The sequence below is a fragment of the Clarias gariepinus genome, chromosome 22 (genome assembly GCF_024256425.1).
Source record: "Clarias gariepinus isolate MV-2021 ecotype Netherlands chromosome 22, CGAR_prim_01v2, whole genome shotgun sequence".
Taxonomy (NCBI): domain Eukaryota; kingdom Metazoa; phylum Chordata; class Actinopteri; order Siluriformes; family Clariidae; genus Clarias; species Clarias gariepinus.
The window spans coordinates 11477009-11747474 of NC_071121.1; the positions used below are offsets into that span (position 1 = coordinate 11477009).

Genomic DNA, 270466 nt, shown 5'->3' on the forward strand with positions numbered 1-270466 from the left:
ATGACCTGACTTCCTTCTTTTTCAGTTATGTAACAACACATTACAGCATTTATTTTGTTCAAAATGTAACATTGGAACACAGGAACTTTACAGCAGCCTATAATCCAAATATTTGGCGATCACTGCTTCCTGAACCGTTGTTTGTGACAATTTATAGCGTCCGCAGAGAGACATGTTGTGCTTTCGACCTCTCGTGCTAAGTACATGGAAGAGTTCTCACAATACCTTATCAGTTTATAGGATGTATTTTAGAGGTCATATCCGCTGGTACCAGTGCTGTGTTGCGTTATCTCTCGGTTGTTTGCTCTGAGCAGTCATAATGAAAAGATTGTTAAAATCCTGGCTCTTGACTGACTCACTTCCTCTGACTTCCAGCACACCAACGTGACAAATGTCACAAAGATGTGGTGTCTTTCACACATGCTGGACTCATTTCAGTCCCACCAATTCAATCCATATGTTAATCCATTGGTCGGTTTGGGTGGCCAGTTCTAAGCAAAATCATATGACCATGATCCTGCTAAAAACCAAAACCAAAAAAGGGGTACTACAGATATCTCCTCTTTTTAGAAATATTAGTTTCTGGTTAAACTATTAAAAAGTATTACACTTCCTGGATGAAAGCATGATTTTTTTACTGGTCAGGTATAGTATTATACCTGCTTCCAGTGCTAATATTTTAAAGAGGACAAGATTATACTGTGTATTACATAAAACATGGTATTAGATACACTGCTCTAAAATAAAATAAAAAAAGCTGGTGTTAGGCTGGTCAGATATAATCACTTTGAAAAACTGGGTTGATCCTCTTCAGCAGTAAGAGCAAGTCGGAACAGCTAGAACCAGTTTGACAAACCAGATTGATCCAGCTTACCAGCTAGAACCAAGCAGACCAACCAGGTTAGCCAGCGACAACCAACAACCATGCTGCTTAACCTGACTGGCTAGAACTACACCAAAAACCTTTCTTTACCAGCTCAAACTCGTTTACTACCCCATGCCATTTTACCTCAGCAGGGTGTTTACTGTAGCTTGGAATATGAATTGCAATTTGTGCTTTGTATGTTTTTTTTTTTTTTTTTAACTATTATTTTACGTGTAAGAGGAAGTTATATGAAATCATGAGGCCATAATATGATGTTATCTTTTCCAGTAGGGCCTGACGTTATTAGAAAATGTTCACGTTTCCTTATCATGGTACAACGTGATGCTAGTATGTCGAAACACATTATGTCTATGTGTTACTACACGCTTAAGACTTTAAGCTGTTTGAAACTTTAAGTGGTGTTGAGATACTAAAGGAAATTTGATTCAGTTCATTCACATTCCTTTAGACGGTGTTTAAATGACAAACAAATAAATATATTCACGTTTGTTTGAAATTCTGTTTTAATTTGGTGCTCGACGCTTCCACTACTGTCCACCAGGTGGCACTAATGGATAAAAATACTATGGTATGCTTTTCAGGCTAGGACAACTGAATGGCCAGATTTTCTTTCACTGTTCAACCTGTTCAAAGTGTAATTTTAGTGGCTTTATAAGATGAACTTTTTATTTTATCATGTATAAGGTGAGATTTTTCATAGTTCGTTCTTTACACAGCTTTCAAATTGTTCAGTAGGCAGTACTTTGACTGTAATTCAGTCGGAATGAAATGTTTTTCTTTATATTTATTACACTTTTGTACAAGTCATGTAAGGATCTGTTCGGAATTTTGCTGTCAAAAACTCTATACCGCTTGTCCTGTACAGGGATAAGGAGCCTGGGGCCTATCCTGCAATGTCCACTCTGGCCGGGGTGCCATCCATCGCAGGGCGCAAATACACACTTTTGAAAACACCAATTAGCCTAGAAATGCCACTACCCATCTTTTTTATAAGAATATTTCAACTAAATAGACTGCTTGTTTATATTTCAATTCAGTACTCAATTGTACATCATTTACAAAACATTCTTACGCAGTTTGTAGTCATGGAAGCCTTTAACTGTAAAATTAATTGCAAATTTTTTATTTTTTTTTTACTTTGTCTCTTTGTCTCTGCACAGCCATAGAGTGTTTTTATTCCTGAAATTTCTACTAAAAGAACACATTAGATCCTAGGTTACATTATTTATAGCCTGCTTGCTTATTAAGCAACAGTGGCCTAAAATAATTTAATCAAGAAAATCAAGCCTATTAGAATTCAATAACAATATAATTTTTTTGAGAACAGACAAATTTTTCTGGGGGTGCCAACCTGTTGTTGGGCACAAGCACAAACCAAAGCACCCAGAGCAAATCCATCAAGCATGGAAAAACAAAAATGCAACATTGTTCACACAGACAGGGGGCAAATTTTAAAACCCCAGCCCTGGAGGTTGAGGACAGCTTTAACCAATAAGCCACCATATCACCTAAATCAAAAAAATATTTGGCAAATTACCTACATCTAGCATCCTGTAGCACAGTCAAAGGGCCCCACAGTAAAGGCACCATGTTTTACAATAACCAGTTTTACCACCATAGTGTTTTTTGGTTGAGATTACTAAATTACAACCTCTTTACATAACACAAAATGTGGGACTCTTGTTACCTTGGAAATTACCAAATGAATGAATGAATGAATGAATAAAATAAAATGATTAGTCTGCAAACAGTTTGCTCTATGAAAAATTTTATTATGTTTATTTCAAATGTGATTGTACTGTAGCAGAATTACAGTCACAAAATCATGTGACAAAACCCAACCAATATACTGTGGGACCAAAATAATCTGGCATGCATTCAAACCTTACTACTACAGTGTAGGAAATATTATTATCATGTAAGGAAAGTTTATTTTTACATGCTCAACTTGTAAAACCTTACACATTGTATGTGGCCTTAAAACATTTACATTTACAGTTTGTTACAGTTTTTCCCTTATAAATTAATATAAGATGATCTTTAGATGTTTTGCAATTTAAGCAAATGTTTATGCCTCAGCATTTTTTCTAGGGCACAGATGGCAACTGTATGGTAAGTAAATTGATTTGACTCATGATTTGTAGATATTCATTGTAAGGATTGATGGCCTAGAAATCCCAAGGATTAAACTGATATTTAAGCTATTTACTGCAGATGGCCTGCAGTGTGTTAGTTTTGATATTCTAACATTTTTTGATTGTCCAGAGGGACTAGTAGGGATTTAAGAAAATATATATGTTGTTAACTTATCATTCAATCGTATATATATATACACATATATCCTGTAACATGTATCCTACATTTTGGTTGTCTAAGAACAAAGGATCAGATGTCACAGTTAGGGAGAGCTTCAAGTCCTCCTCATGTGCTACTTTTTCAGATTGATTCAGTGAAACCAATTGGGGCAGCATGTAAAATTGACTCCGCTACTTTCATCTACATTAAACAGGCCTCTTTCTTTTCTGACATTTTAAAGGAAAGCTGCACTGACTGATTAAAGCAAAACAGTCAATCACATGCTGATAAAGGCTAAAGGATGTCTGTAAAACAGCATTCACCCGCCAACATCAAAAATGGCAATCGAGTTACCATCTAGGAAACAAATAACATGTGGCCAAATACACTTTATTTAAACTTGCAGATTTTCATATTTTAATGAGATCCATAACATCACAAAATGGTCTTATTGATCCAACAAAATAAGGTTAAACAAATAAATTGCTGGTCTTTGGGTAATGTGATACATGCTGTGCTCATCTTCAAGCATATTTCTGTTGGTAAACTTTACTCCAAATTCACTACATCTGATTTAGAAACAGGCTCTGCAATGCCCTTGCTTGAATAAAGGGGTTAACAGGGTCAGCATGTTCTTGGGTAAGAGATGAGAGCTGCAATACTCCAAACAGCATGATTTCCCATCAGGTCCTGACCTCCCTCATGCTTTTACACACATACCAGCTCTGAACTCACACATGGACACATGAAAGAGCTTGACAAAAGCCCCTCATGGTGTGAAAGAACGAGTTGCATGTAGGATGGTAGTCCGTGTTCTAATCCACCTGGCATTAGCAGTGTGATCACACACTCCACACGCAGTGCTGTTCATTCTGCTTTTATGGCAGATTCTTTTTTTTTTCATAAAACATATAATGCGTCTTTATTTATTCTGAATTGCAATTTAAGCATTTATTTATATTTGAAGTTACTATAAAACAGTAAGTAACACCACCATTAAAATGCATGCAAATTCAGTAATTCAGTCATCTCATTAACAGTCTTCAGTTATTCAGGTAATATTAAATATTACGTTCAAACATGAGAAAGCTATACTGTTCTATAAATCTTCTATTTATTAACATTTAAAATTGTTAAATATACTGCACATGGTTAAGCCTGTATGTTTGGAACATATATTATATATGAAACATCTATTATTGTAATATATATTGTAACATACATATAATATTTTTAAGAAAATTAACTTGTGTATATTAATTTACTATTCAACTAATTTAAAATTATTTGTATTATTTTAATGTTTAAAAAATTAGACCTTCCTGTCTTCTAATGAGGACATCTCATTTTCCCCATAACTACATTGTAAATATATACATACACACACACGCTGGGTATTGCTCTTTTGCTGAAGTAGTTATCAGGTGCTAATAAATAAAAACAGTGAGGAGAAATTACACAACTAAATAAGGAACATTACACACAAAGTACACAACATTATAGTCTCGGTCAAACCAAAATGTGCATGCATGACAGATGGATCTAAGCTTTGCTTGACCACATTTTATCCTAGATGGTTAATTTGTTGGTGACGGTCCTTTTTTAAATATACAATGCAATATATATGCACTCGGGAATCCAAATTTCTGACAAATTGTCTTAAATCACATTTCCTGTTTTGTGAAGATTTAACTTTTGTAGATTGCAAAGATTTCAACATCTATTGTAAATCATGTAAAACATACTAAATAAGAGCTAGAACAATAAATTGCCATTCAAGCTTCCATAACAAGTGTATGAGTAGAAAAATCTACAAACTGTTTTCTTATTTCCTCTGTTAGAATAATTTCTCCAATATTTCTTGAGGTTTATTAGTGATATTATATATCATATATAATATAATATATATATATTATGATTCTAACTGTACTTATATTAATCTGAATCTTAATTCAAATCAGACAGGTTATTAAATGTTCCCAGTAGGATAGAGATATCTCTCAGTTTAAGTGTAGGTGTTAAGACTTAACATTAATAGCTGCATTATTCATTATGTTAACCAGATTTCCTTAGAAAGATGGTAAGGTTGTTAATGTGTGTGCCTGTGTTTGTGTACTGTATGTGTGTGAGAATCAAAGAGTGAGACTGATGTGCTGTATCTACAGACATTCTTTCCTCTGCTTGCAGTGATATATAGTGACAAGATGCCATTACCCAACCCATGATTTAACCCCCATAACCACTTCCAGATGTACTACAGTGCTAAATGTGTCAAGAGGAAGTTGACATCAGGATGACAGGCTTTGTATGATCAGATGCACCTGCTTTATCTATCTCTGTCTCTGTTTGTGGACATGCATTGTATTTGTGCACTATGAACTGAGAAATATTCCTCCGTTTCTATATGTAAGCAAAGGAATATAGAAAAATCTGTTTCAGCCATTTTTTATATTTTAATGATATTTTGGGTAATTAGTCAGCCTGGGAAACACTGGTCAATGCTGAGGATTTGAATGCTAGCAAAAATCAATCGTTTGCATGTATAACGGCCAATTTACATCACATGGCAGCAACTCAATGCATTTATGATCTGGTAAAGTTTAAACCGAGCATCAGAATAGGAAATAAAGGTGGTTTACGTGACTTTGATGTGGCATGGTTGTTGATCCCAGATGGCCTGGTGTGAGTAATTCCAAACTGCTGATCTACTGGGATTTTCATGCACAACCTTCTTTAGACTGAATCTCTGTGTAATGCCTTGTTGGCATTGGCCACTGGCATAGTGGTCAGATAAGTATGGGCAGACTCTTTTGAGCTGATAGAAAGGCAACAGTACCTCAAATAACTTCTCATTACAACTGAGGTATGCTGAAGAGCATCTCTGTATGCATTACACATCGAATCTCGAACTAGATGGGCTATAGTAGCAGAAGACCACACCAGGTGCCACTCTTATCAGCTATGAACAAGAAACTGAGTCTACAAATAGGGCCAGGGGTAGCTCAGTGGTTAAGGCATTGGACTATGGTTCGGAAGATCCCGGGTTCAAACCCCACAACCACCAAGTTGCCACTGTTGGGCCCTTGAGCAAGGTCCTTAACCCTCAACTGCTCAGATGTGTAATGAGATAAAAATGTAAGTCGCTCTGGATAAGAGCGTCTGTCAAATGCCCAAATGTAAATAAAATGGGCGGACCAAAATTAAATTGCACAATGGTAGATTGGAATACGTTGTCCACTCAGATGGGTCTTGATTACTTCTGCAACATTTAGATGGTAGGATCAGAATTGTTCCTTGTATCAATGGTTCAGGCGGGTGGTGGTGTTATTATGGTGCGAGGGATATTTTCTTGGGGCTAAGGACTGCTTAGTGCTTAAAGATTGTTGCTAAATATGTCCATACTTTATGAGCACAGTGTGCCCATCTTCTGATCCAGCAGGGTAACATGGTTGATTTTCTTGTCATGGTTGATTTTCTTGTCAAAATGCTAAAATCATCTCAAACCAGTCTTTTAAACAGGACAAAATGTTCAAATGGCCTCCACTGTCACAAGATCTTAATCCAATAGAATGCATTTGTAAAGATATTAGTAGTAAAAATATGTTATCGTAAATTTACTCCTTGGATCAATTTTTTATATATATATATATATATATATATATATATATATATATATATATATATATATATATATATTATATATATATATATATAATTACATATTATATATATAATATTACATTTATATATCTATACTTGTAGTATGCTTTATGATATAGATTCAGTATTATAGGTTTTTGCTCTGTTACAATCACTACTTGTCATGAAAGAAATATATTAAAGTGTAAAGCACTTTATGCAATTATACAGCCAGCAAACTAATTAAGCATTTTATTTTATGGCTTTATTGCCATCTAGTGGAAGATTATCTTTTTTTTTTTTTTTTTTTACCATGCAATATTTTCTAAACGTTTAGGCAAGTAGTATATTCCCATGCTCTGTACATTTTCAGTGCTTACCACACCTGAATCGACTTTTTGATAGTTACAAGAACAGGGTAAATTACACAACGTGCAATGCTATGATTGGTATTTTGGTGGTGCTGAATTCTGAGTGGCTGGGACAGACAAGAGGGGAAATGAGGTCGGTGCTGAGGTTGTTACACAAAAAAGTGAATTTCATTTTTAGACACTTTGAAGGGTGTCATAGAAAAAAAAATGTTCATTGAATCTACACAATACTGTATCTACATAATACAAAATTGTAGTTATTTTATTAGGAAGAAATAAGGCTTATACATTTCACTTGCTTTGATTAAATGATTGGATTGCTTACAAAAAATATATACCTTTATTAAGGTTTAATATAATGTTCTCTACATTTGTTAAAGAATAGAGATCGTGTATTGGTATTGTTTATGTGATCTAAATCGTGTTTAATATTAAAGGATATTGGCTTTTAAGTTACAGATTAGGCTAAGGAATCTCAGATTCAGTTTGGCAAAAGCTGGTCTCGTTATTCGATATTTTTGCATATCGAATTATTAAACTGCAAAACTTTTCCCATTTTCGTCCTTAGGTTGGTCTCACATTGGTATTAGTTCTTTCAGTTTTTGGGGGGACTATGTGAGCTTTGTAGAAGCAATAAGATCTCACATTACATCAATTACTGATGCTCTGTAGTTAATTGAAAGTTTACCGCTTGTAATTATGATCCGTTTACGCATGCGCACACAGCCATTGACACTGTTTATAACGTTCTTTTGCTATCCATTTTTTGTCACCTGCCAAAAGTGAGGGGAAAAAGTGATCCGATCTGGTCTTCTGTCAAGTAATTTCTGTCCAGCTTACTATTATTTACTGAGAAAATGTGTAGAGAAAAACAAATTTTACGTCAAAGACGTTCAAAATAATAGAAATCGTTGCTAGTAATAATAAACTTCACGTTTGGTTTGGACGCCCGGAGAAATTGCGGATTATTTAATATCATATAACAGCATTTAAAGATAAATCATGAACAGCCAATATGTAGAATGTGAAAACCTTATTGTGAAATTATCATAAACATAAATTGTTTAACTATTTTATTAAGCGTTTTTATCCATTTAAAAGAATTTGTGATTTAGAGTTAACCAGTATTTTAAAGGTCTTGCACACTTTACCTGGATGTCAGCAACGTTCTAGTGGCGATATTAATTCATTAACTGTCAGTCCGTTTAACGGAACAGATTATCTGTCTAGTATGAATATTTTAAAACGCCAAGAGAAATAGAAATAAGATTGTTTTAGCGTACAGAACTGTTTATGTTTATTTTACAACATGGTTTGTTTCAGATGCAAGGCATAACGTGACCTAAAACCTGTGAACAAAGGTTAAAGGACAACTAAGAAGCATGGCAACACTGCACCACTGCACACCTGTTACCGTGTAGTTATATGTTATATTTCTAAAAAAATAATCAAAGTTTTCATGCCATTACAGATTACTCAATTACACCTATACGCCACACACGTCTGTATTCAGGAGTTTACCTACAAAGAAGTTACCGTCTGGAGAATGGTATCTCCATGGATCTTGCGCAATTAGTCCAACTTAAAAAAAACAGAAAACATTGTCTAAAAAAACTTGCTTAAAAATCCCAAAAGCATTATATATGTATGTATGTATGTATGTATGTAAGCAAAATAAAGGCTTTGTGGGATTTTGCTTATAAATATATTGAATTATTGTTTTGTTTCTGTACATTTATTCTGTATAAGTGATCCACATCTGCCTATAAGCACTGGGCTGAAAATGAAATCTGCGCAGAGATCAGGCGTATTTGCAGTGTTGACTAAAACATTTTGTTTGCCTTGTCCCGCTGGTGCTGTTATGAAAAGGAAGCTGAGCGGTGTGGTGTTTTGTTTGTTTTCTATTCAAGAGCGGTGGTGTGGAGTGAATGAAAAGTGTGTGTGCATGAGCGGGTGTTTCGACCCGCTCCGATTGGTCCATTAAAGCTCGGCTGCGCCCCTAAAATAAAAGAAAGCTGAGAAAGCCTATTGGCGCAAGCGACCCTCCCTCCTGCACCGTGCGCCAAAAAGTTGTCCACTTAAACTACTACTCGAGCTCTGCACACACTTTGTCATCCAAACCTTGTCGGACCTTTGCAGAAAATACTGCGAAGAAATTAAGAAACATTTGTCTACTTAAAGAGAGTTAAGGAGTTGGTTCCCCTCCTTCCTCACCCGCGCACTCGACATTTCGTTGGCAGTTGTGGTTTTTGCTCATGTCCATCTCCAAAAAACCAGGAGAAGTGTTAATGCATAGAAATCAGTTTAAGAGTTTTTAAAATCCATTCAGCGTTTTGGTTGGATAACAGTTTTTGTTTATTTGGACCTCCAGGCTGCAAAACAGCATTGATCATCGAGTGTGGACACTACGTTTTAAGTATCGGCCTCCTAAAATATAACCAGAATGTCGGCTTTACCGGGATCAGTACCTCGGATGATGAGGCCAGCACCAGGACAGAACTATCCTCGCACCGGCTTTCCCTTAGAAGGTGGGTTGGCTTTAAACATGGTTTAAAATTTCAAACTTGTTATTTTGACAATAATAATTTTCAAAGCACATTTTCAACTCAGCGATTTTTTAAACTATCCTTTTATTGTATAAACTATTTTTAATTATTATTTTTTAACATTACTTTGATGGGATGTACAAACTTTGTATTTATTTATTGATCGCCATGTGCCCAGCAAATGGTACGTGACCAAGTGTTTTAAGCAAAACTTAGCAGCGATCCGGCATGTCAGACAGAATTTGCAAAGCAAGACTGTAAATAAAGCAAATATTTACAGCTTATTCTAAAACACATAGGGCACATCATGGCTTGGATAATTAGGCATTATTACATTGTTGACAACATACTGATAAATGTAACTGAGTAAAAAATGGCAATAAGAAAGAAAATTAGATTTGTTTTGTGAAGACTTTTGGATAATTCAGGTGGAACATTTTCATTATTATTTAAAAAACATTTAGATAGTTAGCCTGCTCCCAGGCTTTTCTGTCAACATCATTATTTGTTGTAAAAATATAATAAACAATAATAAATATTTTTGGTTTTGGTAAATTTGTTACAATGAGTTTTTTCCTTGAAATTACAACAACATGAATTACACTCTAATGTGTTTAATTTAATGAAATGTACGGGGAAAGTGTCCGTAATGAAACATAATATTTGCGGCTTATAAAATTCACAAAGGTATGTTATTGCTATAACATGAACCAGCGGTTTATTGTTCAATTTTAATATGTATATGGGATTTCCTAAAAAAAGAATTTTAGTAGGGCAAAATAATGAACATTATTTCCGGTCCAAATTAAGCCTCTCTTTTAAAACTTTTTTTTCATCCTAGTTTCCACACCCTTGGGTCAAGGGCGTGTGAATCAGCTTGGCGGGGTTTTTATTAACGGCAGGCCTTTGCCTAACCATATTCGACATAAGATCGTGGAAATGGCGCATCACGGAATTCGGCCGTGCGTGATATCGCGCCAGCTACGGGTCTCCCACGGCTGCGTGTCCAAAATCTTGTGCAGGTATCAGGAGACTGGATCCATCCGCCCTGGAGCTATAGGGGGAAGTAAACCCAGGGTAAGTAGGTTTCTTAAACTTCAGTTATTATTATTATTATTATTATTATTATTATTATTATTATAACTATACCAATAAAAGCTTCCTATTAAATATATATTATAAATTCTAATTAATCATATATACAACAACAATTATTATTATTATTATTATTATTATTATTATCCACTAATAATAGAAAATAAGGCTATTTTTTTCGTACAATAGGTTTTTACATGTTGCTTCACCCCAAACTGGGAACAACCAATATTAATTGTTCTCATTTTTGTTGTCTCCTATGTTCCCATTATTTTCACTTCTTTTTTCCCCCTTGATCGTGGCCATTACTATTTAATCCTAAAAGCAGGTGGCAACGCCGGACGTAGAGAAAAGGATAGAGGAGTACAAACGCGAAAATCCCGGCATGTTCAGTTGGGAAATACGCGACAAACTGCTGAAGGACGGGGTGTGTGACAGAAGCACAGTTCCTTCAGGTGAGGCATCACCTGGTAAGCGACCCTTTTTATCCCATGACCATTCATGACCTCTACAGCGAAAAACATATTGCTGTTTATAAGGATAATAATAATAATAATAATAATAATAATAATAATAATAAATATTTTTATTATTTTTATTCCTCTCGTTCTTCTTCTTATTGATAGTAATACATAAACGTACATATTTTTCTTTTAAAAGTGAGCTCGATAAGCCGAGTGCTGCGCGCCCGATTTGGCAGAAAAGAAGACGAAGAGGATTGTGATAAAAAAGATGAAAGTGGAGAGAAGAAAACTAAACACAGCATTGATGGCATACTGGGTGATAAAGGTAAAACACACGGATTATTTTCTTCTTCTGAGTGCAGCATTCGAGACACGTAGGCCATATATTAACTGCGAGAAATTTGTGGGATTTTATTTTAGTTTTAATCGCTGGGTTTTTAACTGACTCGCATTCTCCAGTAGGTTAATGCATGCTCACTGGCGTTAATGCGCGGTGTCTGACCGACGCCGCAGATTTGTCCTGCTGTTGAGCTGTCATTGCGCCATTTGATCTGGCCTACTTAATTATTTATATTGGCCCTGACGGGAGGTATTTAGAGCTTGCCGCGTTTGTACAACAGACTCCTCCGGCGCTGCGTAAACGCTCTCTAGAAAACTGGTGCTTGACAGATGACCGATGTGGCAATCAAATTCAATTACCCTCAGTAGATTCGCCACTTTGCGCGCTGGAGCACGCCATCATGTGTCACTCTCATTCTCACCTTAACGCGTTTATAGGCCACGACCTATGCGTGCATAAGTTGTATTAATGTGATCTTGTGTGTTTAGCTATTTCCCATGATTTTTTTGTCATCACTCTTACCGGTTTCTATAGTAGGTCTATATGCTTGTTTTGCCACATGATTGTAAGGACACTGTAAATAACACGTTCGCGCGCTTTGCAGTGTTTTTTTGCACCTTACTCAAACGATGATAGAAAATGGTTTTTTTCACGGTGACAAACTTGAAGATGAACTTCACTCCAGAATTTAAAAAAAACCTTCATTCTATTGAATGCTTGAAAGTAAAGAATCTGCGTTACAAAGGGGAGATCCAAAAGCGAGGCGTGGAAAAGAGGACTAGATCCGTGCATTCACATTCAAAACGCTGTAAAGGAGGAGAGAAAACTTTTAAACAAAGGACTAAGAAAGGAACTAAAAGCAAGATGAATTATTCAATACACCCCACTGATAGATAGTTTTGTAATTTTATGGAATCTGCTGTTTGAAAAGAATAAGATTTGAAGAGTGCAAAAATATTAATTCTAGCACGATTCATTCGGAAGATGCTATTGTTTGTGTGTGTGTTTGTGTGTGTGTGTGTGTGTGTTTAGTTTCTGCATTCCGTTTATTGAATCTTGTTTATTTTTGTGATATTTTGGGTGTTTTAAACAAACCCTCTATGTATGTATAGACGATTGACGCATCGTTCCAAACCTGCCGCCGGAGTTTCAGATTTTTTTGGTTGTTGCATTTTTATGGCTGCATCCTAAACTCCATTCCTCCATCATAAACAGTAAGCTGGGTAAATATAGAATGCCACCCTCTGTAACTATGGTAACATACGGCGGTCTTTAAATCATGCTAGAACTTTGATATGCGCTTTGGTACCCCTAAAATCGAATTAACCCATGAACTCATTCTCAAGCAGTAAGATACAGGCACTGACGACAAAGAATACTAAAAAATAAATTATGGTCTTTATTTATGTTAAGCAAAAAAATAAAAAATAAATAAATACGCAATAGAAATATAATATATGTAGCGTTCTCATCTGTCATATTGTTAAGTAAGTTATATATTGAATTTATATATTTATTTATACTCATTTTAATTATGCACAAATAAATTGGTGGATTAAAGTCCATATTCACATATTAATTTAGGACATATTTAACACCACCTCCAGTTTATTTGATGGAGTTTATTTCTTCCAATGCGTGCCTGTCACAGTGGCACATGAACGAACAGCCTCATTGCTTTATTCCAAACCAAAAAAAAATATTCATCTTCGGTCTTGTTTCACTCTATCATCCTGCTGGCATTTAATAACGTCAAGACTTATTAGAGCTGGTAATGGAAAGTGTGTTGTGAATGTGCAGATACTGGGCAGGGGTGTAATAGCTCTCAGGCACAGTGCGCAGTGTATTTAGCTCCTTCACTCCCCAGCACTCAGCAGCAACGTTACGATGAAGGGGTTTAAAGCAGCTTAAATTGAGCCTTTTATTTCTCTCCACTTTCATCTCTAAACGCTTCTCGTCGGCTAGCCTTGGGCACAAATTCATGAGATTTTAGCTTCTCGCGCAGTTGTTAGGGTTTCATATAGATATTTGATTTATTTTGTTTTATTGTACTTTCCAATTGCTTTAGCGGGTGCTGGAAGGAATGGTAAGTGATAGACGCACCAAACGAATCCTTACAACATATGGACAAACAACTGTAAGCCTGCACTGGTATTCAGTACTACCGCTTGTACGTTTAATCGAAGCACGTTAGAGCTACTGCTCGTTTTAACCTAATTACACTGCATTTACATGAGCTATAATTTTCTACGTTTACCATTAATTACTGGTAAAATGCATGAGATTGTTTTAAATAAGTAAACATTATGCTGATTATCCTATATTTTGGCAAGAAATCATAATGGCTGGATTTTTTTTATTAGTTTAAATGTTTTGCCAAGTTTTACGCAGTGAAGCATTAATTTGAATGTGGGTATGACATCCTTATCAGAGAGCTATAAGTCTGCAACGCCAAGTGATGAATTTTTGGCGATAGTAAGGAGTAAAAATCTCGTTTTTTTGCACAAACAAACCAGAAAAATCAAAGTTTCCTGACCTAGAACTTGTTTCTCTATTCAGTGCACATAGCGGATATGTGAGCGGTGGAGTAAGAACTATTGAAGGGGGAAAATTACATTTACAATTACAAGATCAGAAATTACAGGAGTAACTGTTTTAATTAATATCGTAAGTGCGAATTTAAATTTGTGTTGTCATTAATAAGAATCCTGTTAAAAAAACTGTTACTAGCAGGAGGCTTTCAAAATAAATTTTGATGAAATAATATAAATAAGGAAAAACAGAACACTTCAAACAATTCCATCCCGAATTGTGACAGACGTTTAGTGAAAGTATATGGGGAGTATATTTTGCTATCAAAAACATTGTTTCCTCAGGCAGACAGAGCCACTCCACCTGCACTTTCTTGCAGCTACTGGGCTGTGTTCAGATTGAGGGAGACCCAAATGTTGAGCAGAGATAACGCAATCATCAGAGCCGCGCTCCTGTGCTGAGCATCAGTGTATTAAACTCGGATTAACCTCACCTCGCTGCCTCCCATCACATTTCACCGGAATTCTGTTTTTGGGAAATATATAGTCCAGTCTATAATGGATTTATAGACAAGATAATTAGCCGCAGGAATAATAATAATAATAATAATAATAATTGTTCTCCTTCTTATTATTGTTATTATCATCAGTAAATATCCCATCATAATCAGTGTTAAGGTGAATAATAATAATAATAATAATAATAATAATAATAATAATAATAGGTAAGAGATCATTGTTTAAAAGGACACACTTTAGAATTGATTGACCTCAACCAGAACCGTGCGCAGAATAAATGAATTACATGCGGTTTAATTTTAGTCGTGCTCTTTGCAGAGAAATAGGGCTCAGCCAGAATAAAACCGACTCTTCCTAAATCCAGAGAACCCAACTGACGTAATTCCTGGAACGAATCAGATTAGTCAAACCAGCAAAAGTGACCATCATTGTGAACTGGAACATCTTCGCAGTTTAGGCTGCAGCATTGTGTAACTGTGTTCTCCTGGAGAACAGCACATACGCATTTTCTCTTACTGTTTTTCTAAAGATGGAATAAAAAAAACAGTGGCTTTTGCAACATATGTGAAAAGGTTACAAGCTTTCTAGAGGCTTTCTTATTAAATAAATATGTAGCAAATAAAAACAAAAAACAAAAAACAAACAAAAAAGTTGTTGCTCAGTAGAACTATTTGGTAAGCTTATATAGCCTAAATGACCTAAAAATCGATGTAGCTTAGTAGTTTGATTAAATGAATAAAATAGCATAGACAACACAATAAAGATCATTTTCATTGCTTTACCATTTTAACAGAATTTTTTTAAGGAATTCCACTCGCTCAAGTTTTTTTTTTGCACAAGTTGCATCACCTGTTTTAACCAGGTCTGCTGGTTCTTTCACATGGGCCAGATCCTGTAGCCTATTTACCGCCAAAACTCTTTATGCGTTTATATTCAAGGACTCGAGAGAGGGAAGGAAATAAACGCTAGGTTGTGGAGAAGGTTGAAGGTGGCTTGGGGGAAATCGAGAGGCTTAAATTCTTTTGATCCCTGGGCGCTTTTGCTTATCAGAAACACTTGTGGTGACACCAGGACAATGAGAGTTCATCATATTACTGTGTGCCAGGGCTAGCTTTAAACCTGTGTCTATATCCATTAACATATTTCTTCGTGCTACCTCAACGAATCTTTTATCAAAAAATGTTTTATATAGAGTTTCATTTTATTAATAGGGCTAGGGTTGGTATAAAATGAATATGGTCTTCTGGTATGGGTTTAAAGTCTATAATGTGATTTTGGGTCACAGATTAAGGTACACACAAAAATACGTAACCGATTATTAACCTCATGTCACATGTTATCATAATTTAACTAAATGTTTAAGCTCGAATGTGTAGAGTAACTGATCTGACTGTATTCTGAAAGTTGATGGTTCAGTAGGACCGGGTCGGAAACACTTTACGCAGACTGGCACCGCGCTGTGCATCACGTCTTGCTAAGATCAGAAGCCCCAAAAATGAACAAACGACAAGGGAAACTCCTGCTGACAGCAATAAAAGTGTTGGCCCTCGGGCTTCCTATGTAGTGGCACAAAAGTGGTTTTGATCGCACAGCCACCTTCAGTGCTGGATGCGGAACCATAAAACTGGCATCCCAGAGAACTTTTGCTGACCCGAGACAAATAAAAGCTTAAATAGTCGATCTGTTTCATGTTCCTCTGTTAAGAACAAACGAGCACCGTTACAAACCGAGAAGTTTCGACAGCCTGTTGTAAATAAGGTGCAAAACGGCTATTACAATAATCGATAATAAACTAGATTAAACAGACTTATTGACCTGTATTACTGTCAGCTAATTATTCGGTCATCACGGAGACATTTTGGGGTCCCCCTGTTAAAAAAAACAAGTATGTGGTAATTTGTTAATTTGCCAGTAGCTAATACCAAGAGACAGGAGACAGGATGGAAGCCAGCTTTTGCAGTAAAGCGCTTGGAAAACTTGTTGATTTTTTTTTTTTTTTTTGCATTAGCTTATTGTTTTGCTTTCTAACGGCATTAATGGTCTCTTTGGGAATACAAATATACTAAAAAGAGGAGTTACCAAAGTGGAAAGGTTTTTTTTTTTTTTATAAAGGGATGAGGGTGAGGGACGGGGGGTGGGTCGAGGCCCGCTCCTTTGCCATGGAGTGTTCAGTAGCCAGTCGTTAATCCCGCTTTCATTTCTGCCGACAAAATGCCGAGAGTCTTGTGTGGAGAGCCGATGGGACGCTGATCAGCTAACAAAAGGCAGTTCTTCCACAAGACTGACCAGGCGAAGCGCTGCTTTAGGGCAGCTATAAAACCCAAGCGTGCCTCTAAGTGAAAAAGTTGCATTTAATTTGTACATTTAGAACTGATCATCTTTGTTTCCAAACACTTCCCTAACACTATTGCACACAGCTCGAGGTGTAAGCTTATTTTTTAAAATTTTAATGTGTAAATAATGTGCCTGAATGTCGTTGTCCTTTTAAAACACTTCAACGTTTTAAAACAAACCCATTACTTTCACTGCTTCATGTGACAGTCATACACATTTTAAAATAAAACGCTATTTTTGTTCTGTAAAATGTCAGTCCTTGTAGAAACGTGTTACTTAGCTGAACAATTATTATTATTTACATAACATTAACATATAAAACATTAATAGCCATACACACTGGTTTAGTTCAAAAGGAAAATAATAGTAGAGGTTGTGTATGGGTATTATTTTTCAGCTTAAATAAATTATAAAGTCAATATGCATCTATTCTTTTATTGTTCTTTTAATGTTCCAGCCATTAGTCTGAACAAAGATCATTCTCTGGTCTCACAGCCTCCACAGCCAACTTAAATACAGTCACTCTAAATGAGTCAGAGAGAGTGAGAGAGAGAGAGAGAGAGAGAGAGAGAGAGAAAAGAGGAAACTCTCTTGTTTGCTGTCGTTTGGCTTTTCCACATTGACCATTCAGGCAGGTTGATGAACTCCTCCAAAAGTTTATTAAGAGAAGCGAAACAAAAGGCCCTAAAGCCTTTAGGCAAGCAGGGAGACAGTTTATAAACTGGCTGCCATTGTTCCTCAAAGGCGGGTGCATGAATAACTTTGAATGGGCCCTATCAAACTGACATGATCAAGTCAGACAACAGCATGTTAAAAGGAGAGCCTTTTCTTTCGGCTGCAGGGATCAGTATATTTCCTGCATTAATGTACATCTGCGGTAGGAGGGCTCCAAGCTGGGCACTCTTGCCCTTGGTCAATACGCCGAGCCTCATGCTTTAGACTGCTTGAAGTAAAAGTCTGTGTTCTGCACGCCCACAGTGGGCAGCAGGTGTCACAGGCCTGGGAGAAGTATGGTAATCTCAAGTGCAAAAAGAAAAGGGTCAACCCTTTTTTTTACGACTCCAAAACAGACTGTTTTCCAAGTGAGTGACTTGGAATTGGCTTTTTTTAGCATTGGATGTTGTCTTAATGCAAGTTATAGGATTTGCATTTCTATGACTTCTGCAGAAAGGTTTAAAGGTTTCAAAATGTTTGCATTCTGCTTGTCAAATCTGTTTCTCTGGTGAAACGATTAGATGTTATAATTTAAGATGAAGAGATCTTTACTAACTCTAAAAAGTATTAATGTCCAAAAATAAATTTTAATTTTACATTTGTACATGTGTATATTATTGCAGATACTTAGCCTTCAGATTATATTCAAGCAAAATGTTTTTTAATAAACAAAAATAAAGTTATTTAAATGTTAGTGGTGGGAATATGTATAATATTTTACATATAAACTTTTCACATTTTTACACAATAAAAAAACAATAAAAAAGTTTTGATTAATAAAAAATTATCAAAGATTATTTTTGTTCTTCTTTAGTGAAAAAAGGAATATCCATTTATGTGTTTGTATTTATAAGCATCTGTATACAGTTATTAATTTTCTTAAATCTGTTGGTTATTAATTAGGCAAAAAGTAATGTTTGTTTAAATAGAACAAAGCCAAATTAATCTATCTAAAAAATTGTTTCATCATTTTAGAAAAGATGACCTATGACAGAAGATTATCAGACCTGCTCTCTAAAAAAGGGTCTCCAATTTTCTCCAACTATGTGTATGCTTCCAAGTTTACAATGGCAAAAATTTCAGCCAACTTGAGATGACAGTGGAAGCATGGCCCATGTAATGTCTTGCTCTAATTAAGTGGAGAGGCATTTGTCCTGCATCAGTTCTATGATTAGCGGCTAACAACATAGCCCAATAGCTTAAAATTCAGCATCAGTCCACGCTACTTAAAGCCATAAAATTTCCCATTTTATGCTCTTTAGCGGCTTCACCCCAAGATTCTTCATTAGCCTTATTTATAAGTTGTGCACTCACACAAAGACAATAAACATGTTCCTAGAGTGTTACAAATCAGAAATGTGCTCAGATTTTTTCCACCATCTTAAAATGTGAAAGCATTGGGCAGTGTGTGTTATAAAGGCTTGCTCCCATCTCCCCATGCAGCCTCAAAATGGGCTCAGGCTATTTTTACACTGATTTTCTCCCTCATTTGTATTACCCTTTTAAAATAACTGCTCTGATATACCCTTACTATTAAAGCAGTCAGGGTTGTATTTTATTTTGTTGTTCATTGTTTGATTAAGAAAGACTAAATTTGATTTCACAGATGATTTGTACTGTATAAAGCAGCTCTTAGATAATAGTTTTGTTAATAAAACTGAATAAAAATATTATTGACTTCATATTTAAATGCTGATATCTAGATTTCTGAGAGGCTGTTAACAGAAACCTTTATTCATTTGTATCAGGCCATATTATAAAGCTCTTTAAAGCAGAGTATAATCTCTAAAGAGGTTCATTTGGGCCCTTAGACTCAATGGTATTATTTAAAAAAGGGAAATATGATCATGTTTTTCAATCTGCTTTAGAAAAAACATATTTAATTTCAAAAAGTTTTTGATTTAAGGTTTAGACTGTCCACTTGGTGCCTGCATATATTAAGATTTCTTTTAAATCTCAAAGCTAAATCACTGGTAGAGCTGACAGTCAGCACTTTTGTTTATCTCTAGGAGAGACTTACAAATGCCAGGGTTATAGAAATATGCAGAAAAAGACTTTCTAAGACATAATGCTTTCACAACAAATGTTTTTTAATAGTTATTATCAGTTTAAAATTTTAGTGATTTGCCAAAAAGCTTCAGGTTAAGAAAGCTTTCTGGAAATTTCCATTATTATAGCGTAAAATGCTTTGGTTTTTTTTTTTTTTTTTTTTTTTAAATGTAGCAGCACTGAAAAATGATTTTCTTATCTAATGTGGGACAGTTTTTAACTTATATAATAATATCTTTATAATATCTATACACAGAAGGGCTTTTTTTGTGGTACTGTTCTGAAATTTTGAAAACATTTTACAAGTACCTTTGCAAGTAAGCTCTTTTCTTAGGAATGTATTAAAGTGGAATTCAATTAAGGCGTGCAAGTTTAAAGGTCTGATTACCTTCTGAATCTCTTCTTCCTTTTAAAAATTTGATTAAGCTGCACCATTTTGATTGCTTTTGACCTCAATTACCAAGATCCATATCCCAGGAAATGAATTCTGTATTAAAAAAGAGCGAATGAGGCTGGTGTAAATGGACACCTGCTTTTCACCTGCAGTCTGAACAATGCTGGCAGGTAGAAACCGAATTACAACTTCCCCTCTGTTTTCTATCGACTGCCTCAGCATTTCCCAGCAAATGGAGTCCACTTTTCATGTAGCAAGCAAAAGGAAATTCTACCATCACCTCATAAGGCCTGAAGCAATATTAAGAAATTAGATTCTTAGCATAAAGATTTAAATTTCAGAGCAGGGACTGGACAAGTCGCTCAGACATTTTTATGTTCACTTAAAATGTGGTGATGAAATGTCAAGAGGCTATGCAACCAAAGCAAAAATCCATCTCATGTGCCACTACAACTCAAGCCAGACACAGATGACTTTTCTCAAAGTTTTCTAGATTACGACTAATTTCCTAACCTTTCTGTAGACCAAACATGCAGCTACCACATTCCAGGACATTCAAAACCTAAGAGACACAAGCCATCCTTGGCCACCCCCCTCCCCATGGTGCCGGCCCTCTCCCCAACCCCTTAATGGATTAATATGCAGGCAGCACTTTCCAGTGGCGCTTGGGCACAGAAAGTCAATATGTCAGCATTTATTGATGCCCCACAGAGCTGTGCAGGGTTTTCAGCCCTCTTTTCAGACTTAAATGGTCCCCTAAGGTGCTGCCTCTATTGGGCCTGAAAGGCCAGGGAGGCCCCCGAGGCTCTCTGTTGTTTAAGGTGAGCACGCTCACACACACAGGCAATGGACAAAAGACCACTGAGCCTTCAAGCACATGACAAGACCTATAAAAGAGCATCACCCATCACCTCTCCTTCACATTTTCCCTTTTTACCTCCAAACTTTTTTGTGCCCAGCTCCAGAAAGAAAAGAGAGCTAATTGTTTGTTGTGGGAGCTGGAGATTATAGAGCCTTCCCACCTTTTATTCCCTTTTTTTTTTATTTTTCTTATGCATCTACTTCTTCTTTTATTTTATTTTTTTGAAGATGTGCTTTTATCCCATTGAATGAAAGGAATGGACATTGGGTAGAAGGAGTGTCACCTCGAAAAACACTGGTATCGCATTTTAACAGCTTGTCTTAAAAGGTTTGCTATACTGTGGAAGTTTTAAAACGAAGCAAAAAACATTAGTTTGGGCATTTAGGGAAATCAAAAGAAATATTAAATGAAACACACTCTGTTTCCAAACAATAACTCACTGTATACTGTATGCCCTTTTCCAGTATGCATCACCATTTACATAAATTGATTTGCATTTATAATGTACAGCAAACCTCATTTTTGCATAACTTACCAAATTGGTTTCAGACAGACTCTAATATCTTATTTTGTGTTTTTCTGTTGTGTGTGTATTTTTTAATACCCCAGTCAGTCTGTACGTCTATCTCCTTGTGCTGCTGCATTTCAGTTTGAAATCGACAGGTCGGCTTAAATCCAGCCCTCAAGCCACATGGACTGTTCTGTAGCAGATGCACATCAGAGATAGGAGATTATAATAGTCTGTTTGTACAGTATTTCTTCCCTCTTCTTGGCTCTCTGACTGACCTATAAAGAGGACACTGGAACAACTGTGAAAACAAGAGAGAAACTGGAGAGAGGTTGGAGTTGGATTACAGTGGTTGATGAGAACATGTTTTTTGGCAGTTTTGGTGTAGTTCTTTATAAAAAAAGTGTTTCGTGCTGGTCTACATTTATTGTGAGACAGGGCAGAGGCTTATTTGAATGGATTCTCCTCTGCTGTGAATTTGCAAATAATGGAAAAAACTTGTGTACAAATTGTTCCACTAGAGTTAGCACTTTTCAAACAAGGGTGGTCTTCTGAAGAAACACTTTGGATTATATATGTTTTTTCAGAAGTGCATAGAGTGCATAGAGTATATTAAAAAAGGCTCCATGCCATGGCTCATTACTTTCCATGCCTAACAGAGCCCGAATGTATTGCCCTAATTTGCTAATCGTCGCTTGTTGGAAATGAGGAGAGCAATAATGTGCCCTGGCTAATGTGTGACACAAGCTATAATGTTGTTTAGACTGCCAGACCTGATGAAGACAAATGTGTAAATGTTTGCCACCGTACGAAGTGCAGTGCCCTTTCAAGAATGTGCAGCTGTGGAGTGCCACATTTCCTCAGGCCCTTTTAGTTGCCGGCAGGAGTGGCTGAGGGAGATCGAGAATGAAAAGAGGGCTGAGAAGAGGGAAGTGTGGCTGTGATGATGAATATCCCATCTGCTGCTTCACTGGTGCTGGAGGTTGATGGGAAAGATAGAAGAGAGGAGCTTGTGTTGGGTGGTCATGACTCTTTTTTGGCCTCAGTCACACTTCACCCATAGCAGTTAATCACCTTCCTGCACTCGGGCATTTCTAAAAGGCTCTACAGCCTAGGGTCTATGATGCTCAATAACACATTATGTAGCGAAAAGTATTTGGAAGGATTGCTGTACTTTTAATTTTTTGTTTTTTTATAAATCAATATTTAAAGTTTTTACTGGTTATGTGATTAATAGAACCGTAAAAATATACAAGCTGTGTCAGTCCAATAGTGAGCCATTAACCTGAACGATTCAGTAGTCAATTGATTTCAATGCAACAAGATGTTTTGTGCTTTGGGAGTTTAATTTGAAGGTTTTTTTTTTTGTTCCAATTGATAAGAAAGTAAAAATAACATTTTTAATTATTTTCTTAATCACTTGTTATACTTCCAACCAGGTTCACACCAACATTAAGCATCTGACAAAATAATAAACCCTGGAGGATCTTTAAGAATTCGTGCCTTCTCAATAATTCTCAATTAAGCTTTCATTTCATGATAAACAAGAACATTTTATCAGCATCCCTTGAACTTTCAAATAGAATTACATGTCAATTTATTATAACCAAGACCGTCTTTATTATCAAAGAGACAGATGAATAGCTTGAGAAGTACTCCAGATGGAATTTTAAAACAGATATATCTTGTCCAATCTACCATATAGCAAAGCCGAGCTTCTATGGAAGCATGTGTTTTAGTCTATTGCATTTATGCTGTAGCACATTCTTCATATATGCGAACTTGCCATGGGCCCATTTGTGTGAAGAGACCTAGCATGCCAATTGCGGGATCTCTTTTCTGAGACAAAGATGAGGTTCAGGTTCGGGCTTTGTATCTGCGCCAGCATCTGTTTCATTACCATAATCCTGTCTCCCTTATAGTAAGGGAAGGAAAAAGAGAGAGAAGTGAGAGAGATAGACGCTGACCTTCTCCAGGCGCACGCTGTCAAACTTATTCTCTTTCTACCATGTGGTGCAGACCCAGTTGCTTATTGCTGTGATGTGGCAGCTAAATGACGTTGTAATTGTTGTGACCAGGGCAGAATGAGATGTGGCAGGATGCATACTCATCAGTCATGCATACACCTCTCCCTCTAGCTTCTGGCCTCTTGAAAATCATTGCTTAGATTTATTTCTTCTGATTTTATTTATTCAGCAGCTGGCGGAGAGAAAAAAAACTGAATGATATTTGAATAGGTGGGCAATTTTTTGAGAATACCAATCTAAAGCATTAAAAGGAGTGTTCACTGACTCGAGCTGAAACTTCTCATTAACTATGTGAGTTGGTGATGCAAAGTCTGAATGTTAGTGGATTTTTTTCCCTTCCTATTTGAAAACCACCAGCATGTAGGAAAACATAAATAAATTCCATGCTGTCTCTAAAATGAAAGCTCCAGCCACCTCAAGATTTTGAAAGGTTCCTTTGGAAGGTGCTCTATGGATCTTTGCACTGGTTTGCACTGTTTTGCACTGTAAACTGCTTTGTCACAATCTTGCTGAAATCAACAATGTGATATTACAGTAGGTACATGTATAGCGCTGTTTTTATATGAGTATATTTTTACCCCAGCTTTTTAGAGAAGGTGGCACTCGGGGGGAAAAGGGATCGTTGTAAAGAGAAAAGGCAGAGGAATTGATTTAATTAATGCGGCCTCATGTCCTACGGCCACATGTAATCCGTTGAGAACTGTGCAGCGTGAGCTCTTGGAGACAAAAAGACAGCCACCAGAAGACTCCTCAAGTGGCCTGTAACGAGAGTCTCTATGTAATCCTGTAATTCCATGTTTAATTAAACTGTAGTGCTGGCCTGAAGTTGAAGTCACTTTGAAGGGATTGCTTCCATTTAGTCTTTTTTTTTAATGCACTTTTATTTAGACTTAGTTTTTTCCCCCATTCATTTTTTAAAATAAAAAACAAACACAGCACCTATGCATTCCATAATCTAATCTATGAAAAAATTAGGTATTTGGACTGCATCAGTATGATTACCATTAGCTGTGGATATAAAACTAAATTAAAAGTCTAAGATTATAAGTGAACATTTTCCACTTTGCATTCTTTTTTAATTGAGAATCACATTTTTTCCATTACAAATTATACATATAAGCAGCAGCTATTTGATTAAACGATAGAATCTTGGACATAGTTACATGAATAAATATGTAAATAAACTCTTTGCATAAATTTAATATCTGTGTGCATTTGAGTGGGCAGAGAAGGTGCATGTTTGTGTAAAACCTGACGATCCGTGTTGGATCTATTCATCGGCACATCTTCTAAACACACTTCAATGGATGGGATCATTCTAATCTTTGGCATCTTTTGTTACAGGAGATAACACACATCTGTACACACATCTGTACACACATCTGTCTAAATTCAAAAAGTTAAATACCATTTGTTCGGGATGTTGAACATTTTATTTCAGGTAAAAAAAATCCCAGATTTTCAGAGTGGATTCAAAAGTTTGAACTCCACTGTACATATTTATATATTAATTTTTTTAAATAGAGCGATAGGAATCCCTTGACTTTTGTCGAACACATTCTCTGGTAGTAGCAATTGTAAAAGTCATGCATTTATACACTTTTAACTTAAAATAGAAGAAGTTGGCCATATCAAACAGGGATACTGAAAGGTCATAGCACATTATTTAAGGGATATATTTGGCCTACTGTGTCAGACTCCTTGATAACTAGTAGTTATAACATGCTTATCCTTCAAAAGATATGTATGTGTTTTTTTACTGTGATATTTGTATTTACCTTCACTGCTCCTTGCTGTCCCCTCTGGCAGCACATGTGCATGAGTGAACATGAGCTGCTGTCATCATTAGTGCTGACAGACCTCATGAATTCCTATATAGCATGTTCATCTAGAACAGCCAGGCCATTTCATACTGACAGGCTACATGGGCTGGATATAGTATACATTTCAAAAAGCTTGCTATAAACAGCCTTAGCCGGTTATCGCTGTTCTCATTTGAATTTTTATCGTGCCGCTTTAGAATTATATGTCATTCCATCCAGGACACAAACACTGACTAGTAGAGGTCAGATGAGGGTCAGGGCTATCAGTTCATGTCCCGGATTAATTAAACTCCATCATTCTCCCAATTATATTGCCTGAAGCTCCGATAAACCCTAATCTAGCTCTCTGCCCGAACCTTCCTCCTGCAGGGCATTCCCATACCAAATACCACCACAAAGAGTGATACAAGTAATAACTGTCATTAAAATGGAGGTGTCAATCAGGAAAATGTAAGAGTGTGAGTGATGAGATCTAGGCTTAGGGCTGAGTATTGAAGACCAGAGGAGTAGCAGGTTCACTTGCTATAAAGCTGTTATATCTCCTCCATATCAACCCCCTTCTTAGAGGAAGCTGGCTGGGAAGCCCCTGGCAGCACTGGCCAATGAGGAGCCAGGGTTCAGCCGTTCCTAATGTGGAATGGCTTAAATTTGTGGGGAAGTCATGGCCTGGATTAAGGCCTACATCTGCAGCACTGGGCCCCTGATGCTGCCAGGGGGATTTTTTAGAGGATCAGCCCATTGCTGCCCAAACTGGAAATAAATAAGGAAAAAAACTCACGGCAGAAAAGCTTTTAGAGCCTATCTTTATCATTCCATTAATGTGGAATGGTGAAGCTCTTGATGTGACTTGAAGAATAAAGCAAAAGTAGGTTTATCTTTTATCTGCATTTGGGGGGACTATTGGTGGAGCTGATGAGAATTTCTAAAAGATAAAACACCAGCATCGCCAGCAAAAAACGATGTTGATATGGTTTTATTTAATTTTAGACAAATAATTGACATGTACATACATTACATTAATAAAGCGAAACATACGGTGCAATTCACAATGATTAAACACACATGCTCATTGTTTTATCTACCTAGTATGATAAAGTCATTCAGTCTAATGCGTGCCCTACATTATTTATTACCTACACATATTTTTTCCTGCAATATTTTGAATCACATTCTCTCACAATTTTGAAAACATTCCCCGACTGAGGCAGTAAGCAGCAACACTGTCGTTATCTGGGATTGACATAGTGGATAAGTGTAGTGTCTACGGTAATCAGACGGCTGCGGTTTAAAAGCAGTGAGGATATACTCTACATCTGCTTTAAAGACACACCATAATAAAATATTATGGTGCTTTGTTTTTAGTATAAAGTAATGAATTACTATTTTATTATGAAAATATTATGAAGTATTTCACTGCATATTGTACTGTGTATAACTGTGTACAGTATGTGACAAAATTTGAATTTAAAAATTTGAATTTAGGGCAGCACAAAAGTGGCTCGCTAAGGTGGTCTGCTAAGATTAACTCCCTCAGCACTCTATCATGGCCGCAGGGCCAGCTAAGATTTGTCCTCCTACACAATTGCCTTTGCTTTTTTCCTATACATAAGCAAACATTGACATCATCTTTGCTTGAAACTCATGTTATAATTTAATTTTTTCCTGGACACTCATTCTCTGCCTTTCCTATGAAATAAAGTCTAACCTAAAGTTATTTATGAGTAAATGACTTGTGAGTATTTATCATTTAAATTTTGTGTCTGTCTCAGTTTCTCTTCTTTTTTATGGCATCAACAGGGAGTCGTGTAGATGATGGCTCAGATGTGGACTCAGAGCCAGACCTGCCGCTGAAAAGAAAGCAGCGACGCAGTAGAACCACGTTCACTGCTGAACAGCTGGAGGAGCTGGAGAAGGCCTTCGAAAGGACGCACTACCCCGACATATACACCCGAGAGGAACTGGCTCAAAGGACTAAACTCACAGAAGCTCGAGTACAGGTATAATACTTCTTTTTCCACCACTGGTTTCTAATTCTTGCAGTGGGAATCTCACATTGTAAGAGCATTGTGTAATGACATGCCACTGACATTAACTCACAAGCAATACTGAGGAAAGTAAGCAGGACCGGATTATCAGATAATTATTAAAATTTATATTATTAACAGTCTGTGGGGAACATAGTGTAGATGGCTTTCACAATGAGAGCATAGTGTGATTCTGTACAGATGTGATATTGGTACAATACTTACTATAGTGAAATAGAAATTTGTCTTAGGTAATACAAATAGTAGGAGTAAATTCGATGACTTTTAGTCTTGTCTCATACAGAAAATCGTCTAGGTATTTTATCCGTTACTACACTCATTTATGAATGGTAGTAAAACAGCAGTTACCTTGAAACTAAAGAGAAGAAAAGTCATTTTTTAGTAGAACGAAACTCCAAATACAGCATTTCACTGTTTGATGAAAGAGCTTTGTGTGGCTACCACAAAACATTAATGATGCAAGTGAACCATTTACAGTCACTAAACAGATCTCTCTTAAATCTCATCTGTGCTGAAACCCCTCCTCACATAAATAACTGAAACAGTGAAGAGGGAAACTACAGTAGAGTTATAGCAACAGCTGTGGTGGATGATGGGAGGGGGATGAAACAAGAAGGAGTGCATTCCTGATGGATTTCTCACTCCAGCTCTTGGCTGAGATTGTTTCTTCCCACCACTTTCAAGCCCACCGCTGCTCCTTATAAAATTTGCTGCATATCAGAATGGATCCCTCTTGCTCTCTTGGGAAGTCCTTCTACACCAGTAACATTTATCAATCAAGAGATTGTAAAGAAAAAAAAGGAAAATTATAGCAACTTACACTGTAAAAAAAAAAAAAACTTGTAAAAAAAACGCAGCAGGTGAGCCAGAAAATGTCTGTTAAAAATAGAAAAAAAACTGTCAGGAAAAAAAAAGCAAAAAAAAAACGGTTAAAATACAGTAATTTCTTATTTCACAATTATGAATAATTACTGTAATTCTACATTGAATCTCATATAATTTTATGAAATGTTTTACTTTTAACATATAATACCTGTCAGAAAACAATAAAAATATTATAATAATAATACTGTTAAAATAGAATAATTATCTTTAAAGAATGATTTAAAAACGCTTAAGAACAGTTAATTACTGTTGTTTTATAAGAAAATAACTGCAAAACTAAGTGCAAAAATTTTTATATATAGATTATATATTTTATTATTCTTATTATTGGCATATGTAGGTTAAACTGCAAAAAGATTTAGGATAATAAAAATACGAAACCTTAATTTTTGTTTGGGTTTTATTGTTTATTATTTGCAAATAACATGACACAATTAACATCTTAGCATCAGTGTTAAACAACAACTAATTTGTAACCATTAGTTTTTACTGTATTAATTACGGCTTTTTAAATCTTTTTTTATTCCTGCATCACAAACCCTACATTACCAACTAAACTAAACTAAACAAAACATTATTTACCTGAAAAATGTAAATAATATTCAGGATCCACTGCTCAATAATTGTATGGACACTAATTAGTTATGATTTGATACTATACCCATTAATAACTACTTTATACAACTCCAATATAAAATTGTTCAGAAGCCCTGAATAAATGAATAACACGAATTACACTGGTTATAGAGAATCAACTTATTGGTTACCATTCAGCTACAGTAAAAGTATCAACATAAAAAATTTGTCATCTTTAAACAAATTTGTGCTGTAAAAATGAACAAAAGTCATACATGTTTGGATTGACATAACTGCTTGACCACCCTCTAATTTAACTTTTCTAAAATGTAGAGTAGAACTAAATTACTAGTACTACCATCAGGGTCTAATAAAAATAAAAATAAAGAATAAACTCTTTAGCTTAGTATATCTAAGGGTTTACTAGAATCCCCAGCAAGCCCCAGAAGTGATATATTTGATAAATTAAAATGCCTTGTGGTTAAATGAGAGAAAATAAAAATTATACCACAGACAACAATGCAAGGTGTGCTGGGTAGATGATCAACTTCACATGGAAGACTTCTCTCATCAACCAACAGGATCATCTTGGCCTGTACTTTATTGAAGCATTTCGGAAGTAGCAACACATCCAGGAAGATCAGCATCTAGATCCTTTGCTTTAGCAATTTCCATGCCTGATAAAATGCCCTCAATTTGGCTTTTCTTTTCATGTTAGATTAGATATGAAATGACTCTTTTACATTTACTTGAAATGGCTTTTCTGTCAACATCCATACCCGTTAACTCTTTGAAATGAACCATTATCCCACTCATCTCGAACAGATATTGTTCACTTTTTTCACCATTTTTTTAATACCTTTAGTGTTCTTGCTTTTGTGCATGTTCTTACATTCCTCTTGTGTACATTTTTGAGTCTCTTACGTTTCATTAAGTGGCAAGCGCTTTGGTTGGCAGTTTATACAGCCATACGTATCCACTCTTATCTTAGAAGGTGGGTCTTCTCCCTCACTTGTGCTGGATGTCTGTCTTTTTAGTAAAAGAAAAAGAGTTTTTCCCCCCATAACCACTACCTACAACTTAATCTTCAATGACATCTCGGAATGACTAAGGATATGTTAAAACAATCTTCTTGGCAATTTCACTAAGATGTTTCTTCCCTGGTGAAGGGCAGATGGTCAGGACCTCACCTACCATCAGCCGAATCAGTTCAGGTCTTTCACGTCCTGTTGATCGCTCCTTGTTTTTTTTAAGCTTTCTGGTCATTTCTGAAGGCATTTTACTCCAGGGTATTATAAAATTGAAGTGCCAGTTGTTGTCCACTGGAGAGGGTCTATGAGGGTTTGAGATTTCACTCGAACTTGTGGTAGATGCGGAGTTGGAATTATCTGCACTCTATTTACCTAGAGAGAGAAAATATGTATTTAAAAAAAGTTTATAAATTAAAGCAATAACTACAAGACCTGAAACATTATCAAGATCACATAATACTTTATGTAGGCTTTAGATATACTTGATGTACCTATGTTTAAATAATCATTAGAAGATAAAATTTTTTTTAATCAGCCAAAAGTTTAAAATCAAACACACTTGTAGATAAAGGCTCTCTAAATAGTGTTAGATTCGACTGAGCTCTGGAAAGTCAATCAGGAATCTCATCTGCATCCTTCTCACCTGGAGAGACAAAATAGGAATTAGCCTTGCTATCAATATCTTGCAAAGCTAGAATAATAGAATTAATCTCTTATCTTGTGAGGATATAATATACTTAAAATTAAATATACTTACATAAAGCATTAATACGTCCAATAAATTTTCTAGCTTCAAATGGCCTCTGGACGTCAACAAGCTGTCTCCTGAACATCTGTCTTCTGGACATATTTTAGATCTTTCAGGGTTTCCACGCCTACGAACTAAAGAGTCTCCAACATCGGGTCTTTTGAACTCGAATTTGGCAGCACAGATCCAATGAAGTCAGCAAGCTCACTGTCTACATCACCCATTACTAAGAAAAAATGTGTAAGACATAATTTAGTCTTAGGCTAAGCATTCTCAAATTGACAAATAAATCTTTAAACCTTTAGCCTAAATTATATTTTAGTAGACGTGTCTGCATCCTTGTTAGTGGATGAGGGTTTATGTTTTGAACTCTCAAAACCAGAAAAATATTTAGGGCACAATGTCATACAGTTAACCAATTGCAAAGTAGGAGCAAAAACAGAACTACAACCAGACAATATCTACAGAAGTAAGCAAAAGTAATAAAATTCTCAATATTGTGGGATCCCAAATTACCACCAGCAATGCAAAAAATTGTTGCCTTAACAACATGCCCAGAGATGACAAGTCCATTTGTCTCTAGTTCCTTTATATCCGACAGCATTGTGGAGAATACTTTGTCATGTCCAAAATATTTAAAGTGTTCCTCTCTACACAAGAGCACAAGCTGTAGGTTTTCAATGCTGGATCGATAAAATGGGTCGAGGGTGGCCAGTGTAAAGTAAATCCCAAGTATCTTTATTTTTTACTCACCCAAGTGGGTTAACAATCTCGAAAGCATCTTGATACAGTATGAGCTTTATATTTACACCTGACTCCGCAAACAGTGCATTACTTTTGTACACTGAACCATCATTCACATCATTAAATACATGTGAAGTGTCATCTATAGGCTTTGTACATTCTTGCCACAAAATTGGGTCTTTTAGCAAAGCCTGCAAAGTCTCTCTTATTGGGATATACTGAACACACTGGTTCTTTCGATTTTCATCAGTGCCTAATTGTTTAGGGATGCACATAAGAGAAGTTTTCTGAAAATAATGCTTTCTCAAATAGTCTGTAGAGAGTGCACGGCTACATGATGCATGCAAGCTATTGTCATGTAAACTTGTCAGAACCTCATTGATTTTCGACTCACTCAATTGGGTATTTGCTTGCAGGACACCTTTAAGTACATTTACTGTGTACTGGTGACACACATCAGTAAGACGGTCTACTTGTTCCACAATCATTTGAATGGTTGAGGAAGGTACAAGGTATTTGGCCTGTAACTTTATATAAAACATTGCTAAATTCTTTATATAAAGTCCTTTCATATCAGATGGGCCCAGGATATTCTCATGCTCATCAGTGCTTACAGGACATCTGATGGACTATTAGCAACAACAAGTGACTGACTGGGCACAGAATTAACCAAATGCACAGATGAGACCTGCACAGATGTAGCATTTCAATGAAAAAACCTTTAAATGGGCACTTAAGCTCTTCTTTCTTTGATACATGCAATTTCAAGTAATCTAAACGTTCTTTCAAATCATTGCACTCTTTGTGGCAATGTGGATTTTGACATTTTAGTGGACCCTGTACTGCTTCACACTGCAACACAGTTGACCGTCTATGGTGGCGAAAAATTTTACTTTTAAAGGAATTGTATTCTGTGAATCTTGATTTGCATACAAGTAAACAGCATGCATATTCACTGTGTACTTCATTTTTGTGTAATTGTTGGTGATTTTACATACCATTTAACTGTTTTAAAAGCAATGGCACATAAAGGACATGTAAAAGTTTTTAGAACACTCGCTATATTGCAGACTCACTTCAATATATTGTATTGTCACCTTGCTCCAGGTAGGAAATCTTCCAATGCTCGCAAACAAGTAAGGGAGAGAAAGTGACAGAAGTTTGCAAATGCTTGGGTAAAAATTAAGTAACATTGTATACACCAATTATTTGCCACCAAATTATAACAAGAAAGTCACTAACTCCTGATTAATCAGGAAAAATTAAATCCCTGTAATCTTGGAAAAAATTCAATGGTTATATGCTATCTTATGAAATGAAATTGTGTTATTTTATTTAAACTGTACAATGTGACTATTAAGTAGTACAATACTGCACGAATTTATTTTTTTGTTATAACAGCTTTGTAAATTATTAACACTTAATTTACTGACTTACTTTTTGACAACAAAAAATGTTTCCCTTTTCAAACTCGAGAGTGCTTTATTTATTTATTTTTTTTTTTTACCGCAAAAACCAGTGTCAATGTTGATTTTAAACGAAACAATTATTTTTCACTAACACTTGTGACACTATGTATTGGCATTGGTAATGTATTTAATAAAAGATTGCAAGGTATATTTTGTTGGTGCTGCTAGCAAGTGGTCATTAGTTAGTCAGCGTCAAACAAATACAGCCGCGAAATACAACACAATGCTAACGTTGTTAGCAACTCCAAAAAAAAAAAAAAAGGTAAAACTCTGCTGCAACCTAGCCGATTTAACGCCTCACCCGCATTAGCTACCTTGTCTTCGGTAGTTTATCAAATATAGACTTAGTGAGTTCTATTTTAGAATGTGTCGATAAACAAGTAAAATAATTTGAGTCACAACTTTTGAAATTACCTCGCAAACGTGTTTCTTGGAACTCTCGTTTCTTGAACCCAGCTAGAGCATCCTCACAGCGCCTTGCCGCCTTCTCCATATATGGCGCGCTTCCTCCTGCGTGCAACTTGCGCTGGTGTCCTGATGCCTGAAAAATGATTGCTCTGCAAATCGTTTTCTTAACACAGAATAGTATGTTTTTTTTTTTTTGCATAAGTGTTGTAGTTTTACTTTCATGTTATTTTCTTTTTCCAAATCTAATATCGCTATATATAAAATCATTCGTTGTTAAGAAGTTCACATCATAGACAATTCTTTGTGAATTCATGTCTCACATCTCAGTTAACAGTTTATTGTTGTTGTTTTAATCATAATTTCTGTTGTTTAAAAACAGAGAAAACACTGTTAAATTTATTGGCAAATAAATATATATATATATATATATATTTTTTTTTACACTGATTGGTGTTATTTCTTTGACACCGCTACAGTCGTACATTGTACCTGAACAGCTCCTTTTAGTTCTACCACAGTTTATTAGAATAAGAGATGACACATTTATCTGACTGTACACTGTTTTTTATAATCTACGAGACTACGATGTGACAGGGATTTTATTTCATGCTATGTGATGTTGAGCATGAAGGAAACACTGCAGACTCTCGTGATTATCACATACCGCAAGTAAATTGCAGCTGTCCCTTTCGATCATTTGCCTGTTTTTATTTCTCAAGCAAAATTACATTCCAGCCCAGTTTCTTTCTTTTTATATTCTGGAATGTTCCATCTGTTTACCTCTCTCACATATAGTAAAATATAATGAAATATTCCCTATATAATATTAGTTCGATTTTTTGGGTATAAGTAAACTTTCATTTAAAGTGCATTTTAGAAAATTGAATATTTCATTCATTCATTCATTCATTCATTTTAGTTAATCAGTGTATCACACTAAAAGAGGAAAATATTCCTTTCTAGCATTTCTAGTGTTTAGAAAGAAATACTTCTTTCTTTTGTTAAAGGATTCCCATTAAAAATAATAATAAACAAAAGAACCAGAGACCAGACATTGGTATTGCATTATAACTCTATAATGTACACTATATGCCTCATATTTGCATCAAAGGATTGAACAATACCAGTTAAAAGTTGATTTGTTTACCAGACAAAGATCGAGTTGGCATCACTGCAGACCCTGCTGATCTCCCAGCCAAATTTGGCTCAAATTTCCTGTCATTGAAAAGCTCTCCATGAAGCATGTGGCCCTTTTGTGTTGTATGGTAACTGATGCAAATTAGACAAGTGGGCAGACATTAATGCTAACAACTTGCCTTTAGTTCTTCTGTCTAAATAATATCATATGCTAACTGATAATTTAATCATAGTATAAAATTTGCTTAATAGTTAATCCATAATGTTTGGTTATTAACAAAACTAACTAATGAATAAAAAAAAAATGCAGTGGTAAAGCAGTGATTCTCTGAGCCTGCATGTGTATAAGTTGGGTTGTTGGCTGGAACAAACTCAGATGGAGATGCCAGGCTTCCTTTTGTAGTAGGGAAGGTGTCTGACCCTCTTAGCTTTTGGCAGACCCCGTGGCCTGAATGTCAACCCACTTGAACACAGCTGCGCTGACACAGTATCCAGATGTCAGAGGGAGCGAGACAGCAGGAGAAGCCTGAAAGGGAGGGGGTGTAGCCTACAAAAAAAGACAGACAGACATGGTGTAGTGATAGAGTGAGGGGGTAGTGGTTTGGCAGTGTTTTGACCTCTAGCTCAAGTTTTCTTCTCTTATCTTGTGTTCGTCACTAGCCACTGTCACTGAGTCATTTTCCTTTCTCATGATGCAAATGATTTACAGCCCCAAAGGACAAATAACAGGAAGTGATCCATATTTGACTAACCACAAGGTTTCGGGTCTTACTGCATGGCTACCTGTCTTCCTCCTCACTTCTCTAAAAACATGACTGCCCCAGTGCTGCCAGATGGAGATTTAAGCTTATATCCATCTGTAGTGCCTGAAATGGTAGTAGTAGAGTTCCATTCTCATTCATAATAATGATATATAAAATAGTCATACTTGAATAAAATACGTGCGATGTTGGAGATTATATAAGAGTAAAGTTTCATATAAAAACTCATTGGGTAGAAGTTTTAAATTATTTAATATTCTGATATTCTACATACTGAGTATAATAAAAACCTAAAGGAATTAAAATGTGGCGGGATCCATATGTGTGTGTGTGTGTGTGTGTGTGTATATACCCCATTCTCATCTACAGTAAATATAAATATTTTAATGAATATTAGAGGGATTGCCAGACTAAAATAAGAAAAATCAATTTTAAGAACTTTCTTTACCCTGAAAAAGAAAAAAAGGTCTAATGTGTACATAACTAGTAAAAATGTAGGGAATATCATAACATTTATATTTAGTATTTGCTTTTGTTGTATTTGAAATCTAGCTTTTATCTTATGACATTCTGGCAAAGCATTCTTTAATATATGGCAGCTTAAGTTTCTTGGATCTCATACCTCTATTTCAAGAAGCATGCATACGTTTTCTTTTATTGCATTGGCAGAATAAAAGTTTTATATAGAAAAATGCCATAAGTTGTGGTTAGTTGTTCCATATGCTCTACAGAGACAGGCACAGGGCTGTTTTCACTTCTCCTGTCTCCTCTGACACTCTTTGATCCACTCCGGATACAAGACATCCAGGTCATGAGTGTAAGCTCCTGTGTTGGGGAATTATATCACACAAGCCACAATTGGTCCCAGGAAAATCTGGAGCCAATAGACAAGCCTAACAAGTCATGGCGAATGGGAACATCCTACAAAGCAAAGATTTAAATAAATGGCAGAGTTGGACACTGTATGCATGTTTGTACACTAAAGCATTATTCGATCTGTCTGTAAAATGGCAGTGAAGTATGATTGGAATTGTAGAAGAAATTTCTCGGAAGGTTTTTGTTTTATTTTAATATCAGACTTTATCACAGTGTGAGGTCAGGGCTTTGTATGTCCATATTTGCAGTTTTTTTACCGTCCATTCAGCACTGACCAGGTCAGCAGCACTCCAGTCCACTACATCCAGCCGCAGAAAGCTTGATGTGGGCCTTTTCTACACCTCTCACCCACCGCTATGTTCTTTTTGCTGTGAAATTCAATCACATTAGCTAGGTTTTACCCCTCACTACCCACGTCCTACTTTCCCCCCACCCATGATGCAGTGCCATAGCAATTCTAAAAAGACATGTAGACCCCTAGCCACTGGCTTGTGAGTGAGACAGAGAAAAGAATTGGTAGGAAGCCCTGGCTGATTGATACAGGATGAGAGTGGAGGGTGCTATCCTGGGGCCAGAGTACCTCAGCTGGCTCCAGCTTCCATTTCTGATGTAGAAATACACAGAACAATCAGATTTGTCTTCTATTTACCTTCCTTCTTTTTGTCTTTCCACTCGCTCAGCTGTGCTCGGGCCAAGGTATATTGAATGGAGGTATATTGAATTTTTCCACTTATACTCTCTAAACAGACAGCAGGTCCTTCAGCTCCAATCAGAGCTGTATCCCTTCATAAGTAGTGTGCTTCACACCTCCCTTTCGCTCTTAGGGAAATTCTGAGAAATATGAAATTACTCTCGAGCTTGGGCCTCATTCTTAGCCATGCCGAGCATGATGTGCTCCGTCTCAGTGGAGAGGGGGAATTAGAGCCTGAAAATCCCTGCTCAAGGTGCCTTTGTCACTTTGGTCCAGAATTGAGCATTCATTCAAAGCTTCTTTTGAGGTGGTGGGGCAGTTATTCTACCTCCTTATACAGAGATATGTACATCCTAATGCCCTGGGCCCTCTCCTCAGTATCACAAAGATCCCTCCTTACCAGGGCATGTATACTAAATGAAACCTGAGTAAGTGGGAGTGGTAGCTCTGCGTAAAAAGGGTTTAGTGTTGTAATGGCTAACACCTGTGAAGGACTAGCACATTTGTAGGGAAAGCTTTATAAGGAGATACTGGATGATCACTAAATATTTTCTCTATGGTTTTCTTTGATTGAATTAAATTTAACAGAACAAATACTAGTTTTTAATGAGGTTTGCACAGAACAACAGTTACTCACTCTTCATTTAGTAAAATATTTCATTTAGTGAAATGCATATGTTGTACAGTAGTGCTTTTCCATAATATATACCATGTTTACATTATGATAAAGCACTAAGTATATAGCTATACATAGAGCTGTCATTGGTTTTTGAACATTTACTCATATATTCAGGGCAATGTTGATTATATATTGATCCTTACAACCCCTGATGAATATTTGTTACCTGTTCTGATCTTTGTTACCTGTTCATTCAGATATACAGTATGAATGTTTAGGAATGCATTTTGTTTGTGCCTGGCATGATTATGTTAACATTTACTACAGCATTGTTCCTGTTTACTATTTACTCATATTATCAACTTTCAGAGTAATAAACTTGAAGTTTAAAAAATAAATAAAATCAAATATGAATGGTGCGTATCAGATACTATTCATAATCACAATACTTGACATTTCATTGTAGACACACATTATTGTGAAAACCTGTGAAAGGTTAGAAATTCCTTTGATGTCCAGACATGGTGGTGTGGTCAAGGTATTTGGGTTGGTAATACCTAAGCACACATAATAACGGTTGATTAGTTCCCTGGTGGGTTAATAACACTAATTTATGCCTCTGGAGTTGGGTGTTTCTAGGATTTAGCCTCATGCTTATTACAGGTCAATCATCTTGCATGTCCACCCAGTGGTTTAGCTTAAACCCAGAACAGGAAAGAATCAGAAAGAATCCCATTGCAAGGTAAATTTTAATATAGGTTAAAGATTTGTAGTTTATTTTGAGCATAGTAAAGATTGGTAGTTTATTTTGTGCATAGTGTATGTATCATCATTGCATCATTTTTCATCATTGCATTCATATTCCATCCTGTTTGGTTTTCCACTTTTCCTTTCTCCTTAAAGCACAGTATATTGCTACTAAGATTGCACCCACATAAATATACACTTGAATAAAATGCATTTATTTTTGCATACAAAGCCTCAAGAGGAGCCAAACAGGCTGCCAGGAACAGATAAAGAGTGTGTGCACATACAGTATGTCTGCTCAAGCTTCTTGATCAATGCCCTGGCTGAAAGCATCACTCTGAAGAAGCTGTTTAAAAGGGACACCCACTCTTTGTGTCCGATTCATTGGGAGGCTATTGTCCCACTTTCAACGCCATTCACAATGGCTGAGCACATTTGAAAAACAACAGTAGATTAACTGCGCTGCCAGTGTATTAAAGTCTGAAGAATAGCCCCTCAAAGGCAATGTCATTTACTCTTTTGCATACACAGGGGCCGGGTCTTGTCCTCCTAGCCACAGACAGATTATTAGAAGTACTCTATTTTTAAAATTCCCAATATGACCTACTGAAATTTGTAATTTTTTGTTAAATTAGTTTGGCCTCTTTATTTAAACATCAGTTACTTTTCCTTTTATGTCTTTTTTTTTTGCGCAGCATCTAACATATAATAAAAATATAACAATGATAATAATACATTTTATTTATAACGCACTTTATATTTGAAGTAAATCTCAAAGTGCTACAAATTATTTCATAAAAAGATAAGAAAAAGATATGTTTTTAATTTTAAAATGTTTGGTAAAGTGTTTTTTAATTTTTTTTTTTTTGCAGGTGTGGTTTAGCAATAGACGAGCCAGATGGCGCAAACAGGCCGGAGCCAATCAGCTTGCAGCATTCAACCACCTGTTACCAGGAGGCTTTCCAGCAACAGGCATGCCCACTCTGCCCACATACCAACTCCCTGAGCCCAGTTACTCTGCCACCACACTATCACAGGGTGCGTTTGCTAACTCAACCCATCAACATGGCATGGCATGACGTGTGCAAGAAAGTGATACTAATGATATCAATGATTTCTGCAGATGGCAGTAGCACAGTGCACCGGCCGCAGCCTCTGCCCCCCTCCACCATGCATCAAGGCAGCCTATCCAGTGACAGCAGCTCCGCCTATGGCCTCTCGTCCAATCGACACAGCTTTTCCAGTTACACTGATACTTTTATGAGCCAGTCAGCATCCAGCAACCCCATGAACCCCGTCAACAATGGCCTCTCTCCACAGGTTAGTAAGGGTCATCGACCAAAGTGTGTAAATATTCTTCTCTATAGACAGACGTCAAGGAGTTTCTCAAGTGGAATTACGAGAGCTCTGTGATGATAAAAGAGAGTGTGCTTTGTGTGCTGCCATGTCTGTGCTGTGATTAAATGTGTCTCTTGGGTGTGAAAGAGATTCTTTTTACAGAAGTAGTGTTTAGGCAGCGAAAGATCTTCCCTTGTGTTTTCCCATCTAGGTGTTTTGAAGATAAGATTTTTTGTTATTAATTTTTCCTGTCTAGTTTACATGTCCTCATAATTAAAAAGCAATAATAGTTTGCTTTGAAAGACTTTAGAGCTCGAGTTTGAAACAATAGTGGATACCCTGCAGAGAACAAATCCGCTGCTGCATAATGAAAGCAGGGGAAAGAACAGCGGCTTGGCTCAGGGAGAAAAGGAATAATCGCTCCAAACTAATTAGCCCATTCATCTAATTGTATGCAAGTAATTTTCCGGAGTTAATATATGTTTAAGAAAGTCAAGATGCTTTAATTAAGTGTAACAAACGAATCAGTGTGGCTGAGATGAGAGCAGGCCTCTATTCTACGTGTGTAAGGTTTTTATTCGTTGCTATTTTATATGCATGTAACCAGTACATACAGTATGATAAATTTAACAAAATTTTATTTTAAATATCAGGATGTATATCAGGAAAAATATACATTTTTGTGAGGTTTGCATGACTAAATTTATATGTATTCAGAGGAACAATATGTGTTTGAAAAAAGCTCTCAGATTGTGGTTAATTCCTCAATAATCATAAATGGCTGGTATTGATGCTAATCACTAATAAAAAGGAAATTATATACAATTACGCACCACCATTGGGCAGTTCTGCCCACCATAAGCAGCGGGATCTAACTAACAAGCATAAAATAAGATTGAAATGGTGTATAAGGAACTGAAAATGAAATTCAATGCCCTATTTGTCTGCAATTACCGGCTCATTCACACACATTTTAATGCCATTTGCTGCAACCACATTATTAAGATACATTTAAAGGCAGATTGGGAAATGATATTCGCTCTTTATTTACATTGACATTTCACGTTATGGATTACCACTGCTTGTTCATGGCCAATATAGGCTTTTTCTAATAAAAAAAAAAATGCACGTGATGTTTTTTTTTCTTTATGAATTTACGAATTTTTGTGTGGTCAAAAATGCTGCACAGTCTAATTTTTTTTTAATCATCCTTAGCTTTGATTTCAGCACACATCTTACCCAATGTCACAAGATATATTTTCATACTGAGTTGCATAATTTTTTTTGGATGAGATTGTGTCTAAATGACAGGAGATAAAACAACTCTGTAAAGTCTTCTCCAGTACAGACCAACGACTTTCAGTGGGTTTAAAGTCGGAAAGCTGTGGTGGCTGATGTGTATGGGAACGTGATTATTAAAGATCCCAGATCCATTCTTTTCCAATTTGAGCTCAGTAAATCTTGTCATCCTGGAATATGTCCATGCCATCAAGAATAACTTGATCTTTCGTTACATTCAGGTACTCAGCTGACTTAATTTCATTGCCACATGCCATTGCTGAGCTTAGACCTATTCTAGATCAGAACACCCTCCAGAAGCTTGTAAAATGGACACTTACCTTCATGCACTTGCCATCTTACTTCTTACCTTCGTCCTACTCTGACATGCCCATTCCCCTGTAATAAAGAAAATCTTTAACTCATCAGACCACACTACCTTTTTTCCAACCCTCCAAAATCTAATGTTTATGCTTCCTAACAAATTTAAATATTTTTTCCCCAAATTTTCTTACTAAAAATGTTTAGTGTTTAGTCTTAATTCTGTGACTTCTTGTAACATTATATGTGGAAAGTATGTGGTTACTTTCCCTATTAAACAAAGGTGTGATTTCTACTGTTGATTTTTGTATGATGCATATTGACCAAATCATAGTCATTCATTATGTTTTCCTGAACACATTTCGTCCAAGAAGTCAACAGTTTAGCATTATCCTTTAGATTTAATAATGCATTGATTTTCTTTTTACACAATTCCAGTAATTTAATTTTCCTTTATTTTGCTTTGTGCAGGCCTACTGTATACCTCCTTTTGAAACACAGTAATATATTTTTTAGTGACCACAGAATATGTGTTCTGTCATGGTTGTTTAAGAAATAAGAAGCTGGTAGCGATAAATGAATTGTTGCCAGCTGAAACATATTAATCACTGCAGTATTGGCTACAAAAGACTCAGAAATATTTAGTTTTTTTATAATACATTTTTAAAATTTTCATAGGGTTAAATTAATTTGAATAACATTTTGCAGCTGAAAAACATAATAAAAAATATATATAATAGTCAGTGCACTTAATATAACATAATTTATTCCATAAATTTAAATTCTTATTAAAAGTTCTACATCAGTAAATTTAATACTTAAGTAAAATTGCTATGAAAACTATTGCTCATTTATCTTGCGTATACTTGGAATTGGTCTTCCCCCTATCTCTATGCTGTGATTGTTACAGTACCTCCTCCTACTTTTTGCCCTTTTACCCTCTTGCACATGGCACATGTGGCAAGTCCATCAGGCCCTTATTGTGAGAAAAATTATGTCTTTTTTGACACGAGTACCATAGTTCAGCCAACCATCACACTGTGAGTAAATGGCCAGTGCTCCCTGACATCAAAACACCTCTGTTCTTTTTAGCCATACAGACACGTTACACATTACACATTTTTGTATGTTCCACTTTTCTACATCATTATTTTCTCTTCCAATTCTGCACCTTAACTTAAGTGCACTGATTCACTTGTAAGGAATATATGATCCAAAGCAATTATATTGCTCCACAATGTGATATACTTAATAAAATTAATGAATAATTGGCCAGTATTTATTTCACAGAAATTATTATTGTTTTTATTTTATCAGCATAAACATAGAAAGATAAAAACTATGCATATGCAAAACCATAGTATGTTTGAAAGCTAATTTGCAGATAAATTGCATATCTCAATTGCTGGCTATATTCGATATTAGTATTTCAAAAGCCAACATTGCACTAATTATAAATTAATGATGTATTGTACAGCTCTAACAAGAAAAAAAAACATAACTATAATAATCTTAATAATCAGTAAAATAACTGGAAAATTATCAAGTCATTCATAAACGTATGGTCTTTTTCAAAAGGTTTGCACCATTCAGATGTTTCACTATGGCTAAAACCATCACCATACTGTTATTGAAGTCTTTGGCATTTGGGTTTTATGCCTTCATTCATGACATAAGTCTTGGTTTGACTTGACCCCTCAAATATGTCATTCTATTCACTATTCCCATAGAAACATTCATCACTTGAGCTTTATTTATGACTGAAGCTCATCTCACAGTATTGAGCCCATATTATAAGGTATATAGGTCTTGCTATCAAGAGCTATATACCTTATATATACTTGATCCAAAATTCAGAGCAGATCGGCACGGTTTTATACTGTACCCACCACACAGCATTGTAAGACGTTTATTTGCCACGAACCCTATGCACTCATTATATTTGTGTGCTCAAGCATCGCATTTAAATTGTTACATGTTTATAAATCGCAAAGAACATTTAATCTCATTTTATTTCTTCTTATGTTTGCCCATTTTTTGCAGTATCTCAATAAATTTTGATCAAAGTGATAAAAAAAATGGCCAATTGATTTGAAGCAACATTTCCCCTCATGGTAAGGGAAATGGTTATGAATGAGGCTCTAATGTATAAAACATTGCTATTGACTCATGCCATTATCCTCATTCCTGCGGTTGCTGGAACAGTGGAAGTGCCTTGTTCAGAAAGTTCTTGCCACAGAGAATGTCCATGTTGAAACACAGATGGGCAAGACTCTCTCATTAAGGTGCAGACAGACCACTTTGTTAGCGGGGTGGAAGAGGGGGAAACGCCTGCTCCATGGTAAAGAGGTGGCGGTTTGCCAGACTGTAAGCCAATCCTACTGGGCTCACTACACCAACAGGTGCATGCTATCGGCTCACACATAGCACTAAACCTTTGCCAAGTATGCACTTTCTCACTGCATTTTTGGAAAACATGGTACAACCCACACACTTTTATTGCTCCTATATTTGTTTCTACACTGCTAAAGTACTTTTTTTAGGTTTAGATTCAGACTAGAACTGATCACTTCTCAAAGAGATTGTCTCGGTACTCATGGTTATGGTCGTGTTAGTAAAAAATTTTTTTTTTTTACTTTGGACAGTGTCCAATAATGACTTCTGTTCCTGGGTTCTCACATTTAACCTCACATTCTTACCCCAGTGGCGTTTTGAATTAAATCTAAAAGTGATAAGAATAGAAGTTCAGGGTTTGATGTGATATGTATAAAGTAAGAAAATAAATGCTGCAAGTCATCCACTTTTTATGCAATGACACATCTTGCTCTCAGTCACATTTATATCCACCGTACAGAAAGCAACCTGTCATGAAAAAAATAGGAATAAACATACATATAGTCTTGCAGGAGATGTAGAAGGAAAGGAGGGATGTAGTGGAAGAGAATGTAATTTTGCAGTAGGAAGATTTGTGTTTTGGAATGAAGGAACTCTGGCTAGCATTTGATGTTGGGAAGGGAGAGTGCCTAGGCTGGGTTTCAGCACTGGGGGATCAGAGGCAGAGCAGCGTTCACCCGCGCTCCCTTTGATCTGTATCCCCAGGCCTCGGCGCCTGAGCCGCACACACACTAGCCCAGGCCTCTCCAGTGATTCCTGACAACTGTCAGCTAGAGATAAGGGAGGGGGGACTCAAACCTCGCTCGCCTCTCCCATTAGCACCGCTGCCACTTTAAACTGGATGAATTATATTTAAGAAGCCCGCACAGGGGTTGCCAAAAAGGAAACTGTTATGTGGTGGGGGGTTGGGGTGTAGGGAGAGAAAGAAATATGATTGAGTTTTGGCTGCTTCTGTTGTGGCTTCCTTCTTTCCGATGAGACATCGTGCACCTGCATGTCAATGGATGAGTTTGTCTCTAGTTACTGGTATGTGAAACTTCTCACCAGGAAACAGTCACTGATTTTCATAAACAAATCAATAGTTGCACATATTTACATCACTCTCATAGTCTGAAAGCAAAAAAGGAAATTGCTCATTAATTAAAACTTTTCTTTAATATGGATGCTGTTCTAATTTGGCAAGAATTAAAAAGTAAGCAGCTTTGGAAAAAAAAGAGATGAGACCTGCTTGAAAGCTGCCAAAAAATCAGGGAATTTAAATCATGCCCACTGGCAGAATGTTTTCTGCACAGATTTATTCCCTCCCTCTCCCACACAAACACACAAACACACACACACACACACACACACACACATACACATGCTGTCTTTACTTGTACAGAGTGCAATTGTGGCATCCATACTTTATTAATCAATCACAGGTAGTAGGGTTCTCAGTTTATACTGATTGACTCTTTATGCTTCTGTCCCAAAGCAGTGGGATGTTAATGACAATCCCAAAGCAGTGGGATTTATGGACTCTGCTGGTCGACAAGGTTTAATGGGTTTATTTATGTCTAAATTACTGCAGTGTTTTTTTTTTGTGTTAATAGATCTGTTGTAGCTGTAAAAAATGAAGGCTATATCAATATGTTATGCACAGACTAATGTGTGGACAGGCGTAGTAAGCATTCTCATGAGAATTCACCTGATATCTTAATGACTCCTTTGTCTTGTTAGATCGACTGAAAACTGAACAAAAAAAGCATTTTTTTCTACATCACTTATTTAATCCCTTCACAGTATTTCAACTTTTTTTTCCCTTAATATACAACCATACTGGTCTGTCCTCGGTCTCAACTTCTCATTGTCCTCGGCTCTCTCTCACTCCATCTCTTCCCTGAATTTACTGAGACAGTATATTATTCCCCACGCGTAGATGAAAGGCCATGGCAGACAATAAAACCGTTATTTAAATTCAAGAGATATTTCCTGGAGAAAGTGAGCTGTTGCATCCTGATAAATAAGAAATATATTGAAAAGCAATTTCTATTTTTCACATAAAAGGTGTCAATATCAATTTCACCAAATCCTATAAGATGCATATTATAGAGCACACACCGTAGAAAGTAGCTAAGAGGTGCAAAGCTATTGGTACAAAATAACCATTACTATTGTCTGACCAACAAATCAAAGCAGTAGTTATGTAGGTAATATATAGTAATATGGCTATGTAGGTTATATATTGGCTACTATAAAGGTGGTCTGTTTTAGATTTTACATTATATGTAGATTTTATGTCCTTTTATTTTAATAACAGAAGCTTAGTAAATATTTGTCTATGATGTCATGCATTAAAAATTTCAAAAAGGTAATGTTAAAATTATTTCATACTCTATATATGGATATACAGTATATATATTTTGGGAGGGGAGGTGTGGAAGGTTGGTGCAGTGTGCATGCTATTTGTTAGTGCCAGATACCATTCTGAATATTACTATAACCTTACAAACCGCTAACTTTCAACCACAGTTATTCTCTATTTCAGTCTTGTCCTCTGGATTTAGATAGTTTGTTGTATGATTTGTTATAATTTTTAGTTATATATTCCCAGTACGTTGATGGCCAACATGCTTGAGTTGTACTATCTCTCTTTCCCCACACTAAGCACTGCTGGAGTCCCCATCTGGCCTTCGCTAACTGTTCTGCTCTCGCTCCCGGTCTCCAGCTGAGAGTTATTTCACTGTTTATTTACATGTAATTATCTCTATGAGGTGCCGATATTAACACTGTCAAGAACAATTTGACCTGACATTCTTCACTGTGCCTGCTGCCTGCTGTTTATAGCAAACAACGTCCCCCCCCCCTCCTATCCACCCACCCACCACTCGCTCGCTCCTGCCTCCACCTTGCATTATTCTTGGAGCCAGTTACCTTGCCCTCCCATCCACTCTTATGAAATCATTTTAAGCAATCGTTTAATTTAGTAGAGGCGGCCGTGCGAAGCAGACAGACCGAAGCAGCTCAGAGGTCAGAGGGGGATGTTTGTTTCTCTACCTGAACTCATCCCACACTGCTGCAAACATATTGAGAAAAGTAATCGGATTGCAGGCCGTTCTTGCTCTGCGCATCAACCCAACAGGGTACATTAACCTTTGGTTAGCAAGAGGCCTCGTAGCACTTTAAGATATTTAGGAAGTGCTGTTGGCTGGTAAGATGACGTTTGCAGTGCATCCATTGATGTGTGTAAGGGAAAAAAAAATCCAGCATAAATAATGCTTTATAAATATTTTTACAGTGTTGGACATATAGCATGAGCAGCTGTGTAAAAATACATTTCAATACATAATGAACATAAAATAAAATCACATTTTATTTTTATTGCTGGTTTGTGTATTGATGTAAAAATATCAGTTTTTCACCTAATGCTGTAAGACTAGTTAGATCTGGCTGCTATGAATAATTCACTAAAATTTTTTGACCACCCAGTCTCTTCACATCTATCAGTCATGGATTAAAAAGTCAGTTAGTAGTCTATGTTACCGTACAGGATTAAAAGAGCCATATGCCCAGTATTTCCCATAGCTAACGTGTTGCTAAAAGTGACAGCTTGTTTGGCTGCATGCTAATTGTTCTCATCAGGGCCCAGCTTGTCAGTGCCCACTTTCTGTCACTGTCAATCACGTACCTAATTTGAAACAATTAAAGTCTCCCTAAGCGCCTCTTCCCTTTTCCTCCCCCCGCTTTCATTTTATTTCCTCCTCGTCTATTTCATAGGCCGTCCGTTCTCCCCCTCGTTCCTCCTGTATCACCCCTGTCCCCCTCGCAGGTTTTTTTTGGCTGATGCCCCTTTTCACTTTCAATTAATGTGCAGTGGCCCATTAACGCAATGACACATGGGTAGGGGAAGAAATCATCTCTGTCATCTGATCCCTACCACTCGGAGAGAGAGGAAAATTAGAGGAAGAGAAAGGGTAAGAAATATTGACTTGGAGCGAGGGAAAAAGAGAGACAGAGGATGGATCTTCTAATTACCTCCAGCCATGACAAAACAGTTAATTGAATGTATGCAACTGTGTTTATTTCCGCTTGGAGATTTAACTCAAACATACATCGATTAACTCCGAGAAATCAGGAAGGAAAATATTCTCTTGGATAGTTTAGCTGCTTGGCTGCATATTGGCAATCAAGGCATTCGTGGGATGTTTAAATATTAAACGATATTTAAGACCAATATTTAAGACCTCTTAAATTCTCAAATAAGACAGCAGTTGCATCAGAATCTTCAATTTTCTGGCCATGAATGTGTTTGTTTGCACACAGTCCTTCCAGTTGACATCATTTACTGGTAGATGGGGGTGTTGGGATTTTGCAGAAGGATTATGTGTGCTCTCTGAAATGCATCTGCCTGCTGGAGAATAGCATTATTTTCTGCTTTAATTACAGCAGCATTGCATCAGATATTCCTGTCGAAAATGAAATGCCGCTGTGTGTGAGTGAGATGTTCTTGTGTTCGTGTCTCTCATGAGCACAATGTGTCAGGCCTCTTAATCCGACAAATCCCATATCTTTTGGGAGGTGTGTCGTTTAAAAAAAAAAAAAAAAAAAAAAAATATATATATATATATATATATATATTTCTCCCGAAAATGATATTCCACATACTCGGTAGTGAAGGGTCTGTGTGGGTGTGGTATAAAGTGTCTGGATGTGGATAAAGGGAGGATAGAGCCCTGTGCTGACGAGATAACCTTCTCACACCTTGTGTGCTGCTTAAGGCTGCTCTTTGTACAGATGACCCTTGCTTGGCTCCACATCTTCGTCTGAGTGAAATGTGAGCCTACTCCTACACTCCTGCAAATCCAGTCTCTGTGTGTATGTGTGTCTGTGTGTGCTGAAGAGTTAACTGAGAGTAGTCCTATCTGCTCTGCAGGCAGGCATACCCTCGGGCAAGCACGGTCCTCCAGGAGTTTTTTTCGTCTCCCCCTTTTCTCCCCTCGAGTCTTTTCTTCTCCCTGTCTCTGTCCTCTTCTCTTTCTGAGCGTGAGGAGACGCGGAGCAGGTGGACAGGCCGATTGTGAGGATGCTGATGGCCTTCTTTATTATCATTGATGCCATTGTAGCACTGAGCTCAGCAGGGTGCTCACCCACTCCTGCTACCGAGCGCCTACATACTTCTATTTGTCATTTATTTAAAGTTGTTCAAACTGTTTTAAGAAAATAAAACATAGTAACAGTTTAATTATGAATTCTGCCTTAAGGGAGATAACGAATATAAGTTTTCTATTTTCTTGTATTCCAGTTGAAAAATTTTGGAATAAAGGATGCCTACACTTTTACATTTACTTCCAGTTAATATTTCTCTCATTTCGGAGAGAAGCGACTAATGAAACACTGTCATATCAGTCAGGTTCCATTAAGCCTGAGCCTGTCTGTGTTACGCTTAATAAAACTCAACAAGAAGTAAACCTGCATCAAACACTTAGTTGGACAAAAAAATATAATTTGACAGTTAAGGAAATTCACTGTGTGGAGAAAAAAACAACAACCTGTGCACACATTTATTTATCTGAAAGGATGCACATTGTATCAATTTTAAATTTGACATGTTACAAAGCTTGCGTTGAGAGAATTAATTACTGTTTTATTGTTATTTGTAAAGAAATCTTCCAGTCAAAGGAAAGAGAAAAGTAAGAGAAGGGTAGGAGAGAAAAAGGGATGCCTGGAGCTATGTCTTTTAAACTGGATCCTGCATGGCATTATCTACTCCTGCAGTTCTCCAAATGAAAGAAGTGAAAGCATGGCCACTGCAGAGAGAGAGAGAGAGAGAGAGAGAGAGAGAGAGACAAACTGACAGACAAAGAGACAGAGAGGAGGGGGAAGTTTTCAAGAAGAAAAATTAAAAGGAATAAAGTTGAGTGTGTTATAGACTGTCTGGTATTTCTGTGTCTGTGTTTGTATGTGTGTGTGTGTGTGTGTGTGTGAGAGAGAGAGAGAGAGAGAGAGAGAGAGAGAGAGAGAGAATGTGCGTGTATACTCTTAAAGTTGTTGTTTAGTGCTCATGGGGTTTAGAAGCTCTACTGCCTGGGGACGTTGTTTGTCATCCAGAATGATTGGCAAATGTCCCTGCTTCCTTCCACCACCATATCAGATCCACAAAGGTTACACATATGGAAAGAATATTGATTTCAACTTAGTGATGGTAATACAGCAGGAAGTAATAAATTATAACCTCCAGCCTGGACATGCTTTTGACCTCCCTGTCCTCTAAATCCTCTTATATTGATATAGAAATGTTATACTACATTGAAGACTGTACAGTTTTTTTCAGCACATCTACATTTAATTTCTGAGGGTATACCAGTATAATAGAAGTTGGCGTTTCTGTTAGTTTGTTTATTTTAGGCCTATTGTGCAGCTTTTCTTGTGACTGTGCTAATTCTAGCTAGTTGGCTCTGTGCCCCATGACACGGCTGGCACAAGCATACTGGGCATGATGAGAAGACTGAGCTGACAGCCTCCTCCTTACCCCGTTCTGATCCGGCTTGAAGTTGTTCGCTACCTCTCGCCATGCCGGAATATTTTCTATTCGACACTTTAATTGATGTCAATAAGGTTATGCTAAATTTGAAGATTTGAATAATTTGTCTTTCAAAAGCATAATGCCATCACCGAGGTTACAGGCTGCTTAAGCGCAGGGCTGAATAGAGGTGTCAGACGCCCGGCGCTCTCTTGCAGCTCTCACCCCGGCATTCTGCCCCATCACCCGTTGTGCCGCAGCCTTCTTTCATCTGATTAAAACTCCACTCCTGCCGAGAGTTTGAGAATACATACACTGCTGCGGCCCTATTACCCAAAATTACCTCTAATTACACCCAAATGTAGATTTACGGGAACACAGAGGATTATGGTGTGTTATGGCTTTATTATAGTTGATATCTTGTGGAAAGAATTAAAAAAACTATAAATAAATATTTAAATGGAGGTTATAATAGTAGTAGGAATGTATTTTGGGTTATTAAGTATTTTAAATATGTAGAGTAAAAAAACATGCTTAAAATAACAGGAATACAAAAGAGTTGCGTATAATCAACGCTCAATCAGTTTCACCCTCATCTGTCTGTTGTCTCCCCCCTCATGAGGCAGGCGATCGGATGAGCGGGCACAACCCCACAGCTCCATGCCTGGGGTCACACTCCAGCTCCCGGCAACGTCAATAAAATTGAAACCCCCGTAGGCCACCATTTTCACACACTCCTCCTCCTTCCTTCCTCATATAACATGCACAGGAACCCGCTTTTTGCTTTAAGTTTTTAATATAATTCTAGCGAATAAAGTTTTCCTGGAAGCTTTGGCCAGAGGATATTAAGCTAAATTCAGTTATTGGTTTAGGACCTCTTCATATGCCCAATGGTTTGCCTAACACACAGAAGTGGCTAAGGTAGTTTTAAATTAGTTTATGAACTTGCAGGTTGTATGGACCTTTAGCAAATAGCCCATGGTTGTTGTCAGAGCCGCGCATGTGGACCTGGTTTTGCTCTCTGCAGCCCTGTGAAGGGCTAATTGGTTTAGCAGGCTGGGGCCTGAGATGGCCAAAGGCCAGTGGGGCGTAGCGAGACGCAACGGGAACCTGATGTTCAGGAGGATGCTTTGTGTCGGCCGGTGGATGGGGAGCATGTGGCAGACAGAGCAGCTTCTACAAGTAGTTCTATTCTCTGACTCTGTCTCTCTCTGTGTGCACTTTCCTGCCCCCACCCCATGCTTTTCTATTTATCTTCTCTTCCCTTATTAATTTTTTTCTCCATTTGCTGTACCCCTAGTTCTTCCAACCATTTGAAAACATCCTTGTTTTTATTTTTTCGCCTTTCATTTCGGAGTGACACCAAGTTAAAAATGTTGGACAAAACAAGAATATTTTAATCATTCATGAGGTCTGAAGCAGTGGGATGACTGGAGGCTCCCGATTAAACCCTCCCTCAGAGCTTGTTAGGCAGTCAGCCTCAGGTCATACGATCCTGGACTGTGCATGTCCTATCTCTCTTTATGGTCCCTTCTTTCCATCCTCTATCTCCCCCCCCCCTTTGTGTTATTTACTCTGACAGCTGTTTGCAAGCTACTAAACACTCTCTCGGGATGCGCCAAAGGCTACTGTTGTGTTCCACTTAAACCTTTACGATACTGAGACGTTGCACCTTGTGAGCTTGTTGTAATACCCAGTGAATAACTGAAAAAAAAGAGTTATGTTGATTGTAAGCCAAATCTGTCATTCCTGCAGGTTATGAGCATCCTGAGCAACCCAAGTGCCATGGCTCCTCAGTCGCAGCACGACTTCTCCATCTCGCCCTTGCACGGCGGGCTCGAGGCTTCCAATCCGATCTCAGGAAGCTGCAGTCAGCGCTCTGAGCCCATCAAGACAGCAGAAAGCCTGGCTTCATCTCAATCCTACTGCCCACCAACCTACAGCTCCACCAGCTACAGTGTGGACCCCGTCACAGCTGGCTACCAGTATAGCCAGTATGGCCAGAGTAAGTATATCACCACCCAAACCCTTTTAGTAGTACAGTACATGAGTACATGTCCTATTGCCCCTGGCTAGTGACTTTGCTTTATTAGTAAGCTAACTGTAAACAATTTATATTAAAATACCTAATGTGTTTTATCCACATTTGAATGCGTAGCAATGCAACCAAAATAGTTTAAAACACATAAATGCAACCTCCTTCTCTGAGGTCAAAATCTTACTAATATAAATAAAGTGATTAAAAACTCTATTCAAAGGTTCAATGGTGTGCTTAACGTGTCTCAGAGAACACCTGTCTAATTCATAAAAATGCATTGAGGTAGATGGAAGCTTAAAGGGTGCATGCTGCTGGGAGATGTGTGTGTCTCATGCGTGCTTCATAAATGGAAGTGCCAGATAGAGCGTCTCTTGGAGGAAGAGGTGAGACAAAGTGTATATCTGAGGCTGATTTAAAGAGTAAACCCGGGATGACAGAGAGCGAAAAGGTTCCGGCAAGAGAGTGACAGAGAGAGAACACGAGAGAGAGAGAACACGAGAGAGAGAGAGAGTTAAATCATTGGTGATTACTTTGCCAGCTGTCAGGCTAAGCGTCTGCTGTAAGGACAGTTGGCCCACCCACAGGTATGCGCCTGCTACCGTGCACATTGGCTCCTCCTGACAGGCTCAGTTCTTCACATGCTAACACACGCTAGCGCGTGTTAAACCTCACTTACTGTCACACTGACAGATGCCTGGCAACGTCTCTCTGCCCCACCCTGCTGCTGCTACACACTAAGAAGGAAGCAGGAGAGGTGAAAATTACCTTCTCCACCAGCCAGTGATATCAAAGGACTTGGCACACATCTGACACACTTGACAGGCCAGCAGATAAAGCCAACATGGTAATTCTCATAACTGGCAGAGAGGTTTTTTTGATCAGTAATAATGAAAGCTTCTGTTTTCTTTTTTATTTCCTATGTTCCAGGTGTACAGCCTTTGTGATTACAGATGTCATTTTGATTCAGTAATTATTGTGTGCAAACTTTTTTAATGGCTCATAAATATACCATTCGCTCGACTTTCTGCTATTTTTTTCTTATCTTAAATATAGGATTTGGATGAAGCTGTTTGTGTAAATAATTATAGTGAAAGTCCTCACTAGCCCAGCCTTGTGTTAACTTAATAATTCCCATTTCCTTTTGACTATGGGTTAAGCACCAAGGACTGACCTGGACAGGGTACCTCTTCTATTTTAAATGGAAAGAGAGCTAGAAGGGGTTAACGGATCTTTCCTTAGTTTTATCCCCAGTCTATACTACCTCAACACTGGCCTTGGTTTGTCCTCACAATTTCCTTGCCCTTTTACACAGACCCTATTATTTTAATGTTGTTAGCTTGTGCACTTAAAATGAAACCATGTGAAGTGTAATCCAGATCAATGCACCAGTCTCAGGGAGTAGGCGAGACTTTCTGCACCTTTTGACCCTGGATGGGCTTGCAGATTAGTCCTCACACATGATCCTGATAAAGATCTTCAAGCAAAGCATGTCTGTGAATCAGCCTAATGAGCCTTTGCCCTCCAGTGCTGTGCTAGTAACACCAAGTTGGTATCAGGTGTATCAGGTCACCTATCTGACAAAAACCTTTTAAATTAATTAAATTTTTTTTTGGACGTTTATGGAATTATGGGACTAGGGTTAGGGGACTATAATTTGTATTACTTTAAATAACATTAACACATTTGTTAACGCAATCATTTTCAGTAACTGCCTAATCCTGAACTTTTTATGAATAAGCGTGATGCACACATTTATTCAGACCTTAGGATCATGTAGTCTGGCCAATAACCCAATTGTTTTCAAGAGGTGGGCGGACATTAGGGAACTGAGAAAAGCCATGAGCAGAGTCTATACACAGACAGCATAAGCCAAGCTTAAAATTAAACCTTGGAGGAAACCGTGGAGGGAGGGAACCCAGAGCAGTGCAATGCTACCCGCTGTGCCACCTCGGTAAATAACAAGGGGTTGTAACTTCATATCAGTTTCCTTAAGAGAAATTGACAATTTTTCCTTCTTTGAAAATACACTTTTTCCAAAGTGGAGTTGATCTTCCATACTGTATATTACTGTATGAGCCGTATGTCAAGATCTGATGCTAGATGAGGAAGTGTGGAATGCAGAAAGCAGAGATGACAGAGATAATAAGAGATGCACAGAGGGAAAACTCTGTATGACAGGAATGAATGACAGCAGGGAACAGGTGGCTCATTTATTTCCCCAAACAGCCATCAGCGGCATATTAGTACCCAAGAGACGCTCCAAATAATTCTAGATGTTAGGACTCATTCATCTTGAAGGCAACTTATGGAATTCTTATCTTAATTTTTCTTTTCCCCGTTTCCTTGCAGCTGCTGTAGACTACCTGGCTAAGAATGTCAGCTTGTCCACCCAAAGGAGGATGAAGCTCGGGGAGCACTCAGCCGTCTTGGGACTGCTTCAAGTAGAGACGGGCCAAGCTTATTGACAACCTCGTCCTCTGGAGCGTCGCTTCTCTCTTTCACCAGCATCCCTCCATCCGCTGAGCTGCGCAAGAGAAAGGAGAATTAGAGAAATTCATAGACAGCCTTAGATTCATAACCTATGGCTGAGTGAATGCATAAGCCATTTAATAAACAGACACTCTAGTGCCGCTTCTCATCTCTCTCCTTCTCCAATCCAGTTTTTGTCCCCAAGTGATCATTTCCATGAAGAGACTTTTTCACAATTTTGGAGGAGAAAGCAAGCATTTCAGCAGTCAATGTTAACACACCTGGATATGGTTTGGACCATGTTAATGTTTAACAGGACTTAAAATGATGGTATTACATTTATATTTGATAAAATGATTGTGGTTGTTTCTATTACTGTTACAGTTATTATTATTGTTAGAAACATTTTGTTTACATTATTTTTTTTGGTTTCTCAGCAAGTTTCTAACACACCCATAAACAGAGAGGCTGTTGCCCAGAGTGCAGGTTATTTGTCCTTTTAGTCTAAGTTTAACATTCAGGCAGATCTGGACCTGTCAGTGGGGTATCTGGCTCAGCTGTGTCTTCTGGAAGGGTCTGGCAAATAAAGACTCCAACAAGAGTTTCAATCCTTGCCCCTTTGTTCCCACATGGATTATCCACTGGGAAAAGCCAAAACAGTTAGAAATTAAAACCTAAAGTAGCCCCTTGTCCTACACCATAGGTAAGTTTTAGAGTGAAACATTTTAGCAGCATTATCTGTACTATTTGTTTTCAATTGAGTAAAATAACATTGCATTCCTGAAGCATTAAACTTGGGTTATTATATATATATATATATATATATATATATATATATATATATATATATATATATATATATATATATAAAAACAGCTCATAGTGACAGTATTATCACTACATTCTTATATAAGTAATGTGGAGTTGTTCAAATCCATATCACTTTTCAAAGCTGTGTCAGGACCGTACAGTTTCTTTCTTTTTTTTTAATTTATTTTGTTTATTCATTATTACTAAAAGGTGCTACATTCCAGAACATTACATTACTATATCATGGAACAAATACAGTGCATTATTTAGCATTCCCAACATTTCTTGCACTTTCCTTTCCCTCTTTTTTGTTGTATGCAGTCTTAATACTTCACTGTTTGGTTAAATGAAAAGGGATTACCTCAAAAAAATTCATGTAAATTTGAAATAGGACAAGAAAAGGAATTCTACCGGTGCATATTCCAATAACATAGATATATTCATGCTACTTTTATAGCACTTGATGATAATTGGTGTTTTTAACAGAAAGTGTGAGTGGAGTGTCCACACTTTATAACGTGTACATTTTAACATAATGCATACTGTTTTCCCTTTTTTGATAAATTTTGTCCTTTAACTACATTGATTGTGTAAAGTAATGAACGTAAATTTCTTCACATAAATAATTTCTGGTTTGACTTTACTGTGCCCGTCATCTACCCCATAATGATGTGTTTTACTCTTCACAAATCATTCCATTAACAAAAACCTCTAAACATGATGAAACAAGAATAATGTTTATGTGCTGCCCTGGACCTATGTTCATTCCAATCTTGTTTGGCCTCCTATGCCACATTTTGCATCTATATGTACACCATTCATTCAGGACGTCATAATGAGGTTAAATAGAGGTAGGGGAAATTTAGAAACAAGTCAGAAGTTGAATATCTGGCAGGTCAAACAAAAAGCAAGACAAACTCACTCAGGCACATAACCGTGTGCCATTAAAGACTGAAAACATTTCATTTAACACTTAAAATATTTTGTAAAAAAATTATTAAAAAACTATATAAAAAAGGAGTGTAAAAAGTTTTTAGTGTGTAGCACTCATTTCTAACATGGTCTACCTTTTGGATATCGAAAGCACTACTTAAGTTCCAAAATGTTTTTCTAGCTCCAGTTCCCCCCGTCACATTCCTATATAGTTCTTAAGCAACTGTAATTTGCTTTATCTTTCTGTTCAGCATGTGTGTATATTATCATGGCATAATTTATTCTGTATGAAACAATAGCATAATGGGAACTTGTATTGGTTTTCCTACATTCAGCCTGTTGGTGTCTTTACTGTAGCACTCTTATTGATTAAAGTTTTAAAAACTGGACAAGCAATTCTTTGTGGATTTTTCAGAAGTGCTGTTGCTCTCATAAACCAATAATACATTAGAGATAGTTGAAAGCCTTAAGTATTTTTATACTTGCATCCGGTTTCTCATACTGATATGCCTCTACATCTTTTTCTGAGTACATGCAGAGCCTTACACATCCTACATGCATGTTTTCATCACTGACATTTATATTCAGTTATTTTCAAGGGGTGAAATATTTATTGGCATGTATCATACATACACGCTGCCGTTTGATCTCGCTACAAACAGCAATCATGATTTAATCCCCTTTTTTCACAATGCAGTGTTTTTCTGCATATTTGAAGTCAAGTGCATCTTGACAGTCATAGTGATTTAAGATACTAAAAATAGTTGGCAGTAATTGAGCCGAGCTGTGAGGGAATAAAGAAGAGCTTAAAAGCAGTGTCACAACACAGATGCTTCAGTGCCACTGCCTTCACAGAAGGCTTGTGTAATGGTTCAGTAGCCTCAGGCCAAGTGCCTCAGACCTGACCACGAGGGCAAGGCCTGGGCATAAAGCCTCTGAACGCTAGCCAATGCGTGCTGCTTATGGCCTGAGACTCATGAGTCTGAACCGTTTGTAATGCAATGGGTCCTTTTTTTTTTTTTTAACCACCTAAAACATCAGCGCGCACGAGAGAGAAAAAGACATTCCATTTGTGATTAACAGAATTATGGGAAAATATGTATCATGAACAGCCAGCTGTGCATCCTACAGCAGTTGCATGCAGTGATGAAGTCTCACTGGAATTTAGTTTTGAGCTGAGGACTCCCTCTTTATGATTCAGCTGTCCATGACATTTTGTGCTGTCATAAAAAGTCATTTCACATGTGAGCAATATTGCTATCAAGAAAACAGCTGTTGTGTTGTTTAAGAACGTCATAGTTTTAAGAATTTTTATAAAAAACAAACAAAAAAAAGCAACACAAAATCCAAGCAAAAAAACAACAACTCAAAAATATTAAACAATGACGAATAATAATAATAATAATAAAAATAATAATAATATATAACATATAATAATGTCTTATTATTATTATTATTATTATTATTATTATTATTATTATTATTGTCATCACTTTTCAGCTTTGCTTTAGCTTATTTTGTGAAGCAGGTCAGATTTCTAATTCTTTTAAACAACAACAACAACAACAATAATAATATATAACATATAATAATGTATTATTATTATTATTATTATTATTATTATTATTATCACTTTTCAGCTTTGCTTTAGCTTATTTTGTGAAGCAGGTCAGATTTCTAATTTTTTTAAACAACAACAACAACAATAATAATAATATATAACATATAATAATGTATTATTATTATTATTATTATTATTATTATTATTATTATTATTATTATTTAAAAAGTGGAGGAATCTAAACAGCTTTACAAAATAAGCTTAAGCAGAGCTGAAAAGTGATCTACCATTTATAAATGTAATTCTTTTCAATGCAATAAAAACAACACATAAAACAATTTAAAGCATCTCAGAAGCCTGGTGTTTAGTTAATAACAAGCATTTTGGGTCACCCAAACATTATCATTACAAGAGAAAAAATGCCACAAGGTATGAATTGATTAAAACATGTCTGAAGAAGTCTGACACCCCTGCTCTCAAACAGAGCCTAAGGCTATTGTGTTGTAGAGACTGTGCTGTGTCAACCACTCGAAAATGTCACAAAGAAAGCACTTACAAAGCCTAACATCTCCTTAAATCCCATAATTATTCCAGGATACATTATGTACCTGAGCCTGCCTGTCTGATCTCTACTGAGAGGATTCTACATTCCCACAATCAGCTTACACCGACAGATCGCATGATTGCCTAATAACCTGGATTGGTAAGTAGACTACTTAGTAGGAGATTGTTACTGAAAAAGAATGTATCCTTTCAGCCAAAACCATTGTTAGATATATTCATTTTTTTCCCTGACACATTATACTCTTACACAATGAATTTTTTTTTTCTTTTTTTCCTCACTGTCGATGTCAATATGGTTAAGACAATTTTATTCCTCCCTTCAATTCTCAGGAAGTTTTTCCTCCTAAGCCAAGCCTTTCATTTGCCGTCTCCAGGCACTGGAATACAAGATTATAGTCCTCCATAGTAACCCTGGTATTCCGTAGGCAGCCTCCTCCATGTGCCCCTCCCTGCCCCCAGTCTCTAATCTCCACACGCCAGCATCACTTCAAAATTAAGCTGTGAGCAAACTCGCTAACGCTACTCACTCTCAAAACCACTCAATATACCCTAGTGAAAAAGTGTCACTCTGCTGCATGAGAGCAGCGCACACTTAAATGGATGACCTCGGCCCCTCTCATGCTGGCCGTTTCATGTCCCACACCCTATAACTCACTCTTTCCATTTCACCTGAGAAAAAGCAAGGGAAATTGACTGTGGGCTTGTCGATCCAAGACATGAGTTTGACATGAATCAGGAAGGCTATTTGTTGTGTTTACTTTAGGAAACTGCTCAGCTTCCAGACTAATTCATGTTAATAGCAAAAAATGGAAATGACCTGCAACGCTGAATAATGCACAAGCCTCTGTGCATTTTTATGAGGAGATACATGCATAAAAGTCTTCTTTTGAAAACCAGTCAGCACCTAACACGCGTGACGCCTGGGCATAGACTCTAATACACAGAGACAATTTTGCTAGATAATGGCCTATCACGCAGGATACAATTTAAATTAAAAAATGCAATTTTCACCTTGAAATGAACAAATGATTACAATTTCTATACAAATTAAGGCATCTAGGCGGTGCCTCAGTGCTCTTCTCAGGCCATGAAACTTGACATAATTACCATGAAATACATTTTGAAATATTTGTATTTTTTTGCCCGTTGCTTTAAAGCACGCCACTTTGCCTTCTGCTGGATTGTGATCTCACCTTCTGGGAATAAAAGAGAGGGAAAATCAGCAGAGATGAAAAGCCCTTCAACAGGCAAGATAAAAAATAAAAAAAAGCATAAAAAGGATGAAGAAAATACAAACAGTAAATTGACACTGTTCAGCCTGCCAGCGTACGAAGTTATCTGTAAAAGCCAAATTATCAAGCCTTATCTAGAAAATCATATCTAATAGTGATCTGCTCTGATGTTTTTTTCATTCTCCTTCATTCCCTTTTCTCTTTACTTCTTCTCTTCATGTGCATTTATGAATCTGTTTATAGCTATGAATATATTTATAAGAAATGCTAACGTGAGCGTTTGAGTTGGGAAGTTGTTGCAAATTGTGGACAGCATCACAGGAGAAGCATGTAATTCAGAAGTTAGAGAATATGGACAATATGGGGTGGCATGGGTTTGATTCTTTATACAAAAAAACACACTAAAGCGCACAAAAGGTGAAAACGCAACAAAGATTTTTCACATTAAGATTTTTGCATTGACTCTTTTCTATATTCTAGAAGCAGTCAGTAAAATAGCTGTGCAGTTCGCTCCTAAAAGTAAACCTAAATACAATGCTTTTATTCAGTCATGATATCTATTATTTCCAGTTGTGAGATCCACTCACATTTCCTCAACAAGACTGTGAGAGAAGCTGTAAAGTGACCCTGCTTTCTCCCACTGCCCTCCTCATCATCGATCTCTGAGCATTGTCAGTGTGATTCCAGTCTGTCTGAGAGGCACACATCAGATTTCAACACTTGACCTCATAATGCCAGAGGTCAGCGCCACACCAGCACCAATTTCACACACAAGATGAAAGGGAAATTAACATTGAAGTTGTCCAAGGCAGCAGCTCCAGGCCCCGCCCGCCTTTGGCCGCATTCTTTTGGCCCCTTGCACACTGTGAGCCACAAAGAGTAGGAGTGAGGAGCAGGGCTGCTGGGAGATGGAGGAATTCAGCCTGCTCCTGCTGGAGGCTTAGCCACTGGCACACAGTCTGGGACACAAGTGGCAGGATAACAGCACAGCTCTCTGCTGCAGAGCACAAACAAGGTTTTAAAAATACCTTAGTGGGTTTTAATATGGATATTGACAGTTAAGATATAGTTTACATATAGTATAGTTACGAAAAATGTATACATTGATATATTGGACAAGCGGAAAAATAGTGTGATATACTGTATATTATATGAATATAAAATTAATAACTATCATATTATTATCATAATAGAAACATGTATAAAAATATTTTTTCTTTTGTAAGATTACAAATATATTTCACAAATATAATCTTACAATTCTAATATTAGATTCATGTGGGTACATACAGTATATGTAAAATAATATTTTGTGCATTTAATTTGAGCCATGGAGGTTTTTTTTCCTAAACTTTTCTCCATCAGAACACATTAGATTTAAGGTGATATTTTGACCAGATAAAAATAATAATTACTTAAAGAACTTAATAATAAATAGAACAATAAACATTGTTAGTTGTGATTTCTACCACTGTCACAATAAAAAGTGGGGAAAAAAAAATCATGTATCCACTGACCATGCTATATAGAGTCCCACAGCTATTTTATTCACCCTTTAAAAGAAAATTATTTAAATTTATTATTATTATTATTATTATTATTATTATTATTATTTATTTATTTATTTATTTATTTATTTATTTATTTATTATTATTATATATTATTATTATAGAATTTTATATCAGGGAACAATAAAAACAACAACACAGATTTCAAAATTCTATCAATGTCTCCCATAACTTTCCTGAATTCTCCCTTCTCCTCTCCTCTCCTCTCCTCTCCTTACACTGCTTACAGGCACAGCTGGAAGCAGCTCCTTTGCATTCATGAGGTAAGCAGCAGATAAATAAAAGGTTCATTATGGTGCTAACGTGTTACTAATGACATGTACCTGCCACACAGCACCACTGAAAATCTAATGTGACACACTGGAATGAAAAATCTATTTCATCCGCTCAGATTGTGCGTCTGTGCCCTGTGCGCTCAGCGGAAATTTCCCTCACCTTAACCCCGCCTCCATGTTTGGTGCTCCATAAAACCTAAATTTACAATTCTGTTGATATTATGTCTTACCAAGACCTGTGTGGCCTCTGTCATGACCTTCATATTAGCTGAAAATTGGACTTTGCAAACTAAACATGAAAGGGGGAGAGGGAGCAGAATCGCTCTTGCATGAGAGAGCAGAGGAGCTCAGAAGCCCAGCATGAGGCCTGAGAGAAATCAGCCTCCTGCATGGAAGATTGACACATATTACTGCACACTAATGTGGGTTTGGGTTTGTTACCATTTTGACAATTTAGATTTTTTTTTTATTTACTGTTCCTTTGTATGGAATATGAGTCATATTACTTGGGATACCTACATATAGAACAAGTATGTAAGTTTTGAGTCTGTTTCAATTATTTATTACAGTAGGTTTCATTATTAATAACTTACATTATTCTTGCTTTTGATTTTCATTTACTTAAACTGTTCATGTTGGTTTGTCATCTTGTTTGTCATATGCACTGTCCAGAAAAAAATTATATGTTGTGAAATGAAAAGTTTGTCATTTGTTTAACAATATAAAAAGTTCGTTTTAACCACATACAGCAGACACTACTTTATTGAATGTACATTGTTCCCCCGGACATATAACTAACTTATATAACCTAATGTTATATAAAAACTTAAAAACACCAAAAGTGTGAATAGTGCAAGCCAATATAATTATTACTAGAATACATTAGAACAATAAGCACAGTTAGAACAGCAACCAACATTACAGCCATACTACAGGTTGATACAGCATAGTATACTGTGTTTAGTAGCCAGTTTAACCAAAGTGTGCAAATTGCACATAGTGTGGAAATGAATGGTGCCCAGTTGTAGAGAGACATCAGTTAAATGAAAAGGAGCTCATTGAAAATGTGTAATTAATTTAATTAGTTTAAATGTAGGTTTCCTTTGGTCTTTCAAGGTTTTCTCACACTATCCAAGTGCAATAATGTTCATGATTACAAACTTTTGGAAATTTTATCAATCATTCTTTTGTCCGAGAGGGAACAAACTTTATGAGGCAAAGCAAAACTCATGATGAAATCTGGTGCCAAAAGCTTTAAATAGGCCGTGGGCTGATGGCAGAACTGAAGTTAGTACCCCTGTGACATTGTCATCGGGATGCACTGGTGTAGCAGATGCACAGTGATCACTGTTTTTGACTCTAATGTATCCTGTATCATCAACATGCTGTTTTAAGACACGACCCACAAGTGAGTGTACTTAAATCCCTTCCACATTGGTGAAATATGTGAAGAGATAATGTGCTCTTTTTATTTAGCTATTTCAGCTGGCATCCCAGTGGTCTGTGGTTCCATTGACAATATACAAATCAAAATAACATGTATATTAATTTTACACTATATGCATGTAAAAACCCATGGCTGCGATTATTCAGAAAATGGTTCTAACTGAATGAAAGGTTTGAGTCATTTGTTGTACTAATTGCACACAATGACGAAGAGATTATGAAAAACAAATGATCAGTCAAAGCCACTCAATGGTTTTCTGTGTTTTTTTTTTCTCCCTTGGCCCCTTGCACATGCGAGCTGTTATTGTTTATCCCCAAGCATGCTGATAGCAGCTTCCAGAGCCATCTAATTTCATCACATGTCCCATCAGGGCCATCAGGCTGCAGACATGAATCAGACACTTGTTTATCTTACATGTCGCACTGTTTGACTGATGAATTCATATGACGCCAAATGCAATGTTCTGCCCTGCTTGTCATGTTTTCCCAGCGCTGGGCACATTTTATTATTAATTGAGTTCTTTTTGGCTGTCATTTCAACTCTCTAATTCCTTTATAAGGAGACAGGCTTCAAAAGCTGCTTTTCAGAGGTGCTCCACTGTGGGTCATTAATTATGATGGTAATAAAAGGTGGCTGTGTTCTGCCAGCAAGCCTCTGCCAGTGTGAGGAATCTTTGTTAACATGGAGGCTGCTGATGAATGAGACTGCTTTCAGGCTGCAGGGACACATTATGTGTTGAACCAATGCGTTCTCAGACATTACAGACAATAGTATTGGATACTTTCATTAGACTGCATGTTGACTCTGGAGTATGGAACAGGCAGGCCTCCATCCCCAGAGTTCTGTTTAAATATTGGTTTGTGTGAGTGGTGCTAAATATCATAAACATTTCTTCTGCGTCCTGTGATACTGACCATCCTCTGAGAATGCCTTGTTTCTCATGCAATGTCTGATAAATTTTATTGACTTGGCTTGATTGACAGATTGTTCACTTCTACAAAGGTATAAGAAAGTGTTGTTTTTGATTTTTCAAGAGGAATGATTATATGAATGTTCATAAAAACAGCTTTAAAGACATTCAGCCATACTTTCTTTATTTACATTTTCAAAGCTCTATTCGTTGTTTTGGCATGTAGGCCTTTTAATTTGACTTCCATTATATAGAAATATAATAAACATCATTTCCTTTATAAAAAAAATCCCACTCTGCTGCAAAAATGACTACCATATAATTGAGGAATATGCTGGTTAATCCTCAGTATAGCAGCAGTCTGTGTCCTCCTGAACACCTGTATTAAACACATTTAGCCCATTAGGAGCAAATCCTCTTTTTAATGTCCTTGCCTATGGAACAGCTAATGTCTTTATGTAAGCAAACCTGTTTGTGGCAATTACAATTGAATGTAAAGTGTAGACTCGTGCAGGATTACACGACCTTATATCAGCAGTAGATTGGTTCCACTTTCATTACAATCATATGGGCAATTCAAGATCTGGGACTAGCACAGATACTGTAGAGGAATGGGATTTAAGATGGGTTTATTCTGTATGATTTATTGTCAGAGACAAATATAGCACTTTGTAAAATGATTATTTGAACATGAGTTGAGATCATTGGTATTAGTAGGCTACATATAATTTGACATGTTTTGTCAAATGAGGATGGGTTCCCTGTTGAGTCTGGTTCCTCTCAAGGTTTCTTCCCATTGCCATCTCAGGGAGTTTTTTCTTGCCACTGTTGCCCTCGGCTCGCTCACCAGGGACAAACTGACCATTTTGATTCATACACATTCACATTTCATACAAACTTAAATCATTCTTTTGATTGTGTAAAGCTGCTTTGGGACAATGCCAATTGTTAAAAGCGCTATACAAATAAAATGGAATGGAATTGAATTGAATGTTTTCCAACAGCTAATTTAATCCTATTTCGACCAAAGATGGACAATGAGAAGGTTCTGCTAGTGTCAAAAACTTTCTATTAAAATGTCATAGCATGATTGCCACTATGACATTTATCTAAAAGCCAATACAAGGAGGATGGCAAATGCTAGTGGTTCTCAACCTTAGTCCTGGAGGACCTTTGCTTTGCATATTTTAGTGTTTCCTTCTCTACCACACCCACTTCAATTATCAAAAGGCTGTAGTTGATTAGTTAAGTTAAGTGTGCTGGAAGGTCAGAAAGCACTAAAATATGCAGGGCAGTGGTCCCCCAGGACCGGAGCTGAGGACAACTGGCATATGTCATTAGTTTCTTATGAAACTGTAAATGGCAGAACATCATTGAAACTTGATAATAATATCCTACAGTGGCATGAAAAAGTATTTGCCCCTTTTCTGATTTTTTCTTTTTTTGCATAATTTTCACACTTAAATGATAACTTGGTTCATGCCTCAGGACAATTATCCGAAATACACCAGCAGTTCCACCTCTGAATGGCTTAAAAAAATACAATGAGTATACAAAAATACAAAAAGTTTTGGAGTGGTCTAGTCAAAGTTGTTGGTCTTTTGGTTGCTTCCGGCAAGGGGTCGCCACATACAAGCTTGGCACAGGTTCCTGACACAATCCTTCCATTTTATTTGGGCTTGGGACTGACATCCAGTGGCTGGGGTTTGGGCACTGGCTGGGAATTGAACCCGGGCCTTTTGAAAGGCAAGCAAAAAGGCCATTCATGCTCAAAAACTCTCCAATGTGGCTGAATTTAAATAATTCTGCAAGGAAGAGTGGGCCAAAATTCCTCCACATCAATGTGAACGACTCATTTGCAGTTTGAACGCTTGATTACAGCAGCTGTCAAGGTTTGGGGCGATTAATTTTTTCAAATAGGGCCAGGTAAGATTGAGCAAATTTTTTTCCCTTAATAAATGAAATCATTATTTAAAAACTACATTTTGTATATACTTGGGTTATTTTTGTGTAATATAAAAATTTGTTTGATGGTTTCTGGATCATTTAAGTGTGATAAATATGCAAAGAAAAAAAATCAGTAAGGGGACAAAGCATTGTACCTCTGGTGACTAGCAGGGGTATATTTGATATGAGATGTATAGTGCTGATTGATGATAAACGCCATTAGTGTTTTTTTCTTAATTGGATCTCTATCACATGCTCTGGCACGGAGCACACACTGGAGAACACACTTTACTAAGTCTGTGAAAAAAATGTAGCAAGGTGTTATTATTATCTTGTCATACAGTGATGAGTTATAATCTTGAAAGTTGAACTCACTCAATGACAACTATGTCTTACCACATAAACTAAACCGTTGATAATAATAATAATAATAAAAAAAGAATTAGTTAGAATGTTTGGGTGTGCATTAACATTTAAAAAGAATTTATTGTTTTTATTTCTATCATATTAAAATCAGAACTTGATTCTGATAATACAGTGCTTCTTTGCCTGTTACACTATAAAGTGAGTTTATGGTTTTACCTCCTCTATCTCTGATTGGTTAGATTTTAGTAGAGTCTGTTGTGCTTTTCTGCTTTCACTGTTTTAAAGATCTCTAGCTGTGCCCCAAATGGCCTTTTGCTTAAGAAGTCACAAACACAATGTCTGCAGCTTTCTAAACATGCACATGTCTGCTTGAAGCAGTGTCACAACAGGTCTTGTAATCAATCAGGTCTTGCAATCAATCAAACTCTAAGGAATCTTGTTCCTCTGTACAAATGGTGCTTTAAGCCCTTTGGTACACTTCATTATTTCTTTCACCAAGAGTCACCCAAAAAATATGATCAGAGTGTAGACCTTAGGTTTCAAGGGGCATCAGACAGGGAGGGGAACATGGCATTACAAGGCCATTGAGAGAGAGATCACTTTCCCAGGGTTCTGACAACTACAACAGCTGAGATTCCTTTCTCCTCCATCCCCCCAACCTCATTCTGCCTTAACAGATGTGTGTGATGCATGGGAGGTTGTGATGTTGTGCCAGAATGGGGAAAGTTGTGTAATGAGAAAAGTAGAATCAGTGCCCGTTCCTGGATAATGTTTTTGTCCCACGTGCATAAAGAGTAGCTACACCAACAGCTGCATCCAGGAGCTCCAGCCTTGAGCTCAATTCAGTCGGGGAGATTTTCAACCTTTCCAAGTATTTCTAAAGTGGTTACTCACAGTATTAAGTGGTATATTCTCAGATAATATAAATGTTCATGCATTTTATTTTTATGAATAATGTTTAATCCTTTATTGTATGCCAGTAGCAGGCCAACAAGGCAAACAATCATGTGAAAACCTTTTTTTTTTTCAAAATCTGTAATATTCAGTAATCAACAACAAACAAAAACCTGCTTGTGAAGCTATTTAAAACAGAAGATTATTTAAAATAGTAAAGCAATGTGCAGACATTAAGTGGCCATTGTTAAATGATGTCACATGCAATCAAAGTGGAAATGAGTGAATCATAGGAAATAGGAAAAGTTACAAGCATTAGTCAAATCCAGCATGACCTCCGTGGTCACGACTATCCGCAGATGGCTGAATGGCACTGCGGGGAATGTTAAAAACGGTTATGCCATAAACCAATAAGTTGATAGAATTTAAACTATTTTTTTTTTTTTTTATAAATTCAGGAATTCATTGCAAAATACATTTTTAAAAAGTATTAAAGATCTTTTTCTACTCTTTCACTTGTTTTAAAGCCTAATAAGGAGAAACTCTTCTTTTTTATTATTAAAAACTAATTAAAGACTCCTAAAAACAAAACAAAAAACAACTATTTTTGATTTATGAATAAAGCAACAAAATGTTGTTCTGATAATGACCATATACAATCTGTGCATATAATTTCATTCTGAAAGCAAAAAAATTAGCCTGATTAAATCTTCTGCTTTTTAATCCTGAAAATTGGGTTCACAAAATTAAACATAGGCTACAATAGATACAATATCAGCTTTGGTCTTGTAACTGACTGAACTCTACCGGCTTGGCAGGTTGAACCTCATCGCTCCAAATGCATTTCGGGATGCATCATGAGAACAAATTCGAAACGTAACTGCCAGTTCACATTGCTAGAAATTGCTAGAAATTGCTGGGTTCTGATGTGTCACTGTTGGTGGGTAGTTCCCAGTGACTGTGGTGAAGTGTTGGCTTTATTATGCAGGAAATGTTGAGAACAGATGTCAACAGCCTTTCAGGCCCATACAACTGTAGGTGGGGAGGAAAAATTCTGCTTGTCAGAAGGCTTCCAAAAAGTCAACATCTGTTCTTGTCACTGTGCTAATGCAGCTGGAAAGCAACGTGATGTCACCAGTGGGCAGCTGGTTACATCCAGCAAAGGATACAGGGAGAAAGACTGAGAGAAAGTGAGAGATTCATGCTCAGAATATAGTTGGGAGGCGATTCTTTGAAACAGATATGGCACACAAATGTAAGTTTGCATAGTTAAACCTGTCTATAAATGGGGCCCAGTTCATGCAATGTGTTTCAGCTGGTCAGGGAGTGTGTATGTTTTTGTGTATTATGGCGATGTCCAATCAAAAGTTGAGGAACAAATTGAATTGAATTACAGATCCCTTAGTTATGTCATTGGTCTGAGAAGAACACATCATTCAGCATTATGCATTTCAGGGAAGATGTAAAATAGGGATTCGGTTAGAGATAAACTTTTGTATTTGAATCAAGGATAATATTTTCTGGCTTTGGCATCATTCTGGCTTTGGTAAAGTCAACCACACAAACCAAATCTCATTGCTATGCCGCCTTAGATGGCCTCAAATTAACAGTTGATGTTTGTTACAGTATACTGTAGAGAGCCTTTTGCTGCCATGGCCTGGGTTTGTCTTCTTAGAGCATCAGTTGACTAACATTGATACAACATCAATTCTTCTGACTAATCCAAACATTATCCTGAGATGAAACATGAAATTTCTTTCAGAATGACAAGTTAGAACAGCTGACTAAAAGATCATGAAATTGTTCATTGTGAAATTTGGCACTGCCTGGCAAAAATAAATAAATAAATAAATAAATAAATAAATAATAATTTAAAAAATGCAATAAAAAATACAATAAAAATTGCACACTCTAAGATTTCATTCAATCACCTGTTTTGATTACAACACACAATTTAGTGGCCAGTTTATGTATAAAATTGATTCCTCATGTTCCATAAAACACCCCTTCACAGCATGAGTCCTGTGCCATCAGGAGAAAAAAAAAAAATGGCTTTGTTTTTTGCCACAAAATGTTGCTGAGCCTAGTCCTGGCCCACTAAAGCTACCCCAGATCATACTACATTCATGCTACATACTGTAGCTACAGTAGGACTCACAGAGTTTTTTTTTTTTTTTTTTTACCATATAACTATGTTGAAGTGATCTCCATTCATGATTTGTTTCTTGTCCACATTTCTTCCACAAAAGTAAAAGTTCCTAAATGTTCTTTAACATCTTTTATGTTCCATAGATGTTCCATTTTGTTTTATAATTTTTCTAAAACTTGTACTGTGCAAAACTCTTGAGGCATACGGGGGTATGCCCCCCCCCATAAAAAAAAACAACCCTTATAAGATACAACTTAAAAATTGGGTTGTTTATGCCAACACCTCAGCAGCAACCTCATTACCCCTTTCATCTGTTCCAACCACTCAGCATTTAGCATTTGGCCTGATCATCTGTCATTATCTGCACCTGTTTCTAACTGATTCATACCTTACATTAGATTTTTTTTGTTTTTTTTTTTGCTTAAATTATTTTTTACTCACTGTGTGGTTTAACAAAAAAAAAAACATCTGAAACTGGTCAGGCGCTGAAAATGAAAACTGGACTCTTCCTCTAGACTATGAGTATAACAAAAATCAAGAATGTCTGTCTCTTTGGAAGCAAAATATTAAGAAATGGCGAATGACTCAAGACTTTTGCACAATACAGTATCTCCGACTGAAGTGAAGACAGTATACAGTATCAGTATTGAAGCCTGCTGAGCATATTAAGACGAAACAACTGAAGAATTAGTATTAATTGGATAATAGGCAGTGCTGTAGTATAAACGTCTTCCTGCTAAGACAGTTGTTATAGACAGTGACTGAAATTCCCCCCTAGCGTTTCTGTTTTTGTACACAATATACCCCTCATCTTCTATTTATGCTCCATGATGATTTTTTGTGATTTTACTTGACCTCGCTCACATGGCCCCCACGCTTCAGCATTCACTGCATCTAAAAACAAGTTGTTGTATCTATAATGGGACAAGCTGTTTTTGACTGAAAGTGCTCGCCCCAGGACATATTTTTCCCTCGGTAACTGTGCATACAAAAGCAGGCAGTGTATTGCAGCAGTTCTCTTTCTAATCTGCGGTATCCTCTTAACCTCCCCCTTTCTGCCTCCACCTCCTCCATCACTATAATAATGCTACAGTGACTATAACATGGTGGCATGTCTCTGATCGACCTCTTGGCTCAAGCACACACACACACACACGATAAGCAGAAGGGTCTGTTTTCTCTATTGGATTTGTCTAATAAAGATAGACACGGATGCTTGTCAGTGACTCTCTGTTCCTAATACCCCCTGTAGTCTGCCTTTTATTTAAAAGCAGAAGAATACTACATGGTTTCTCTGTAAATAAAGGCTCTTCTCTGGGAATATCAGCTTTCTTGCCCAAACACTCTTAGACCATGAACTGTGAATGTTTGTTGCTACAAAAATGTATAATATTTAATGTTTTGAAATGTTCATAGCCGTGCATCAGTTAAAAACAGGCAAACCAGCTGTTTGTACATTCCAAGTCTGCGATCACTTTGTTTCACACAGGCTTAATGTATAAATATATGTAGTTAAATTCCCACTCTTATTTCTCTACTTCAAGATTCCTGACCAAAGAAAGATCCATCTCTGACTTTTTACTGCTCTAATAATTGATAATACTGCCCCCTTCTGACATAATATTGAATAGCATCTTTTGTAATAAAAGCCTACCTCTGAGAAAACATAATATGTTTATTTAAATACTGCATTAAAAAATGTGAAATGTGCATATGATTTTTATTAATACACATCAATACTCCAGCACCTCTTGATATCTGTTTACTTCAAACATAACTGAAACACAATGAATTGTAAAGTGAACACGAAGCCTTGACTGGCATTACTTTGCAGAATGCATAAAAATGATTGATTTAAAACTGTGAGGGTAATAAAAGAGCCAGATTCCCTTACACTGTCCTTGTTGAGGATATATCCATATCTTCGAACCCTGTGAAACCTTAGTCGTACTATGGAAGGGCAGCATTGCTGAGCTCTCACAATCTGGAATCTACAGACCAGGAATGTAGGTCTTTTTTTTTTTTTTACAATCAACAGGCTTCAACATCAATTTTTCACTTGTTTTGAATCAAGGTCAATTTTCTTCCATTGTGTTTAAGAAAACGTCCTAGCTTAGCTAAGTATTTTAAGTTGTATTCTTGAAAAATGAACAGTGTTCAGGGGTGGGTGTGTTGTACTACTGTTATTATTCCCCAGCTAGTTCATATTATGCAACTCTGTATGACGTTACATTACACAATAAATCAAGGAGAAACAGTTTGATAACTCCCATTGCGTTACAGGGTAGTGCTTGTGTGCATTTTTTGTGTATTTACATGGAATTTAGTATAACAGCAGAATTTTTTTTTATAACACTATAGTTTATATATAGTAAGTATATAAATTTGGTTGCCAAATCACATATCATGTCACATTTTAGGATGATGCCTACATCATATTCATGTATTCTGTTCTCTTTCACAAGTCTGGTGCACTCTTTATAGCTTCTTTTTATTGACACATAAATTAGTTTACTTTGTACCAAATGATAAAAAAAGCACAAGAGTTTTACGTTTATACCAAGTGATAAAAAACCCCCTCAATGAAATAAATACAGTTAATATTTAGCCCTGGTGAATAATAAAGAGTGTAGTGCTGCACACTGTGGAGACTCTGTGCCCATTTTCTTAATGTTGCATGTAGGATAGAGCAGTGGATCAAGAGTGGTGTAGATAAAGAAACATCTGTCCTGCTTTTCAACTGTTCTCCTAAATGAAAAACCAGTCCTCACTTGCTGTGCACATTTGTTTCTCATTCGTGAACTTTCAGTGACAGAGCAAGACCACAAGCTCCTCTACATGGAAAGAAAATCTGAAATTGACATACAATTGATTCCTTTCTTAGTGTAATATTGTGTATACAGTAAATACAAAAATCAGGTGACCTCAAAAACATAGATGACCAACAATATACCAGCAAACTGGTGACAGGATCATGGGACCAAAGGCCAGCCCAGCTGGTCGATCCCACAAAAAAAAATCAATGCCACACAAATCGCTGAAGGAAATCAGAGGTGGCCATGAACCACATGCACCACAGCCCACCATGCATAGGGCCCAGAAGACAGAGCCCATGGCTGCCAACCCATCCACCGAACTACCCAGATCTCAATCTTCCATGGAAGCCCCACCATGTGACTCACAGCACCTTGAAGATCTGCTGCCAAAGTCCTGGCATGTCCACCACAACACACACTTAATAAGAATCCAAAACCTTGGTGGTTTTAATTTGAATGGTTTTAATGTTATGGCTGATTGGTGTTGTTATGGTGAACTGACTGTAGCAGCAGTGTGGCTACTGTAGTTTCTTGATGGTGGTAAAGAAATTGTACCTTTTTGATGCTGTAGTGCCAAAGATATTAAAGGAAGATGTCCGGTGTATTCTCACATTTGTCATATGTTAAACTTAAGGTATTAAAGTAATAGTAAGAATATTAATAATATTAATAATATTAATAATAATAATAACAATAATAATAATAATAATAATAATAATAATAATAATAATAATTATTATTATTATTATTATTGTTATTATTATTATTATTGTTGTTGTTGTTGTTATTATTATACACTTAAGTGGAAAAATAGTATAGTAGTAATATTATAGTAATATGATCTCCAACATAAGTCACAAAATGTTGATTTGTACACTGAGTGATGGCATAAGAAACAATATTTCAGAACTTTACATAAAATAGCTTATCACTCATTTACTGCAACAGCTGAACATTCTTTGGTTTCCAGCACTGACTAACCCTACAAAGTAAGGCCTTATAACGTTGACTAATGAGGTGTGAAGGAACATGTAAACTAAGCCAAGATTTAACTGAAATACTTTCTTACCATGTACTGTACATCACATAACAGATCTGTAGCCTATTACCATGACCGATATCCCAGAAAGCAAGCCTCTTGGCCAAGCATAAAAGTAAAGACAGAAAAAAAGAAGCAAAAAAATACCCATGATGTTTTTTCCTGCATAAATCTTTCAATGTGCAGCAAAGATTTCTGAAGAGGTTTAGAAGAAGAAATGAGAATTGATGGGATCCATATGTCAGTGCATGTCGATGTCTTCAGTAAATGACATCACCTAATACACAACCTGAGCCAATAGATAGATAAAGGGTGCTGCAGCTTTAGACGGCTACTGTGTGAAATGAGTGGATTGGATGGCCATCCGTCACGCCACAGCTGCACATCCAGGGCTCACCGGCATCTGGGACATGTTCTGTCTCTGGCAGGTCAGACTTGGGCAGACTACACCTGCTGGGGCTCTAGTCACTTCCAGTTTTAAGTATATAAATCATTTGTTTTTATTTATTTATTTTTTTTGCTTTGTAATGCGCTTTAATGTAGCACTAACCTCAAACCTCAGTTAACACATGTCCTCAGCAGAACAGTTTAAACTGTGTAATATCAATGTTCCATAAACAAATTGTTCCATGTTAAAATTCCTGCTACAACAACTATGAGCTTCCTCACCATCACTGGGTATCATTATTAAGTTAAGTTAAGTTAAGTATAGAGTTTCTGCATTTAAGAAAACCATGATTTGCAGCATTATATAACCATTAGTTTATAGAGACATTAGCCTTGCCTGTACGTGGATGAAGTAATAAAGATAAATACTGTTGTCAATGAATGACTGAGTTATTGCTTTAATTATTGTTTCTTCACTGCATTTACAGAAGCACCTCCTCCAGAAAGGATCACAAAATTCCTTTTTACAAAGGCATCATAGTCAGGTGAAATCATAAGACATGTCCAGTGTTACCATATTGGTTAGTAACAACATAAAAATTTAAATAAACATAAAGTAAAATACTATACTATATAACCAGTCACTCAGTGCAAACATGTTCATATCATACTATAGGTGAACATTGCTGTGATTTTTTTCCACTCGATACACTAGGCAGGTAAAAAGCCCACAGCCACCGATGCGGTCTCCAAACTCCCTGGATCCAAATTCAATTGAGCAGCCATGGGATGTGCTGGCTTGATAAACAAGTCCAACCCAAGAAGGCTCTATCCTGCAACCATTAGCTAGAACCGCCCTGGTGGCACAAGGGTACCCGAATTTTAATGTTATGGATGATCAGTGTACAGTATCTACAGTACATACAACAGTATATGCTGTACAGTGCATATAGTGTAGTAAAGGTATATTTAACAAACAGTACAGATTCTGTATTGCTGTGAGGGAAAAAAGCCTACATCATAATTTGTGGCATACTACTTTGTAATTTTAAAATATCATTTAAAATTTTTTAAAGAATACAGAAATCCAAACTCTACATTTAAGAGATCTATTCATTAAGTGAAAATCCTAAATTCCATGTGGTGTATATTATATTCCAGTAGAGGATTCAAAGACTATCTGATAACCTAATGTTCAGAATTACAGAAAGGAATGGTCGACGATTTGTCATCGTTATATGGTTTTATGGGGTGTGAGAGTAATAGTATAATCTGGAGCACATTATCACCTCTGAGTTCTGAGATTCATAAATGCAGCATAAGTCCAGATCATACAGTACATAAAGCAATGAGGCCATTATTCAGGCTTGAACATTTTATTTGAGCATTCTAACATTCTAAAGTTAGACATTTTTGATGTCAGACACATTATTGCTAATCCTTCACTGAAATATAACTTTTCCAGTAAAGCATACTAACTGCCGAACATACACATTATACCTGTATTAATCTATTTATCCTTTTAAACAAAAGACAACTTAGATGCAACTTTTATTACACTGAATACAAGAAAGGCAAAGTTTTATTATTTGCTGGAGAGTATAAAAGTGCATGTTCATTTTTTTCACTAGGTAAACTAATTAAAATTATTGAAAAGCAAATCTGAATTGATTCCTGGAAGAGAAAAGCACAGGGTAATTAGTTTACAATGCTTGTTGTCTCTGCATACATTGGGGTGGCTTTTCCTCCTTTACAGTAACAAAGAACACTGCAATGGAAAGTTTTATATTCATGAGGATGCGCTTGCTATTTCAGATCTGCCAGCACAGCATATATGGCATAGTAGAGGAATTTGCATTGTCAGTGCATTTATAGTCTAATCCCCATTCTATTGAGGTTACCTGGTTTACAAGCAAGTTTAGTAAGCCATCCCTCTCTATGATCATATGCATAATATAAGCTGCTTGTGTGAAAAATAAATACAATAAACAGATGCCTGTTAGGGAAAAGAGCTGGAGAATCTCTGAGCACCCAGAAGAAACCACATCTTTTTGTAAGAAATGCTTTGGCACATGGATTTGCATGCTGTCACACAGAAAAAAAGGCTGGTTATGGCCTCACAAATCTAAGCTTAATCCGTTGTTTCATTGAGTTCTATTAAGAAGCATAGTCATGAAATAAATCAACAAGGCACAATGCAAAAGTGTTGCTTTAAAGTGAAACAAGTGACTGCTTATTAACTATTTATTATTGGGATTATTGGGTTACGTACTAGGGGATTTACATTCCCCATTTATAGTCCTCATTTTGTCAGTTTATTTACAAGTACAGTATTTATTTACTAATATCATGTGTTCTGAAGGTAGATGCCTTAGAAGTATAACTCTAAACCCTGTAAAAACATAATCTCTGGACATACTCCATTCTCTGTCATGACGGACTCCATACTTTACAGCAATACAGTGCTTGCAGTTTTATTTGAAATTCTGTGTTAATGTCAGTAAAAAAGATACAAAATTAAATTCTGTTCAGCTGTTATACAAGAACATCTACTGCCATCATCTGGTGTTTTTAAACAATTGCATGCTTCATTATTAAGTTCAGCCTTTATTCATCACACATGCATTACTGCACAGTGGAATTCTTTATTCTATGCGTGTCCCAACTAGTAGGTCGGGGTCAGAATGCAGGGTCCGCTATTATACAGCACCGCTTAGTCCAAAAATATCCTTCCACAGTACAAAAATATGCAGATCAGGCTAATTGGCGTTTCCAAATTTCACATCGATGAGAATGTTGATCAAAGGTCCTACCATGATTGTACAGATAGGAATCAATACAATGGTCACCATTGGCCTCCACGGTGCCTAGTTGGACTACAGAGGTTCCTAGATGGATGGATGGATGGATGGATGGATGGAATGCCTGTATAAAATGGATGGATGCAGTCATGTTCATAAGTATTTGGATAGTGCAGAACCTTAGCCCCTGAATACCACTTAAATAAATCTAAAGTAAGGTATGAATGAAGTGTAGACGCTCAGCTTAAGTTTTATGTTTTACAGGTTTTATTATATGGTGCCCCCATTTTCACAGGCTTAAGATAAACTGAACAACTGAATGAAAAGCAAAAAAGTTTGTCAGGCTTGTGAAGGGGCAGAGCAGAAGTGCAGCCATCACTTTTATTTTTATAAATACTTAAAGACGGACAAAAGATAACAACAACTTTTGCTAAGAAATAAAAGTTAGATTTAGCGTTAGCAAACACAAACAAAACTAAAGATGATCATGTGTCTAGTTTCACTCACTCTCACTCATCATCTATACTGCTTTATCCAATATTTAGAGCCGCTGGGGCCTGGATCATATCCCAGGAGGCTTAGCTCATAAGGCGGTGTACACCCTGGATTGGGTGCCAATCTATCGCAGGGCACACAAACACTCAGTCAAACATTACTAACAATTTTAGGGGAAGCCAATTAGGCTGATTTTCATGTCTTTGGACTGTAGGAGGAAACCGAAGTACTTGGAGGAAATCCACCAAGCATGAGGAGAACATGCAAACTCCATGCACACAAAAGTGACAATCGAACCTGGACAGGAATCCAACCCAGACCCTGGAGGCGTAAGGCTACGGTACCAACCACTAAGCCACCATAATGGCTTTAGTTTCACAAAAGAAAAAACAACACTGAATAACGAAACCAAAGGACAAACTAAAACGAGTTTTATATGAATTATACTAACCAATATAACTGAAAAATACATGTCAATCAGAACAGAAACAGTAAAACAACAAACAGCAAAAAACAAGCAAAGAGTCTGAAGAATCTTTAAAACAAAGTTTGAAAATCATGATAGAGTTGCTGCGCCTAAACACCTTTAAAGGTGACCTGGATAAGTACTCCATCTTTTGAAACTGGTTGTTCCAATGCACAGGATGTGATACAGTGGAGCAGAGTTAACTTTAAGTCTTCATTGACAGAGCATGGTTAAGCACTGAACTAGAAATGAGCAAGCTGGATGGAAAGTTAATGTGGAGGCTGTGTTGGCCACTGGGCTGAAACTTAAGAGATCACTTTGTGGACCCTGGTTTTATGCATGGTGTTCTTGATGCCAGTACACGGTGCCAGCATGACAGCCTTAAAGTTGGTTGCTGAAGGAAGCATGTTATCTTAAAAATAGGCAGATGGAACTGGGTGTTAGCTTTAGCAATACCTTTAGCATACACAAGCAAAACAAACAAAGAAATTAAATCAGTTTATTTTTTTGTGGTGTGGCTGGACTACAACACGACATGATCAGTTTGGGTTCCACTCCTATCAGCCAAGACCAACAGTCTAAGGCTACAGTGGGCACAGGCTCACCAAAACTGGACAAGTAAAAATTGAAAAAAACAAAAAAAAAAAACACGGCCATGCGCTGCTGCCACATGATGGGCTGATTGGGTAGCTACATGAATAAGCACAGGTTCCTTAAAGTCATCAGTCAGTTTATACTGTATATGTCATTATAATTACACAATACTGGTGAGTATGCAAGTGTCTGTGGTTTAAATTGATCAGCGTGGTGTCCTGTAGATGGAGCTATTACCTTTCACAAAAAAGTGTGCAATGGAGTTCATTAAGCAAACTTTGTGGGTATAGAATTGAAAAACAAGTGTTGTTTTGCCAAATGTGTCAGATTCCTTTTTCCATGTCAAACAAGGTAAGAGACTATCTTTACTTAAATATTACTAGGGTGATGGGGCATTTTCAATGCAGGATTGACATTAAGACTTCAGTTACATGTAAGAATGTATGGTGTTCTTGCTATAGAATACTGAAACCCCATGGCCACTTACTGAACAAGTATACACATCATTTTTTATACACTGTAGGTGCAGAGCCCTTAAGCCTTGCCTTTTTTGCATGCATAATTTGTGTTTGATGATTAATGATTAATGCTATTAATGATTCATTTCTGACCACACCATCTGATCATCGCTGGTCCTACTGCCTACAGGTACAAGTCCACAGTGTAATCTGTAAATCACAAGTTTTACCCTGTCCTGCTCATTTTACAGGACTTGCTCCACAAACACCTAATTCGACTGATCAGTAAATTAACAACCTTCTGATGATATTGATATTAGTGATATTTAAATAATCTATTTAAAATAATCTAATTAAAAGAAATAAATTTCATGTGTGGGTTCATTGGAAAACCAGAACGGGAAATAAAAAGCCTAAAGCAAGTGGAAAAGAGTAGCAGAATAAATGTTTCAAGTGAGTCAGAATGAAGTAGTTGTTGGCCATGCATCTTGCATGAACGAATCAGCTGCAGCCCTGATTCTGGAGGTAAGTGTTAAACAGTTACCTACACAGTCTTGGTATGAACAGTTTGACTGCAAAATTAAATAAACACCATTTTTTGGACATTAGTTTAATCTGTCAAAATGGTTTCCTCAGGCGCACAATGTTTTGTGTACAAAAGACATGAGATACGTGTATCCTATTAGGATTTCCGAATTCTATTATAACCTTAAGGCAACATGTAGTGAAGTGAACTGAAAAGGGTAGAGGAAAAGGCTGAAGATGTATTGTACTGTATACTGAAGTTTTGGAATGGTTCTAATTGTGTGTCATGATCTTCAACCATGTGTAGTTAACATGCTTTGTGTGCAACAAAAGTTAAACTGTTATATTTTGTTCCAAACTGCTATTAATATGACTCAAAACTGTATATTTTTATTAAAGCTCAACCATTAGGAGGCATATTTCATATTTGTTTGCCTTAGGCTTGGAATGATTGATGATACTATGATTAGTTGTCAGTTTCCTGCTTTCAGTGCCTTCCTACTTTGGGTTTAGACCAAACTGTGCTCAAAAATTAATTAGAAAAACATGTATTTTAGATTTATAAAACCCACATGTTTTTCCACCATTTCTTTTCTTCCGTAAAGCCCAGCTTTCTAGATTTTTTGGTTGTTCAGTTTCTTAATGTTTATCTCCCAACCTTCTTCACAACAACACCTTTATTGATTAAACTACATTTGTTCCATTTTCTAATAATGGATTTCACTGTGCTCTAGCGTAATCGATGGGTTTACAGCAATGGGGAGAATGCTCATGCAATCACAAATTTGACTTTATTTATCTGTAAATAGTTCTGCATACTGTATCGATTTTCCCGATGCTTCAATATTATGGACAATGTCGAATTCCATTTCAGTTCCTGTTTATACTATTGTATAGTGAAATTTATAAATGTTTATAGGGTAAATACTTTTGCAACACATTAAAAGCGTGTTTGGAAAACCTTGATGAGGTTTGTCAGATAGTAAACGTGTAATTTGTTCGTCAGACTGGTTTATGTGCAGGGATCTAGCTGAACATTATCCACTAAGCCCCACTGACTGGCTGCCCTTGCTGTATTAGTTACCAGGCTGTCATCACATTTCATGGCCAAAAGACTAACAGTGTGTTGTGCTGAAGAATCAGTGCTGTACTGCAGTAACTGATTCCTTAAATGACCTCTCTTTAGGACTAACATGGACAATAACGGTTAGTGATGTTTACTCAGAAGTTCAATTTTATATTAATTCAGATTAGAATCGAAGTACTGGCACAACTGTAGCAATCCAATATATTACGATTGAGAAAACTGTTTATCAAATATACCATAGATCAAATGCAACAGACATTTTTCAAGTTTTTTTAATTAGAAAAAATGAAAAGAAAAAAAAGTCAATGGGGAAATTTTAAACACTGACTTATGTTAATTTAGAAATATATACAGTATAATGGGGCTCTTCCTCACCTGCTCTAAATGCTGAGCCTGGTGGATTGAAGGTGTATAAGGTATTTATTTATTCATTTATTTTTCCCTGAACGATCTTTTACATTTAAACAGATTTTATGAATCCTGTTTTTGATTCAATTTGAGATAATTAAATGTTGGCGAGACAGTATGTTAGAGGTCCAGTATATAATATCTTATTAAGAGGTCATACTGTATAATCCACCGCAACAATATAATAACCAGTGTTTCAGACATGCAGGTTCTAATGAGACCAGTATACATCTATCCTGTCCTTTATCGCAATGACTCACCTCTTGTGATCTTGATTAATTGATTTTCTTTGGCTGCCATATTTAGCTTTCCCTCTTTAAATAACTATTTTTAGAATTTCATGCAATTCATGGTAAGGGTCAGATTTCCCTTTTTATAGAAGGGAACAAATTCCCCTAAAGCAGTGATCCTATCATTGAAATTCAATCTTCAATGTCAGGGACCAAAGGGAAATACAGTATATTTTCAGATGAGGCTGTTGTTCTCAGTGCCGTTGACCTTGAGTGAAAGATACTTGTAAAAAGCGTAAGGTGTCCATTTACCCTTGAACAACCTCTGTTATCCTCCAGAAAGCTCCGGTTACAATATAAACTTCTTTTCTAAGGGGATTATTTTCCAGTGATGAACATGTTATCTATGTATTATACTGTATGATGTGCTATGATTTCCTTTAATAATGTGATTACATAAAAAAGTCATAATATTTCAAAGACTTTTTTTCTTTAATGTAAATAAATGCATATAGTATACAGCTGTAATAAGCTTGCTATGCAGGCCTAATCAGTGCACAGCATAACTGTTTACAGATGTCAGTGTGGAAGAATGATCTCTTTGTGAAGCAGTTTTTTTCCTTCTACTATTTTCCAGATTCATTTACTTTTTGGATGACTCTTCTGGCTCATAAATTTTTTAAAGCTGTTTTAAGATTTTAATGCATAATAAACCCACATCTAGTAGAGATTAACATAGTGGTTGCTATGCTTATTTTTATAAAGCTGTGTTATTCACACTACAGTTTTCATGCCAGACTAAAGAACTGTATATGAAGATATAAATAAAAACTGAATTTGGGAAACTATTCCTACGGAAACAGAAATAATTACATTAATAAACATTCCTGTTTTTCAGCTGAGCAATATAATACCACCAGATGTACTTTATTACATTTATTTGGCCAGAAAGTATGAAATTGTCAAATTACTGTATACTGGCAACATGTAAATCAGAAAAGTAAAATAAATTTTTTTTTTATCATAACGTGATCTTCATTTTCCTTTTGGCCTTCTTGCCAACTTTTAGATCATACGTTTACTGTTTTATCCTGAACAACATAGTCCTGTGACTAACTTAAGTATGCAACAAGATTCAATTCAATTCAATTCAATTCAATTTTATTTATATAGCCCTTTTAACAATAGAGCTTCACAAATATGAAAAAGAAAATTTGAAAAAAAAATTATGGAAGTGTGTATGTGTAAGAAAAATGTGTCTTGATAATAATGAGATTGTCCCTGATGAGCAAGCCAAGAGTGACGGCGACAGTGGCAAGGAAAAACTCCCTGAGATGGCAATAGGAAGAAACCTTGAGAAGATGGGTTTTAGTGTGGTAATGTGCAAGTTTATGAGATAAAAGCGTTACCGTAAATGATATTTTCTCTTTTGAATAGTACATTTCAAATGATGTCACTGTGAGTCTATATGCCCTCCAGCAGGTATCACCTCCATGGATAATGATACATCTCTGGCACTGGCTGTGAGCTCTTGTAAAGTGCTGAATGTTTAGCTGGATGGAAGAATCGCTGCCGATGCAATGTCACCTTATACAGCACAGGCAGAAACCGGAGCTTATCACGAGAGAGCGAGCCTTCACCTCTGTACCCCTAGTTTATCGGGGGAGCACCTTGGAACCTTATCATCAGGCCTATATGAGACACATGAGGAGAGGAAAAGAGAAGGGAGGAGATGTTCTGTCCCTGTGTGTTACCTCAGTCTCTTCTGGCTTTGGTATCCTTAGAAAGGGCATTCTTTCGAAAGCAGAGCACAATGGAAGACTAGGAGCCCTAAGCTTTTAGAAGAACACTTTGGCTCAACTAAATTTACTGATAGATAAATTTCACATAAACAAGACATTTTATATAAATGTTTTAAATATAAAAATATCTGTGTGGCTAGCAAAACTTGTTATTCTTTTCCAATGACAATAATAATATTTAATTCATGTTATGACCTCTTTAGTCAGCCATTTAACATTTCAACCTGATCTGGCTATATTAGGAAGCTTCCTTGAAAAGAGCTCGCCAACCACTGCTGTCATTTAATTTATGTTTTTTATAGACTATCAATGAACAAGCACTCAGCACTCACTTGATAAAATGCAATCCGACCTTGGGCATATGTTGGAGGTGTTGATATAATGACTAGATGCTATAGTGTATCATAGAAACCTGGAACTTACATATAAACACAAGTTGTAGTTATATCAATACAGTATAAACAGACCTGACAGTTTTGCATGGCTTGGGTAATGATGCTCAGCCTGTTTTGCTCTTGTAAGCATGTTGCATGGTAGATTCTAGTGTTATTGGCATGGTGCTACAGGAAATAGCTTTGTCACCTCAAATCTCCAGGCTTCCAGGTTTTAACTCTGAGCTTAAATACTCTCTGTGTGGAATTTCTTTGCATGCTCATATGGGCTCTCTGGTTTCTTTCTCCCTCCCAAAAAACAGCAAGTAGGTGGTTTGGCTTGGATTTGCATGTGCAAGATGCTCTGTGCTGAACCCAGTCAGGGGTCTATTCCCATGCAGGATAGGCTTTAGATCCACTTCACTAACCTTTACCAGGATAAGCAGTTAGTTAAAATGAATGAAATTCTAGAACAAAAGTCTTTATTTTACAACAACAATCTAAATAATAACACATTTTCACACAATGTTGGCCTGGTCTGATTTTATTAACTGGTATCAGTATAAATAATGTACAACTATTTATTTATGGTCCTGTACTGCATACCATGATTTAGTAGGGGTGTGCAATACTAGAAAGAGGTAGGAACAGCTGCCTGCCAAAACCCACATTCAGAACCAGTCACAGTGGCACTTTCAGCAAGAAAACACATCTGTTAATGTTATACTGTATATTAACATTTCGTCTCTTGTTCATAAATCATTCTAATTTTCTAGTTTTTTGATCTTTCATTACTGCTAAAAGTGAAGTGAGCACAAGCTGTTGCCAATGCGCTGCAGCTGACTGATATCCAGTGCTGTGAGTTTTTTTTTTTTCAGGCAGATGTTTTTTGCCAAATCTCCCAAGTACAATAGGTGTCAGAATAAGTTGTGATGGTTTATGATATTCTGTTTTATTCCAGCAGCACAGACAAGCTGTGTGTCTGGTGACAAACAGGGATTTTCTGTAAACAGTATGCGACTGCGCAGGCACCTCATCCTTTACCGCCTGTGTTTGATTTATTGTTCTGGGATGTTCAGTTGAATTAAGTTATGAGGATTTAGAAAGTTTTGTCAATTTTTACATAACCCTGTTAATGGTTCCACCTTAACCATTAAATAAAATATTTGCTATAAACAACATCAAGTATTTCTAATTGTTTTTTATTCAAATTTTGAAACTTTTTTTAAGATTGCATGAAACCTGGAAGAAGTGAACAATATAAAGCAACGAAAGTTGTAGTAGACGTACCAGCAGAAAGAATTTAAAACTATTTTCACCCTTGATAATATCCATCCATCTATCATCTATACCATTTATCCTGTTAAAGGTCGAGGAAGGCTTGAAGCCTATCTCAGGGAACTGAGGACACAAAGTACAGTACATGATGGATGGGGAACCACTACAGGCAATTTGGAAGCAGCCATCAACCTACAGTATTGTGCACTACTGAAGTTTAAACTTGAGGAAAAGCCTATTCTCTTTCTCTCTCTCTCTCTCTCTCTCTCTCACACACACACACACACACACACACACACACACACACACACAAACACACACACACACACACACACACACACACACACACACACACACACACACACACACACACACACAGGTTCTGTTACCATCCCAACCCTAGACTGTGACCCAACAGAAACCACTTTTCATTTGGAAAATAAAAAAATTTGCCAATCCTTGTTGTGAGAGATTTTTGGGTTAAAGAATATTGCAGGGTGTGTATCTAAAGTATATGTACCTCATCATGATTACGATCCATCATGCTTTTTCTGGAACATCTTTACAACCTGTGCTATGTTTATAATCTACTTTCTGTCATCTTTTTTTCTGTCTTGCAACACACACACACACACACACACACACACACACACACACACAGACTGAGGGAGATCTGCATAGTCAGGGCAGCAGGAAAATTCACTAGAAATACACACTTACTGCAAGCTATTGGATACATCCTGATCTCTCTCTCTCTCTCTCTCTCTCTCTCTCTCTAGCTTATTTGCTCACACCCTCCTTTCTCTCACATCCTTTCTCTCTCTCTCTGCACCTCTCAGAGTGATTTCTGCTCTGCCCATCTGTGTTTCCACACCGCACGCCAAGCTGGGGTCGACAGGCTGGGATAAAGCACGGGACAGTGGTAAGCTTTCAACTGCAGTATTGCCTTTTCTCTCCTCTGCTATATTGAGTGGCTCTACAGTATGTACGTGCATGTGAGAATTTATGCAGTGCAGCAATGCACCACTACAGCACTTCTATTCTCATCTCAATTTACATTTTATTTCTTGCTGGAGAAACCGAAGTGAAAACCATCTTAGATATTCAGTTGTAGTTTTAGCTCCTGCTTTATAGAGCATTTTAGAGCTTTTTTAAAATCTGTGCACAGTATTAGTTCTACGTGATCATAGATCCAAACTTAAACATTTATATGATGGTTTTAGGTCGTTATATTTTTGTTCTGTTTTTAATATTTAAAATGATTTGTTAATGATGATGAAGTCAAAACTGATACTTCTTAAAAACTGATTGCACTTACTTGCTTAAATACTCCAGGATACAATACATTTTGGATCAAACTTCAGGTTATTGAGATCTAACTTGAGAAAGTATGATCTCATTGGATTCAGTACATCAAGCCAGGTTATTTTCACAGAAACTACAGGCTTGCCAACACATTTGTCTCAGGTGCAGGTTTGAACTCTCAGGAACATGAAGTGAGGGACAGATGGGAAGTGCTGCGATGCTTGTGACAGAACTGAGGAGACACCTTTGCTCTGTTGTTTTGCAGCAGGTGGGGTGTAATCTCCTTCTATCTGTTATTGGGCTTAGTTTTTTTTTTTGTAATTCTCTCTATATGTCAGTAAATAAAAAGAAAAAATGTGTTGAGTGGACTACTTATGGTTATTATTTATCCATTCTCTGCAGGAATGATGTCACTGAATGAGGGCACACACAGCATGTCAGGCTTAATGTTATTGCTCAGTCTATGGTTTGTGCATTAGGACCTTTCTGTACCTAAGGCTTTAGCTGCCTACTGCATAATGACAAATGTGAGATGATGGCTTTCGTCTTTCAGTACAGCAGCCATCTGCAGCGCTGGGTAGCCGTGAAGTTTTTCTCGAGACTTTTTAATCGTGACTTTGTTTTGAAATATAAAGCAAGGAAAGTTTATATGGAAGCATATCAACTTAAATGACAAAAAGCTTGATGTCCATTATGAATGCTGTGCCAATTTCTGCCATATTTTACATGACCCGTACTTTTCCTTAGACAAAAAAATAAAAAAGGAATTCAATATATTTTTGTGCACTCTCTGTCTTTAGGTCCAGGATTTTCTAATGTTATTGTTCTTTCCTAACCAGTTAATAGTCATGAAAGTCTTCTGATTAATTTATATTTCTTGTACGTATGTCTAGAATAGCTGTCGCTTATGTACTGTATACACGGACTTGTTCCTGTATGTCCTGGAACCTGTGTTCATTTAAAAATATATAGACATAAAGCTGGAACTAATCGGCTGCAGAATGATCTTGTCCTTGTAGGAGAATGAAAGAGTACAAACTTACTGTAGGACCTGTGACGTAAATTTTAGTTTAAGCCTGGTAATGGCAGTGGTATTACTTTGTATTAGCCTCATATTAGAGAAGACAGTAAACATCACCTGATGGTGGAAAACAGAAAACAAAAACAGAGTGAATGCCTAATAAATGCTGGCATTCATGTCTGCGGTGAATCATTCTGGCCTTATTCACCCACTCCACACACATACATTTGGCACAGCTAGGAAGCATATAGATGAAGATAAATAGAGAAAGAGAAGAGAGAAAGAGAAGGATAGATAGAGAGTCTATGCTGACACTGCAGAAACCTGCTCAGACTCCTGATGAGGCATCATGTAAACTTTGCTGCAGAGAAAGCCTTGCTCATTCTCTCTCTCTCTCTCTCTCTCTCTCTTTCTCTCTCGCTCGCTCTCTCTCTCTCTCTCTCTCTCTCTCTCCAAAACTGAACATAATTCAGTCCATCCTCCCACTCACTTTATTCCACGCTACAACACAAACTGTGATGTATTGCTTGAACAGTGTTTAGTCTTATCTGTAAAGACTCCTTCATGCTACAGTCTTGTTCTAATCTAGTTAACACGCCTCAGAGCAGTTGTATCAGAGAATGGATTATATCTCCTTTATGGACTCTCTTGGGGTTTCTACAGCCTGGAATGGGGAGGTGAAGATTTATTTCTGACTTAACATCTATCATATTGTATTTCTTTTAAATAAAGAAAGTTATATTAATTTGTGCATAAATTAGGGAGGGTTTTGTGTATATTAAATTTATGTGAAGATAAATTGGGGCTTGACATTTCTATATAATTCGCAAATAATGAGGAGTGCAGGAGCTTGCAGCCATGCAGTTAAAGTGGATTCACCATTTGCTCTCATGTCTCCCTAACATGACAGATTCATGAATCAGCTTTCAAATGTAGCTTTTTTTGCATTTTATTCGATTCACTTAAATCTGTGTGCTTGGTTCTTTGCAAAGTTCAGGTGAAATGTTATTGATTAACGGCGGATGGAAATGAGAAGTTAAGCTTAATGCATTTTCAGGTAAATAAATAATAAATATTTTTCTGACTTTGTTAGATATACAGTACATAGAACTTTTGAAACAATCTGTGCATTTAACTGTACATAATTAAACGTGTCTAATATGTAAAAAAAATTCTCTTGTATGAAGGTAGACTGGGACTGTGTGTGTTGTGTGTAGTGTTATGTTAAAGCCTAGCTCTGCAGCTCCCTCTTCTTTCTACAATCCATAACAGCATGAGACAGCAGAAATGTCAGCTGAGTGTTATAAATCAAACTTTCTCAATGTCACACAAATCACACTTGGTGTATTTCTTACAGCTCAGTTGTTATTAGCTGGGAGTTCGCCTTTGAGGACTAACACACACCCACACAGTCAGTGGTGCTGAATCTAAGGAGTTCTCTGCATCTACTCTATAGGGCTTTGTGGAAATCTGATGTTTTGGAGCTTTTTGTTGGTGAGAACAAAGTGCCTGGTGCCATATTTCCCTCTTTGAGCATCAATCAGTTTCAAATGGAGCTTGATCTCAATCACAATGTTAGACAGTTTTTAGTTTTTCTATTTAGCAAACACTCTTTAGTACCTTATGTAACCTCAGGATTTTTCTGTCACACTGTCCCTACATATAAATGCTTTCTTGTTGATTGTTACTTCAGGACAGTGCCTAGCTCTTAAATACATTTTGATCTATCTTTAAAAAGTACTGAAATATAATAATAATAATAATAATAATAATAATAATAGAGGAAGTGTGTGTGAAACTCTGGGTAGGTTTTTGCATTCATGTCCTGGCTGCCAGTAGATGGAGCGAGTGAGAAACTGACTAGAATCTTATTATCTCTTAATATTGAAAAACCCTTTAAAAACTCTTGACACAGCTTTCTGTACCAACACACAACTGGTACAATAATTAATTGTGCATGCAAAAAATGTTCCAAGCTTACTAAGAAAAACACTTCATGCATGTCTCAAAATCAATGCCATCTGCCATCGCTGGCTAAAGGTGTGACCTAACAAGATCACAATGTCGCTCTTGACAAAATGACCTAAATAAACAAAAACAACAGGTGGCATCACCAGAAATAAGTTTATTATTATTTTTAATTAAAAAGTATCCAATACAAAATAAAAATGGGCCTTCCATGCTGGCTGCAATATAATAAATTGTTTTACAGGAATTATTCAATAATGCAGCCATTCTTCTCAATACACTTTTTTTTTGCCAGATTTTTTGCGTATGCAATTGCCCTGCAGTTCAAACCCGCAAGATGCCAACACAAAAGGAAATAGCATTTACACCCCTGGCAATGCTTTGTGAAGACATCGGCATAGTAAAATGCTTCACTTTCTTATACTGTTACAAATGACGGCACACAAGAGGTTCCAGATCCTTTGCTCAATTTACAGTACTATTGTAAAAAGCAATTCTGTCACACATGCTTGCATGATGCCAAATCTTACCTGCTGGTTTGTTGGAATATTTGCACAATAGATGTCAGAATTGAGCATCACATATTTAGCTGCACTCTCATGAGGAACATTGAACAGTTACTGTATTTTAACCCTAATGTTAATAGACTGCCGTAAATTATGGTTTTCCTTTCTGTGGTTTTCCACCACCTCTACACCCAACACCACCACTCCCACCCCCTCTCCTGGCCACTCTAGCACCAACTCCTTTGCGATTAAAGGTTTCATGCAAAAACAAAAAAATTTAAAATCCAGCCAAATTTTTTGTTGTGTACAGATAAAACACCTGGATAGGTCATATGTGACTAAGGCTGGACGATATGTCAAAAATTTATATTTTATATATTTCTTAATTTTTGTCGATACGATATAATTCCGATATTGATACGGACAATATTAAAAAGCCTCAGGAAAAAAAAACTGCCGAGGACACACACAATGAATGTCTGCTAACTGAATTTGCAAAGTCTATAACCTCCAGGCTCCTCCTATTAAAATTATATATATACAGTTCTTTTGCACAGTACTGCATATTCTTCCTTGTAGATTTTGAATTTCTGTCAACATCACAACAGCATTAAAATTTATCAAATTGCTGTCTAAATTATTTCTGCTTACATTTGGAACTCAAAAAGTGCAAAACGTGCTCTAGATATAAAATAATAAATGAATTTGATTAAGTTAAGATGAAGTCTTTTGTCATTATATTGTATAATGAAGATACAAAGAAAGTCTTGACTTAACAAAAAAATGAACATTAAATACATCCTCAAGCTGGTTGATGATCTGAAAAAAAAAAAGTGGGTATCTTGCGGGTAAATGCGGGTAAAGGCCAGTAACCTTGTAAAATCTCAAATAATCTTAGGTATTAAACATTTTTTCTGTTTCTTTTTCAAAGTTTCCAAAAATATTAGACCTTCAACAAAGTGGTTCTGTTGATGCTGCAGCTAACATACCCATACAGATAATGCATTTTTATACTTTAAACTCTGTTTCAGTCCTCTTCCAAACATTCCACTTTAGTATCTTTGTAAAAGTGCTATTGCTGACCCCGTCCTGACAAAGAAGGTCTGAGCTTGGGGATGGTATATTTTTTTGTATAAGGTCACAGTAGACTGTGACTAATACGAAAATAGAATAAAGGCTAAATATGCACACTGGAGGCATGTCTAAAAGCCATAAATGACTTTAAAATGAATTTTGCATTATAGATCCCTTTAAACTGTAATTATCAAAGTTATTATTTTTCATATACAGTATTTCAGCACTGAGGAAATGATTGTGATCTTAGTCACTTACTTTCTTTTACTATTCCTGTTAAGGAATGGGTATAATTGCAGTGGGTATGATTGCTCTCTCACAACTGTAGGGTTCTTGTGTCCGAAATTCTGTGAGGTGAGTTGTGTGTGCTTCCCCCAGGTTCTCTGATTTCCTACCATTGTACACAGTCGGTAGAGTGGCTAAAAGCTAGGTAAAATTTTCCCAAGATGTGAATGAATGTATCAATAAGTGTATAATAAATAATTCCTGTCTTCCAATCAGTGACCAGAATAAACAACTAGCCAGCAATTGTAATGAAATAATAACCAGCTGTTTGACTGGTACAGCTTTTCTGTCCACTTCGCAGTAACATGAGAGCACATGATAGGGGTCAGGGGTGGCTCAGTGGTTAAGGCATTGGACTATGGTTCGAAAGATCCCAGGTTCAAACTCCACAACAACCAAGTTGCCACTGTTGGGCCCTTGAGCAAGGCCCTTAACCCTCAACTGCTCAGATGTGTAATAAGATAAAAATGTAAGTCGCTCTGGATAAGAGCGTCTGCCGAATGTAAATGATAATATCCAACCACCACTAAAAAAGTAATACAGTATGTCCCGAGGAATTTAATTTAGCACCTACAATTATAATGTCAGTATTTCTTTTATTTCACTATAGTTGTATAAAAAGTGGTATTGACAGGCGCAGAAGTTCAGCAAGTTAGTTAGAAAGAGCTTATAGGTCTGGGTGTGAGGGAGGCAAAAAGAGCTGAGACTGTGGGGTGAGAAGGAGAGTGAGATAGTTGCAAGTGTTTGGTTGGGAAGAAGAGATCTGTCAGTGTGAGGGTGAGATGGGAAGACAGCTAAAATTATTCAACTGTAAATTAAATAGCCTTGGTCTTTATTTCTATCCAAATAGTCAATCACGAAATGCAAAAAAGCAAGCAGCTGATTGAAAAGAGCTTCAACTCATGTTCATGTGGCTCGAACTCTGCCGGTTCCGGTTATCCCCTGGTTTTAACAATGTAGCCAATTATGCCATGTTGGAAATTGCATCGAAGGAAATCGAATGACACTAATTATTACCTTAACTCAGGCACCCAGGTATGTTCACTGAGAATGCGAGAGGCGTTGATTTTATACATAAACACATTTATTTTCTTACAAAAAAAAAATCATACACATGTAGCAGTTTCGAAGTTACATATACTGTAGCAGTGCTAAAAGTAGTTGCAATTACAGTACATGAAGTGTATGCTACACTAAGAATGATACACAACTCTAAAATACACATGATCACATTAGTGCTGGAGCTTACCAGTGGATGAGTAGACTATAAAAAAGAGTGGGGATGAATATTCCCACTAGAATCACCCAAAACACACGTGAATCACACCCACGCACAATTTACTGTAACTAGCAGCACAAAGGGGTGAGCAACATGCACACGAAGAAGATTCTGGTGTTTATCAAACAATAAACACCAGAATGAATTTGTGACTTTGGTTATGGCATGAATATTGAGGTCAGATGGACTGGCTGAGTTCCTTCAAATTTCAAGTACAACGGTCTTTATAATTTAGACAGAATAGAGGAAAAAACAATAAGTAGGAAACTGTTATGTGAGTGGAAGTTCCTTGTTGATATTATTTTTCGAATTTTCCAGTAACCCAGTAACCCACAGCCTTATCTGTTTAAACCTCAAAGTCTGTACATTCTAAGCCCATGTTTCCCAACCTGGGAGGGGGCACCGACGATCACAAGGGATACGAAGTCGTTGTCTACGCTGAGGCTGTGAGGCTGTAAGGCTGTATGTATAGATTTGTATATTAAATAAAATCATAATTACACAATTACAGTATAATTGGGGTTGTTGCGAGGGGGCTCAGCTTTTCTTAGTTAAAAGTAGTGATTCTTCAGAAGAACGAGTAGTCTCGGAGAGTGATTCGTTCATGTACAGGAAACAGATATGAGTAGTTACTTTGAAGTCTTTGGTCTAAATCAATTGTTCTTTTCTCATGTGACTCCCATAGACGCTTTGCAGCGCAATAGATTCAAAAGAATGAACAATTTAGACCAGAAGATATGAGAGGTGAGCTGCTCATTCTGTTTATCATAATATGCCCTAAGCTGCATTGCATTATTTTCATTACTAGAACAATAGCCAAAATTTGTGTATGTAGACGTGTTGGGGGTCTGTTTATTGATATTTTATTTCTGATCAAAAGAACGAAAAGATTTGTTCATTTTAATGAACGAGATTCAAAGAACCGAGTCACCAAAATGATTCAAACTTCCCATCACTAGTTACAAGCAAATTGGGCACAAAGAAAACAAGATAGAGAAACACTGTTCTAAGCTACTTTCTGCTCAACACAGTTGTGAAAAGTGCTAATGTGAGATGCTACACTTACTGTCAACTCTTATCGCTCTAATTAACAAGGTATTTCACCCTGCAGACCCTCCACACAAGGCATTTTAGACAGAGAGAGAAGGGATTAGTTAGTAGCAGAGATTAATGAAAACAACATGGATAAAAAAATGACAGTTGTGAAAATGATTGGCGCCATTGTAGTTAGCTAAAGACATTAGATCTTTTGAAATATGTACAGTTTTAATAGGAATAATAGTTGAAGAAAATAGCATAAATAAAAGTTATGTCAATTGCTTATATTATTTTATAAAAAGGCATAGTATTTTAGACACATGTGGAAAAATGAGTGGTATGGTTGTAATCTTTTTAAGATTTGATTAACAATAATGAAAATGAAACAAATTCAAATGAAAACTTCTGAAACATCAAAGTAGTCAAGGAAAATAAAAATCCTCTTCAATTTATTCGCAGACTGATTCCCCATCTCCTCATTTATGTTTAGAAGTCAAACAATATTATAATTTTATTATACTGTTTTATTTAATTAATAATCCCTCATCAATTAAAATATTATTTTCTACAGGCTTATGTTTGCTTTCTCTTGCAGTAATGACTGATATGTTCACTTTCCACACTGTTAATGGTTATAAATAGCACAGTAGGAGCATTGTATGGGTCTGATAATTTGACTATTTATGAAACTTTTATGAAATTGATGTGCAGCTGTAAATTTGGCAAATAATTGACCATTACCTTTTACAGTTGCCATTTTGACTGTGGATGCCAGGGTTAAACTTCCCTGCCAGTATTGAGTTTGTTTGCAATTTGAAGTCACATACTGTAATGATAATTGAAGTCCTACCTTGGTGCTCTAGGATTGGGTTGCATTGATGTGAAGTATAACAAACCTCATCAGATACACCAACAAGTGACACATTTATTTTAAAATGACTAAAAAGACATTTAGACATGTTTTAGGCTGACACTAAGATTTTTGTCTCACCTTTGTGCTCTAGATTTTAACAAAAAATGTATTTATTAACCAATCAGAGGATTTATTCATCTATGATCATAATGCAAAAGGTTTAATTTCCTTACCTTATATAAGGTTTATAGTATAGGGCACTGATGGCTCAGTGGTAGGTGTTTCGCCTACCATATGGAAGGCCCAGGTTTAAAGCTCAGATAAAGTGGGAGGATTCCCCCCTTGGGAAAGACCAACAACATAGAAGGTTTCCAAACATTCTTTGCTTTTATTTCATGTACAAAAATGTAGAGTACTTTTAAAGATTCAAAGATATAGTTTTAGTTTTTGTTCATTAAAAAAAAAAAAAAAAAAAAATAAATTTTATTCCTACATGTCACATTCCCATTGTTGTCCTATGTCACTCTAGGGGCTCAGCAGAAACCCATACAGTACATACCATATTTAAGGGACTTTCTAAAACCATGGAAAGTTCTAAATACTTTCATTTACTGAATTACTACTGAAAGTAATTCAGTGTTACGTGTAAAAGCTCTCATAAGTCCTGCTAGGTTAGATCCTCTGAGATGTTAGTGTGTGGTAGCTGGCCTACTAATCTTAGCAATAAATATTATTATGACCAATTCTTTTACTAACTAAGTCTTTTCTCGTTGGCTTGCATTAGCTAGCTGGTTAACAATACTTAACTTAAAGTAAAGTTAAGCTCGTCTTAAAAAGCCTGCCAGGTTGAACGATGTAAATAGGTTGCTTAAAACTGAAAACAATATGCAAAATAAAGATTCTGCAAGGTTTTCTGATATACATGTGTTAACTCTCCCATGCTCTCTTTCTCACCCCCCCCCCCCCCACTGCCCCCCGCACCCCAAATAGATGTTGTTTCCAGACATCAATACAGCTTCCATTCATGCCAAACATATCATTTTTTTTTGTCTTTTGGTAACAGTAAACTAGAGTGAACTTTATATCATGAGTATATGCCAGTCCCTCTCTCCTGGTATGTCAAGCTGGTCAGAAAGCATAATGAGGCACAGCGGGCACATCAAGCAATAATTCTTCAACATAACAGATTCTATATAAATGCCAAGAATGGGGCTTGGTCCCATGTCATTAGCTGTGGCACAACAACAATGCACTAAATACAGAGATAAAGTAAAATACCCTGGTCCTAAAGGAAGGCATAGAATAGCTGATGATAAATGATTTGGTACCATCAGGCTACAAATAATGCTGATACTTACATGTAAGTTGCATGCTAAGATTTGTTCAAACTCCTCAGCTTTCATTACAACATGCAATATGGTGGCGAATGAATTTATGGACATGATAGCTCATGCTTCTAGAAGCACTCTTACAATTTGAGTCCTAGAATATGCAACAGGGATGGAAAAAAATGCATCTAGCTATGTATTGATGTCTGTACTCACCATCACTGGTCCAATTCATTTCTTGTGAGTGTGCAATACTTTCATACATGACAAATTTTCTGCATCTGCTTAGTAGCAGGAATTCACTGCGACCCTGAATAATGTGCCTGCCCTATTTCACATGCCCTTCTGATTCTTCTTATTGTAAAGCTGCTTTGTAAAGTAATTGCTGATTTTACGAGCCATAACCGCAAAGGTGAAAACATTCCATCTATGCATTGAAGAAATATTCACATATTTATTATTTGCACCTTACTGTATTACTGTAAGATTTTTCATTCTCAAGAATGCCACAGTGATAAATTTAAGCTTTGCTGGACACCCAAAGATCTTCTGCTTTTTCTCTTTTCTGCATACATTTTTCCCTTACTTACATCCAGACATTCTACCACTGTATCTTTAACCAGGTATTTCTACTTTTATTCACCAAGTCATTTGAATGATATCCTCTTCCTATCTCAGCCATCTCCCCCTGCAATCTCAGCTCTGTCTTTGTCCATAATTGCAACACTTCTATCTCTTGTTCTGATGATCCCAGCCATTCTCTCCCTCACTCTCATTGATCACAGCTGTTTTCTTTCTCTTGTCCACAATGATCATGGCCCTTCTCTTTTATTCTTGGTGATCACAGCCCCTTTCCCTTAATCTTAGTAATCTCAGTCCTTTCTATTGATCATATGATTGCAGATTCTTTCTTTAACTGTCAGTAGTTTTAGCCTCCAATATTTTGCTCTAAATTATTATTGCTCTTTCAGTCCTTTTGCTTTTAATGATCATAGCCATACTCTCCCTTTTGGTGATCACAGCCCCTTTATCTTTATTCTTTCAAGGACTGCATCCCTCTTCCTGTCACAGCATCTTTCAAGGATTACATCTTTCTCAGGTTTTCTCAATGTCACAGCATCCTGACTTTCTTGGCATCTCCCAAACAACACATCACTTACTTCCAATCATCTGTCTTTCAGCTACTATTTTACTTTTTATCCTCGCCTTCCATTGTCATCCCCTAATTCATCCTAACCTCTCATTCTCACGTCCTATTAATAGTCGCTTATGTCAACCCCAGCCTCTTTAGGGCACAATACCTCCCTTTGTCATTCAATCAAGTATCCATTACAGTGTCACCTTCACACATCCCTACACCCTTCCTCCTTTATCTTATGTCCTTCTCCATTCATCTCAAATGCATAATACTCACTGGTTCATTGGCTTGAATATCTACTACAAAGTCCTTGACACAATATGCCACAAAAGAAGTTGATTATTCTGTCATTCTCTAATTTGGACAATAACAATTCCTGTCTCCCTTTTAAAAGTGTAGACTCTACTATAGGCTAGGTCTACAGGCTTTCGATCTCACAGTGACCCTATTCATACCACCCTGAAGCCTCGAGCTGATGTCAAGCTCCTGTGCATTTTAGTCAGTTGACTCACTAGCATTACCATCTCTTTAACCAAGCTGAAAATAGTCGCACCTGCAGTTAAAGCTACTTATAACAGCAACGTCATGGATTTAAATCTTAACTGCACGACTACATTTTGTACTAGCCAAAGAAAAACAGCCTGCCTCTATTGAGTCTTTGTTTCTCAACAAAGGCTCCCAAACATTTCTTTTGCCTATGTTTATAAAAGTTTCTTTTTACTATTGTAAATTGTTTGTCTTTCATTCATTTATTCAAATTTAGTAACACAAAAGAGGTCCCACTTTTGGTGGTTTACAGTAGGTCCATTTACTCATCTTTTAAATTTTTTTACATTTTACATATATAACATGCGAAAAACTAAAGGTATAAGTAACTTTGTGTGAGATCCACAGTAGGAGTAAAAACGTAAAAGTGCATCATAATTTAGCAATATCAATTTAGAATGTGTGGTTTCACTAAATTTGGGCACAGGTGTGTCATACACTAATCAGCCATAACAGCCTTCACCTCTCCATGTGCATCAGTGACCCATGATCCTCTTGTCAGTTCATCAAATTTTCCTCCCTTGGATGACTTTTGGTATGTCCTGACTTCTGCAGCCTGGGAACATACCACAAGAGCTGTAGTTTTGGAGTTGCTCTGACCCAGTTGTCTAGCCATTACAATTTGGCCCTTCTCATTGTGGCTACATCACAGTAGCTTTAATAAAACATTACAGTGGAGGCTGGAAGTGAGTGGGATATATTGGGCAGCAAATAAACCTTTTTCCTTCTTTGTTGATGCGTTAAAGCAGAAAAAAATGGGTAAGCATAAGGACTTTGACAAGGGCCAATTTGTGATGGCTAAAGGACTGGGTCAGAGCAATACCAGAACTGCAGGTCTTGTTGGATATTCCTAGTCTGCAGTGGCCAGGACCTACCAAAAGTAGTCCAAGGAAGGAAAACCGGTGAACTGGTGACAGAATCATGGGCGGACAAGGATCAGTGATGCACATAAATAGAGCAAAGGTATAAGCGCTAGTGTAGATCAAAGGTGTCAAAACACACAGTGCATCACTGTTAGGTAGGTGGTCATAATGTTATGGTTGATTAGTGTATTACTTTTGTACAACAGAGTAACTAAATTTTCAGCAAAAATATAAACAAATATTTGTTTCATTTTTGCTCATTATTGAAATAGATCCTAAAAAGGACCCACGCTTACTATAAAACCCTGTCGACTAGCTAGCTTGGTTAGCTACTGTAGCTCACATTGATTTGCATTTCCTATTTACAGTAGGTGCTTCCACTGATGTTGGAGGTCCTTTTCCATTTTTATCGTCATCTGATGAGCTTTCCTATTTTATGAAAACTGTTTGCCGTGTCTGCTGATCTCTCAGTTTTACACTTTCATTCATGGGAAATTTCACAAGGCCCAGTTTTCTTGTTTTCTTAAACACCCCTTATACATATAATATATCATATTAAATTACAATAGCCAGTTCATTGATGTCCGCCCTTAAAAATTGTAAATAAATGTTATCTCATATAAAAAAAAAACTGCAACCTAAAAATGTAGCCTGTTTTTTTGTTATATTGTGCTGTTTGTTAATGTGATCATTGCATAAAATTCAACTAAATTGAATTGAATTCTAACTTAAGCCATATTAAGTGCAAGACTGAGCAGTGGTTATCTCAGCTTGTTGTGGACCGTTGTCCTTCTTTGCCCTTTGCTATAAACAGTCCTCCTATTTCAGCCTTGCTGCAGATGCTGTGTAGTGGTGGTGTGCTGCAGTGAGTGGGGCTTTTCCTCCGTGCCAACAAGAGTGCTTGCTTGTGTTGACACTTCAATTTTTGTACCCTCTCCTCATGTTTTACTGCAGATTCCACTAGTGATTAATAAAAAGAACTGTGATTGATTATTTTCAGTAATGTTTTGGCTTTAGATGACCTAGTTTTTTTTATCAGTATGCTGAAGTTTTGGATGTATCACTACAGCATGGATTTTTTTGTATAATCCTTATTTATTGTCTGAATGGGCTTCAAATTATATCACATTCATATCCTTATGTTGCTTCTAATCGTCACCAATAAAGCTTTTATTTAATGTCTTGACTACATTATAGACCTTCTACAATTGTGATTTGATAATGCAACCATTCATTACATAAACTGGTGGTTGGGCTCCATCTACTGGCTGCTCCAATTTAATAGACCTAGTCTAAGCCAAATGTATCTTGTCTACTGTCCTGCACAAACAAATGATGGACATATTAACACACTGTATATAAGAAAGAAAAATATAAAGAAATTAGGCATAGCTCAAGACATTTGTACAGTACTGTATAAAATGTTCACCTTAATGTACTCACTCATCATCTATACCACTTTATCCTGTATTCAGGGTCATGGGGTGCCTGGAGTCTATCCAAGAAAACTTAGCGCATTAGGCAGGGACAGGGTGCCAATCCATCGCAGGGCACACACACACAGGAGCATTCATTTACACACTACAGCCCATGTGGGAATGCCAATTAGGCTAATCTGCATATCTTTGGACTGTAGGAGGAAACTGGAGTACCCGGAGGAAACCCATCAAGCACGGGGAGAATATGCTAACTCCATGCACACAGAGATGGTAATCAAACCTGGCCAGGAATCGAACCTGGACCCTGGAGGTGCAAGGCTACAGTGCTAACCACTACATCACCGTGCAGCCAACTTAATGTACTCAATTTTAAAATTCAGGATGGAATAAAAAATAAAAGCCAAAAACTTACCAAAAAAAGAGAGCCAAAAAAGAATTACACGTTCACTATTTTTTTCCTCACAAAACTACATTGCTTAAATCTTTCAAACTATTTCCTTTTTTAAAACAGGTATGTAAGTATTATTGAGCCGGATCCTTGTTGTTACTGTTGTAGACTGTTATTTAATGAGGTCCAAGACATCAGAGCATATTCCTCACTTGAAAAGTATTAATTTACCACGTGCCAAATAATAAGTAAGCATGAATAATAAAATAGTTCTGTGGACCTCTAAATACATTGTGTACAAAAATCTTCACAAATTAATTTGTATATTGATTTATTACTCCTTATAAAAATTGCAGGTTTTTCTGAAGCTTGTCTTGTCTTGGCCTAAGACAAGAACATGTACTTTGTAATGTTCCAGTAATGGTAAAGAATGTAAATTTCTATATTTGCATGTGCAATTACATAGCACCCATACAGGTCAACGTGAAGTGTTTCACCATACAGCATTTTATGTTCAAAATAATATAACTCAAGTATTTGTCCTGCACAGCTGTGATTGTTCTCAGAAAGTTGCATGAGCCACAGGGTAATTTTAAGCATTTTTACCTACTCATTTAACCTGCCCCATACTGTCTTTATGTCATATATATGTTTTAAAAATACTGTATGTTTTTTTTTCTACTACATGCAGAGACTGCGAGTGTGAGAAGGACCAAGTGGCTGGTCCATCCTTCCTCACAGCTCCATGTATCCTGAAGCCAACTCAGACTCCCCTGCTCGTCTCTCCACCAGACATCCTGGCTCCCCGGCTATGATCTACAAGTATGTACAAACATAGCAAACATAATCAAATCACCATGTTGTAATGATAAAGTTTAGCAGTATAAATCACAAAGCATTCTTTTATTAATACAGCTTTAGGCTTCTTATAGTAGTGGGTATTACTGCTGCTGCATCATAACTTTGGTGTTACTATATAATCCTGAGCTTGGACTGTGTGAATGATCTCTGGGTTCCTTTCACTGTCCAAAAATATTTTAGTAGGTGGACTGGCTACTTTAAATTGTCCCTAGGTGAATGTGTGCATGCATGGCACCTTTCTTATGGACCAGTGTCCCATCTGGTGTGAATCTCTGGCTTTGCACCCACGGTTTTTGGGATAAGCTTTGGACTGTGACTTATCGTCCCTTGCATCAGCCAGGCACTGTTGTGTTCAGTATATTTTAGTGGTGTGTCTTTTTTCCCCTCTTTTTAAATCACTTTGCATACCCATGAAAACTTTTTGCATAATTTAATCCTGTATTTCAGATTAAATCATTCAGATTATAAATTTGATTAATCTGCATTTCACACTTAGTGATGCCAATAAGTGGTATAGCTAGATATTGTACATGCACTGAAATTATGATTTAATGAACCTTATCATTACCAAAAACTGAATTTGTTAAAAACTAAAAAATGATTACTTTCTTTGTTGCAGTGCTCGATATGGGAGCCCAAAAAGACAGCTTCAGTTTTACAGGTACTGTTATTTTGTTAACCCTTCATGTGCTTTTAACAGATCATATATAATCTCAGATGCTCACCATCCACTTTGATAGGAGCATGTGTACTTCTATTGATTTAACATGATGCAAGTGTAGGTCTTCGGTTTATGTTCACATCGAACGGAAATGGGGAAAAGAGTGTGATCTCCAATCATTTCATTGATGTTGGTGCCAGACAGATTTGTTTAGGTATTTTAGAAACTGTTCATCTTCTGGGATTTCTCTCTCTCTCTCTCTTACACATGCCCGAGTTCTTATAGTTTATGCAATAGTGTGAAAAATAAAAGACAATGAATAAGTGACAGTTCTATGGGCGGTGACACAGAAGAGAGTTTGGGGAAAAATGGCCCGATTGTTCAGACCTGCCAGGAAGGCTATAGTTTTAAATCTAATCACTCTTTACAACTGCGCTGAGCAGAAAAGCATCTCAGCATGCAAGTGAATGTACATTGCCATTGTATTTTTCCAGTTACTCAGGCAGGAAAATGTAAAGAATTCCTTTTAACAATATTTTTTTTTATCATCTATATAGATACAGTATGTTCAGTAGAACCTCTTTATATATTAAGAAGTAATTCTTTACATAAAATAAAAAATATATATAATAGTTTCATAAAATGCCTGGCTGAGTGACCTGATCCCCTACTATAACACAATGTTTGGGTCAGTGTATTGCATGTGATGTACATGTCTGCATAATTTTAACCTTTTGTATACTTTCAGTAGACAGCATTATTGATTGCCTAAGAAAGAAACACGTACACTTAAGGGGAAAGAATGTACTGCTGGGAAGAGTTGACTATGCATGTCTGTACTCTATTAATTAAGCATTAGTCGCGGCTTTTATTCCTAATTAGGGGGACTCACATGGGAGTGTTATCTGGACAAATTGTCTTTTAAATGTTTATTTATGTGTTGAATGTTGACTTTGTAAGATAATCCACAGTCAAATACTGTATGTCTTGAGTGGAATCCGCCCTCAAGGTTAAACCCTGAACAACTTCTACATCTTGGAGCAACCCATGATGCACAAGACTTGCATGTGACTTGACACACACCACAGCGTAGCTCTTATGGTACAGTATACCATTCTGAAGGGCTTTTTTTCAGTTTATATTGTGTATATTGTATGTTTGAGTTTTATACATAAACAAATAGCAGAACAAAAAATGGCTGCAAGTACTCAATCTTGTCCTACAATCTCAACTGTGAAAGGCTTTTATGAAAAAAAAAAAAACCTCTTCAATTATTTAGGCCATGATTTATTTGCTGTGCTCAGCAGAACATACAGTACTGGCACTGCAGTAAGCTCAAAAAGATGTTTATTTTTGTGGCCCCAACCTTGAGAGGTGGGACGCACATCAGTGAAGGAGGAGGTGCTTTCTTGGCTACATATTAAATATTGTAAGCATACTGAGACACTCACTGCTGCCTAGATAAACAAGTCCTGAGTATTTTGCTGAACGCTACTGCCGTTTTTAAATTAGCAGCGCCATGCAAAACTCGTACATAGGTCGAGTGCCAAATACCCGGGTGAGTACATGGGCATTGTTTCTGTTTTGGGATGCTGCATGGGCATGCTGCCTACGCCCAGAGTTATGTGTCAGGGTGATGCAAATAAAAGGGGCACAATATTAGGACATGTCATGAAAGAAGATTTGTTTTTGATGTTAAATACTACTTTCTGTAGGGGTACAGCAATAGTTGAGTCAAAAGTACTTGGGTTTTAGGCAGTAGTACACTCTTTGCACTGGAGAAGTTAGGAACTTTTCTATATGGAAAGGTCTACTTTCATGTCTGTATTGCACAACTTAACTCATAGCATTATCACACATGTACCCAAAGAGAACAGGAAGGTTCTCACACAATGTTTTACACTTTAATTACAATCCTAAGGTAAACTTTTTTATCCTGTACTTACGTCACACCTAAGAGTTAAAAAAAAATTATGTTGGCAGTGTTTTTTTTTTTATATTTGTGTGTTTATATATATATATATATATATATATATATATATATATATATATATATATATAAATATAAATACTGTAATTATCTAATTTTGTGTACAGTGTTTTACAGTTTTACAGTTGTGCTCATTCTAATAGATAGAATATCTAAGCATGCACATTCAGTGGCATTGATTTACTAGTTAAAATTTTAGATTCATTGTACTACAATATATATTTAATGTAATACTTTAATTTACATTTAGTAAAGAATCAGTTTCACATCACATAAAAAGTAGCAATTTTGATCAATAAGAAAACAGAATGCAGAGTTAGAAATTACAACACAAGGTGGCAGAATAACCCCAGTTTAGATGATGAAGGAGTCTAGCTAGTGACTGATGCAGAGTTTAAAAACAGATATGAGGCAGTATCTGGCTGATACAAGAGGAAAAACATGAGTTTTATCAATAGCTAATACAAGACAGCATTAGCTATTGAGCTACAAAAGCTGAGACAGGCTGACACATGATCTGTGCAGATCTAAGATCAAAGAAATTGATCAGGGGTCTGAGTATACTATGTAACTGATAAATGGGGCAGGTGCCTAGAACCTTAGACCAAGGTAGCAGGATCAAATGGTTTTATTTATTATTTATTCTTTTATTACAGTAGATAATTTAAACACGCAGGATATAGTTGGGGGAAAAACACTTGATTGCGAAGCACTTTAAAAGGTTAGACTTAAACTCCCATGATGCATAAATTATTGAACTATTCATCTTAAAGCATGTTATAAATATAGTGAATTATTCAACTACAGCAAGAACAAAGGAAACAGAGGGAATAAAGAGACAAACATCAGGTTGTAGTCAAAATGTAGTCATTTAAATATTATTTGTACAACTAATACATTAAAATGGTACTGTATCTTAAACCTATTTCTACTAAATGCATACGACAGAAAATAAGGAACATTGTCATTTGTGCTTTTCAACAATGAAAAATGTCTGAAAAGTTAAGCTCTTTTTTTAACACTAGAAATTCAGTACTTTGGATTACAATAATTTTCAAATAATTTTATTATGTTTATTGCTGGCATTAAACAGAAAACACATTTATTTCAGAAATGCATGTTTAGTTAGTTAAACAATGTTGGTAAAATGTAAAAATTTTTTTTTACAGTGCTTAAAATTCATTTCTCTGTCAGCTGTAGTTGTTATTCAATTGGCATGTCAGTCATTCACCTTTTTCCATGCCACCAGAGACCTGACTGTTTGCATGCACAAGCGTGTTTTTGCCCAGATATTTCTCGAAGCCCACACTTTTACACACCCTGTGCCACAAACCACTCTATTTGCTAAGTTGTCCTTCCTCCTTTGTGGTTTCTGCTGTAGCTCATCCATATGGGCTGGGAGCTAGGGATGTCTCTGATTACAATGCATGAGTGTGTGTGGTGTTGTGTGGGAGAAGGGGCAGGTGCTATTTAAAGCAGGGTATCTACCCACGTGGCTCTATTAGTCTCTGACCTGCTACTGTAGGCTACTTTCCTCATTCTTCCCCTTTGCTTGTGCTTGAGACTACTCGTGGGGCAGTGTCAATTTCAAGGGCACTCAGGTGGATGGGCAGATGTTTGCCACTCACAGAAGCAGTTTGACTGAGTTGCATGTGAGCCATGGTGGTGGCCGGCTCAGCCGACAACAGAGTTTCCCTTCGGAACCCCTACAGGTGCCCAAGATGGGCAGCAGTGGGCGCAGAAGCAGCAGCAGCAGTGGCCGGCTCCTCTCACATTCCTTCAGTGAAAGCATGCGAAGCGAAATCGACCGGTACCTGTCTGAGCAGAGTTTGTGTCCACTGCGCCAGGACAGAAGTAATCATGCTGACCTGAAGGGGCTAAGAGAGGTGCGGGCAGCTGCTCAGCTCAAGAATCTGGAGGACTTCCTAAGAAGCAATGAAGTTTCTCTGCAGGATTGTGTGGCCTATCTTACAGGCATGAAGTACAGGTAAGAAAGCAGGATGACAAGAAGATGGCTTATAAACTCTGACTCTTAAAAAAGGATTTTTCTGAAAAGGTGGTGATAATAATCTGTACAGGTTTTTATTTCATTTATTTTTTTAGGTTAGTGTGTTTCTGAAGATGTTGAGATGAGTGCTTACTCATGTATTTTACAGCCTCAACATTTTCGTAGTGAACTCAACTTTGCATAGAGCATTTTGTTTTCAAAAGTCTTTATTTTGGTAAAATGATTGATTTCACATATAGAAATACAACATATGCCTACTTGACTAAAAAAAGGAAAAATCTATCTTTATTTATTTATTATCTTTATATTGTTTTTAATTTATCACATTGGCTAATACTGCTTTTTTCACCTGACGTAATCACATTAATTTTGAACTATGACGTATTCTGGCAGTATGTAAATGTTAGCTTTGCAGAGAATAGCAGTGAGTAATCAAAGGGTCCTGAGCCAGTCATCTCTCTGAGGCATGGATTAAAGGATCTTCTTTTATTAACTTCTCTCTCCTGACACTATAGTGTGACACTCATACTAAGTGAAGCTTTACTAGTCACACATCTGAAGTGATTTAAATCTAGATGTACTTGATAAGCTTTAGAGTTGGGTAGAACTTTGCTATGTGAGGTTTTTTAGATTATTTTGTGTGGTTTTGCTTAAATATATGTAGTTCTTCTTTTTGGTTATTGTTAGATTTTACTGAATAATGTTATTGTAATAACAGTATTTATTGCATAAATTTCCAGAAAAAAAACATAAAAACGCAGGATTAAAAAATATGAGCACATACATAATTAAAATATTCAATAATTATAATGATGATAATAATAATAATAATAATAATAATAATAATAATAATAATAATAATTAAAAGTATATGCATTTAGGTGCATTTTCACCAAGTACAAATATAGTTATTAGAACGTTTAGCTAATGACTAAACAGGGTAATAGCATTGCAGAATATAAGTATAGATACAATAGCACTAATGTGCTGGCGTAGCAGTGATGTGGGACATTAGGTTTCATGTTCTGTGCACTTTACAGAGCATCTGGTTACAGAAATGCTTATACAGAAACCTTTAGCTTCCTTAAAAGGTGCCAGAGTATGCATGTTTCCCTGTCTGCTCACACAGCAAAAAATTAAATTAAATTAAACAATTAATTAGCAATGTAATGAAACATTAGTTTATTAAACCTATATTTGGCATTTTGACTAATAAGAAGATTAAAAAAATATTTTATTGCTACTTTTTCATTTTATTATAAATAATTGACTACAATTAGCAATCTTGGCAGCCAATCAATAAGTAAAATGGTCTGGAAATATGTTTAATCATCTAGTTGGTTTATGATAATTGTTTACTATGAAGTACTTAATAAATTAAAGTGAAAAGATCTTTAATATATACATTTGATTATATTCAATATAATTTTCACTTGCTAATAATTTCTTAACATGCTTAAAATGCTTCTTGCAAGATAGATTGTTATTGTTGATCATGGTTCCAGTATATTTTGCCAAAACACTAACTTTACCCAGCATTCAGTAATTGAAATTTTATTTAGATTCAATAGGTGTCAAATGATAAGGCAATTAATGTGTATAGCTTAACACCTCTAGCTCTGGTAGACACAATGAGAGTGCTATTACCTTTGCTATTCCGAAACTTCCCACTGTGTGCCACTATTTTCATACCTATTTAGATTCCTGCAAAACCCACTTGTAATCAGGTTTCTAAAAATACAGATGATAATTCACAGACAAACACATGATATGTATGATGTTACAGATGCCATTCTGACTCTTTATTGCAATTAAATCCTCTTTTTTAAATACACCATATGATGGACATATTGAAGTATACAGTATAAGTACTAAATCAAGTCGTAAGCCTATTTGGAGCTCCACAATCCATGCAATGCTGGGAGATGGTACACTGTACATGTATTTATTTACGGTTTCATTTGTGTAGCTGTACAGTATCTATTGTACATTGGGAAAGTCAGTGGCCTAGTATCAGAATCACATTTGTATTCCCTACTGGTGGATGCACCTTACTGACAGTGTGCAACTGCAGTTTTAAAGGCAGTTTTCTATTAGGCTATATTAGGCTGTGATTTGTTACATAGCACATAAACACCAATTATTTATTTATTTATTTATTATTATTATTATTATTTAATTTATTTATTTTTTACAGTTTACTATATGCTATGCAGTCAGATTCAGAAGTTCGCATACACTCAGAATGGTTGTACAACATACAGTGGAACCTCGGATTACGAGCATAATTCGTTCCAGAAGCAGGCTCGTATTCCAAAACACTCGTAAACCAAATTAAAATTTCCCATAATAAATAATGGAAACTCAAACGACAGGCTGATACAGAGAGAAAAAATGGATCTTTACCCTCTAATGAGACTTGCTTTTGCTTTATTGCACACACACACCCGCACTGTACAGACACGCTTACAAACACAAAATAAAATGTTTCACACACACACGTGTATAAAATGTAACCCAATAAAGTTTTCTTAAATTACCACAGAAGTCTAAATTAAGTTTTTAGAGTTTTAAATTAAGTATTAAGATACAGTTAAGTATTAATATACATATTATACAGTACACCTAACATATTGATATAGGTCAAGTTTCACCTTTAGTAGGTGCGTTTGGTAGCCATCAGTTCTTTAATATTTGATTGTTTTTTTTTGCAGAATTTGGACTGTCCTAATTTCTAAGCAACCTAACAAAAATAACCTTTATCCATTCCACAGGCAGCTTCGATATGTGTATGTGGTCTGTTGGAACACTCAATTTTTTACAATTATTAATCATCTAGTTAGTGATTTGAGGTTATGCTGAATAATTCTAAGGGTTGTCTTTCATCTTTATTATTCCATCCACTAATTTCCAAACCTGTTTCCACTCAGTTAGGTACACTTGTTTGGGTCTTTTTCATGACCTTTGCAAGAGGGCTGCACCTGTTTTGTCTTTGGAAACGTTCCAAAAATACATCTACTATCCTTTTTCTTAAATCTGTATTCAGCTCCTTGACTTTTCCCCTTTTATTGTGTGTTGGTCAAGCCTGTGAGTGCTGTAAAAAAAAGCCTATTTTACAGTATTTTAGAACAGAGAAGTCAGTAGTCAGTGATGATTACTAACAGGAAAAGAAGATTGGCCAAGGGCTTGGCAAATTAGCAAATATTTCGAGACTTTCAGAATCACTACATTAATAATCTAAGTTGAACCCTGTATGTATATTTGGACCAAGGTGGCCTAAAGTTTATGTCGGTAATGAGTATTGTATTGTAGCGTTTTTCCCGCTAAGAAGGAACTTGGAGAGACGAGTGAGCTTCCTGGCTGCCCAATGCAAATGGCTGGGAGTACTTTATTCAGCACCAGCACAAAACAGCACATCCAACCTCCATAAATACACATCCACACTAATTAAAACAGACATCTACCCACACACACACACAACCTGGCCGAAACCACTACCCTAAACACCTTTCCCCAACACGGTGAACACATACAACCCCTCCCGCAAAGCATGATGGTTGTCACTCAAACCCCACCCACGCCACACTGCCCCCACCCGAGCTGTGACCGTCCCCGGTCACCATGGCGAACTCAGTCTTGGAGGCGTGACGGTGGTCGGCGCTGGCGTTGTGAACGCCGGAGTCTTTTTGCGGGGGAAGGAGGGGTGCAGCCCTCTTCCTGAGGCGGACCGGCCTCCACAGAGTTCGGTGTTTCACTGGCGTTGGGCCGATAGGGAGCGAGACGGTCCCGGTGGAGCACAACCACTCGCGACCGCCCAGTCAACCGAACCCGGTAGACTACATCGGAGAGCTGGGCAATGACCGTGCAGGGGCCCACCCAGTGAGACATGAGCTTAGGCGAGAGCCCCCTTTTCCTTCCGGGGGAATACACCCACACCTGCTCCCCAGTAGCAAAGTCTCGCCCCCATCTGTGAGTGTCATACATGCGGCGCTGCTTAACACCGGCGTCCGCCAAGTGTCTACGTGCAAACTCCTGGACACGGAACAGTTTGTCTTTCAGTAAAAAATAATAATCCAATCCCTGCTTCCTGGGTAAATCCACTTGTGGAGGGGACCCAAACGAGTTGGGTGATGAGCGTTCGATTAAAGCATTCCACGAGGCCGTCACTCTGCGGATGAAGGGGCGTGGTCCGGGTCTTTTTCACCCCGAGGCGCTCGCACACTGCTGCAAACACCTCCGCCTCAAAGTTACGCCCCTGATCGCTGTGCAACTGCTCCGGGGCGCCGAATCGGCTGAACACCTCATCCACCAGCACTTGAGCCGTGGTGGAAGCGCTCTGGTCAGGGACAGCAAACGCCTTCGGCCACTTTGTGAAATAATCCATGGCCACCAGCACATACCGATTCCCGCGATCGGAGAGGGGAAACGGCCCAAGAATGTCCACGCCTATATGCTCCATAGGTGCCCCCACCCGAAAGTCCAGTACACGCTGCAGCGCTGGATCCTTCTCCTGTTCAGCAATTAGCTGATCACAGTCCATCTGTGGCACAGGCGAAACGACTACAGGCGATGGTTTACGCGACGCAATAACTCGGCTGCACGCCGGCTCGGACAGCTGATTACCGACGGGGGCTCCGGAGGACTTCGCAGGGAGAACGTTCTGCTTCACGGGGTTCGGAGAGTGTTCGATGTCGCAACCACCCACGCGCTCTTCAACCCGCTCACAATGCCGACAACGCTCTTTGCTGCACGGCCGGCGGGATAAAGCATCGGCGTTAGCATGCAGTTTTCCCGCTCGGTGCTGAACGGTAAAATCATAGTCCTGCAACCGCTCGAGCCATCGCGCTAACTGCCCCTCGGGCTCTTTACAACTAAGCAGCCACATCAGCCAAGTGTAATCGGTCCGCAGCAGGAAGGATTGCCCATATAAATACGGCCTAAAATGTTAAAGGGCCGCGACGACCGCTAGCAGCTCACGCCGGGTGACGCAGTAGTTCCTCTCCGGTCCTGACAACGCGCGGCTAAAGTAAGCTATAGCACGCTCTTTACCCTCGGAAACCTGAGACAGGACGGCCCCCAGCCCTACATCACTTGCGTCCGTGTCAGGGATAAACATACAGGATATCCGAGAACGGGCGACGTGACCAAAGCTTCCCATAACCGAGTAAGAGCACGCGCGTGCACCCTGTCCCAGCGAAACGGCTGATTCTTCTTCGTGAGCCTGTGCAGCGGACTGGCGATCGTGGCAAAATCCTTCACAAACCGGCGATAGTAAGAGGCTAACCCGAGGAAGGTGCGTAGTTGTGACACATTTAGCGGTTCAGGCCAATTCTGTACCGCCGCAATTTTTGCTGGATCGGTGGCAATACCTCTAGCACTAATTACGTGTCCTAGAAAACCCGTCTCTCGCCGCAACAGCTGGCACTTTTTGGGGTTGAGCCGCAAATTCGCCCGCCGAATAGCCAAAAATACTTCACGTAGGTTAGCTAGCGCGACCTCAAACTCCTTGCCGTGCACCAATAAATCATCCAGGTAATCGACACAACGATTGCGAGGAATATCTGTCAACACTTTCTCCATCAACCGTTCAAATGTCGCTGGAGCGTTACAGAGGCCGAACGGCATGCGCCGAAATTGCCATAGCCCTTGCCCGATCGAGAACGCGTTTTTGGCGGACGCTGGCTCTATGACGCCCGAGTTGGCCATCTCACGCAGCTTCTGCTCGGCGATAGCTTGTTTAGCTAATGGGAGGCGTCTCGGATGTAGCCGAACAGGCGCTGCGTTACCAGTAACGATTGTGTGCTGCACTAGATTGGCATGTGTGCACTCGCGCTCATCTACCGCGAAAATATCCGCGAACTCGTGCAAAAGGGACTTCACGGTGTCGTCTGTGTCTGACTTAGCCCTACACTGCTACGCTGCATTAGCTCAGCCAATATCCTCGCTCGGTCGGCTAACGGATGTTTACATGGCGCGTCCACCGGTAGTTCCGCCCCCCCCGGTGCGTGCTTCTAACACGTCCGGCTGCGCTTTGGGCACTAGCAACCTGGCTAACCCGAAGTTACCACGCAGAGTTCCGTTCGCGAGATTTAGTACCGCACCCCACCTTTCCAAAATGTCTAACCCCAAGATACAGTAATCCTCGATGTCTGCCACAAAGAATGAATGGGAAAGAATGATTGCACCTACTTGTATTAGCACTGTGTGACAGGCCCGTATCTTCAAATAACTCCCCCACACGGGGCGAATGCCCAAAGCCGGGTCCGGCAGCATACAACCGCGCTCGCCTTGTTCTAATACTCCCCAGCGCAGCAGCGAAACTGTAGAGCCAGTGTCCACGAGCGCCCGTAACGAAACGTTGTCAAGGCCACAGTTCACGTAGACACCCGCGCGATTTCCTATGCGTCCTGACCGGAAGTTGAACCCGGCAGTTGGGGAAACAAAAACGGCTGTGGGAGGCGGCTTCCCCTCGGCGCCCCCCGCAGCTAGTCTTAACGGCTGCTGGGGTACGTTGTCCTCAGGCCTGAGAACGTTGCAGCTGTAGTCCGGCGGTCCCTGGCCTCGGCGTGGAATCTCGGAGGCTGAGTCGAGGCCTAGCCGTGACGGGTAGCCCTGTCCCCGGCTAGGTTCACCTACCGAGCGGCCCCGAGCTACGGGAGAACGCTCGGCTCTTTCGCCGTGGTGGTCTGCCATGATGGGCTCGGCGCGCTCGGCTTCCCGCAGCGCCTCAAACAGGGAAGCCGGTGCCGCCACCCGGATGTCCCCGCGAAGCCACGATGCCCGAATTCCCCGCGGGAACGCACGCCGTGCTAGCTCTTCCTGCTGGACGGGCCTGAATTCCGGGTAGCCCCGGCGTGCGAGAGATCTCAGGTCCATGGCGAATGCCCCCAGTGGCTTGGAGGCGCTCCGCACGCGAGTTGCCAGCTCCTCGCACGCGGCCTCGTTACGGTCACCCGCGCCGAACCGGAAGTGAAGCGACTCCCGCAACTTCGCCCAGTCCTTCCGCTCATCCGCCCGGAGGTCTTCCAATGCCCGGAGCGCTTCGCCCTCCAGCGAGAGGGCCACCCGGACGGCTTTTTCCGCCGGGGACCAGCCCGCGAAGTCGGCAGCTAGCTCCACCTGGGCGATGAATGCGTAGGGCTCGACAGCGCCGTTGTAGGATGGCAGGTGCAGCTGCTGGTCGCCTCGCCGGCTGATGGCGCACGGAGCTGTACAGTAGCTTGCTCCGGGGTGCGCTCTAACCCGTTACTCTCCATCCCACTTCTGACACCAAATGTAGCGTTTTTCCCGCTAAGAAGGAACTTGGAGAGACGAGTGAGCTTCCTGGCTGCCCAATGCAAATGGCTGGGAGTACTTTATTCAGCACCAGCACGAAACAGCACATCCAACCTCCATAAATACACATCCACACTAATTAAAACAGACATCTACCCACACACACACACAACCTGGCCGAAACCACTACCCCAAACACTTTTCCCCAACACGGTGAACACATACAACCCCTCCCGCAAAGCATGATGGTTGTTACTCAAACCCCACCCACGCCACAGTATATTTAAACTTTTGACTGCAACTTTACAGTACATTTTCTGACAAAGCCCAAAGGCTGTGCACTGATTTGATGTCTATATGTATGTACTTTTAGGCGGTTAAGGGATCAAGCTTTGTAAAATATTTAACATTGAATTTTCTCTGTGAAGCCTTTGCAGGGTTTTTGCTTCCTAAGAGTTGTTCTTTTGAATATTATTCTAACAATCCAAGAGTCAGTCACAGTGTATTCTTTAACATTTTTTACTTAATGATTAATTATTTCAAATTATTCATTTCTCAAGTACTTTCGATCAATGGTAAATGCCTTAAAGTCACCAAATAATTTAGTTTTCTTGTTTTTCAAAACTTTTAATGTTTTTTTTAATATTTAATATACTGTATGCATGTCATGTGCTCTAGAGTGCTATGATCACCCAAACCAGAACCTTTTCTAGCTGCTCTCAAGTGTAATAATAAGGATGTAAAATGCCGCACTGAATATGCAGGTTAGGCCAATTCGCGTTACCAATTTCCCCGTTGTGTGTGAATGGGTCTGTGAGTGTGTGTATGTGTGTTTGCCCTGCGATGGATTGGTACCCTGCCTCATGCCCTAAGCCTCCTGGGATAGACTCCAGGTCCCTGCAACCCTGAATACAGGATAAAGCAGTATAGAAGATGAGTGAGTGAGTGAGTGAGTGAGTATGCCGCATTGAGTTTCTCTGCATTTTTTCCTTTGCTGTTCCATCAGAGCTACATCCTTGGGATACAGTTAATGAAATAATGCTTTTCTGTTCTTCTTGCTTCTAAATAATAAAAAAGAAATAACTGTTTTTTGCTCTCATATCTCTCCCCCCCCCCTTTTTTTTCAATAAATGACATATTTTAATAAAGTATGCATTCAATTTGATTTGAGACTTGCATTTGATGGGTAAATAAACAAGTAAGTAAGTAAATAAATAAATAAATAAATAAATGAGAGAAGGAAAATCTAAAAGAAATCAATACCTTTTGCATGACGAGTCACTGTAAGAGCTGCTAGAGTCTGATTTAAGCCATACTGCATAAACATTCTGTAAATAGGATTGGGATCAGTAAGCACTGCCAAAAAAGGGCTAGAGGCAGACCAAACATACTGACTCAGAGATTCTTCAGAGGATCTGGGTAATGTGAATTTATAAAGTTGGTTATTAGACCATCAATCCCTGTGTCTCTTTTTTTTATGCATCCTGCTCATATGCCTGATTAAAGCTAACTGGGACCATCTGCTATGGTTGATGTTTGAGGTGGTCTATTTATTTGACACACTGTACAGTGAATAATACTAGCCATCTCCCGTACTCGCTTCCAGGCATACCCAGTTAAAGACTTGACTTGTGTGGATTCAAGGTTGAGTTAGCTTTACTTGGAAAGACATTCTTGTGCTGCAGGGGTTAGTGCCAGTTGTCATGGAGCTGTATAATGTACTTGTGAATGTGTGTGTGTGAGAGAGAGAGAGTGAGAGAGAGAGTTAGTGAAAAGACAGCAGTTTTGAGAAAGAAAGTGATTTACAGTACCTCAAGCTCTACAACTTAACTCAATATGCTTACTGTACATTTTATGAGCTTAAATCAGCAGGGTCATCTTGCAATCTGGCCACCAATGTTTTGCCATCTCCCCGGCCACACGAAGGCCATGAGTGGGTACCATGTGCTATTTTTGGGGGTTGAATTTATGTGGTCTTTTCTAGTCGTATTCCTGAATGCATGCTGAATTGGGAACTGGCCTGGAAAAGGCAGTGATGTATGCAAAATTAGAGCCCCGGTCTCAGCCTGAGCATTCCTGATAGCCACAGCACACTTTATATGTAAGCAGAAGTATGATAGATCCTCAATTCACTTTGCTTACATTTATGCACCTTTGTGAATCAGCTAACATATGGCATTTTGTGTTCTCTTCTGACATTTAGTTGAATTTGTTGATTATTGCTTCCTTTTTGTTTTGCTGTGTCAAATAAGCTCACACACTTGTGGTACAGCAGCTGTCCTTTTGTTGGACTTGCATTTTGTTTTGCTTAGTACCACATTGCACACCTGGCATTAAACCATATCCTTAGACGTTTACATTTCTTATAAAAAATTACATTAAATATATTACTTGGAAAAAAAAAGAGCACAAATCACATTGGGCTAGCTTCTGCAGTGCATACTGTACATAGTGGGTGAAATGGTTGCTATCACTTTCATATCAGCTCAGTGAATTTTTATTTCATAGATGATTCATTCACAGGCAAGCCAGCTGTCCTTTTTGTCACCACTCTCATTGCCTTGTCAGAAAAACTGGGCTGTCTTTTTACTGCAGTGGTTATGCATTGGGGCAGTAGATTATACAGTCTAAGGCAATATAAAAATGGACAAATATGTGTATAAACAAGGCTAGCTCATTTATTAACACAACTTTTTCAGTCTATCCTCACATGTGTGATAGCCCATCTGCATGCATTTTGGTGTGTTATTTCAAGATACAGAAGTCAGCCTTTCTGGAATAGTTCTTGCAAGAACAGTATTGTCAAGTGCATTGGCAAAACCCATCAAGCACCATGATAAAACTGGCTCTCATTGATGACAATCCCAGGAAAGCAAGACCAAAACTTTCCTCTGCTGCAAATGAGAAATTCATTTAGACTTAACCCTAACCTCAGAAATCATCAATTAACAAACAACACCTCAGATTAGAGCCATTATGAAGGCTTTACAGAGCATATGTAGCAGACACATCTCAATATCAACTGTTCAAAGGAGATTATTGCATATTTTGGATGCCTTCAGCATTGTTTTTATGATGTAGAAATGAAATGAACATCAGAAAAGACCATGGAGTTAGAAAGTGATCCCAAACTTTTAAGCAGTAGTGTAAAGTTGATATGGCATAACTGTGTCCTGTTTGGATACTTGCTGTCTAGGATACCTGCAATAGAATCTCTAAGTGCTTTTAGTACTTCACTTATTTTCTGTCTGTAGAAGCTCCTGTCTGTGATACTTAAACCACTAATGGGATATACTATATAAGATAAGGTATCATGACAAGATTAGTATTTCTTAAGCATTGCAAAGTTTTATGTTTGCACCTCAATGGATATTCAGTAACATTCCCAGCTTGCACATCAATCTTTACTTGACTTTCATGTAAAAGTAGAGATGTATGCAAGACTGCATATTGTAAATCAGAACATTCGTACAGCCATCTGATGGATTTGTCAATATTTGTTTACTGACTCTGTTAGATTCATTATGTTTGCTGTTTGCATTAATTAGGTTAAAAGTCAATATAAGTGGAATAATACTATTTTACAACTATTAGTGGTATCAGTACTGAAATCGGGTATGTGTAATTACATATACATTTTAAGTAAAAAAATATAAGTAAAAATTTTTTACTACATTTTACTACAAAAAATATTAAGTAGATTAACTGAAAGGCTGTGGAGGTTTGTTTTCTGCACCTTTATTTTCCAGTCAAAGGAAATAAACAGGTTTTGGCGTATTAAATGCAGAGGTGTTTAAAACGCTGGCAGACAGGGGATTGTTCCACTCTGTGATGTGATCTGTAGACCCACATAAAAGAGCTTACTTGACATCTAAACAGCCTTTTTGTTTTTATAGAACTGTTTTTGGATTATGGAGTACATTTGAAAAACCACTATCCATCAAGAAATTGCACATGGTTTAAGATATCTTGTCATATACAAACCCATGTACAGTAGTTCTATGTTCTGCACTGACTGAAAGTGAATGAAACAAAGGTTAAATAAACACTGTACATTCTAAAGCAATCTACTGGAAATGCAATATATATATATATATATATATATATATATATATATATATATATATATCGTTTAGTACATATGAGCTTGAAAAACTAATGCTAAAATGGTACATACACTGCTGTACATTTTTCTTGACATTACAGAGTTCATAGCAGATCTGTAGCATAGCGACCACTATTGTACAGCAAGAGCTCCCAATCCTTAGGGCACTTACATAACCAGCTATACACACACACACACACACACACACACACACACACACACAGAATACTGTGCAAAAGTGCAAATGTCTTCAGCACATGCAAATATAATATCAGTAATATCTATAATGCAAGATGTCTTCCAGAAAAAAAAGCTAGAAAGCTCAGTAATAGTATACATCCTTGGATGCTTCTCCTTCAGTCATTTTGCACCAATGCAATATGACTGGAGCCTATAGCCAGGAGGTTGTGTCAGATGGTTACCAGTTATCCTGGAGTGTTTTGACCGTTGAACCATAACACTCTCCTGTTGGCAGGTCAGCAGTGGTGGTTGGCCACTACTTATGCCTGCCAGCTCAACTCCTCCCCCCTGCCCCTCCATCCAACAAGATGCTCTCTCTGCTGCCTTCCCAGTCTTTGCATAGCTCTTTCTCTTAGCCCCACTCAATCCAGAATATGGCACTGTAAGCTCCACTGAAATAATATTCTTTCCTTCCATGGAGAAAAGGACCATGTCAGGTCTTAAGGTAGTGCGGTTGACATCTGGGAACTGAAGCCATTCATCAAGGAAAGGACAAGGCCACCAGGCTTGTCCTCTCCTTGATGAATGGTATACCTGGTGGCAGCTTGCTCTTATGTTGACATTTTCTGGTCCACTTCTGCTCTAGGATGTCAGCTAGCACAGTCAGTACTTGACTGTACTTCATGGTGCCATCCGTATCTGCCCTGGTCTTACATCCTGTCAAGACGTGTGCCATCATTTCCTATTGTCCGCAGAACTTGGATGTTGGGTCCCATCTGGGAAGGTTCACAGTGGTTGGAAGGGTGTCATAGATGGGCCTAAGCAAGAAGAAGATTCGGTATGGCTCGAGCCTCCATACATCAGCCCATGTCACCTTGTTATTTGGGAGATTCCACCTTGTCCAGGCCCCCTGAGATCCTAGCTCCACAACCTTTGCCTTCCTAGCTCCACAACCTTTGCCTTCCTCTGCTCTTCTTTTCACAGGGTTGGCTTTCCCCCACTTCTGGAAGTGGGTAATTCCCAGGCCTTTCCTTTCCATGCATGCAAAAGACAATGATGTCTTTGAGCTCTAGGTTTCCTTCTGCTAGGGCCAGAGTTGCTGAGGCCTCCCACTTCCATCCTGACCTGGTTTTTATTCCAGCCTCTCTGATCTTGTTGTCTTTTGAGTCCTTGAAGGTCATGGGCACTCTGCACTTTACTAATTAAAACTCCTGAACCAGGGAAGCCTGATGTAAGGCCTGGGGGATTCCTAGCCACCTTATGAGGTATGGGTTGATCTTACGTTTTACACCTTCCACTGCTGTAAGTAGACCCTCATACACTGGCATCAACCACATCAGTCTGGGGAGCAGGGTATATTGAAGGAGCCATGCTTTGAACTTTCCCGGGAGTCCTAATTGATCTATATTTTTAAGCCAACCTTCTCTTTGCTTCTCAATGCTATGACCGTTGTTGTGGTTCCTTAATGAGTTGTCATACTACTTTCCCAGATACTTAATAGGATTGTTCATTGGAGGGGATGATCTCGTCTGTATGACCAGATTGTAGTATGACCAGACTTCTAAATTTTATTTGGCTTAAAAGTCATTCTGGCTTTGACTCTTTTTCTCATAATCTGTATGACCATATTGTACTTGAAGGACATGTTACCGTTCCTAATGACCAGAATCCTTGATTTTTTTATGGGTTAAAAGTCATTCTGGCTCTAACTCTCTTTCTCATGCAAAATCCAGCAGCTTACTTCAAGTGGTCACTTATCTAATGTGTTGGTTTCTTTTCTGGCATGCAAGTATTTTTCTTTAACTTGGCATATTAATATATGAAAATCAGTTGTGTTTTTTTTAGTCACTAAAAAATTATTATTATTATTATAAACTTGTTATAAATATATACCTTGCTATAAATCCTGGACTACTTTTGTTCTGATCTATGCTTGATGTGTGCTGTATCTAATAGGCGAATTGCTTAAAACAGAAAATTTTATTATGTGATACCAAATAAGGAATACAGTGGAACCTCGGTTCATGAATGTCCCAAAAAATTTGCCTAAAATTTGTCTGTTTACTTCTCTTCGGAGCTAGATACTGGATAAATCTTTTTTTCACCATGCCATTATTAATTTAACATGACTCAATAGCTTGTAGATTCACCTTTAGCAACAATAACTTAAAGTAACCATTTTCTGTATGACTTACTCAGTCTTCCGTGCCATTTTGGTCCATTCTTCTTTACTTAAAATCGTTACAAAACGAGTAAAATCGTGCCACAGCTTTTCTTTTGGGTTGAGAGCTGGACTTTGACTAGGCCAATTCAAAACCATCATTCTTTTATTTTTCAGACAATTGGCTATAGATTTACTGGTGTGAATCAGATCAATTTTGTATCCATTACTGTACTGCTCTCCAGCCCAATTTTTTGACTCATTAGTCCAAAGCACCCGTTGTCATTATTCTGTATCCCAGTGTCTATGCTTTTGTGCAAAGTTGAGTTGCTTAGCCTAGTTTTCATGTCAGCAGTATGGCTTTTTGCTCAGACTACTTTGGACAGGAGATGATTGTATAGCTAGGTAGCACTGGTTTCTGCCAATTCTTTGCTAATGGCACTGCTGGACATCTTCTGATGTTGAAGGGCAGCAAGCATGATATCATATGCTGCATTAAGTTTCCTTGGCCAACCACTGTGTCTACAGTACTAAATATTGCCCATTTCTTTGTGCTTCTTCAAAATAGCTTAAACAGCACATTTTTGAAACCTCAGTCTGCTTTGAAATAATTGCCTGGCAGAGACCTTGCTGATGCAGTATAACTACCCTTTATCTTGATGCTGTGGTCAGGCCTGCCATGGTGTATGACCTGAAACATAAAAATTGTCTCCCACAAACTCACCTTAGTAGCAGAGTTTGGCTTGTTTCTCACACAGTTCTAAGCCTCCTACATAGCTTTTTCTGTTTTAGTAAATTACTGTATTTCAACCCACATATGAAATTAATGATCATTAGCACCTGCTTGGTTTTTTTCTGTGGGCTTGCTTTGCATTTTGTAATTTGATAAAAAAGAAAAAAAAAAGGATTTTTGAAAGCCGCCCTATTTACTGGGGATACCTCAGTGGTGAAGGTATTGGACTACAGTTTGGAAAATACCAGGGTTAAACCGCACACCCACCAAGTTGCCACTGTTGGGCCCATGAGCAAGGCCCTTAACCCTCAGATGTCTAATAAAAAAAAAAATGTAAGTCACTCTGGATAACGGTGCCTGACAAATGCCGCAAAAATGACTTGGAATGTATTTCCCACAATCTTAAAGGAGTTCCCAGAGGTGTTGAATATTTGTTTTCTGCTTTTCCTTCACTCTCCAGTCCAACACATCCCAAACCATCAGAACTGGATTTAGATCACATGATTGTGGAGGCTAGGTCATCTGATACAGTACTCCATTATCTCTTTAGTGGACAAATAGCTCTTACCTAAAGGTAACAGAAGATGGTCCCACTAAGTACAAAGCAGATGGGATGGCATGTTGCTGTAAAATGCTGTGATTTGTATGAAATGAAGGTCAGATGAACCAAATGCATGTTTCCAATGAACTCCTGTTAAGGTACACCAGTGAATTGCAACCATTCCAGGCGACTACTTCGTGAATCTGATGAAAGAACCGAAAGTGTGCCAAGCTCTCATTTGGACTAATTTGGACAATCATATAATTTATGTAATTCATATTCTGAGTTGTGTCACATGTGTATGCTGGCATGTAAACAAATAGCAATATACTTCTGTTCAAGATAAAAAACTACATGTTTAACCTACTTAACAACCTTAAATCACCATTTAGCACCTTGACTAGTGGCTTACCTTTTTTTTTTTTACATTATTCTCGAGCAACATCCTGTTTCCATTCCACACCACTGAGAACACATAAGACATGCCTCTGCACACGCATGCTTTCTGGAATGTAACTCTTAATATGGATGTGGGAAAACATAGGATTTAAAAACCCTTTTAAAAAAGGGTCAGCCTAAAAACAATAAACATGAAGCCACTGCTTAATGATATGATGGAAATGACATTATGCTGACGCTAAGAATGGTGCAGTCGACTAGGTTTCTAAGCATGTGTAGACTGGTCTAAATTATAGATCCAGGGGAGCATTTCTCTTGTTTATCAATGGCTGCAATGGCACTGGGTAGTCTGAGTGGAGACAGGGAAAACAAAAAACACTATTATGCTGAAGTGTGTATCATTTTCATGATCATTGTGGAGGGTTCTGTTGAGTAGTTGCACACCTCCTCTTTCCATATTACTCAATTCTCTAGTAGAAAGTTCAAGTATTTCATGCTGCATCAATTTAATTCATAGAGTGTACAGTAGCTCTTACAGTAAAATGATGTATAAAATGTTCATATGTAATTGCTTTGTCTGTTATCTGTTTAATACTAATGTTACGTACGTTGCTCAATCGATGTACTTTAAGCGATGTTTAATTCCAGGCTCTGAAATTATGAATTATTAATTTTTTCTCTATACCTCAATAAATTGGTCATTTTAAAAGTTACATTAGCTAACAAGAAACGTTAAAAAAAAGAAAATATGTTTCATATACACAAAGTCAAAATGAAGTATATAAACATAATTCCATCGTACAGTATATGTACTGGAGTTTAGCAGTCACATGGGACACCACTCATATAGATTTGTCTTTCCCTCATTTTTTTTCAAGGATTTTGCAATTTAGTGCTTTTTGTAAACAAGCCTTAAACACTTTTGCAAAGTAGGAGGGAAAACTATGTACTGGAGTACAACATCTGAAGTTTATTCAGCCCCCAGGCCTTTAAATCATATGCATTTTCTATCTTATGACTCAGATAGAACAAATGTAAATATTTTCATGATCCTGGAGTGTACTAGAGTAATATGCTTTATAAAGTGTGCTTAATGTGCATTTCTTGCTTCTGTTCTAGATCCTCAAATTGGTTACATGGCTTATCATGCTTGTTTCACATTCACATCAGGACCATCTAGCTATTTCTGTTCCGGACACCTCTCACAGGTGCTTGTGCAGTCACTGGTCGTATTCACACTGGGCTACTGCAAGTCATTAATTAAATGTCTTTCTGTACAGTATGTACCGTTTGACTCCTGCAACTGATCCAGAATACATGACTTTCCCTGAGTTTTTCTACTTCTATTCTATTGAAGAGTTCTCTCCACTGACATCTGTAACTGACGGATTTAAAGCACTTGTGCTTGTTTGGTGATGAAAGACTATCCCCCATCTACCCAAATCCTGCTGGGTGTCACATTGATTTTGAATCTGTAGCACACCTCAGTGTGAGTCAACTTCCTTCTTTGTATAAGAAACTCCTCTCTCTTTCATCTAGGACTGTGGAATCACGTCTCTCATCCTCAGGGTAGATGAAGTGCAGGACAAAGAGCGCTGGCCTTTTTAGCCTGCTCTGGAGGAACAGTGGGAGTTGTGAGTGCCGGAATCACTGTGTGTCAGAACATTGGGGCACATACAGTACATGTTACATACTGTACAGAAAATTTTTTTTAAATAATTTTTTATACGGTATATATTAGATGAATTATGCACTGTTTCAAAGTTGTTTATTCTATATACACAGTAAATTCCTTTTACGTCCGGGGTAGTAACAATGTATGAACAGAAAATTTAACACAATCAACACATTTTGTCAGAAATGCCAGTTAACAATTGCCTAGCTGACAAAATATGTTTTACAATTTAAGACAAAATATTTCAAAATCATTTAGTGTGGAAAACTTTACATATCTTGTGAGTATAATCAAGTTTTGATCTGTTGCTTTACCTCATGTCATTCAATATTAGTAAATATTAGTAAATATATAACATGCAGTTACCTAATCTGCCCATAATAATAATAATAATAATAATAATAATAATAATAATAATAATAAAATGCTGATATGGACCAAATATAAAAAATATAATCTCTGTAACTCTGCCTGCGGTTTTGTTAGTAATGCCAGAAGAGCTTATTAATTAATATTTTTCTTAGAAAAGAGGAATGTTGAAGGAACAAAACAAACAAACAAACTAACTAAAAAAAAGGAGGATGAAACACCTTGTTGATATAAGGGATCATAGGAGAATGACCAGACTGGGCTGACTATGGAAGTCAATAGTTACTCAAATAAGCACTCTTTACAGATGTGGTGAGAAGAAAAGCAGAACTCACAACACATCAAATCTTAGAAGTATGAGGTCCAACAGCAGAGATTCCACTTCAGATTGCACTCTGGCCAGTATGTACAGTAGCTAAGCTGCAATGCACGATGCTTTCTGACACTTTTCTATTAAATTTAATGTAATTAATTTTTTTTTTCAATCAGTGAAGCCCAGCCATAGCCATTTTATACTGTGAACACCCCACAAGATGTTTTAAAGATGCTCTGACCCAGTTGTCCAGCCATCAAAATTTGGCACTTTGTCAAAATTAATTAAATGCTTTTTTTTTTTCTCAAAACATTCAAAATTCATGTTTCTTCTAATGTATAACACCCCTTGACAGGTGTTATCGTAACAATATAATCAAACCTATTTATTTTATTTCTTTTACTACACAAACTACTACTACTAATAATAGTAGGTTATACTGTAGATGCAAAATTGGGGCTATGTAAATTCTACAAAAAATGTATTTATAATTAATTTAGTTTTTATAAGTTGTAGTTTCCCAGCTACAGTTTCCTTCTTTTAATGTTCCCTGGGTGAATAGAGTGCTGCTAAATTTAGAAGAATGGCCCTGTCCTGTTTTTCTCTCACTGAATTTGGTCTGTTGTGTCTGGATGCCATAAAAGTCCATGTTTCATCAAAAAAAACACAGCATGCTGTACCCTCAAAGAGAGCTGAGTTCATGCCGGCTTTTTTTTCTTTTTTTTTTTTTTACCCTTTGTAAAGCTTACAGTTGATACTGAATATGGTTATGGGCATAATTTAAAATTTTAATAAGTTGTATGCATACATACTACTAATTAAACCCTGTTATATATACTGTAACTTTTAGCGAAATACTGAATCAGTGAATATTTAATTTTAGTATCCATACAGCTGCAGTTCATGAAGAGGTTTGATGTGTAAGAGTTTGGATTGTAATGAGAAGAGTTAGTGAAGATGGATAAGAGATATAAGGGCTTACATTAGCTATTCCTTCTCATTTGAGGTGAATTTTAATTCAGGTGAGGCTGCATGGTCTCTTGCCTGCTGTTTTATTCATAATTCGTTTCATCTGCCACACATGGTTACCTAAAGTGATTTTTAAAACCATTTATACTATATCTTCTCTTTACACTATACATAATTCTGCTTCTCTGTTGTGCTGTCACACCGTGTGTATGTGTGTGACCTCTCTGTGTACTGTAGTCTGTAATGTATAAGCAGGGTGGAATATTAGATGCTAGCAGATCTCAAAGCATAGATGGAGCTCATTCCTTCCCACTCTCTTGGTCTCTCTAGCCATCTGCTCTTGTGAGCTTTTTTTTTTACTCTCTGTCTCTTTCAACTTCTATTACTGATCAGCAATGAGGAATAAGGAATGAACAGTATGAGGAAGTAAGAGTGGAAAAAAGAGTGGGAAAAATACAGCCCAAGATCCACTGGGGAGAGTGGGAGTAGAGTGTAGAAAAGAGCAGAACGAAGAGGATCAAAGTAGCCTGACTTTGTAGCGAGAGCTCAGCGGAGCGTGGAGAGTCGGAGCATGACGTGGTAGGATGAGGAGTTTCTTCCGATGTGATCAGTCTCCAGCACATGCTCAGAGGCACTCCCTTCATGCACACACTGTGACATCTCTTCTAACCAATGCTGATCTTTTGTAAAGAGTACCGGGTCATGCCTGCCTCCTGGAGAGCCATTATTTCTGTCTACTATCTCTACATCAGCTTCTGTCAGCTTCTCGGCTAACAAGGACAGGAATTATTTGAGGAAACAATACTTCATTTTTAAAGGGGAAACCCCCTTAGTACCTGCTGTAAGAAGATTTCAGGGCATCTTAAAAGCTGCCTCATTGCATTAAGCCTCCTCATTGTATTTTACCGGCACCATGCAGGTCTCTTTTGTGTGTACGGACCACCGGGCTGTAAGCCGTAGCACTGAGGATCGGTTGAATCGGCAGAATGCCGGTAGCCCCAACCTGGGCACCAAGAATAAGTTTCGCACTGTGGCCATGGTGGCACGCAGCCTGGGCCAGCTCTCTGTGCAGAACCTGCCTTCTTCCAGTGAGCACAGTGTCCGGAACGGCATGAAGTATAGGTAAGAGAAATCACATGCACTCAATATGTATTATCTGTAAACTGAGAGGACGGACATTGTGTTGTGTCTGGCAGATATTAGTTTTAAACCTTATGGTTTTTTGTTGTTTTTAAAATAATTATAATTTTATGATTTATACCACACATGCTAAAAATAATCAAAGAAATTAATAGCTCTAGATGCTTGACAGACAGAGGAAAAAAAGTTGCTTCCCTATATAATATTTTAAAATGTACTGTACATTATGAAAACACAAGAGAATAAACTTAACCCCTAGCAACAAGAACCCGTCTTTTTATGGTGTAATAATTTGATAATCTCCTATTGCATAAGACAAAAAACAACAACAACAAAAATCAAGGTTTAGGAGATCATCCACCAACATGTGTTTTTTTTATCCTTGGACTTAAAAAAGGGGGAAAATGTGTACAGTGTGCTATTCTCAAATGACATCTACTCCTTACTCATTTTTCCGTTCTGTAATTTGGCTAATAGCACATCAGAAGAACTTTGTAGGAACGTAGGAACATAATCTGTAACTGAACACCAGTCTTTTCTTTAAAAGGTAGTCTAACCCTGGACTGCTATTCCAAATGGCTTTTGTCTTCCATACTTTCAAATTCAATTAAACATTACATAATTGCTGTCTTTCAACTTCAATTAAGTGTTAAATTTTAGCTTTCAATGTCATATTATAAAGTATTTAGCATTCAGATTGCATCTATGAATAATTCTTGTGGATTTTCACTTTAGCTTTTAAATCTGTGCATTCATTTATTTTGCAACCTTTAATGCAAGTATCTATTGTCACCATTGTACTGTACTTCAAAGCTATTTATTACTGTAAGAAATGTAGGGATATTTAATCTACTTTTAAGTCAGCTAAGGTTAAGGTAGCTTTTTTGATCGTCTTGTCAACCGTTGTATTAAATATTACATGCATAAGAATCTGAAATTGTAGCGTCTGGTCAGATCAGATGACACACGAGCCTCATCAGAATAGAATGTCTTCCCTTTGCAAACATGACTATATCTCTCTGCCCCACTGTGTGCATGTTTAAATAAATGACCTTTATTCACATGCACAAAATCATGCATGGGTAGAGCATGCAGTATATTCAACCAATGTCTGTTTCAGTTTGAAATAAAATCCCTCTTGGGGATGCAGTCACACCTCTCCATCCTAAACTGCCAATGAGATTAGAAATTATGCCCTGTGAAAGCTTCCCCCACACACTCTCTTTTTGATTGGTGTGTGTCAGTGAAACACCTAGGCAAGCAAATGCACCCTGCAGTGCTCCCTCTTTCCAACTGTGGAATGAATGAATTAATGATCAGAAGCCCCTTGCTTTTTTGCCTCCCACCTCTAGCTGTAATAAAAAGGGAGAGAAGGGATGAAAGGAGTAGAACTAGAAAGAAAATTGGGTAAATACATAGTATATACAGAGTGAGAACATATGAGTTATAAATAAATGTGTAAAATGCCTGTGGTTCTTGTCTTCCACTTTTTTTATAGAGGCACTTTAATCTGATTGACCAGCAGTGAACATGGATTCATTCATTACAGTCTGGTTGACAAAAATCAATTATTTTTGAGTGCTAGAGCAGAAAGAGTTGAATTCAGCGAGTGAATTTATCAGACCAGGAGTTTGATGGAGATTAAATAATGTAGTAAGAAGGCAGGAGGTATTGTGATATATTTAAGCTGAAGCAAAACAGATTTAGTCAATTTCTGATTTCCTTAGGTTTTTATAAAATAAGTGACTGTGCATTATAACCGGGGACACTCATCTCAATAACACTCAACTTTATTAGTCCTAGTGTAATAACAATACTCTAATGAGTGACATGATGCATTTAAGAGTGTTGGTTTAATATACTAGGGAAATGTTGAATAAGCAATAGCTAACCAGATTGTTTTGATACTAATTAGTTCTAAGGCTGAGAAAGATACCTGTCTGGTATATCTGTCACATATGGCATTCTGTAGATACTGTATAGCAATAAACAACAACAACAAAAATCTACGTTGACTTGATCTTTAAGAATTCCTGGAATTGGAATAATCATAATCCTCTCTGCATTATGTTTTTCATTACTCACAAGCTACAGTACAAGATTAATTCGAAACGTATGTTTTTTTCCATCCCCTACATAAACGTAAAAAACATATGCTGGATGTATTGCATAGGTGCTTCCAGGCAAGGGAAAATTGGCAGAGTCAGAAGGCCTGCCCCAATTAGGGCACTTGTGGTTTTAAGGGTCCTTGTTTGTGCATTCCCTGCAGGGCTATAGGAAGTCCCATTTCTTATTTAGGTCTTCAAAAGAGTGCCCATGAGATTGCTCTATAAGCCCTCTGGTGAAGACTGCAGTGAAGATAATGTGTAAGGGGTCTTTTACACAAAAATCCCTTACATTCTCAGTGCAAGGACCAATTCACAATTGAGCAGAGAGGAACAAAATTGTAGAAAATGTTTTGCTATAGGTACATTATAGTACACAATAGTATCAATTAATTTGTCATTAAGCAGCAATAGATGTTTGCATAATTAATGTCTAGCCTACTTGCACATAATTTGCCAGTATACTGAGCTAAACTTCCCGAATGCCCAATGCCCTGACAGTTGACACAGTTGGCCTGGATACATACTGTAAAAGTCTCAGAATACTCAGGCAGAAACATGATTCTGGAAATTATACTTTTTTTATAAAAAAAAAAAAAAGGTTTTATGCATGCTTCTTTGGCTTTATTGGCTAAAATAAAAGCCACTTCTAAACTACCACATTTCGAACAAACACTTGGACCTACAACAACTTATGGTCAGATATAACAATATTTTTATTAAACTGAATTAGGTCTACATATGTTTGTAAAATCTGATCTGTAAACCTGATTGATTTCGATACTTCAACCTGTTGTTCAACATGACATTATGCTATATGGAGCGGATGCAGTGCCGTTCTTGACCCACCACAGGTAGGGGTTCTCGGAAAACACTCGTAAAGAACTGCTACACTTAAACTGTTATCTAATGAGTAACAGTGTTCTGAGGCCCTGTCCAGCGTATAGGGTTACCAACGCTTACCACTTTCCTAGTCTGTGCCTTATCCTATAAGATTTAGCTGAACATCATGGTGTGTGTGGAATAAAACCTCTTATACAGTTAAAAAACAATAATAATAAAAAAAAAAACATGCATTTCGAGAAATCACTGAAACAGAAAACCCTTTATGCCCTGGGGAATTCTGTCACACTTACTCACAAATAGGAACAAGGCAGCAGGCAGCTGTGCCATGCATGAATGATTACGGATCTTTTGCACTGGAGCTAGTGAGGACAAAAGCCATACTGTACATTATTCCTGATTCTTCAGGGTCACATACCTATATGTCTCTGTAATGTAACTCCCCAAAATAATTAAATTGAAGAAAATCTGGAATGGATATAATGGCAAAGGCCAAAACTACATAAAGGATAACTGAGCATAAGAAGTCAGAAAACTATGCGTATACTGTACACTACCAGTCAAAAGTCTGGACACACCTTTTAATGCCATGGTCTTTGCTGATTTTTATTTATTTTTAGGTTATAAAACATTTAAGTTATGACAATTTCTTTTTTAATTCAAGGTCTTAAATTTGTAATGAAATTGGATTTTTTTTAAAATCAATATATTTATAAAATCGTGATATTACAGAATCGCATTAATTAAATCGGCACATGGGTATCATGATAATATGTCGTCTGAGTGAGTAAACAAGTCTGACCTGGTCAATTGGAAAAAGAATATAAACTTTTTTTTTTAATAAAAGCTATTTATACTGTATTTTTGCTACTGTGATTTAATTTAATTCAGTTTAGTTCAGTTTAATTCAGTTTGCTATAACTATGAAGAGTAGACAGATAGATGCTGTATATAACCTCCATACATTACTATATAATTTCAGATGGTTGAACACGAGCATGTCTTTTTTACATTAATTGTACTTCTTGCTCTTTACGCCCAGCTAAGGGAATGCACCATATGCAGACATATTCGGTGGCATGTGACACAATGTGTGTGTGAGGAACAAGACCTGTTGTTGAGCTTTCAGATGAAATATTAGATTTGTTCACTCTCAGAGACCAATTTGTCTCCTGGCTTTAAAATTCTGATTGATTTCATGTGGAGTGGTCCCAGGTCTAAAACACAATTGTGTTGTTATCTTTCATCTAAACCTACAGTACATAGTTGACAGTGTTTAGCTACAGTATCTGCATCTCCCAGCTTTTAACAGGGCTACCCTTAAGAAAAGAATAGATTTCCCACTGGTTTTCTGTTCCATCAGAAAAAACAGCCTTATTGCATTGTTTGTATGTAAAATAAATCCTCCACTAGAGAATTATTCATACAATACACTCAGCCCCGTCATGAGTAGTAATAAATCATATGGATAGCATGAAGCACAAAGTTATCTATGTAAGTGTGTTCTGTGAGTGCACTGATGCAGCAAATGAGAGTTTACAAACTTGGCAGATACCCTTATCCAGAGCAACTTGCAGGAGCTAGTACAATACACCAATCGATTATAACATTAATATCTTTTGTCTAATATTGTGTAGGTCCCATGATGGTAGCAGCAGATCTGTTAAGTCCTGTAAGTTGCAACGCAGGCCCTCCATGGATTGGACTTGTTTGTCCAGCACAACACACAGGTGCTCGACTGGAGTAGAGTAATACCTTGAACACCTTGTTGTGTTCAAACCATTCCAAAACAAACTGCAGTGTACAAAACAAACAGCAGGGTGTATTATTCTGCTGAAGGGAATATCATTGTCAAGAGATGGAATACTTTCGGGTATTGTTGTATGTGTCAAAACTATATCCATGGGAATATAGGCCATGACCCAGTGTTTTCCAGTAGAACATTGCCCAGATTATCAAACTGTTTTCATCATAGACCTCCTGGTATCATCTCTTCCCCAGACGAGTGATCCAAATACACCTGGTTGTGCACATGATGAAAAGAAAATTAGATTTATCAGAATGGCAACATTCTGCCATTGCTCCACTAACATTTGCTGCTGATGTGCCTATTGTAGGTGCTGTCTGTAGTAGACAGGGGTCAGCATGGGCACTCAGACGGGTCAGCAGCTACGCAGCCCCAAACACAACAAGCTGCAATCTATTGTGTGTTCTGACACTTTTTTTTCATAGCCAGCATTAATACACTTTGCAGAGCAGGGTTTCATAAGTGCCCTCTGATAGGTGGGGACTATGATAGGGGACTCTGATAGGTGGGGATTTTTGGATCTGTAGACAAGTGTTTTAAATCTGGTTGTTTCAGGAATCCAGAACAACGGAGCCAGAGTCTCTATAAGCCATAATGCGGTCCCTTTATAAGTCAGGTTAATACAAAGGACAGTTGTTTGAAATTACTCCCAAGTTTAATTCAACATCATGACAGATGATGAATCTCCTAAAATATTTGCAGTAACAACTCAATCTTGCTAGAATTGAGATGCCTGCGATGATTGAGACTTTCAGAAGACCAGTGGAGAGTCTTGGGGATGTGAATCCCCCTGATCATATGTCCAGGTACAATAAGAAGCAGATCACCGCCTACTAATTTTTTAGTGTGTAAAATTGTGCAGGAAATTCTCATGACTGACCTTGTCAAAGCTTGGCGAGAGGTCAAGTATGATGATACACTGCCCAGCCAAAAAAGGTCACACACTCTGTATTGTCATATTTTGTTGGTCAATCTTTTGTCTTCGTTATAGCCATAGCATTGTTAGCTTAAGGAATGTCACAGCATTGTTACAGTATGACAATGGTAGCTTAAGCAATGTCACAACATTTATTTTAGTCCAGAGTCACATTTATTTCTCTCCAAGACCATGTATTGATGATGGGAGAGACAGACTACTGCATAAAGCCTTCTCCAGCACATCCCGAAGATTCACTTCAATTCAATTCAATTTAATTTTTCCTGTATAGTGCTTTTAACAATAGTCAATGTCACGAAGCAGCTTTACAGAAACAAAAGAAAATGTTGGAATGTGTAAGAATCAACATTCACAACATTTAAAGCCGAGGGCACTTCTCAATGGGGTTAAGGTCTAGACATTATGTTGACCAATCCACGTGTGAAAGTTATGTCTGATGCTTCCCAAACCACTCTTGATTTCTGCCTGATAATTCCTGCCCTTTTCATTTGAATTATTCTTGTTTCACCAAGGAGGAAACAATCCATTAATGGAAAAACCTGGTCATTTAGTATATTCATTCATGTATATTCAGCTGACCTTATTTTTTAGACGTTTAAGATAACTCTTGTTATTAGAACGGCAGTTGAAGAAAATCTTTAAGTAGATTGAATAATGTACACTTGCGGTATTAAGCAGATACACTAAAAAGAATAATAAACAAACATCTAATTCTTTATCTTATAGCATTAAAACTCAAGCCACATAAATAAAGGCTAAGGCAAGGTAAATTCTTGAACAGTAAGTTTATTTTGTCAATACAGTATATAATATAGTTAATATAAATATAGTTTGATCATTTAAAATTGTATAAAGCAGTTTGCATTATCAGGTATAGTATATGCATGCTGTATATATAAAAGTTATAAAACTAATTAAATTTGTATCGGCTTTGCATGGATTAATGTATTCAGACATTTGCCTCCATACAGTAAGTGCAAAAGATTAGACACCGTTGATGCACAAGAGTAGCTCTGTTAGGTTCATGGCTCTCAGAACATTTAACATTTAAGTGGTAGAGATAATGTTTAAACACCTAAGTGTAAATGGATCTTTAAATTGAGTTTTAACTAGTTTACTACCATTAAGCTTTTGAGCTATACAGTCAAGGCTAATGGATGAAGCAAGGATACAGGAAGGCATTTAAGTCACACTGAATTATTGATCATATACGTTGTTATACTGGATCACATTATAGTACTAGTGAAATACAGTACAGGCCATTCATGTAAGTAGGTCAGTCATAATAAAGGTATGTCTAGACACAGTTTATATTTTCAGATTGGACAGCCATTCTTACACAGTTGCTCTTTTGCCTAGACAGTGAATGCTATTTGTGTTGTTACTGTATGTGCCATAGGCCAGTTGTGGCATTTGGCTTAGAGACTACAGTAGCTCCATGCTGATTTATGATCTGTGTTGATTTATGTTAGTAGTTCACAGTAAACTGAGGATATAGTTTATCATCAGGTTACAGCTGAAGACTGACAGGATTGTATTATAGGTGCTGAGAAGCCTCATGCGATCATGGAATCATTTATATTTTGTTGCGATCGACTGCTCATTTATCATCATTATTAAGATTTATGTTAGCAAAATCCAAATAACTTGGATATAACTTGGTATATCTAAACGATGCGGACATGCTGTTTTGCCCAAAATTGTGTAGTCTGGCAATAGAGAGCAGTCATAGCACTATGAAGATGCTGTAATGTAAATTTTTGGATAATTTATGAACTTCCCATAGAGTATATGTTTTCAGGTAGTGTGAGTATGGTATTATCATAATTGTGCTCAGTCATCAGATACCATAATATGTGCTTGTATCCTTGAATAATGGGGCCAGTAATTACTGCATGTTATTCGAGGGTCACAATGTACTTCTTATAATCATTTGCAGAATAAAATGATGCTTACTAACCTGCATCTGTGCAGGACATTGCATCCTATTTATCAAGGGAAAAGGCATCATATATTTTAAGAAAGCTAATAGGTTTTTAGGAATGTTTTTTTTTCCCTCACATCATTTTGATGGTTTTCTCAGTTAATTATATAACAATTATTTCACATGAGGATTTGCAGAAACCTAGTGTTATTATTTTTGATATCAAAAATCTTTTTTTTTGAATCTGATATTTATGTGTCAACCCTCCCATGTTCTATTTTTTATTTCCCCTCTACTGTACATCTCTCTTTCTCTCTCTCTCTCTCTCTCTCTCTCTCTCTACCTCCCTTGAGCTAACACTTCCTGGTTTGTCTCCGGAAGGTCATCCATACAACTTCCACTCTTTTTTTCTCCTGGATTTACCCAGATCAAGTTAAAATGTTTATTTATTTTTTTTGAACACCAGGTGTTTGGCTAAAACTTTGGCTTTTGCCTTCAATAAACAGAAAACTCCTTACAGTGGATCTCCTGATATTGCTAACCTATTCAAACCTACACAGCGGACATACTTAGCGACTTATTCATTCATCTTCAAATTTTACAATTTCACACCCTACTCTAGGAATAGAATTTGTGTAATGAGATTAAGTTATGATTTTTAGTTTCTAGACTAACTCAAACATCCTGTAAAGACAAGTTTTTCCCAGTTGTATTAAAAAATTCTCTGTAATGTGTATTACTGCTAATAAAAAAATTAAAAAGTCACCCGATTCTAGACAGTCTGAATCAAGTGATACTCTATTTGCTATCTTTCATAATTAAAGAGGATTCTAGAATTTCAGGTAAATGTCACCTGGCATCAGCATTTCCCACTTAAAAAAACAAACCACCCTCCAGTCTCCACACTTCAGAGTCTACCATATATGGATGTGTTATTGTGTTTTGTAGTGAATTTGGGTGAAAGAAAAGAAAAACAAAAAATTTTAAAATGTGATAAAAGTTATGCATTGTCATTTATTGACGCATTTATTGGCCATGGCCTCAGTACTACCAAATGATTAGGCAATCTGCCAAAAAACCTGATTCCACTACTACAGTAATAATTGAAGCAATTTTCAGTTCTCAAACTGAATCACATAATTCTTAAATGTTTTTACAGTCTAAAATGATTTCCTGTAAGAAAATCTCCATCTTAACTTGATGACATTACTTTTTCCTGGAAAGATTTAATGTGTATGGCCTTTTTATATGACAACAATGTGAATCTTCATACTGTATTTGAAAGCATTAGTTAGTTGGTAAGTGAATTCAATATGCCTACAAACTGTTATGAGTCAGGTGTTATGAGTCTGTTTCTGTTGTTTATTTGAGCCATTGTTTCGTTGGAAAGATTAGGATCAGTATCATAAAAATAAACACAAGGCTCTGTACAGCATTATTAAAAGGCTATGCACATCAGTTTGAGTTCATGCAGCAGCTGTCCTTTTCAACAGATCCCCCTTCCAGTAACTGTATCTCATCTAACCATTAAAAAATTTATGACTGTTTTTCTAGGCCCCCATACTCAATGATAATATAATTTCAGAGAATCTTCTTTTCATAGACGTTGAGATAACATTGCTGACAGCCTGCTTAACAGACAAGAATATCTCGTCTTGTGTCTTGTGAACATCAGTTGGTTGGATTTGGTCATGAATATTTAGAGTATGTTGATAAAATGACTTGAATAAAGTATGCTATTTCTTTGTAATTCCAGCCACGTTTCTCTTTTAATTTATGATGATTTGTGAGTTGGTCAACATTTTACCATTCCACTTCTGTAATTTACAGGAAGTCACAGACATTTCTGTCTTATGTTTCTACATTTGCCAGAATGCCTTCTCCATAATAGACATGGAGACCAAGATGGTCACAGAAAACTTGTGCATGAGGTTCTGGACTGTTTTGAATTTGTTGAGTATACCAGTGTTCATAGATTGAATAAATACAAACACCATGGAGTATTCAAATGTGATACTAATGATGCTTATCAAAATGGTCCAGTGCCAAAGTTTGGTGCCAAAGAGAATAAATTATTTATGGTCAGTTAATATTATCTACCACATGCAGCCAGAGAGACTGTAAATTAAAGTATTCACATATACACTTGAAGTATTCACATTTGTAGCAATTACATGGTGTGCTCATTTCAGATCCAGTTTGTGTGGTCTGCCTTAGTCGACTTGCATTCATTATTGTTATTTCTGTTTAGCATAATTTATTATTGATCACATAATAATGAAAAACTTATTTGAATGATATCTCTTAAGAATATTTCCATAGTGCTAATTCCTAATGTCATTACTACATATGTTTGTGGCCAGTCTAAAATGCTTTAAAATGTATTGGGTACTGTAAATCTTTAATTTTGTCATCCAGTCTCTGAAGGTTAAGAAATAAATTGCCTCAGCAACGTGTAAAGGTATAGCACACTGAATAAAAGTACAAGTCATAAAAGCACTATATGGCTGTTCCTGTGCCCTTGCTATTTGCCAGTTTGAGAGTTTATAACCTTGGCTCCATACAATCTTAAAGGATGCTTAATAAAAGAGTCAGCAGAAGCACTGATAGGCTGCTTTGGGTATAAAAAAAAATTGTATCCAGGATAGATTTATCTCCTATTGAAATGTATGGAAATTCAAAAACTGTAAGATGTTTTCCTATCCTTTTTTTTTTTTACTTTTTTTATTTATTTATTTCACATTTGGGTTAATAATTTTCCCCAAAATTTTAAAATACACTTTTTTCTTTATGTGTCATTTTATTATTTATTCATTTTTAATTAAAGTACTGATACTGACACTTGTAAGTTATTGTCAGGAACACTAGACAATGAGACAATCTGAACCGAGGTGGCTAATTAGTTCAGTATAAATAGGCATGTTTTGAGTTAAGTTTAATCCTGCATCTGCTCTGATTTCTTCTCTGTTGTTTTGTCATGTTTCATGTTCTCTGTATGCCATAGCTTCATGGTTCGTTTAAGTTCTCTCAGCCATAGTTCCATGTTTAGAATATTCATGTGTAGTGGTTTGTTTATGTTTACTTTTCTTTATTAAAAATCCATCTCTTTACCTCTGCACTTCTGCCTCGTCTATCATTCCACAAACGTGACAGTCAAATGTTACACGTTGAGAAAGGCCACTTATTCTACAGTATCTATACTAGAATCTGTGATTAAAAAGTATTACTTACAATACAGTATACAGTACACATTCATTTGATTTAGTAAGAGTTGAAATCAATCCTTTAGCTGCCATTAACCACAGGTCACAGATTACAGTGTAAAACTGCAGTGTCTTATACGGTATTGTACAGGGGTGACTAATATAAATGTCAAACACAGTTTGTAAATCCATTAAGCATGACCTAATGCACAAAACATCATAGTAATTCATATTATGTAATATGTAAAATGTTACTTTTGACTACTTTTAATACTGTTATCTATACCTGATTGATTTTTTTGTTCATCTTCAATAATGACTTGACTCTGGTCAGGGTGGCACTGGAGAGGAGTGGAGAATTCTCTCCCAGGAATACTAAGACGTGATGTGGGAATATACCTTGACTGGGAGCCAGTGTATTGCAAGGCAATTCACACCTGAGGTTAATTTAGAGTAGTCGTTTTACCTATAGAATTATTTAGAGGTGGGGTAAAACCACAAAAACTAAAACCTATACAAATTGCACAGACTGTAACCAAAACTCAAGATCCAACTGAAGGTGCAGAAACTCTGAGGTTGCAACACTTCCATTTTTTCCCTTCGTCTTCATGACTAAAATTGCCATTTAGTTGCATGATAGTAAAGATATGGGATTTAGTATAAAGAATTGGTGTCCCCTCTGCTTTCAGAAACCTTGGAAAGTCTGGCTTACGGGTGTCATGTCTGGGGTTGGGTAAGTATTGTGTTTATGACCTGTTTTTTGGTATATATTCTAAATGTTTTATGTCTTTCATCATAGCTTTCCAATATCTGCAGTTGCAGATGTTTCATATGAACTAGTGAATTGAGTTAAATTGAGTTTTTCTGAGATGCACAGAAATGTACTGACAGTACAGTATGTGCGATCTTTGCAGGCACATGGGTAACATTTGGAGGTCAAATCACAGATGAGGTATGGTATAATTCTTTCTCATCATCATTCAGTGCTATAAACTACATACACAATTTAATTTATGTAAATATAAACTGTACATAAAGAAGGTTATCCATAATCGCATGAGTGATCCATACAGATTTTCTTGGCAGCAGATTTTGATTATCCCTCATTTTTATTTTACATAGCACTTTATTGGCAGAAGTTTCTCAATAATGTCTAGACCATCCTCTTCAAAACAAACACAAAACAGCATACAATCAAGAGCCAGTAAAAATGCTGTTTAAAACAATAAGACATGTTTTTGTGCAAAAACATAAATAATTTGATCATAGCGGGGCAAATACAACCAACATATAACCTTTTTTTTTTTTTACAATGCCATTATTTATTTTACGTAAATAAAACTGTTAAAAAAAAGTTACCGGCAATAATACAGGCATTTGCTGTATGATTTTATTACACTCTCAAAACATTGTGGAGGAATTTTGGCCCATTCTTCTTTACAATATTATTTTTATTGAGGGTATTTAGTGTTTTGGGAAGTCACATATGCACAGAGCTCTTAGGGTCCTGTTCTACAGTATGACCCAATTTCGACCAAGCTTTAGCTGTCGGTTTCAAGGAATATATTTACATTTAGGCATTTGGCTGACGCTCTTATCCAGAGCGACTTACATTTTTATCTCATTACACATCTGAGCAGTTGAGGGTTAAGGGCCTTGATCAATGGCCCAACAGTGGCAACTTGGTGGTTGTGGGGTTTAAACCTGGGATCTTCCGAACCGTAGGCCAATGCCTTAACCCCTGAGCTACTCCTGGCCCCATATATATATATATATATATATATATATATACATATATATATTTCCCCAAATATGGCACTGGGCATTAAGGCAAAACAACTCCACTTTGGTCTCAGCTGTCCATACAGTAGAATATTGTTTTATAAGCCTTGTGTTTGTTCAGATGCAGTCATGCTCCCATGATCATTTTTGGTTTCATTTTTGGTTTTATTAATCATTATTGATCACATGACAATGAAAAAATATTTAAATAATAAATAATACTGTATATATTTTGTTGGAAAAAATATAATGGCATATTATTCGTATAAGGTTGTATTTCCCTAATACTAAGATGAACTAAGATCAGATGACTTTTATTGAAAATTTTTAACGCAAAACACTATTTACAATTTAAAGGAGTTACTAACTTTTAAACAAGATTATACAACTCAGAAAGATTACTATTATGTTGTGTGTATTAACTTTCATTTAATGTGATCATAACATATAAAAATAAGCAGATTTAGGTGGACAATATACTTTTTTAAAATCTCAGTTTGCAGTAATAAATTAATAAAATAATTAAAAAATTGTGCCTAAGTCATGTAGTCATTATAATAATGAGGGAAAATTTGAAAAAACAAATCCATCAATGTGTAAATGATAAGCAGTTGTGATGTGGCCATTAATTGTGAGTACTGAAAACTGCTGTGTATACTTTTAGAATTGTTCACTATATGTGCACATAACTGCACTTTGTACAGCTTTTCCCATGAAGTATAATTATGCAGCTCTTCTGTATGGTTATCTGCCTTCATTTTGGTCGAGATTTTATTTGATCTATTTTCTTTGATCCTCTCTTTTCTCAGATAGCAGAGCAGTTAATGACCATGGCATATGAAAATGGGATCAATCTGTTTGACACAGCTGAGGTGTATGCTGCGGGCAAGTAAGTGCTTTCTTTATCATATTCATCATTCACTACAGTACTCTCCTGTTAGACACAGAAAGCTTGCATGTTGTAATTCTAAACTGAATTGGGTCTTCTTTGTTGACAACATTGTGCTCTATCAACATATTGGTTAAGTGTATAACAATAATTTTTCTTTAAGCAATCTTTTTGCAATTATTATATGTACTGTACATTCTTTACCTAAAGAAAATTTGAGAAAATTATTTTCTAGCCTTCAGAGCAGTGTAATATACTGTAGTCTTCTTTTGGTCTCTGAGGCTGTATTTAATGACATTTATTAAGGGATTAATTAAAAAATGGATTTGCAAGCCACATGTATGTTATATTATTTACTTTGAACATGAACCTTTAGCATAGAGGCTTTTAAATCAAAACCTAAGGAAACTGAACCTTAAAATTCTTAAAATGAACCTTTTTAAAATGCGATAATGTGCAAAGCCTGATGCAGGCTGGTGAATGCAGATCTGTAAGCCACTTCAAAGCGTCATGTGATGTAATACATAGACATCCAGATTTCACACCACAGGGTACTTAAATAAATTCTTCTTTTAAACCAAATACTAATAAACATATGACAATGAATCAGAATTTTAGCTTTTATTTGGTGTTTACTTCTAGACATTCTGGTGGTAAATAACATATGTGTTAAGAAATTAAAAACTTTAAATTAAATCACCCACTTTTTCAAGTGATTAAAACTTTTGGGACAACAAAGCTGTTCTTGTAATCCAGGTTTGCTTTGTTGCATCAACTGTTTAAACAGTTAACAGCTCAGAATTTCTACACATGGTTCAATTTCTGGCTTTAACCTGTAAAGTCTTTTTGTTGTTGTTGTTGTTGTTGTTTTTTGTTAAAAAGGATAAACAATGGTTTATGACCAAAGAGTTGTTCATGCTAGAAAAGCAAACAATTTTGTACCAGAGCAAAGTGATTTCATAATAATTGCACAATTGCACAAGCAGGGGACATAATCAATGTATCCAAATGGAATGCCCTGAAAAAGAAAGAAACCATTTATGGATTAACAATCAGATATTGGAAACCACAGCAGTCAAGACAAACATTTTGAAAGCTATGAAAGGCAACATTTGATGCAAGTGATTTGCCAGCTCAATGTGGTCATCGCAAGCATGGGTTATGTAACCAAATATTACTGTAAGTGTATTTTTTCTGTTTCAATACATTTGCTCACCTAAAAATTACAGTAGGTTTAAGTTGTTAAATATATCAAATATCAAATTATATTGATATCAAATTTTACTGTCATCACATCTTATGATCCCAAACCCAAATATATTCAGTGTATAGCAAAAAAAAATATAAATTGCCGTTTCAGTATTTTCAAAGAGGACAATACAGTATGTCTTGGGCTACTTTGCTGTAACCCTGTTCCCTGAAGAAGTGGGAATGAGATGCTGCGTGAAAACGCTACGGAAACGCTCTCTGCACGACCGGTTGTTGAAGCATGTGTGTCAAACACGCCAAAATTTTTGGCTTATATAACCTCGGTCAGGTGATGTGCTTTGATTAGGTCCATCTAGAGGTTATAAATAGGCATGAACCGGAAACATCCTCATCTCTTTTTGTCTTCAAGGACCGCATTGTGTGTGCGTATGTGCAAGTGTGAGTTTTTCTTTGAATACTGTGTGGAAGTTAAAAGAAAAAAGGAAAGCAAAAGTGAAATGACAGAAGTAGTAAAGAGATGTTTACCTTCATGCGAGGGTCTTCTCAATGAAGGTGATCACCATGCTTTTTGCATTGAGTGGGTCAATCAGGTCAATTTTGTCTGAATTTGTCTGAGTGCAGCATCTTGTTTCCACTTTTTCAGGGAACAGGGTTACAGCAAAGTAACCCGAGACCTTCCCTTTCAAAAGCTACACTGGATGCTGCGTGAAAACGCTATGGGAACTAGAATACCAACTCCGCCGCACTGGAAATGTCTGGACCCCAGGGTTGCGTAGGGTGTGCGCACAATCATCAAAGAGGTCCAGACCTGATTATAGGATGCTGACTCTAGGCCTCCTGAGCCTAGATTAGCATGGACATCCATCCAACTATAAAATCTGACAGATGTGTGCGGAAAGGACCAACCTACCGCATCACACACCTGCTGCAAAGGGATACTTTGCAAACCCCTTAGTTCAATGAGCCCTAATTCCTAGAGGTTAAGTGTGACCAAGCACCTCATAGGCTAGGGCAATAGCATCCCTCACCCTTTTAATGTGACATAGTTTAATTTGACATCCCCCTCTAGTTGCGGTCCCCCCATAACACTCCCTATAAAGAGCTGTCCGATTTGTGCCACTTACTAGTGCAGTGGACGTAAATCTGTAGAGCATGTACTGGACACAATAAGTAAAGTCTTTCCTGCTCCGGAGCATTAACTGGCAGAGGACAGAAGGCTTCGAGAACAACTGCATGGTCGAGAATGGAACTTTCGTAAGATAATTCAGGTGAGGATGCAGAATAGCTTTGACTAGCTCAGGGGCAAAGTCTAGGCAGGATGACGAGACTGACAGAGCCTGCAAATCCCAATTCTCTTCAGAGAAGTAAAGGCTATTAGAGAAACCATCTTAAGGGTCAGAACACTAACAGGCGCTGACTCTAGAGGTTAGAAAAGGGGTCTCAGCCAAACCTTCAAGCGCAATAGCTAGGTCCCATGAAAGGACTGTTGCTCTAGTGGGCGGCCTTAGCCATTTAGCTCCATGAATAAAACGGTCAACTAACGGGTGTTTTCCCACAAAAACCCCAACAATCAGAACTTGGTAAGCCGCCCTGGCGGCCACATATGTTCTGAGAGTGCTAGGACATATGCCTGAGGACAGTTTCTCCTGCAGAAACTCCAGCACTGAAACAATCTGGCAGTGGACTGAGTCTACATGGTTTGCCAAACATCAATTTTTAAAACAATTCCACCTGAGGGCATAGATTTTTCTAGTAGAGGGAGCCTAGCAAAAAGATAATAGAAAATAGTTTCTATTACATTGGCTGGAAGACCGGCATCTCTTAATTGGGCCCCCTCAGGGGCCAAAAGTGAAGGTTTCAGAGCTCAGGCCGGCTAAGAAACATTGTTCCCTGCGCCTGAGGCAGAAGATCCCTCCTAGCCGGAATTGCTCATGATGAGCCGTCGAGGAGAAATATTAGATCGGAGAACCATATTCTGGTCGGCCAACGAGGCGCTATCAATAAGAGGCGATGTCCCTGTTGACGGACCTTTGCTACGACTCCAGGAAGCAGAGCTATCTGTTGAGTATCTCAGTGAGTAGGAAAGGTGACAATGTGTCGTGACCTGCAAAGCAAAGAGGTCCACCTCTGCTACTGTACCTAAAATCTTTCCCAGATTTTAATGACTACTTTGGGTGGGGTTTCTATTCCCTATGTGTCACAGCTTGTTTGGACAGCAAGTCTGCTCCCAAATTCATATGCCCCGGAATTTTAATTTGGCTCTAAGGGCAAGAACTTGTTCTGTGCCCAAAGCAGAATCTGCTGCGCTTGCTTGTTTAAGCAGCGCAACGCAATCCGCCCTGGCGATTTATGTAAAAGACTACCGTAGTGTTTTCCACTCGCACTAGGACATGATAGCCTCTCCATTGCTGGAGGAAGTATTTCAGGGCCAGAAATAGAGCCAATATTTCGAGGCAATTGATGTGCCATGCGAGAAGATGACCTCTCCAGATCCTTTGGCTGCACCCCAACCCATAAGGAAAGCATCTGTCATTAGCAATTTCCGATGAAAACACGGACCTAGAGTGGGATCCAAGGTCAGAAACTGGGGTTTGAACCACATAAAGCCCCTGGCACATACCCTGTTTGCCTTATGGGATTGGCCCTTGAATGAAATCCCCTGGCTCTCAGCCACAACAGAAAGAGTCTCATATGCATAGGGCCCAAGGGTATCACCATGGATGCACCTGCCATGAGACCTAGGACTTTCTGAAAGTAATGAACAGTCACTTTCTGGCCTAGCTTGATGTTCCTTAGGGTACTTAAGATGGCTCCGATACATACAGTACAGGAGACAGTTGTGCCTGTGGACATGACAGTTGTGCCTGTATCCTGATCGAATCTCATGCGACCCCCAAATACGTTGTCCTGTGAGCGGGAGAGACAACGCTTTCTTGGCATTGAGTCTCAACCCTAGAGATTTGAGATGAGCTAGGACGACATGCCAATGTTGAAGCGCTAGCTCAAGAGACTGACCAAGGCATGTATATAATTTAGATTATGGATGCCCTGGAACCGTATAGGAACCAAAGCTGCATCCGTATCTCCTGTATATGTGCGGGTTGCTAGGCCAGATGGAAGGACCCGATACAGGTAGGCTTCGCCCCCGAAAGCGAACCTCAGGAACCTCCTGTGTTGTGGCAGTATTTCTATATGAGATATACGTCCTTTTAGGTTGATTGTCACAAACCAATCCTCTGATTGGATTTGAGAAACAATCATCTTAACATTTTGAAACATTTAGATAGTGGTTCCACCCGCGAGGATTTAGAATTGGATGCAACCGAAAATATGGTAAATAAGAAAATAAGAACAGCTGTGCAATACAAAGATATAGAATTTAGGATTATGTGTGGGAATGAGGTTGAATATAAATTTAGTATAAATAGAAATGTAAAGAATTTAAAGTGTTTAAAGTGACTGTGCATCCGGGTAACAGAATGTCCAGGTGGTGTGCAAATATACTTGAAGTAACATATTTAAAGTACTTATGATAATTTGACTTAACTAATGTCCACAGTGCGTCCCAAAACCATGTATGTGGATGTGCAAAATGGATCAGTACTGTGTGGTGTACTGATTAAGAGACCGTATGGCCTGCGGGAAGAAGCTCCTTCTCAGTCTCTCTGTGTTGGTCTTCAGGGAGCGGAATAGCTTTCCTGACCTTAACAGAGAGAACAGTCCATGGCTGGGGTGGCTGAGGTCCTTCACAATCTTCCTGGCCTTGGTCCAGCACCGCTTGCTGTAGATTGAGTGCAGGTCAGAAATTAGAAGATGAAAGATGGCATCATCAGTAGAACGGTTTGGACGATAAGCAAACTGTAGAGGGTCCAGTGTGTCTGGTAGAGATGAAATAATAAAGTCCTTGACCAGGCGTTCAAAGCACTTCATCACTATTGATGTAAGCGCGTCACTATTGAGAAAGTGTCCAGCTCGTCTGCCAGAGTCGCGTCCGCGTTCGTCATACCGGTTGTTGGTGTTTTATAGTCCGTAATTGTCCTTAATCCCTGCCACAGGCTCCTAGAGTCACTCTGTTGGAGTTGTGACTCTAGTTTTTTCCTGTAGTGCTGCTTCGCCTCTTTTACCGCCTTCCGGACGTTGTATGACGCAGCCTTGTACGGGTCCATGTCCCCCGACGCAAGTCCCGTGTTATAGGCCGCAGTGCGAGATCTCAGAGCGTCTCGGATGGTTTTATCCACCCACGGCTTCTGGTTGGGAAACGTTTTGATAGTCTTTTTTTCCACGGTATCATCCGTTAGTTTCCCAATGAATCCCACAACCGCTTTTGTAAACACGCTGACGTCATCATTGGAGCTGTTCCTGAACATGTCCCAGTCTGCGTCATCGAGTGTGTCCTGTAACGCGGCCACCAATTGGTCTGTCCAATGCGCGACCTCCCTCTGAACCAGAACTTCCTGTTTTAGCCTTTGTTTGTATTTTGGCATGAGGAAGATGGCGGCGTGGTCGGATTTACCAAACGGAGGATGAGATTGAGCCTTGTAGCCGTCCTTGACTGTAGTGTAACAGTGGTCCAGTGTCCTTTCGCCCCTGGTGGGGCAGGTGATGTGCTGATAAAAGTTCGGCCTTGCGCGTTTGAGGTTGGCACTATTAAAGTCCCCCGCCACAATGAGCGCAGCATCCCGGTGTTGTGTTTGGTGCTGTGTAAGTGCCTCATGCAGCTCGCATAATGCAGTGTCCGTGTCCGCTTGTGGTGGTATATAAACGGGACGATAAAAAGGACGACACATGATGGACAGTAGTTCCAGATTTGGTGTGCAGGAGCGTGTGAGAGAAACAACGCTCGCGCTGTTGCACCAGCAGCTGTTCACCATTAAACACACGCCGCCTCCCCTTGACTTCCCCGAGTCCCGTGTCCTGTCCATGCGGTGAACCGAGAAGACCTCGGCCGGCTGGATGGCGTGGTCCGGCACCGCTGGGTTCAGCCATGTCTCGGTGAAGCAGAGGAAATTGCAGTTCCTAATGTCTCTCTGTAACTTTATCCTGGCCCTGAGGTCATCGAGTTTGTTTTCCAGTGACTGGACGTTGGCGAGCAGGATGCTAGGCAGAGGTGTGCGGTGTGCACGGGCTCTCAGCCTGTTCCTGACGCCGGCTCGTTTCCCTCAAGGCCGCCGCTTTGTGTCGCATCCTTTGTTCTCCCTCAGGAACTCACTCAGCCAGCTCGGATCAACACCGGAGTTAAAAACGTTGAATTGTGAGTACATTGTATACCAATAGAAACAAGAGTGTCTCTATGATACCTAATGTACTCAATGGTGGTGATTTTTGCCGATTTAAAAACGCTGAAAACTAACTTAAAAAACAAAAACAAAGAAAAGGTGGTCGGAGCAGTCGTAACGGCAGCCGACCTCACCGGCGCCATCTTGAAAAATACGTCGGCTAGATTTAGGGAGAGGGGGGTTTAGATGTTCGGTGTCCTGAAACATGGCAGCAGGCAACTGAACACCTAACATTTCGCTGGAGACCATTATTCCCTAAATCACCAGTGGTGATTTTTTTTGTGCTTCACGCCTTAAAGGAACCAGACCTGGAAGGGACTGGCCGGCCGATGACCTCGACTCTTGAGCATGGCGGGAAAGAAACCTCACAAACGCTTCCTCGTAGCTTTTTGCCTCCCGAAATCAACCTCTGCGGTAACCATGGCAGCCATAGAACGGCCAATGGCACAGGCCGTCTGCTTGTTGGCACAAAGAGACAAATCCGTGGCTCAGCGCAGCTCTGCGTCGATGGACCCGTCAGTGTCCATCAAGTCCTTCAGCAGAACACCAGCCTGACCTGCTGCTTGAAAAACCTTCTCCACCAGCAAAGATGTTAATCTACACGGCTTGGTAGGAGAGTGGGCTTTTAAAATAAATAAATTATTTAATTTATTTATTTAATGATAATGAGCTCCCAGGAGGGAGATAGCTCGCAAGCGTCTCTTCAATTTGGATCATCATCAAATAGTCCCGTGCCTTTGCATTAATGATACAGTAGGTTTATTCCAAGACTGAGTCATCTCCCCGGCCACCCGACAGAAACCTGTCGTCCAGCTTTGAGCGTTTGGAGCTCTCTTTCTCCTGTCTTGGCCAGTCGAGGTGTAGGCATTCAACCCCCTTAGTTATCATCCTAAATAACTCCTGGTATGCTCGTTCGTCACGAGAGAAGCGATCTGAGGCGGCAATTTCCATCTTAGCGAAAGCAAGAGAAGAGGTCTCTCCCGCTCGATCAGAAAAAGGAGTGGACGCAAGAGTCTCCCGATCTGGCGAGAGCGCGAAAGAAAAGGGGAAAAAAAAAACCCTCACACGCTTCCACCAGATCGAGACAAAATCCCCAGGAGAGGGAGCGCGGCTCGCGATTTCTATTTAAAAAACGCGAGCCGGGCGCAAAGCACTCTGATTGAGAGAAGATCATGATGCTCGCCCAAACACTCACGGCAAAAACCATTGCGATCACCTTCAACGAGAAGTCCCTCGCATGAAGGTAAACATCTCTTTACTACTATTTCCGCCATTTCACTTTCGCTTTCTACTTTCTTTTAACTGGCGTGCAGTATTCAAAGAAAAACACACACTTGCACATACGCACACAAAATGCGGTCCTTGAAGACAAAAAGAACTGAGGATGTTTCCGGTTCATGCCTATTTATAACCTCTAGATGCACCTAATCAAAGCACATCACCTGACCGAGGTTATATAAGGCAAACATTTTGCCGTGTTTGACACACATGCTTCAACAACCGATCACACAGAGAGCATTTCCATAGCGTTTTCAATTCAATTTAATTCAATTTTATTTGTATAGCGCTTTTAACGATTTACATCATCACAAAGCAGCTTTACACAATCAAAAGAATTAAGTTTGTATGAAATGTGAATGTGTATGAATCAAAATTATATGATTGTCCCTGATGAGCAAGCCTAGGACGACGGCGACAGTGGCAAGGAAAAACTCCCTGAGATGGTAATAGGAAGAAACCTTGAGAGGAACCAGACTCAACAGGGAACCCATCCTCATCTGGGTAAAAACAGATAACAGGGATTGATGTGCATAATAATATGCGAGACTGGAAGTTCAGTATAAGAGGAGATGTGTAAGATTAAAGTCCAGTTTGTTCCTGGAGGCTCAGGTAGACTGTGAGAAATTCCAGTCCTGAACTATTGAGCGACTAAAGTCACAGGTCCTCAGAGAACAGCTGTCTGCATCAGTCGAGGACAGGACCACCTTCATGGAAAAGTGGAACCAACCCCAGTCACCACACGCATTCCAGGCAGACCACACAGAGGCATCCATGTGATGAGATCTCCAAACAGAAGCAGGACTCCAGGATGAGTTAGAAAGGTCCAGCGGGCAGAGGGGGTCTGGATTACTGGCAGCCCAGGAGCAACATGTATAGCTCGACAGAGAGATAGGTAGAGGAAAAAGGAGAGAGGGAGAGAGAGAGAGGAGAGAGCAGAAAAGGAGAGAGCAAAGAGATGGAGAAATAACAGTTAGGTATGGTCACAGTCGAACAATGTAAAAAGTGAATGTATATTTAGTGCAGAGTGCAAGCAGAGACTCCGGCAGGACTAACTATGACAGCATAACTAAAAAGGGAGAGCCAGAAGAAAACACAAACATGAGGGCTTCAAGAGATGTAAGGCAACCAATCACCTCACCGTCAACAAACCTGAGTGATCAATGAGAGTGGGGAAGACAGCATCCAAACATACCAGTTCACCTAATACTCTACGTCCATGAGTCCCCCAGATCTGCTCCTTTACCTAAGGCTAATCTATTTATAAAAAATGCTTGGCTAAATAAATAGGTTTTTAGCCTGGACTTAAACACTGAGACTGTGTCTGAGTCCCGAACACTATTTGGAAGACTATTCCATAACTTTGGGGCTTTGTAAGAAAAAGCTCTGCCCCCTGCTGTAGTTTTAATAATACGCGGTACTGACAAGCAGCCTGCATCCTTTGATCGAAGTAGGCGTGGCGGATTGTAAGACACTAGCAGTTCACTCAGATACTGCGGCGCGAGACCATTTAATTTCTTTATACGTCAAGAGTAGTATTTTAAAATCGATGCGAAATTTCACAGGAAGCCAATGCAATGTGGATAAGATAGGGGTGATGTGCTCATATCTTCTGGTTCAAGTGAGGACTCTCGCTGCTGCATTCTGGACTAATTGAAGCTTGTTTAAGCACCTAGTTGAACAACCAGACAGTAAGGCGTTACAATAATCCAACCTACAGTAGACGTGATAAAAGCATGAACTAGTTTTTCTGCATCGTTTAGTGACAATATATTTTTTATCTTGGCAATATTTCTGAGGTGAAAGAATGCTATCCTGGTAATATTATCTACATGTGCTTCAAATGAAGGGCTTGAATCTATAATCACACCAAGGTCTTTTACTGTTACACTTGATGCAACAGAAAGGCCATTTAAAATCACAGTGTGATCAGAAAGCTTACTTCTAGCTGCTTGTGGTCCTATGACTAGAACTTCTGTCTTATCAGGATTAAGCAGAAGGAAATTAATTAACATCCAATCTCTTATGTCCTGCACACATTGCTCAACTTTAGTAAGCTGGTTTTTCTCTTCTGGTTTTGCTGAAACGTATACTTGTGTGTCATCAGCATAACAATGAAAACTAATACCATGTTTACGAATTATGTTGCCTAGAGGAAGCATGTAAAGGGAAAAAAGCAATGGGCCTAAAACAGAACCCTGTGGAACACCAAACTCAACTTGAGAACATGAGGAATGGTCACCATCTAAATCTACAAACTGATAACGATCAGTCAAATAGGATCTGAGCCATAAGAGGGCCATTCCCTTAATTCCTACTACATTTTCTAATCTGTGAAGGAGAATACTATGATCAATAGTGTCAAAAGAGGTCGAGTAATACAAGTATAGTGACACAACCCTGATTAGAGGCCACTAGGAGGTCATTTACTACTTTAACGAGTGCTGTCTCTGTGCTGTGATGAGGCCTAAATCCTGACTGATACAGTTCATGTATGCTATTCCTATGTAGATATGAACATAGCTGTTGTAATACTACCTTTTCCAGAATTTTAGAGATAAACGGGAGGTTTGATATCGGCCTGTAATTGGAAAGCTGACAGGGTCAAGGTCAGGTTTTTTGATTAGTGGTTTAATAACTGCTAATTTAAGGGATTTAGGAACATACCCACTGCTGAGTGAACAGTTAATTACTTTTAACAGGGATTCTGTTATTGCTGGAACTATCTGCTTGAGAAAATGTGTCGATATAGGATCTAATTCACAGGTTGACGATTTTGAAGAGGAGACGAGTGAAATTAGTTCACTCGCTTCAAGGGGAGTAAAGTATTCTAGGTTCTGATGTGATGTGATTAATTTATCATCTGTATCACTTAAATTGTCTGGTTTTAAAGCCTGAATTTTTTGCCTAATATTTATGATTTTGTTATTGAAAAAGTTCATGAAATCCTCAATACTGTATGTTGTTGTTGTGGAGATTTCTGCAGTGGTCTTGTTTTTAGTTAATTTAGCTATGGTATTAAATAAAAATCTAGGATTATTTTTGTTATTTTCTATAAGAGTGGAGAGATACATTGACCTAGCAGCACTGAGAGCTCTTCTATAGTTCAGGATGCTCTCCTTCCATGCTATTTGGAAAACTAGCAATTTAGTTTGACACTATTTGCGTTTGACACCACAATTTCCGAGCGGTTTGTTTTAGAGTGCGTGTGTGATCGTTATACCAAGGAGCGAGTTTCTTATCTCTAATCATTTTTCTTTTAACTGGCTACATTATCTAAGCTATGACGAAGTGTTGACTCTAGATATTCATTTGCTTGATCGAGTTCTGTGGAATCAAATGACGATCCAATTAAAGTTGATAACTCTGGAAGATTATCGATAAAGCTCTGTGTGGTATTTGATGTGAATGTACGTTTAAGGCGGTAGCGCGGTGCTGTGCGTACATTATTACCATGAGACACTTTAATCGAGACAAGACAGTAATCTGATATAACTTCAGACTGTGGAATTGTAATTATGTTTTTTATACTTAATCCAAAGGATAATATTAAGTCCAAAGTGTGACCTGCTTTATGAGTGGGTCCTACTACACACTGATTTACTCCTACTGAGTCCAGTATGGACATAAATGCTGTTCTCAGAGGGTCTTCTGGATTCTCAAAATGAGTATTAAAATCTCCAGCAATTAACGCTTTGTCAACGGAAACGACAAGGTTTGAAAGGAAATCTGCAAATTCAGATTTCACGCAGCATCGAGTGTAGCTTTTGAAAGGGAACATGTGTTTGTGTGCATTATGCTTCTGAGTTATTCGGTTATAGACACCTGCTTATTTCTCAGGTTGGATAACCAATGTATGTATGTAGGACACTATGAAATACAAATTAACACACATCTCCCTTAACACTCATATAGGCAGAAATATACTGATACATAGAATAAATACAGGTTGGATACACTATGGTCTTTCCTGGTTTTTATTTCTTTCTACATTGTAAAACAATGCTGAAAGTAGCCAAAATATGCAATAATCTCTTTTAAACAGTTAATATTAAGATGTGTCTGCTACTTACAATATTCTCTGTAAAGCCCTCATAATGGCTCTAATTTGAGGTGCTGTTTGCTAATTGGTGATTTGCGAGGCTGGTAACTTTAAATGAACTTTTCCTCTGTGGGAAACGTAAGTTCTGCTGGAAAGGTCTTCATGAGAGCCAGTTTTATCATGGTGCTTGATGGGTTTTGCAAATGCACTTCACAATACTGTTCTTACAAGAATTATTCCAGAACAGCTGACCTGAATGTCTTAAAATAACAACCTACTGTACTGTTGCTGTTGTTGTTACTTAATTACTTAAAGCCATATGTGTTATTTTATTATTTTGAAATCTCCAGTATTTTGAAATTTAAAAAGTAATACAAACTTTTGATTGTTATTGTTTATGAGAACACATCAAGGAAATGTTATTTCATACTGCTCTCTGGCTAAATGCTTTGTGTTTGTCTGATGAAACTGCATGTTTTTATTTCCTCAGGATACTCTAGTATTTATTGTCTGCTTCCCTCCATATTTTAATAGATCTGCATTTGTTAAAGGCTGAGTGCAGGGATAATGGGAGGCATTCACAAAGAACATGCTCTATCCTTAGGACAAGGATACTTCATCAGTCATTAGACACACAGAGATACTCCCCATCAGCCCAGCCAGCCTTTTACGCAAAATAACCTTCAGCTCAGGAAGCAATCAGCTTACGCCTGTGTTTGATGCTGTGAGATTATTTACTGTTATATCACTGCTTCATTAGCATGATTTTTGGAAGAAGAAGCAGGGGCCCCTAATGCTCTAACACATTGATCTACAGTAGTTTTGAAGAAAACTATCTGTAGAGTAAAACATTGCACCTTTTGTTAAAAGTTATAATGTTTTTGTTAAATATTTCTCCTTTTTCCTTAAAGGGCTGAAGTGGTTCTTGGCAGTATCATAAAGAAGAAAGGATGGAGGTACTGACTTTAACTTCTATCTTTTTTCCTTGCATGGATTTCAAATATAACATTCATCATAGTTTTTAAATATGACAAGTCAATATAGTATTTTTTTCTTCTAGTAAAAGAGTGCAGAAAATCTCTCTTTATATAAGAAAGATGGTCTATACATACTGTACCATGTGGTACATTGAGTAGACCATCAGCTTTAATTTGTACTGTTGTTGCACAAAGGAGTCCTTAGTCCTTTTTTTGAGCCTAAGGCTTTTCTTTTCTTTTAATTAAGGGTTGGGATAAAACTTAAACAAAATATTCTAAGTTTTAAAAAAGGTTGCAGGATAGGTATGGCATTAATGTAGGCATAGAGTCAGGTGTTTGTAGCTAAATGAGTATCGTAGTTATTGGTTAGTGTAGCAGTTTTTTAGTTTCTTATATAATCTGATTTTATAAATGGCTTAACCACTTAAGCTCTTTTACAAGACCTACATTTCTGACTGCATACTGTATCTTTCCTACACCGTAAGTTAGACAAGACTAGAACACATACGAACAGGTTCTGTTCCGAGAGCTTGTTTGTAAGTCTAATTTGTTTATAAGCCCGAAAAAAACGTTGTTTAGGTACTAGGTTGCTAACACAATTGGCTATACATAGTATAAAACTAAAATGTTCCATGAGGGTAAACGATTTATGTAAAAAAAAACGCGGAATGTCTGCCATCTTTTACCTCCCTCCATTCTTTCAATTATTTTCACTGTTTTTCCAGCGTTATTGCATGGCCCTTTTTAGCAGTACCAGCTTAATTGCAGCTCTTGTTATGCTTGCTTCTGGAAATCCTGGGATACATGCACATGACAATGTACGCTGGACATGTGGTCTAACTTCCATGATTGAACATGCACATTGAACACATTTTTATATATTCGAAAAAAGTTCATAACTTAATTGTTCATATGTAGGGGACTTTTTTTTTCTTTGGTTACTGAATAATTTATATTAGTTAATGAAATAGAGTCATGAATCTAGGAGTTTAAAAAGAGGTTTACTTACCAGTATCATACTAATGTCTCCAATTACCCAAGGTGCAATTCCCATAGCCCTCAGCCCATTAACTAATGATAAAATCAACTCAAAGTCACCTGATCAATAGTGGAGAATACCTGCATTCATATTCATCCTTTTAAACAGCCTAGATGTGTTTTTGATAAGTCTTATACAGTCATTGTGTCTGTAATTATTTCCAGTCTTATCTTTTTATATCTGACTAATTTTTTAAAGAGGTCCTATTATACTTTTTTCAAATATGATCTTTCATGCAGTGTGTCATGTAGCTGTATGTGAACATAAACTATCTGCATTATCTGTGACGCTGACAGTGCGCGATAAATTAAGTTTTTGTCTATTAAAAAAAAGAATCGGCTCACATTCGCTAAAGTCGTTAGCAAATCTATTTTTACTCTGTTAGGGATCCACGTCACTCCGTAACATATTTGCATAATGTCCCCCACGTTCTACGTCGCGAACAACTTGTGTGACCGAGCATTCATGCCGGGTTCACTTAAACACTTTGTAATATAAAAAAACAATAAAAACGAGAGCACACGAAATCCATTTTAACTGTTTATTCTTGACCATTTACCAAAACTGAACTTAACACTCGCGAAGTGGCAAGACGCATGCGCACTTTGCGTGTGCGGAAGCATTGTTTTCCTCTAGGGGGGGAAAATGCCGGGGAAAACAAAAGTAAATAAAGGTTTTAGTATGCGTATGTGTGCAGATGCATTTGCCATAGGGGGAAAATGCATCTGCACACATACGCATACTAAAACCTTTATTTAGTTTTGTCTAATACACGTTTGTTTTATCAACTTGTTTGTGTTTGTCCTTTTTGCTCACCAGCCTTTTAACGCAACACCGACACAAAAATAAATCCGACGCCACCTTTTTTATGTATTGACGGGTCTCCAGAGCAGTCATCAGTTATGGTCATAGGCGTTTTATTTTCCGACACACGCTGTAGCGGTAGACCAATCATAAATCACAGCGCCATCTGAACAATCACAGCAGTGAGGACTCACGGAAAGGAGGGGTTTAGACAGACTGAATCTTCTAACTGCTTCACACGAGTCGTTTACGAATAATTTAGAAATAGGGTAAAATTAAATCTATTTTTGGAGAAAACTAAAGTGTTTTTTGACCTTTCATATATGTAAACCTGTTTTAGGAGACTTATTAAGCAATATTGGCAACCTTTAAAATGGCAAAATAGGACCTCTTTAACCAAAGTGCACTACTGTATATGGTAACCCAATTAGTCTTGTCTAATCCCAACCTTTCTAAGTTTTATCTACCCATTTTGGGCTACCAATATGTGACACAATAGTGCTGTCCTCCAGACACGTATGTCATCACAAAGCAAAAGAAAAAAAACGATATATACATTTTTGTCAGTTTGATTAAACCTAGCTGTGGTTAAAAGGTGTTATTTGCTGTCCTAATTTCATTAGCTGTTGAGTGCGAAACTGATTTTGCATGTACAGTAGTTGATCAATCGGAATGGTTATTACCGTCGCGCTCACCGCCGCGTAAAAACGTCAGCGGCCAAAATAAATTAGTTGCATTTCAAAGTCATTCGTAAAATGGCCGCCAGGTGGCGCAAAGTGACATTTTCGCTCGTTGCCGTAAATACAACAGTGACCGTTATACAGCGTATCTCTGTATCTGTTTATTGTTATTTAAGTTCTGGATTATTTCAGGTACTTTAAACACATTGTTGGGTTGCTCATGTTGGCTCATATGAGATGTAGTTTACGAATGAACACCTGGTTGGGTTATTTTGACCCAACAACTGGTTTATTCATTATTCTTTCCTTTCTCCAAATATCAGCCTGCAGAATGTTTGAAATATTACTGTTATTGTGTCACAGGTGTAGTTTTAAGAGTTGTTTAGGCAGGAATGCGTGTGTATACAGCTCAAAACCTCCATAAGTTATTAAAGATAGCGGCTATTTAGAAAAAATGCCCAGTGATTTCGGAGCTTCAGGAAATCTCCCGGCGCTCTGCGCATAACACCGAGCCAACTCATGTCGGAAAGAATTTATAAACGGTTTCTAAACGTGGGCTATTGTTTTTTTTTTACTTATAGTATTTGTTAATTTAATTTAAATGAGGTTTGGGCTCAGGACTTCAGAATCGTGATTCTACTCTTTAATTTACTCCATAGTTTTAATCAGCGCTCAGCCGCATGCATTAAGTTTTCCAGAGTGCACCGGCAGAAGTAGACTAATGATTATGAACGCGTTGGGAAAACAGCAAGCAGACTTTAAATAAACGTTTGCGTTCATTTTCTGACGCGCTCAAGGTTACCAAAAACAATACAGAGCAGCACAGCTTACAACACTTACAAAATCACAACGTTTTTTCGTTATTGTGAGTGCGCTTAAATAAAAGTTAAGTCTTATAAAGGCATGTAGTCTTATATAGTTTTATTATATAGTTTTTGCACATTAATCTGACACAGTTTTTTCAGCCTGTCACGGCGTGCGCCCAAATCAATATCGCTCCTCGCTCACTAGTTAGGCGGCCTCCCCTTCAGACATGCGAAGCAGCGGGACCGCAGAATTACACCAGTGTTGCCAACTTAGCGACTTTGTCGCTATATTTGGCGACTTTTCAAATCCCTCTAGCGACAAATTTTTTAAAAAGCGACTAGCGACAAATCTGGCGACTTTTTCTTGTGTTACTGGAGACTTTTGGAGACTCTGATGTGTCTGTACTGACTCTTCTCAACTTGCCACAGCAGCTGCCGCCGCCGGCCCCTCCCCCATCCCAAAGCACTCACAGACAGGGCTGTCCTCTCGCAGGAGCCCCCCCCCCCAGGAAGACAGTTACTCATCCCCCTGTGTCTGCTCTGATCAGTGAGCGCTAGCTCCGGCTGAAAGGAGCAGCATTTTCCCGTGACTGCACAGCAGCTAACATGGATGTGAATGAGCTGCACATGTGCAAACGGTGTTGCAACGGACCTATCACTTACCTGCTTCTCTTTTGCTTGAAATAAAACTATTTAATTTGACTATTTTCTTTTTTTTTTCTTATTTCTTCCGATGCACTTATATTACTCACTGTTACAAAGCTTAAGTTCATAATTATATTGGACACATGAGGAAGCATTAGGGAAAACACGCAAAATGCAAATTCGACGTAATTACGTCACTAATATGCAAATATACGCATGACGTCATCTAGCGACATTTGGCGACTTTTCGAGCAGACTTTAGCTACTTTCCGTTGAAAATAGTTGGCAACACTGAATTACACATGACTGGTGAGCTATCGTTACTATCGTTGCCCGGGCTTGCACTCCGCGCTAGAAAATACTCGGGGTTTGTTGGGCTACAGTGGATTTTACTACGCGCTGTGTATGCAGCGCGCGTGCAACAACGCGGAAGTGCGGCATGCAAGCAAGGCAAATGGAACGCGCCCCAGTAACTTCAAAGGAGCGGGAGGTGGGAGGGGGGAGCAGAGTCAGCGCGAGCAGACGGATGGCCATTGCACTCACACCGTGTAGTAAAATCCACTGTAACCCAACAAACCCCAATCATCACCAGCCGTGCCTTATTCCGTCATGTCATATGGGCATTATAAGCTTTGTATTGAAAACTTCTAACTAAAAAGTGGCAGCTGGCACGCCTTATTTTGTTAATAGTCTAAATAAAAACCCTCCGATTTAATTTCCTATAGTCTAACCAGCGCTCAACCGCACGCATAGTTTTCCCAAACGCGAGGAAGTTTTTGGTGCTAAATAATGTTTATGCAGTATAAGAATTCCCATTAATCCTGGGTTGTTCTTTTAGTGTCACTATAGTGCTTTACAATGCCAGACAACATTCAAATACAAATGATTCACCCTCCCCAGGTGTGAATCGGCTGTTCTCACCTATACATTCAGAGGAACTGAAATGCATTTCTCCCCACTTTAAAAACCTCTTGAATCTGAGGCTCTTCTGGAGACTTTCAGTGATTTCAATTTGTGTAATTTTAATCTCCTGGATTCTAGATTCTAAAGTTGACATTGTTACCTTTTTTAATCATTGGAATGGAAGAACTTATTTTCCTTATAATAGCATAAATTGCATTGTTTTTAATCAGTCTATACACAATAATATTATTTGTTTTTTTTGTTTTTTTTTAACGGGTATGGGGGCTATCTTGGTTCATTAATCTCCGTGCCTGGTTTAGGTTTAGTATTCAGTGCGCATCTGTTATATTACAACTATCATAACACTCAAATACCTTTTAATGGGGGTTAAGTGACTGATGTGCCTAACATTTTTCAGCTGAGCCTTTGTTTCACTGAAAACGACCGCGACACCCCCCTCTCTCTCTCTCTCACACACACACACACACAGAGCCGAACAAATCATTAGCACGTCCCTCCCCCAAACAGCACAGACATTTACTTACACCTGAACTGAGTTGTTTGAGTAACATGGGTCGAACCCGTTACAAATCATAACAGTCTACTGCATTTCATTCTTATAATAACGCAAAAACACAAGCGGGGCTGAAAGACCGACATCTGCTGACGCAGTAGAACGTCCTAACACTGTTTTAATTTTATGGTCATTTATTTCAGTTAATAAATCTACTATAAATTTAAAGAACACAAGAAATAAGATGACATAAATCCATACACGCTTTTTTTCTAATTACAAGTGATAAAATCAAAAGGCTCACTGCCTCACTGGCTCACACATTTATTGTGCTTAAATTTGATCCTAATAAGATTTGATTTAATTTGAATTTTAGAACAGTGGCAGCTGGAACACCTAAAACAGATGCAGGATTATTTTTTTATAATCTAAATAAAAATGCTTTTTTAAACGTGGGCTATTGTTATTTACATGCAATATTTGTTAATTTAATTTAAATGGGGTTTGGTCTCCGGAATGTTGAGCATTAGGATCCTCTTCTTTACTTTCCTATGTAGAATCAGCGCTTAATCGCACGCATTAAGTTTTGTAAATTCGTTTAATGTTTAATAGTAAATAATGACCCCCGTTGCGCTGTACCACCGCTCGGAAAACCTTATGAAATACAAGTTTAGGACAATTATGATGATCTGCCACGGCGTGCGCGTGTGATGGGTGTACGCTCAAATCTACTATAACTACTCCCTCACTCCGTAGGCTCCCTGAATAGGCACCAAAGGGACGGGGCCGCTTATTTGTGCCGGCTGGCGATAATTAACGTTAATATGATCTCGGGCTTGCTCCGCATTATAAAAGCAAGGCGCGGAGGTTTGTCTGAGGTCTGGGAAGTACGTGATGTAATGGAGAATATGAAAGAAGCATGTCAGTGGGGAGATGTGACGCGGCCAGGCACTTTAAACAAGGACACTAGAATTCCGCCCTTTGATCTCCGCGCTGAGGACAGCGCGAGAAAGAGCTGCGCGAGCTCCCGCGGCATCTTCACTCCCGCACCGTGCCCGCCCTCGCAGCCCCGCTGCCGAAGAGGAAAAGGCTGCGAGGACGTTTGTGTTAAGTTTTTTTTACGTCAGCGAGGACTCGCGCCGGCCATCGACAGCGGGAGAAGCGCTGCCTCCGCGTGCTCAGTTCTGCCACTCCGCGCACCAACACTTATCGTCAGCTGTGTGCCCGCATGCCAGTGTGGCACAGCCCCCGGAACTGCACATGCACAACCTTTATCCCTTTCTTTCCTTTCTCCCTCCTTCAACACTTTCCTTCCCCATTTTACCTAAATAAATTACCCTCTTTCCCTAAGACCTCGCCTCGTGTCCGTGCTTTATGGTGCCGCCTGTGCAACATGGGTCGAACCCGTTACAGATCATAACAGTCTACTGCATTTCATTCTTATAATAACGCACAAACACAAGCGGGGCTGAATGACCAACATCAGCTGACGCAGTAGAACGTCCTGACAATGTTATAATTTTTATGGTCATTTATTTTAGTTAATAAATCTACTATAAATTTAAAGAACACAAGATATAAGACGACACAAAACCCTACACGCGTCTTTTCTAATTACACGTGATAAAATTTAAAGGCTCACTGTGTTAACATTTATTTTGTTTAAATTTGATCCTAATAAGATTTAATTTAATTTGAATTTTACATTTGTACTGTGATTTTAGTTCTGTGATTATGAATTTGTTTAACTACAATGTTTTACTTGATTTTATCCGCTACTACGTGCAGTTCTAAAACTCCGTGTCTCATTAATCCAGCAGAGAATGAACTAAGGCACGAGGCGTCAGTCTGTAGTTATATAGCGCCACTCAACGGTAAAAGCCAGCAAACGCACAAAGCCAAACGGTACCGCCGAGCGCGGCGACGGTAGGACCTACAGTCCGATTGATTAACCACTGTATGTACAATTTCAGCTCAGTTTAATGAAATGACGTTGACTAATCCAATTGTTTCTAAATCTAATTACCCATTATGGTTCCTGGCCTTTTTAGTTACTGAATAACTGTTTTGGAACTTTGGAGCCTGTCCTTGTAAATGTGTTAAAAGTTCATCTTTCACAATGTCACTAGTGTACAAAGGTCTTACTGCACTTGTTCTTTTTTCTTTCACAGACGCTCCAGTTTGGTGATTACCACTAAGATCTACTGGGGTGGAAAGTAAGTAATTGATGTCCCTACAAAGGTCTCACTGCACTTGTTTTATTTTCTTTCACAGACGCTCCAGTTTGATGATTACCACTAAGATCTACTGGGGTGGAAAGTACGTGATTGTACATTTGTGTAGGGAGAAAGTTACCTTTATCTTAGGTAAGACTGAGAAGTGTAAGGTAAAAGTTGCCAATTTAAAGCGAGCTGCCATTCGGAAAATGCCTGTAGGTGAGAGTGTCTCATAGTGTACATGTGTATTGATTTGAGGTTTAAGAACATTTAGCCTCCCGTGTAGCCCCTTTCCAGGTGGCCAGAACCCCAGCTCTAATTGTTTCCTGAAAGTTCTTCAGATCGATCCCTCCTATGGAGCATTGCTCTTTCCCTCAGGCTAAATTAAAGGTCCTAGACCAACACTGATGAGAGGCTGTCAGGTTTAATCTTAATGGGCTGACACTTCTAATTAATTGACCAAATTACAAAGTTTAAACAAATATTTATGCTGAAGGATGAGGATATACTATATTGCAGTTTAAATAACATGTTTTGATGTGACCTGTTACCCAAGTACAAAATAACACTTTTTACATAGTTTGTCAAGATAATGGAACTCTGATTTACTCTGATTTGACAGTTATGAACCAGTAAGTTATGTCCTATCTAGACTATTAACTGAACTTTAAATTTATATAAAGCCAGGTCCAAAGATTTTGGAACAAAATTATGTGGTTTTTTTTATTTTATTTTAATCTTTTTATGTGAATATGCCTCTGTAAACCACCAGAATAAATTTGAAATAAAATGCTCAAGGTGGGATTAAAGTCAAGACGTGCATCAACTTAACTACAGGGGGTTTGACAAAAGTGTGGCATTAACCATTCAGGAATCATAGACATTTTTATACACATACCCATTTGGACAAATATGGAACAAATGGCTGACAAGAAGTTGCATGTACTGTACAGGCATGGCCAAGTCAAGAACACTCTTGAGGAAGTAGGTGAGTCATTGTCAAAGTTCACAGTCTTCCTGTGAAGAGACAGCTTTATAAAGTAAATGCAGATGCCTCGCAACAACATCAACCAATAACTCTTAAAAACAGAAAGGCCAGATTGGACTGTGCATGAAAACCTTTGCCAGATTCTTAGGACTTATGAATCCAAATTAACTTGTACCAGAATTATGGAAAGAGAAAAGTATGGAGAGCGAAAGGAAGAGCTCATGACTCAAACCACAACATCGAACAAATCTGGTGGAAGCAGGTTATGGCATAAGTGTATATGGCTGTGGCCAATGGAACTGAGTCACTGGTGTTTACTGATGACCTAACAGCTGATAAAAGTTGCAGGATAAACACTGACGTGTACAGCCATGTCCAAAAGTTTTGAGAATGACACAAATATTAATTTTAACGATATCTGCTGCTTGAGTTATTTTAGATCTTTTTGTCAGATTGTACCATGGTATACAAGCATTTAAAAATTGTCAAAGTCTTTTACTAATAATTACATGAAAAGTTTATGAAAAAAGTCGATATTTGTTTTTTTCAAGACCTCTGCAATTCGCCCTGCCATGTCGTCAATCAACTTTTAGGCCACATCCTTACTGAAGGCAGCTTATTCTTGCATAATCAATGCTTAGTCAGAATTTTGGGGATTTTGTTTGTCCATCTGCCTCATGAGGCTTGACCACAAGTTCTCAATGTGATTAAGGTCTGTAAAGTTTCCTACCCATGGTCACAAAGCTTCCACTAGTTATCCCTTTTTTCCCTATGGCTAGGTGGTTAACATTGTCACCTTGCGCCTCCAGGTCCCGGATTTGATTCCTGCATCGGGACTGTGTGCATGGAGTGTGCATGTTCTCTCAGTGCTTGGTCCCCCCTTGAAGTCTTTGTTTGGCTCACATCTTAAGTGATTTATTTCAATTTAATGTGCTAGTGTACAGAGGTAAATAAATAAATAAATAAGTACTTTGTTTGGACCTGACTATATTTAAAAAAAATCTCTGATCTAAACAATATTAACAGTCCATCAATCTTGCTGAATTTTACAAATAACAGAAAGACCAACAAAGACCAAGACCAAGTGTCTGTCTGATATACTGTAAGGGTAAATGAGTATGTTTCTTCTTCACATTATCATAGTATATTTTCTGCACACAGTTCATGTGCTGTTTTCTAGTTTCTGTAAATCTATGCATGCACTTTTATACTGATGACAGGATCAACATATAATATATTTAATAAATTTGTTAACATCAGTTTAAGGGTTTTTGGATGGGCATTAGGATGTCAGAATTATTTTGTCTGAGATTTCCTGAGGCGTAAACAGTTATTGTACTAGCAACCATGTCCGTCCGTTATATTTTTCAGAGCAGAAACAGAAAGAGGATTGTCAAGAAAGCATATAATAGAGGGTAGGTCACTACACATAATCTTCATAATCCAGTGGAACTTCCATTGCCCAGAGCTGAATTCATCTTGTGCTTCATTACTTTGAAGGTCTGAAAGCATCTTTGGAGAGACTGCAGTTAGAATATGTTGATGTAGTATTTGCTAATAGACCCGATGCCAACACACCAATGGAAGGTAAGCATGCATGCATGCTGGGATTCTGTACCATTCAGCCTATTTGTACTGTACTGTATGTTAGGGTTTTTGCAAAATCTGCTACTGTTCACATGCTGCATGGCTACAACTGCCTTCTCACCCTTAAATTTAATTTATGGTCCTCACATTTTTTCACATTGGTGTCATAATTATTTTTTTAACTCTAAGCCCTTTTTGCCTATTTTGTAGCATGCTTTCTGATTGTCTTTAGACTGGATTTGTGGACTAAAATTTAAATTTAGTTACCATTCATATTTAAATATAAAATAATTGCACAAGTGGAATGAAGCATGTATGATTTTAAATGGTTTGATAAAATATAAGAATAGCATAAACTGCATTTGTTCTAACTTTAGTTTACAATAGGACCCGCATTCTCTGATAGCAGGAATGAGGCAACTCACTGTGGTATACACCTCTGCATAGTTCTCAGTAGCACTTATTTCAACATCATGTGTCAAGGATGGGATATTTTTCTACTATATGTGCCACTGGCTGCAGCAGAGATGTCCAGAATGTAAATCCCCTAAATCATGGGCCAATATTTACCCCAAGTCACAGAGATTAGGTTCAGTGTAAGAAGGTTTGATAGTATCAGGACTGCATTACTCCTTGTTTTTTTAAAGGCCACCACCATGGTGTTGTCCAGCCAAACAAGAACACATTTGTAGGAAGAGCAAAACAGTTACACATTTCATATCTTGAATGGCTCCACAGCCACAAAGACATATAGCATGTTTTATACATTGCATGATTCATACATTGCATGTTTCATACATATTTTTCAAACATATTGCACCTTTCTGAGATGTCAATCTGAACTCCCTGTCACAAAGACTGGCTGTGGTGTGTTTGATATATATTCAAAGGAAGGCCATTCATCACTAACACTCCTTCAAGTAATGGTGGCCAGAACTGAGGCTTTAAGTACAGTAACACGTGGCATAGACTGAATGTGACTACACTACTGCCTTCTGTAAAAAGGCCTTACACATAAGGACTGCCTGTTACATTTGGGCAGAATACTATCAAATGCCGTACATTTGGATATTTCTTTGTTTGGAATGTTTTGCATTGTGTTAAAAACACTGTTTTGTGTGTACTAAGTTGTAGAACAATCACCTCTTTGGTATATGTGAAGGAAAAATTATCAAATGGTGCAAACTGGACCTGGACACCTTCCACTGTGGGCAAGAGGTTATAATTTAAGTAGGGAACCAAGTATCGCTTAGCAGGCTGACCTTACTGGGTCGGGTTGGGTTGGATGGGGTTCCTCTTTGACCATGTCACTCACGCACCTGCACATATTGCCTCTATTTTCTTACTGTGCAGTGATGTTGCAAAGAGTTCACGATGGGGCCAAACAAGCCCATAGGGCTTGCCAGACCATCCAATAAATGCATATCCTCTTTTTTTTAGGAAGGCTGGAATGGTTAACCCATGTATTCTGCATGAAACACATGCAACTGATCTGCCACATTTTGCTGTCACATTAGACATTCTTGATTTTGAGAGAAAGGAGGGACCACTTGCTATTTCAGACCTTAAGTTTAGATGAAGATGAAATGTCACTGGTGCCTTAATTGGATTGCAGTCTGTTTTGGCAGAAAATAGTTTATACCCTAAGCTTGTGATTTCCTTTTTACACTCTAGGAGAAGAAGCAAAAGTTTGTTTATTGCTTTTGGGATTTGAGCAGCTGACTTTCTTTATAGTGATAGCTGGTGGTTTTAGGGAGTACACTTGGCCATGAAATGGCCAACTTCCTCTGTGGTGCATGAGCAGATATCTTGCATTTCCATGCTAATGGTTATATAATCACAGCCATTCATCTGATTCGTCTGACTCATTGGAAATTTGTGGCCTGGTTGAAATGACCTTGCTCAACATTTACACTAGCAGTATGGCTTTATCAAGCTGATCTTGTAAGAGGCTGCAACATACTTTCAGCCACTGGCAGAGGATGATGACAGTGTATTTAGCAAAATGTTTTTTTCCCAGCTGATTGCCTGCATGTGCCATGCAATGTTATGCAATGTATTTGTGTGTGTGCACTTGTGTGCCAGGTTTTCCCCACCTTGTTCCTGGCTCCTCACAGTAGCTGTTCCTGTCTTGACTATCCACAGTAGTCATGTGTTAGTAGACCCGCACTTTAAAGTGTGGAGATCCTTGCTTTCCTGCTTTAAGTGCTGCTTGATGCTGTTGTTTTCAAGTGCACCAGTTATGCCCATATATTCACCAGTATTAAATTCCAATATTTAATTTCACCAATAGCCAATAATTTCTTTATGGACATGCAGGGATTTCAGCTCTGTAGCAGGGTCCACAATGAACTACTTTATAAAGCGTCCTCCCAACCTGCATTGGTTGTAGTCTCTGCAAACTCCCCAGCAATGTATTGTAGCGTTTTTCAGCACTAAGCAGGCACTTGGAGAGACGGGTGAGCTTCCTTGCTGCCCAATGCAATGTCTGGGAGTAGTTTATTAACAGTATTCGCACAAAATCACTATAGTAGCACATTAAACCTCCTTAAAACACACCTCAAACACACACACTCACCCCTGGCCGAAGCCACTAACCCAAACAACTTTTCCCAACAGGGTGAACACAAAACAATCCCTCCCGCAAAGCATGATGGTAGCCAATCAAAACCCCGCCCATGCCACAGTATTTTGGTCCAACAAACTGTTATTCCAGGCTTTTCTCAAGGAGAGGTTGTAAAGTTCTGAAGTTGTGGTCATTCAACACTTAGTGAGTCTACTGTTTCGATGGCAAGTTAACTCTGTATTGCTTGAAACTAGGTTCTTCTATGATAAAGCATGGCCATGGTTACTGACCAACTATCAAGTTGTTAGCTCTGTGTACAGCTAAGTTGCAGCTGCAGTAATTGTCTACTGTTTAACCCAGGGCCCAAGGTGGCCATGTTATGGCATAACTTCTGAGTAAAGCGAGAAGACTTGAATGATATTGGCCATAGGTTGGCCCTTAATGATAGTTTGATAGATCGGGCCTTAATTATGGGGGGAGTAGCTCTTTCCAAGCAATGCATACATCATGGATATTAGACAATGAGAGCTGGAATATTAAAATATGGGTTTCTAAGAAAAACAAAGAATGGAGTATTCCACAGTGAGATACCACAATCATGTAATCAGGAAACCTGTGTGTTAGGTATCCTGTGCTGTATTCAGAGTTGATTTAAGCATATATAATAATAAGTTAATATATAATATTAGAACACCAGCTTGAAAAAAATATGTGTGTTTAATAGTCAGGGATAGCCAAGATTTTGAGCATCTTATAGAGCATTTGGTTTTCACGTTGGTCGACGGATTCCTATATGCTTCAAAGCTACTTGCTTTATCTTCCCTAAATATACTAGTGCAGCAGTTCTTTAAACATTAGTCTATTCACCTCACCATCTGTACGCTCTAAATAAAACAGAATGTTCCAAAGTTTTAACCTTCAGACTAATACTGCTTTGCTTGAATAATCCCACTGTGCTTTTCATAGATCACTTAATGACCTTCAGATTTTGTGTAGATTTACTTACTTCTACCTTTTTATTCCAGCATAAGCTTCATACGTTAGGATAGTATAAATTAATAACAGACTATTGATGTGGGTGGAACCAATGCTGTTTCATTAAGAAATCAGCAATAATTGCATGTGATTATGACTAAAATACAACTATGAGCATTATACAGTATAGTCTCTATAATATGTTTTCACTATATTAGACACCCTTTAGATGTTTACCTAAATATGTGTCTACTTTTATTTTATACATTACTTTTTGGGCAGTTTAATAAGTACACCTGTTCAGCTGCTTGTTAACACAAATATCTACAGTAATTCGCGACTTACATGGCAGCAACTCAGTTCATTTAGACCATGCAGACATGATCAAGATGATCTGCAGAACTTTAACCTGAGCATCAGAATGTTGAAGTAAATTGATTTAAATGACTTCGAATGTAGGATGATTGTTGATTCCAGACAGGTAATTGGTCTAAAAAAGAGAAAACATCCAGTAAGCAGCAGTTCTGTGGGAAAATGCCTTGTTGATTTCAGAGGTCAGAGGAGAATAGCTAGACTGAGTTAATTTCATTACAACTGCAGAATGCCAAAAAGCATCTCTAAATGCACAACACATTGGACCTTGAAGCAGAAGACCACACCATGTGCCACTCCTATAAGCTAAGAAGTGGAAACTGACACACAACAAAATTGCACAATAGAAGAATGGGAAAATGTTGCCTCGTCTGATGAGTCTCAATTTCTGAAGCAACATTCGGGTGTTTGGTTCAGAATTTGGTGTAAACAACATGAAAGCATAGATACATCCTGCCTTGTATCAGTGATTCAGGCTGCTGTGGTATAATGGTGAGGGGGTTATATACCACAGCCTACCTGAGTATTGTTGCTGACCATGTCCAAACCTGTTTACTTGAAAATGACAGTAAGTTCACTGTAATTAAATAATCTTCACACAGATCTTAACAAAGATCGAGCAGATATGGTACTGTATGTGGTGGAATAGGAGATTTGCATCATGGATATGGCGACAAATTTACAGCAACTGTGTGATGCTGTCATGTCAATATCAACCAAAATCTCTAAGGAATTTTTCCATAAATTTGTTGAATTTATGCCACAAAATACTTAGGGCAAAATGCGAGCCAACCCAGTACTAGCAAGGTGTATCTAGTAAAGTGGCCAGTAAATGTATTTCTTTAATTGTCCCTTGGTTTTACATAATAATTTCATTAGACATCAAAAAGTAAAAAAAAAATAACCTTGTTTTATTAGTTTACTCTTTATATGATTTTTTCCGTGCTGAAACAAAAAGTTCTTGTTGCTTAATGCAGTGGTCTAAACACAACAGAAAAACTCTGTCTCAGAAGTTTACACAACAAAAACCTGGAGACATAAACTATGCATGAGTAGTATTATTAATATTAATAGACCATTTTCCAGCTTAAATATCAGCATAAATATTGATGTTTTCAACATACTGTAAGTTCCCGAACTAAGTTGTCAACTCTGAATACAGCTCATAATAATGTTTACAACCGTAGACGTTTATAATGATGTGCCTTTTGCATGTCAAGATAGTTCCATATCAACTATGGCATGTTTCTGAATGATGATCAGTAGTACCAGTTGATTTTTCAATCTAAACTGATTAAAGACATTGTAGGAGGAAAACTTCACGTTTTCCAAAATTTTTTGGTGATGCCTGGCTTGATGTATGGCTCTATAAAAATGAGGCTGCACGACCACGGTGAGCAGGAGCCAGTCCCTTTCAAGAATCCTCTGAGGCTCATTTCATTCATCAGTTTATCAAATTATTTCACAATATTTTGCTTCTTTTTGTCACCAGGAAATCCATTTAACACCTCAAAAACAAGAACATTCATCATAGAAGGTACACTGTAGCCTTAGTCAGAGTCCTGATCTCTTGTATCCAAAAGCATTTTATGGTAATGAATTGAAAAATTTTCACCCTGTCTTTCTTGGTGCGAGAATCTGAACATCCATAAAATGCTTTTTTTTTAAATAATTATTTTTAGAAACCAGTATGATTTAGAAAAAATTATGTACAGTATTTTGTTATTCTCTACATCTTGCAAAGTGGAAAAATCATTGCATCTCATCTTTGGTTTATTTACCCCATCCGTGAATTATTTATTTAATTTTAGTTGGAATATTTTAACAGCAAACATTTATTTTAATAAACATGCAAATTTTTTTACAGTGGAAATATACAGTACCTAGCTGACATCTTAAATAAAGATGCTAAATCAGTAAATAAGCAGGAATTATAGAATGTTTCCATCTGCCTATGTGTCTTTGTTAAAAAGTCACACATCCCAGAACTGTTAAGCACAACTTGGTGCATCTTTTTATTCCTTAGTTCAGCTTTTGTTAACATGCTGCAATATTTTTGCAAGATGATTGCTTATAGTGTGATGGTGAGGGTGATTTTCATGCATGCTCATTCGCTTACATTTCTTTACTATAGCAACAATGCTTTTTTATCTTTTAAATGTTTTAATAAGTATTTTTGCATTTTGCACTTTTTGTTCACAAATCATAAACAATAAAAATCACTTTTATGACACCAAAAGTATGAATTTTGGTGATTACTTGACTGTTTAAGGTTTGTGACCTTTACCTCAGTCTGCCTGTAAAATTATATATTATATTTATATATATATAAATATATAATTATAATTATATATTTATATATATATATATAATTATATAATTAATTATATATATATATATATTTTTTCAACAACTACAGTATGAAAGCTACCTCAACTTTCATTAAAAGTTAAATTTTTATAAAAGATGCTTACTAGTGTCAAGAATATTAAAATACAAAACGCTTATCCATCCATCCATCCATCCGTCCATCCATCCATCCACACTGATCAAAATACAAAAAGATATAGGTTCATCACAAATAAGCAAGTTAGGTTACATTTAAACCAGAACACTACATGGTATAAACCAGAAGCAATTAATGAAAAACAAGGAGCTTGACTATAAGTGTGGTGTAACTTTGTTGGGGCAGGGATAGCTCATCGGTTAACTACAGATGTTTGACTACTGAGCAGAAGGTCCCAGTTGGGCACATGATCCAGGCCCTTAACCCTCACCTGCTCAGATGTAAAAGGGAATAAAATGTAAATCGCCTTAATTAGGGCATCTGCCAAATGCTACAGTACAATACCATCAGCATTTTTCAAGTCTCTCAATTCATTCACAAGCTCTCCTAATGAACACTGACAGCCTGATAAATACCTTGGCCTTCTCTGAAAGCAGTCACTTACCGTATGTGCAACATTTATTAACGTATTTCTTTAGTTTTCCTTTGGAATCTTCATTATATTCATGAAAGTCTGAAGAGAGCAGAAGGAATTCCTCTGCCAACAATGATTGAAGGAAACCAATTCAGTGGGATGGAAAATGATACAGTAGGTACCACAAGCAGCATAATAATCCAGAATGGATTTATTATAAATCAAATTGGTTGAGGAAGGCACAGAAGCATTAAGATTGTAAGTTACTGTTACGTGGTGTGGTATGGAGAGTCGCACCACAAGATGTTGTTATTTAATATTTGTAAGAGGCCTAACGGAGGGCTTTAGAGGAAGTCAATAAAATACTGTAGGAGTATGTGAGAGTGCTTGTGTTATGCACAGGAAGACCTTTCTGTTTAGAGATAGTGTGGGATTATTAATTAAAGAACATAAATGGAAACAAAAGAATACTGAAAACATAAACAGAACTCCGCCGTCTATGCGAGAAGGGATGGGGCTCTGGAAACTAAAACTAAAATTCCCTTTGGGCCTATGCCCATAATGAGGATTTATGAAAGAGAATATCTAATTGTGCTTTGCACTATAAACTTAGACATTGAGTGCACGCTAAACTGAGGTGTGTGTTAAATGTAGTGGCAGAGTTGACAGTGCTGAGAGTCAGACAAACCTATCTATAGATGGTTTATATTGGTATTGTTAAGTAGATGTATATTCCCTCTTAAAGCTTAAGATAATTTAATTTGTATTTAATTATAATTAAAGCCATAGCTCATGTGAGGTAAAAATTACATTTCATAATGATGTTTTGTATTTTTAACTAATGTAACATCATTCATCTCTAAGAATAAAAAGAGATCAAAATATAAACTTCTCTGTTCTCTTAAGTTTGTTACATATTCCTTTTCCCCCTTGCTTGCTCATGCTTTGCCTCTCTCTTTTTTAGCAGTATTGGCCTTAGTACATTCAACTCTCAAATGTGTGTTGACCAGTTATCATATTGTGATTGGCAGAGACGGTGCGAGCCATGACCCATGTAATTAACCAAGGAATGGCCATGTACTGGGGCACATCTCGCTGGAGCCCAATGGAGATCATGGTAAGTGATGTGGCCAAAAGTATTTCGAAGAAAATTTTATTAAATGGTCTAATGACATTAACTGCCAATTAAAAATATATATAATCAAGATAATAAAAATAAGGTATTAATTTAAGCAATGAAAATTACTATACAACAATTAATATTTTTTATGTAGTTTGGTGTTCTTTTAAACCTGCTGCATCAAAAAGACGTCTGTAGTTATCTGGTGTCAACTGCTCAATCGATACCTGCTCGATGGCATTCTAAAAATCATGTACAGAAGATGGTTTCTTTCCTGCAACTGCTCAAGCAGTTTTCTATTGGCTTTACTGTACCTCTGGAGATAAGCCAGGCACAGTTCCAGAAGCAGAATAAAAATTTATACATAGCTAACTAATGGGTGAAATCACTTGATTTGTGAACAGGGTGAAGTAATGCACAACATATGTTGTCATAATACTTTTGGCTACTACTGTATATTAGCTAATTAATATTGATATCAATAATACATTAGTTAGCTAATATACAGTGGTAGCAAAAGGTATTCATGTACTGAACATGTTCTGGTCTTGTTACAGACATAAAATGCCTGTAAATAACACTGTGTATGGGTGTGTGTGTAACAAAAATAATAATAACAATTGTTATTATTATTATTTAGATCCCCTGTCAAGGTCAAAACTCTCAGATATTCCTTTTCTTGTCTGGAGATTTTCTTAGTAAGCATCCCCATAAGAAAAGGAATATTTGAGAGTTTTGACCTTGAAAGGCCATTTAAATTCTTTTCTTGGTCACATCGGCAACCACTATACATCTTGGTCTGTACATGTTTTTATGACTGTAACAGGACTGAAAAATTGAGCAAAAAAGAAAATGTCAAATTAGAATACATCATTTTTATCAATTTACAACTGGAGAATATAAAACCTGATAATGTACAGGGTGGGTGAAAGGTAACTAGGCATTAAAAATTGTTGATAAGGTACATATTTCTAATACAAATTTATTGACACATATTGTACATGTGCTTTATTACATTAAAAAAAATTAAGCAAATCTTAAAATTTCAGCACAGGCGCTGGCCACTTCTTCTTAGACCAGCTGTGGTCATAAGCTTTGCATGACAATGTTTCATTGTCTCCGGACGTAGTGTTGCATTCCTCCCTTTTACTGTATGCGACCATTTTTGCACCAGAACAATTCAATTCCACACTTTATACATGTACTGTAGCATGCTGCAAACATGCTCCCTCCTAAATAGTCAAGCGGTTGGACATTTTTGTTTTTTACGTTGCATATACTGTATTGCCTGTACTATTTTGATGTGGGAAATATGAAATCCTTTTTAATATCATCTATTTAGAGACTGTTTTCATCATAACGCCAGTGAAAGATAAGTTAAATTGGCATTAAATATTGCCTAGGTAATTTACACATATACAGTTTATAGGAAGTAGAGAGTGGGAATAGAGAGTGGGCGGCAACAGCAGCGTTATTGTCTTGGCACAAAGTGTAAATACTGTATATCCTGTTTATTTATATGGGTAAATAGGCATATGCATAATAAAGCAGAGGTAACTGTATTTAAATTACCATCATACAGTTTATAATAAATAAATATGAATAAACTTGAGATGTGGGTATTTCATTACGTTAGGCTAATTAAGTGTGTGTGTGTGTGTGTGTGTTTCTCAGGAAGCGTACTCCGTGGCACGGCAGTTCAACTTAATTCCCCCAATCTGCGAGCAGGCAGAGTACCACATGTTCCAGAGGGAAAAAGTAGAGGTTCAACTGCCTGAGCTCTTCCATAAGATAGGTGTGTGTTTGTGTGTGTGTGTGTCTTTGAGCAAGTCAAGGTCAGCTCAGTTTAACACCAATGTCCATATGTTTCTCCACAGGTGTGGGTGCCATGACATGGTCTCCTCTGGCTTGTGGGATAATCTCAGGGAAGTATGATAGTGGTGTGCCCCCTTCCTCACGTGCGTCTCTGAAGGTAATCTCTTAGCCTTGTGAGAAATTTGCATCTGTCCCAGCCCTACATTGTCTCACTCTGATTGTCAGTTTCCAATGTATCTTACTGATGCTTATTTTTTCCATTGTCTTCCAGAACTTGGGTGTGTTTATTAATTGAAGACATCAGTAACTTATAAATGTTGTTATTTCTTCATAAATGTATTCATAAAAGTTTGTATTATCTTTAATCCTTTAATTTTGCCTTCATATAGGATGTCAGGCACATCAGAATAGTGGTATATTCTGTCAGACCCTTTGATCCTATTAGTAGAATAAATTTAATTTAACACAACTGTAATGCACTAGATATTTATATCTAACTCATAACATCTTACAGTATGCGGAGATAATAAAAGTAGAAAATATCTTCAGAATAGTCCAGGTTGCATTTATTTTTAAAAATGAACCAAGTCTCATGTTTAAGCATTTATTTTAAAACAATTCTGAACAATTTACTAACTACAGTATTATTCCGAAAGGATTTTTGATATAAGATTATGAAGATTACTCCCAACTTCCAGATCGCGACTCAGCGTTCCTGGGGAAATCCCATTAGATTTCTGGTCAGACTTAGCCTCTCTGACCAGGTGTGATGTTTGTTTGGAACAGGGCTACCAGTGGTTGAAAGAGAAGATCCTGAGTGAGGAAGGCCGGCGTCAGCAGGCGAAGCTGAAAGAGCTGCAGGCCATCGCAGAGCGACTCGGCTGCACACTGCCTCAACTGGCCATCGGTAATGCAGCCTGGGCTCTGCTGCTCTCTCTCTGTCTGTCTGTCTGTCCGTCTGCCTGCCTGGAGCTCAGGGCACAGTATCTTCATGACACTTCCATGTGCTTTGTAGTAGTTCTTGTTTAGCACATACTGTACTGGACCTAAGTTGGTAATTTGTTTCGACTTACTGGTTTGCATGAGGGAAGCATGGAGTGTAGTTAGACCTTTCTTGTTTAGGAAGTAGTAAAAATGTCAGATATGCAGTTATTCAAGTCTGTGGTGTTAGATAATGTGGTTCTATTGTTCCCTTTCGATGGCTACACTCGATGCTGCGTAAAAACGCTATGGGAACATCTTTTTGTGTTGCCGGTTGTGAAGCATGTGTGTATCAACCCAAATTTTGGCTTATATAACCTCGGTCAGGTGACGTCGTTTGATGAGACGCACCTGCAGGTTATAAATAGTAGTAAACCGAAAACATTCCTCAGATCTTTTGTCTTCATGACCGCATTGTGCGTGTCACAAACAAATTAAAAACAAATTAAAAAGCAAAGAAAAGTGTTTAACTCACCGATAGGGTATAATGGCAGAGTTTAAAGCGAGATGTGTCCCTCCGTGCAAGAATTTCCTCTCGGAGGGTGATCTCCACACTTTTTGCTTCGAATGTTTGGGTGAAAGTCACGCTCTCCAAGGGCTTCAAGGAGACTGTGAACACTGTGATCTTCTTCCCAGTGCTTTGCGTGCGTCTCACGTTCTTTAGAGAACCACGAGCCGCGCTGCATTCCTGGGGATCACAAGCCGATCTGGCCGAGGCGCGTGAAACGGAGTCTCCCCTCCTTTCTCTCGCCCTCTTTTCTGATCAAGAAGTCTCTCCTTCCACTTCACAAGCTCACTTCGGTGCTTCTCGTGAGTTTGTAGAAGAGACTCACTCTCTTGCTTCTGTAGAAATGGAAGTAGCTATCTCAGAACACTCCTCTAAGAAAGATAGAGAGTATGAGAAGCTGCTTGAAGTCATAACGCGTGCAGTCAAGCGGCTGCACACTGATTGGCCACAGGAGCAAGTCTTCCCCAAACGTTTAAAATTAGACGACATATTCCTGTCGAGTGGCCAGAAAAGAAGAAGCCACAATGCTGCTCTCTCCCCTTTATACGTTTTTCCCGATAGCTCTGCTCTCGGGAGTCTTGATGAGGGACGTCAACAGGGTTTGCGCCTCTTACTGATAGCGCCCTGTTGGCCGACTAGAGCATATTTGGCTCCTGAACGGGACCAACTAAGTCAAGCTGGTCTTCCAGCCAGCGTAAATTGACATTATTTTAAGTGCTAGGGCTCCCTCCACTAGAAAAGCTTATGCCCTTAAATGGAATGTATTTGAAAGTTGGTGCATGACAAAACATGTAGACCCAGTCCACTGCCGAATTGTTTCAATGCTGGAGTTTTTGCAGAAAAAGTTGTCCTCAGGCTTGTGCCCTAGTACTCTCAGAACGTACCTAGCCGCTATTTTAGCCTGCCACGTTCTGATTGATGGGGTTTCCGTGGGAAAGCACCCTTAAATTGCCCTTTTCATTCGTGGAGCTAAACGGTTGAGGCCACCCACTAGAACCACTGTCCCTTCGTGGGATTTATCTATCATGCTCGAAGGTCTTATTGACACCCTTTTGGAACCACTAGAGTCAGCGCCTCAGGTTTTTGACCCTTAAGATGGTTTTTCTATGGCCATTACCTCACTGAAGAGAATTGGAGATCTGCACGCCTTGTCAGTCTCCCCATCCTGTCTAGACTTTGCCCCTGGCTAGTCAAGGCCATTTTGCATCCTCACCTGAACTATCTTCTGAAAGTTCCATTCTCAACCATGCACCCTGTTTTTCTTAAAGCTTTCTGTCCTCTGCCTTTTACAACTCCAGGGCAGGAGAGACTTCACTTACTGTGTCCAGTACGTGCTCTTCAGGTTTACGTCCACCGCACCGGCCAGTGGCGTAAGACAGAGCAGCTTTTTATATACTATGGGGCCGCAACCAGTGGGCGGCCGCCACCACATAGACCTTGTCACACTGGGTGAGAGATGCTATTGCCCTCTCCTATGAGGCGCATGGGCTCACTTTGCCTCTAGGAATTAGGGTTCATTTAACCAGGGGGACCGCCTCATCTATTGCACTGGCAAGAGGTATTCCCCTGCAGCAAGTGTGTGACGCAGCAGGTTGGTCCTCTCCGCACACATTTGTTAGTGTTATAGTCTGGATGTTCATGCTACTCCGGGCTCACGGGTCCTCGAGTCAGCCTTCCAGAGATAGTTCTGAGAACTCCTCGACCTTGTGCGCACACGCTACACAACCTTGGGGTCCAAACATTCGCAGTGCTGCGGCGTTGGTATTCTCGTTTCCATAGCGTTTTCAAGCGGCATCAAGTGTAGCCTTTGAAAGGAAACGTCTCGGGTTACTTTGCTGTAACCCTGTTCCTTAAAAAGGTGGCAATGAGATGCTGCACTCCAATGGCGCACAGCCACGACGTCACCTGACCAAGGTTATATAAGACAAAATTTGGCGTGTTTGATACACACATGCTTTACAACCGGCAACACGAAAAGATGTTACCATAGCGTTTTCATATGGGAAAGCAAAGTAACCCGAGACGTTTTCAGTCTAAAATGAAATGGAACAAATTGTTCTCTATTTAGCCTTACCATTTGGCATCATGCCATATATGTCACATGAACTAATTCATCAACTTAATATGTGGCATATCCTTTTATATAAGATCACTGTATACACCCATCTGGGGGTAGTGTATGTAAATGTGAGGCATTGGTGCACCGTCATAGGCTTCTACCTACAATGTGGAATTTCCAGGTTCATTCACAGCCATTGGATACAGAACATTTTTAAAGTCAGTCCAAAGCCTGGATAGATTGTGAAAGTTGCATTAGTGCTATTCCCAAGGCTGGTTAAAAAATGTGAGGGTTGCAACAAGAAGTGCGTTTGGTGTATAACCTGTGACGAGTTCCATGTGTGGATCTAAAAACAGCAGCAGCAAAGGACATTCAAACAACCCTTAGAAGTTTTTATTTCAAGTGAAATAGTTAAAAGCTACACTTCTACAAAGGGTCAAATTATTAGGCTGCATCAAGCAAAGAAACAGCTAAAGAGACTTAGCTACTAAGAAGACTACTGGAACTGGGTTAAGAACTCTTCAATATACTGTCTTATCAAAACCTGGAAGGACTAAATCATCAACTTTGGGAAAGAAATGTGGTTCAGAACAAAATCACGAATAGAGATTATTTAAACACTTGCATTGCAAAAAAATCAACAGTAAAAACCATAGCTATGAATGTAGCTATGTAGCTATGTAGCTCACAAAATTCAGACCAAACAGCTTTGTGGCCAGAAAAAAACCACCTGTTACTAAGAGACTAATCAGAAAAATTGGACAGGGTGGATAAAAAATCAAGTGGTCTGATGAGTTCAAACCTCGGTCACAAATATTCTTACGAATGACAGGTTTATACGAATCTTCCTGTTCCTCCGACTTTTGCAGTTCGTTGGCGTTCATGGCGAGGATCATAGTTTTCTACAGCCTCCTTAGGAAGTTGGTACAGTATGGCTGCCATAACAAATTAAAGCATTCTTGAAAAAAAACTTGACTCTTCTGTTGTATGGTGGATAGGGTTGCGCGATAATGCCCATCGTCATATCGTCCTATCGTCAGCCTGTAAGATCGCCGATACACGATAGTAGTCAAAGCCCAGGGATTCTGCGTGCTGTCGTGTTGTATTCAGAGAGTAGTACATATTTTTGTGGTTATTTTTTTCATTTCATGTCTGTTGTTTTATCAATAAATCTGCTCATATCTGCGCACGCGTTTATCAGCCTTTTGATCAAAAAGTTGCACGCGCAACTCGCTTTCACTTTGCACAAGGCAGTGTTTATTGTTTAGTGTATATTTAAAGCGCATAAACACAATAAAACAATTGTTTTAGGCTAACATATCATACCTCATTGTAGTTTTTTTGCACACACGCGCGGGTGCGTTACAATAATAATAAGGAAAAATCACAATAATAAATTCGGAGCAGTACTACTAATAATAATTATACTGAATGAAGAAAGCGCCGTCGAAGAAGTATCATCATTGAAGGAGAGAAGAAAATGAAGAAATTAATACATATCAGTATTTACAGTTTGAGCTCGACACGTTTATGAGCTCTGTCGCTTGCTGTCAATGGGTGACTAGGAGAGAGAACACATTTTCGGCTTCAGTAGACACACAATACTTCAGACTGAAACACGACTGCCCCATACAGGTAATGAAGGGCATTTTCACAGCTTGCCGTGCGCAGCCGTGGCAAGTCACGGGATTCCTTTTCTTGAAACGTGGGTTTTTAATGGCGACATCTGTATCGTCCATATAGCTGACTATCGTCGATAGACGAGACTATCGTCGATAGACAATAGTATCGTCTATCGGCACAACCCTAATGGTGGACATAGAGTTCTTACATTCACATTAAGATTACCCTTCACACAGCCTACATAAGTCAATCTTATGAAATTTTTAGTCTTAAGGTGGAACCCATATGTGCAACTTACAGTACGGCAGTCTCAGGTAGTAGGTAGAAACATCTTCTGTCTTTTGGCACATTTTGTTGTGTTATATCCACTCTCTCGTGCTGAATGTTGGTGGGGTGCCATTTGACACATGAATAACCTAATGGGTTCTTGCAGCATACTGTACCTACTGTACAGCCACTGTTGGAATATGGGCTTCTGGAAATCTTCTGGAAGTCTTCTTTTCAGTTGTTTCAGTTGGTTAAAGCAATGTAATGTGGCAATAAAATTAAGTCAGCTGATAAATTGAATGTACTACATGACCAGGTTATTATATTTATGGAGTTTTACTTTATACTGTAGATGTAATAACCTGTGTTATCGAAATTTTACTTGAATGGTTATCACTGTTATACAACGAGGAAGCATATATACTGTAGTAAGCAGCTGTCTATTACAACAATGCTGAACCTGGACTGTTAAGTGATTATTTTTCTTGTGGTATTATTGCTATTTAGCAAGCACTCACTTTGTGTTTTCAGTACACTGTAGTTAGTAGTAACTAGAGCTGCAACTAAGGATTATTTTGATAATCGGCTGGGCGATTATTTTTTTTGATTAATTGATTAATCGGATAAAACCTAAACGCTTTTTTGATGTTTTCCTTTTAACTATAAAAAAACATAAATCAGGGTATTATTTATGTATAAAAATAAACTTTTAAAAATGCAAAAGCCACATATAGAGTTTAACGATTTTTAATTTTGAAATTACCACAGTAAATTACGTTTGTTACAAGTTAACTTTGTAGTGGACTATAAAAAAAATGTAGAAATGCAAAAAGCTAATAGTCACAAATGTACTGTTATTTGCAATCGCTAAAAACCACAACAATTACTATATGTAATATTCTTCGCACCATGTTATTTAGGCTAATCTAAAGTAGCGCCATTTAACTACTCAATAATGCTCAAGAGGTGATTGCGCAATGTTATGCTAGCGAGTAGCACGTGAACAGATCTAGCACTACTGTCCCGAAGTTAGCAAACAGTTTAAACAAAAGTGTGACAGGTTGAAATGTGTTTATATTTGTTAAAAATTATAGAGGCACTGTATATCCAGATTGCCTTATAAGTGTCAGAATCTGTCATAGCATTAACCCTGTGATTTAATTTTTCATTGTTTATATTTTTATAAAGACTGTGATAAGTTTTATCAGAGATCTACAAACTTGTCTCAATCGGTTAGCCTGGGATCGATTGCTTTGGTCTTCTCTCACATACCTTGGGGAAATTCCACAATTTTTCTCATTGCAGTAAACCCACAGTTGAGAAAACCATATCTGTGAAAAATCACATATCACTCTTGTGATTATTTCTCCCCATTTCTAGGGATGCAACAAAAGCACTTAAACTATACAACTTTTACACAATAAAGAGATACAGTTTTTACTGACCCTGCTGACGTTTTGCCATCTGTAACAACATGTTTTCTTTTTTAAGTGTTTGTGCATGACATGCCATGAAAGCTTGGTCTTGCATAGCGTACAGGTTACCGTCTTCTTAGAGGCGTTTAAAGTAAATTGCTCCCATACCTTGGAGGACTTGGGGCGCGCGCTTTTTCCTGCAGGCGCTTCTGTAACCTCCATTGCGTAAACGGCTGCGTATCTGGGTGTATCTTTGTGTATTTGTGCATCTTGTGGTCGCGCTCCTCAGTGATGTGAGCAGCCCAACTAATCGATAACGGCATTTGTTGACCCTCCACACAAGGGGCTATTGTGTAAGACGTCTTACACAATAGCATCCTTCCCCCCACACACACATATGCGTGCACAAACACACACATTAATGGAAACACAGCTCTGTCAGGATTCTTTTCAAAGGTAAAGTGCAGGTTAATTTGTTTTATTTTTACTTTGCATTTTGTATTAATTATTTTTATATAAATATTTTCGGCTGTGGAACAAATCATAAGAGTCTCCATTATTTTTTATGTTTGATATACAAGTCTTTTGATATAAAAGAATGTTTCCGGAACTAATTATGCTCCAAGGTTTAACTGTAGTTTAATAACACTGATGTAAAAATAACATAAAATAAGCAAAATTTTACTACATTTCACTGTTGCAAAGAAATTTCATGTCACTTTCTCATTACTATTTTACTAAACAAATTTCTTTACAATATTAAAGTTTTTTTCCCTGCTCTATTTTACTCTTAATATCTGCCAGACATTTCATTAAAACCTAGTGGTATGCTTAGAACTTGCATTTTAGAGTACTTTACACATCTTGGTAATTTGTAAAATAAAAAGTAAATAAATAATTTTTCTCCCAAGCACATTTCCCTAATTTCTGCAGAAGAGCATTCATCTTCTTTCTCCTCCTCCCCTACAAATATCTCCTAGTCTGTCTGCTGATGGCTTCAAGTTTGTCTCTTATCAGCTTCTTCCTGTGCTCTTACCCCATCCACCTCCAAGTCCAAGGCTCAGAATTTCCTCCACTACGGCTATTCTTGGCTTAGTTTTGAGCCAATCTCTATTGGGAACACATTCTGGCCACAAATCCTTCAGGCAGAAGTTCGTCCTGTCATTTCCTGCCAGAACATGTTAAACAGTATTAAACTGTTCTTTCCAAATGTCTCTGAGGGGAAGCTTAGTTGCACTGTTCACTTTGAAACATTTCTGGAACAGTTTTCTTGTGTAAATCTTTTGTTCGCAGAGAAGAGGGTGGAGTTGGGGGGAGGAAGGGTGGAGTTGGGGGGGGATTTGATGATAATGAAGCAGAACTCCTTTGGCATTAGTTCCTTTAAGCCTGTAGGATGGGCAGGGACATGATCAAAATAAATGCCATGTGGCAAATTATTTTTCAGTAAATATTTTTTGATGGCAGGGCCTGCAGCCTTAATAATCCATTTAACCAACAAGTGTCTAGTGACCCAAGCACTAGGATTAGACCATCACATCACATTCAGTTTGCTCTTTATTACCTTGTACCAATTGAAACCCCTTAGGTTTTCACAATGATAAACAAGCAATGGCTTGATTTTCAATCCCCACTGACCTTTGCACAGAGCAACAATGTTAGCCTGTCTTTTCTTTGGCGTCTGAGGGGCGCAAAAGTGCTTGTGCTATCGCTAGTTTGATTCCCAAGTGATGCTGTAACCTCTCGCAGCTGAAGGCCTGGAGACAGCTGATTGGCTGAGTTCTCTCAGAGGGAAAGGATGAGAAGTATTTTGCGGTCTCATGTGAATCACGGCTTCATAGCCAGTCAGTCAGTCAGCAAGCAGTTTGAAATTATGCAACTGGTAGGTGTCATGTGGTTTAAGGAAAAAAAAAGTTAGCCTGTCTTTTATGGACTTACAGTACTGTATGTCCAGACAGTTTAATCTCCTGCTAGTTGATGTACAGTAGGTGCATTTTGGCATTGCTTTTCAAAAAAGCCCTCCTTCACCACAATTAAAAACTTGTTGGGGTATGAATCCCTCGCTTTCGATGAACTCTTTAAGTTCTTGAACAAAGTTCTCTGCTTCTTCTTTGTCAGAGGATGATGCATCCACATACCTTATAACACTATGGATGGCAGACGTAAAATCTGCGAATCTGGCAGCGAAATCTGCGTTCATTGACAGTTGCCGAGGGGGTCAAGTGTTGGCTCGACGATAAACCTCTTAGTTTGTAATATGGTCCAGATAACTGATCCTCAGTATGCGTCACAGGCACCGCTGATGGAAAACGTCTAGCTTCCGGGCGACAGCCGCCGTCATCTTCTATGTCTCACTTGCGTACGTCGCCGTAGGCATTACAATGGAGTCACGGAGACGGAGTTTGACTTGCATAGAAAGCGATGGGGAGTTCCAGACGGAGCGAAGACGCTGAAACGTGGCAGACGCTTTGCCGATGCAACACGTGACGTTGCGCACCGTGTCCACGTCCGAGCTGATTACACTACAGAGGTATGTGAATTCCATCACTTCTTCCACACAATGGCCATTGACGATGACTGGGACCCGCGCATGTGCGTAGCCAACTCGCATAACCTTGGTCTTCTGGTCACTTATTCTAAGCCCGGCGTTGGCCGACTGTTCCAGGATCGCGGTGAGGTTATTAAGGGCGTTTTGGGTCGGACCAAGTAGAACGATGTCGTCAGCGAAATCGAGATCGGCCAGAAGCTGTCCATCGGCCCAGGTAACACCCAGCATTGCTTGGTCGATCGAATGACGGCACACGAAATCGATAACCAGAAGAAAGAACATTGGCGATAGAACACAACCCTGCCGTACCCCTGTTTCTATGTTGAAAAAGTCCGTCGTCTCCTCTTCTGTCCGCACACAGCACTGGGAGCCGTGGTAAAGGTTGCGAAAAAGATTGATGTAACAGGCCGGTATTCCGTACGTTCGATCTTCCACAAGGTTTCGCGGTGGATCAAATCAAAGGCCTTGACAAAGTCTACAAAATTTAGCGAAAGACATTGCTGGTATTCTAGCGTCTGTTCAATCACCTGACGGAGGACAAAGATTAGCTCAATGCAGAAACGACTACTTCGGAAGCCTGCCTGCTGCTCGCGGAGGCGCTCATCGACTGCTCGTCGCAGGCGATTTAAAAGGATGATGGAAAGTACCTTGCCAGGCACTGACAGCAGGGTGATACCTCGCCAGTTGTCGCATCTGGAAAGATCGCCTTTCTTCGGTAAGGTGACAATAACTCCTCGTTTCCAGTCTTCAGGTACCGCTGCCGCTGACCAGCATGTGTTAAAAAGGTTCGTCAGAGCATTGACAACGGTGTGTTTGCCGTTCTTGAGGAGTTTGGGTGGAATCCCATCAATGCCGGCCGCTTTACCACTCTTGAGGGTACGGATCGCCAGTTCCGCTTCTGCTGTAGTAATGGGGTCGAGGCTGACAGGTAGATCAGACACAGGGGTGAGAATGCCAGGGTCAAAGACTGTGGTCGGCACTGGTTGGTTGAGGACTTGCTGAAAGTGCTCCATCCAATGTTGGTCCTGCGCTTCTTCTGTAAGAAGTGGCTTGCCGTCTTGGTCTTTAATCGCCACCCCTCGTCCCGTAACGGAGCCAGCGAGCTTTGAACTATGCGGTATAATGTCTGCGAGTCGTTTCGGTTTGCTGCTTTCTGCGCCTCGACGCCCTTGCGGTCTATCCACTCGTGTTTGTCTCGTCGGCAACTTCGTTTGACTCGATGGTCCAGGTCGCTGTATCTCCCCTCTGTTGCTTGGCGAGTTGCATCATCACGCGCTTGGTCTCGGTCTTGTTTTGCGCGCGCTTTTTCGTCGTTCGTCAATCAGTGTCCAGGATCGGCCCTGGATCCAGCGCTCCTTGAAGGTGCCACGACAGTGACCAATCGTTGCCTCCGCAGAGGCAACGAGTGTATCCCGAAATTGGGCCCACTGTGACTCGAGGTCATCAGATGGGGTAAGCAGGTCGAAACGATTCTGGACTGCAATGTTGTACTGTTGGGCTACGGCTGGGTCCTGAAGGCGGGCGACATCGAACGGTTTTAGCTGTGGGGCAAGGGCGAACTGGCGCTTGAGGCGGATACGACAGGCTGCACCAAGGAAGAAGTGGTCGGTGCCAACATCGAGCTGCGCACATCGAGAAGGGACGACCGCCAACGCTTCAAGATACAGATGTAGTCGATTTCGTTGCGTACGCCTTGAGCGCCGGGAGCTTTCCATGTTGCCTTGTGTTTTTTTTTATGCGCAAAGTAGGTGTTGCTGATCGCCACTCCGTGTGTTGCACAGAAGGTTATAAGGCGCATACCGTTGTCTTTAGTTGCCGCCGTCAAACTGTGTGCCGATTACGTGCTCAAATGTTTGCCTCTCAGGACCGATTTGAGCGTTGAAATCGCCAGCGAGGATGACAAGGTCGTGCCGCGGGATACGGCGAAGCTCGGTTGCCAGGTCGTCGTAGAAGGAGACCATCTTGACTTTCTCTTAAACATTGTGCTTATTGTGAAAGCTGGCCATCCATACCCTTTAGCAAAATTGTTTTTTTCTTACACCGGCTTTTTAGAAATTGTTTATTTTTTTCTTGATGCCATCCCTGGTAACTTTCTTTGGACTCACGGTGTTATATCCTTTCTAAGTCTTGCACAATTTTTTTTTTTCCGGAGTTTGCGCAAACGGATGTACTGTATGTATAAATCATGCCGTCACTTACTGTACTACGTAAAGCTGTGCATGAATGAGGATTTTGGTGGTTTCTCACGTTTTAATGTGTGTTTATGGACTTATTGAATTGAACAAATAGGCTATGCAAAATGATTGGATGTATTTTCACTTTTTCTCTGTTTTTTAAGATAATTCAGAGGTTGTAAAATGCTGCAAATCAAGCATTTTATCTTCAAAAATACTGAAAACGCGAAAAAAGATATACAATTGTTTTCCATAGGTTATTTGGTGCACACTGCGCATAATCGGGGAAACATCAGGGATATACTAAATTTCATTGGACACCAGCTCTATACAGTATGCTGAAAATGGATTTCATACACAAGGCAAATTTCTTACAAAATTTTGGTTTGGGAGGTAAAAATTCGTAAGCTGAGGCATTCGTGTGCCAAGGTACCACTGTAGTTTTTGTACAGCACCATTACCAAAAACAGAAATGTGGTTTGGTTTGTTTTATTTGTATTTTTGGTGTGTAAAGGGGGATAAAAGTTTCCTTAGGTTTAGTTCATGAAACACCTGAATCACATAATCAGTTTTTTACAACCATTGAAATCTTTTTCAAGTGGAAGTTAACAAATTTATGGTGTTACTAAAGATCCAAGTAATACATAAATTAGTAACCTTTGTAATTAAATTTGTAAAAAACAAACAAACATCTAATACGGTATCCATTTGCTCTGCTGTCTTGTGTTGTGCCTGGTCATCTGTGTCTCCCGACAGCATGGTGTCTAAGGAACGAGGGAGTGAGCTCTGTGCTGCTAGGAGCATCTACCCCCGACCAACTCATGGAGAACATAGGAGCCATCCAGGTAAAAAAAAAAAAATGTATGTGTGAGTTCTCAGAGACTGCCATTCAATTTTATGGGTAAATAAAAAGAATAAACTACAGCATGCAAATGCTTGAATTTTCACTGTACTTTAGTGTTAGATATGTACTGTGCTAAAGTCTTAGGCACCCGAAGTGAGAGACAAAGTTGTTATACACGTTTATTTTATTACTTCATTAATAAGTCAGTGCAAAAAAAACATTTTCCAAATATTATTTTTCCAGCCAAAAAAACAAAACAAAAAGCTTCACGTGCAATAGAATCCTCAGAAGGACTATGGCTGGTTCTGCAGGATGTTCAGTAAAACTTAGCAGCTGTTTTTCTTATAAAACTTTACAAATTGTGTCTGAGACTTTTTTATGTACACTTTAAAATTAATATATAAAATATTTTTATGTTTTTATTTTTAAAATGTACTTGCTCTACACAAGTTGTTTGCATGTCTCTAAGGTAAAAAAATTATATATTTTTGACCACAAATATTATTGACAATATACAGTAACACACACCCGTGTTGCTGTAAATAAGAAAAATATATTATACATGATGCCCTAATGGTATTTTAGACAGTGATTTTTGCATTTAATAATTTGACAAACCTACCGGTTTTCATGCATCATTGTGCAACAGAAGTGTAGTTGTCCTCACAATCTTCTTTTTCTAATTATTAATTTCTGGTCTAGTCACAGCAATTATAAAATGGCAGTCTTATAAATCCAGACACTCTATTGTTTATCATTTGTCTCACAGGTTCTATCAAAGTTGTCATCCTCAATCATTCATGAGGTGGACAGTATTCTAGGAAACAAGCCATACAGTAAAAAGGACTACAGGTCCTAAAGGGAGCTATTCTCTCTCACTGTCCTTTTGATCCTACATCTGCTGGAGCTTTAACCGAATGAGACTTTTGGCTTATGTGACTGGACATGTCACAGTTGCAGTTTGTGCTGGAGATACCAACTCATGCCCAGTAGAGTCTACCTATTCAGCTAGGGAGAATAAAATCTCATCAGAATGGCACAGGGAGAAACATCGTAGACATAATCAGCCGGACCAGCTCGACAAGCAGAAGCAGCTCCTTTAACCCACAGAGGCACATCTGAAACTTGCACGCTCGTTGACTCACTTGCTTTTTTCCCTTTTAGGAATCTTCTAGTAAACAAATAGGATTCCAGAGAAAGTCTGTATGTATTATATAACTGCATGTGATTCACAGGCCTAAACACATGCTTTTTGCCCTTTGCCTTTTGAGAAATATAACCATCTTTTAAATTGCTTTTGAAAAGTTGTTAGCATATATTTTAAAAGCATTGGTTATGTATTTCCGGCACTGACAAATTCATATAAGAGGTGAACAGTGAATTTAAAAAGGTCAGTTCAGAAGAAATGTCATGCCATTTACCTGTTGTTCAACAGCGACTCTAAACAGGTGTAATGATTGGATATTTTTTCCTTTCTCTTGCATAGACTTATACAAGGTTTAACCTTAACATCTATAGTAATGCTACATCCTTTTGACATCTATTAGAGACACCTATACTTCTGCTCACAGTTTTTAAATTTGTCAGTTTAAAAAGAAAAAAATTTGCATGTAAACACCATAAATTATTTCTTAACTAGCTTGACAAGTAGCTTATCTACATGTGAAAAGAACAAAAAGATTGGACAGTAACTGCACAAAGTTTTTTTTTTTTTTTTTTAAGGAAGCAAGTATAAAACTTAAATGTGCATCAAGCATGTGCAGTTCAATGAGCGAACACCAAAGAATTTTTATGTTTATTCTCTTCTATAATACTCTTATTCTGCATACTGGAAATCCCAAATAAGGATGCTTATTTAGCAGGCGCCTATTACATTGAAGCACTGTTCTAGGAATATAGGATGTAATAAAGATGTAATATACATTATAATATTAAAGTGTAATGAACTATATATCTATTCTTAATTTGCCTTAATGCTCAACATTTACAGTAATTTCTGTTTTTGATTACTCATTAAACCAATATTTCCCAAAGAGTGGGATGCTCCCCCTAGTGGGAAGTAAGAAAAGTGCAGGGAGACAGATAGATAGACAGATAAGTAATTTATAACAAATTCATAAACACTTTTGGATTTTTAGTTTTGTAAGTAAGTTTGAAATTCCCATAAAATATTTTTGATTGTGAACATTAAAAAAAAGAACCAATAAAACCAAGCCATGAATTTACATGATATTTTTAATTAATCTTATAAACAGGATACACACAGACACCTCTCCAGCCTGTTAAGGAGTATCCTTTAAGAGACTATCATTGTTTATTCTCTTTAGCTTTGTTGAAAGGTAAGGTTGAGGCACACTTAAAACAATATTTTGGTTCTAATTGATTATCACTCCAACAACCAGTGTTTACATACTAGAGTTGCCTGGTTGTGACTGGGTGAGCAGGCTGTTATATAATTCTTCTGTTATTTGTATGGCCAGTGGCTCCCTCTGCTGAGCATTGATGCTCTTTAACAAAGCCATAAATCTACAGATATGGCCAAAAGTTTTGAGAATGACACAAATATTTTTTACAAAGTCTGCTGCTTCGGTGTTTTTAGATCTTTTTGTCAGACGTTACAATAGTATACTGAAGTATAATTACAAGCATCTAATATGTATTTAAGGCTTTTATTGACAGTTGCATTAAGTTTATGCAAAGGATCAATATTTGCAGGATTGATGCTTTAACACTGCGTAGTGCTCAGCTTTATACATTTCAAGAAGGCCAGCAAAGAGGCCACTACTCTTCAGCAAAAACATCAGGGACTGACTGCAAAAGGTACAGGATTCAGACTGTTGAGGACTGGGGTAAAGTCATATTCTTTGATGAATCCATTTGCGATTGCTTGGGGCATCCGAAAAAAAGCTTGTCCAGAGAAGATGCCAACAGTAAAGCATCCTGAGTGGGGTTGTTTTTCAGCCAAGCTAGTGGGCTTACTCAGAATTTTGTCTAAAAACACAGCCATGAACAATGATTGATACAAAAACATCCTTAGAAGCATCCAAGAACAGTTTGGTGACGAACAATGCCTTTTCCAGCATGATGGAACACCCTGCCTTAAGGCAAAAGTGATAACTACAGTAAGTGGTTCGGGGAACAAAACATTGAATTCTGCGTCCATGGTCAGGAAACCCCCCAGACCTTAATCCTATTGATAACTTGTGGTTGATCCCCAAGAGGAGGGTTGTTAAAAAAGAAGGGTCAACACTGCAAATATTGGCTCTTTGCATAAACTTGAAGTAATTAGCAATAAAAAACCTTTGACACGAATGAGCGTTTATGAAATGCTTGTAAATATACTTCGGTATACCATAGGAACACCTGACAAAAAGATCTTAAAACACTGAAGCAGCACACTTTGTTAAAATAAATATTTGTGTCATTCTCAAAACTTTTGGGCATGGCTGTACAGCGCCACTCAAGAAATATGCATGAAAACAGGCCCATCTGTTCATACTATATATGTAGTCTGAATTAAGTCTCGCTCATTTACATATGCTGTTATGATGTGCATCTTGTATTTAACTAAAAACTAAATTAAGGCTCATCCGATTATTAGACCTCACTGTGAAGGATTAGTTCCTATTTTATATTTACCTGCTAATAGATTACAGTAAAGCCCAAATTAAGTGACTACAGTAAATACTATAGACCTCTGCCCTTCCTAAATTAATAATACAGTAATGCATTTTAATATCACAAACCTTTAGTGACTGTGCTTGTTTAAACTTTTAATAATCACTTTAGGCAAAGTGAATTGAACAATATTGTTTTTGCAGTTGCTTCTTTCTGCTACAGTCCTGATAACAGTTACTGTAAAATGTTAACATCAAAAGTAATCATATGTCCCTGGTGTAATTTGCATCACTTTGATATTTGTCCAATGTGGACAACAGTACTGTAATTGACATTAAAGCTCATGGCATCACCATAATGGTCAATGAAAGAGAATTTACTAGGGATTTGCACTTAGGCCAACATAATAGGCCATTAATGTCTGATTGTTAAAGCTAGGAGTAATGTTACTGCTGCAAAATGTTCTTGGTGCATGTCAATAAAATCTAAAAAAAAAAAAAAACTATTATTACATGTACCTACGCCTTTTCATCAAAGATTTTTTTTTTAACTAAAGTGCCATTGACATTACATGCACAAAGTTGTCACATTTATTTTGGTAGTTTGTTTTATTTTGGTTAAATGATGAGATGATTTAATTCCTTACTCTGACCTCTATGTATTGTACTGGTTTGAACTGGTCTTACATTGTGCTTGACAGAAAATATGTACAGCTTAGATCTTATGAAAATAAATTATATGGAATCTGCAATCTTGCACTTTTTTATTGACTTTTCAATGTCATTGTGTAATGATATACACTACCAGTCGAAAGTTTTGACACATCCACTTATTCAAGGCTTTTTAAAACAATTTCAGGTGACTACCACATGATGCTGGTTGAGACAAAGTAAGAGTGTGTCAAACTGTCATCAAAGCAAAATGTGCTACTTTGAAGAATCTTAAATACTGTATATTTTTGTGGTTTTTGGTGCTTTTTTGCTACATAATTCTTTTTGAGGTAATTCATAATTATTTTGATGTTTCCAAACTGTTGATTGGTACTATAATGTAAATTAAAGGCCCAGCAAGGATGATAGGTTAATGAAGTAATTTTAATCTGAACACTACTACAACTTTTTAAGTTTATTGACAATTTGTCAAAACTAACACATTTACCATTTTCTTTGGGTGTACTTAGTGCATTTGCTTTTTTTTCACAAGTCAAGGTTTTAAAAAAAATTCCACTAGAAATTCAAGTGTTTTATTTAGTAGACAACAGTTATTTGGCTTACATTTATATAAGGAATCTTTTAGATTACAGATCCAGAGCATAATTTACAAAATAATAAATGTATTGAACAAAAATCTTTTAACAAAATATTACTTCTAGAACAATTACTATTGTAACATTTAATTTGGGTGTTGCTTACAATTATTATATACTCCTTCCCAAATACAGAAATGAATACCACATTTGTGCATTATATGCACACACACACACACACACACACACACACAAACACACACAATATATATATATATTATGTTTATGTATTATATAAAAATAGAACTGGAAATTGCATAACTGCAAAGTGTTATTGCTTCTTTATTATTATTTATGTTGCATGGTAATGGTGCAAATGAAAAAATAAATCATCAAAAGAAAGAAAAAAAAAAAAGAAATCACCCAAATATACCAAAATGTTCAGTGATAAACATTTCAGTGTAAATATAAATGATACAAATGATAATATAAGCCATTTGCATAATTATACAAATACTGTATATAAACACATTTAGACATATTTTATACACCTTTGGAATGAAGTTTCAGATAGTGATTGCCTTTGTCCAGCATGTAGTACATACAGAAAGCCATCATCTTTTGTTTCTCAGTCTCATACGGTCCTTACAGTTCCATATTAATGAGCATCTTTCTTTTATGCATGTTTGAAAAAAATCCATTCCTAATATCAAGTTTGCTCAGGTATGCAAAACAATCAAGTTTCTGTTCTGGAGAGTTTTATAGTGCACTTGTTTCATTAGGCTTCTTAAAAATCTAATACAACCTTAAGGTATACAGGACATGTTTTGCAGTTGTCATACTGGACCATTGTGTTGTGGCTCATTCTTACTTGTCCCTCTGTGTTGCTTATGACTGGATGTAAGGATGCTGCCTTTGGAAAAGGTAAAAACAGTAAGCTACATTACCTGGGGTAAATTTAGAAATAATAAGCAAATAAAAGCAATGAATAAATGTACCTTCTAAGCAGTTTGGCCCAATCCAGCCATTCAGACAAATGCATTGTCCATTCTTTGGATTGCACTGAGCTCCATTTTCACATTTGCAGCTTTCTGAACATTTTGGTCCAAAGTGATTCGATGTACAGTCTTAGCACCAAAAAATATATATATTTAAGAACATAAATGTATTACATGTGATTTACAAAAGTAAAAATTACCTCAAAAATAGTTACAGTACATAGCCTTGTTACAGAGTGACTGATAGACATAATGAAGTTTCAGTTCACAAAAATTGTATTTAATTCTTGGCCTGGTGTATGTTCCCTAATGTAATCTTCGGTAAATTAATAATTTGTAATTTAGCCTCTAAAAAAAAAATCCTATACCTACTTGTATCACAACGGCTCCCCATTTTTCCTGGTCCACACAAGCATTTGCCAGTCACAGGGTTGCATGGTGTGTCTCCAGCACAGTCACAAACATGGGCACAGCCAGGCCCAAAAGTGCCTTGTTCACAATCTAAGAGACGAACAGCAGGGAAAATAAATGATTATGACAGAGACTTAAACTGTCTTAACTGCTCCTTACCTTTCTCACAGTGCTCCCCTTGATAACCTGGAGGACAGAGACAGGTACCCGTCCTGACATCACACTGAGCCTTGCCATGACAGTTACAAGCAAGTTGGCAGCGGTGGCCATGGAATCCAGGTGGACAAGCTTTAGGTTTAAAAAAATAAGAATAAAAAAACTGCAGTCATACTGGAAATCTAGGGTTACAGGCATACTGTATGGGTGCAAAGTATACAGCCATTCAGTACTTTTCAGCTCTCACCATGTTGGCAGAGATAGCCATAGAATCCTGGACCACACTGGCAATCTCCTGTAACTTGGTCACAGGTGCTATTATTCCTGCAATCACACTGCTGAAGGCAGTTAGCACCATACCTGCCTCTTGGACACTCTGAGAAACACAGAAAGATGAGGGAGGTAGCGTCTTTTATTCTTTACCTGTCATTTGAGCATTGTTTCCTACATACACAACAATTAGTTCTGACTGAGTAATCTGACTTGACAAGAGCCATTCCACTTATGGTGATATGGAGCATAATGAGACTGGGACGTTTAAATATATGTATCTTTCCACATAGCATTAACGTAATCGTTAATTACACTAAATTTCGGTTGCAACATGGGTGAAAGTACGCAGAATGGCCTGCAGTACTAGAAAGAGTGGAGAGCAGCTGCCTGCCAAAATCCAAATTCGAAACTGCTCATGGAAGCACGTTATGCCACCGTAAACATACCTTTGTCTCATTTTCTTATTTATAATGCTTCTTACAGTAGTTCTTCTCTAAACAAATTGTCTCTGAACCTGGCTACCACAAGTTTCAAAGCTAACTAACTTCTAACACAAGGCTGAATCCCAAATACCTCCCTAACCCCTGATCAAGGGCACTACTTTTTGTGTGGGAGCTGAGATTCTAAATTCTACAGTACATAGCACTCTAGCTTTCCATTTTATGCTATTTGAGATTCAACCCCAGAATCCTGGAATCCTATTCTAAAGCGGAGTAAGTGGGAATATAAAAAGAAACTTTAAACGTGATTTACAGAACTGTCCACCACCTCCGTGCTTTATTCTCCTAACCTTTTGGCAACATAGTACTACTTTTATCCCTGTTAAGTTCTGCCAGTTATGTTTAAAACTGGTTTTAAGAAAAAAGTCAGTAACTTTTATCTATCTAAGTAATCTTACACTAGATGCCACTAAATGTGTTACAAGGCCATTAAGGACTATGAGTCACAAATTATAGCTGTATTTTTATTTGCAGTATTTTTAATTATTAATGGGGAAATAAACGTAATATTAATTACTTAAACTATATAAAAATTAGTACATAAACCATGGAAATAACTCTATAATTACTAAGTTAAATGATTTCAAGTAACCTACAGTTAGTCCAAAATGCAGCCGCCAGGGTTCTCACTAGATCAAGAAAATATGATCATATAACCCCAATATTATCATCCCTGCACTGGCTACCTGTTCAGGTTAGAATTTATTACAAAATAGCATTACTTACATACAAGGCTTTAAATGGTTTAGCTCACACATATCTAGGCTCTCTTTTGATACGCTACAATCCACCACATTCCTCAAGATCACAAAATTCCGGACTTCTGGTAGTTCCCAGAGTATCAAAATCTACAAAAGGGGGTAGGGAGTTTTTATATTGAGATCTAAAGCTTTGGAATAGCCAATGTTCAGGGCTTAGACACAGTTTCCCAGTATAAATGTAGACTCAAGTCGCATTTCTTTAATATGGCATACACGCATCCTGTGCTCCCAGTGATCCAGACCCCATCTGCCCTCTGCACCCGCTGATTCGTCCCTGTGCTGAACTGGACTTCATGTTAATTTAAAGAATTTCTGTTATATCAAACTTTTAGCTGCATAACACACATGATGTTATATACTTTCTATCCGTTAGGATCTGTTCTATCCATTAGGATGGGTTCCTTGTTAAGTCTGGTTCCTCTCAAGGTTTCCTCCTATTCCCATCTCAGGGAGTTTTTCCTTGCCACTGTCGCCGTCACACTTGGCTTGCTCATCAAGGGGCAATCTCATTATTATCTAGACACCATTTTTCTAACAAATACACACTTCCATAAATTTTCTTTTCATTTTTGTGAAGCTGCTTCGAGACAATGACCATTGGTAAAAGCACTTTATAAATAACATTAAATTGAATTGAATTGACTTGAATTAAATTGAATGACTTACCTGATTCGCAATTATCCCCAGTCCAGCCCAGGCTACATGTGCAGTTTCCTGTTACAGGATCACATGATGCGCCATTACTGCAGTTACAGCGCTGAGTGCAGTCTTCTCCAAACCAGCCCTGTGCACAACCTAAAACACACAAACAAATATTTTAAAGCCTTTTATTAAGCATTAAAGAAGACAGACATAGTTTGACAAACATGCACCACTAACTCTTATTATTATTATAGACCCAAATGTCCCCACATAATATTTGTCTTCATATTACTGGTTAATTTCATAGTAATCAGGTGCTAGTAAAGAGAAATTTTAAGAAGAAAATGCGATGTACACAACAATAGAGTTTGTGTATTAGCTGGTTAAGAACATGTTGTTGTGGGAGATTAGACCTTGTCCGCAGTCTTCTTCTTGATTGCTGATCTTGCATACACAGCGGCCTGTGACAGGATCACTTCTGGCTCCTTCCGCACACACCGCTACCTGCTTACAGTCCTGTCCATACCAGCCAGCTGGACATGCTGATGAGAAACAATTCAAAATATACAGTGGTTGCAAGAAACGAGGAGCAGGCCCATCGCCACCAGAGTGCACCAGGAAGACTGTGGACACACTGGGCACATGCATTTAAAAAGGACATACCAATACGATTATGACATAATGTTAGAAAACTAGAAATTTTATGTCTAGACCCCCAAAAAAGACCCAGATGCTGGAAAAACGTATCACACCATGATGTCACTTAATATTATGTAACTCAATGTGATGTCACTCAATGTGATGTCACACAGAAAGTTATTAACCATTTTTCGGCATAAGTTTAAGGCCACAATTTTGCATCCTACTGTAAATCTATTGAGATCACATTGGCCCTGTTAACTGACTTACTGGTGAGCCAGTAATGTAAAAGCCATGCAATGTAAAAGTTGTTCAGCTTAATAAATATTAATAGGCTCTGGTGGAATTGCCATATTTGCTTGTGCTCCTAAATGATTTTATTTTGGACCATATTGTTTTATTTGTCCTTAAAAAAATTCTATCACAGATTAAATATTGTTACTGTGAAACTTGTTGTTAGTTTGCAAATTTTATTTTGTACAGTAGGTGCATGTCACCCCTTCAATAATAATACTGCATTTTGTGGTACTACCTTTAGATATTTTACAGATGCTCTTATCCAAAGCGACTTACAAAATTTCTTCGAAGTCTCCATCATTGGTAATAGTCCTTACAGTGAATAACTAGATAAATAAATATTAAAGAAACAGATAGGTCTTTAGTCTTTGTTTAAAGATTGCCAGGACATCCAGAGGACGATCATTCTACCATCTAGGTGCCATAACAAGAAAACAATTTATGTAGATGCATGTCTTCCTCGATCTCTGAGACCAGCCGAGCAATGCGAAAGGAACGCTGTGCAGTGTGGGATGATTAGAGCTGAGAGATAAGTTGGTGCTGGGCCATTTTTAGCTTTGTAGGCAAGCATCAGTGTTTTAAATTTTTTTGGGACAGGAAGCCGGTGCAGGGAGCGGTTAAGTTGGGTAGTGTGGGAGAACTTGGGAAGATGAAAACAAGATGGGCAGCTGCATTCTGGATCAGCTGCAGAAGACAAATGGTGGACAGAGCCAGACCTGCCAGAAGTAACTTGCTGTAGTCTAGTCTTGAAAAAACAAGGGACTGAACAAGCACCTGAGTAGCCTGTGTAGAAAGAAATGGGTGAATTCTTCTGATGTTGTAAAAAAGAAATCAACAATAGTGAGTAAGTTTGGCAATGTGTGTGGAAAATGACAGTTGATTGTTCAGAGTTATCCCAAGATTGCGGGCAGTGACTGAAGGAGTGATAAGTTTGTTGTCGAGAGAGATCATAAGGTCTTGACAGCTGATGAGATGTCTGTCAGACATGTTGAGATCCAGGTGGAAACTGAGGAGAAAATGAGTTGCGTGTCATCTGCAAAATGTTGGTATACAAAGCCGCCAGAGGATATGACCACACGAAGAGACCGGGTATAAAGGGGTAGCAGAAGAGGACCAAGGGCTAAGCTTTGTAGGGCTCCAGTGGAGTATCTGCATGTAGCAGATGTGGATCCCCTCCATGTCACTTCATATGACCGGTCTACTAAGCAAACCATTGCCATGCAGTGCCACAGATTTCAAGGCTTGTAAGGATAGACAAGAGAAACTTGTGGTTTACAGTGTCAAATGCAGCTGAGAGGTCTAGAAGGATGAGGACAGATGACAGTTTAGCTGATCAGTTTAGCATGGGGCTTTTTAGTGACAGAAGGGCAGTCTCTGTGGAACAAGCCACTTTGAATCCACGACACTACTACAAACATCCAGTGAAGAAAGAAAAGAAAGCGAGAGGAAACTCATTCTAATGGGAATAATGCATAGTATACTGTACCTGTACCTGCTAAATGTTACTTTTACATTTTTTTTTCAGCTCTAAGCTAATACACAGGGCTGATAGTGAAAAAAATTCCTGAGCATGAACTTTTTTTCCTTGCCCCCGAGGTGAGTAGGGGTGGTGGTACTATGTATGCGACGCACTTTTAACACATCACTTGTTGGCCCCTGGGCCCAAATATATAAACAGCCTACAGTATATATACCCCTGATTATCATTATTGTCAAGTGGCTCTTTTTAGATATTTTCATATTTGCATTATGCCCCCAGTATCATTTAAGAAAATACAGCATTTTCTTCTCAATATGTTCAGTGCCTAGATTGACATTATTAGCCCGTCTTAATACAATCACTAAATGGTACAGCCATACCAAGACAGGCCAGTAAGTGGCAATAATAGTACTCCAAAGTACACAGGAATTGTTAACTAATTGATTATCCTCCGCTAATTTCTTACATAAAGTGACGAGTGGGTGGGCGACATTAAATGACAGGTCAAGCTCAGCAATGAAGGAGCAAGGGCGAATTTTTAAATAAGTTAGACGATCGGGGATTGAGGGTGGAATAATATGGCGTTATATTCCTGCCACAATTCTGAGCGATTCTGCGCGTGCGGTGTCTCCCCTGTGCGCGCTCAACATGTTCTCCGCGCACGCGCGACTTCTCGATTCTGTGCGCGCTCGACTCTGCCTGCATGCGCGTGCAACATTTATTTTCTCTGCGCGCTCGACTTTGTCCAGTGTTACAAAACAGCCACAAAACTAGCCACAAGTCACAGACATCCACACACTACTGCTGATTGGCTGTTCCTTCTCTATCACCTGCGCATCTCAGATCTAGAGAAATGACAGATCAATATCCGCAAACCTGATTTTTTTTTGTCTTGTTTTGCTTGTTTGACAACAAATGCATTTAAAAAATACATTGAAAATGTATATACATTTCTGTAAGTTCCTTTGTGTCGCAAAAGGTAAATAAAATTAAATTGAATTGAGTCACTTACTGATATTGCATTTGGATCCAATGTACCCTGGAAGGCAGTCACATAAGCCTGTGCTGGGTTGGCACACACCATCATTCAGACACTGGCATTCAAGCTCACAGTTTGGACCATATCGACCATCTTCACAAACTGTGACAATTATCCAAGCACAGACATTTGCAAAACTTACAGATTGTACAAATAACACTGATTATAGAAAAGTCTTACTAGGCGAGAGACATTCCACAAGTGCATAACAACACTGGGACAATTAAGTGCATGCATCATTCTGCACCATACTGTAGGTGTTCTATAAATCTTAAATTACACTAAATGTAGGTTAGCAGCATGGGTGACAGTAGGTTGATATATGGTCTGCTGTACCAAGGAGAGCGCAGCTGTAGCCCACATTCACAACCAGTCATGGAAGCACTTTCAGTAAAACAGTAGTACTTCTAACAAGACTGAATCCCAAGTCTTTCTCTAACCCCTGCTCAAGGGCACTATTTGGTGTGAGGTAAAAAGGGATTGTACACCCTATATAGCTCAACAGCCTTCCTTTTTACTCTATTTGAGATTAAAACCTGGAACCTAGAAGTTATTTGATGGTCTAGCGTGGAAAAGTGTAAATATAAATAAAATCTTGTAAGTTTCTCAGGATTGTCCACCACCTAAGTGGTTTATTCTCCTTACCTTTGGGCTACGTAGTACCGGAAAGAATTAATTAATTGTTGGTTTGCCGTGATGGTTAGTGCCAGTTAGAAATTGCTGAAAAAAGTTTCTGGCCACAATAAAAACGTTCTCCACCCAACCAAGTACCCATGGAATGTGCTGAACAAACAAGTTCAATCCACAGAGATACCACCCTTCAACCCACACTACCCAAAGGATCTTTCACTAATATCCCAGTGCCAGCTACAACACCGCCCCAGAGATCTTATGCAGACATATCCTGAGGTGCCAAAGCATCCCCGGTGGCACAAGGGGAACCTACACAATATTGGGCTTAATATTTTGAGTTTCAATAATTTGGCTGATTGGTGCTTTTCTGATTTTTTAAAAAGAAAATGTAAAGAGTAACAGAATCTTGCCTTTATCACACTTGTCACCATGGTAGCCCGGTGCACAGTAACATACTCCAGTGACAGGATGACAGAGATGATTAGCCTCTGAACACTGGCACGCCTGATTGCAGTTTGGTCCATATGTACCCGGCTGACATTCTGCCAAAATAATCAGAAGATATGATTCTTTGAATAAGTAGGGTTTAATTTAGATATTTAATGACAGTTTCATGCATCCATTCATGCATCCATTATATCCACACTCAACTTTTTATGTCTGCCCCAGTTAAAAACAACCATACTGAGGCATCTTCAAAATGATTACATTCCAACTTAAATCTTGTTTTATAGTAGTAAGTACCTCATGTGTATGTATGTACAGTATGCATGTATGTATGTAGGGGCCAGGGGTAGCTCAGTGGTTAAGGCATTGGACTACGGTCCGGAAGATCCCAGGTTCTAACCCCACAACCACCAAGTTGCCACTGTTGGGCCCTTGAGCAAGGCCCTTAACCCTCAACTGCTCAGATGTATAATGAGATAAAAATGTAAGTCGCTCTGGATAAGAGCGTCTGCCAAATGCCTAAATGTAAATGTATGTTTGTATGTATGTACTGTATGTATGTATGTATGTATTAGTGATGCATGGATCGTCTGGTAACCCGCGGGTAAAGAAATTGTCACTTTATTTGCGGGGCGGGTTGGGGCGGATCATTAAAAACAAAGTTAAATAAAAAATCCATGTATGTTGCGTGCGATTTCCCATAGCCTATATTACATATTTGGGAATATCTATTTTTATATTTCATTAAGTTCTTTGATAAGGTTTACGTCACGTGACAAGTCACAAAAGCGCCAAGTAGCTACCACTGCCAGTCACAACAAAAACTAAGAAATAAAAGTGAAGATGGAAGACAAGGTGCGGGAGAAATTTGCATACTTCGGGAATTTACATCATTAAAAGAAAAAGAGGTCAGGCTGCTAAATCTAATGTTTTAGCATTCCTTTTTTTGCACAGCGAACATAAAAACGCTAAATGAACATTTCCGTGTGATAAATAAAAAAAATGTCAGTGGTTATTTAGCGTAGGCTGTAAACTGTAGACCTGCCCTAAACAAATCTAAAATAAAAAATTGCTTAGCCTAGATTACAAACGCTGCTTTGTAAATGTTTAAAATGTGTATCATTATCTTGTTATTAATATAACTTGATTTATCCTTTATATTTATAATCATATGTTGTTGCCAGTTTACAGGACAATGTTTCCAAGCACTTTCAGGCTGAAATAAAGGCTGTTTTCATTTGAATTACAATGCCTAGTATGTCTACAGTATTTAATGGTCGCAGGGGCGGGGCGGGGCGTAAAAATAGATACAGTGGTGAGGGGGAGGGCCAAATGATTTCATAAAAGCGGGACCCGCGGGTTGGAAAAATACCCGACCCGCGGATCACTAGTATGTATGTATGTATGTGTGTATTTATTTACTGAGCAAAATTTTTAGAAATGTTGGAAGAATGCTGTAAAATAAGATAAAAGAAAAACAGTGTTAATAGTTTATTTTTTATCAATTAACAAAATAGCAAGTAAATGATGTGACGGCTGTCAAACACATTCTCATTCAAACCTGTCAATCACGGCTCACAGGGCATTTACTGCTTTCGGCATTGCCTGTAATGTAAAGAAGGCGGGAATCTAAACTCACCTGGCCTGGAAAGCACTCAGAACTCACCATTCCGCTGTCACCGGTGGGCTATAAAAAGCCACGGATCTCCAGATGCGTGAGTGGATCCTTTCCTAACGTGTACAGTATTTATACATGCATCTCTTGTCGCAACAGACTCCGCAAGTTCGGGACAAAATTCAACAAGAAAGAAGCTGCCTGCCAAGCACCCTTGTGTACGCCCCGCCACTTCTGCCTTCAATATGCCTCCTGCTCCATGCTAGACGCCTCTACTACCACACTAAAGCTCCAGATCGTACACCTGAGCATTTCCCTTTTCTAAAAAAACAGTGTTCATTGAGCATTTGTGACTAAAGAACACTATTTGTGGAACTTGGTCTCTGTGTTTCTTGCTGCCCTGTTGACCCAATACAATAAACGGAAGAGAAAATAAATCAGTATTCGATGTGACCATCGTTTGTCTACAAAACTTCATCAACCTTGGCACACTTTCAATCAGATCCGTCTGTCTAATGTAATCACAGATACTGTAGACTTGATGGTCAGAGCTCTGTGGGGGCCAAAATATCACTTTTATGACTACTTGTTCCTCTTTACCTTGAAGATAATTTTTGATAACATGGCTGTACCTGTATGTCTGGGGTCATTGTCCCGCTGCAGACAATAAATAGGAGCCAATTAGATGCCTTCCTGTATGACTTTTAGACTGCTATTTTTACATGAATAGCACTTCGGCCCAGAATTTTTCAGACTGTAAAAGACTGTAACTGGACCTCACTAGTTTCCACCAATTCTTTGCTGATTGCACTGCTAGACAACTTTAAGATGATGCAGGGAAATACAGTAAGCATGATGTGTCTTTCACCTGCGGCATTAAATTTCTTTGGCTGACCACTGCGTCCACACTCCACAACATTGACAACATTGTTTTTTTTGTACTTCTTCAAAATAGCTTAAACAGCACATCTTGAAACCGCAGTCTGCTTTGTAATCAGTCTCTGAGAAAGTGCTGATGCAGTTTGCTTTGTAATACATTGTGTCTTGTTGCTGGGCTTGGTCTTACAGTGGTGTATGAACCCAACCTCACCTTAGTAGCAGAATTTGACTGTATCTCACCCAGTTTTAAGTCTTCTACACAGCTGTTACTGTTTCAGTTAATGACTATATTTGAATCTACTTATGAAACTTATTATCGTTAGCATCTGCTTGGTACAGTATAACTGGGTAATCATACACGTAACTCTGATCTGAATTTATGGAAGTATGCAAGTATAAGAATTAATGGTGGTTTAAAGACAAATGGATTTGATTTAGATTTTTTTCTGGTCTCTTTGCATTTTGTAAATTGATTAAAAAAACTAAACAATTAAAATTTTTGAAAGGATTCTTACTTAATAGCATTTCTTCCCACATGGCTAAAATTTTTGCACATATATAAACTGACCACACACTCTTTTGCACATAAAAACTGACCACCCACTCATATGTGTAAGTTCTTGCATGAACACATCATGTTACTTATATCAAACAGTTTAACTGTATGGGCTGTGTAGCAAATGTTCTGGTGATTCCTTTTTATGCCACAATTTAAAATGCTGTTAATCTTATGGCACAATCCCCAAATTCACTCTTAAATAGGTCAGATGCATCTGTAATGCTCTTTGCAAGTTGTATGATCTTACTTTGCTCACAGCTCAATCCGGTAAAACCAGGAGGGCAGCCACACTCCCCTGTCACATGATGACAAGGTGTTCCATGGGCACAGAGACATCTTTCAGAACATCTTTGCCCATAAAAGCCAGGTAAGCATGCTGTGAAAACAAAATGCTAACCAGTACAGTGCATAACTGCTAATAATTCTAAGGGTGTACATGTCACTTTGAATGTGTTACAAAGGGACAATAAAGGATAAGTGTACTGACTTTTCTCACAGTGGAGCCCTCTCCAGCCTTGTGGGCACAGACAGACCCCAGTTATGTGGTCACATGGAGCTCCATGTTCACATCGACACAGTTTCTGACAGCCAAGACCAAAATGGCCCGTTTCACAAGCTATACACAGCCAAAGCAAACATTGGTTTTCCATTGACAATTCATTTACGCAGTCAATGAAGATAACGTGTGTGGGCATTTCTTACCCGTCTCACACGTCTGGCCCACCCAGCCTGCTGGACAGGTACACTTTCCATCCTGGCGGTCACAGACAGCATCGTTCTTACATTTACATGCATGCTGGCAATCAGCACCAAAGAAACCTGGAGCACACTCTGTTAAGAAAAAGGGAAAAAGGAAGAGGAACTTGATCACGATAATGTGAATAACACATTATTGGTAAAATACATTGGTAAGTACAAAAGCAGATCTTCTCACCAAGTTCACACTCTATCCCTGTCCATCCTTTAGTACACAAGCAGTGTCCACTGGCCTTGTCACATAACCCACCATTCTGGCAAAGGCATAGCTGGTGACAGTCCACCCCATAAAAGCCAGCCATGCATTCTTGGAAAATTGTAACATCAATTAAACTCAAAACCACAATGGTGCTGTTATTAATAAAGTCAGCAAGAATCGTCTTTTTCACCAGTTCAGCATGTTCATTAAAAGAGACTGACATATAAAAAAGAGGAACTTGGAGACATGTCAGAAAGAATGTTTTTTTCACCAGTTCAGCCTGTTCATTAATAGAGACTGCCATATAAAGAAACAAAAATTGGTGACAAGAATAAATGTTCTCTAAAAATCACTCTTTACATCACCATACACAAGCACAGCTACCTTGGACTACAACAAACAGCATAACATTTCAGTGTTATGTTTTCCCATTCATTCAAGTCATTATTCTGCACACCACACCCTATAAAAACACACTCTGCATAAAAAAACGCTTTCTCAGTATTGCTTTTTTCACTTACTGATACTCTGACTTAAATTTTTTTTTCTCTGTTTTATGAATTGCCAATGTTATCCCCCTGACTTGAACTTCTTTTGGAATAGTTTGCCCATGACAGTTACATTTTCTCCATTGGATGAGTTTTAATCATAGTGTCTGTTTTGCCATGATGTTTTCCAGAAGGCGGCATGGTGGTGTAGTGTTTAGCACTGTTGCCTTGCACTTCCAGGGTCTGGGTTTGAATCCAGGCCGGGCTCGATTCCCGTCTCTGTGTGAAGGAAATTTGTATGTTTTCCCTGTGCTTGGTGGGTTTCCTCCGGGTACTCCGGTTTCCTCCCACAGTCCAAAGACATGTACAGTCGTGGCCAAAAGTTTTGAAAATTACATAAATATTGGAAAAGTTGCTGCTTAAGTTTTTATAATAGCAATTTGCATATACTCCAGAATGTTATAAAGAGTGATCAGATGAATTGCATAGCCCTTCTTTGCCATGAAAATTAACTTAATCCCAAAAAACCTTTTCACTGCATTTCATTGCTGTCATTAAAGGACCTGCTGACATCATTTCAGTAATCGTCTTGTTAACTCAGGTGAGAATGTTGACGAGCACAAGGCTGGAGATCATTATGTCAGGCTAATTGGGTTAGAATAGCAGACTTGACATGTTAAAAGGAGGGTGATGCTTGAAATCATTGTTCTTCCATTGTTAACCATGGTGACCTGCAAAGAAACACGTTGCATAAAAATGGCTTCACAGGCAAGGATATTGTGGCTACTAAGATTGCACCCAAATCAACAATTTATAGGATCATCAAGAACTTCAAGGAAAGAGGTTCAATTCTTGTTAAGAAGGCTTCAGGGAGTCCAAGAAAGTCCAGCAAGCGTCAGGATAGTCTCCTAAAGAGGATTTAGCTGCAGGATCGGAATGCCACCAGTGCAGAGCCTGCTCAGGAATGGCAGCAGGCAGGTGTGAGCGCATCTGCACGCACAGTGAGGCGAAGACTTTTGGAAGATGGCCTGGTGTCAAGAAGAAGCCACTTCTCTCCAAAAAAACATCAGGGACAGATTGAGATTCTGCAGAAAGTATGGTGAATGGACTGCTGAGGACAGGGGAAAAGTCATATTCTCCAAAGAAAGCCTCTTTCTGATTGTTTGGGGCATCGGAAAAGAAAAGGTGAGGGCTACCATCAGTCCTGTGTCATGCCAACAGTAAAGCATCCTGAGACCTTTTATGTGTGGGGTTGCTTCTCATCCAAGGGAGTGGGCTCACTCACAATTTTGCCCAAAAACACAGCCATGAATAAAGAATGATACCAAAACATCCTCCAACAGCAACTTCTTCCAACAATCCAACAACAGTTTGGTGAAGAACAATGCATTTTCCAGCACGATGGAGCACCGTGCCATAAGGCCAAAGTAATAACTAAGTGGCTCGGGGACCAAAACGTTGAAATTTTGGGTCCATGGCCTGGAAACTCCCCAGATCTTAATCCCATTGAGAACTTGTGGTCAATCCTCAAGAGGCAGGTGGACAAACAAAAACCCACTAATTCTGACAAACTCCAAGAAGTGATTATGAAAAAATGGGTTGCTATCAGTCAGGATTTGGCCCAGGAGTTGATTGAGAGCACTGAAACAAAGATCTAAAAGCAGTTTAGCAGCAAACTTTGTGAAAACTAATATTTGTGTCATTCTCAAAACTTTTGCCCATGACTATAGATTAGGTTAATTGGTGTTCTTAAATTGCCTATAGTGTGTGAATGAGTGTGTGAGTGTGTGCATGTCTGTGTGCCCTGCAATGAATTGGCACCCTGTCCAGGGTGTACCCTGCCTCGTGCACTAAGTCTCCTGAGATAGGCTCCAGGCCCACCGCGACCCTGAATACAGGATTAAACGGTAATGATGATGAGAGTGAGTATTCCAGAAGTACTACTAAATGTTTAACATTCTACCTTCTTCACAGGTTGTCCCAGTCCAGCCTGGCTCACATTGGCATTGCCCGCTAACATGATCACAGCTGGCATTATTGTGGCAGTTACAGCTCATATTACAGCCAGGGCCAAAGGTGCCATCCGGGCATTCTGTAACAGCACAAAGAAAGAGGTTCAAGCACAGTCATTTGCAGTTTACTGCAAGAAATTCTTGTATATGACAACCAACTTCCCATATTACAGGCATATCTCAAAATATTAGAATAATTAAATCTCAAGTTTATGTATATTTCTATTAAAAAAAAGTATAAATACGATGTATAAGGGACAGGGCAGTGGTGGCTTAATTGGTAAAGGCTGTGGGTTATTGGGTTACTGATCAGAAGGTCAGGGGTTTAAGCCCCAGCACCACCAAGTTACCACGGTTGAGCCCTTGAGCAAGGCCCTTAACCATATTTGCTACAGAAGCCCTATTTTCTTGCTGACTCTGTGCTCTGACCCTAGTTCCCTAACTGAGATATGCGAAAAAATCATTTCACTATGCTGTAAGGTACATGTGACAAGTAAAAAAAAAAAGGTGACAAACACCCAACCCAACAATATAAGTAAGCTGAAAGCTGCTTTCAAAGCAACCTGGTCTTCAATAACTTATGCAGTACTTCTTACTAAATGATCCTAAAGTACTGAGTGCACATGTAACATACTTTTTAGAAGTTGGACATTTCTGTATTGAAGATCCAATTTGATTGATCCTAGGGAATATTCTAATATTGAGCATTTTAATTTTGATAGGCTGTAATCTGTAATCACTAAAATTAAAACAAAAAAAGATAATTTTCCTTTATTAATTTCATTTGTTTCCTTTAAAAATCTATGATATTTTTTTTTTGAGATGCACTGTACAAAGAGAAATACAATGTAGATGCACCATGCTTATTAGACTCACTGGAGGTGCAGTGTGGGCCAAACCAGCCAGCTGGACAAGCACACACTCCTGTACCATGGTGACACTGTCCACCATTCATGCATTTACACTTCTGTTGACAGTCCAATCCATGGAATCCTGGAGGACAGCCTGCAAAAACACACTTGCATCTGTTTGGTTCTGTTCATTACAGAGCTGTGACATTTATGATATCTGTTCCTCACACTTCCACACGTCTGTCCTCTCTTACATTTTTCACAGTATGTCCCAATCCAGCCTGGCAGGCAGGTGCAGGCTCCACCCACATTCTCACATTCTGCACCATTCTCACATTGGCATTGGTGGTGGCAGCCTGGCCCAAAATAACCTATGGGACACTCTTTACAGAAAAAAGAAAGAAATACAGAAAGGCACTGTACACATGACACATATTCATGGTATTACATAGTACATTTAGCAAAAAGAAGCTACATACTTTGCTCACAATGTGTCCCAGTGTATCCTGCCTCACAGTGGCACTGGCCTGTTGCTGGGTCACAGTTTACTAAACTGCTTGTACAGTTACACACATTGAGACAGTTGGCTCCCCAGTGTCCGGGCTCACATGCTGCCACAAAATATTAAAAGATTATTCACAATCCTGACCATATCCCATCTTCAATCTGCTTAGAATACTGTAGATGTCTAGTACTGTAACATCTGATGTCAACACCAAAAAAAAACCTTTACCCTTTTCACAATTAGCTCCAGTCCAGCCGTTATTACACACACATAACCCTGAGACAGGATCACAGTGGTTGCTGTTCTCACAGGGGCACTTAAACTGGCAGCCAAGGCCAAACCAGCCATATGGGCAGACTGCAAGGGATGCAGTGACAGAAAAAGGTGTAAAAATGATTGGTGTGCAAACATACAGCTGATGATGTGTCATAAAGAGGTAAAGTAGTAAAGCTAAAGCCTCTTCAAGAATTGACCAGCAGAGTCAGAGAAAATTACAGCTGTGCCCACGCTTACTATCCTGACAGAGGTTTCCAGTGTAGCCAGGTGGACACAAGCAGGTTCCGTTCTTTTTGTCACACTCCCCACCATTCTCACACTCAGGACATGATTTAGCACAAGCCAAGCCCCATTGACCCTTTTCACACTCTGGAATACAAAACATACAACAAACAGACAGCAAGAAAGTTCATTAACTGAAGCAAATTCTCAATTCAACCTTGAGAGATTATCACATTGTGGAAGAAATTCTGTTACATAAATTTTTCATGACTTACAAATTGCTTTCCATTGCTAAGTGTTTTGGTTAAACTTTTGTACACCGATCTCACATCAGGTTTTAATACTGCATACTACATAAGCAAAGGTCTATAAGTCTGCCAGATATCTCAGCCAAGCTAAACAGCTGCTGTAGTTTAAACCTAACATTTCTAAAACTCCATTATTCTTTCAAACTACATCCCGCTACACTCCCACATCCACTACTCTCCACCAAGGATTTTGATTGTCTTAATGTCTGATCCTGCATGTACTGTGGAAGCTACATTTCAGTAGGGAGCTGCTACTCAGTATCACATATTTAAACTGTCTCATTAAGAATGATGAGCTGTGTGTTTGCCTGGCATCTTACAAAGTGTTCAGGCAATAAAGAGGCCTTCGGGGAAGACATACATTTTATGATCTTTGGCCCGAGTTGAATAATAACTGAAAACAGACATGTGGGCCCAAACAAATTCTCTTTCTATGCTTATGTCCTGTAGACCTCCTTAGCTATGGCTAGCACTTAGACGACATGTCAAAGTGTGAAATGGGATTACTGTAAGTTGTTTTTTTCTGGAAATGTGCAGGTCAATTTATCAATCTGAAAAGATTCAAAACAACATATCTGCTACAAAGACAGATCCTGTTTGGTTTTCAGAACCAACACTGTTCTGCACTTGTTCCTCCAGGGTAGATCATTGCTTTTTACCTTGACCACATTGTTCTCCTGTCATGCCAGCTGGACAGTGACAACGGCCTGTGACAGAATCACACACCGCTCCGTTACAGTTACAGTGCTCAGAGCAGCCATCACCAAACCTCCCTTTGGGACATTCTGGTAAAGAAATATAAACATACACTGTATTTGACATGTGCGTTTGGTATAGAAAAACATAGGCAGACCTGATGGTTGCACAGTGGTGCAGTGATTAGCACTGTCACCTTGCACCTTCAGGGTCTGGGTTCGATTCCCGGCCAGACTCGATTCCTGTCTCTGTGTGCATGGAGTTTGCATGTTCTCCCAGTGCTTGGTGGGTTTTTTCTGGGTACTTTGGTTTCTTCCCACATTTTAAAGAACAGCAGATTAGGCTAAATGGCATTCCCAAATTGCCCATAGTGTGTGAAGGAGAGTGTGAGTGTGTGTATGTGTGTCTCCATAAACTGAAATCTAAGAAGAGCTATATACACGTTGATGCTGGCTTTTCTTCTTCCTTTAGCTGCAATTGTTGGGCACGGGGCTAAAAGTTTTTAAACCAGAACTTTCTTTTTAGAGGGGCATTCTGCTTCTTTTTCTCTTTCTCTTTCCCTCATCAAGGGTGGTCATTTAAACCATCACAGTTTACAGTAAATGACCTCCCTTAAAATAGGGCATTATTTAAAATAATGCTGTGTGTTGAGGCTCTACAGACTTCAGTGTTATTAATATTGAGGTCTGTGCAAAAAGTCAGGACCAGAAGTACTGTAATAGTGCAGGAAATAGCTTGATTGAGACACTTGGTTATTTTTTAGTTACAGCTAGCAAAGATTTCACTTTTAGTCTATCCAACAACAGATCTACTGTACCCCTGTAGGAATAATGCTTTGAGCAGATAGATGTGTTACACAGGCTGCATATCCTTAATACAAAGTTGGGAGAATTTATCCCGGACACAACAATACTGTGGGCAATTTAGTACAGGTAATTTGTAACTATCCTGGAGCTACGCTATTCACTAATTGCAGTTGTATCGTGTCTAAAATATCTGTCTAAAAAGTTAAGTAGTACGAGTTTAGTCAAAGTTTGGGGAAAAGGATGGGGAATTGTAAATACAAATATAATATAGTGCTGAGGGGTCTATAATAAACAAAGTAGGAATGTGTCTAACATTACCTTCGGTAGGACAGAGGCTCTTAGGAGTTTGCAGTTGATAATCAGTAAGGAGAGGAAGACTAAATGTGCCACTGGTTGGCGTCAGACTTTCATTCACTTTTTTCCTTCTTTGGCAATAGGCAGCCCACCCAATGTCCAAGTAACAAAACAATCTCCAAAGCCAAATAAAGTATCAAAAGCAAGATAAAACATTAGATGTTGAAATATTAAGAACAGCAAATGCATTCTGATGCATGTCTTTCTGGGAACTGTGGGTGAACTGGAAAGCCTGTTGTGCATCCTCTTACTGCCTGTTTTCCTAATTGGTGGCAGATGTGGCACGCTGATTGTTTAACAACTTGCAGATCAAGGATATTTCTGTGACCACCTTGGCTGACTGTAGAGCTAAAATTGTTGTTGATTGGAGATTTTCTTTATAGACTGAAGCCCAGAGCATGAGAAGTTTCCATTTTTCAATTACGCAGACAGCTAAACTGAATAAAAATAGCCTCTGTGCATATTGGCATTTCCAGCTTCCTGTTATTTGGTCCAAGGAAAATAAATTGCAGAATAGCTGGGCTAGTTTTTGTGTCTATAAATCTCACATAGGACCTTGCCGTGGAAAGGCATTTACGTTTCCTGATCTTCCAAAACAAGAAAATATACAGTACTGTTGGTTCATTCAGCACTTACTGTATGTTTAGAAACTACACACAACTACAGTACCAAGCAAAAGTTTGGACACAACTAATAATTCAATGTTTAATATAACAACAAGAGTCAGTTGTTATTACAGTTTAAGATACAAAGGTCAGCTGTTCTGGAATAGTTTTTTCAAAAACAGTATTATCAAGTGCATTTGCTAAACCCATAACCATTCCAGGAAAACAAGACCCAAACGTACCTCTGCTGCAGAGGAGAACTTTATTTAGAGTTACCAGCCTCAGAAATCACAAATTAACATCACCTCAGAATAGATCCGTTATAAAAGCTTTACAGAGCATGAGTAGCAGACACATCTAAATACAACTTGTTCAAAGGAGACTATTGCATATTTTGGTTGCCTTCAGTAATTCCGAAAAGACAATGAAATTAGAAGGTGTGTCCAATTTCTTTAATGATTTTTTACTTCTCTATTTTCAGTTATTTTGCAATTATTTTATTTTGGAGCCTAATAGTTCTTATGAACACTGTAAGAAGATGAGCAGTGATACAGTATATTTGAGCTGAGCAACAATACAGATGTTACCCAACCTAACATTGCCTGACATACCCATGTTCAAAGGTTACATCAATATTTATGTGTAGAAAGATAGTTATCATCCCTGTCAACTGTAATACAGCCAAAGAAAAACTATGAAAGGTTCTATAACTCTAACACAAGCAAGGACATACCTGAGGTGTTTAGATTTCTACTCTTTAAATATCTGCATATTGTAAGTTCCTATTGTTTCTTACTTTATATATTTCCCTGGTAAAAATTAATCTTTAGTGTAAATTTCACTTTGATGAAAATATTATTATTATTATTATTATTTTTTGCACTTGGTGTACATTACTTAAATTCAGTTTGTACTTTATTCTCTTTGGGCAAAAAAGTTTCCTTTTTTTCACAGCAGATCGTACTATATATGGTTGTGTGTAAGATATAAAATATAAAATAAACATAAAATATAATTACAGTATCAGTAGTACAGTAAAAGATTTAAACTTAACTTTCACACCTTGGTCACAGTTTTTCCCATGCCATCCAGCTGGGCACTGTTGCTGACACTCTCCAGTTATATGATGGCAGTTAGATCCTGCTGGACACTGACATTTTGTCTTGCATCCTGGGCCATAGTGCCTGCTATCACACTCTGACAACCAAAGATGAGAAAACAGATAGCAATTTTTTTACTTTGTATTTTGGATATTGGAAGTTTTTTTTATTATTATGATTATTATTATTATGATTATTATGATTGTTATTATATAATATTGCCAGCCACAACAAATCAACTAACCTTCACTGCATATCTTGCCATGGTAGCCAGGTTTACACACACAGGTTCCATAGCGCCTGTGACATTCTAGAGTGTTTCGCTGAACACACTGGCACTCAGATGAACAGCCAGGTCCATATGACCAGGTCGGACATTCTAAACATATAAACAAATACAAGAAGCATTATTCTTGCCAAAAAAGACCTATAGAAAACTTTGCAAAGTTATTTAAGGAATTTTAAAGATCAAACGCCAGTGCTGTACTTAGATGGCAGAATCTTCCATACAGTCCTGGTTCACAGAGACAGGCACCAAAGGTTTGATGACATCGTCCATTATTTGCACAGTTGCACTTTTTGTTGCAGTGCTTCCCATAAAAGCCTTTAGGACATCCTGTAAGCCACAGGCCACAGAGGTAAAGTCAGGCATTTTATCATTTAATTTCCATAGCTACTGCTTTGCAAATGACTTAGCAGAAAAGTAAGAACTACCGTGATACACATAAAGGCAATAATTTAATGACTTAAAATGCATAATTTAAAATTAATAAACTTTTAAATTATTAAAATAATTTAAACGTTTCAAATAATATTTTATTAAATAAAGATGCATCCAACATTCTAAATGACATCGGGTGCAACACTTACCATTCTGGCACATGTCTCCACTGATTCCTGGTGGGCACTGGCAAAATCCCCTCACGGGATCACACGTGGCACCATTCCTGCACTTGCATGTAAAGGAGCACTTTTTGCCAAAAGTGCCCTGAGGACAGGCTAGTGACCAAAAACATAAGACAGTTCATACACTGACAGTTTGTGCTCTTAAAACAAGTTTTATTTTCACTATAGACATACTCTGGTTGCAGATGATTCCAGTCCAGCCGTCAGGGCAGTCACAGCCATTGCTCTCTACATTACACACACCACCATTAGAACAGTCTTCACACCTTAAACTGCAGTCATGGCCAAAGGTGTTGTTCAGACACACTGTTTTAGGGGGGAAAAGATAATAGATGAAAATTAAGCTTAAGTAAAGATTTTGATGTTGTTTTTTTTTTTAGTTCCTGAATGGTTACCCAGGCTACTGATTATGCCTTAAGATGGATAGAGTTGTTAAACAGATAACCAAAATAAGGATCAAGAAAACAACAAAAGACATTTTTGAAACCTTTAGCCACTTACTAAATTTCTCAGTGATAATGCTCTCTGCCCGCAGTTCTCCAAAAGTGTACTCATCGTAATCATCATAGCGATTTAGAGGCTGAGGGTAATCCTGCAGCAAAGTAAAATCTGAAAATGGCCTCTCTACCACGATATGGTGAGACAGTGCTTCTACTGCCCTCTCTAGAGCTGGACAAACATGGAAAAATTGAGACATTTATATGTCTCAGACAAGTATGCGTGGCTGTAAATATATGTATAACAAACTGTATACAGAAGTTGTATGTCACAGCAGATCTTTTATATACATTTAAATATGTTTGGGACACTGGACCTACGGATGCATGAGTGTCTGTCTTCAGCCAGACGGTGTCCCAGACGACAAAAGCACTGGTAAGACCCGGCAATGTTCTGACACGTATGCTCACACTCTCCATTATCAGACAGACACTCATCTACATCTGTCCAAATGAATTGAAATATACATTCATGAAATATATATATATATATATATATATACACACACACACACACACACACACACACACACACACACACACACACACACACACACACAGACAGACAGAGAGACATATTAAATATTCATCTGTTTAACCTAACAAGGCATGAGGATTCATGTTTTTTGTACAGAAATGTTTGAAGTTTTTCACTAAACAAAGCAGTTGTGTACCATCACATCCACATCCATCTGAGTTGAGTCTGTATCCTGCCCTGCAGTAACATTCATAGCCACCAGGATAGTTAGTGCATTCCTGTTCACAGCACGAGCTCTCCTCTAGACATTCATTCAAGTCTGGAAAACACAAACAGCCCTGGTGAAGCTGCTCAAACAGGACACATAAAGCAAGTTTGTGAGTCATTACTGCAGGTTGACCCTCAGAGCCAGAATTATTTAATAAAGCATATTTCCAGTAAGATAAAAACGCATCGTTACTTTCTGTCAAGAAAAAAAAACCACATGTCACATGCAAAAAAAAATACTAATCAAAAAAATATAAGAAACTGTAGAATGTAATAATATGGACATATTCCAGCTGACATATTCTAATCTAACAGTGTCTATAATATACCAACTACTTGGCACCATTTTCTTTTATTATTGCGGAAGCACAGGTGTCAGTTACTTAGTTGCTTAAGCAATATCACACAAGAGGGAGTGCTGTTGTGATGGATATCAGTGCTGATATTCAGTAGCACAAATAGATATTGCTTTTATACAACAGTTTCACAGACACCATTTATTTTTAACATAATCATGATAATTTTATTTATTAACCAGTTATTGTGCCCCACCAACACATGTCCTTCTGTGACTGGTGGAGCTGGTGACCGACAGTTAGTGTAAATCACAGGTTAAATTCTAAATTAAAATTCTTACTGGTACTATTTAGCCAAAAGTGAGGTGGACATTGCTGTAAATCTGTAAATATTTCTTTATAGTTCCACTTATTACACTTTAAAATATCATATAACTAAGGTTAAAGGTTAAATCCCAAATTGTGTTGAATGGAAAGTTAATCTGATGATGAACAATCACTTGTTCCACACAATACAACACTGTTTTGGAAGCTAGTTAGCTTTGTACAGTAGCTTGATGTAAACAAAACAACACAAATGGTTTAGAGGCAGTTTAAAATGACTTTAAGATAAGATTAGAAGCAATTAAGTAGAAAATGTATAGTTTAAAGAGTCCTAACATTATCAGATTTGTTTCTAGCTAAAAGTGTTTCTATGGCTGGTTTGAATGATTGTTTTGGCAGGCAGCTGCGCTCTGCTCTCTGTACTGACCTACATTCATCCATTCTAATGACTGACAGTTAGTAAAATTAATGATTGTAAGTAGACCTGTAATGTAGGTCACCCTTCTGGAGTTAAAACAGCCCAGATTAAGAGGCCAAGTCAAATTTCAAATTTTTGTCATGTTCTTTAATCCATATCTAAACAGTTTGCAGTGTGTCAGGGTGCATTATTCTGCTGATAGAGGCTAACAAAATTAGCAAGTACTGTTTTCATGAAGGAGCTTATGATCTGCAGTAACATTTTATGTGTGGTATGTGTGACAGTAACATCCACAACAATGCGGGTGATGAAATTTCTGGTGAATGAAGGTGTAAAACTGATAGAAATTTACACAAGACTTCAAGCACAGCACAGTAATAAGACTGCTCAGAGCCCATCAAAATTTCACTGAGTGTCAATTCCTGATCTAAATTCCCGGTTTAACTTGAATGCCCCTTGTTTACCCAAGACATATCTGTATTTAAAATCTGTTTACCTGAACAAGTCCTGAGGTCTTCATCCAGTTGGTAACCATGGTTACAGCTACATACGGGCCCTAGTGTTCCATGCTGACATTGATGTGAGCAGCCTCCATTCCCAGACTCACAGCTGTTCACTATCTCAATAGCAATGCCTGTCAGACAGACAAGAACAAAAAGAACATGAGAGCAGACAGATCAAATCACTAAACCTGATCTTCACTCACGAGGATCTTCTATGTTACTCACGGTAGCACTTCCTGCCATCAGATCCTAGTTCATATCCAGGGTTACACATACAGGAAAAGGAACCTGGACTGTTTTTGCAATCATGCGCACATGCAGCTTGTCCAGTTTCACATTCATTGATGTCTGAAACACATAAAATACAATAACTCTGACTTTGACACCTTAATTTATGGGAATTGATGGAATGAGCTGGAACAGAGTTGATATGGTTTAAAATTCTGCATAGAAGTATTTACAATCTATTTTATGGTTTCTCAATACCCTATGAATAACCTTTATTATAAACTGAAATATCTTCTCCAATGTTTTATTGCACCGACAGGATCTAAGGTCAGATAACACGGTATCCCTTTTAACACCTGACTGGCAGGCTCGACATACTCTTAAGCCAAAAGTAATTCTGACATAGGATTTTATCCTCTACTAGCCAGTTTTGTCACTCCCTGGTGACAAGATGAACCCATCACACATTCGTTCAACCTTGTTTTTCTTTTCCAAATGAAATGCTATATTTCCATATTTCTCAAATGTTTAAAAGCCATGGGAATTAAATTTCCCAAAAAGGATCCATTAAGCCGAGGATGTTCCTTATTAAAGAGCTTTCCAAAGCAGAATAAGTGAAGTGATCTACAGGGTGAAAAAAGTTTTCAGTTATTCATGCCAGAGCCATTTACCTTCACAGCTCATGTGATCCTGGGCCAGACTATAGCCTGTGTCGCAGCCACACTGCACACGAAGGCCTACATTACGACATGTGTGCATACAGCCTCCATTCCCCTCAGCACATGGGTTTCTCACTGTAAGAAAAGCAGTACAATGTTAGACAGCATGCGATAATAAGACATACTCTATGGAAATATGCTTATACTGTGATTTTACACTGTAAATATTTTAGACCTTTTCAATCCTTAGATGAGAAACTTTCTTGTAAAACTTTCTTGAAACTTATCTGGTAAAACTTCATAAAACTTCAGGGCTAAATCAATATTTTCTGTTTCTAATGGCATAAATAGTATAATTACAAGCAGTTCTGCAATGTGAGCAGGCTTCCTCTCATCTGCTCGAGGAATTTTCAGATGACTAATATCTGGAATTTACTAAATAAAAAAGCTGGGGTTTATTATAAAAGACAAGTGAAACACAATAAAAGTGCCTGATACACTGAATTTCACTATTTTACCCCCACTGACCACCTACTGTACATACGGTTTATGAGTAATAAAGTTTAAGGAAAAATCATAATAAACATTAAGTAATTAAATGATGATTTTTTTTTTTTAAGTAAGACTTAAACCAAATAAAAATGTAGTAAAAGTTTCCAAACTGGTATATACAAAAGAAAGAAAAAGTATTTCACTGTTCTGTAAGGTACATGTGACAAATACTATTATTTACATGAGATGCTCAAGTCAAGCCAGGAGAAATTTCTTTAGAGTGAAGGTGTAAAACTGATTAACATTTACAAAAGACTTAACTGTTTTATCCACCACTGCCCTAAACTGTATGTTCCCTGACCGGGAATCAAAACCAGGCCCCCAAAGTCACCAAGGAAGTGCTAGTTTCTTTTATTTATTTACATTTCTTTTTTAGTTTATTTCTGCAGAACTCCATCATTTATCTTCTAGATCATTTCTAGACTCTTTTTAGGAAAATCATTATCAACTGCGTGTCTCTAACTAATTTAAAATGGTACTGTTTACCGAGGAACTCTAAAGTGGAAGTGCATTTTGGCAGGCACATGGATGCAGATGCTTTGTTTGCAAAGAAGATAAAACTCTAATGTAAGTGCCTCGTGGAGAAAAAGGAAACAATTTCAGAGCTTGCCAAAACACAAAGCAATTTAACACGTGCACTTGACACTAAGCTAAGATCTGTTTTCCATCCCAATAAATTACTTCAGTTGGAGTCTTAGCTTTGTTATTTGCTATTTTCTGTGTCATTGCCATCAGTAAATTTTACCTAACCAGATAGATTTAAAATCTTTTTATTAAGATGGTATGTCAGTCCTGACTGATTGATGATCTATTTCAATGTTCAAGAGTACAAATCAAAGACAACACAGCAATAGCAATTTATGTAGTAATTATATTTAGGAGCCAGCAGTAATAGGCAAGCATCCAGAGAGGATTCCAGGCTTTGAGCTTAGCAAAAACCTCAGAAACTCCACATCTGAGTACTTCCTCTGAGTGCTTTATTACTCCGGATATATTACAGCTTTCTAATCCTTATACTTTACTTCTATGGTTTTTCGACCCTATCGCTGAAAGTCTGCAACTTGCAATGATAGAAGGGTTACAGGTGACATATCATGCGAGAAGTCAAAGAATGCATGCTCATGGTGCCCTGCAGTGCTTTCACATCCGGTTGAGGGTCTTTTCCTGCTGTTTATCCAGTGTTACCTGCATAGACTTTGGAACCACCATGACCCTGACTAGAAAGCAGGTACTAAAACTGAGTGAATCAGCAACTGAAGTTTAATTTGTAAGCATGTTTAATGATTTTTATATTTAAAAATATACTTAGTCAGTTGGGTTTGAAAGCAGCATCTCCAGCACCACTACACTGAGCACTAGGACTCTTCTGACTGCAGCGATGCACAGCTCTAATTGCGTGATCAAGTTCATTGTTTACACAACTGTGATGGGTTTCATGAGCAACATGTCAGCATACAGTAATAATACAGTGCCTAATGTACTGGTGCAGACCCAACAACTTGTCTCTAATTGTGGATAACAGATGGTTCATAAACACCAGATCAACATCAAAGAAAGCTCACCAGTGTCTCTAGTTTCCGAAGAAGGATGAGAAAATCCCATTCTCTAACTACTACCTAGAGGAACTACTGTATAGAGAACATCCTGGGCAGCTGTATTATTACCTAGTTTGAAAATTGCACCATCTCAGATTACAATTCTCTGTAGAAAATACTGAGATGTTTTGATTTCTTCTTCCTGCACACAAATGCACGATTATACATGAAACAATAATTGTAAATTTTTTTCTTAAACCGCTATTTAAAAAAATGTACCACAATAGTCACTTGTGTTCCATACGAATGCTATATTTACATTTACGCTATTTATTATTATTATTATTATTATTATTATTATTAATAATAATAATAATAATAATAATGTTCTTCTTTTTATAATTATTACATATTGCATTACTTCAATATTATTATTTTTTTGCACTTTATTTACACTATAACTATGTACTGGTCAGCTCTACTTTGTCTTTTTCTGTGCCAGTTTTTCTAGGGTGTTGTTTTATGGTGCTGGGGGAACATAGCATCGTACCAGCTGTATATGGTGGAATTAAAGCCACCTGACTTTGTTTTTTTTTTTTTTTCCTTATTGGGAAAGGAAAACAAATTGTATTTTTCTATCTCTTTTCCAATATCATTCTTTACCTCGGTCATACCAACTGTGGTATTGTACTGTTTTTATTATACATCAAAATATTTTTCCTGTGTATTGCCTCATTCATAATTACCCTTCCACGTATGCAGTAGGCAGTTGCCAAAAATGAGCTGTATAAGAAACCAAGTGATGGGCACTTACATTTGCAGTGTTTGCCATCAGCAATTAGCTGGTATTTATGTCTGCAGCGGCACTGAAAGTGGGCTTGGGAGAGCTGTACACACTCCTGTTCACATCCTCCATTACTAATAGCACAGGAAAGCACAGCTAAAACACAGAGAGAGAGAGAGTTACACAAAGGACCTATAGAGTACGAGTATGTCTTATTATGTAAATTACCACTGACAGGACTGCGTACTGTATATTTTAATGATACAGTGCACATTTTACAAATCTTGATGATAATAGTAAAATCTTGTGTTTAGCATTTTATCTTTACCCTAATATAAATAAGGGTATAGCATATACTTTACAGTATACAGGATAATATTTTCATTCAATGATTGAATTCTATTCAGATCGTTATCTGGACAGCTACAGCAGTTATTGGTGTTGCACTACTGATCAAAAGGTACCAGGTTCAAACCCCACCACCACCAAATAGCTTCTGCTTAAAGTCCATAACAGGAAAACAATCACAGGAAAAAAGGTACATACTTACTTACTGAGGCTTAATTGTCTCTTTTCTTCTTGCTGGGGTAGTAATGTCACGGTGTACCCTTTTTAACATTATTATCTATTTTTAACTTTAAAAGTTGCATATGCCAAGCTGGCCAAAAATGAGGAAAAAAAAATGAAATTTAATGGTTTCATGTAATGGATAACAAGATAAAAGATGAAATTGCTACACAAGTAAAGCTTAGTATGAAGTCATTAAAACATGCTGGATCCAGCTGGAGCCAAAAAGTCACCTGTGGTACTCTAGTGTTGGATATCTGGTTTCATCCAATTTGTTTGGTCAGTCCTTTTGTTCCTCTTTGGCTACAGATCCACTTCCCTTTTTTTTTTTAGCTCATATGCACATGATCTTGAAATCAGATCAGCATCCCTTCTGTTAAGTGTCTAGCAGGATACAGGTTTGCCGAAAAATTCCCAATTCCCTGGAAAATTCCCTAGTTTTAGGGATTTTTATGGACACACGTCTTCCTACTAATACATGGCATATGTTGTCAATAAGTTTGACCATCACTGTAATATGCATAAGAGCATACACTACAGTATATATACAGTATATGGTAGTGTATACCTTTACAGCCTTACTTTACTATGGCCCAAAAATGTAAATACTATGGCCCAAAAATGTAATGAGGTTAAAGGTGCATTTAAAGATAATTATTTAAGCACTGTATCAAAGACTGGTACCATCCAGTGCATTTTGATGTTGACAGTGACAGTGCAGTGACAACCAATGGTACATTTTGGTCTTTTGAGTAAACGACTCAGTTCATAAGACTGATTATTATAAGACTCATTTTAATAAAGGGGTAAAGCGATGCAGTAAAATGACCTACACTGCAGAGTTAAAACCCCTTAAAACAGAAGCTAGAGCCAGTGTGAGAGAAAAAGCACTGTGTTTAAAGAGAGTGAACATTATCCATGGGCTTTTTGTCCACCCCTGTCACCCATCCCTTGTAATCAACAGCTCAATTATCTATGACGTGTTTCAGTGACACCTGTCTTTTACCCTGCCATCACTCTATTCATTGGTTAACATGTTTCCTAAAAAAAGAGTTGTCTTGCACACTGTCATTGGCTTTTTGTTAATGATGCTTTTTAGTTGAGGTTATTCCTTCAGGCTTCTTTTAATCATAGTAGCCTGTAGGTGGTCCTTAGAATCATTTGACCCGGGGCCATTACACAGGGTCAAAGAAAGGTTAACAGCTAAAAGGCTGGTAAAAACACAACTATTTAGTATGCATTTGAAAATGCTGAAAATGCAGAAAATATTATCTTTAATGTAATAGGGTTAGGGTTAGGGTTAGAAATGTGAACAGACTGTTCACATTTGTTATGCGCACAAGGTATGTGTGAGCTTTTGTATCTGTCATCAGGCATCCGACTGTTATCCAAATAAGAAAGAGCATAATAATTGCAGTTTTTTGAAGCTAAACAGAGATATACCTTGTGGTTTTTCAAATTGGAAACAGAAGCCTGGATAAGAGAAAAGTTTCCAAGGGTAAAAATTAGTACCTCAATCTGAAGAAGAAAATATTTGGCTTGCAGCAGAGTTATTAAGCACCTACCTGTTAGCTTTAAAAGCTTTATAGATATCTAATACCATACATCAGGCTGACTGCCATCTTCTTGGGGGAAAATTATGCACACCAAATGATCCAACAGTCTGTGATTAATTAGCATATCATTCTGTGGTTTAAGTAAACCCATCTGGTTCCCTCATTCACTAAGCACCACTGGCTTTCGGAATAACCCTGGGCTCGCAGCCCTGGCCTGCTCACATTTACTGAAACAGCTTAGGACCGCATCCCAGGGGAGAAGTCTGGAGCATCTATAGTAGAGCTGCTGCTGCTACTGCTTCAAACCCACAGCAGAGCAGGAGATGGATGAATGACAATCGTTTTGAAGTGTTTAAATACAAAGGCTTGCTTCCAGGACACAAAAATCATGAATGCCAAATGGAAGCCAGTGGAATTAGATGGAGCATGGCAACTTCTCAACTATTCTAAATTTGTGCTCACCAATTTCACTTAAACAAATGGCAACTGCTTTACAGTAATAGTGTAAACAACTTGGTGAGTCATGAGTGAAAGTCGTGATCAAAGCTGTGAACCACGGCCTCATCTTAAGAATGACATCAGAAAGTCATTAAATGCTCCATAAGTAAACCCTGTCAAAGAAGGGAAGATTTTTTTGTGTCTGCTTTTAATTAAATGCACATGGGTAAGAAATCAATTTGTGTTCTAAAGAATAGGCCTTTAAGACATGTTTAGGAACATCTGAAGTGGAGTCATAACTCCCTGTGTGGCACTGTCTAAATAGGACCAAAATTGTGGTCATCTAAATATAAGGAGAATTACTGTATGATCAATTTTGATCATTACGTAAGACAATATGTTTCCTTAGAATGAAGTGTTAGAGTGACACCTTCTCCATCAAAGGCAATGCAGGACTTGGCTAAGGGTGGAATAGTGTCTTCTTTTTTGGCTGCTCCCATTTGGGAACTCTGTCTTCCACATCTTCCCTTGTCACTCTACCCTCCCACATGTCCTCCCTTGCCACATCCATAAACCTCCCCTCTTTTCTTCTTGCCTGGCAGCGCTATCTTTAACATCTAAACCATCTGTGCTCTCTAACTTTGTCGCCAAACAGTTCTACTGTACCTACCTGTATTGTGCCTCTAATATTCTCATTCCTAATCCTGTCCATTCTTGTCAGTCCCAAAGCACATTGAAACACCTTTAGCTCTGCCACCACCAGTTCTGCTTCCTGTCTTTTTGTCAGCAGTGACGTCTACAAATCGTACAACATTGCTGTTCTAACTACCATACTTAAACTTTTCCTTTTAAACCATAAACTTTCTCTTTCATTCTTGCTGAAACATTTCTGTCACAGATCACTCCTGCTACTCAACTTCATCCCTTCCATCCTGCATGCACTTTTCTTCACTTCTCTCCCACACTCCCCATTATTTTGAGTAGTTGACCCTAAATAATGAAACCCCTCTACCTTTCCTACCTCGCTGCTTTAAACTGAATATAACAAGGGTTGTACAGAATAGACCACTCGGAACATTCAGCTAGTATGAATACAAATGTGCTTTCATTTCTTTCATACAAAAAGGCGATGAATCCAAAAAGGTGGAATCCTACATCAGCTTTAAAAACAACCAGCCTTTGGATTTGGAGTCCAGAAGTTTAACGCCAGTCAGCAGTCTGTCAGATGGGATCCAGCCCTCTTGTAAATCTGACGCTGGCCTCTTGTAAATCTACTGTATGTATCACTTACCGATACAAGTTCGCCCATCGATGTGCATACGGAAGCCTGGGTTGCATTCGCAGTAGTAGGAGCCTCTGGTGTTCACACATCTGTGCTGGCAGCCTCCATTATGGACCTGGCACTCATTGACATCTGTAGATGAACAGTTTGGAAAGCAATCAAAGACTAGATCATGTATCCAAATATGTTTTGATTAGCAAAAAACATGTTATAAATACTGTATATTTTCTATTTAAAATACTACAAAAACAAGATAATGAATCCAACCCTAGAGTTCTGGCAGATAATTTGTATGGCTCAAATTAAGAAGATTTTTTTTTCCCAAGGGGGAACACATGTTACACATGGTAAAATCATTCCTTAAGAGAACAGCCCATTAGTAGCTGAAGTCTCCAACAGGCTCCAAAACTAATACTGCTTTAAGCCCATGCTGAAATACTAAACTGTAAGCAAATAGGTTAGCAGATTCCTTTAAATACCACTAAAAAAATAACACTATCAACTAGTTACCAGGCCATAAGGCATACTTTAGGATGTCTAATTAAAGCAAAACCTATTACAAGCCCATGTTGTAATTCTCCTTCTCTCAACAGATCTCTATGTAATGCCTACACCACAGTATGTCCTGGCTACTCCAGTTAAATCTATACACCATCAGTGTTCTCCCAATAACAGCACTGTTACAACATACGACAATGATCAAAAGAACAACCGTATATCCGACATGTAACTAAAGTCTTCATGGACTGTCTGCTATGGAAAATCCTGCCTGAATTACCTTGAGCTGCTTCTAGGCACAAGTACAGAAACCACAGAAGAGATGGAATAAAGTAAAGAGTAGTTGTTATAAATACATCATGTTCTCTCTAAAGATACAGCTGTAGTTTTTCTTTTTATTAAAAAAGGAGGATGGGTTGTGTTCTTTCTGGATATTGTACAGAGAGGCTTGGTGGTCTCATCTCAAGTAGCAGTGATGGATCACACTAATAGAAAATATACAGCTGGATGAATGTCAGAAGTAGTCCTTGGGGCTACATTTGTCAGACTAAGAGTTTGTGCACGATATCAAAGTTAACATACTTACAGAAGAAAGTTCATTAAATATACATAACATTCTTTAAATCCTGATGATTATTTGATTTGTCCCTTCAAAGGTTAACAAAGTAACTCACAGGTAATTTGTAGAACAATGTGTTTTCATTTAGAAAGCTAAGAATCTATTATTCTACAAAGAACTCTTCAGGGGAATTTGCATTAAAGTGTAAAAGCCTCTTATAAATGTTTACTTACAATGGTTACAATTTTAAGCATAATTGCACAGCTGAGAACACTAGGGGCGGCATGGTGGCTTAGTGGTTATCACTGTTGCCCTCTAGGTTCTGTGTTTGATTTGTGCCTCGGGTCTGTGTGCCAGGAGTTTGCATGCTGTCCCTGTGCTTGGTGGGTTTCCTCCGGGTACTTCAGTTATCTCTCACAGTCTAAATACATACTGTACAGCTTAGGCTAATTGGCGTTTCCAAATTGCCCATAGTGTGTATAAGTACAGTAAGTGTGTATATGTTGTAATAATCAATTAGCCTTTCATTAAATTGTTTATGCAATAAAATATTTAACTTTTAAAAATTTGTATTCGCTATACCATGAAAAGAACGTACAGTTTAAAAAGTAAGAAATATATAGTGTACTAACTTATAAAGTCACTCTTTATATTTTAAACGATACTGTGCTGTGATTGTAACCACCAAAAGTACACTTTTTAATGCATACAATACTCTCCATTAACTGACTAAAGTAATCTTTGGAAGGCTACTATGAATTTTTTTCTTGAGAACAGTTTCCGATCATTATCAGTGTCTGTGCTTGGCACCAATTTAGCATTTTTCTCTTAGTGGAGGTCTGGACTGAGCACTGCAGCACAGCTTATAAATACGTGTCAATTAAAGGCTAAATGGTGTGAAGGGAGGAAGGAAGGAAGGACAATTTAAAAAATATGTGCTGGCAATTATTATCATTTTAAATTGACAATCAAATTATTCATTACACCACTTAAAACAGGTCTGCTTTTTTTCATAAATATGAAATGACATGCATTATATCCTGGGGGAGACTAAAGCTAAGAATTCTCTTCAGCATAATGAGAGAAACATGTTTTTCAGTTAGTCTTTCTTCTACCATGTTCGATATCTCATTCTCTCAGTTTCCTCTTCATGTTCCACGGCTCGTTGTTTAATTTTTTTTTTCCATGGGTGCCAGTTTTTATACATTGATGGAATTCTGTGTGTTTTATCATTCAACAGTTTAACAGGTCTGCAGAGCAATATGAAGAGGCTGGAATGGTCTATTTATAGATCCTTTACTAAAAATAGATTACTCTTGTATTTAATCATAATGATATGGGTTAATATGAAATTTCATTGCATGCTAGGCCAAAAGAAAGACATTAGGTAAAATAGAACATGAAATGAATGAATCGTTCTAGTTTTCCTATTTCCTAGTTACAGTATTATATTATTTCCTCTTCATCATTAACTTCATTTTAGTCAAACTTGCAGTGAGCCCAGAGATTAAAATGAGAACAGCTAACACAAGGAAAGCTTTCATTCTGGATGGAAAGCAAGTTCACACTCAATTACCCCTTACGATAATGTATGTAAATAAGCCAATCCACCTACCAGCATATAGGCAAGTCAGTAAAAACCCAGGCAGACATGGGTAGTATATGTAAATTTGCTAATCACAAGTCAGGATCAAACTTAGATGCTACAGGTATAAGTTGGCCATGCATTATACTGCCCCCACTTTTTTTTTATAGTAATGTCCTTATTAATGCCAGTGATATTTAATTAATAAATGTTTAGGCAAGATGAGACAAATTTGAGTGTTCATTCAAAGCACTGCCTTAGGTAAGTAATTATACAAGGTATGTGCTGACGAATCATGCCAAACCGTAACCATTTCTTCTCATGCAGTCAAAATTACTTATTCTCTCCTACTAGGCCAGAAAAATAAAGTTGTTCTGTTAAAATGACATGGCAAAGTCTTCAGATCTTCTTCAAAATCTTTTTTTTTTAAATATAAGATTTAAGTGTTAATAATATATAATTTTTTTATGACAATATTAAATCTGTGCTGTTATAAATTACAGCTCACAACAGTTACTAAAAGATTAAAAAATAAATTCAATTTGATATTTGCAGTATGCTGTGTATGAGCTAAAGAATCTGGAGTTTATACAGACTCCAGAATGTGATTTACACACCAGCCCTGAGAAGACTGTAGTTGGTAAAGAGTAATGGAGACCACCTGTCTGGGAGATCCAAGAGGAATCTTAATTACCATGGCCCAGAGCCAGAAGCCAACATGAGGCTGAAAATGTCCACAGCAGCAGTGTGGTGCATGTTGAGAGTTAAAAAAAAAATAAATTAAATAAAAAGTTACTTCACAACACCAGAAAGAACTAAATGAAAACTGGTATTTCTCTTGTAACCAGAAATAAATGAATTGCCTGTGAGAGTGGGTTACAGGCTATATGTGGTCTAGAAGCTTTTATTGGTGTATACTTGATTTGCAATTCACATGACACGGAGTGCAACATACAGTATCCATGGATGGGAAATAAACTGTGGTTAAATAATGAGATAAAAATGCATGTGATTTTTGCTGCCTCCCATGACCACCTAAAGATTGCATATTAATGCAAACTATTGATCATAAAAGAATTAATTATAAAATAATATTTATATTACCAATACAAATCTTACCTATATACGTTAAAGTGTAATAAATATTTAACTTAATCAAGCTCACAGACCTTCATTAAAAAAAATTTTTTACACCTTATCTAAATCAGGAAATGCTAACAGGGATTTAACAATAAAACAGTCTGCAACAAGATCTAATGGGTTCAATTCCTGGCCAGGCTTGATTTCTGTCGCTGTGTGTTCTCCCTGTGCTTGGTGGGTTTCATCCGGGTACTCCGTTTTTTTCCCACAGTCCAAAGACCTTCAGTTTAGATTAATTGGTGTTCCCAAATTGCCCGCAGTGTGTGTGTGAGTGAGTGTATGCGTGTGTGCCTTGTGATGGATTGGCACCCTGTCCAGGGTGTACCCCGCCTCATGCCCTAAGCCTCCTGGGATAGGCTCCAGGTCCCCTGTGACCCTGAATACAGGAATGAAGCAATTTAGAGAGTGAGTGAGTGTGTGAGTGAGTGAGCAATACTATAGATGCATTCACCCAATATTATAACTCGTTGCATTATCCATTATTAAACCTAAAACTACTCTTTAAATTACTTGTACAAAGGTTGTTAAATAGCAAATTTAACAAACAAATAAAATTAGCACTGTAATGAAACAGCTTGCTTTTTTTTCGTCTGACTTCCTCTTAGAACTAAGGGACTTGTGTGTTTTGTGACAATATCTATTGTTTAAAGTGACCTATACTGTAAATACAAATATACAGTACAGTAAGTTGAATTGAGTTGAGCTTTAGTGGAATTTAATTGATTTCATGGTAAAGGCTGAAATAGGCAGGTGTATATATATATATATATATATATAATTTAAAAAAGGTTCTGTAGGGAAATATAGAATAGAAAAAGGAGATGTTACAGATTGCAAAAATCACAGCCTGTCTACCACATCTGTTAAGTAAAACATAGGGGCACATAACAAATCAAAGGCAGAAGATGCAGTTCCAGCTGCTGAGAGATAAACGGAAACTGCAAATGCTGCAAACTGACCATGGCAGGCAGTCTTCTTTAAATTAGATACACATTTCCTTCAGCTTCTAACTTAGTGACAGTTATCCCCGAAGGCCAAACACCTTTACAGCCAAAGCCCCTGCATTAAACTGACACTTAGCTAATGTGATCAGTGGTAACATGATGGAACAGTGGTAATTCAGCAACCGCTGAAAGGTGCGCTTTCTCACAACTGAAATCCTTCCAGTGCAATCAAAAAGTCATAAAACTACAGATAAAATGATTCTATTAAATAAATCATTTATTCTTTCACCAAGAAATCAAAGTGAATTAAAGTGATTCACAGCAATAATGTGCACTGCATACACATGGTAGTTTAACTGTCTTTGAGTCAGAGCATCTAAGAGTTGGCCTGGGACATCTAAGCACTCAGACAAACTTTGTCTTTCTTCATGTGTCAGGGTTCATTCATCATTTCACAATTACTTTTAAGCACTTTAGAAATGCTTATGACATTTGTCACGTCCTTCATGATTCTTTGATTTTATACAAAGCTAATTAAAATCATGTCGATTAATTCATTAAATGTCAGTTTTGTTACTGTTATAGATCAGAGGATTGTTTAGCATAATGTATACATTTAAGGTGGTTCCAGATAGCCCCTCTTCTTCTATTTCTTTACTCTGATGTAGACTTTCATCATGGGTATTTCAACTATTCTGAGAATTCTTAGGACACATTCACATTTTTGATCTCAATAACCAAAACATACAAAGTATGCATAAAGTTAATAATATTTCCAACACATATCTTCTAATGACAAAATGTAAGCTCATGATATTGATCTAAGTCTGTTTGTAAAACCATAAACTAAACAAGAGGAAGGTTGGTGCTATAGTCTAAATTCATACATTTTCTTTTGGTAATGCACTTTTAGGTAGCTACAGTATAATAATTATGACCATAATTAAAGTAATTATATTGGGTATATACAGTAGCTTTATCAAATAGAAAGTGTGCAAAATTATTGAATTTATCCTTTATGTACTTCTAATAAAAGTATATAACTTCAAGAAAATTAAGTTACTTTAAGGAACTTTATAAGGATACTTTATGTTACTAAAATATAAAATGTTTGTAGAGCATACAGTAGTTCAGATAGTGCCAAAGATCTGTAATGATTATATGGAGACTGACTTAGATCCCGTGGTTTTCAATTTCAATTACTTGTGTGTAAATATGATATCTGATTTTATGTTTTATTTTTTGTAAATCGTGCCACATCCTAAAACATCACTCATCTGTTTCCAAACACGACTTTCCTCCATAGTTTATTAAGTGATGAAAGAAAAGTATTTTCACTGCCAGAGCTAGGACAAGATAAAGTCTTACCGGCAGACTGAATAAGTTCACATATAGTATTACTGTTTACTACATATATTAGCTAGTAACAATATATGATTATTATGATAATGTATTCTTATTCATAAATAATACTACAGATTACACTCACCTGAACCCACATATCCTGTGTGGTATCCACTGAAGCAGGTGTAGCAGTTCCTATGAAAGTAGCGGTAGCGTGTATTCCCAGAACTCAAACTAACAGCTATATGAGCCCCAAGGGTGCCAAAAAGTAAGTACAACCACGATGGCATAATGGTGAGAAGGGACTAAACCATGAATAATGAACTCAGACACAAAAAAATGCAGGCAGATTAGAAAAAGAAACCCTGAGCACTAACAGAGAGAACATTATGCAATAGATGAAAACACTACAGCTGCTGCTGCTGTTTAAGCTGAACTATGTTGTCCAGAGTTTCATGTAACACTTTCTCCTCTCTTAAACACTGTAACTCTCTGCGTTTTGCTCTGTCTGCTTGTCTCCTCTGCCACTGCCAAAGCCTTTCATTCTCTCTCACTCTCTCTGGTTCTTCTCTCTAAATTCTAAGAGATGCATGCCTGGGTTGTTATGGCTTTTTGGCTCCTCCTCCACTGCTACGTTTATATCAATCCTGTCCAACCTGATGGTCCCTTTTTTCCCCATCAGGAATACTTAAATTCCCCAAATCAACAGACCTCCAGTTTGCTGAGTTAAGTGGTAATGAGCCCTCTTTTCAGAAATCAACATTACTACATTGATTAGATCCAGTCTTAAATTGATTAAGAAAAAGAAATAAGGATCAGATGAGCAAAATACAATGGAAAGGAAAAAATACTTTGCAAACAATGAATAAAATGCTGTTGTACAATGTAAATGTCTAAGATTTTAACAAATGGTTGCATCCTGTATAGAAAATACAATCTAGGCTCAAATATTTATTTGTTTGTTTGTTGTTTGTTTGTTCAATTTAATAAAAGCAATTAAGGCATATAGTATATGTTATTAGAGATAATTTATATCATATACATTATATATACTTTATAAAAATTTTAAGTTAAAAAACAAACAGCATAAAAATCTTTTTTTTTAATAGAAAGATATCTTTAACTCTGATTACTGTAGCCTCAGATTCTTATTTTTGAATGACAGGCATGAAACCTGACATCTTCTGCTACTACTGTTTAGCTCATCCTCCTACATGTAATGACATTATACAATAGTATTTGGGGAAATTTCTTTAAACAGATTTAAATTTCTTTTAAAAGCAATATCAAAAATTTGTATTAAAGTCAAGATGTCCAAAAGCAGCCATGATTTTAGATTTAAGAATAGATCTGATGAGGAGAACTGCTGCTGGACATGACATCATATTATTATAGTACAGCTTTGAATTCTAACCCCTTCTCTCAGAAGCATAATGATTTATTTATTCTGTGTAATAATAACTCTACATATCAGCTTTTAGCTTATTGTTAAAGCACTGAGAAAAGTTGAGCTGAAATTCAAATCAGCCAGAAATAACAAGAGCCAAGACAGATTTTTGGCCTGGTTTACTATAAGAAATTACATATGATTTATCACTTCTGAGAAGGAGGAAGAATAACCCCTTAATGTTTTTCAAAATGTGAGAATTTTGACTGCAGACATATAGTGATGTTATCATTGTTAAAATATTGTGAAAGGTGGGTTACTGGCTGCATTTTTCATAGCTGCCATTGCTGACATTAATGACATTTTCTTCCAGTGTTTTCCTCATCTAATCTCTTCTGTTTCAGGCCGCATCGCCTGGTAAGGGAGTTTGGAGTCCTAATCAGTGTATCTAGAGGCTCATCAAATTCTCTTTATTCACATGTCTATTGATGAAGAGACTATTATTATGGCTTATATTCTTTGTGCAGGTGCATTGTAAATCCAGCTGCAAAAAGAATGAGGTTTGGGTCACATCTAAATCCCAAACCATTACAAGCACTGTGATATAATAGAGGCTCTGCACTATCTCACGCTGTAGAAAGTAGTCAGTTCTCATGCTCTTATAGTTTATCACATTAGACAAAGTTATTCAGAAATGCACGCAAAACAGCATCCATAAAGCACATATTCAACAGGCAGTTGTGAGAAACACGTTACTCACTGTCAAAGAAATAGAATAAACTAATTTGGAAATCGTGTAGGCCAGTGTTTTAATGGGTACATAAAAAACTTTTGATTGGCAGTGTACATTTATTACAATCTTTGTTAATCTCTGTCATGCTATTAAAATTATACGGTGGAACAGTCTTGGTGTTCAGGATGGGACATTACAGTCATTAAAAATATATCAATGAACCTAATTAAACAATCATGTAATTTCTAGTTACTGTACTCAAAATTGCAGCTTCAACACAGCGGAACACAGCAGAAATTTAAAAATGGCTAAATATATTGTGATAAAGGTGTCTGTACGCTGACACCAAGGTTTGGACTCTAACTTGTTCTTTATATAGGGAAATTACAGTATTTAGAGGCCAGAATAATTCATCTGGTCTTGGTAATTGACACACATTTTTAAAACCCTGCTGAATAATTTATGTCAAAAGATAAAATTCCTAAGCTTTCACCTTTACATGTTATTATAGTATAGTTTATAGACTTTTCATCAGCTTTTAATACGATCATCCCAGCACTGCTTCAGACCAAACTAAACCAGCTCTCTGTTCCTAGCTCTATCTGTCACTGGATCACCAGCTTTCTGACAGACAGGTAGCAGATAGTGAGACAGGGGGAATTCATGTCCAACAGCCACACCACCAATACTGGAGCCCCTCAGGGATGCGTTCTCTCCCCACTGCTTTTCTCCCTGTACACCAATGACTGCACCTCTACAGACCCCACTGTCAAGCTCCTGAAATTTGCAGATGACACCACAATCATCGGCCTCATTCAGGACGGTGACGAGTCTGCTTACAGAAGTGAGGTTGAGCAGCTGGCTGTCTGGTGCAGTCTCAACAACCTGGAGCTGAACACGCTCAAAACAGTGGAGATGATTGTGGACTTCAGGAGGAACCCACCTGCACTTCCCCCACTCACCATCATGAACAGCACTGTGACAGCAGTAGAGTCATTCCGGTTCCTGGGCACGACCATCTCTCAGGACCTGAAGTGGGACATTCACATTGACTCTATTGTTAAAAAGGCCCACCAGAGGTTGTATTTCCTTCGCCAGCTAAAGAAATTCAACCTGCCACAGGAGCTGCTCACACAGTTCTACTCAGCCGTCATTAAATCTGTCCTGTGCACTTCAATAACTGTCTGGTTTGGCTCAGCTACGAAAACAGACATCAGAAGACTACAAAGGACGGTTCGGACTGCTGAAAGAATTATTGGCACTGCCCTGCCCACGCCACAAGAACTGTACACATCCAGAGTGAGAAAAAGGGCTCGGAATATCACTTTGGACCCCTCACACCCAGGCCACCTTTTATTTGAACTTTTGCCATCGGGTCGACGCTATAGAGCACCTAACACTAGGACAGTCAGGCACAAAAACAGTTTTTTTCCCCAGGCAATCTCCCTCATGAACAGTTAAACATCAACTGTCAATAAATATATGTGCAATATTGTGTACAGTATCACAGTGCAATATACTGTATAATACCACAGATTTCAGATATTTATATAACTTATTTAAAAAGTATCTCACACCCTACTCCATTTGATGTCAAATGTTTTTTTTTTTTTTTTTTTTTTGTCGTGCTGTTTTTGTCTTGTCATTTGTTTTCTGTTCTGGAAGCTCTGTCACTAAAACAAATTCCTTTTACGTGTAAGCGTACTTGGCAATAAAACTCTTTCTGATTCTGATTCTGATTTTTAATCATTTTTTCTTGCCATAGAGAAGTATAATGTATAATCTATGTTATACATACATCTATTGTATGCTATACAGAGTCAGCCAAATGAGAACGCATACACACTTCAGGAAAAGAAAAACTGTATGATGTATATTATATTATAATATAATATAAATAATATTATCATATTTATATCATAATTTTATCATATACAGTATATAAATATACTAGATGTGCCTGTGACTTAATTTTTTATTTTAAAATGTAGTGTCATCTGTTGAGATGAGCTAATTAATTTTTCGAGGTTTATTTTTTTTATGATATATGGGCGTTTTCTATTTAAATTTTAAAGTAGCATATCTTCTCTTCCCATGGGCCAACTGGCTAATGAAACAAAGCCTATATGTTACCTTAAGCTCTGCCAAATCAACATGTAAAAACCCTATTAAAATGTGTTCATCAGTTTTTATGTGATGCGTGCACAAACAAACAGACAAACAGACAGACCATCTTGATGTGTTCTATTACTTATCTTACATCCTCCCCAGATTATTTTTTGCAAATATTTTCAATGTACCCACGCGCCAACCTTACAGTTTTTCTATAATATGATATAATATAACTATTTAGTATAGTATGCATAATTATATATGCATATTATGAATGTATAGAGAAAGTATATACATTACTCGGGGGACTCTATGGGTAATTGATTACTGTGTTTACACACACACACACACACACACACACACACACACACACACACACAGTATATAAACACAGAACAAGACTTACTGTGGGCTACAAACATGACTCCTCAAATAAGAATGTCCACAACACTCCACTGGCAAGATTTCAGTGAGCAGACACAATTGTTTCCAATTTCAAGTCACCTATTTAAGAACCCAAACCACACCACAAGCTTTGTCAACACTCAGATTCCTTCTCAATGACTTTACCAAGTCTTTATTCTTTGTTTCATTATTATTATTTTTTTATATCTTTTCTCTCCTTTGGAGTTTGTTATTTTGCCTTATCTGTAATGCTGAACAACTGTACTATGCCTTCCTAACAGTAAAAATTAATGCCCTGACCAATGCTTTACCCCTCACTATTTGGTTGACAGCCCCAGCAGCTAAGAACCTTATCATATAGATTTATATACAATATAAAATAGGCAAGTTCATAATGTTAATTCCCAGTAAAGCACTAAGTGGGGCTGCATAATTCTGGGATTAAGCTAATTCTGCTTTGTCTTCCTATGTTTATTTTGTTGCTCTCCATATATGGGTAATTACTTAATTACTCATATAGAAAATTGGTGAATAGCATCTTGCAATGACACACGAGAAAGAAGAAAGAATGAAAGGATTTTTTTTTTTATGGTCTAGCGCATGCATCCCATACTGCCTTAATCTTCTTCATGTCACCCTAGCTTTGACTTTAATAGAAAGTCTGGATAGCCAATTTAGGGAAGTCAGTGGTTACCTCAACACAGAGAAGACTCTGACCTCTTTCTAGGACCATACACCTATTTAATCCCATATGCCCCCTGCCCCCTGTCACTGAACACTAAGCCACTAAGCCACTAGTAAATTCACTAAGTGAATTTACTATACAAGAACCATTACCATAAGGGTTTAATCTGTCCTTCCACTTCACCTCAATTTTTTCTATGCCCTTGCATTGACTATTGTGGCCTCAACCAAATCATTGTCAAATACTGTCATTGCTCTCTGGTACCCTTAGTTCCTGAACAACTCAAGTGAAGCCAAGATATTCAACAGGTTGAACCTCTGTAATGCACATAATTTCATTTGCATCAGAAAAGTCAAGAAGTGGAAGACAGCCTTAAGCACTCATTGCTTGTCCCCTCACCTCACTTTTGAAGGAGCGATCAAAGAAACTGCCTTGAAACCAATGCAGCCTTCAAGAACCTCAATGTACTATTTACCACATTATAAACCTTCTGGATCCAAACAAACAATTTGTATTTGGATTGGATGTCTAAATCTGAAGCTGGTGCAGTCCTGTCACAAAGATTCAGTGAAAGACCCAAGCCAGACCAAGTGATATTCTTTTCTGGAAAACCTACCATGGCAGAACTAAATGATGACTTTGGGAATTAAGAATTACTTGCAGTCTGAAGAATGGCATAACTGGTTAGAAGAACCAGAACATCCATTTGCAATATTCACTGACCACAAAAATGTAAAATATCTGAAAACAGTCAAGAGTCAGAATTCTCAACAAACAAGCTCCTAAGATTCTTCCTTTTTTCTTGGTTTCAGTTTTCATTTTGCTACCAATCAGGATAAAAAAATACCACAGCTCATTTTTAGTCTGGTCTTTTACCCTTATGTTACCCGTTGTCAAAGACTTAAGTCCAGAAACCATTTTGCCACCCTGATGCTGTATTGAAGCCATAACCTGTGTTATGCCCTCTACTGTATTTCTATTTGTACTGTTCATGTGTGTACAGTATGTACTGTAGTTAGTAGGATGATGGCCTTTTGTTTCCTCCTTTTTAGGCCAGGTGTTACTCCCAGCTCCTGCTTTGGGATTGATAAGAAGTCATTTCCAGAAATGTATTTAAACCTCATCAGTGTACTGCTTTGAATAGAAAATTGCCTTAGCTTTGTCGCGTGTAAACTTCACTGTGTCTGCTAAAATATTTTTGTGCATGACGCTCCGCTTATTGTGGACTTTGTGCTTTGTACTTTTTTGGTTTGTATACACTTCATATTGTAAAATTACAATTACCTCATGTTATTTCATGGAGTTTTTAATTTTTAGGTTGCTCAGTAGGAATAAATTGATAAATCTATAAATCATATATATATATATATATATATATATATATATATATATATACAGTGGTGTGAAAAACTATTTGCCCCCTTCCTGATTTCTTATTCTTTTGCATGTTTGTCACACAAAATGTTCCTGTTTATCAAACACATTTTACTATTAGTCAAAGATAACACAAGTAAACACAAAATGCAGTTTTTAAATGATGGTTTTTATTATTTAGGGAGAAAAAAATCCAAACCTACATGGCCCTGTGTGAAAAAGTAATTGCCCCCTGAACCTAATAACTGGTTGGGCCACCCTTAGCAGCAATAACTGCAATCAAGCGTTTGCGATAACTTGCAACGAGTCTTTTACAGTGCTCTGGAGGAATTTTGGCCTACTCATCTTTGCAGAATTGTTGTAATTCAGCTTTATTTGAGGGTTTTCTAGCATGAACCGCCTTTTTAAGGTCATGCCACAACATCTCAATAGGATTCAGGTCAGGACTTTGACTAGGCCACTCCAAAGTCTTCATTTTGTTTTTCTTCAGCCATTCAGAGGTGGATTTGCTGGTGTGTTTTGGGTCATTGTCCTGCTGCAGCACCCAAGATCGCTTCAGCTTGAGTTGACGAACAGATGGCCGGACATTCTCCTTCAGGATTGTTTGGTAGACAGTAGAATTCATGGTTTCATCTATCACAGCAAGCCTTCCAGGTCCTGAAGCAGCAAAACAACCCCAGACCATCACACTACCACCACCATATTTTACTGTTGGTATGATGTTCTTTTTCTGAAATGCTGTGTTACTTTTACGCCAGATGTAACGGGACACGCACCTTCCAAAAAGTTAAACTTTTGTCTCGTCGGTCCACAAGGTATTTTCCCAAATGTCTTGGCAATCATTGAGATGTTTTTTAGCAAAATTGAGACGAGCCTTAATGTTCTTTTTGCTTAAAAGTGGTTTGCGCTTTGGAAATCTGCCATGCAGGCCGTTTTTGCCCAGTCTCTTTTTTCTGGTGGAGTCGTGAACACTGACCTTAATTGAGGCAAGTGAGGCCTGCAGTTCTTTAGATGTTGTCCTGGGGTCTTTTGTGGCCTCTCGGATGAGTCGTCTCTGCACTCTTGGGGTAATTTTGGTCGGCCGGCCACTCCTGGGAAGGTTCACCACTGTTCCATGTTTTTGCCATTTGTGGATAATGGCTCTCACTGTGGTTCGCTGGAGTCCCAAAGCATTAGAAATGGCTTTATAACCTTTACCAGACTGATAGATCTCAATTACTTTTGTTCTCATTTGTTCCTGAATTTCTTTGGATCTTGGCATGATGTCTAGCTTTTGAGGTGCTTTTGGTCTACTTCTCTGTGTCAGGTAGCTCCTATTTAAGTGATTTCTTGATTGAAACAGGTGTGGCAGTAATCAGGCCTGGGGGTGACTACAGAAATTGAAATTAGGTGTGATAAACCACAGTTAAGTTATTTTTTAACAAGGGGGGCAATCACGTTTTCATTGGAGTTTTTTTTCTCCCTTAATAACGTAAACCTTCATTTAAAAACTGCATTTTGTGTTCAATTATGTTATCTTTGACTAATAGTTAACGGTTTTTGATGAGCAGAAACATTGAAGTGTGACAAACATGCAAAAGAATAAGAAATCAGGAAGGGGGCAAATAGATTTTCACACCACTGTATATATATATATATATATATATATATACACACTGTATGGGCAATTTGGAAACATCAATTAGCCTAATCTGCGTGCATTTAGACTGTGGGAAGAGACCGGAGAAGCCTGACTAAACCCACCAAGCACAGGGAGAACATGCCACTCAGACCCGAGTCAGAAATGAAACCCCCGACTCTGGAGGTGTGAGCCCACAGTGCTACCCACTATGCCAATTAAAAGCATTTAAATATTTAACAAATTAAAATTTTTAAATAGTGATTTGTGAGAACACAAATAAATTAGACAACAGGTAAACTAAATGAGAATTGTATTAAAAGTATAATTACACCGGGCTAGCCAATAGCTAAGCCTTGATCATTCATAGCTATCAGCACAAATATCTCTAAAATCACTAACATTTAAGCATTTGGCAGACACTCTTATCCAGAGCAACTTAAATCTTTATCTCATTATACTTCTGAGCAATTGAGGGTTAAGGGCCCAACAATGTCAACTTGGTGGTTGTGGGGTTTGATTTTCCGAACCATAGTCCAATGCCTTAACCAATGAGCTACCTCAGTGCTAGCTCAGTGAATTTGTTCATTCAGTTAAAACAAACCATAATCCTTAATGAAACATGCTGTATTTCTACTTCTCTTAAAAACAACACAAACGTACTGTCCTAAAATCTGTCCTTTTATGAATTATTGCTTAGACTTTGCCACTAAACTATTTTTGAACATGCATACTCAGAGTGTCCTGCCAAATGTCCTGGCTTAGTAACATGTTTTTTGTAGATGTCCAGGGTTTTTTGGCACACATAGTCCTTTTTTCAGAATTCTCTGTACAAATGTTTCGAAAAGCTTTAGTGATCAGATTAAATCTAGATTTAAAGTTGCAGAACTCACAAGATTTTCAAGCTGGAAGAAGTCCAAGATTTTATCTGACTTTTCCATGAATGTAGAACCCTCAGAGTGATGACAAAGGAAGAAATGTTCCTTATATTTATTAGTACATCTTCTAGCCAACTAACAAAGACTATCCTCACAAATACAATACATTTCTGGCAGGAATTTGGGGATCTTGTTTATAACCTGCATTCATGAAGTGCTTCCAAAACCATCTCCTTTAGTTATCAGGGGAACAGATACTTTAAAGGGATTCATTTGGAAGGTGAGTGAGTTGTTGTCCTTTATATCAACAAAGGTATTTTTGGAACACAGATGAAAAGTTATGTTTCACAGGCTTTTTTCAGCTCCAACAGTGGATAAGAGGCACAAAAAAACTAGGGCTTTGTGGTCTATTTAAAAGGAACTATTTAATTTTTCTAGCATAAAGCAGGTATTAATGTGCACCATATAATGACTACTATACAACAATAAGTTCTGACTAAGTAATCTGATTAGATGAAAGGCATTCCACAAGTGGTACTAATGGACAGTTGCGAGTAACCCAGTTTGTGAGCATTCCACAAGACAAGCAAAAATTTGTAATACATTCTGACTTGAAAAGCGAGCTTGTTCATCAGAGTATCATTTGGCATGCATGCGCTTCTTGTTTCAACACCGAGCATCACTTGATCACAACTGAGCCAATGGTTTTTCCTCTCACTCGCGCTGCAGAGTTGTGGGTAATCCACTACCATGCCCTGTCTTAGTGAGCGTGCGTCACTTGTAACATCTGTTCACACATGTATTGTTTACTATAACACTGTGACCACGTGTGCGCATTTAAGCATCTTTTATTTTGTGTTTGTATATGTGTGTGTGAAAGTCATCCTTTCACACACGCATGTTTATTATAAGGCAAAAGATAGTGAGAGGTTAAAGATCTATTTTCTTTCTATCTCTGTCAGCCTGCACTGATTCCATTTGTGTGTATGCGCTTCATTAAACAGTGTGCCCCTTCCCTCCTTCCACACACACCCACTAACGGAAACACTTCTCTGTCGCAATTCTTTAAAGGTAAAGTGCAGGTTAATTTGTTTTAGTTTTACTTTACAGCAGTGATTCTGTTAGCGTGTGCGCATGCTCAAGTGTCATTAGAGATGTTACTTGTTAGTTTTTACCAATAAAACAGTGTTTTGGTAGTGTGTGTGTGTGTGTGTGTGTGTGTGTGTGTGCGTGCGTGCGTGCGTGTGTGTGTGTAAAAGTCGCCCTGCACAGTAAGGCTACTCTGTAAGATGAGAGGAGGGAGTTATTTCTCCTCTATTCTTAGTTTCGCTTCACACACACGCACACACATATAAAGCATGTGCGCACACAAACACACACACACACACACACTAACGGAAACACTTATTTGTCTGTATTTATTTTGACTTTTTTTAAAGTTAAGGTTGCAGGTTAATTTGTTTTATTTGTAATAATTATTTTTATATGTTTTTGGAATGAATAATCTAAGTTTTCATTATTTTTTATGGGAGAAATTTGCTTTGAAATATGAGTGTTATGCAAAACAATGGTCACAAGCACATATTAAAAACACCCTTTAGGATTTAGAAAGGCTTCATCTGCAAATGTTTTGTGTGTGCGCCTGCAAGTGTCATTAGAGATGGTCCATATTAAAGACGTTTCCTGACAAAGCAGTGTTTCCGTTAGTGTGTGTGTCTGTTGGGATTGAAGTGCAGGTTAGTTTGTTTTATTTGTACTTTACATTTTGTATTCATTATTTTTATATTAATATTTTTTAGTTATGGACCGAAGCATAGGAGTTTCTATAATTTCTTATGGGGACATTCATTTTCATATACGAGTGCTTTGATTTACTTGTATTTTGATATATGCTTCTGGAATAAATTATCCTCACAATCCAAGGTTTACCTGTATATTTAAACCCTGCTACTTTGGAGTGCAACAGGTCAAATTGAACACACTGTGCAGATGCATAAGAATGTGCTCAATACTGTGTAAAATGCTTTTGTCAAGCCTGATTTTATAAGCCTGAATAAGAGGATCAGTGATTTACAGCCTGTTTAGTGTTCGCATGTTTTAACAAAGTTGTACCAAATCATACGTGCTGATGATTTACTCCATTTATCTTTCATTAAGTCAATTTCAGTATATAAATTATTATGTAAACCTCCCAACATAACCCATTTAAATTATGTCCACTTTGACCATACAGTATAAATCTGAATAGACCTGCAAGGCTTTTGATATTCAGTTGGTTCTAGAAAAATCAGTAAGAAAACCCCCAACTAATTAAAGAGCACAGGTTCATATCAGATGTATGACATTGGTTAGAGTTGGCTTACCACACCCAAGCACTCAGAGCAAGACTAACGGGGCAGGGAGGATCTCTCTAATGTCCTACATGGTCATTAGGAATAAAGGAGCAAATCTAAGACAAACTTCTCTGTGCTATATTTTTGCTCATTTAAAAAAAAAAAAAAAATTATATTTTCAACCAATTACAGTAAAACTTAGATATTTTATAGTAATATGTAAGATATTTTATGTGGAAATGTTGTGTCCTACCTTGGCAGGACTTCTCGTTTTTTTTGTTTGTTTTTTTTAGCATACAGCCACTTAGGAAATTGCAGTAGAGGCATTCAGCTGAACTGAACTGAGTGGCAGGGAAAAAGAAAGACAGAGATTGTTTAAATACATCTTGAACTAGTCCATGAGCCATGTCTGGAAAATCTGTGACTTCTGTAAAAGAATGCAAAATGGAAACTTGAAATTAGTCCAATAGAAAGACTTCAGGAAGTTGTTTATTTGTTCTTATTTTCAAACCATTTATGCTGAATTAACTAAAATGATTAACACAATTAATTGAAATACTGATCCTTATTTACCAGTTAATTTATTACCTAAACACTTAGCAGTAAATCAGCATATGTTACCATAGCACCCCCTCAACAATTACTAACCATGATAATAAACTACTATGTTTACTAACAAGTGAGGTTTTAAATGTTTACTAAGACTTTATTACTATGCATTGTTATAATGAATTGTTAATAAGTCATTACACTTTGGTTAACATGGTATTTATTTCTGGGTGGTTTATAATTACTGCTGTTTTTTATACTTCCAAACCAGACTGTTTCTGTCCTGGCCAGTTCAATATAACAACCATATGCCCTTGCAGTTACCTTGCTTCAGCTCTGCAGAATGACCTGCAGCTAGCAAAATGCTTAGAGAGTCAGTGGAGAGCAAATTATAGTCTTACTCCACAGGTGTAGACATGAAATGTAGTATAAAAGTTCCGATTTAAGATAGACTATTTTGACTGATTGCAGTATGAGGCTCACACTTTGGAATCTTTCCTCACACTTCATCACATCTTACTGTGTTTGGGAGTGCAAAGCCACAAACCAGTCCCAAGTGTTGATGCTTTCTCCAGTCTACTAATGAACTCTACAATGGGCACAAGAGCATCAGAACTGGCTATGAGGTCAAGGGACCCAGTGTGATGCTGGAAAATTTAAGGCCTGGCATTCATTTTAACATGTATGACCTACTTAAATATTTTTACAAACCAAGAACTCCTCCTCATAGGAATGGTGTTAAATAATGGCAGGGGCCACTTCACCATATTAATGTGCCATGCCCTTTCACTGCAAGACCTGTTAAGGAATGGTTTAAGGGAAATAAAAATAAGTTCTTGAGGCATTGACTTGGGCTCGAATTATCCCCGATATCCGAATGTGCTGAACAAAATAGTCCAATCTGTTATGATGTGGAGGAATAGCGCATGGTGCTAAAGCCTGCGTTTTTATACAGAACCCTGATGCAGGGTATCGGCGGGAAGGCTGTGGTGGAGATGCCAGGGTGCTACATAGGAGCAGCTTCAACTGCGAGATGTGGAAGGTGGGGTTTATCCTCATTGAGCGGGGAAGCAGGCAGTACACCATTCAAAGTGGTAAAACAAAGGATAAATTTTCCCTTTTACTTTGAATGGGCCAACTTTCTTGCCTCTGTGGCCTGCGGGTGTGATGAACAGTTTTCCACCTGTCTGCTGCCTTAATGCAAACTAGGTTATACGCGCTGTGAAGGCATTTAAAGTTGTAATTCATTAACAACAGGGGGTATCGATCTTCACGGCTTTCAGGCCCCGGTAATCAATACAGGGTCGGAGATCCCCATCTTTTTTTTTTTTTTTACAAAAAAGGTTCCAGCCCCTGCTGTAGAAGGTTTGGTGCTGTTTTGGGGGAGACTGGGGAAGGTGATCGATCCCCTTCAGGCAGCTCTGGGTGCACTGGCACCTCCAAATTGAGACTGACCTGGTCGACCAATTGTCAGCTGTCCAATTACAGACCAATATCAAACCTCCACTTTATCTCTAAGGTTCTAGAAAAAATAGTAGCACAGCAACTATGTTCATATCTACATAGAAATGGCATAAACAAACTGTATCAGTCAGGATTTAGGCCTCATCACAGAACAGAGACAGCACTTGTTAAAATAGTAAATGACCTCCTATTGGCCTCTGATCAGGGTTGCATCACTACTGTATACTTGTGTTACTTAATCTCAGTGCAGCTTTTCACACTATTGATCATAGTATTCTTTGTCACAGATTATAAACTGTAGTAGGATTTAAATGGTAACTATTTTGCATGTTCTAAAGTGGAATTTGGGAACCCACAGGGTTCAATTTTAGGCCCACTGCTTTTTTCTCTTTACATGCTTCCGATGGGCAACATAATTCTAATGCACGGTATTAGTTTTCATTGTTATGCTTATGACACACAAAAACCAGATGAGAAAAACTAGCTTACTAAAGTTAAGCAATGTGTGCAGGACACAAGAGATTGGATGTTAATTAACTTCCTTCTGCTTAATCCTTGTAAGACAGAAGTTCTAGTCATAGGACCACAAGCAGCTAGAAGCTTTCTGATCAAACTTTACCATTAAATGGTCTTTCTGTTCTATCAAGTGCAAAAGTGAAAAACCTTGGTGTGATTATTGATCACAGCCTTTTATTTAAAGCACATGTAGATAAAATTACCAGGATAGCATTTTTTCACCTCAGAAATATTGCCAAGTTAAGAAATATATTGTTACTAAATGATGCAAAAAAACTAGTTCATGCTTTTATCACCTCTAGGTTGGACTATTGTGTAACGCCTTACTGTCTGGTTGTTCAACTAGGTGTATAAAACAAGCTTCAGTTAGTCCAGAATGCAGCAGCAAGAGTCCTAACTAGAACCAGAAGATATGAGCACATCACCCCTATCTTATCCACACTGCATTGGCTCCCTGTAAAATTTTGCATCGATTTTAAAATATTACTTTTGACGTATAAAGCATTAAATGGTCTTGTGCCACAGTATCTGAGTGAACTGCTAGTGTCTTACGATCCGCCACTCCTACTTTGAACAAGAGGTCCAGGCTGCTTGTCAGTACTACGTATTATAAAAACTACAGCAGGGGGCAGAGTTATTTTTTAGAAAGCCCCAAAGTTATGGAATAGTCTTCCAATTAATGTTCTCGACTCGGACACACTCTTAGTGTTTAAGTCTAGGCTAAAATAATTTTTATTTAGTGAAGCATTTTTGTAAATAGATTTGCCTTAGGTAAAGGAGCAGATCTGGGGTACTCATGGATGTAGAGTATTACGGTAAACTGGTATGTTTAGATGCTGTCTTCCCCACTCTCAAGGGATCACTCCCTTTTAGTTATGCTGTCATACAGTAGTTAGTCCTGTCGGAGTCCCTGCTTGCACTTTGCACAAAATATACATTCACATTATACTGTACATTGTTTGACTGTGACCATACCTACTGTAACTGCCATCTCTCCTTATCTTCTGCTCTCTCCTCTTCTCTCTCTACACCTCTCTCTCTTCCTCTTACCCTCTACCTGTCTCTCTGTTGAGCTCTACATGTCGCTCCTGAGCTGCCAGTGATCAAGACCCTCTTTGCCCCCTGAAGCTGTCTGACTTATCCTGGTGTTCTGCTTCTGGTTAAGGACCTCATTGCATGGATGCCCTGTGTCTTCTGCCTGGTATGCGTGTGGTGACTGGGGACGGTTTCACTTTTCCACAAAGACGGTCCTTTCCTCAGCTGATGCAGACAGCTGTTCTCTGAGGACTTGTGACTTCAGTTGCTTGATAGTTTAGGACTGGAGTTTTCTACTGGAGTCTCCCCGAGCCTACAATAACGAATTGGACTCAACTTTAACTTGAACACATCTCCTGTTATACTGAACTTCCTCACACAGTATGATGCAGATAAATCCCTGCTTTTCGTTTAATAAGGGTGGGCTCCTGTTGAGTCTGGTTCCTCTCAAGGTTTCTTCCTATTAACATCTCAGGGAGTTTTTTCTTGCCACTGTCGCCATCATCCTCAGCTTGCTCATCAGGGACAGTCTTATCATTTTGATTCATACATGTTTACATCCCATACAAATCTTTTAATTTTGTAAAGCTGTGTATGTAGCAACAATCAGAGGTCATATCATGTTAAAATATGCTGTCAGTTCATCCCTCGTTACAGCCCGAATTTCAGAAAAGTTGGGGTGGTTATTTTTTTTATTAAATAAAACTTTCAAATCACATATATTAAATAGGTATTATACTGTACTTTATTCACAATAGAACATCTGAATTTTGTTTCAAGATGGCGCCGGTGAGGTCGGCTGCCGTCACAACTGCTCCTGCTGTTTTCGTCTTTTAAGTAATCTTTCAGTAACTTTGAACCGGCTAATTCATCACCATGGAGTACATTAGTTATGATAGAGACACTCTTGTTTCTATTGGTGTACAATGTACTCACAATTAAACGTTTTTAACCCCGGATCTGAGCTGGCCGAGTGAGATCCTGAAAGACAACAAAAGACGCGACGCGAAGCGGCGGCCCCAAGGGAAACGAGCCGGCGTCAGGAACAGGCTGAGAGCCCGTGCACACCGCACACCTCTGCTTAGCATCCTGCTCGCCAACGTCCAGTCACTGGAGAACAAGCTCGATGACCTCAGGGCCAGGATAAAGTTCCAGAGAGACATTCGGGACTGCAATCTCCTCTTCACCGAGACATGGCTGAACCCAGCGGTGCCGGACCATGCCATCCAGCAGGCCGAGTTCTTCTCGGTTTACCGCATGGACAGGATGCAGGACTCGGGGAAGTTAAGGGGAGGAGCCGTGTGTTTAATAGTGAACAGCAGCTTGTGCAACAGCGCGAGCGTTGTTCCTCTCACACGCTCCTGCACACCAAATCTGTCATCCTTTTTATCTACCTCGGGAGTTCACATCGGTCATAATCAGCGCCGTTTATATTCCACCACAAGCGGACACGGACACCGCCTTATGTGAGCTATCGGGAAACTAGCGGATGATACCGTGGAGAAAAAGACTGTTAGAACGGTTCCCAACCAGAAGCCGTGGGTGGATAAAACCATCCGCGATGCTCTGAGATGTCGCATCGCTGCCTACAACATGGGACTCGCGTCGGGGAACATGGAACCATACAAGGCTGCGTCATACAGTGTCCGGAAGGTGGTGAAAGAGGCGAAGCAGCGCTACGGAAGAAAACTAGAGTCACAACTCCAACAGAGTGACTCTAGGAGCCTGTGGCAGGGATTAAGTACAATTACGGATTATAAAGCACCAACATCCAGTATGACGAACGCAGACGCGACTCTGGCAGACGTGCTGAACACTTTCTATGCTCGCTTCAAGGCTGCAGCTAAAGACGCTAACAATACTAATGCTAACGGCTACAGACAGGAAGACACTGCCAGCACCGGAAACGCGTTCATCATCACCGAGCATGACGTGAGTGATCCCCACATGCTTTAAAGAGGTCATCATTGTTCCTGTCCAAAGAAACCTCAACCTGCTTCTCTTAACACACTCGACCCACTACAGTTTGCATACTGCCCAAACCGTTCTACTGATGATGCCATCTCTCATCTTCTCCACACATCACTCACTCACCTGGACACTAGGAAAGGGAATTATGTGAAAATGCTCTTTATCGACTACAGCTCTGCATTTAATACCATAATTCACTCCACACTCACCACTAAGCTGGAGCACCTGGGACTCAGCTCATCTATGTGCCAGTGGATCTCCAACTTCCTAACTGGCAGACCACAGGCAGTAAGAATGGGCGGTCATGTCTCAGCCTCCCTCACTCTCAGCACTGGAGCACCCCAGGGCTGTGTTCTGAGCCCCCTGCTGTACTCTTTGTACACATTTGACTGCATGGCCACTACCAACTCCCCTGGGTCATCAAGTTTGCTGACGACACTGTCGTGGTGGGCCTGATCACCAACAACGATGAGTCGGCTTACCTAGAGGAGATTGGAAATCTGGAGAAATGGTGCCAGAGGAACAATCTCCTCCTGAAGCAAGACAAAGGAGCTGATTGTGGACTTTTGTACAAAGCAGGAGAGGAACTACCAGACCCCAGTCATCAACAGCAGCCCAATAGAGAGAGTGGACAGCTTTCGATACCTCAGTGTTTACATCACGCAGGACCTGTCATGATCCTGTCACATCAACACCGTGGTGTAAAAGGCCCGGCAGCGTCTCTACCACCTCAGACGCTTGAGAGACTTTAGACTGCCCTTTAGACTGCATGAGCAGCACCTTCACTCAGGAGCCTACATCCAATTCAGCGTCAGCCTGAACTGGAGCACATTTCACACGTCACACCTCAACACACACACAACAGGGCCGAAGTCACTAACTCAAACACCTTTCCCCATCATGGTGAACACACCGACATCCCCGCAAGGCATGCTGGTCGTCAGCCGCCGCCCCGCCCACGCCACACTGCCCCCACCCGAGCTGTGACCATCCCCGGTCACCACGACGAACTTTGTTTCGGAGGCGTAGAGGCGGTTGGCGCTGGCGGTGGGAACGCCGGCGTCCTTTGGCAGGTGAGGGATAAACGCGAACATAGTCCTGAGGCGGTCCGGCCTTCACAAAGTTCGATGTTTCATCGGCGTGCGGCTGGTTAGGCGCAAGACGGTCCCGGTGGAGCAAAACTCGTGCCCGCCCCGCCAACCGCACCCGGTAGATGACATCGGAGAGCCGAGCAGTCACTTCCGGGAGGAACACACCCACACCTGCTCGCCAGCAGCAAAATCTCGCCCCTGGCTGTGAGTGTCCACGCCCATTCGCCCCATAGGTGCCCCCACCCGAAAGTCTTGCAGCTGTGCCCGTGAGCACTGGGTGGGGCCCATCTGCCTGGCGATGAGCGGTTCACAGTTCAGCTGTGAGACCGCGGAGCGACTGCGGGTGACGCTCTGGGTGACGCAGTAACGCGGCTGCACGCTGGCTCGGACAGCTGATCAACACTGGAGGGCCTGGAGGACTGCACGGGGGGAACGTCCTGCGTCGAGGGTTCTACGTTGACACGGCGCTCCACTCGCTCGCAGTACCGGCCACGCGCTTTGCTGCCCGGCCGGCGAGGTAAAGCGCCGGTGTTATCGCGCAGATTTCCCGCTCGGTCTGCTACCGGAAGTTCCGCCCCCCGGGTGTGTGCTGCTAACCTGTCCGGCTGTGGTTTGGGTCCGAGCAACCTGGCTACCCCGAAGTTACCACGCAGAGTTCCGCTGGACAAGTTCAGCACCGCACCCCATCTACCCAAAATGTCCAACCCCAAAACGCAGTCCTCCTCGACATTCCCCACAACGAACCCGTGGGAATAAGTCCGTCCACCCACCTGGACTCGCGCTGTGCGACACGCCCTTACCTTCACGTAGCCCCCAGCAACGGTGCAGATGTTGAAGGCAGGATCAGGCCGTCCGCAAACACGCTTGCTTTGCCCCAGTAATCCAGAGCGCAGCAGCGAAACAGTGGAGCCGGTGTCCACGAGCGCCCGCAGTAAGACGCCATCCAGCACACAGTCGATGTAAAGCCCAGCGCGGCTTACCACGCGTCCTCCCGGCGCTAGTCTAGCGGCTGCTGGTGTACGCTGTCCCGTGCCTCGGCCTCGCCGCGAAACGTCGGAGAGTTGCTCGTTGCCTAGCCGCGACGGGTAGCCCTGTCCCCGGCTAGGTTCACGAACGGAGCGCCACTGAGCTGCGGGCGGTCGCTCGGCTCTTCCGCCGCGATGTACCGCCGATATGGGCTCAGCGCGCTCGGCCTCGCGCAGCGGCAGGTCGCTTTGCCGGCTAACGGCGCACGGAGCTGTATCTTGCTCCGGCGCTTGCGCAGTGCCAGGAGCGCTCCGCTACTCGGCGGCCCGCTTGGATTTTCAGAAGGTCCTCCGTTGTGCGCTCGAACCCGTTATTCTCCATCCCACTTCTGACACCAATGTAGCGTTTTTACGCCGGAAAGAATGCTGGAGAGACGAGTGAGCTTATTTGCTGCCCAATGCAATGGCTGGGAGTACTTTATTAGGCACACAGCAGGTATGGCATGAGCAACACCTTCACTCAGGAGCCTACATCCAATTCAGCGTCAGCCTGAACTGGAGCACATTTCACACATCACACCTCAACACACACAGAACAGGGCCGAAGTCACTAACCCAAACAGCTTTCCCCATCATGGTGAACACACCAACATCCCCGCAAGGCATGCTGGTCGTCAGCCGCCGCCCCGCCCACGCCACAGTATGGTGTTCCTAATAATCCTTTAGGTGATGTATACTGTATAAACATACATATATACATATATATATATATATATACATTCTATACAGTATATAGGCCAAAGTATAATATATATATAAAAACTATTTGCCCCCTTCCTGATTTCTTATTCTATGTCACACAAAATGTTTCTGATCATCAAACACATTTAACTATTAGTCAAAGATAACACAAGTAAACACAAAATGCAGTTTTTAAAGAATGGTTTTTATTATTTAGGGAGAAAAAAAATCCAAACCTACATGGCCCTGTGTGAAAAAGTAATTGCCCCCTGAACCTAATAACTGGTTGGGCGCCCTTAGCAACCCTTAGCAGCACTCTTACAGCGCTCTGGAGGAATTTTGGCCCACTCATCTTTGCAGAATTGTTGTAATTCAGCTTTATTTGAGGGTTTTCTAACATGAACCGCCTTTTTAAGGTCATGCCACAACATCTCAATAGGATTCAGGTCAGTACTTTGACTAGGCCACTCCAAAGTCTTCATTTTGTTTTTCTTCAGCCATTCAGAGGTGGATTTGATGGTGTGTTTTGGGTCATTGTCCTGCTGCAGCACCCAAGATCGCTTCAACTTGAGTTGACGAACAGATGGCCGGACATTCTCCTTCAGGATTTTTTGGTAGACAGTAGAATTCATGGTTCCATCTATTACAGCAAGCCTTCCAGGTCCCGAAGCAGCAAAACAACTCCAGACCATCACACTACCACCACCATATTTTACTGTTGGTATGATGTTCTTTTTCTAATATGCTGTGTTACTTTTACGCCAGATGTAACGGGACACGCACCTTCCAAAAAGTTAAACTTTTGTCTCGTCGGTCCACAAGGTATTTTCCCAAAAGTCTTGGCAATCATTGAGATGTTTTTTAGCAAAATTGAGACAAGCCTTAATGTTCTTTTTGCTTAAAAGTGGTTTGCGCCTTGGAAATCTGCCACGCAGGCCGTTTTTGCCCAGTCTCTTTCTTATGGTGGAGTCATGAACACTGACCTTAATTGAGGCAAGTGAGGCCTGCAGTTCTTTAGATGTTGTCCTGGGGTCTTTTGTGGCCTCTCGGATGAGTTGTCTCTGCGCTCTTGGGGTAATTTTGGTCTGCCGGCCACTCCTGGGAAGGTTCACCACTGTTCCATGTTTTTGCCATTTGTGGATAATGGCTCTCACTGTGGTTCGCTGGAGTCCCAAAGCTTTAGAAATGGCTTTATAACCTTTACCAGACTGATAGATCTCAATTACTTTTGTTCTCATTTGTTCCTGAATTTCTTTGGATCTTGGCATGATGTCTAGCTTTTGAGGTGCTTTTGGTCTACTTCTCTGTGTCAGGTAGCTCCTATTTAAGTGATTTCTTGATTGAAACAGGTGTGGCAGTAATCAGGCCTGGGGGTGACTACAGAAATTAAACTCAGGTGTGATAAACCACAGTTAAGTTATTTTTTAACAAGGGGGGCAATCACTTTTTCACACAGGGATATGCAGATTTGGAGTTTTTTTTCTCACTTAATAACGTAAACCTTCATTTAAAAACTGCATTTTGTGTTCAATTATGTTATCTTTGACTAATAGTTAACGGTTTTTGATGAGCAGAAACATTTAAGTGACAAACATGCGAAAGAATAAGAAATCAGGAAGGGGGCAAATAGTTTTTCACACCACTATATATATATATATATATATATATATTCGTTCAAAAGTTTGGGGTGACTTGCAAATTTCTTTGTTTTTGTTCAGTGATTTATTTTCTACATTCTACAACAATACTGGAGATTTCAAAACTATAAAATAACACATTTTTAGGAATTAGGTAATTACATAACAACAACAAAAACAACAGTTAATTGTTATTTTTAGACACAGAGGTCAGCCTTTCTGTAAGAGTTCTTGCAAGGACAGTATTGTCAAGTGTATTTGCAAAATCCGTCAAGCACCATAATCTAACTGCAGATGCCAATTAAAGCTCTATCATGCAAAAAGAAAGACATGTGAACATGGTCCAGAAGCGCTGTTGTATCCTGTGGGCGACGACTCATTTAAAGTGAACTGTTTTAAAGTGGAAAAGTGTTCTATGGTAAGAGGAGTCCAAACTTGACATTCGTGTTGAAAATCATGGACGCTGTGTCCTCTGAGCTAAAGAGGATGGAGACTTTCCAGTGTGTTATCAGTGTTTAGTTCAAAACCCAGCATCTTTTATGGCATGGGGTGAATAAGTCCATATGGTATAGGAAGCTTGCATCTTTTGGAAGGCACTATGAAAAGTATATAAACGTTTTAGACGACTATTCTATTACATTATTCGACATCTATTACGATGGGAAGGCCTTGTGTATTATAGCAGAACAATGCAAAACCACACTTTACTATTACAACAGCATGGCTTCATAGTAAAGGAGTCTGGGTGCTGAATTGGCCTGTTTGCAGTCCAGTTCTCTCACCTATAGAGAACATTTGGTGCATCATTAACTGTAAAATACGTAAAAGACGACCATAAACTCTTCAGCAGGTGGAAACCTATATCCGTCAAGAATGGAACCAAATTCCAATCCCCAAACTCCAGAAACTTATAACCTCAATGCCTAGAAGTCTTCAAACTTTTTTGAAATCATAAGGAGATGCTACACCATAAACATGCCCCTGTTCCAATTTTTTTGAGACCTGTAGCAGGTATCCAATTTGAAATCAGTTCATTTTGTGCATTAAATTGTCAAATTTCTTAGTTAGTCACATGCATTCCTTATATCAAAAAACACAAGTCAACAGACAGACGGGTGACCGGAATCACATTAGCACGTTCTAGGAAGAAGTGTTCTGGCGAGCTATTTGAAGTGTTACCATATACTGTAAGTAAAAGAGGGGGTTGTTCTATAGAATTATGACACATGACAAAGAGAGATGTAAAAGATAGAGACATGAGAAAATTCACACAATATCAGAAAACTCCCACAAGTTCCAACTACAACTTTTTTGTCCTTCAGCTGTTCCCTTTCAGGGGTCGCCACAGCGAATCATCTGCCTCCATTTAACCCTCCATTAAACAACTTGAGAAAATACATTACTAATGTCTCAGAAGAAACAGATGCTTAATTTTGTTACTCTGTTTTACTAAGATATTTATATTTTGGGTTTCTTGTAGGCATCTCACACACTGTAAACACAGCAAGCACACACATGGAGGATGACACACGCAAGCAAGTTGTTTTTCTACTTGAGCATGTTCCCACAGGCTGAAAAACAGATAGACTTTGTGACCACTTCCATTGACCAGAGAAGAGTAAAAATATATTTTTATGCATTATTGGAATATATTATTATGTATAATTATAAGATTAGCACTTTACAGTACATTACCGCTCTAAGACCTCTCATATAAACAGGAACACAATTAGCTTTAAATGAGATACAGCTGTAGTAATGCATTCTCAGCAGATCTGACTACTGCCTCAAAACTGAATGTGTTAACCGAAAGACAAACTTCTGTGTGTTTGTGTGGAGCATAGTAAATCTTTCGCATTTTCAGATGCTATAAATGAAACATAATTACTACTACTTACATCAATCCAGCAGCTCTGCAGGTTTTATTATTATTATTATTATTATTATTATTATTATAAAAATAGTTGAATAAAGAAAAGTTACTTTTTTTGTTTGTTTTGCACAAATGTTCTGTTCATGAAATGCATTTTCTTCACACATCCTTAATTGATGATACCCATGATCCTAATTCTCCCTTCTAAACATTAGAAAAAGTAAAGATAGGCCTGTATTAAAGTCCTGGATCTAAAGACCTGGATTGTTTCTTGTGTGCAAAGAACAGGGATTCTGTTCACCTCGCGCCAGCTCTCTACTTTTACACTTTTTGCAGAGCCCATCCTACACATGGGGACCCACTAAGGATTATTTCATGTGTCCTTTGGAACTATTGCAGTAAAAAACATGGAACTTTAGTATGTCTCCCTCTTGATTAATGCTACATTAAACATTAATATACAGTACAGGTAGCCCCACTTGCATTAGCCAGACACCTGTGGTCTCTCTTTGTTCAAACCCATGTGTTCTGCGCAGAGAGGCAACATGATGCAATAAATTTTTGAGTTTTCTCAATTTAAGTTTGACCAACTTAGTGCCTGCTGCTATCATTCTGACAAAAGTAAAATAAAATTAAAAAAATTCCCCTCAGGACAATAGCAGCAGGCACTGACATCTATTGGATCAGAAAGTTAACCAGTGAATTACTACACCATAAAAGAAACCAAAAACATGATAACAATAATATTTGAAACAGGAAACATAACAAAGATGATCAGAGCAGAACAAATGCGAGACAAGGACTATCTAGTAGTGATGGGTCGTTCATGAACGATTCATTCTTTTTGAACAAGTCTTTAACATGACTCAGAAGAACAAGTAATCTCAGAGAGTGATTTGTTTATTTTCTACTGGGCACACATGCGAAAAGCATTGCAAAACCTCCGTTATGTACGGAAACAGAAGAGAGCAGTTACGTTAGAGTCTTGTAGTCCGAATCATTCGTTCCTTTGTCACGTGACTTCTATGGATGCTATGCAGTGCATTACACAGGAAACAGAATTGAGTGGTTCTTCTTATCAGTCTCGTAGTCCGAGTTTTTAGATTTTTGACACGTGACTCCCATAGCTATGCAGTGCAATAGATTCAAAAGAACGAACGACTTGGACTGGAAGACTCATGGGAATAACTGCTTAATTCTGTTTCCAGTGTAATGCACTGCATAGTGTCTATGGGAGTCACATGGTAGTGTCTAATGATTGTTGGAGCAAGCAGGGCAGGGATTTTGGGACACAGGATAGAATTATCAGAGCTTTCGAAGCAAACAAAACTTTCAGAGCTAACTAGTTAGAGTACTTTTCGATTGCAAAAAATGAAAACTACTTTGTGATTCCTCATGCATGTTGTTTTAGTCAAGACCTTTATAAGTATTTTACCATCATCACTCAGCGAAGTTTGGCCCATAATCTGTTAACTACTAATACCCCTATCTCACCTACACAGTTTCACCCGGTGGCTGTAAGTATGTGAATCATGATTCACTGCGAGTTTTGGCGCTGTGATTAGGTTTTCATCTTTCCGCGCGTCGGTCCTCGCATAGTCAAACCGCATACTGTAGGTGAGATAGGGGTACAACAGCAGGAATAACAGAGGAGGGCGGGTTATCGGGGGTGGGGCTTGTAGGACGTCTTTCTCCCACACACACAAACACACATAATAACAGATTGTGAATGACTGCTATCTGGCTCACGGATTTGCATAAATTGTCGGAATAATGTATTACATTTTTGAAAAAGTAACTAAATAACTGAGTACTCAAATGGCGGACCTAATCAAAAAAGTAATCCAAGTACTTTACACCCAACACTGCACAGCACTGCTTCACCTTTTTTATCGCTTTGAGAATGTTGTATGATGCAGCCTTGCACAAGTCCATGTGTTGCTTCTGGGGCATCAAGTGGCTTCTGATTGGGAAACGTTCTGGTGGACAGTGGTTGGATTTCCCAAACAGGGGAGTTAGATTGTGCTATGTCGCCATTTTTGAGTGCAGTGTAACAATAGTCCAGACTCCTTTCGCCTTTCAGGTGATGTATTGATGAAAGTTTGGTGTTGTGTTTGAAACTGTGTGAGAGCCTCATGCAGCTCACATAAGCCAGTGTCATTGTCCATCTGAGGTAGAATATAAACAGAGCTGACTATGACTGATGTAAACTCTCCAGGAAGGTAAAAAGGATGACATTTGATGGTCAGTTGCTTCAGGATCGTTTGAAAGGTATAGTGCTCGCGTTTTCGCACCAGCTATTGTTCACAATTAAACACACACCGCCTCCTTTTGACTACCCTTATTCCATAATTCTGTCCATGATGAACCAAGAATGTCAGTTGCCATCATTTGGTTTAACTAGAGATATGAAAAAATAGCTTAATTATTTCCTAAATTGTCTTCCAACCTTGTGGAAGAAACATTTAGACAGCAAAAGAAGTTAGGAATGATTAATACCTCAACAGCAAATCCTGCCAAGCCTAATCCTGACTTGGCCATAAATGGGAAAATAACTTATCAAAGTGTAACGTTAAGACCTTTGCTTTGATATGAATGTTAAATTCTGTGGAATAATAAAAAGCAGTCATCGTTAAAAAAAAATTTTGAATAAAAAATACTGTGAGATTAAATGGATCTGATCTAGTTCAATACAACTATCATACTAACTTTCTGAAGCACATCTCTACATATTGATAATTTAATACAAATGTTTAGTCCTATCACTGGAGTGCCGCCTGGGGGATGATATGAGAGGTTCTGTCATGCAGGATGATCTTCAATCCCAGCAGCCTTGAATTGTCTTCATCCTCCCATTTCCATTTTTTTTTTTAACAGTAACCCATCTCTTCTTGGCAAGGCCTTTCTGACTTAAAGCAAGCAAGAAAAAAAGTCTCACAAAACAGTTAAACGGATCACACGTCAACAACCTTTTATCCTTTTATTTTAATGTGTGCGGGTTTGATTAAAAAAAAATGAAGACACATTCAATACAAAATTCAAACCTTTCATTGCTTGGTTGTATCCTAATAATTATGTCATACTGTATAGTTACATGATTGGATTTCCTCATATTATCTCTCTGTCAGCAGCTTGTCCCACTGTTTAGCGATTAAATCTTTGAAATGAGCCCTGCTGAGAGAGATAAATGGTTCAGATGGAAGCTGTTCAGGAAACCTGGTCATGATAGGAAGTGTGGCTGCTGTATTGTGGTAAGTGTTAGCACTGTTTCTGGCGTCACACTCAATATTAATAAAACACAAGCTTTCAAAGCCCCTACAGGACTATACAACACAAATCTATTTAATCTGTTTATCACATTATACTTCCATTAGCAGGTCCAAATTTAAAATTCCTGGGAATTGCCTCCCATTCCAATTACATTTTACTGTGGCTACCTAGTTAACATGACTAAAAAAAAATAGAAAAAATTATTGAGGATTACAATTAAACAGATCCTTATTACTAGGTTAAAATAAAAGAGTCTGCGTGCAGACCCCAGTGTGGTGTGTCTGTCTTTAAGTGGTGCTGTTTTCTATATCTGGCCTCAAAGGTTTTTGAAATGAAGTTGCCTGATTGCCTGAATCTTCAACCCCACTTCACCCAGTTTCACCCTGTCACCCCCATTCATGCTATTGCTGTATACCTTCTGATGCCAGCACCTGGTCTCTGCGTTTCACACTTAGCACTGTAGAAAATCATCATCTTCAGTTAATTATTATTATTATTATTATTATTTTTTAGGATTACCCTATTGATTTTGGACTGTTTTGCATTTCGGTGAATATATGCACAATACATTTGTTCGACTGAGTTTGGGTAACATGCGAGTCTTTTGAAGTTGTGAAAATAATAAATGAAAAATTATATAACCACTGTGATTCACTGTGAATAAAAATCTCCACATGTGCTTTTAAACAATGTCATATTAGTAACAAGTAGCAGAATAATGCTTTTTATTAAACTATCAGCATATGAATCAATTTTAACTAGCTGGCTAATATAGTATAGTGACAGCACAGATAGCAAAGTGACATGTAGGTGGCAAGATAGGAATAAAAATGGGCCAGAAACGGATGTGTTTAATGTATATTATGCTCATACATACTATTTGAGATAGTTGTAAGCCAGTAAATTGTCCTCGAAAGTTCCTGTAAAGAACAGCTGAAGCCTGATAGAAATCAGGCAGTATCCAATGAACAAAGTTACTGTTCTCAGGTTCCTGGTCATGTGGTCAGTAAGATCTGAGGGGGTTAATTTACAGCCAGCAATTCATTATTAATTGGCTTAATGTATTATCTGGGGTGGGCAAACAAATTGGTGAATGTTTTGATTGTGAATCATGTGACCACGAAAGCTGAATCTTTTGAATTGAAATTATTCCACAATTTTAAAATTAATATGTGGTTAGACTAAAAACAAGTTGTGTTAGAGAGTTTACTTAACTTAGGTTCATGGTAATGGGTGACCCCTAAAAGCATGTTCATACTAAATAAATACACAGCAATACTAATTAAATGATGTATATCTATATAACTAAACTATATAAATTCAATATTACAATTTTTTCTATATTACATTTTTTTCATCATTATTTGATTGTTTTTAAAAGTTATTGTCACGAACCATCGGGCTCTCTCTCTGTGTGTGTGTGTGTGTGTGTGTGTGTGTGTGTGTACAAAAAAAAGCCTTTTTTCTCCCCTCAGGCAGCCTTGAGCCCAGCTAAAGTGTTTTTATCATTTCTGTTGCAACACTCCCAGGCATATAATAGAAAAAAAAAAAATATGCACAACACCTTGTGGATCTTTATAAGCCTTCATTGTACCTCATTTAGTGTGCAGACATTCTTTGAATCTGTGACTCCACATTGAGGTAGAGCTTGATTGAGGGACAGTTTTTCGTTTCACTTGGAAGAGGCCCACTATTCTTCTGTTCTATGACTCAACAAGAGCAGGAGATTTCACAGAGCCAGATCAGTTCTTTGTTGACTGTATTGTCCCTTGCCTTGCCACAATTAGTTCCTGACTCGAATCGACTTGTGCAGTCACCATCACACAAGAACTGCATGTATTCTCACAGTACACATGTATCTGCTCCAAAGCCCACACTTGATTAAATCTTTTATTCATTGTCCTCTCTGGAAAACAATAGGCCTTAATCTAATAATCTGTTTTCATGTCACTTTGAAACACATAACTTTAGAGAAGTTTTCTGATGCTCCTTGTGTGTGCGTGACTGTGTCTCCCCTGATAGCAGCAAGCATAAAGAGCCAAAGAGAATAAGCAGTAAAGTAATGCTTTATACAAAAGTGTCTGTTTTACTAAATTATAACCAAAACTCTTTGTATTTTTATATCTTAATTATATTTTTATCACTATACAATAATACTAATGAGCAAGAACACTCCCAAAAAACTGATTACATTTTTTTTGTTAAGTATACCAGTTCAAATCACAAACACACATGCACACGCACGTTAATGTAGCATTCATTGCCAGTATTCAGTGGTTGTTTATCCTTTTTAATAGTTATATTTTGTTTTGTTTCTTTGGTTCTGCTTTGCTGTAATCCAGCAGTGACAAAATCTAGCTCGATTCACATTTTATTCACTATATTTTGATGAGTTCTGTCTTGCTTAATAAAATTCAGTACATGTTTACATCCCCATTTTATGATTCTATGATCATTTTCGTATATGTACTCAGTGACTTGCCTTCTGGATGTCTTAGTGCCTTTGTATTTTCTCGACCACTCAAGGAGGACTGAAATCATTTACAGATGTGGAAAGCGTAAACACTGAGAATTAAACAGATGATCTGCTATAACTCACTTTTTAACTGCAGAACAGTTTATCAAACAGCCTGTGGGAAATACAATGACTTAACACACAACACAAATGTTTTCTATGAAAATCAGGAATGCAAGTAAACAAATATACCTGTATATAAATGACAACAGCTTTTTAATTTATTTATATAGATTAATTCATTTATTATATTTATCTATATAGAATTTTAATAAACCATGCATTAAAATATACATTTGATTCTATATAAAAATTTAATTGACATAATTGTCTTTCAAAAATGATATCTGGGTTCTACATTGTTCAAAACAAGGAATAAGAAATAAATAATAAAAAAATAGTAATAAATTAAACAAATGAGTCTTTTTCCCTGTAACAGACCTCTTAACCTATGCTTGTCTCCACACAGAAGAAAAGGAATTTACAAGTTTGCTTTTTTTCACAATCATCCTTATCAAAAACAGTCTTTCTGCCCTTCATCTTGTTTACATGGTGAAGGAACATCAGCCTTCATACTCATGGTGCTGATGATCTTTTATTAAGCATTTTTGTAAATAATGACTATTCGAGTGTGTACCATAAATATTGGGATGTTTTTAAATAGTGTTTGATGGAGCTTATTTTTAAATGGACTTACTTAAGTGACTTTAAATAAAATTTGGGATCTTAAATATTCCAATATTTTTTTTATTATTGTTTAAGTTATTATTGAGGAAGTGGCAAAGGAATAATACCTGATGGTACAAGGATATATATAATTGTAATATGTAATATTTATAACGTGTTTCCTATTCTATTTTATTTTGATGAAAGGTAAAAGGATAGATATGATGGATTCTGGATAATATTTATTTAAGTAGATATTCTGTATCAGCTATGGGGAATCATTAAAATGGAGAAAAATGCTTCAACAAGTCTGCTGCACAGAATTCAATAAATTTTACAGTGAAATCGTAATATTTGTATTAATATCTGTAACTTTACAGTCTTTTGCTTTAACACCACACAACATTATTTAAAAAATTCAGTGCTTATTAATAGGGGTAAAATACAATATATTGGGAAACTATTTACCTACAAATTCTAAATGCTTGAACATGTATCCAACTTAACCATAACATGAAAAACTACAGTATTAACATTAAAACCTTCTAGGTTTTAGACTTGCAATGTGCAGGCTCGATGGACATCTGACACATCCCATAGGCGCTCAATCAGATTGAGATCTTGGGAAATTGGAAGCCGGATCAACAACCCTAAACTCTTTTGTTTCTAAGCCCCATGCACAGCAAGCTGTGATGGATTGTGTGTTCTGATACAGTACCTTTTTATCATATTCAGCAATACCTTTATTCTACCAATTTGTGCTACATTGGTTTTCCATGTGATCGGACCAGATGAGCTGACCTTTGGTTCCCACAGGCATAGATGAGTATTGAAAGCTAGTAGAGTTAGTTTTATGGTTGATCTGTCAATACATTAAAGGTTCTTATTCATATGTTGTATTAAAAGAAAAAGTATTGAATCTGCATAAATTTTGAATGAACACATTTCCTAAAATAAATTATCTCTGGCATATTAAATACATGTAAAACTTGTGGTAAAACAATCAGCATATAAACACTTCTGTAGATACAAAGCTATTAGAAATAAATATTAATCTCAAGGCCAACACAAGAAACAACCTTCTTTCCCCTGCTGCTCATTTATTACACACTGCCTGAATTTAAGCAGCCAAATTCTCTCTGGCTGAACAACTGCTGCAGCTGTTTCATCTGTAATAATCTGGTTTGGCTTCATTTAAGTACATTTAATAACTGGAATTTAAAGTAATTCATACAGGGAATAGTAAGATTAGAGATAATAATGCTTAATGCCTCCATCATCCAATTAAAAAAAATCAGCAATAAAACTATATCTAACTTGGGGAAAAATTTAGCCACCAAACCATGTCCCTTACTCGACTGATAAGAAAAAATGCTTGCTATAACAAATACACATTTCCACCTTTGCATACTTAGCCCTACTGTATAATACTTTTGTTTGATTATGGAAGGTTAGGAAGATTGAGGAAATAAAGAATAACATTTTCTCTGTGTACAAGACCACAAATTATATTCAGCATGCCACAAATAACTTAGCAAAGTCAATGACTGCATGTTAAGTCCTCCAGTTCATTCACCTATTGTTCACTCTAACCTTCAGAGGAAGCCTGACATACTCACCACACTGTGACCTGCAACAGGATTTTTTTTTTTTTTTTTCCTCATGTCTTTAGTGAACTTGCGAGAAAAAAAGAAATGGTGTCAAATATATTTAGAGCAAGCCTTTCATGAGCGGAGGTTATTTATAAATGATCACACTTTTAACAAAAATCTATTGTAAAATACATTTATATGCTTCTATATTTTTGATATACAATTGTTAAATTCTTTAATGTTGTATTCTATTCATTACAAATTATATTATTGGCAACAACCTAAATAAAATAATTTATTGATAATAATTTAATTTATTAATTAAAAAAATATTATTTATTTTTTTTCAGGAGATACAAATGTTCTTAGTACTTGTCATATCTCCTTTTTATTTTCATAACAATGTACTTGAGCTGGCAAGGCCTTCACAAGTTCATTATTATGGTAAAAAAGGTAAAAAAAGGTCCGGCAGCGTCACCGGTAAAAAATGCCCGGCAGCGTCTCTACCACCTCAGACGCTTGAGAGACTTTAGACTGCCATTCAAAGGCGCTCAATTTCTACTCCTGCACCATAGAGAGCATCCTGACGGGAAATATCACGACCTGGTTCGGGAACAGCACCATGCAGGACAGACGAGCTCTACAGAGGGTGGTGCGATCAGCTGAGTGCATCATCCGCACCGAGCTCCCTGACCTGCACTCGATCTACAGCAAGCGGTGCTGGACCAAGGCCAGGAAGATTGTGAAGGACCTCAGCCACCCCAATAACGGACTGTTTTCTCTGTTGCGGTCTGGGAAGCGATTCCACTCCCTGAAGGCCAACACAGAGACTGAGGAGGAGCTTCTTCCCGCCGGCGATAAGGTCTCTCAACCACAACCACACCACTATGCAGAACTAACACAATATTTTCATAATTGATCAATCAATCAATCAATCTTTTTACATCCATGGACACTATGGACAATTACACGCACACCTTCCTTCATATCTACACTACATGTTGTACGTTTACATCCTGGACCATTGCACAAAGACACTTTAATAACTTTGAACACCTACCTTCACGACTACACTACATGTTTACGTTTACATCCTGGACCAGTGCAAAAAGACACTTTAATAACCTCTGCACAAGGACACTTTGTTCTATGCATATTTGCACACCCAGTACAGTATATTTCAATTTGTACAGTATATTTCTATTTTTATGCACATCATATTTCTATTTTTATTTTTAGTTCTATTTTTCCTAGCACATTTCTATTTTTATTTTTAGTTCTATTTTTCCTAGTTTAATTTAATTCTATCGTATTTCTTTTATTCATATTTATTTCTTATTTGTAAACTTTAATTCTCTTTTAGGGTCAATGGCAGTCGTATAAGCATTTCACTACATTTCGTACTGTGTATGACTGTGTATGTGACAAATAAAATTTGAATTTGAATTTATTCGAGAAAAAAATTACCTTTTGTTCTCTAACAACTACAGTAAGATGTTTAATAACATAAATTTGGTCACATTTAAATTGAGACCTATACTGTAAATCATATTTATATTGTATAACAATATTAAATATTGAACATTCCTTTTTTATTTAAAATATTTTAAAAAATTTAAATATCAGTTTTTTATTTCCTGTTTTAGATTTTTAGTGTGGTCTCAACCCCACTGTACTTTCAGTTCATGATGGTGTAAAGCTTAGACCTTTATGTCAACCATAACTTAACACCATATTTATAAGGTTTAAATAGAAAACATTATATCACAAGGTGTCATTATGGCTCCTTGCTCACTCCAAAGCTCACTAGATAGACGGCCTCCCCTATCTGCAGGTGTGCGAAGGAGCGGGGCTGAGGAACTAGGTACGCCTGGTGAGGGACCGCCACTGGTCCCGGGTTTCTCCCCACGCTATTAAACACAGTGGGGAGTGTAACTCGGGGTCTGTTGGGAGACTGGACTTTACTAAGTGGTGTGAGTGCGACGCGCGCACTAAAAGTGAGAGAGGGAAAACCTAGAAGGGCAATGGAACGCGCCCCAGGATCTTCGAAGAGGTGAGTACACCTTTGATCGCCGCAATAAGGACAGCCATGAGCTCACTGCCGGAGCTCCTGCTCTCATAATGGAGCCAGATTATGGTGACCCTGCTGTCAAAGAGGAAAAGGCTGCAAGGAGGATCACGCTGTCCACCGCTCATCAGCCTGTGCTCGCAAGCCAGTTGGGCACTGCCCTCCAGAACTGCACGTGCACATTCTTCCCTACCCTTTCATTCAATCCACCCTCATTTAACCCTTTCCTTCCTCATTTGCCTAAATAAATTACCCTTTTTCCTGTAAGACCTCGCCTCATGTCCATGCTTTATGGTGCCGCCTGTGCAACATGGGTTGAACCCGTTACACTGGTGGAAAATGCAAGGAACAAGGCCGGGGTCATTCTCAGCAGTGCTAGTGGCGACCGTGAGCTCAGAGCTGAGCTCAGGGCAGTGTCACGGCATGCATCCAAATCAATATCGCTCCTCTATCACTCCAAAGCTCACTAAATAGGCAGGGCTGGTGAAACATTGCCACTAATGGTCCCATGGGTCAACCCGTTTCATGACAAAATAAGAATTATGCAGTCATACAATTTCACAAAAGACTGAAAAGCAGCTAAATTCAAGATTTTTTTTTTAACTACCTGGTTTCTTCCTTGTTTCCTCTGAAGATTAAAAATGGTAAGGCTACAATTTTCTCAGGAGCCTCCCAATCTACACCAATCAAATTACTTTATGAGCAGTTAATATTTCATTAACTTGGATTAGAACCATAAAACTGAAAAAGAACTAGATAAATAGCGAGTTAAATATCTATATAAGATAACATAAAATATTATGTATTGATAATTGAGATAAAGAACAATAGCTATTGCAAAAAAACTGTCCATCCAATAATTGTCATCAATTATTGCTTATGACAACAGTGCCCTGTACATTAATACATATAAGTACAGATGTTTTCACTCAGGATAATAAAAATAAAGTAAAATAAAAAATATACAAAAATAATAAAAACTATAACAAAATAAATGACAAAAAGCATTAAATTCCTGCTTCCTTTTTATTATTTTCAAACCCACAAAATAATTGAGTTACTTCAGCGAAGCTACGTACATTAACTTTTTATTTCTCACATCGCAAGAGGGCCCCCTTTGAATGCCTGATATAGGACCTTTCACCCAAAGGAAAAGCAAAAAAATAGCTTTTATTATGCATATCTATTTAAAGCATCTCGCTGGCGGTCTGGAGCTCTCTACAGTAAGTGATATCTATACTTTTCCTCTTCACTACACACACTTTCTATATGTGAGCTTACTGTGCTTCCTGTGTCTCACACTTGTCTATGACTCATTTGCTTCGTCTAACATGTTCTGCCCATGATTCTGATGAAGTCAGATCCTGTCATAAAGACCAGGGTACTGTTGTCATAAGCAATAAATAAGAATTCTGTGCAGGTTTCAGAAATGACAACCACACTTATATTTTCTTTATCATTCAAGGCAATGCAGTATCTTCACAGTGGTAATCTCTATTGTAGAGCAAAAAGTTTGCAGCAATACCCTGTGGTATATACAGTAAGTTTCTGAACAGATGCTAAATTAGGTCTATTTTTACCAAACTTATCCAAATCTTGAAAGTGTTATCTCCATGTATACTAGCTACTTTATAAGCAAATTATTTTTTTAATAGCACTGGCAATGATTCATCCTGGAATATACTCTAACCATCCTCATGAGAAGGCGGGTGATAACTGAGGAGAACCAGAGACAGTCACAGTGTCTGACAGATTACAAATGCTTATAATGCAGGGTAATAAACATCACTGCAGCCACACATGAAAAAGTAAACTAACAGATAAACTAAAATGTTGTTTATGTTCTGCTCATAATTATGTTTTGCTCATGACTACTGCCTGTATTTTCGATAGTGCACCCTCAAACTTGCAAAATAGCCCTTATTTTTTATACTTGTGGAACAGCCATGACAGGATATGACAGTAGATATTTGGCTATGAGGCCTGTCTAATCTGCCAACACTCTGTAATACAGACCTTTATTGTTGTCCAGCCTGAACTCACTGCTGTCTAAATAGCTGATAAACTTGGTTTGTAAAGACAAAATTGAAGCAGAGAAAATATTTGGCTGCAAATGACATTCTTTATTGGCTAATTATACTCACTACGCACTCTATCCCTTATTTTTGTTACACAGAAATGGAATAAGGTGATTTAAATCTGACAGTGAATAAAATATCTAGAAATTTTAAGTAAGGAATTATTTCATATTTGATTAGAATTTTAGCACATATTTATTACTACAACATTTGATAAAGAGGATAAAATCCTAATGACTTTTGAGTTCACACTCATTCTCTTTACTGCTTATTCTGTACCTATTACAAGGGACTCAGGGCACAAGGCAGAGTACATCACAGGGCACACAAGCACAAACACAAAAACAATTAGCCTAATCTGCATGCCAAACCGAAACCTGAACAGAAACAAAAACCTCAACCCTTGTGGTGCAAGGCCACTTACCACTTACACCACCATATCATCCTTTTAAATCCAACATATAAACATACATACATACAACCATACATACTGTGGCAGCAGGCTTACAGCCAGTGCTCGCGTATCTAAAACCTTTTCCCTGCTTTTCACCTGATCGGTTCACCACACCAAAACTCTGAGAACTTTTCCCACTTCGAGATATGCCCTGTGAACCGGCACCCACCTTGTAGGTGGCCTGCTACCACTGTAACGCTTTAGAGTATACACTTAAGTACTTTTCATGCAACAAAGGCTGTTTTACTGAGCACCTGTGAATAAAGAACATGTCATGTTTTGTGGAACTTGGTTTCCATGTTTTTCTCCACCTTGTCAATGCACGCAAGAGGACTGGAACCAGGCCCCCAGAGAAATATCTAGGCCATCTCCATGAAACTGACAATAAGCCTCTTCTGGAGCAGGTGTCACAAGGTCTGGAGATTTTGCGCCTTCAAGAACGAGGGGCTAGAGAGGGACCAGCAGCACTGAGTTAAGCTCACACTGCACGACGACATAGAGATGCACTTTTAGAAGGACAGCACACAATACAACATAAATCCACACAGTAGAGATCTGCTGGACCACTTGAATCAGATCACGATCAGTTGCCTCCAGCAAGGGCAGCAAGAGTGGCAATGGACTGTGTGCTCCTTCTCTAAAGAGGTGTGAAAGGCAGTAGACACAAGGTAGGCAATGACAATGCAAGAAATGATGTGTGTAGCGGAGTGCACTCTCGCTCTGCTTTCACTCAGCCACTAGGTGGCGAAAAACGGTGTCTACACAATCCGCTTGGCTAATGCAGACTCCGGAAGATGACGTTGATGCTGAGGCTAATGATCCCTGTAATCCCTTAATTTTGTGCTCTCCAATGAAACTAAGCTCATTCATATAATACGTCATGATATCAAATGGCTGCCCATTGTGATTGTTGACCAGCACTCCGCCATGGCATCCTAGAAGAATAGACAAGCCCATGGTCCAGCCCCATAGTGACCGTGCCCAAGCCTGATGAGTGGATCCGTCCTTGTAGTGTTTGTAGATGACCTGGGGGAAGGCCCTAACCATGGGCTATTGGCAGGTAGCCCTGACACCAGAAGCCAATGAGAAAACTGCCTTCACAACTGACCATTGGCAGTACCAGGTTCTTCCCTTCAATTTACTTGGTGCCCCAGCTACGTTCCAGCGGCTGATGGACATCATCCTATGTCACCATTTGAGCAGCAGTAACCTGAACATAATAGCTCTGTGTGTGTGTGTGTGTGTGTGTGTGTGTGTGTGTGTGTTTCCTGAGAACAATAAAGTGACTAACACACTTCTGATGAGCCCAGGCATCTGAACTGAATTGAGAACTCTGGAGAACTCTGGGAGAGAGGACACTGGCGCTGGCTCTGCACTGCTTCTCCTGCTGCTATTTTTGCTGCTGTTTTTATTTTTATTTTTACTATTTTAGTAACCCGAAGGCTGTTTTTTTTTTTTTAAACTTAAGTTTAGTTTTTACCTTTGTTTTTTTGCGTTTTTCAGTGCTGCTAACACGTTGTGTGCTTCCTTGGATGTGGTGCTCTGTGGTCTCGATACACTCAAATTTTGAGCCTGGTTATTTGGCTGCATCTCTGCGTTTGGCGCGTGGCTAGCTTTGTTTTGCTAGTTTTTCCGGCGACCAGCATGAAGCTAAAATACACCATCCCGCAGTTATTAAGTCATAACAACTATTCCATTTCAACTTGCATTGCAGTCATAAAAGAACTCGGACTTCTGCGCCAACCGCGCTATGTCCATAGAAGTTCTCGGTGAAAGTTTGTTTATCATCAGCCTGGCTGTTCTGCTTCATCCATTCCATCTGTGTGGACCGATGTCGCTCATCAAACACGTCATCAGAGCAATGTTACTCCAGGTGTTTGTAGCATGGAAAAAACACCACAAGATTTCTGTTGGACAGCTCCGGAAACTAATCCACCAAGCAGGACAGAAAACGCGGAGTGGATCTCACTGTATTACGGCTATTAAAGAAATTTACTACACCAAAAATGCTAAAAATAGAACTTTTTTAATTAACAATCTCTCACAAATAAATCAGTCCTTATACAAGATCATATTATGGACAAAGGCTTGGATTTTATGTTCATAACGGAAACATGGCATCAGCCAGAGATGTTTTTAGCACTAAATAAAGCTTGCCCCCTGGTTATAGCTACCTGGAAAAAGCCCGCAGTACTGGGCGTGGTGGTGGCTTAACTGTATTATACCAACAGCACCTGGATCTGTCTCCCCTTACTATGCCTACACTGTCTTCATTTGAATGCAACGAAGCCCCTCTTCCCATGACGATCCTGCTAAACCAAACTCAGTGTTTATCTCTGAGATGCATGATTTTCTTACATCCATCTGTACCACTTCTGCCAGGGGCAACCAACAACAACAACAACTGGCCAAATAATATATGACCAACTACATCAATCATTTAAAAGAACCAAAAGTGCTCTTTCTGCTCTCCTTACAAGAGACAAACTGCTCAGCAACCTTTTTTCTGTTGACCCTGTCCAGCTTGTCTTTATGTACATGGCACACAGACAGTGTTTTAACACCCACACGTTTCCCGGTGAGAGGGTTCAACACCCACACTTTTTCTACAGTTTTCCCGCAGTTTTGAACAAACGCCTTGTCATTAGCTCCTCCGTTTCTCTGGCCGCTCTGTGTCTACGCTCGCTTCAGCTCTCCTCTCCCCTCCCTCTCAAACATGACACCGGCTGATGATTGGCCGTTCTGCCTTAAGTACACTTACATTTACATTTAGGCATCTGCCTTAAGTCTTGCCTCTTGACTTCTACAACCAACTCCCAGCAGCTTCCTTGATTTCCATGCCCCTGTCAAATATAGAAATGTCTGCTTCTCAAGTTCAGCCCCCTGGTATACATGTGAGCTGCGGAAGATGAAGACAGCTGGGCGTGTTCTTGAACGACGTCTACAGGCCTAAGGACTCACTGTTCATAAGCAAGTTTACAGAGAACTTCAGAAGGCATATGCAAGGGCATTGAGAGCTTCAAGATCACAGTTTTATTCAAATATAATTAACAATAGCGCTGGAAATTCAAAGCAACTTTTCTCTTCTATTAATCGCCAATTGAAACCACAATTTCAATCTCATCTGGAAGCTACAGAGGAGAAATGCAATAACATCATTACTTTCTTCAGGAAAAAAGTGGATACCATCTGCTCGTCTCTATCGAGTTCCTCTGCACTTCCTGTCTTGATGGATGACCCACAGCCAGGGAATTTGCAACCTTTCAGCTGTTTCTCTTAAGTTACACAGCAAGAGGTTGAGGTCATTGTCAGAAAGATGAAACCATTAAATTGTGCCCTGGACCCTTTTCCTACAGTTTTAATTAAATTCAACCTTTGTGCTATATGTCCCCTGATTACCAGGATAATAAATCACTCTCTCCAGACTGGATATGTTCCCGCTACATTGAAATCTGCTATCATCACACCACTTTTGAAAAATCCACCTTAGATCCAGAAGTACTTGCAAACTACAGGCCCATTTCTAACCTCCTGTTCTTTTCAAAAGTGCTGGAAAAAGTAATTGCTGCACAGCTTCAGTCTCATCTAAAACAAAATAATTTGTTTGAGAAATTCCAGTCTGGTTTCCGCCCCTGCCACAGCGTGGAAACAGCTCTGGTTAGAGTCACGAATGACCTGCTGATGTCGGCTGATGCTGGTTTTCCATCGCTTCTCATCCTGTTGGACTTGTCTACGGCCTTTGATACTGTTGATCACAACATTTTTCTTCACAGATTATGTCACACTGTTGGACTTTCTGACTCGGTTTACAACTGGTTCTCATCCTATCTTACTGAAAGAACGGAGCATGTTGCCCTGGGAGAGGCTAAATCCGCTACACACAGTGTCACCTGTGGTGTTCCTCAGGGCTCTGTGCTCGGTCCTATTTTGTTTATATTGTATATGCTTCCCCTGGGCTGTATCATCAGCCAGCATGGTATTTTATTTCATTGCTATGCTGATGATACTAAGCTTTACCTCAGAATAAATTCAACCTCCTCGTCTACTCTGCCATCATCCACTTTGACCATCTGTTTGGAGGAGATAAAGTCATGGATGAAGCAAAATTTTCTGCTGCTGAACAGCTCTAAGACCAAAGCTATTTTAGTAGGCACCCCACACCCGGTTGGGACATCTAACATCACCAGTATTACCTTTTCTGGTCACAATATCCCATTGTCAACATCCGTTATTAACCTTGGGGTTAAAATAGACTTTCATTTGACGTATGAGGCCCATGTCAAACATCTGTGTAAAACGTCTTATTTCCAACTCAGGAATATTGGAAAACTGCGTCCAGCACTTACTTTTGCTGATGCAGAGAAGTTGGTCCATGCGTTTGTCTCCTCCAGGCTGGACTTCTGCAATGCACTTCTCATTGGGACTACTGAAAGAACCCTACAAAAGCTGGAGTATAATTAGAACAGTGCTGCTAGAATCCTGATGAGAGGGCGTAAATATGAACATATTATGCCCATTCTTAAATCTCTTCACTGGCTCCCTGTTTCATTTAGAATTGATTACAAGGTTGCCCTTCTTACCCACCAGTGTATTTATGGGGATGCCCCTCCCTACCTCAAAAAACTTATTACCTCACATACGTCCACACACAACCTCCGCCCTGCATCAGTACATTTTTTAAAACCTCCTAAGACTAAACGTCATACTATGGGAGATAGGGCCTTTTGCTCAGCTGCACCTAGACTGTGGAATGTTCTCCCTGAGTATCTAAGGACGCCACAGACTGTTGTCACTTTTAAATCTGGTTTTAAAACGTATCTTTTTATCAGAGCTTTCGGGTCGAATTAATTTGTAGCACTTTGAGATTCGCTTCAAACATAAGGTGCATTATAAATAAAATTTATTATTATTGCCAGCGTTGGTGCGCTAATGCATACATAGATGACACTGTTATTCACTACTGTAGCTAGGAGGCTATTTATAGTATCTATAGTACTATACTTTATAATAGCAAGGCTATTTTTTTTTCCTGATAGCAAGAAAATTTAAGTTTTTACTAAGTATCACTAGAAAGTGTTTATGTGATCTCCAAACATGATTTTCTTTCCAATCACATTTCCTCCATAAAGGTTCAGCACAGTTCTTTCATTTATTTCTTCATTCACTTATATTTGAGCACAAGCCAGTGCCACACACACACACACACACACACTCATTTATATAGTTATATCAATAGGATATATACATTTTGGAGTATATAAAAAAGGCCAAGAGCCAAAGCATTTACGGCACTAACAAGCTATCGAAGTAGACTACATGACTATAAAGTTATAAATATCTCATTTTTATCTGAGACATTACCTATGACCCATGTCCCATCTTTTGAGTCATTTTGACGAAACCACATTTTGACCAGAAATTGTAAGTGGGCTTTTTATAATATTTAACTCTCTAGTTTCAGTTCTGGTTGGTGGATGACAGAAGGGGAAGCCAAAAAGGTCTTCTGCTGTTGTAGCTAATTCACCTCAAGGTTTGTTCTGTGCGTCATGTCACTGCAATTTTAAAGGGTAGGGTGTCTGAATTATTATCATTACCAACTTGAACCTGGTCTTTCTCTTCTGACTGCTTTAAATTAGGTCTTTAAACTTACTTACTCATCATCTATATCACTTAATCCTGTAAAGAGGGCTAATGCCTGGTTAGTGGAGACAAACGCTAATTCTAATAATAAGTTAAAATAAAATAGTGAGATCCTCAGTACAAAAAGCATTGGAGAAGTCCTAAAAAATCAATGCTAATAATGAGATGTCTATCTGTAAGTGTTAAAAACTGCACAAACTGTTCCATTAGCTCACACAAATTCCTGTTCTATTAATGTAGTCCCAATGTCTAAAATAAAAACAAGGCAATCAGGAGTGACCTATTTCATTGTAACATTTTTTAATTCATACTCGAATGATTAATTTAATTAAACAATTAAAGATCATATTTTAATTGTTTTTAAAAGTTTTTACAGTTCAAACTACTGTATAGGTTTTTAAACTGTAATCTTTTTAATATAGTTTAGCTGTAGTTTGGAGGATTCCTGGAATAGTTTATGTGCACATTACATTTATATATGTATATATATATATATATATATATTATATATATATATATATATATATATATATATATATATATATATATATATATTATATATATATATATATATATATATATATATATATATATTTTTTTTTTTTTTTTGTCCTTTGTACTGATTTTATGTTTCTTATATATTTTTGAATAATTTATTATTTTATATTTTGTTCTACTTTCTTATAGTTTCAGCTATTTATTTCTCTTTCTTAATTTTTTGTTAATTGCTTTAAATTTTTTAAGGTCACATGCGGTCATATAAGCATTTCACTGCATATCGAACTGTGTATGACTGTGTATGTGACAAATAAAATTTTTTTATTTATTTGAATTTCTGAATGTAGGAAATGTCCTGTTAACCATCAAATAATGTCCTGTGAAACATCACTGGTACTTAATAGCCTAAACAGATTTATGAATACTTTTCTCACAAATACATCCCTTTCAAATTCTAACCTTACACTTAATTGTGATTCTTCATTAAATTGCATTCTTTAGGGCTTGACATGCAACTAATATGTAATTAGTCTTTTGAATAACAGTGTCCATCCGTGACATAGGAACATTTCCTAAAAAAACATACTTCCCCTTTACACTGCTAATAATAAAATATATTCTTGCAAATCTTCAGCACATGGTTTAACTTTTGCAAAGCTCACCAGATGCCTACTATCATTTGTCTTACACAAGAAAGAAACACATTTGTTAATAAAAACTCACCCCTTTGAGCTATAGCAGAGCTTAGAAAAATAAGCCTGAGTTTTTTCATGGACAGCTTTCACCATGGTAATAAGTGCAAACAGTAAACTACAATTCGGCATACAAAGTGAATGAGCATACCTTACAGGAAAGACTGTATGCGTTTCTGAGTGTTAAAATTTGTGTCCAGGAAAGACGGACCACTACTACACAAACTACCATTACAACACATAACTACTGTATGCTGCAATGCAAGACAGAAATACTTACAGTATAGCTGATTTGACAGTGACTACCATACTGTATATTTAAATAGGTTTGTTCTGCATTAATTTAAATAAGACTACATACCTACGAGTTGCTCATTTTAGATAGTTGTCTATTATACAAAGGGTATTCAGATCAAACCAATGCTTTTGACTGTGTAGAACAACAGAAAACATATACAGTATAAGAGTAAAACCTAACCTTTATTTCTTCTACACTAATGCACTTACCCCAGTGTTTCACTAGTGCTTGGATAGCATCAAGGTACAAGTTTTCTCAGTATGCGGGACCCATGATCAGATTGCCTGCTTTATGTCTGAAATGCTGGCCTCCTAGGTACTCCAAACATGTACCCCAAATCACTATGGCTGTTAAAAAAATACAACAAAAAAACAACACATTTTTTTTATTTTTTTTTATGAGGTATTAGTGCAGTATATAGGCCCGTGGCATAGCCTAAGCTTTTATCTTTAATGCTTTTTTCCCCCCTCACGTTACTATTACTTTTATACTTTAAGTAGTTTTGAAACCAGTACTTTTACACTTTTACTTGAGTAAAAAAGAGTTGATACTTCAACTTATAAAGAAGTCTTTTTAAACCCTAGTATCTATACTTCTACTCAAGTAATGAATGTGAATACTTTTGACACCACTGCCAATAACTTCCAGCTGAGGTCCTGTAATGTGCGAGTGGTGTTCATGAATAATTGTACAGTTCCTACAAACAGTTGCATGTCCTTCACAAGTTGGTGACATGTTATACGTAAATTTTTGACAATCAGACGTTCCACTCATTGAATGGTTACAGGAACTGCAGGGGGCTCCAATCCACATCAGCCAGCATCATTATTCATTGCATATAGCTTACTTCAAAATTTTGCATCATGTTTACTGCAGCTAAGTGTCTCATCACCGTACTGTACTTGAAATTTTCTGTAAATGTTAACCTGGTTTACGTCTTAATTCATGAGAAAGTCCTGGATGACTGAAAGTGGAATGAATATAATTGGGGCAACAGTATCTCACATTTTGGCAACCACTTTATTATATGTTCTCTAGGGAAAATACTATAAAAATAAAAATTGGACTTTAAATTAGTCAATGTGCAGCTTTTATAGCAGTACAGATTTACCGTCCTCTAACAACAACGCAACATTTTAGACTTTATTGTCTTTATTTTCTTAAAGGAGTACACCCTAAGTGAACATGTCAAAACTGTGCCCAAAGTGTCAATATTTTGTGTAAGCACCTTTGTTATCTAGCACGACCTTAATCCTCATGGGCATAAAATTCACTTGAGCTGCACATGTTGTTGCTATGATCCTCTCCCACTAATGATCTCCATAATGATATTACAATGCTGCCGGATGTTAGACACATGGCGCTTCCGGTTGAGGACGCCCCACAGGAGCTCAATAGGGTTCAGGTCTGGAGACATACTTGGTTACTGACAAACACTTGATCATGATTAATAGGACATGCGACTTTACATGGTTAAAGATGTACAGCTGTTATTATTTAGGGTAATAATATTAATAATAAATTTTATTTATAATACACTTTATATTTAAAGCAAATTTCAAAGTGCTACAAATTATTTTAACCCAACAGCTCTGATAAAAAGCTAAGTTTTAAAACCAGATTTAAAATCAATGGTCTGTGGCATCCTCAGATACTGTAAAG

General features: G+C 38.1%; 3 protein-coding genes across 11 annotated transcripts; 2 read left to right on the forward strand and 1 right to left on the reverse strand.

Annotated features, from left to right (window-relative positions):
- Window positions 1-9309: 9309 nt before the first annotated feature.
- On the forward strand, window positions 9310-55263 carry pax7b (paired box 7b). 4 transcript variants are annotated; one of them, XM_053482914.1, is made up of 9 exons: window positions 9310-9719; window positions 10579-10814; window positions 11158-11302; window positions 11493-11621; window positions 27195-27394; window positions 39007-39172; window positions 39258-39454; window positions 51720-51969; window positions 54352-55263. In XM_053482914.1, the coding sequence occupies exons 1-9, from the start codon at window positions 9635-9637 to the stop codon at window positions 54465-54467; spliced, it is 1524 nt and encodes a 507-aa protein (XP_053338889.1). In that variant the 5' UTR covers window positions 9310-9634; the 3' UTR covers window positions 54468-55263. The 4 variants fall into 4 exon arrangements, with proteins under 4 accessions (XP_053338889.1, XP_053338891.1, XP_053338890.1 ...); XM_053482916.1 differs by having other exon boundaries at window positions 11158-11287; XM_053482915.1 differs by having other exon boundaries at window positions 11161-11302.
- A 29458-nt stretch (window positions 55264-84721) lies between these two features.
- Window positions 84722-185769, forward strand: kcnab2b (potassium voltage-gated channel subfamily A regulatory beta subunit 2b). 5 transcript variants are annotated; one of them, XM_053482467.1, is made up of 17 exons: window positions 84722-84807; window positions 99608-99738; window positions 100397-100438; window positions 135805-135848; window positions 136030-136067; window positions 137707-137786; window positions 150503-150547; window positions 158131-158175; window positions 160535-160578; window positions 160664-160750; window positions 166156-166200; window positions 168616-168701; window positions 170379-170499; window positions 170582-170676; window positions 171306-171426; window positions 182848-182936; window positions 183705-185769. In XM_053482467.1, the coding sequence occupies exons 2-17, from the start codon at window positions 99662-99664 to the stop codon at window positions 183792-183794; spliced, it is 1149 nt and encodes a 382-aa protein (XP_053338442.1). In that variant the 5' UTR covers window positions 84722-84807; window positions 99608-99661; the 3' UTR covers window positions 183795-185769. The 5 variants fall into 5 exon arrangements, with proteins under 5 accessions (XP_053338442.1, XP_053338443.1, XP_053338439.1 ...); XM_053482468.1 differs by lacking the exon at window positions 166156-166200; XM_053482465.1 differs by lacking the exons at window positions 84722-84807; window positions 99608-99738; window positions 100397-100438 and adding an exon at window positions 123783-124278.
- Window positions 185770-187669: 1900 nt separating this feature from the next.
- On the reverse strand, window positions 187670-226221 carry megf6a (multiple EGF-like-domains 6a). 2 transcript variants are annotated; one of them, XM_053482111.1, is made up of 34 exons: window positions 225812-226221; window positions 219606-219728; window positions 215784-215909; window positions 212895-213017; window positions 212221-212343; window positions 211989-212126; window positions 210384-210506; window positions 210031-210153; window positions 209714-209881; window positions 209387-209518; window positions 209177-209305; window positions 208794-208922; window positions 208551-208685; window positions 208269-208403; window positions 205405-205530; window positions 204453-204584; window positions 204168-204296; window positions 203914-204045; window positions 203689-203817; window positions 203460-203588; window positions 202535-202663; window positions 200063-200191; window positions 199831-199959; window positions 199616-199744; window positions 199376-199504; window positions 196039-196170; window positions 194969-195097; window positions 191954-192082; window positions 191565-191693; window positions 189612-189740; window positions 189368-189496; window positions 189170-189298; window positions 188798-188926; window positions 187670-188708 (listed from the first exon to the last, which is right to left on the reverse strand). In XM_053482111.1, the coding sequence occupies exons 1-34, from the start codon at window positions 225954-225956 to the stop codon at window positions 188587-188589; spliced, it is 4431 nt and encodes a 1476-aa protein (XP_053338086.1). In that variant the 5' UTR covers window positions 225957-226221; the 3' UTR covers window positions 187670-188586. The 2 variants fall into 2 exon arrangements, with proteins under 2 accessions (XP_053338086.1, XP_053338087.1); XM_053482112.1 differs by having other exon boundaries at window positions 187670-188712.
- Between the last annotated feature and the right edge of the window lie 44245 nt (window positions 226222-270466).

Excerpts from the sequence above, each read along its gene's own strand:
- pax7b (XM_053482914.1), top strand. The coding sequence starts at position 9,635 with ATGTCGGCTTTACCGGGATCAGTACCTCGGATGATGAGGCCAGCACCA. Across the intron at positions 10,815-11,157 it reads TAGGGGGAAGTAAACCCAGG|CAGGTGGCAACGCCGGACGT; the intron begins GTAAGTAGGTTT and ends TAATCCTAAAAG. Across the intron at positions 39,455-51,719 it reads ACAATGGCCTCTCTCCACAG|GTTATGAGCATCCTGAGCAA; the intron begins GTTAGTAAGGGT and ends TCATTCCTGCAG.
- megf6a (XM_053482111.1), bottom strand. The coding sequence starts at position 225,956 with ATGCCATCGTGGTTGTACTTACTTTTTGGCACCCTTGGGGCTCATATA. Across the intron at positions 204,585-205,404 it reads AGGAGAACAATGTGGTCAAG|AGTGTGAAAAGGGTCAATGG; the intron begins GTAAAAAGCAAT and ends TTTGTATTCCAG. Across the intron at positions 204,297-204,452 it reads TGGAAACCTCTGTCAGGATA|TCTGCCCATATGGCTGGTTT; the intron begins GTAAGCGTGGGC and ends CATCCCTTGCAG.
- kcnab2b (XM_053482464.1), top strand. The coding sequence starts at position 104,042 with ATGTTTGCCACTCACAGAAGCAGTTTGACTGAGTTGCATGTGAGCCAT. Across the intron at positions 104,416-135,804 it reads CTTACAGGCATGAAGTACAG|AAACCTTGGAAAGTCTGGCT; the intron begins GTAAGAAAGCAG and ends CTCTGCTTTCAG. Across the intron at positions 160,579-160,663 it reads AAGAAAGCATATAATAGAGG|GTCTGAAAGCATCTTTGGAG; the intron begins GTAGGTCACTAC and ends ATTACTTTGAAG.